This window comes from Podarcis raffonei, chromosome 6 (genome assembly GCF_027172205.1).
Source record: "Podarcis raffonei isolate rPodRaf1 chromosome 6, rPodRaf1.pri, whole genome shotgun sequence".
NCBI lineage: Eukaryota > Metazoa > Chordata > Lepidosauria > Squamata > Lacertidae > Podarcis > Podarcis raffonei.
In genome coordinates this window covers 78,136,793-78,387,250 of record NC_070607.1, presented here as the reverse complement: position 1 = coordinate 78,387,250, position 250,458 = coordinate 78,136,793, and the positions used below count along the sequence as shown (strand labels likewise).

Below are 250,458 nucleotides of genomic sequence, written 5' to 3'. Positions count from 1 at the left end.
TCTGGTAAACCAGAGCAGCACATGGAAATGCCGTTTACCTTCCCGCTGGAGCGGTACCTATTTATCTACCTGCACTGCGTGCTTTCGAACTGCTAGGTTGGCAGGAGCTGGGACCAAACAACGGGAGCTCACCCTGTCGTGGGCATTCGAAACGCCAGCCTTTCGGTCGGCAAGCCCTAAGCTCTGTGGTTTAACCCACAGTGCCACCAAAATGGTATACACTGAAGCAACACCAAATTCTGGTTTGTTTCTCTTTCAACAGATTGGGGGGGGTGGAGTCATGGAAACAATATGTTAAAAAAAAAAGTCTATTGATTTTACTCTCATGTCTGCAAAATTGCCTGTTCCAGAAATCTGAGAATTACTTTGCCTATGAGACTTTCTTCCAAGTCCCCCCAGAAGGACGGAGGAACTGTAACTTCCTTTCCTTTCTTAAATTTGGCTGAAAGTTCTTAGGTTGTGCACAGAGCATCCATGTGGCACTAGAAAGAACTTTGTTCAGATTCCCACAAATCACAAAGGGGTCTTTGGGTCAGTCACTGTCTCTCAGCTGACCAAGGTTGGTGTGGCTGTGGGAAGAAGCATGCCTGTATCACGTCAGACTACTTGTCCATTGAGTTTAGCATTGTATATTCTGACTGGCAGCAGTTCTCCATGGTCATCAGAGATTTTTTCACACCCCCTGCTACCTAATCTTTATAACTGGAGGTGCCAGGAAGTGAACCTGGGGGCTTCTGGATCCAAGGCATATATGCTTTACAAATGAGCTGCAGTAAGGGGATAACCCCCTGCTCTGAGATCCTTGAAGGGAGGACTGGATAAACCCCCTTGCGATAAATAGGTGAAGACTTGTGTGGTTTTAATCATTCTCATAGTCTTTGAAGTAGTCACAGTTCAGAGCAGACATACTTCCAGATGCATAGAATTTCAGAGATCAAAATTTCACGATCAGCTTGTTGCAGTTTTACTGGTAGCATCTACGGCACTAGCTCACTGGACCCCGCCCCCCCAGTTTAATGGCTTCTAGCACATACACACAAAGCCTCTCTTCACTCACTTGAGAAACATGCACACAGTATTTCTCTCTCACCACATAGCTAGATGGCTTCCCTTCCAACTCTCAGCTCTACCCGCCCCCCCCACTCCAAAAAAAATTCCTACAGAGAAGATTAGGAAGGATAGGAAGTCCCTGTGCTAAAAGACATCCCAAGCCAAAATAAACACAGGTCAGAAGATTAAGCTTCATCAGAACTTTAAAGCTGACCCAAGTTAAACAAATGAGCTGTCAGGGTTTGGTTGGGGGTGGGGAGAAAGTGCAGTTGGAGAGAATTGGCGCAGTGTCAAAAAAAACTGGTTAAAGAAGCCAGTAGGTTCTGCAGTGCGAAAGCTGGGGAAGTTTTGCTATTTTATCACTGCATTCCTCAAAGTCAATATTCATATCTGACTTCAAATGTCTTCCTTTCTTTTGCACTGGCTTCCAAGATCACTATGCAGGAAACTCCTTCAAGTCAAAGCAAGTTTTTTGAGAGATTGTCCCACTTTGGAGAGTGCCTGTTTTATATATGTGTGGGTGTGGGTGTGTACACACACACACACACACACACACACACACAAATATTCCCCTGACCCAGCAAGTGTTAAAATATAAGCCAGGCTATCTTCCTGTGTATCTTCCTGTGTTGAGGTGATTGCCTAAGTGATGGGCCATTAAGAGAACAAAGGAAAAGTGAGAATTAACCTATGTGAGAATTAACCTGATCCTCTAGGCTTGATTATTTAGCTTTTCATCAAACAGTGATGAGCCTTGATTAAGTGTAGATTTAATGAGCTGCTTTAATGGGATATATTACTCTTATCAAGCGCATTAATATTTCAGGACTTGATTGCTAATCTGTAAAAAAAAAAAAGTAAACACATGCTGCAGAGTGATGTGGTTGGAAGTGGGAAATAAGTGAACTAATTTGAGTGAACTAATTATGTGATGATAAACATCTGTTAATAATAGTGAAAGCTGCTCAATGAATGAAAGCAGGATCTAATCTGGGGGGTGGGGTGGGGGAACCAGCCATTATTTACAATGTGGGTGAAGGATAAGGAAAAGAAAACAAAGGGAGCAGGAGGAATCTACATCATTAGTGACACTTCCAGATAGAATAAATACCAATTTAGGGTGTAGGCCAAAGCCTGGCGACACTTAACTGAATAGTAGGGCCACTGCCTCATCTGAACCCCTGCTTCATTTGCCAGCCAGGCAGAAGGTGAAGGAGCACCAGCCTGATGCCATTATGTGATGACAGTGGTGCCAGCTCCAGATCCAATTGTATTTTAATTGATATTTGGTGCTATTTTAACCCTTTGGAAAATTATTCCACCTCATAACTCCTACTCAAGAATAGACGTATTTTGGGTCTCACTGCATCTCACTCTGTAAGTTTTAGGTATTGAACTAAAGCTAAAAATGTTTGTAGATAACTCCCTATTCCTATAAAAAATGGGTGTATGATAAGTCACATCCAGGAAACTGAGGCAGGTACTTGGATAATCTATTATTACAGAATAAGACAGCAATGCGGATGGTCCAGGAATTGCTGTGTGGATCGCCAGTGCGTGGATCGCCAGTGTGCGTGTTCTTTCCCTCTCCCTCGTTCACACGGCAGTGCTTTTCTCCTCAGGGACGGAGCAATCTTGTCCCATGCTGGGCGCCATCGATGGCCGGAATCAGCTCGCCTCCCAGCCCGCCTCAGCAGGGTGGCACTGTGAAAGGGGTGTGTGGTGTTGGCTGCTGCTGCATTTTCCTCCTGCTCCTCCTCCCTCTTCCTCAGCCTGCCCTTCCTTCCTTCTCCGCGCCCCTTTTCCGCATCGCTTCATTGCACGCTTTCTTCATCGCCGCCTGCCTGCCTCCCTCCCTCCTTCATCCCTCCCATGGTGTTCAGGTAGGTCATCACGGTGGCCGCAGCCGCCACTTGCGGGTTGGCGGGCTGCTCTGTCTTCTTCTCCACGGTGCCTCTCTGGAAGCAGCAGGTGGTAGGTAAAAGCTCCAGCGACTTCTCGGTTCCCCTACTGCTAAGTTGTGGGTGAACAGCGATTCTTCACACAGCTCTTGTTATTTCACAGGCCAGAACAGAACTGAACTGAAGGGTTCAGCCAGCCTGCTTATATAGAGCTCCACTAGAACGCAACAGTAACTATTTTCTGTAACTATCCAATCACTGAACGTCACTTTCGATCCCTTATTTGCATATGTGGACCTGAACTATCTACAGTATCCCCCTGCTGGCCCAGGGTGAGAACTTCAGTAGATAACACCTACCTCCATCCACAGCACCTCCGGCAGGGATGCTGCTTCTGTCCTTGCCGGCCAATGCAGCCTTCTACCCTGCCATGGCACCTGGCTGGCTGGAGAAGCCCAACTGCAGCTATTGGGACAACAACTGGGACAGGTAAAGCGAAGCATCTTCAGGCCTCTTTGCGGGCGGGCAAAAATCATTCATTCCCCTCCCCCAATATAGTCCGGTCCCCCACTGTCTGAGGGACAGTGGACCAACCCCTTGCTGAAAAAGTTTGCTGACCCCTGTGCTAGAAGCAGGCTGCAGGCAGATGCCTGAGAGGGAGAGACTTGAATGCAAGGCTGTGGCTATGGGAGAACCTTCTTGGGGTGGGGTGTTAATACTGTGAGCCCTTGCACTGTTGGCTCAGGTTGTGTACGTGTATAAAATCAACCGCTGTCCCTCATTCCAATGAAACTGAACCCTTGGCAACTGCCTGGAACCCCTGGAATCTTGCACCGTTTGGAGATTGGGGTGCCGTGTGACTTATTAATTTTTCCAAAACCTTAACAAACAAATATAGCGAGGTGTAACTTGGCAGTTGTCCCGCTAAGAAAATACCAGAGTCTGTGCCACAATTTCCACACCTATAATGTGAGGGTATAAAGCCACCTACCTCAGAGAACTGCCGAGAGGCCTAAATAAGGTTTTGTGAAGTGCTTTTCTACCAAGATACAGAAAGGCCAAGTACTTTATGTCCAATATTTACTGCTGATATGCATAAAGGGGGAGAACACCCCCCACCCCAACACTAATAGCCTTAATGGAATAAATGCCCATCTCTTAACATTATATTTAAGGACACTTCTCGTAACCATGCAGGAGTGACCATAAAAGTATGTGAGAACCAAGATACTTCTGAAAGCAAAATATTTATCCTCCAGAAAGACCTGGCCGCTTATCATGTAACTACATGGTGTACTTAGGGCAGTTTTAATTGAGTATTAAAATTCTTTTTGACACATGCTTTATTCCCTCACAGTAAGCCCTAATAACTCCTCTGGGTCTCCCTTCAACCCTACATGTGAAATAGTGGCGAGGATTGTTTAAAGACAGGAATTTGACCTGAGAGAGTCATGAGTACTTGGGGACTCTTTATTACTCTCTATTACTCAGGGGCTCTTCTGTCAATGGGGCATTTTATTGCTTATTAGTGCTCAAGAGGGACGTGATGTTCTCATTACTGCTCATTACTGGCCTGGCCTGGCCCGGCCTGCTTCGTTGGAAAACACCATGTTGTTGCACGAACAGATGGATCGGTTGCCAGTCTTTCTAGCCTAACTCGAAACAGCCAACTTTGGGATTAATGGAGAGCACCAGGTTCTTTACTGGGGTATTTGAATTCTTCTTTCAAAAGCCTCAAGGGTTTTGTAGCTGCGCAGATCAAATATGTTACACATCTGGGGATTTTTTTTCTGGGGCAGGGCACTTTCTGTTAAAGTCGCTCATAAATACCATACACAGGAGAAAATGGTGACATCACATAAGCGAAAGTTAATTACGCCAGTAAGAACAATTTTCTGACATTGCCCTAGTTCAGAGACCATGGAGGAAATGTGGGTGATGGATCACACTTTTGCAGACAATGTACTTTATGAAGGCTTTGTGACTGCTTCTTTGGCCAGCCTTGCTGTCCATATACAGTGGTACCTCAGGTTAAGTACTTAATTCGTTCTGGAGGTCCGTACTTAACCTGAAACTGTTCTTAACCTGAAGCACCATTTTAGCTAATGGGGCTCCTGCTGCTGCCATGCCACCGGAGCCTGATTTCTGTTCTCATCCTGAAGCAAAGTTCTTAACCTGAAGCACTATTTCTGGGTTAGCGGAGTCTGTAACCTGAAGTGTATGTAACTTGAAGCGTATGTAACCCGAGGTACCACTGTAGACATAAAAGTCCAGTGACTCCCTTCACATGAACAACATAAGATGTAAGCTAATGACGCTCACTCGATCTTCTCAGCTTCTGCAACCTAGAAGGGACATTTCAGTGCTTTGAAGATTATGGTAGTCAATGCGATGGGAATTGCTGAGCTCATGAGAACAGAGACTATACATTTTATTTATTTTTTTAAAAAAATGTTATCTAAGTGCTCAGTAAGTCACTGAAGCACCTCCCAAACAAGAGGCGGAGCCAATGACAGATAGAGCCAGCTGATTCTAGATTTGTTCCCATCCATCTCCCCCCCAGGACCCCCTCCACCCCCGGCCCGACCTTCTGATCCAACCTCGTCCCTTTCCTCGGCCGACGATGCGGGGAATCCCCTGAAGGAGCTGTCGCCATCCTCTGAGGATTCAAAACCCGCTTCCCACCCGCTCCGATCTCTTCCCGCGGGGTGGGCCTCCCAGTCTGATTCTTCTCCCTCTGACACCTCCCCTCCCTCCTCTTCGGAGGCAGGAAAACCCACAAAGTCCTCTTCGTCGTCTGTGGTTCCAAATTCTTCCTCCCAGAATCTTGCTAGTGGTTTTGGTTTATCTGGGAACAGGCTGTGGAATTCTTCCACTAGGTACCCGTCATTGATCGCCTCAGCGGGGACCCACGTGTTTTCTGACCCGGGTTCTCCCTCCCAAGCTACCAAGTACTCCACCTGGCGGCCTCGCCACCTTGAATCGAGTATTTCCGTGGCTTGGTTGTGGTGTTCCCTCTCCTCTACCCGCGGGTGGGTGGTGACTCCTCCCTCCCGCCCCGGAAATTCCCGCCCCTCCCTGTACGGTGAGAGTAGGGACCTATGGAACACCGGATGTATCTTCATGCTGTCAGGCAACTTGAGCTTGAATGCCACAGGGTTCACCTGCTGTGTTACCTCAAAAGGTCCCAGCCGCCTTGGCTGCAACTTCTTGCACCCTCCCTTTAGGGGTAACCCTTGGGTTGACAACCACACCCGGTCTCCCACCCGTATGGCCTCCCCCTCCCGACGGTGCTTGTCTGCCTGCCTCTTGTAAACTTCCTTGGCCCGCTCCAAGTTCATCTTGAGTTGCTGGTGCAAGGCCTCCATTTCTTCCACAAACTGCTCTGCCGCAGATACACTCCATCCTTCCTCCCCAGGAAGGCCCTGGGGTGACACCCATAATTGGCCATGAACGGGCTCATTCCCGTGGACACATGTTCAGCGTTATTGTATGCAAATTCAGCCAGCGCTAGTTTCTCTACCCAATCGTTCTGTCTCTCGCTGACGTAGCAGCGTAGGTATTGCTGGAGTATACTGTTCGCTCTTTCTGCTTGCCTGTTGGTTTTCGGGTGTCTCGCCGTCGAGAAGCCCACCTCAACCTGCAGCAAGCTCATGAGCTTCCTCCAGAACCGGGAAGTAAATTGTTTCCCGCGATCTGAGATGACCCTCGAGGGAGCCCCATGCAGCCTGAAGATGTGATCCACAAACAACCTGGCTGTCTCCTCTGCCGTCACCGCATGTGAGCAAGCTATGAAATGGCACATCTTCGTCAGTAGATCGACTACTACCATGACTGCTGTCTTCCCCCTTGACTTGGGCAAATCTGTCATAAAATCAATGGCCACCACCTCCCAGGGTCTTCCCGGTGTGGGTAAGGGTTCCAGTAACCCTGCGGGGGCAGCCCTCTCCCCCTTTGCCCACTGGCAGCGGTCGCACCCCCGTACATATTCCCGTACGTCTTCCCTCACCTTTGGCCACCAGAACTGCCTGGTGACGAGCAGCATGGTTTTGTGCTGTCCAAAGTGCCCCGCTGTTGGGTTGTCGTGGAGTTGTTTGAGTACCTTCCCCCTCAAGGTCTCCCCCGGTACATACAGCGCCCCCTTATAGTACAGTAGCCCTTCCTTTTCCTCAAACCCTCCATGGCTTTCCCTTCCGTCTCGGAGTTCCCTGATTTTAGTTTGAGCGAACATGTCGTTTCTAGTAAGTCCGGCCAGTTCTCGTTTCCCAACCAATGCTCCCCCACACACCCATCGGTCCTCGGGGATCACGTGCCAGATCTCCGGCGGTCCCTCTCCTTCCATGTACTCCGGCTTCCGGGAGAGAGCATCTGCTCTTACGTTTTCCTCTCCCTGCACGTATCTGATCTCGAAGGAAAACTTGGAGAACTCCTGTGCCCATCGAATCTGTCGCTGGTTTAGTACTCGCGCGGTCCTCCAGTATTCCAAGTTCTTGTGATCAGTACAAACCTGGATCTTGTGCTGCGCCCCTATTAACAGATGTCTCCATCGGCGAAACGCCGCATAGATCGCAAGAAGTTCGCAGTCATACACCGTATAGATTTGCTCTGACTTGATCAGCTTCCTCGAGAAAAAGGCACACGGCCTCCAGCCCTGCTTGGCCCCTGCCTCACCCGTGTTAAAATGTCATCAATCCTGGGCATTGGGAAGGTCACGGGTTCTGATACCAGGTTTAACGCCCGGTAATCTACGACTATTCTAGGCTGATTAGTCTCCTTTTTGTCCACAAAGAACACCGGACTGCCCCCCACCGCCTTTGATTCCCTTATGAACCCCCTCTTCAGGTTCTTGTCAATAAACTGCCGCAACTCCTGCATCTCCCAGTCAGACATGGCATACAGCTTACCCACCGGCAGCTGAGCCCCTGGGAGTAAGTTGATTTGGCAGTCAAAGGGCCTATGGGGGGTAGTCTATCTGCCTCCTCGCTGAAGACTTCCTTCAGGTCAGCATATTGTGGTGGCACCTCCCCTTTTGTTTCCACCGCCAGCCCAGCCACCCTGGCCACTGTCATTCTTGGGGTCCCCCCCCAGACAGTGTTCCAAGCAGTAAGCTGACCCAAAGGTGACTGACCGCTGATGCCATGACACTACTGGATCATGCAGTGCCAGCCAGCTCATCCCCAGTATTATTGGGGGTCCTGCCAGTGTGGCCACGTGAAAGGCAATGGTCTCTGTGTGCCTGGAAACCCTCATTCGCATTGGCGGGGTCTGGTGTGTCACTTCCCCTCCCAGAAGTTCCCTGCCATCGATGGTGGTCACTTGCAAGGGAAAATCCAGGGGCAGCAGGTGGAGTTGGTGCTCCAGAGCGAAGTCCCTGCTGAAGAAATTGCAGGAGCTGCCCGAATCCAGCAGCCCCTCAACTTTGACTGGGTGCCCATTCGGGAGTTCTAGCACCACTTCTATGGCTATAGCTGCCCTGGGGGGGGGGTCAGGCTGGGGCACTTCTATTGGTTGCTGGCCTGGCTGCTGCCCCCGCTGGTTGGCAGCCAGGCGTTGTCGTTTCCCTGCGCCTGCCCTTCCTCCCCCTTCTCCTCACAGCCAGCAGCCCCCACCATCCCTTGCCAGGCCTTTCTTTGAGGGCAGACCCTGGCAAAATGTCTTGGCCGTTGGCAGAGGAAACACTTCTTGGTGGTTTTCCAATCCTTCCCCTCCCTCTTGTGACCTTCACTGGAGTTTGAAACCTTGTGCGCGCGCCATCTATTTCCATTGGCTCAGCAGCCTGGGAAAGCTGTCTCGGTATTTCAGGAATGCGGTAGTCATGGCAACGTTCCCCTCTCACTTTGTGTTTCTCCTGAGCCCGCGCTTCCTGCCGCACTCCAATCGCAAGCACAGCCTTGGTCAGCTGATCCATCGACTGTGGGCGGGGCACGCGGGATAGCTCGTCCTTCACAGTTGGGGACAACCCCTCCTCAAACAACATTTGAATCGGTTCAGAGTCCAGATCCCACCCGAGCCAGTGGATCAACATTGCAAAGCGCGACCAGTAGTCTCTAACTGACTGGCTCCCCTGCTTGCACCCCATCAGTTCCCGCCGAGTCACACTTTGCTCCACTTCACTGGAATACATCGCATTCATTGCCTGGAAGAATTTCCTAAGGTCCTTCAAGGCATCATTTTGCGTTGCCATTAGGGGCCTGATCCATTCGCGTGCCCCATCCTCCAGATGCCCCACAATGTAGGCTACCCTCTCCCCATCATCAGCAAAGTCATTATGCTGCAGTTCCAAAGCGTACTCTATCTTGGTTCTAGTAAAAATGTTTAAAGAATTAGGTTAATGATATGGTTATGAGAAGTTGGTAAAAATAAGATTTAAGTTTTAAGTTTTAAGGTTTGCTACAAGACAAGATGAAAATAGATTAAGATAATGTAAGGACAAAATATTATGAACTATGGAAAGGATTTGCTGTGATAATTATTAACCAGGATACAAGAAAGGGGAGGAGGAGGAGGTCAAAGAAAGAAGGTAATGAAAGTTAAAAATATGAGAATGATGGATGTATTTTTTCTTTCTATTTTTCTGTTTTGTCTTTTTTTCTGTTTTTTCTTTTTTATAATTTTAAAAAATCTTTAATAAATATTATATATATATAAAAAAACCAAAGCGTACTCTATCTCCGTTCGGAACACATTGTAGTCCTGGGGTTTCCCCCCAAACTTGTGTACCAGCCCCGGTACCTTCCTTGCGATGGGGGTGGGTCTGACCTGTGCATCCTGAGTCCGCCTTTCGTCCAGCCGTGCCATCAGGAGAGCTACATGCTGTTCCAAGTCTCGGTTTTTCTCTACCAGACTTTGCCCTCCAGCTGCTTGCTCCGTCTCTCCGGCTCCCCTGGTTTGGCTCATCGTGCTGCCTCTCTAGAGCTGCGCACAAGCAACGTCGGTGACACCCACATCTCTACTGAGTTCTACAAGGGCAGCATTGAAAATAAGAAAGGAAGAAGAAGAAAGCTAACAGCCGGGGCCACCTCCTGCTTGGAACAGATGAGAGAGAGTAAGAAGACAAGCAGATGGAGGTGAACAGACTGAGGTGAGGGGTAGTTCCTCATTTGCTCCACCTTCGCCTCTGACTGCACATGCACAGAGTGTTTCTTTTCTTTTTTTGTAGCAAGGTTATCAAATTGTTTTTCGGCCTTACAGCAAAAACCAAACATATCAAGAATGTTGGAACAGTTTAATAATAATAGTAATAGTAATAGTAATAGTAATAGTAATAGTAGTAGTAGTAGTAATAATAATAATAATAATAATAATAATAATAATAATAATAATAATTTTATACCCTGCCCATCTGGGCGGCTTCCAACAAAATATTAAAAAATACAATAAAACATCAAACATTAAAAGCTTCCCTAAACAGGGCTGCTTTCAGATGTCTTCTAAAGTCAGATACTGTGGTACCTCGGGTTAAGAACTTAATTCATTCTGGAGGTCCGTTCTTAACCTGAAACTGTTCTTAACCTGAGATACCACTTTAGCTAATGGAGCCTCCCGCGCCGCTGCTGCGCGATTTCTATTCTCATCCTGAAGCAAAGTTCTTAACCTGAGGTCCTATTTCTGGGTTAGCGGAGTCTGTAACCTGAAGCGTCTGTAACCTGAAGTGTCTGTAACCCAAGGTACCACTGTAGTTGTTTATTTCCTTGACATCTGATGGGAGGGCGTTCCACAGGGCGGGTGCCACTACCGAGAAGGCCCTCTGCCTGGTTCCCTGTAACTTCGCTTCTCACAGTGAAGGAACTGCCAGAAGGCCCTTGGAGCTGGACCTAAAGTATGGAATGGCAGTTGGGATGAAGATAAATGTTAATTGTGTTCTTCACAACTCCACATATACATCTAAATGGAAGCCTCCTAAGGATCAGGAGAGAGAAAGAGAGAGAGAGAACATCTCATGGAATACTGCTGATCTGTCCTTTTGTATTTTCCATCCAGATTCTGCCATAGGGAACCACACAGGGAATGACAACATTCGGTATGGAAAATAAAATAGACAAGTCTCAAAAGACATGGGGATAAAAGATTCCAAATGCTAGAAAGGAAAAGAATAGAAGAAATCTTAGGAGGCTCTGAGGAAGAAATGATTCCGCTCTTCCAATTATCTTTTTCATTTATATATGGCAGCTGGGTTAGCAAGGGGCCTTTGTCTTCTTTCAAAAGCCTAGACACATAGAATTGTAGAGTCAGAAGGGACCACAAGAATCATCTAGTCCAATCCCCTTGAGACTTTGGGGAAGGAGTGTTACTTGTTTGAATATGCACTTATGGGGAAAGGGGGGGGGGAGAGAATCACTGTTCACAGAAATCCACGTGGCATGGCAATTTTGTCCTTTTCCTGATGTGCTAGTTTTCTGCATGTGTGCAACACTGAAGTGTTCAGTCCATGAAAAGCTTTATTTCTAGAGACTGCTGACCGTATCTACTCTTAAGAATTTAGCATCCAGCAGCGACCACATTCCCTTTTGACCAGTAGGTGGCAAGGCAGAGGCTTCGGTTGAACAGCTCCACAAGCATAACAGTAAACAGCCATAAAATGTAATGTGTAAACACCTAGAGAAAATCTCAGTGATCTCCATTACAATTTTAACATGTGACAAAGGCCAGAGACAGAGGGGTAGCATTTAATTTTTAGACTTGGCTTTCAAAGAGTGCTGGAGCTCCCCCTAATGGCACCATGGAAGTAGTTGAGCTCACACATTAATAAGTAAATAAAATGAATTCTGTATTATTTAATGTGGTTGCTTGCTTTCACTTTGAGATCTTATTCTGATTAAAAGAGGTATATACATATTTTATTACAATGATTATGATAATTAACAACAACTATTACAATTATTTTGTTTCCGTTTTTGTTTGCATGTACTATAATACAATTGTCTTTCATCTTTTGTCCCTTCATGTACTGCTGTGCTTGACATGCAGTTTTCTTTTTTACACCATCTGCACAGTATAATTGGGCTGTCTCTCCAGATATACATACCTGTCACACTCCAAAGTTGATTAAAGACTGTTTAACTGATTACTCAACTGCCATTTATTTGCTTAACAGGTAGATTAACAACACCCTGCCATTGAATGTTCCATTACCCAAAACTTAGGGCTAAGCTGAGCTGAAACTTCTGTCTGTTTCAATGATTTTCTTCAGCATGTCTTTCAAAATGTTGACATATTATTTATATTGTCTTCTTCTTCTTCTTCTTCTTCTTCTTCTTCTTCTTCTTCTTCTTCCTCTCTCTCTCTCTCTCTCTCTCTCTCTCATTTGGCTTAGTTTCCCCTCAGTTATGTAATCAAATCTGACTGGCTATGCAGCATGATATCAACCATCACATTCAATGCACCATCCATGATTTGCTGATACCGTCTCTGTGGCTGATTCAGGAAGCATTGCCCTCACTCCTGACGGACTTCATTTGCCCCCAATGACACATGGAATCACAGAGCCAGCCAAGAAAGGTGGACAATTTTTCTAGACAGTTGGAATCTCCACAGAGAGAACTATACATGTTCAAGCACACATCAGCCAGATCGCTGCTCCTGAGGGACAGGCTCGTCTTGGACTTCTTCAAGTGGGAATGGATCTCCTGTTTATAGAGGGTCACATGGACAAGTTGTTCATCAGTGGTGCCTGAGTGGGCTACCTGGAGTAAAATAAAAATCATACACTATTACTTTTGCTGTAATTGTGATGCTTAGCTTATTTTTTAAGGCGCTGCTTTGTTAGCAGTGCTTTATAGATTGGAATTGTTTTACTCAGTGCTATTTTTCTAGAAAACTCACCATTAATACCTCCTTTGTTCTCATATACTGGGAATGATACCCACCTGAGAGGTGCCAGAAATGAGTTCCGGTGAGTTCTGGCTGAAAAAAAGCCCTGTTTTTACTGATGATTTGTTAATTATCTTATATGATTTATGCTGTAAAATGGTGTTCTATTATGCTCTACTGTGTTATTGTTTGTAAGCTGCTTAGAGATTCATTTGAACGAAAAGTGGCATAGAGATACAATCAATCAATCAATCAATCAATCAAAGAACTGCTACTTAAAGAACTTGTATCTGAGCTTGCTTTCCCCTCATCTCTCCCATTCCGTTTTTCCTTGCGTGTCATGTATTTTTAGACTGTGAGCCTGAGGGCAGTGGCCTTCTTAGTACTGATTTTTGGCAAGCCACTCTGAGAGCCTTTTTGGCTAAAGGTTGGGGGTACAGCTGTCTTTAAAAGAACCAAAAGAGAAGCAAAACAAACAAACAAATTATTTCTACCTCCAATGAGTTAAAAGTGGAGACTTATTCAATACAGCCATACAAAAACTTCCGTACAGATACCTGCCTGGCTGTTCCAAATTAAAGGCGTATTTAGGCATGTCTCCGGATGTAATAAACAATTACGTAAGATGAAAAGCAAACATGTTGGCAGTTTATGCACTGAGGAGCATATCTGTAGAAAGGAGCATGTTCCGTGCACATCACGCATAACAGTGTTTTATGTTGGTGTGTGTGTGTGTGTGTGTAAAAGTCTCTCCTCAGACTTGCCCTCCAAATACATGGTGGGGCTGCAGTCATTCTCTCCCTCAAGCAATTGTTCACTACATGCCCAATGGCAACTTTAACTGGATATTTAATTTAAGAAGCTTCCACAGAAGGAAAGGGTCACACTGAAAGCAACATCTCCTGGGCCACATAATTATGCTTTGTAGGGGTGCACTGCTTCAGCTCTTAACTCTGAGTTCGGGGGATCTTTTGCTCCCACACATCTGGATGGACACCAAGATTGTTTCAGCAGTTTTAGACCATGTAGGAAGATCTGTCTCATGCCTGGAATTACACACCTCATTGTAATACTCGTAATAGAGCTAGCCCAAGGTCTAAGCCTTCATGGACCGATGTGTGTTATATCCTGTCTCCATAATGTGCAAAATAGCATACTTGGAGGCAGTGGGAGAAAAGAGGGGAGGGAGGAATGTCCGTTTGAAGTTGGGGGTGGATGAATGGCTAGCACTTCATATATTGTTCCCTGGTGAGAATTTGGACCTGACATCAAACCCCCATTACTGCAGCCCCCTGATACGGACAGATGTTGAACTGCAGCTCAAAGGAAGTCCAAAATCCTTCCTTAGGAAATATTTGGCTGGGAAACTAAAGAAAATATTGTGGAAGGAAAGGAAATAAAAAGTCCACTAAAGAAGATTTATCTGTATCGCAAAACGCTCGTGCAGCCCACCCCCTTCCTAACTTCCCAACCCAATTGTAATAAGGTCTCTGCCTTAGCAGAGAGAAAAATAACAACCAATGCCTGTGTTAATTGGCAGTCAAGTGGAAGCCATTTTCCTAGTTAGATTATGCAGGGATCTAATTTGGCATAAAAATATATTTTAAAAATCCTGCTGAATCAAACTAATGGTTCATCTTGTCCATCTTTCCACTTGGCTAAGCAGTTGCCTCTGGAAAGCCCACAAAAAGGACAGAAATTCATTCTAGGAACTCAAGGTAGTATACAAAGTTCTCATTCCCCCACCCAATTTTATCTTTTCAACCACACTGTGACATACCTGCAAGCATCCCAGAAAAAACAGACATCCCATTTTCTTGTGTGAGAGCACAGCACCATTTTGGGTGACAGGATCTTGGGGGGACGGTGCTGCTATGCTCAGGTCCTGCTTGGGAGTTTATGGACGTCTGGTTGGCCGCTGTGAGAAAATGATGCTGGACTAAATGGGCACTGCCCTGATTCAGCAGGTCTCTTCTTAGGTTCTTATGGTGTTGAAAAGAAGCAACAAGAAACAATGATGGTCTGTTCCTGTTGATGTCCTATGGTGTTATACCAGGCTAGTTCGCACAGTGCGAGTGGCGCTGTGGTCTAAACCACTGAGCCTCTTGGGTTTGCTGATCAGAAGGTTGGTGGTTTGAATCCCTGCGACGGGGTGAGCTCCCGTTGCTCTGTCCCAGCTCCTGCCAACCTAGCAGTTTGAAAGCATGCCAGTGCAAGTAGATAAATAGGTACCACTGTGGCAGGAAGGTAAATGGTGTTTCCGTGCACTTTGGTTTCCGTCATGGTGTTCCGTTGTGGCAGAAGCAGTCTAGTCATGCTAGCCACATGACCCAGAAAAATGTCTGTGGACAAAACCAGCTCCCTCAGCCTGAAAGTGAGATGAGCGCTGCAACCCCATAGTCACCTTTGACTGGACTTAACCATCCAGGGGCCCTTTACCTTTACCTCTTTTTTTACACTCTGTCCTATGTTGTTATACACTTCAGAACTAGCTTCTAACAAATTCTCTGACAGAATGGGTCTGGGTGTTCTGAAGGAACCAGGGGTGCTCCTAGATCAGGGGTCAGCAACCTTTTTCAGCCGTAGGCCGGTCCACCGTCCCTCAGACCTTGTGGTGGGCCAGACTATATTTTTTGGGGTGGGCGAAATGAACGAATTCCTATGCCCCACAAATAACCCAGAAATGCATTTTAAAGAAAAGCACACATTCTACTCATGTAAAAACACACTGATTCCTGGACTGTCCGCGGGCCTGATTGAGAAGGCGATTGGGCCGCATCCGGCCCCCGGGCCTTAGGTTGCCTACCCCTGATCTATAAGAAGCACAGTTGTCACTTCCTGGAGGCTTACAGTCTTTTAGACATGACACAAAGGGGAAAAGAGAAAAACAAGCAAATTCAGGCACCAATTCCTAAAGTTACATAGTTGTTCTCATGGCCAGTCATGGCAAGTAACTGGCTTGGCTTCCTCACTCCCATGATCCACTTCATTTAAACATCACTGGAGTGATGGCCACGGCAACAGCGATGCTGGCAGGAGCTCCCATGTTGTGTAACCGAAACCTCCCATTGCACTTCCTGTCTGTCACCATGGGGCACGACAATATTCTGCAGTATGGCATTTACATCACCTCTTTATAGCCCAATGGGCTTGCCTTTCATTAACCAACCAATCTGGGTCTTGGGCACAACAGCACTAGGAATTTTTTGCTGGGCTTTCTTACTTAGGCAAACAGATGTCTGGTGAGAATTTATATTTTCTTGCATCATAGTTTATGGTTTTCCTGCCCCAAAGGGTCTCTGTGGACCCCAATGTGAAAACCACTTTCAGAGGGAGCGGAAACTGGAGGAAAACTCAACCAGAGTTATTACTTACCTCTGCCTATTATTAAATTACCACTTTTGCTTACTGTTAGGAAATTACTGGCTTGGATCCAAAGAACCATGTAGTTGGCCCAAGGGAGCCGTGGGCTTGTTTTTCTCACACAACAGCAGCCCCTTCTCTGCACCCATCTGCACAGCAAAATGGTTTCTGAAATGTATTGCAAAAAGAAGCTTTTGGTATTCCAGGAAGGTCAGCTATCAAAAAAACCCTCAAGCATGAGATCTATAAGAAGCAAGCTCAGCCTTGGCTCTATGGATGTTATGCAGTGGGGTGTTTATGCATGGCCCCAAAGGAGGACCCCGATTTGCATTACATTTGCATGTGCTAATTGATTTGCATAGATGCAAGTTTGAAAATAGCTATTGCGGAAATAAAATATAGCTCGCCAAGGTGCACAGGAACATAGGAAGCTGCTATGTTTGCAAGCCATTTGAGATTCGTTTGAATGAAAAGCAGCATAGAAAGGCATTCAATCAATCCATCAATCCACTGAGTCAGACAGACCATTGGTCCATCTCGCTCAGTATTGTACACTGACAGGCAGAGGCTCTAGATGGTTTCAGGAAGGGGTCCCTCTCAGCTCTATCTGCAGCAGCAAGTTCCTTTCTGTTGGTCTGCCACTGCCACCAAGCCAAATGATAGTGACTTATCTCACAGGGTTGTTGTAATAATAATAATAATAATAATAATAATAATAATAATAATAATGGGACGCGGGTGGCGCTGTGGGTTAAACCACAGAGCCTAGGGCTTGCCGATCAGAAGGTCGGCGGTTCAAATCCCCGTGATGGGGTGAGCTCCCGTTGCTCCTGCCAACCTAGCAGTTCGAAAGCACGTCAAAGTGCAAGTAGATAAATAGGTACTGCTCCGGTGGGAAGGTAAACGGCGTTTCCGTACGCTGCTCTGGTTCGCCAGAAGCGACTCAGTCATGCTGGCCACATGACCCGGAAGCTGTACGCCGGCTCCCATGGCTAATAAAGTGAGATGAGCACCGCAACCCCAGAGTCGGCCATGACTGGACCTAATGGTCAAGGGTCCCTTTACCTTTACCTTTAATAATAATAATAATAATTTTATTTATATCCCACCCTCCCTAGCCAAAGTCGGGCTCAGAGTGGCTAGCAACAGTAAAAATAACACAGTTTACATAAAATCACAATCAATTAATTGAAATACATTCTAAAATCAATTCATTCTAAAATCAATTCAGAGTCAAATTAATGGCAGCCATTGGGCTAGAGTTCTATGAGGATTATAGAAGGAAGGGGTCAGACTGTGCCTTGGCCAAAGGCCTGGTGGAACAGCTCTGTCTTGCAGGCCCTGCGGAAAGATGTCAAGTCCCACAGGGCCCTAGTCTCTTGTGACAGAGCGTTCCACCAGATTGGGGCCACGGCCAAAAAAGCCCTGGCTCTGTATTACAGCTAGATCATGCTCACAAACCGCTCTGAACACTTGAAATTGCCATAGGCTACTGCTGCTGCCCATTATTTTGTTATTTTGTTTTTTTGTTAGAAAAGGAAGGTAGGGTGTAAATATAACTACTAACTAAAACAAAGTGGGGTTTTTTCCACCATTTATATCTGAATGCATGCAAAAGCAACCTCTACCCCAACACAGCCCAGCCCCAAATATCTTGCCTTCCCTGCTGCCATATGAAAGGAGACAGTTGGCAGCCTGATGGAACAATCAGCACTTGCTTTTTTAAGCCTTAGGAACCCCTGAGAAGCCAGCTACTCAAAATTTGGAGAGACACAAAGCTCACTCCCTGCTAGATGACTTTGCGCTGCTGCTCGCTGAACAGACAAAGCAAGCCTGTTCGTAAAGTGGACCAGCAAAAGGCCCCATTCTTTAATCCCAAAGAGCCATCTAGTGGCAGAATTTAAAATTATGTGTCTTGCATGTCCTGAAGAAGAGTTTGGCTTTGATATCCCACTTTCTCACTACCCGAAGGAGTCTCAAAGCAGCTAACATTCTCCTTTCCCTTCCTCCGCCACAACAACCACTCTGTGAGGTAAGTGGGACTGAGAGACTTCAGAGAAGTGTGACTGGCCCAAGGTCACCCAGCAGCTGCATGTGGAGGAGCGGAGACGCGAACCCGGTTCACCAGATTACGAGTCTGTCGCTCTTAACCACTACACCACACTGGCTGCCCAGTTGAGTGCTGTCAAGTTTTCAGAACGATAGGCTATATTAAACATTCAGCTTCTGCTGCAAATGGAAACCACCCACTTAAACCCCACCCACAATGTTTAATGTCCATGATACTCGGGACTAAGAGGAGTTGTAGACAAAACATCTGTAGGGCATCAGGTGGACAAAGCCTGGTGTAGGAACTGGGATTGCAGGAGGTCGCTGTGTAACTATTATCTGGCAACCTGCTCGCTGCAACTGGGGGGTGCGGGGGCGGGATCAGAGCTAAATTTTCATTAGTTAGGAGTTTCTCACTCTGGGGTGACTTATGGTGCCTTTCTGTTCTTTTATTAAAGTACTGTATACAGGCTGGTTTTTCCTTAAAATCCCACCTGTGTGCACACTCCCAACCCAAAACTTACCTACTCAGTGGAGTTAATGACAAATGGGAACTCCTGTTACTGCCTGGACCAATAAAAGTGGCTTCAGACCCTCCAGGTGTCCCTGATTTAGAGAAGCTATCCCGGTTTCTGATTTGATCCCAGAATGTCCTGCTTTTCCTTAAAGGTAAAGGTACCCCTGACTGTTAGGTCCAGTCGCGGACGACTCTGGGGTTGCGGCGCTTATCTCGCTTTACTGGCTGAGGGAGCTGGCATTTGTCCGCAGACAGCTTCGGGGTCATGTGGCCAGCATGACTAAGCCACTTCTGGAGAACCAGAGCAGCGCACGGAAACGCCGTTTACCTTCCTGCCAGAGCAGTACCTATTTATCTGCTTGCACTTTGATGTGCTTTCGAACTGCTAGGTTGGCGGGAGCAGGGACTGAGCAACGGGAGCTCACCCTGTTGCGGGGATTCAAACCACCAACCTTCTGATCAGCAAGTCCTAGGCTCTGTGGTTTAGACCAGTGTTTTTCAACCTTTTTTGGGCAAAGGCACACTTGTTTCATGAAAAAAATCACGAGGCACACCACCATTAGAAAATGTTTAATATTTTTTTCTTTAATGGCAAACAAAAACGTTGTGGACCATTCTCTGCTCAGCGGGGATCGATCCGCTGATCCCCACTGAGCCGGCGGATGACAGCTCCGTCTCCGCACTATGTGCGGAGAGGGAGATGTCAGAGCCCCGCTGCTCTCTATGGGGAATCGGATGAGAGCGGACCGCCTGTCCGCTCTCATCCGATCCCATCTGATCTGATCCCCACCCAGGACGGATGGAAAATAGGGTGGACACAGTCCGGCGCCCGCCTAGTGGGCGAAAATTTGACTTTTTTTAAAAAAAAAATCTTTCGAATTTTTCACTTTTTCCCACGGCACACCAGGCAACAAAGATCAAAAGCACAGATTTTGAGACATCCCTGTAAAAAGTAATTAATTTGCAGTGGTGACCTACGGCCCCTTTGTCAGTATTGTCCTCAATTGCACCTTCAGTATGGTAAATTCTATCTTGTTAAATTAAAAATCCATTATGAAATATATTATAAGACAGTCTGTGGATCACCCTTTAAAAAACACATTTACCTGTACATGGAAGCAACCCTGGTCAGATTCAGGTAGCACAAAGCCGTCTCTGTCTGAATGCCCTTGCAAATAAGCCATAGATTTAACTATCAGGTGCTCCTTGCAGATTGCTTGCTGTTAACTCAAAACCAAAATGAAGACAGATCACACTTTGAGTTAAGCACTTAAATAATCAACTGATAGGAGACCAAATGTGTGAACGAATGCATGAACCAGCCCTTGGTTTCTTTCTTTCTTTAAGGAAGTCCACATCCAGTTAGGCTACTGAGCGGCAAGATACTGAGATGGTAGAACAAGAAGCAAGTCAGGGCCGAAGACAAAATCGTGACATATTATAGGTGATCTTCTTTGATGGTCTACTCAGCGGTGTGCTGTAAGATTTACACAGAGACCTGCATAAATCAGTTTGTGTCACAAGGTGAACAAGGGCCAGAGCTCCATGTTTGCCTCTCTTATTACGCCATTCCACCCTGGAAGCAGGGGTTAGGGGACCTTTGGCCCAGTGGCCCAAATTCAGGCCTCTCCATTTGGCCCTCAGGACCCTCTCCAGGACACAAAAAGTTACATAGGTCACACCTTCAATGAGTGATTATGCCTGGATGGAACTAGAATGCATCTTGCTTGCCTGGAAGGACAGATAGAGAGATATGGTGTGTTTGAAACTTGATTTTTTGCATGACTGGTATGTAACCTACTGTACAAGGGTTACAAAAAAAGCTGGAACTGAGTTCCAGCACCTCTCAGGTGGGTACCATTGCCATTATAAGAGAACAAAGGAGGGGTTTGTGGTGAGTTGTGGCACTTCTTTTTCTAGAAGACACATCCACTTTTGTTTCTGGCCCCACCAAACACTTGCAGGCAGCCTCTGGAGAGTTGCCTACAAAGGAATGTGGAATGTGCTTATTCAGGTTAAACATTTTTACTTGTCCCTGCCTTAAAGAACCAGGCCTCTTTCTCAGACTTGGATGGGGTGAGCAGCTATCAAGCACCTGCAGTTCAATGTGGCTCAGTCAAAGCCGTTCCGACCCTATTCAAGTGTTCAGTTCATGCAGTACTGCACCCATGAAGGGTTTCAGAGAACACACTTGGCTATATTTATTCATTTACTTTATTAATTGCTTCAGGATGTTTCATGGGAAACAATTAGCTGGGGGGGGAGAGGGAATCAACACAACACAGAAACACGCTTTCTAGTCCAATGCAGGGGGAAAAATCCACTTGAAAGGCTTTCTGGAAGAGGAAGGTCTTCAACAGGCTCTGCAAAGATGATAAAGACTGCACTTGTCTCATAAGTGATGAGAGGAAGCTCCACAAAGAAGGTGCACCACCGTGATAAAGGTTTGGTTCCTACGTACTCTGGAATGAAATGGTGTTTGTAGGAAGCCCTTGCCCACAGAGCACACGTGTGTGTGTGTGTGTGTGTGTGTGTGTGTGTGTGTGTGTGTGTACACATAGCCAGTATGCACAGCACCAACAATCCCCCATGGCCAACTGAGTATGTATGTATGAAGGACTCCCTCCACAAAGTCACAAACCCTGATTGACACCTGGACCTGCTTAATGGTCCTTTAGACTGATGCCAATCACATGTTTTGCAAGGAGGTGTTCCTGGAATACCTGCTGAATCAAGAAGGGAGGTTTCAGTGGGCATGTTCTTGGGTACAGAGTGCCTGACTAGGGCTTTGCTAATGAGGCTGAGTAGACATAAGCATGCTTCAACATCACTAACCTTACGAAGTCTTTGCAACAGCCCCCATCCAAATCATAATTGTAAAGGCTGGAGAAAAATTGAAATTCTTTCTTTCTTTCTTTCTTTCTTTCTTTCTTTTTTACAAAGGCACTAGAAGTCAAATTGGTGTTAATTTCTATATATTTCAGTATAACAGGGTGGTGCATCAAGCTTTAAGATATTCATTCATTCCACAGTGAGACACAGCAAGAGTCCTGTTATCCCAATTTATGCTTTATTTATCAGTGTTTTTAAAAAAGTCTTTTCTAACTGCTGGGGGAACGTCAGCTATGGTTCCTCCAGGATACCAAGGGATGAACATTTCTAGGTTCTATGCACAACAAAACACCTAAAACAGCAACTCTGTGCTGTCACCCAAATGAATCGCAGAACTTTCAAGGAATGATCCAGGACCCTTGGCTTCGGGCAAGTCCTCATAACACTTCCAACAGTGTAGAAAGTTGCACAAGTGGCAACATGCCTGCCTTATCTCTCAGGAGGCACTAGGATGGTCCACTCTTTGGTAATGAGCACGCACTCGGATTTCTCCTCTGTTCCACAATTTTTGCCCAAATGTGCCCCTTTGCAGGAACCTGCAAAACAATGAGAGAGATCAGTGTGGATGGTTCATGCATATATCCCCCAAATGTTCCCAGCAACATGATTTCAAAGAGTCTTGCAATGACTGTAAGAGCATAAGGGCCCAATGGCACATTTAGTTCAGCACTTGGTTTTCAAAATGCTCAACCAGATGCCCACAAAGAGGACCTCACTGCCACGGGACTCTTCCCAAGCATGGTGCCTAGCAAATAGTATCCAAACAACCTCCATCGATGGAGGTAGAACACAGCCACCATGACTAGAAGCCACAACCACTGATAGCCTAGTCTTGTGTACATATGTCTAAACCAGTGTTGGCACTGACTGCTATTGTGGACCAAGCTGTGCAACAAGCAAACATCATCATCACCATCATTTTTACTTTGTATACCGTCTTTCTATCTTACTATACTCAAGGTGGTTGACAAGCTGAAGAAGCAAAAAATGTACATCTTATAACAATCTAATGCATGGGCAGGCAAACTAAGGCCTGGGGGCCAGATCCAGCCCAATCGCCTTCTCAATCCGGCCCATGGACAGTCTGGGAATCAGCGTGTTTTTACATGAGTAGAATGTGTCCTTTTATTTAAAATGCATCTCTGGGTTATTTGTGGGGCATAAGAATTCATTCATTTTTTATTTTATTTTTCAAAATATAGTCCGGCCCCCCACAAGCTCTGAGGGACAGTGGACCGGCCCCCTGCTGAAAAAGTTTGCTGACCCCTGATTCTAATGCAATACAAAAATGTGATAATAAAACATAACTTTAAAATAGGCAACCTACATCAAAAAAGTAACATTCAACCATCATTAGAATAGTATTTAATAATAATAACAACATATAAAAGTTAAACAGAAATCTACTCAACAGTTACAATAAATAATTTCTAAACTATAATCAATAAAACAATGGCAAGCCACAGTATATAAAATAATACAATACAAATTGAGAAGCTGAGACAAGAGGGTGGGGCAAGGCAGGTGGAAGGAGGCCTTGCTTGATGGAGTCTCTCCCCTCACAGTTCTTTCTCTAGGCACAACTTCCTTATGAGGAGTCCCAGGGCCAGGGGGTGGGGCAAGGCAGGTGGATGGGGCCTCTTCAGGACTTACCGTTTCTTTGAGAACTGCTGGTCTATCTCTTCTAGGGTCTGTCCTTTGGTTTCGGGCACAAAAAGGTAAACAAACAAAACAGCCACTGCTCCCACCAGTCCATAAAGAAGGAACATCCACGATAAGCCTATGGCATCTGCAAGCAGTAGTAAAACACGATTAACATGTGGCAAGACAGAACTTTTGCTTGGATATAATGAAGGGTGGAATATTCTCAGAACAGTGGTGTGCATTACCTTATTAATATGCAGTTGGGTCAAGACAAAGCACAGTGACATAAGCAGGAATTTGGTCCAGTAGGTAAATAATGTTCATCTTTCACAAAATTCAACTGGGATTGCCAGTGCAGTGCCTGTGGGCACAATGGTGTTCCTACGGTGCCCATGAAATCTTTGAGCCCTCTTCCCATTCACTGCCTCCTTGGCTGTGAGGCGAAATGAAGGGTAGTTAATTTTAATCTTCCTTGAAAAGTACTTAAGAGTTGAAGCAGGAAGTTCAAAGACTGAAACTCTTTCCCGCTTCCTCTTTCAGCTCTAAGTGCTTCTCAATGCTCAGATTAATTCCACCAGATCCAACTTTTACCTACATATCTTGGAAAAGGTATGCTGTGCATTTTCTTTCTTACTGTCTCTTTGTGCAGGGAGCAATGGGGGAGACAAGTGACCTGGAGGGGTAGTGCCCACAGATCATAAATCCCATGGGCCTACAAAGTTTGTCAACTCTTGGCATAGATGTTTTGGTCATTCAGAATTGCAAGCTGCCTGTAAAGTTAGACTTTCTCTGTCAGATAGGGGTGCTGCTGGGCCACTCCCTGCCACCAAGGCCACTTAGGCTTCAAGCAACAATACTGGATCCAAAAGTACCCTCAAGCTATGTACCTGCTCCTTCAGGGGGAGTGTAGATGTTAGAATTCCTGCTCCATGATTGCAGTCATGGGATTGTTGTCTTTCACATGACAGTATATGTTTTGACTCCACGGAGTGGGAAGTGATGGAGACAGGATGTTTGTGTTACTGTGTTCCGTGAAGTGGGACTATTGTCCTTTGTTTTTTCTCTGATGCTAGAGAGAGAGAGGGAGCCATGTTGCAGTGCTCTGTGTGTGTTTATATGTAAATAAAGTAGATTAGCCCAAATGCTGAGTTGCTGAGGTCTGTTACGCATGATGTGCAAACTCTGCGGATCCCTAAGTGTGCCGGCGTCGGCTGGCATTGGTTGCTGTGATGTTCGGGTTGAAGAAAGCTTTTGAAGCTCCCGAATGATTGACCAGGAGGGAGAGAACATGCCAGTCAGGCATGTGTCTCTGCCAGGGTCCTACTCAAGTGTAGGCTGAACTCCTGACGATAACATCATCCAGAGCAGGCGGCATCCCATCCACCTGGTTCAAAATTCAAGATGGGTTCTCTCCCTTCACAGCAGTTCAGCAGACAGACATTTGCAGTTGTTACAGTGGAACCTTGGAACTCGAACATAATCTGTTCTGGAAGACCATTCAACTTCTGATACATTTGAATTCCAAGGTGCAGCTTCCAATTAGTCAACAGCTAGGTTTTTGTCCAAGGAACTTTCAAAAACCGGAGCACTTACTTCCGGGTTTTCGGCATTTGGGAGCCGAAACGTTTGAGAAAGGAGTCATTCTAGTTCAGAGGTTCCACTGTATTATTATAATTTCTTTTATATTTAGCTTTTTTATATTTAGCTCCCTCCAAGGAGCATATGGTTCCTTCCCCCACTGTTCTTCCCAAGGTGAGCTACATGGCGGAGTAAAGATTTGAACCTGGGTCACCCACTATAAGTTTAACATTCTAACCTGTCTAGTAATGTATTCTGGAGAAACTGAGGATGGAGCAGGATACAAGCCTAACCACATACCTGTAATCAGCCCTGCTCTGAAGCAAATTGCTGTGGAGAATATCAAACACAAGCAATGGCCATACATACCAATGAGGTCAAGGAATGTGAGACTGATCAGCAGATTGGCAGCCCAGTTGAAGCTGTTGCAGAAGGCAAAGGCTCTCCCTCGAATGTTGCAAGGGTAGATCTCACTAAGAACAAGCCACGTCACTGTGGCAGGAGAAAGGAAAGCAGAGGAACAGGGTGAGGATGGAGGGAAACCAAAGAGAAAACGCCAAGCCATGGTTTTGTACAAATGTAGCAGAGAACCAACTTGGGAAAAGCTTCAGATGTAGATGGAAAGTTAGGATTTGCTGGGCAACAAAGACACACAGAAGATTCAAACTAACTGGAATGAAGACAATGACTACGTTTAAATGTCACAAGAAACTGTGGTTAAAATTAATTTTGGTCTGAGTTTGGCTTGTTTCATATAAACCAGTTCACATTAACCATGGTTTGTCAGGTTCAGATGATACACTAAACTTGGCTAAGTGAAATCTTAAGTGAAAGCTTCTGATGTCTTCCTCACAGCTGTGCCTAAGGAGAAGGGACATCACATAAGGCCAAAGCTCACTGTGGTTCATTCTCAACATACTAAGCATTAACAAGAGACATGGTAGTTCCACAGAGTTTGAAAGAGGGACTGTTGCTTTTGGGACATATAGACAGTGCTTTTTTTCAAGGGGTACTCAAGGTTATGCAGTACTGGCACCTCTTTTTTGTTGTTGTTAAAAAGTGTGGCACTTCCTGTAACAACTTCATGGTGAGTACTGGCACCTATTTTTCTAGGGGGGAAAGCACTGAGAAATCAATTTTTTAATGAGACAAAGAAAAGTATGTATATACACCACACAAAAGGAAGTCATAATTCTTCCAAACCACTTTCTGACCTTACTAGATTTCCTGAAGTTTCATTTGTCTAAATCAGATTGGTCTGCTATTAGGCAAGTTCGTGATCAGTGGGGAAAATAAACAAATCAGTCAATTAAACAAATGTGGACTTGGAGGACAAAGATGAATTCCAATCCAGTCTCTGGGTTGTATCTAGTTTTGCCCCTCATGTCTTATATTGGGGCAGGCTACGAAAAAGCATATGGATTGCATAAGCCACATGTAGTAGTAATTCCATTATTTGTACCCTGCCCATCTGACTGGGTTGCCCCAATGTAGTATTTCTAGATCCAAATAATGAAAAACAGCCAATCTCAACTTCCACCTTTCTTGAAATAGCTCTTTTATAAACAGTGATAAATGAAGACCATGTCCATTTAGACCCACCTTTTCTAGGGCTGCTGAATGACCAACATGGGTACCAGTTTGTGCATGTGCTTGGAGCAACCACACAAAATGCATTCAGGTCGCCTTGCGAGTTACAGCAGCCTACCACCACTGAAAAGTGCCTAAAGCTTTACATGCGAACATGTGCATTATAATTAACATGCCTGCCAAACTCTTGCATATGTATTTGAAAAGATTATTTCCAGGTGTTTGCCTAACCAGGTATGTAAATAAGATTCTGCCGGAACTGCTACTTCCTGGAACATCGTAGGTGGAAGGAAATATTTCAGAAACAAGCTGGAGAAGCCCTAGGTACCACAACCGTTGTAGGAAACAAATGGCCCCATATATCAAATGTAGAGCCTGTACTCTGGATGCAGAAGATTCAGAGTTCAGTCCCCAGCTGCTGCAGTTTGCCCAAGATCTTGTCTACTCCAAGTAAAGCAGGGAATGGCATCTGCCCAAGATCTTGGAGTAGACAATGCAGGCTAAATGGAACAATTGTCCAAGGGAGCATCACATGTTCAAAAGGAGCAATGGACATCTCCAATGACCACCCATAGAGAGGGCTGGGTGTAAGTTCTACTATTCTCCCTGAGCCACTCCTAGTATTTCTCCCTCAAGACTGCAGCAAGCTGCCAGGGGTGACATTTTTGTTTAAACTCCCTCTTCCCTCTTCCTTGACTGCCCTTCATCCTGGGAGTGAGAATGGGAGGACACCACTGAAATTACACACAGCGCGGCATTTGATTAGTTTCCACCTACAACAGTCTTGTCTTTAACCATTTGCCTGGTTGCCACTGGTAGCCAGGGATTCCACACAGGTGAGTGCAGCATGGAATTCCCTCCAAGGGAGCTACTGGGATTCATGAAAAAGGGACTGAGCACTCTGCTTTGCCAGCCCAATCGACTTCTATACTAGCCAGAGAGGAACTTAAGCCACTTACTCCACAGCTGACTGAGTTGGCAAAGGAGAGACAAAGCTCTCCACTTCGTCAGCCCATCAGCCAATCAAACTGCAGAGTGCTCTATACCTGCTTCACCTGATCAGCTTCCATGAAGTGCCTCATGAACTAGCTCTAGCCATGTTTGGCATTTTTCAGCTTCAGCTATGCGGGTAAATGAAGATGAGGAGTAATGGTTAGAGTCAGCTTAGGTCAGGCTTCCTCAACCTCGGCCCTCCAGATGTTTTGAGACTACAATTCCCATCATCCCTGACCACTGGTCCTGCTAGCTAGGGATCATGGGAGTTGTAGGCCAAAAACATCTGGAGGGCTGAGTTTGAGGAAGCCTGGCTTAGGTGTTCATTCCCAGCCAAACATTCCCAGCTGGCGAATGTTTTAAAAAGCAGTGGAGGAAGAAGACCTAGTAAGATTACGGGAGATGGGCAATGGAGTGACCAGGGTAGCAGGGGAAAAGAAAGCAGAAGGAAGGAGGAAATGCTTCTAGCTTGCAATATATATTTTTTTACTAGTTTTCTGTTAACTCACAGGAGTGACCCCTCTTATGAGCAAATATCAGGAGGCAAGTAAAAGGCTCAGGGGGTGCTTAGTAACAAGACACATTTATGGAATCCTTATATTTTATTTTTACCGTACTCATTCAGTTTTGGTGCCCACAGCTGCTTGGTCAAGGCAGAAACACATTCACACACAGTCAGGTCCATGCAGATGGGTGGGCTGAATTAGGTAGGAATGTGAAAGCAGAGGAAATTCACTTACTTGGTCCGAATCCAATTGAGAATGCACTCACAAAAGCCATCAAACTTAGCAGTGTGATCCAGTTTAGAAGCAGGTGTTCCTTTGAAGGAGCATCGCCCAAAGATGAGCTGGTATCTTGTCCCTTCCCTTTATCGGACTGATTGAGAAAATGGGTCTGCCTGGTGTGTGGAGTGTTTGTCATCCTCTCTCCTTTTCTGTCGGTGGCTAGTGTCCTGGTCAAGCCTACAGGCCTTGTGATGGCTGAAGTCGATTCCATTTGCATTTCACTGCCACCTGATGCCAGCAGGGAGTAAGACACAGCTGGATGGGAGGACACTGATTTTCCAGGGAGATGAGCTGAGCTGAACGAAGTGGCATTTGAACCTGGGAGTGTTTCACAGTCTTTGGCCATCTCTAATGACACAGAGCAGCTGGTCAGGCCAATAGCAGTCACCGAAAAGGCCATCACTATGCAGCCAGCCATCAGCAGCACTCTTCTGCCAGCCTTATCAGCAAAAGCCATTGCAACAACCGTCGCAATGACCTTCATCACGCCCAGGCCGACGGAAGCCAGGACAGCAGAGGAATCACTCTGAAAGCCCACTGAGCGGAAGATGGTGGAAGCATAGCCAAGGATGTTGGGCTGCCCTGTGAACTGCTGAAAGAGCACCAATCCTAGGCCAACCAGAGTTCGGCTTCTCATGTTATCCTTTGAGCGGAAAAGGTCCACAAAAGAGTAACTCTTCTCCCTAGGGCCTGGTGGCAGCATGACGTCTTCATTCTTTTGCTGCTGAATGAGGCTTTTGCTAGTCTCGCTGTAGCAAACGTTTAACTTCACAGAGTTCTTTGGGAGGAACAGGATGCTGAGGAACTGAACGACTGCCGGGCCAATGGCCAAGCCAAACATGTATCGCCAGCCCTCGGCAGTGTCCGCAAAGATGTAATTCAGCGCATAGGAAAGTAAGATGCCCACGGTGATGCCAGCTTCGTAGAGGGAAACCAGCACCCCTCGTTGATGGGCGGCCACCATTTCCGAGACGTATATGCAGCACGCCATAGAGGACAAAGAAATGGCGAAGCCTACGGTCACGCGTCCGCACACCAGCCAAACAAGCGACCCGGAGAGCGTAAGGATGAGACTGCCGCACAACAGAATGGCATTGCTGACCAATATTGCTTTGCGTCTTCCCTGGTGGTCAATGAAGATCCCGCCAACCAGAGAAGCCAAGAGAGCCCCAATGAGCAAGGAACTCACAAGGACTTCCCGTTCGAAACAGCTAAGACGGAGCTCCACTTGTAGCTGCAGCAAGGCCCCTGAGATAATTCCAAGTTCATAACCAAAAATCAGCCCACCAAGGAGTGAGACAGTTGAGGATAACAGGAGAACCAGCAGTGCATGTCCTGTAAAGAAAGAAGAGCACTCATGAGGTTTCAGGGTGTTTCTCATCCACCTTTACAGGAAATAGGAATCTCTCTCTGTGTGTGTAAAACAGAACTTTTAAGATCTGCATGTGCAAACAAATGTGCGGATCTGTTCCTTAAGCAAACAATATACTAAAGCCAAGCAATATATAATTTCAGTCACTCTCTGCACAAACAAAATTAGTATCTCAAGTGCTTTATGAGCGTGTGCCCTGTTCTTTTAGCAAACAAGATGCTATCTTCCTTAATAAGTCAACAGAGTGATGTTTAGTCACAGTTAGTCCATTTGAACTTGTAATCTGTAACTAGTAACATGCTTTGCTGACCCCTGGAAGGATATTTTTTCTGCTTTTAAAATTAGCACAGCACCAATAAAGCCACCACATTAAAAATGGAATATTGGTCCAATTGTTTTTCATAAAGTAAACACAGGATTCCCAGGCATCAATCCACACCAGTCCCATTGTTTCCAATCAAGTCGTAGTAAACTTTAGCTGGATTGGGACCAGCTAAGAAAATGAAACTGAATATTGAACTTCAACACACAGTAATTGTATTACCAATTCTACACAAATCTAATTTGGTTAACTAATCCAGACAGAAGCATCCTTGCTAAAGGGGGTGCAGGACGCAGGAATCTCTTAATAGGGAAAAATTCCGTACACATCAGAGGTAGCATAGGCAGATTTAGCTGTAAATCAGGAAGTCCAGATTCAAATATTTTCTCTGCCACTGACTGGTCTAAGCTGAGCTCCCTCCTTTCAGCCTATATATGAAATATGGACTTCCTCACAGGGTTATTGTAGGAGTTGCAGAGATTAACTTACACAAAGTGCTATATAAATGCAATGTCATTATCTAAAGCACTACAGAAATGCTAAGCATTAGCATTCCTAAATATTATTAGCACCAACAAGCTTTTAAAATAATGAGACTACGGGTGTCACATATTAGGAACATCTTGTCTGAAAAGCCCCCGCCATACAGTGAACAGCCTTTGCCTCTTTCCTAAAAGCCTGAATTCATAAAATGAGTGACGTGTGGAAGCCACTTTGGGCTTGCTGTCTGTGAATTCTGCCTCCATGTAGCAAACTGTGGGTGTTCAGCATGAACTGGGCGAAAACCCCTAGAACACACAGCGAGACACACAATGAATGTTTAACATGTGGAGATGGCTGCCACAGAGAGACATTTTGAAGCCATCTCTGTGTGACAAATGTTTCTGTCTCACCCAGATGACTCTCAGAGCCATGCAAGTCCCTCTCTTCTTCCCTGCCACAAACTTGTACTTAAAAAAATGCTGGGAACAGCACGAGACTATTTTTGCAAATGCAAAACCTTCTGGGTGACAGTGATGAAGGCCAGACCAGCCAGTCCTATTCCCCTGTAGGGTGTTTCAGTTCTGCTGCCTCACTTTCAGCTGTCAACTGCTTGCCAGCCAGGAGAGTCCTACATATGTCTTTGTGGGTATGCGTTACTGTTACAGCTTTCAGTACACAGAACAGCAAACATCTGTGTCACTTCCTCCTACCTGCTAGGAATTCTTTCAGGTAAACAAAATGACTGGCGCTTTGTCTAATATATTCTCCATGAAGCTGAAAACAGACCTCTGGGCACTTTGCCATGCTTACCCTCCTGCATCAACTCATCTCATTGCCACGCTTCGTTCCAGCACACGATGTCAATTCTATGATCCCATGTCTAATCCTGCCCAAATGCACAGGAGCCTCATTAATGACTAGTTTCATTAGGGACATTTCAAACCCTTTTCCGTGACAAAGACACAAGAGTCCTGCCCACCACAGGCCTCTGTTTGGGGAAGGGCTGAAGCCAGCAGCATGCGGTGATTTTTATTTTTTGTATGGGAACAGTCAGGGAGCATTGCTTGCGAGGGCAATGGGGATGGGGGGCTGACATTGCGAGCATGAGCATCGTGCCTCCCTCCCTAAGTGGGGCAAAAGCTTCCTGGTCTTTGGGAAAGAGGTGCCAGGCATCTGAAATGATAATGGAGCTGAAATATACTCAGAGTTGAGAGTGGATTTCATGCTCTTTATTCAGCTCATAGTGGTGAGGAGGAATGGAAGTTCCCTCAGGATGTCTGCTTTATATACATTATTTACACAAAGCGCCCCATGTGATTGGCTAATTCCGGGATTCACCTGTAGGCCAATCTGGTTGCGGATTCACTTCCACCTGGAGCTGGATTGGGTGGCTCCTGTGGACCAATCAGACTGCTGCATTCTGGACCCTATTGTTCTAGGACCAATCAGACTGCTGCATTCTGAATCCTATTGTTCTAGGACCAATCAGACTGCTGCCTTTTGAATCCTATTCAACTCAGTACATAACAGGAGCCCTCCTGCCTCTTTCCGAAAGCCAGGCAGGCTTGGGGAAGGTGGCAGGAGAGTTCTTGGTTGGAGCATCACACCTCCCTCCCTAAGCCAGGCAGAAGCTTCCCAAAATTTGGGAAGGAGGTACCAGGTCTTATTACTTTAATACTCTTTTTTAAAAGTTTTTATTGAGAATTTCAACATAACAAATGATCAAAACATATCATCTTCTTTTCATTCCTCCCCATTTTCCCCTCCCCCTCCCCAAAAAGGAACCCTCCCCCCCCCGAGACTTCCCTCAGTTCCTCTCTCTGATTTTTCAACACATATTATTCTCTGCATATTATCAAATTGTCAAGATCCTTAAATCATCTGTCTATTATGTTAACAATCAATAAATTTGTGTATGTTTATTCAAAACCTTATAACTTTAATACTCTTAATTTATCAGGAAGATTTAAGGACTAGCCTAGTCCCACTAGTCCACTAGCCACACGCCACTGGCATGCAGAGGGTCCCAGGTGGAGCTGGCAAAGACTCCCAGAGAGCTGCTGGCAGCACGGTCTTATGACAGCATGCAGAATGCACCCATATACCACACTATATATAGCAGCAGCAGCTTATGTCAAGGTGGACTACACTGCCAACCGTTACCCGCACCGTTAAAAGAGATTATTACTGCACCATCACTGATGACACTACAATGGCCGAAGCACTTTTGGCACATTGCTCCAACCAAGTAATTGGCAGCGGTATGTGGACCGCTGTGCACTTTTGAGACAGCAGGTACGCAGTACCTGGTGCCAGCTCTTTTGTTTGTCGAGCCACTACTATTGAGCAGGATCCAACAGTGTCAGTCTGCTGGTGTCCTTTAACCCTCTGGAGCAGATGGGGGCATTCAGGAGAATGCAGAATGAAGGGTGAATCACCAGATATTGCCTCCCTCTCCTATTCCATGGTAGGATTCCATTCTTCAGCAGATGCACACCATCAGATACCACTCTTTGAAAGAAGCTACAATGTCAGGTACAATCTGCGAAACAAAGCTTTCCTCTTTTTTTGCACAACACTTAAAAGTTACATTGTATACCTATTTGCTGATAAGTTTGTCCCATGGAACCCAGAAGGGCTCTGGTACACTAGATTGCAGGCTTACTCTCTGACAGAATGGGTCTGGGTGTTCTGAAGGAAGCAGGGGTGCTCCTAGATCAGGGGTCAGCAAACTTTTTCAGCAGGGGGCCAGTCCACTGTCCCTTAGACCTTGGGGGGGGGCGGACTATATTTTGAAGAAAGAAAAAAATGGAACGAATTCCTATGCCCCACAAATAACCCAGAGATGCATTTTAAATAAAAGGACACATTCTACTCATGTAAAAACACACTGATTCCCGGACTGTCTGCAGGCCAGATTTAGAAGGCGATTGGGCTGGATCTGCCCCCGGGCCTTAGTTTGCCTACCCATGTCCTAGATCCATCTTTGTCACTTGAGATACAGGTAGTCTTAGTGGCTAGGACTGCCTTTTATCAGCTTCAGTTGGAAAGACAGCTATAGTCATTCCTGGGCCAAGACAGCTTGGCCACTGTGATCTTGGCATTGGTAATCTCAAACCTGGATTACTGCAACACACTCCACGTTGGGCTTCTCTTGGGCTTAAACTGCAAGCTGCAGCTGTTGTGGAATGCTGCAGCTAGATTGCTGCCTGGAATACCCTGTGGACACCATAGAATATCTCTGCTAAAAGAGCTGCACAGGCTGCCAATATGTTACTGGGGCAGTTCAAGGTTTTAGTGCATTTAGTATTTAAAGACCAAAACAATTTAGGACTAGCCCAGGATATCTAAGGGACTGCCTTATTCTGTCCAGTAACTGCACTCCTCAGAAGAGGCATTGCTGAGAATATCATATGCCACAAAGCAGGTGCACTAGAAACTGGGCTTTTAGTGTTGCAGTTCCCACCCTCTGGAGTTAATCATCAGGTGAAATCAGACAGGTGCCCAGCGTGATGGTGTTTAGGTGTCTATTGAAGACATATTTGTTTAGGAAGGCTTTCCCTGACATGTAACTCTGTCATTCATCTGATGAAATTGCTTTATTGGTTTCAGAGTGTTTGTGGATGGTTTTATTGTTTCAGAGCTTGTTGGAGTAACTTTACAGTCCGTAGAGCTTGTGTTTCATTCTGTGTTACCCTTTCAATGGCTTTAGGCTGTGAAGTTGTTGTTTTTTTATCTCTTTAAGAACAATAATACCCTTTGTCTTCAATATGCTGTCCACAAGAGTGCAAATATTTTGGAAATAATATTGAAAACATTTCTCATGGTGGAACAATATTTACAGTCTTGAATACATTTGGCACAGTCTGTTATCTCATGTTATTATGTTGTTGTTAAATAAGTAGATTTGCATTTATGAAGCTATTTTTAGTACCTTACCTCTATTTGTTATTCCCCTCCTGACATAACGCTGCAAAAATTCTGCCATCTGTACAGCTGCCTATGCTGCCGCAAACATTTCTTGTCTATAGGTAGCCAATTAGAAGCAATATTTATTCAGGGAGAGTAAAAGAGCTTTGCAGAAAACTGGGACGGTTCATTAGTTCCTACCTGCAAACTGTATTAGGCACATACGGTGCTGCTGCGAATGCCGTGACTGATTCAATTAGATCCGCCTCTAATTCCCATTGCTTTCCTGGCTGCTAATGTTTGGTGAGCTTTGATTAACATGCAGCCTGTTACTCACAAATCAGTCACTGTATTACGAGGAAAGTGGGAGAAAGAGAGATTGGCAAAGCTATAGTGGTGATCCCCATGAAGTCTGTGGCAGGAGTCCATAAAAATGTGAGGATCAAACCAAAGTCCTATCCAGGGGCCAGGCAGATGGCTATGGGGAGGCCCACAAACAGTGGCAGACTTTGGCCTTTAAAATTTCAGTGGTGCCCCGTGTGATGCCAAAATCCAGCACCCCCTGCCTCTCGCCTTCTGTTGTTCATCATTGTTGCAGCGCCCCCTACAACATCCGCTTGACTCAGCGCCCAGTGCTGGTGCCAGGAGCGAGCCAGCAGCAAATCACATGGAGCAGGTGAAATTAATTCTTTCTTAGAAAAACAGGATCGGCTCAGGAGTGTCAGGCCAAATGAACGCAGCAACTCTTCAGTAGGTCTTGCCCCTATGAGGCAGTTGTGGAGACTGAGGGTCCCCACTTTCCCATGTCTCCTCCTCTCCCAGGTCGTTCCCAAGCAATCTGAGACTGTGTCTGCCTTTGCTCCTCCCACTTCATGTCTCTTCTGGTTCTGGGAGATTGGGGGGAGGGGGAGAAGCTTGTTGCAGCAAAAGGCTGAGATACTTGTGCTTCTTCACCAACCTGACTCCTCCCTGCCTCTTGGTTTCCCTCCTCTCTTGCTTCTGCTTCTGGACTTCCCTTTGTCACAGACTTTTCCTGCTCACTGAGCCTTGTTACTTCTTCAGCTTCTGACCCCCCCACCTCCTCTTCCCAGTCTTCTCCCTTTGACCACACACTGTTGTCGCACCACCAATCCCCTGGCTCTGAGAATTCTTTCCTTGGTGGTTCCCCAGCTGGTTCCATGGCAGTGGGCAAACCAGCTGTGCTTCCCTAAAGCTGCCTCTGCTGGCCTTGCTTTCTCTGGACTATAAACGGGCACATGCTTGTTTCAGAAGTTTCTATCTATTTTGACATTTCAGAGTTGTTCTAAGGTGTTGTTGTTGTTTAGTCGTTTAGTTGTGTCCGACTCTTCGTGACCCCATGGACCAGAGCACGCCAGGCACTCCTGCCTTCCACTGCCTCCTGCAGTTTGGTCAAACTCATGCTGGTAGCTTTGAGAACACTGTCCAACCATCTCGTCCTCTGTCGTCCCCTTCTCCTTGTGCCCTCCATCTTTCCCAACATCAGGGTCTTTCCCATGGGACTCTGTTCTAATGTAGTGATGGCCAAACTCGGCCCTCCAGCTGTTTTGGGACTACAATTCCCATCATCCCTGACCACTGGTCCTGTTAGCTAGGGCTGATAGGAGTTGTAGTCCAAAAACAGCTGGAGGGCCGAGTTTGGCCATCACTGTTCTAAGGACTACAGTGGTACCTTGGGTTACAAACAATTCAGGTTACAAACGATTCAGGTTACAGACTCCGCTAACCCGGAAGTAGTACCTTGGGTTAAGAACTTTACCTCAAGATGAGAACAGAAATTGTGCTGCAGCGGTGCAGGAGCAGCGGGAGGCCCCATTAGCTAAAGTGGTACCTCAGGTTAAGAACAGTTTCAGGTTAAGAACGGACGTCCGGAACGAATTAAGTTCTTAACCAGAGGCACCACTGTACTGAGATTTACAGCCAACCTACCCATAAAACTTGGAGCGAGTGGCAAGTACAACCCTCTCTCTCTCTGCATGCACACACAGCAGAATAGATTAAAATGTTCAGAATAAAATCTCCACAATTTCTTGATTTAGCTCTAATCTCCTAAAACCAACCCAAATATTGCAATCCTTCTGAAAGGATGTAACCCTATGCACAATCCTATTCCTAAAGTATGGCAGAACAAACCAAACTCCCTTTGTGCTGGACATGGGGTGTGTGTGGATTGGGCAGAAGTACACCCGTCCAACAGCTCTACTGACCTGTGTTAGTTTTCCACATCACTGCTAGCAAACAGCTCCTCCTCCTGCTTACAGAATGTGTGAGTGGGTGGATGTGCTGCATAAGGCAGGATCCTTATTGCTGGCAGACAGCAAAAAGTCTTGGAAGAGCTATCTTGGGTTTCATTGACCCTGTAACAGCATTGGGGGTCCAGGTAGGTGCAGCGATCTGCCTCCCCAGACCTGGCCACCAACAGCTCCCTAAGTCCCACTGAATTTTGTGAGCCTTACTTCTGAATAAACATGTTTAGGATTGCCCTGTAAGTTGGGAATCAAGTATGTAATGTGCTTTGAATATTTCCTCTCCCCACTCCCCCTGAAAACAGGTGTGGATGCAGCTGGGTTTTGTTTTGGTTTTTCCCCACTTGAAATGCAGAATGCTGTCCTGAACATGCACACCTATCTCTCTCCACCTTTCTGGTCTTCCAGAAGGATATTGCATGCCATTTTGAATTTTCCTCCCGCTATAAAAAGTAGTCATGGAGAGGGGATTCAAACTGATGTACCAACTTGAAATAAAGAATGGCGCCAGCAGTGCATGCAGCAAAATTCATTCTGGTTTCAATGTTCCAAGGAGTTGTTGGCATCCGTCTGTCTCAAGAGGCAATGGAGTGCACCTCCAGGAGTCAAACCGCTGTGTTAGCAGCACCAAAGTGGCCTCCCCAGAGTAAGTCCCCAGATGACAAGACCCCCCCCCCACTTGCTGATGTGGTCCAAAGGAAAGCAGAGCAATACAGTTTGACACCAACTTGGCTGCAGGATTTGCCAGAAGGAGGCAGGCAAGGCGCTATCCAACCTTCTTAGGGACTCCATTGCTAAAGAAACATGCAGCCTGAATGCTAAGCACAACAGAGGCCTCACTTCGCTTGGGCAAGTATCAGAGAGTTGTTTAATTCTGCAAAGAATGTACCATTAAATTAGCTTTCTCCTGCTTGTTTATATTTACTTGGAAGTAAGGCCCATGACCTTCAGCAGGACATCTTTTCAAGTAAAAATGTTCAGGACTTGCATGCTTACTCAGAAGTAAGTTCTTCTGAATTTAACAGGGCACACTCCCAAATAAATATACATAGGTTGAACAGCTCTACTCTGAAAACCCACGACTTTCAGAGCAAAGGACTACAGCCTAACGAGGAAAACTTATGTCTGCTTTTTCTTTGAGCTGCGGAATGCTTGGCTACTTTTTAGCCCCTTTCACCCCTAAACCTGAAAGTCGAAGGAGGAGCACCGTTATTATTTTCTAATCCTCTGCTAAGCGCATCTTTCTTTAAAGCGTTCTTGTAAACCCACATACACATTGTATAGACAGTATTAATCCACCACGGGGGTGGAGTCGGGAGAAGATAGGACGGAAAATAAGAAGATGCTTAAGGGAGACAGCTAACTGCTAGGCCTGTTATATATCTATATTAAATTAAGCAGTCGAGTGGGAAAAGTTTGCTGTGCTTTTCCACTCCTTCATCCACGAAGCAAGCCAGGAAAAAACAAAACAGCCTCCTTTGCCCTCCACTCTGTCCCCTAGCAGGGAGGATCTTGCACTTACCCATGGCGATGGGAGAGAGAGTTCAGCTCGAAAGTTTGCTTCCCGGCCTGACCAAGCAAGCGAAAAAGAAATCCCGGAGCCAAGCCCGGAGACGCGCAGCAGTTTAGCGCTCGGCTGCCGTCGGTCGCAGCCTGGGAAGGAGGCGCATTCCGCGTTCCGGCGCCAGAGGCTCCTCCGCCGGCGAGGCGGCTCCGTCGCGCTTGCGAGGAGTCGCCGGATCGGGAGCTCGCGGCTCGGACGCCGGGGCAGCGACGGAAATGCCGCCCGCAGAAATAGCGCAGCTCTGGGAAGAGGGGAAGATGCAGGATCGGACCATCGGGGCTGAAGAAGCTGAAGTTCCCCTACGGGGTCTCCGGGACTCCGAAGTTTTTTTCCTTCTTCTTCTCCCTAGTGGACGGGGCCGAACAGCGCCACGTTGCTCCAGCCCTGCCCACTGCAGTCGGGAGGGGGAACCTCTCGAGCAAACGGGGGGTTGTCCTGCAAGTGGCGAGGCTGGCGAGCAGCTCGTCGGGGAAGGAAGAGCCCTCTCTGCCCTGTTGCTCCAGGGTCCGCCTGCAAAGGGAAACTGCGAAGCTCGGCTTCTCCTTTTGCCAGCTTCGTCCTCTCCCACTCTCAGGGCTCTTTCACGCCTAAGGAGTTTTGCATACACGTGTGAATGGGGCAAACGCGTGTCGGGTTTTCAGAGAAAGCCGATCCTTCCAGGAGTGGGAAATGCCACTGGGGCTTATGATGTTGCGTTACAGCACTGGGGGAACCAGCTGGGGAACCAGCTAGGGAAGAAAGGTCAGGGCCAAGGAAGTGGCGGTGAGACAAGGGAGAAAAGTGAGAGGAGGTGTCGGAATCTGAAGAGGTAACAGGGCTTAGTGGGGGGGGATCTGTGGGGCAGAGATGAGTCTGGCTGGTGAAGAGTCATTGATGTCTCCCCCTCCTACTGCAACAAGCTTCTCTCCCCCTGGCACTCCCATAACCAGAAGAGGCATGCAAAGCGCAGAGCAGAGGTTGACTTCATGCAGGCAGAGTCTCAGGTTGCTTGGAAAAAGCCCTGGAAAGGAGGAGACTTAAGACAGCTGCGGTGAGTTGGGGACTTTTCAGTCTCTGCAACTGATCCATGGGGAAAGACCTACTGAAGAAGAATTGTTGTGCTCATTAGGCCTGACATTCCACCAAGGTGCAGATTGTGTTCTTGCTAATAAAGAGTTAGCTACAATTTGAATGGTGTGATTTATTGCCAGCTCACAACAACTGGTCTGTCATGATTGGTGCTGTCTACTCTCTACACTGGTCAGAAGCAGTTATCCAGGATTTCTGGATTGAACCCGAGACCTTCCACATGCCAAAACCATGTGCTCTTCCCACTGAACCAGACAGCCCTCCCCTGCAGATCATGGAAATCGTGCCTGTATCTACACAGCTGTTCGCAGATATGTTTATTTGCCCAAGCATTAAGTTGGGACTGGTCAGGTGTGGGGGGGAACACACCTTGTGAAACAGCCCTCAGTTTTGGTTAGTAAAGAAGATTTCTGAGCATGGAGAAGAAGATCATTTCCCCCTTAGGGCAAAATGCAAAACCTGTTCGGTAACAGAGAAAATAAAACCCAGCACATCAGCATACAAGTAAGCCAGTGTTGCAAGTCACTGTCCATTAAATTGACTCAAGTGATGTGACACTATTGCAACAAGTGGATTAAATGTATTGAAGAGAAGCAAACAAGCATTGTGGTTTTGCACTGTTCTTTTGCCAACCTGGCCGTAAGGCAAAGCAAAACAGCAATACCGTTGGCGGCAGATTTGGAACGCCATCAATAGCAGCAAATGGACATGTTTCAGTCAGTGCATCTTAAAGTTCTTGTTTCACTTTTTATGGCTGGGGTGTGCAGTGGTACCTCAGGTTAAGTACTTAATTCGTTCTGGAGGTCCGTACTTAACCTGAAACTGTTCTTAACCTGAAACACCACTTTAGCTAATGGGGCCTCCTGCTGCTGCCGCGCCACCGGAGCATGATTTCTGTTCTCATCCTGAAGCAAAGTTCTTAACCCAAGGTACTATTTCTGGGTTAGCGGAGTCTGTAACCTGAAGCGTATGTAACCTGAAGCGTATGTAACCCGAGGTACCACTGTACTTTGTATTGTCCAACTAGGGCACCAAAATGTATTGAGCTAGCCCTTGAGATGTGAAGGCCTGGCAAGGGACCTGAAAAAATGGAAACAAAACCCAGGAGCTTTTTCCATATTTCCATTTCACCCGCCCTCTTCAAACTTCAGGGGGAAATGGGGGTTGGAAAATGGGGTTGTCCCCATTTTATTGCCCCCCCTGCCCTCCACAATTTGAGGCAGCCCTCTTAAAACAACAAACTACTTCTTGTGCAAATGGTCCTATTATTGCATCTCCCTTGCCTCTCTTTTAAAAATCTGAACTGCAGTCTGCTGTGGCTCAACGGACAGCAGCAAATAAAAGCTCAAAAATCTGGCACAACAACATTGAAAAATGGAAGGCCCATAGCTCCATGGTAGAGCATCTGCTTTGCATGCAGAAGGTCCCGGGGTAAATTATTGGCATTTCTAAGTAAGGTTGGGAAAGACTCCCTGTCTGAAATTGTGGAGAGCTATTGCCAGTCATTGTAGATGCGGGTGGCACTGTGGTCTAAACCACGGAGGCTCTTGGGCTTGGCAATCGGAAGGTTGGTGGTTCAAATCCCTGCAATGGGGTGAGCTCCCATTGCTCTGTCCCAGCTCCTGCCAACCTAGCTGTTTGAAAGCACGCCAGTGCAAGTAGATAAATAGGTACCACTGCAGTGGGAAGGTAAACAGTGTTTCCATGTGCTCTGGTTTCCGTCACGGTGTTCCGTTGTGCCAGAAGCGGTTTAGTCCATAGCTGTCAACGTTTCCCTTTTCTTGTGAGGAATCCTATTTGGAATAAGGGAATTTCCCTTAAAAAACGTTGGCAGCTATGGTTTAGTCATGCTGGCCACATGACCCAGAAAGCTGTGGACAAACGCCAGCTCCCTCAGCCTGAAAGCGAGATGAGCACCACAACCCCATAGTAGCCTTTGACTGGACTTACTTAACCGTCCAGGGTTCTTTTACCTTAGATAGACCAATGGTGTGACCCTGTTTAAGGCAACTTCCTAGGTTCCTCTTAGCTATGAGTGGCACACAGGATGATGGGGGGGGGGGAGAGGTCAGCACTCATGCATCCTTAAATAGTTGTGTGGCAAAGGGTGTATTAGCCAGCATGACTGAAACAGCTGAAATTCCCTCTTCTACGTCTTCTGTTAAAGACGTAGGAGCCCTGCCCCCTCTTTTTCACCTGGCCACCAGAATTGTGTGAATGACGGTAGCTTAGAGGTACTGCATCTGTCTTGAATGCAAAAGGCCACAGGTTCAATCCTAGGCATCTCTGGGTAGGGCTGGGAACCCTGGAGTTCCTGCCAAAATTTTCATTTGAGTAATATTCTTAAAAAATTAATAGGGAGAGCTGCGCAGCGCCCCTTCAGCGAAGTGGGAGGAGAAATGGAGCCCCTTCCATTTCTCCTCCCGCTTTGCTGGAGAGGCGCTGAGCAGAGAGGGAGAGAACATTTTTTTAATTGTTCTCCTCCTCTAAAACTAGGTGCGTCATGGTCGGGAGCGAAAAATATGGTAAATCTGAAGCTCTCCTGTGTAAGATGTACTTTAGCCCTACAGTTTCATGTTTAGCCCTGCAGTTTTATGTGTACAAAATGGGGCTAACCCAAGACATGAGGTTCAGTGGTGGAAACCCAAATTATCTGGCATCCACAATACTGTTGCATGCCACCCCAATCCCTGAGTAGCGCAAGATTCCAGGAATTCCAGGCACATCCCTGTTTCCTTTGAATGAGGGGCAGCAGAGACTGTGGTGCTTTTAGGATATATTGTTTATTGACACATATATACAATCTGTGCAAAAGATGGAGGGGTTCACAGGATTTACTCCCCAGAAAGTCTTCCTTTTCCCAAAGCCACATCCTTGGATTCCAGCAGAAATCAGGCATGGCTCTCCCACTCTCTGGCTTTTGCCTGCTTCTAACCCAGCTTACATGCACCCCACTCTGGCTATTGTATTTCTTCCTACCAGCCAGGTGAATTGGAGGCACCCATTTGCCCTCTGGCACAAAGCATCTTCATTTCTTATACCATGGGTAGGCAAACTAAGGCCTGGGGGCTGGATCCAGCCCAATCGCCTTCTAAATCCGGCCCATGGAAGGTCCGGGAATCAGTGTGTTTTTAAAATGTGTCCTTTTATTTAAAATGCATCTCTGGGTTATTTGTGGGGCATAGGAATTCGTTCATTCCCCCCCTCAATATAGTCTGGCCCCCCACAAGGTCTGAGCGACAGTGGACCGGCCCCCTGCTGAAAAGGTTTGCTGACCCCTGTCTTATACTAATGACCCCTATTTAGGGCCCGTTAACTCACCAAGAAACTTGGCTAGCTCCTTTAACAATGGAATCTCTCAAACGCACAACAATACAATATATTTTTAAAAAACAAAAAACTTTGGCTGTAGATCAGGTAGACGGACAGACAACAAAGCAGGTCAAGTCAGGGTTGCAGGCACAAAAGAAGTCCTAAACTGAGATCAGCAAGCACTGGGAGCCAGAAAGGGGCTTCAATTGCAGGAGACCTCGGATCCTCAAAGAAAAATGAAGTGTTTTGTAAGGGGCAGGGGAACGAACCCCTGACCTGAAACATGCATGTTTCTCCCCACACCCTGCTTATTCTCCTTTGAGAAGCAATTTCAAGGATCAGGAGCTTAATGTTTCATTTATCAATTGCTCAGCTTTGGGAGAAAGTTAAGGAGTTAATCTTCAGTATCTGAGCACAGAGATATATTTACCATTTACTATTCTTCTAACCTATCTCTTAGCACTTTGAAACGCTTAACCATCCCTCTGCCAACTCTCTCTTTCCAGACTGTTTCAGTGGCACACTCCTCAGTTACTCCTCCTCCTCTCCCACTTTTTATTTTCTCTCTCTACACCCACCCCCACCCACCCACCAGTTTTGGTGCATTGTAGAGGAGAAGAAGAGGAAGTTAGGTCAGAGCACACACTATTTCATGCTTCAGCTTCTTTCCATCCTTGTAATGCAGAGGGAGAGTTTGGAGGATTTGTTGCTAATTGTTATTTTTGTTCATTATTTCTTCTTCTCCTTCTTCTTCTTCTTCTTCTTCTTCTTCTTCTTCTTCTTCTTCTTCGAGCCAGTGTGGTGTAGTGGTTAAGAGCGATAGACTCTCCTATAGTTTGGAAAATCTATTCAGAAATGGATCCTTTGGGTTCTTCTTTCTCTCTGAACTGCTTCCATTCCAGCTTGTCATGCAACTTTAAGAACTGCTAATTGGGCTTGCTTATTTTTATCCACATTCCACATTTTTGTTTGTGTTGGACCTTTATGTGTAGGCCTGTGGACAGAGGGTGTCTTATGTTTGCTATTCTGGGTGCCTTTTCCGCTGAAGAGCAGGGAGAAATGCTTTAAATATATAAATATAAATATAAAAAAGATTGTCCAGTCAAGATGCAGGCTTACTAACAGAGGGAGAACTCAGGTAGGGATGAGGAACTCCTCCAGAAATTGCTGTCCACCAACTCCTATCATCTCTGACCATTGGCCATGCTGGCAGGGGCTGATGGGAGTTGGAGTCCAACAAAACCTAGAGGGCCCAAAGTTCCTCATCTGTGAACTAGGGCAAACCTCAACTTGTTTCAGGAGAGTTCTCTCTCTCTCTCTCCTCAAAAGGTTTGTCCTCCTTCACATTCTGTATCTACATATGGGGGGATTATGTGGTTACTTATGCTCTATAAGGGACGCGGGTGGCGCTGTGGGTAAAACCTCAGTGCCTAGGACTTGCTGATCGCATGGTCGGCGGTTCGAATCCCCGCGGCGGGGTGAGCTCCCGTCTTTCGGTCCCAGCTCCTGCCCACCTAGCAGTTCGAAAGCACCCTTAAGTGCAAGTAGATAAATAGGTACCGTTTTATAGCGGGAAGGTAAACGCCATTTCCGTGTGCTGCGCTGGTGCAGGCTCACCAGAGCAGCTTCGTCACGCTGGCCACGTGACCCGGAAGTGTCTCCGGACAGTTTTGGAAGACACAAGATCTACCCACCGTGGAGGACTGGCAGACGCAAGTAATCGACTACATGGAGATGGCTGAAATGACTGGCAGAATCCGTGACCAGGGAGAAGATCTGATTGAACAGGACTGGAAAAAGTTTAAGGACTATTTACAAAAATATTGCAAAATTTCTGAGTGTTAATATGATGTGGGAGGTGAAGGTAACAGGGTTGGTGTGACTTGGTTAAATGTGAATTAAAAGAAGAATGTTTAAAAGGACAGGGGGTTATGAACAGAACACTATTATGTCATAGCTTACTTATTCAAACCTTTATTAGGCATTATACAAATAAAACGATAAAAGAGAAAGAAACATATAAAAGCCTTGAGATATAAACAGAAAGGCAGCAGTTGGCTACATACATATATATTTTTATAAAATCAGTGGTTTTCCTTGTTAACCTGCTCCTTGAAGGACTGCTACCAAAAACTCGGCTACCCCCGCCGTTACCCTTTGGTCAACGTCGGATAGGCAGAATCCCACACATTCACCTTGTTGGGGCTCCAGACCACCCAGAAGAGGGGACAGCACGCGTTGACGGAGCGTACTGTACAATGGGCACTGAAAGAGAATGTGCTCTACCGTGTCCGGGACATTCATAGAACATCTGCAGAATCTCTTATTTCTAGGGATGTTTTGATATCTTCCCCTGACAAATGCTGAGGGAAAAACATTCAAACGGGCCAGCATAAAAGCCCTACGTTGGGCTGGAATTATTAATTTGGTGACGTAATTGGCTCTGCTATCTAAGATATTTAAATCATAGAATATGGGCGAACAAATTTTGTTTACAGCTGCCATAATATTTTGCCTCTCGACATCCTTTAGTCTAGTTAGGATATTATGGAAAATGTATTGCTCATTAGAATTGTACAGGGGCTCCAGCTCGATGCCTAAAGATTCAATCTTTTTTTCGAGGTACTGATACCATCTTGATTTGTAGGAGTCTTTGAGCAAATCAGCGAGCAGACTTGATGGAGGGCAGCGAAAATGGCAGCGTAACCAGTACTTTATTGAGGTGGACCAGGCCCAATATTCCATTGTGTGTATGCCTATTTCTGCACACATTGTTTCATATTTGATCACAGCTGGGAGTCCAAGAATACGTCTCAGAAAGCTGGAGTGAATCTTTTTTAAATCACTATTATATGCTTGGACCCATAGCGGGATTCCATAGAGTATCTGGGATTGCACTTTTGTTTGGAATATCTGATTGGCCGCAGGAATAAATTGATTGCCTTTCTGATAATAAAAACGGGCAACAGCTGATGAGGTGCACTTTGCCTGTTTTATGGCATTTGTGCAATGATTTGCCCACCCTAAATTGCTCTGGAATAAGATTCCCAGATACCTATAGATTTTCACTTGTTGAATTTCCTGCCCTCTTATTTTCCATTTCTCTAATTTCCAACCATTCGAGAAGACCAAAATTTTTGTCTTCTCGTAATTTATAGAGAGCTTGTTACATTCGCAGTAAAGGATCAGAGAAGATATAAGGCGTTTCAGACCCAAGCTCGTTAATGATAGTAGAACAGCATCGTCTGCGTATAATAATAGAGAAACTGGTTTCTGATTAAGTTTAGGGGCATGTGATTCTATTTTTTGAAGGTGATCTGGCAAATCTGATAAAAATAAATTAAATAGGAAGGGGGCAAGAATACACCCTTGTTTTACCCCTTTCGAGTTTGGGATGTCTGATGAAAGGTGACCTTTGGTGTTAAGTTTGACTTGACAGATATTGGAAGAGTATAAATTTTTTATTAGGATCAATAAGCGCTGATCGATTTTTAATTCTGCGAGTTTCCTCCACAGCTTTGGGCGGTCAATTGAGTCAAATGCACCACGAAAATCTACAAAAGCAGCATATATCTTAGATTGCCTTTGAGATCTGTATTTTTCAACCAAATGCATAAGTATAAGGCAATGGTCTAATGTAGAGCAACCTTTGGAGAAACCTATTTGTTCTTTCCCTGGTAAATTTAGATTTTTCATCCAGGTAAGGAGTTTAGATAAAAGGTGCTTAGCGTAGATTTTCCCTATCACTGATAATAGGCTTATCGGTCTATAATTCCTTGGTTCTTTTGGGTCGCCATTTTTAAAGATTGGGATAATTATTGATCTTAACCAGCCTACCAGCCTTGCATTGGGCTAATGATAATGATAAGCAACAGGCAGCGAAACCGCAGCACAAAAGGGAAAGTAAAGACCCTGTATTACGATGCCTCTGACTCCCACTGAAGAATGCGACGGACCTCCAAAACTATAAGAACGGAACCCTTAGTGTGAGTAGACTCATTTAATGCTACAAAATTTAAAAATACACTAAGAGAACGTCGGATGTTAGACGATTTAATTTAGGAGTTCACCTCGGTAGAGGACTAAAATGGCGCAGGCTACAAAGTCGCAAGGTGGAGGAAGGAATGTATCTCTTTGCCTGACTGAGTGAATTATGTCATAGCATATAAGATGAGGTATGGATCATAAATAATGGAAAATTGGGACATAATAATTAGAAGAATATAAAATTAAGTATGGCTTAAATAAGGTTTTGAATTTGCTGAATTGGATTGGAATAAAGAGGAACACAAAAAAGGGGGACGTGAGGAGGTCAAGACAGAAGGGTATGGAATCTTATAAACCTAAGAAAAAGGGTTTTTTATATTTTCTTTTTCTTTTCTTTTTATCTTTCTTCTTTTTTTGCTATATATTTTTGTTTTTCTGTTGTATCACTTTTTTATATGAACTTTATGTATGGAAATGATACGTTTTGAAATGATGAATTTTCTGTTTTGTTTTGTAAAATCTCAATAAATATCTATTTAAAAAAAAAAAAAGGAAGTGTCTCCGGACAGTGCTGGCCCCCGGCCTCTTAAGTGAGATGGGCGCACAACCCTAGAGTTGGACACGACTGGCCCGTATGGGCAGGGGTACCTTTACCTTTACCTTATGCTCTATAATAACAATGTCAATAACAATAACAATTTATTTGTAATCTGAAAATATGTAGCTGTTTATAAAGAGCAATTATGTATTAGGCCTTGCTCGAACTCCCTTTGCAACATTGTGCAACCTTTCTATATATATCCTGTATCAACTGTTTTAAACTGACGTTGCTAAATTGTATACTGTAAAATGGGCCAGGGACCTGCACTCTCCAAATTTTGCTAGACTCCCAACTCCCATCATCCTCCAACCAGTGGCCATGTTGGCTGGGGCTGATGGATGTTGGAAAACAGCAAAAAATCTGGGGTGGGGTACCACAGACTTCTCAACCCTGTCACAGATGTAATGTCTGATAACATTTCACAGTGCAACGAACTGTTCTGAAAAAATCCTTATGGCTCTTTCTTTTGGCTTGTGTCAAAACAAGTTGTTTTTCTCCTGCCCCATAGGACACTATCTATCTTAAGGGATAAACGAGAATTGGATTTCCCTTGTAACGGTTTTTGTATGCTGTTTGCTATCTATAGTGATTACTGAGGAAGCACACACAAATCCACAGAAAGGTGAATAAACAAATGGGAGATGAAATAGATATAGAGATACATATACACAGAAGGTTGACAGAATAATTCTACCTCCTCTGTAGTTTCCAGGCCTGTTTTTCAAGTGTGTTTGGAATCAAAGTATTCGTCTGATAATGATGTACAAACATCCAATTATGTATTTGAAATATTAGCTCTCCTATCTCCAAGAAGCTTGTTTGGCTGTTGTTTTCCTTGTTCAAACAAATGCACATTTCTTCCCATTTTCTGATGTTTAGAGTCTGGGGCGGGGGGAGCTTCTCTTACGGTTTTTAAACACCTGAAGTTGATGGTAAAAATAATTATATTTTCATTGAGCATATTTGGAAATATGATTGAAACCTCTCTCTTTTGATCTGAAATGTGGGTATCACGAGCTCCTTTTGTTCTCTCTCAAAATCATATTATCCAAAATATATTTGAAAGTGTTAGAAGCTATCCAGATGTTTTGCAAAATGAAGATTAGCTTCCCATTCAACTCCTCTAGTTTCAATTTCAAAAGAACCATTTAATATTGTTTTTTGCATCCTGAGTATATTTAGAGAGGGACAGCCATCTTCTGAATGGTCTAAAATGACTTCATACATTGAGGGTGGCCAGTAAGATTGAAGGGAGTGGTTTTTCAAAGGGATTCAGAAATGGGACTGGAAGGGTTTGGTAACCATAGCAACTGCTTCAGTGATGTTAATCATTATGCTAATGGTGATTGGCACTTAGGGGTTTGACCGTAGGTTCTGTGCACTTTCCAGTAGCTTTAACTGCTGAAGGGCAGAAAGTGATAGTTTGAGTCTGTGAAAATGACACCAAAGAATCTTAAAATAATTTGAAGGAATTTGCAAAAGAAATCAGGAAATGCAAATTATGCATGGTCTTTGGTCGGGGATGCTAGGAGTTTTAGTTCAGCAATGTGTGGAGGCTCAAAGTTTCTTCACATCTGGGTTAAATGATACAACTCTAGGTGTATTTGCAGACCAGCATCCCTCAACCTGGTGCCTTCCGGATGTTTTGAACTACAACTACTATCAGCTCCAGCTGCCATGGCCTATGATCAGGGTTGATGTAGTCCAGGAAAGGGACACGAGTGGCGCTGTGGTTTAAACCACAGAGCATAGGACTTGCTGATCATAAGGTCAGTGGTTCGAATCCCCACAATGGGGTGAGCTCCCGTTTCTTGGTCCCTGCTCCTGCCAACCTAGCAGTTTGAAAGCACGTCAAAGTGCAAGTAGATAAATAGGTACCGCTCCGGCGGGAAGGTAAACGGTGTTGGGCATGTTTAGTCTGGAGAAGAGGAGGTTAAGGGGTGATATGATAGCCATGTTCAAATATATAAAAGGATGTCACATAGAGGAGGGAGAAAGGTTGTTTTCTGCTGCTCCAGAGAAGCGGACACGGAGCAATGGATCCAAACTACAAGAAAGAAGATTCCACCTAAACATTAGGAAGAACTTCCTGACAGTAAGAGCTGTTTGACAGCGGAATTTGCTGCCAAGGAGTGTGGTGGAGTCTCCTTCTTTGGAGGTCTTTAAGCAGAGGCTTGACAACCATATGTCAAGAGTGCTCTGATGGTGTTTCCTGCTTGGCAGGGGGTTGGACTCGATGGCCCTTGTGGTCTCTTCCAACTCTATGATTCTATGATTCTATGGTGTTTCCGTGCACTGCTCTGGTTCGCCAGAAGCGGCTTAGTCATGCTGGTCACATGACCTGGAAGCTGTACACCAGCTCCCTTGGCCAATAAAGCGAGATGAGCGCCACAACCCCAGAGTCGGCCACGACTGGACCTAATGGTTAGGGGTCCCTTTACCTTTACCTTTTAGTCCAGAAACATCTAGGGGGCACTAGGTTGGGAGAGGCTGGCCTAGGGACTCTTGCTTTCAAAGCAGAAGGACAGGAGGTCCTGCAGAAACAGAAAGAGCTCATGACTTACATTCTTGTGTCATTTTGTGTCACATTGCTCCTTTTGATCCTCTTCAAAACCTCTCGTTATTGTAAGACTGCTTTTTTTTGGGGGGGGGGATGATGTTCCATTGCCTCAACTCTGATTTGACCGCTTGATTCTTAATTCCCGTCAGTGTCAGCCAGCACATCAGCCAGCACAAAACAGCTAGAAGGCTAAGGTCACTAGACGTCCCTGTTTCCCGGGGACAGTGTCCAGATTTACAAATCAGTCCCCTGACAAAATCCATCTATTTAGTAGGAAATTGAAAAGTGTCCCCATTCATTGAAAACAATCTGGTAACCTTATAGAAGGCACCAAGTTGGTGAAGCCTGCCCTAGAGTGAAATGGGGGAAAGGCAAGGGAGCAGGATCCTTGTAGCTTTAACAGTTGTGTAGAACAGGGACTTTTTGGAGTGATGCAGCTTTTTTCATCTCTGCATTGCAGACCCCCTCTCCCACAAGTCCTACTTTTGCACAGCTTTTAAAAGCACAAGAGCCCTATTCTCCTTTGTACATCATAACCATGGGCCTCAAATAATCAAAGTCCACCTTTCAAAATCAAAAAAATCATAAGGGTTTCAGCCAGCCTCTTTCGCTCTCCTTCTAAGAGTAGGCATTAGCCAGTAATTGTGTTTATCTTTAAGCTGCAAAAAAAGCTGAATTTTCTTATTCTTGCAGGTGCAGTCCTTCTTACAGGCAGAAGAGTTGGTCAGCTGTCAACCCTACAAAAGCATAAAGACGAATTGATCACCCTAGTAGTTACGAGTTGCTTGGCAGCCCTATACCTAGCACACCTGCTTGATTTGTGAATCTTATTAAGGAAATGGACCAATGCCACTATGCTCAGAGGTTCTTGACAGGAAAGCTCAGATTCAGTTTCAAGGGAAGGTAGAGAATAGGTGAAAATCATTTCAATACATGTGTAGGAGGAACAAAAGGACAAAGGGTCTAGAAGTCACAACATTGGGCAACTTACAGTTCTTTAAACAAATATAAAATTGAGGGATGGCTCAGTTGGTAGAGCATGAGATTCTTAAGCTCAGGGTTGTGGGTTTGAGCCCCACGCTGGGTGAAATATTCCTGCATTGCAGGGGGTTGGACTAGATGACCCTTGTGGTCCCTTCCAACTCTACAATTCTATGATTCCATGTTACCTTTATTTGTCACAACTGGATTTTAATAACCTTACTTGTTTTCAACTACTTATTATAAATGTTTTAATCTATTGTCTCCTCCCTAGAGTCACTGGGTTGACAAACTGATAAATGATTACCATGGAGGCAGCGCAGAAACAGAGAGGCATGAGACTGATTTTCAGGTCCGCTTTCTTCCAGTTGTTGTTATTGTAGTATCTTGCAATGATAAAATTCAGGTTCAAATCATTGTTATAAAAGGACTTAATTAATGCACAAAGCCACCACAGGAGCGTCAGTCTGAAATTTATAAAAATCATGTAAATTGTGCCCCAGAGGAAACAGTAAGCATGTCATGTGCAAAGTCAGAATTGTCAAAGGATCTGTTCATTTCCCACAATTCTTCGCAGATACCTTTCCATGCAGAATCTGTCATCAGGCAAATAATATAGACTCATATAACAATGTCCCAATTCAATTTGTGATGTTCCCTTAGCTACTGTTTTAGAAAGCTTTGCAGCACCCATGATTTAACCCCCGCTACCTCCACGATCTCTCCATCATGATCTAGATTTCTCAGCCATGTATCCTCCGTGTGATGGCATCAAAATCTCAGCCCAGATTTTTCTCCATTTAATACTGTACAGATTTAGCTTTTCCAGATAAGTAAAAACAAACAAACAAAAAACCCGTTTCCCCAACAACAACCCATTTCCCACATCTCAGCAACCCGTTTGCAAACTACACACCCCTGTCCTTGGAAGCACCCTTAATTCGGAAACTGGTCAGCAGAGGGTGCCATATCTTCACATCAGCATATTGAAGCCGTTATATCCATGGTTAAGGAATTGTAATGAGCCACTTTGCTTGGAGGAAATGTTGGATGGAACTACCGGGTCAGGTAATACATATTCCCCCAGCTCTGCTAATTTGAGTGGAAGACAACCACTTCTCATTCCCCTCTTCTAAATTAGATCAATGAGAGACATAGATAAAGAAGGAGATTTTTATTTAGTATGGCATGTCTTTATGGATAGATGGTCAGACTAATGGTCAGACACAGTGTAAGGCAGGGGTCAGCAAACTTTTTCAGCAGGGGGCCCAGAAGTCCAACGGAGTGCTCCCCAGTAACCTTGCAAACACGGCCGCATCCTTTTTGTTGTTTAGTCGTTTAGTCGTTTCCGACTCTTCGTGACCCCATGGACCAGAGCACGCCAGGCACTTCTGTCTTCCACTGCCTCCCTCAGTTTGGTCAGACTCATGTTTGTAGCTTCGAAGACACTGTCCAACCATCTCGTCCTCTGTCGTCCCCTTCTCCTTGTGCCCTCCATCTTTCCCAACATCAGGGTATTTTCCAGGGAGTCTTCTCTTCTCATGAGGTGGCCAAAGTATTGGAGCCTCAGCTTCATGATCTGTCCTTCCAGTGAGCACTCAGGGCTGATTTCCTTAAGAATGGATAGGTTTGATCTTCTTGCAGTCCATGGGACTCTCAAGAGTCTCCTCCAGCACCATAATTCAAAAGCATCAATTCTTCGGCGATCAGCCTTCTTTATAGTCCAGCTCTCCCATACATCACTACTGGGAAAACCATAGCTTTTACTATACAGACCTTTGTTGGCAAGGTGATGTCTCTACTTTTTAAGATGCTGTCTAGGTTTGTCATTGCTTTCCTCCCAAGAAGCAGACGTCTCTTAATTTCGTGGCTGCTGTCACCATCTGCAGTGATCATGGAGCCCAAGAAAGTAAAATCTCTCACTGCCTCCATTTCTTCCCCTTCTATTTGCCAGGAGGTGATGGGACCAGTGGCCATGATCTTCGTTTTTTTGATGTTGAGCTTCAGACCATATTTTGCACTCTCCTCTTTCACCCTCAATAAAAGGTTCTTTAATTCCTCCTCACTTTCTGCCATCAAGGTTGTGTCATCTGCATATCTGAGGTTGTTGATATTTCTTCCAGCAATCTTAATTCCGGCTAGGGATTCATCCAGCCCAGCCTTTCGCATGATGTATTCTGCATATAAGTTAAATAAGCAGGGAGACAAAATACAGCCTTGTCGTACTCCTTTCCCAATTTTGAACCAATCCGTTGTTCCATATCCAATTCTAACTGTAGCTTCTTGTCCCACATAGAGATTTCTCAGGAGACAGATGAGGTGATCAGGCACTCCCATTTCTTTAAGAACTTCCCATAGTTTGCTGCGGTCGACACAGTCAAAGGCTTTTGCATAGTCAATGAAGCAGAAGTAGATGTCTTTCTGGAACTCTCTAGCTTTCTCCATAATCCAGCGCATGTTTGCAATTTGGTCTCTGGTTCCTCTGCCTCTTCAAAATCCAGCTTGCACTTCTGGGAGTTCTCGGTCCACATACTGCTTGAGCCTTCCTTGTAGAATTTTAAGCATAACCTTGCTAGCATGTGAAATGAGTGCAATTGTGCGGTAGTTGGAGCATTCTTTAGCACTGCCCTTCTTTGGGATTGGGATGTAGACTGATCTTCTCCAGTCCTCTGGCCACTGCTGAGTTTTCCAAACTTGCTGGCATATTGAGTGTAGCACCTTAACAGCATCATCTTTTAAAATTTGAAATAGTTCAGCTGGAATACCATCACTTCCACTGGCCTTGTTATTTGCAGTGCTTTCTAAGGCCCATTTGACTTCACTCTCCAGGATGTCTGGCTCAAGGCAGACATTTGCCGCATCCTAGCAAAGTGCATTAACCGCTATGCCCCACTGACTGAGATCAAGGGATACATATACAGCCCAATACTTTTACTTGAAAGCACCGCTGGGCTCAACTAGGAAGCAAACGGACTGCGAAGTCTGCCAGGTTCAGATTCCAGGCTCGGCTGTTTCCGGCAAGTGCAGATTCGGGTCTCGGCTGTTTCCGGCAAGTTCGGATTCCGGACTCGGCTGTTTCCGGCGGCCCAACTCGCCGATCCCGCGCCGGACGTAAGGATCCTCGAGGAAAGGCGCACGCGCAATCCACCTCGGAGAGAGCGGCCGTTGGCATCCAAGATGGCGGCTGTGCTGGCTGAGGGGAGCGCGGGCGTCGCCGAGCCCGAGGCAGCGGCTGTTCCGCCCATGGCGGGGCTGGAGATGATCCAGCAGGGAGCCGAAGCCCGGGTCTACCGGGGCCTCTTCCTAGGCCGGCCAACGGTGGCGAAGCACCGCTTCCCGAAGCGTTACCGGCACCCGCTGTTGGAGGAGCGCCTGAGCCGCAGGCGGACGGCGCAGGAGGCCCGCTCGCTGCTTCGCTGCCGGCGGGCAGGTGGGCTCGCGCCTCGAGACCGGACTGCGCGGGGAGGGAGGGAGGGCGCGCGGGCTGGGATTCCATCTCCTTTAAATTGCATGGCCGGCCCACCTCTTTGCAAGGAGTGCGGTTGGGAATTGCAAGCAAAGCAGCCACGCGGCTCGATTCCAGTCGTTAGTGACCGAAACTAATCCCCCCCTGCAATAGGCAAAGAAGCTGAAGACTGGTTATTGAAGGCGGTGGGCTAAGCCACAGGTGTTTTGGACAGGCAGGCGCCCCAGCAAACAGGGTCGCCGCTGTTGTTTTCGCCCCTTCCAAAAGTTCGTAAGGGTGCTCACTTTCGTTGGAGGATAATAAATATATTTTAAGTCTGCTTGGTAGATCTAAAAAGTGCCCTGGTAATGTTGGGGAAGGGGAAAGAACACCCCACCCCCAAGATTAACAGATTCCCCCCCCCCGTGGGCTTGTTAAAAAAAATAAAGCCACCCTTCTCTGTTCCCTATTTTTGTATGGGGGTGGTGGTGTGTGATTTGTAGTTCAGTGAAAAGCATCTTATACACTTGTTCTGACCACTCACAGGTAGCCCAAACTCTTGGTTTGGCACACATGAGAAACAGGAAGCATCCAATGGATGACAAAAAAGGAGAAACGGTTTTAAAGATACTTAAGAGTAATGCATTATTAGGACATTAATTATTTTAAAAAATATTACTCATGTCTTGAACAGTGCCTCTGTGTTAGGGCAGTACTCATTCACATTTTGGGCCCTGGACCCACCTTTAACCCAACACACATTTGCAGACCCACTTTTTTTGTCCATATATTTTCATGGCGGTGGTACCGCTGCTGTTGGTCCTGACCCACTAGTTGAAAACCAATGTTTCAGGGAGTACTGCGGTCTTGGGCTAGGAATGTACAAGGAATGTTTCTGTTAACATTTTCTAAAAGCTGTGTTTTAATCTTCAAAGTTTTGCTAGGTCTGTTGAGGAAGTTCAGAATCTGAAATGACAGAACTATGCATAGCTAGGGTGAGATAACTGTGTTGTTCTTAATGGGGTGGTGGCTCCATTGGTTTTAAAGCCCCTCACATGTGCTGCATACTCTTAGCTCCTTTGCCTCGCTACACACCACCCTTTTCCAAGATCCCCTGGATTCTGTGACAGAAAAGAAGTTAAGATGTGTAGCTGCAGCTTATACTGTCTTGCCACAACACAGTGAAGGCTGCTATAGAGCTGTTAGGGCTACTAAATGAGAAATATGCCTGCAACCTCCGTAACACAGAGGTGTTCTTGCATGTGTTCTGGAGACTTGAAGCAGGGATAGTCTTTGTCTTGACTTCTTAACTTGTTAGAACCAGTATAATTTAAGGTAGATTATGTACAGGAACTGGTTTGGTTGGCCGAAAGCAGCATTTAGTTTCTTTACCTGACAAGGTGAATGACTGATTACAGATGCTTGAATTTGCATGTGTATTCACTGCAAAAAAGCTTTATTTGCTCTGAAGACTTGTCTGTATTTGAGGCTGTCTAATTATGATGTATAATTTTTGGTTGATGTACAAAGCTGAGGACTAATTGTTTATGGCTGTACTCTTCTTTTTTAGGGATCTCTGCACCTGTTGTATACTTTGTGGACTATGTTTCCAATTGTATTTATCTTGAAGATATTGTGGGCTCAACTACAGTCCGGGACTATATTATGTCTGAACAGCAAACTAGAAATGATTCAAGCAACCTTATTCTGCTAGCAGAGAAGATTGGTGAGATTCTGGCACATATGCATGATGAAGATCTTGTGCATGGGGATCTCACAACTTCTAACATGCTGCTACGACCACCACCAGCAAAAAAGATGGAGCTGGTATTAATAGATTTTGGACTGAGTTTTATTTCTGCCCTACCTGAGGACAAGGGTGTTGATTTGTATGTTTTGGAGAAAGCCTTTTTGAGCACCCACCCGAACACAGAAGCTCTGTTCAAAGCACTCTTGAAGAAGTACTCGGCTATATCTAAAAAATCGGCTCCAGTGATTAAAAAACTGGATGAAGTGCGGCTCAGAGGAAGAAAGAGATCCATGGTTGGATAAAAGAACACAGTGTGCACTGCAAAGAGTATTTAAATATCTTCAGTTATGTTATATTATGAAATAAATTTTAGCCTTTTTCATTGCTTTGTATTTATACAACAACTATGTTGGGGTTTTAGGACTTGATGACAGTATTTTGAGGCTGCTAGAGCACTCTACAATTCCACTTGCATTTGCTTATTTTCTTGAAGCAAACAGTTTCATACCGGCGACTGAAAAAATGAGTACTGAAAAAGAATATGAAAATGAAATAAATGCCAGACATTATTTCTTAGGTTGGGTTTATGTAGTCCAGTTACATAGTCCTCCCATTTTGGCCAGTGCAAGATGGCCAGACTCCTGTTCACCTCACAGTATGCATCACAGCCTCTTGTGCCAAATGTAAATTGCCTTTAAAGGAAGTATCTTTAGCAGCCAGATTCAGTTTGGCACTTCTAAGCCTGCTGCAGTCAATGAGTTTAGGTCAGCTTCACTATACAGTGGTACCTCTGGTTATATACGCTTCAGGTTACATATGCTTCAGGTTACAGACTCCGCTAACCCAGAAATAGTGCTTCAGGTTAAGAACTTTGCTAAAGGATGAGAACAGAAATCGTGCTCCGGCGGTGCGGCGGCAGCAGGAGGCTCCATTAGCTAAAGTGGTGCTTCAGGTTAAGAACAGTTTCAGGTTAAGAACGGACCTCCGGAACGAATTAAGTACTTAACCCGAGGTACCACTGTATAGGAAAGGCTGTTGTGTTGCAACCCTGTCTACACATGTGAGTGTAAGCCTCATTGAGTCCACTGGGCATTGCTTACAAGTAAACATGTAGAGGAATGTGCCATATGACAACAATGCTAGGACTGAACAGTAAGTATACTGAGAGTAAAGAGTGAGGGGATGTGAAATGGTGGTTTCTCTCATATATTGTCTATCTTTTGCTCTGATGGTGGATACTCTTTGATGAAGACAATCTGCTTTGATGGCAGGTGCAGCCCCAGCGAATTATTCATTTCATTTCTATACTGATTATATATATATATAATCTCAAAGTGTTTACAAACCTACATTATAACATCAAATAAAGCAACCCAAACATTGGCTCCCAGTACGTTTCCGAGCACGATTCAAAGTGTTGGTGTTGACCTTTAAAGCCCTAAACGGCCTCGGTCCTGTATACCTGAAGGAGCGTCTCCACCCCCATCGTTCAGCCTGGACACTGAGATCCAGCGCCGAGGGCCTTCTGGCGGTTCCCTCATTGCGAGAAGTGAGGTTACAGGGAACCAGACAGAGGGCCTTCTCGGTAGTGGCGCCCGCCCTGTGGAACGCCCTCCCATCAGATGTCAAAGAGATAAATAATTACCTGACATTCAGAAGACATCTTAAGGCAGCCCTGTTCAGGGAAGTTTTTAATATGTAACGCTGTACTGTTTTTAACACTGATTGGGAGCCGCCCAGAGTGGCTGGGGAAACTCAGCCAGATGGGCGGGGTATAAATAATAAATTATTATTATTATTATTACAAAAGAAAGTCAAGTTTACATTCAAAGCAACATAATTAACAGCAAACTAAAATATTTTAAAGATTTCAAAATTAATGATTACAAAACAGGTCAGCTACAGAATGCACACTTAGTGCAGCAAAGTTAAAGCTAACATTTTTTAAAAAAATTCAAAATAAAACATTACTAAAGGAAGTCAAATATAAAATGCACACTTAAAGCTAAATAAATAAATAGTTCAGTAGCACCAACACGGCTACCTACCTGAATCTTAAAGCAGCATAATTAGCAAGAGAGGAAAAAAAATATAAGCATAGAACAGGAGTCAGCAAACTTCTTCAGCAGGGGGCCAGTCCACTGTCCCTCAGACCTTGTGGGAGGCTGGACTATATTTTGGGGGGAAAATGAACGAATTCCTGTGCCCCACAAATAACGCAGAGATGCATTTTAAATAAAAGGACACATTCTACTCGTGTAAAAACGTAGATTCCTGGACTGTCCACGGGCCAGATTTAGAAGGCGATTGGGCCGGATCCTCCCCCCAGGCCTTAGTTTGCCTACCTATGGCATAGAACATGCCTGCTGTTATTGCTGCAAATCCTGCCAATGATGGTTCAGGGTGGGCGGTGGCTGTGGAAAGTCAGGCTCAAATGACCTGGGTCTGCACTAAGAGACACCTGAGTTAGTCTCTGGCCTCTTCAGTCTCAGCTTTTGTAGCTGGAGTTAGCCAGGGCCCCGCCCTCCCAGGCCAGTGGAAAATGGTCTGCAAGGCAGGGAGGTCTTCCAGGACTCGCAGCAAAGATGGATGAGTCAGACGGGGGAAGCAAGCAGGACAACCCAATTCCACTGTAGAAAAGCTTCTTCCCTCGCTAATTCCACCCACAGGCTGCACCTGACATCAAAGCAGCAGAGTGATGAAGACAAAGAGCATCTGGTCAAAGATCTGAGACTGATGTATACATATGTGGGAGTAAATCTTTGTTCACTAGATGCAAGTATGTGTATTTAGGAGTGGCCTGTAGCTATGTGGAAGGTTGAGGGTTAAAGCTTCCAATTCAAAGTATGCTTAGCCTTCGCTTGACAACTAGATTGTATGAAATTGTGATTATGCTCATCTTTCAATATATATATGCAGTTCAGAAAGGGAAGAGATCAAATGCCCCAAATGAGCAAAATAGAGGTAGGTAAGTGTTATCAACATACCATTTGTCTTTTTTGACCAGCTGCTAGGGTTCCAACTACTGAAACATTTCAGAAATGCATTATAGAACCCAGCCTCTATATATTGGAGGCAACATGATGCAGCTGATAGAAATGTTTCTGTCTGCTGTTGGCATTGGCAGAAGTGCTGGCAGGGGCTGGAAGCATCTCACATGTGCTACTTCCCATCAATGTAAATGTGATGAAGACTGCATTCTATCCTCTTATCTGGGAAAGAAGCGCCATTGAACTCAGTGATTACACTGTGATGGCTGCATTTGCTTGAAAGTACCTAATTATCTAGTGCAGTGAGACTTTGTCAATATGCATAGGAGCGAGCTGTATGGTTCCCTCTCAGGAAACAGCTCTAAGCAGAGATTACAGAAGGTGGTTCAGAATTTGCCAATTTTTTAATTTATTTATTAAATTTGCATAGCACCCTTCATCCAAAGTTCTCGGGGTGATTCACAGCATTAAAAAATTCATGTTTCTGTATTAAATTCCCTGGATTTAAGCAAGGTGTTTTTCTGATGTTCTTCCTTTTGGTTGGTTTGGCTGGCAGAAATTAAACAATATGCTGCTTTCACCCCCTCCTTCTATCTGCAGCAACTTTAAAGAGAAGATGCACCGACCGCCTGGGTCCTACCGTGCAGTTTGGAGAGTGGCGGCTGCATATCTACTCGGAAGTAAACCCCACCGAGTTAATGCAGGGACAAGTGCGCCGAGGACTGCAGGCTCAGCTTTGCATTCCTGTGCACTCCTACCTGCGAGCCAACCCAGCGGTGTGACGCAGAGGGGTCGCTGGACCCGCTCACGGGCATAGCAGGAACAGACAACCGAGCACAGTGGAGAGACGCGCGGCCGGAGCACGGGTAGCATCACTCCATTCGGGCGCAGAAAGGACACCGCATTCCTTACGCTCCCCTGAAGGGGGCGTGGAGTGACTTCCGAAATAGCACAGCGGCAGCGCGCGAAGCCTTGAGATCTAGCAGCCGCGACGGCTGCGAGTTCGAGGCGGCTGTGCGCTGCTCTTCCCCGTGCAAGCGTCCTAGCGCCCCGGGCTGCTCGTGTCCAAGGCGTATTCACTTACTTGCGAGAGAAAAACGGCTCCCGGCCAAGTGCCCGCTTCCCCTGTGGGTCCCGGGTTCCACCGGCCAGGGCATAGTTTTAGCACGCCATCGGCGCCTTGCTTCCTTGCTCACGTCTGAATAGTCCCCCAGATGGCAGCGAGCAAGCGCAATTCCTCAGCTTCCGCGTTCCAGCCTAGCCAGTCAAAATAATCAAACGTGCATGTCTGATGAATTCAAGTTGGGGTTGCTCCGAAATAAATGAACGTCGGAATGGCACCCCAAACTCATTTCTGGCCCCGATGTGAATGCAATCTCGCAACACGTTACATTACGTCTTCTTCTTTTTCTTTTTTCTTTATTTCTTTATTTAATAAACAACCCTATACCCTGGGGTCTCAGGGCGGTTCACAGAATAAAATCAAGATATACAACCACAAAATACCTAATAAAAATAAAGCCAGTAGCGCCCCCTCCCCCATCACTATTTAAAGGGCATAGGATGTAAATTGGATCAACCTGGTTAAAATGGATCGTTTTTTGCCTGGCGCCTAAAGATGTACAATGAAGGCACCAGGCGAACTTCCCTGGAGAGAGCATTCCACAGATGTGGAGCCACTGTGGAGAAGGCCCATTCTTCTGTTGCCACCCTCCGTACCTCTGGAGGAGGTGGCACACGAAGGAGGGCCTCAGAAGATCCTTTAGATATTGCGGTCCTGAGCTGTTTAAGGCTTTATAGGTCAAAACCAGCACTTTGAATTGGGCTCGGAAGCTAATTGGCAGCCAGTGCAGTCAGACCAGGATCAGTGTAATGTGCTCAAACTGTCGTGCTCCAGTGAGCAACCTGGATGCTGAGTTCTGCACTAGCCGCAGCCCTACATATAACTCATTGCAGTAATCCTTGAGGTTTCCAGAGCATAGACAACAGTAATTAGGCTATCCCTGTCCAGATAGGGGCATAGCTGGGCCACCAGCCAAAGCTGATAGAAGGCACTCCAGGCCACTGAGGTCACCTGAGCCTCGAGCAACTGCAAAGGATCCAAGAGTACCCCCAAACTACAAACCTGCTCCTTTAGGGGAAGGGACGCGGGTGGTGCTGTGGGTTAAACCACAGAGCCTAGGGCTTGCCGATCAGAAGGTCGGCGGTTCGAATCCCCACGACGGGGCGAGCTCCCGTTGCTCAGTCCCTGCTCCTGCCAACCTAGCAGTTCGAAAGCACACCAGTGCAAGTAGATAAATAGGTACAGCTCTGGCGGGAAGGTAAACGGCATTTCCGTGTGCTGCTCTGGTTCACCAGAAGCGGCTTAGTCCTGCTGGCCACATGACCCGGAAGCTGTATGCTGGCTCCCTTGGCGAATAAAGTGAGATGAGCGCCGCAACCCCAGAGTCGGTCACGACTGGATCTAATGGTCAGGGGTCCCTTTACCAAGAGCAGGCGACCTCCCTCTTAGGGAGCGAGAAGTGTTCCTGAACTACCGTCTACTGAGATGCATGAAATGTTACCATATACAGTATGCACGTGGGGGTGCTCAGGGGATTGCAAAAGCTGAGTTAATAGGGAAATGAAACGTCCATAGGCTAATGAAACACGGAAAAGCTCTGACAATTAGCTGCTGTTTGCAAAGCCTCTCCTGGGCGAGGCTAAGCGTCTTAGGCACCTCTTGGCAACGTTCCTTTGGGTACTTTTAACCTCCGAAGGTGTGGCGCAAAGTCCACCTGTTTTGCTTCCTTAACCTTTGCAATGGAACTGCCGTTCTTCTTATCCTACCTTATGGCTGCAGGTAGGGACCCTTCCTCGTTTACTTGGTGGAGCTGCTGCTTGTATACTGGAATAATAATAATAATAATAATAATAATAATAATAATAATAATAATAATTTATTTATACTCCGCCCATCTGGCTGGGTTTCCCTAGCCACTCTGGGTGGCTTCCAACAGAATATTAAAATACAATAGTTTATTAAACATTAAAAGCTTCCCTAAACAGGGCTGCCTTCAGATGTCTTGTAAAAGACTGGAAGCAGCGGCAGAGGAATGGGGCAGGGGACAAAGCGTGGCGTGGTGGGTAGGGACAATTGCCCTGACATGAACCATAACCCACAGATTCCCAGCTTTCTTCCTCTTCTTCCACCTCTTCCTCTTCTTTTTAAAAAAGAGTTAAGTTCCTAGCATTTGCAGAACCTAAGATATGAGACGAAATGTACAGGCACTAGGCTCTCCGCCCCCTTTTCCCCCAACGAAATCTTGGTTTCAATCATTTTGTGTATGAGAAATTAGCCTGCTCTCACCCCCCCCCCACAACGTCTAGTATTTTACTTTGATACCCCATATTTTTACAAAGGGCATTTAGAAAAGGTTTTAAAAGAAATCTCAGCAGTAATCAGCAGCCGGGAGGAGGGAGAAATCCCCCCCAAGTGGCTCTATCAAATTTCTTTACAGGGGAAAATTGGGACATTTTACATACAAACTTGGTAGGCCATCTATTGATAGCTGCAGGAATCTCAGTGGCAAGATTTTGGAAAACCTAAGGGTTAAACATAGTAAAATAGTACCCAAAAAATATGTGGGGAGGGTTTGCTCTTATTTGTTTTCTGAGTATGTATTTTGTGTTCTTATTTTGTCATTTTATGTTGTAAACTGCCCTGTTCCCTTATGATGAAAGGCAATATACAAATTTAACAAATAATTTAATTTTTTTAAAAAAAACCACAGGAAGCCTTGGGAAAGCACGTTAACTGAGAAATTGACACAAAGTTTATGTTTTGCCAGTGGTTAAAAAAGTGACACACATTCTTGGCATATTGTTGACCTTGTATACACTGATAAAAAAAGATACTGTTGAAACCTTGCCATTGGTCTTTAAAAACGTCTATATTGTCTAATTTAAAATTAAATTTGCACAAAGGGGACATACTCTCAGTAAAAGAACTATGCAGACTGTGGATATGTGTGCTTGTGTGCATGTGTAGATAGATAAAAAGAGACACACAGAGAGTCTATTGCTTATTGCCTAATTTTCTATTATTCTGTAATCTTTGCAGCATTTTTGGTGCCAAAGATAGGCATTATGTTCGGTGTGTGTGTGTGTGTGTGTGTGTGTGTGTGTGTCAGAACCGAGGTACTTGTGATTCAGTGGGTCAGTTAGTTAAGGGGGCAGCTGCCCCCTTGGCTACGCCTGTGTGTGTGTGTGCATATATCTTCACATACACCCCTTCTGTTTTGTTTCCAGCTGCTTTGGAGGTGAAGACTAGTCCTTCTCCTGTAGTAGGCCTGGTACACAACCCAGTTGTGCTGCATTGTAACTTTACAGTTCAGGAGAGCGTCAGAAAAGAAGACGTGGCTCTGAAATGGGCGGTGAAGACTGTATCTGGAGAAGAGAGGGCAGTGTTTTTGTTTGATGGGAACCACACAGCAGGTTACCGGCACGGGCCCTTAGTGAATGTTGAGTTACTACCCCATGGCATTGCATCACTCACCTTGTCCGATGTGACATTAAGGGATGAAGGGATTTACACGTGTACTGTGTTGGTAACTCCGCAGTATGGAAATGGAAAGATCCAGCTTAAAGTCAGAGGTACCAATTGCTTTTTGAAGTTATCCAACCAACACAAAATGAAGAATCTTTGAGATCAATAAAGTGGTCCAGTAGAGTGGGCTATTATACAGTGGTACCTCAGGTTAAGTACTTAATTCGTTCCGGAGGTCCGTTCTTAACCTGAAACTGTTCTTAACCTGAAGCACCACTTTAGCTAATGGAGCCTCCCGCTGCCACCGCACCGCCGGAGCACGATTTCTGTTCTCATCCTGAAGCAAAGTTCTTAACCCGAGGTACTATTTCTGGGTTAGCAGAGTCTGTAACCTGAAGCGTATGTAACCCGAGGTAGCACTGTATGTGGCACCTGTCACAAAATATTGCAGTGCTGTTGTGCAATGTTCCACTTAGCTAGCCATACATTCTTCTCAGTCAGTCCACATCATTCCCTCTCCTGGTTTACTGTCCCCTGCAACATTATTCTGTGCCACTGAGCAGGCTGTCTTCATGGGTCTGTCTCGGGGGGTTTTCTGCCTTCCTTCCCTTCTTAGGTTTCTAATCGCCAACCCCACATATCTATTGTGCTTCTGAAAACCTTCACCCATGTGTGCAAAGGATGCTATTTTGATTGTGAAATGATTGACACTCACCCCGCCAAACATTGCTAATAGAAGGAACAAGTGCTTCTAAAGCTGTGGCAAACCTCACCTAGCCCCACAAGTAAATCAGGAAATGGGAGGTAGGGAGAACAACAGCAACAAAAAGTAAGGAGGGGAGGAGTGACTGCCATCATTGTTGCCACGATCACGATGAGGAGGAGGAGGAGAGCTGGGGGGTGGGGTGGGGAGCAACAGTAGAGGCCATACAGTGCCGAATTGGCCTGGGCCCTGCGGCACATCCTTAGTGCCTCCTTAGTTTTCTGGAAGAGGGATTGACTGTTAAACCACTCTGTAAATTGTGGCTCTGTAAGGGGAATAGGGGTCTCCTAGCAAATCTCAGCACCTTGAACAAGCTCCACTTCCAAAGATGCTTTGGGAGAAGAAGCCATGACTGTTTAAAGTGGTAGGTAAAGGTAAAGGTAAAGGTAAAGGTAAAGGTAAATGGACCCCTGACCATTAGGTCCAGTTGCAGACGACTCTGGGGTTGCAGCGCTCATCTCGCTTTATTGGCCGAGGGAGCTGGTGTACAGCTTCCGGGTCATGTGGCCAGCATGACTAAGCCACTTCTGGCGAACCAGAGCAGCACACGGAAATGCCGTTTACCTTCCTGCCGGAGCGGTACCTATTTATCTACTTGCACTTTGACGTGCTTTCAAACTGCTAGGTTGGCACGAGCAGGGACCAAGAAACGGGAGCTCACCCCGTCCTTCTGATCGGCAAGTCCTAGGCTCTGTGGTTTAACCCACAGTGCCACCCACGTCCCTGTTTAAAGTGGTAGGAGACTGCTTTAAATGTATAGCGTGCAACACATTTTGTTAGAGCAAAAGCTTCCATGGAGTAGATTCCATTTCAGCAGATACGTGGAAGACATTCCTCAGTGGTGGATCTGAGCGATATTCCTCTCTGATAATAATCTGCTTTCCCACTCCAGCTCAGCCTGCTGTGCTGCTGTCACCCCAAAGTCTCCTAGCTGCTGCAGAAGGAGAGAAGACATTTTCTTGCAACGTTCATGACTTCTACCCCCAAGCAATTAACATCTCTTGGCTGGTCAGGAAACAAGGCAGCCTACGCGAAACACCACTGTCCTCAGATATATGCACAGGGGCCCCATCTTCCCGAGGCCGTGACGGTTTGTTTGCTGTGCTGAGTCGTGTCACCCAAATGGTGTCGGAGGCTGATAACGGTTCCTTATATATCTGTGAAGTCCAACACGAGTCCCTGGGAAAGCCGCTACGTAGAAATACAACTTTGTTGGTCACAAGTAAGTGTCCGCAAATCTGTTTATTATCATTTGTTACTTTTATATTCCACCTTTCCTCCAAGGAGCTCAAGGTGGCCTACATAGTTCTCCTTATCCTCACAACAACCCTGTGAGGTATGTTAGGCTGAGGGGGGGGGGACTGGCCCACTACTACACTTCATAGCTGAGTTGGGGTTGAGATCTGGTCTCCAAGGAGCCTCACAGGCAACTAGCCACACACTTTCCTGGTGGCTCTGAAGTTCCTGCCTTGCTCGCCATCTCCTCTACTTCTATGGTCCTGCAATAATTGGAGGGGTGGGGTCTGGAGGCACCTGCACCACCCAGGAAGCTGGTGTGGGGACCTTCAGTCCTGGGACAGAGATGTCCAAATCATCAGGCTCATTGGCAGTGTGGATCTGCTGGAGGGTTCAGCTTCCTTTGCTCCTCATCCAATGAGACCTCAAGCTCTTGTCCTGAATCCGGACAATGGCTTTTTATTCATGTAAAGGTAAAAGGTAAAGGAACCCCTGACCGTTAGGTCCAGTCATGACAGACTCTGGGGCTGCGGCGCTCATCTCGCTTTATTGGCCGAGGGAGCCGGCGTACAGCATGACTAAACCACTTCTGCGAACCAGAGCACTGCACGGAAACGCTGTTTACCTTCCCGCTGGAGCAGTACCTATTTATCTACTTGCACTTTGATGTGCTTTTGAACTGCTAGGTTGGCAGGAGCAGGGACTGAGCAACGGGAGCTCACCCCATCGCGGGGATTCGAACTGCTGACCTTCTGATCGGCAAGTCCTAGGCTCTTTGGTTTAACCCACAGCGCCACCTGCATCCCCTTTTATTCATGTACCAAAAGCAAATCCTGCAGGATCACAATCCATAACTCTTATTTAGATCCACTGTTCTGTTGTCAGCGATAATAACAGGACAAGCCAAGAAAAAAAAAATCATCTTCAAGGAGGGGAGTCCCAGCAAGCAGTCTTGGAGGCCCAAGCCAAAGAAGTGACAAAGCATATGTCAAAAACAGAACAACTGCTATTGGTTTTAATAAATGCATTTGTATTCTAGTACCAAGATCCTATCATCGGGACACAGGATTTATTGTTGGGGTGGCCACCGCTTGCATCATACTGACAGGCTTATGCAGCATATTTTTAACCATCTTTTATCAAACGCGGCTTGCAAAAGGTAAATTTTAAAGAATCCTAAAACATTTCAGGGCGGAAGTCATTCATTTTAGCCCAGTTCATGATCTGCATGAAATGATCCGTGAAAGATTGCACATGTATTTGTCACTATTCCTCCCCTCTTCCAAAAATGGAAACTTTCTGTTCCCAACACATGTTTTTACTTATTTATCTGCTGTATTTATTTACTGCCCAATAAAAATATTCTAGTTACTACTAAGTTACTAGTGATATGTCTTGGGGGCATGGCTTGGCTTTTCATGGGCCACTCTGTTCTCTCCATTTTGTGCTAAGATCACAAGAAGAGCTCTGCTGGATTGGACCAAGGCCCAGCTAGTCCAGGATCCTGTTCGCACAGTGGGCAAGCAAGCACCTATAGGAACTCTGAAAGCAATAGCTCTCTTCCCACCTGGGATTCCCATCAGCTGTTATTCAAAGGCACACTGTCTCTAGATCTGGATAGTTCAGTCGGTAGAGCAGGAGACTCTTAATTCCAGGGTTGGGGGTTCAAGCCCCACGTTGGGTGAAAGATTCCTGCATTGCAGAGGGTTGGACTAGATGAGACCCCCATGGCCTCTTCCAACTTTACAATTCACTGATTCTACCAGTGGAGGTACAAAAAGGCCATTGTAGCTAGTAGTAATTGATAACCTTGGCCTTCACGATCCTCTGCAGAGCAGTTTCTCAATTAACATTGAAATACGTTTTATGTTTCCTGCACTGATGGGGAACCTGTGGCTTTATAGGTATTCATGGGCTCTAGCTAGCATGGCCAATAGCTGGGAATGATGGGAGTTGTAGTCCTGCAACATCTGGAGGGCCAACAGTTTCCTTTTTTTTATTAACCGACCAATCAAATCAAATCAAATCAAATCACATCACATAAATTCCAAATTACAAAGCCGAATTTTAAATTTTTTGTTGGGGGTACCCATATTTCAAGTTCCGAAGGGGGTTCCAATCATCTTCTTACTGCTGCGTTAATATCCACAAATCTGTCCAAATAATGTTCATATTTCTATCCAGTCCTATCTTGCTGTTCCCACGTCTCATCTTATTCATATATTTTTCTTTTTTCTTTGTGATCTCTTCTGATAATCTCCTTAAGCAGGTAAACACCAGTTTTAATCCTGTGTGAATTTTTCCGTTCGTCCAATCACCATATCGAGATGGTTTCCATATATCATCACTTCCATAAATAAAATCACTCTTTCCATCATTAATCTTCACAAATCTGTCGCCTTCTGTGTGGTGGCCAGTGTGGTGTAGTGGTTAAGAGCGGTAGTCTCGTAATCTGGGGAACTGGGTTCGTGTCTCCGCTCCTCCACATGCAGCTGCTGGGTGACCTTGGGCTAGTCACACTTCTTTGAAGTCTCTCAGCCCCACTCACCTCACAGAGTGTTTGTTGTGGGGGAGGAAGGGAAAGGAGAATGTTAGCCACTTTGAGACTCCTTAAAGGGAGTGAAAGGCGGGATATCAAATCCAAACTACTCCTCTTCTTCTTCTTCTTCTTCTTCTTCTTCTTCTTCTTCTTCTTCTTCAGTCCTCTGAAGAGGCTCGCCCGCAATATGAAAACAGATCCATTCCTCATCCCAGACATAAGTCTTTCGACAGAACTTGCCAAAATGGTGACGCTGTTTTTTACTGCGTCATCCCAAAGCTCTTAAACTTTCCACGATCTCCTTAAAACATGCTTTTGGTTAGAGATTATCTCCACACAGTCTTAAATCATCAGTTTAGGTCATTTAAGTGGCATTTCTGACTTGTGGGGGGGGGATTCTTGGTTAATCACATAAAGAAAAGAAAGGAAATTCCCCCCCCCCATCCAGTCTCGTTGTAGACATACCGAGCCTTGGTGTGTCTTCTCATGATATATTCCTGTTTATCCGACCCGTCTTCTTTCTCAGAGATCTCTTCAATTAGCAGTCTTTACTCCCCACTCTTCCTTGAAATATGTGCATTTGCTTCCACCTAATTGTTTCTTTTGAAGTTGCTGCAGCTAGAGGCGCGAATCAGAGACAGCGTCCAGGAGAGCCGAAGTCCACACAAGGGCTTTCTGCCTAGTGCCCCCACCCCCTCGAGTTTGGGGGTGGTATAGGGCACAGCAGGCAAGGGCAGTCCCCCCCACTCACTTGGGGGGGCAGGGAGGCTGCTTACTCCCATCACAGCCTCTTAATTACCTCGTGTGGGTCGGAGAGATGTTATTGTCGGCCATCTTCCAATGCGCCCCTAGTGGCCTGGAGGGCCAACAGTTTCCTATCTCTGGTTTCGTGGGAAGAAGGCTGCGCTATGTTCAAGGGACCTTTTGCTAGGTCCATTGTACCCTAACTGCCTTTGCTTTTTTTTATATATAGCAGAGCCCCAGGTCTCCTCGATCATCCAGCCTGACCTGATCCCGATTAATGAAAAGATCAGGCTGATGTGCAACATAAATGGATTTAGACCCAAAACAATCCAGGTGAAATGGTACTGGAGAAACCCACACAGGATGGTGTTGGCAGCAAACCATGCAAAGGAAGATGCAGCCCTTTGTGAAACTGGAGAAGATGTTACCAGTATGGCCAAGCAGCCGTTGGAAGCCAATGGCAGATTTTACAGCATCTCCTCCTGCCTGAGCTACACGCCGACGATAAAGGACGATAGGGCGGAATTTGAATGCAACATCCAGCACAGCACACTCAAAAATCCAATACGGAGGACCACAATTATTCATGTTACTGGTAAGATTGATAGCGGTTATCAAAGGAAGCAGCAGACAGGTTATGTATTCCAATAGTGCAGGGGTGGCAAGCCTCTCCTGCCAGGCTGGCCACATCCTTATCTCCAAAAATTGACAGGTGGGTGGGGACGTCTGCCTGTCAATCAACTGACCTCGTGCTTTGAATTCCCTATTGATTAGTGACTTGAAATTCAGCAAGGTCATTTCCTCCTGCTGGGTTTCAAGACACATCCTTTCAGACCAGAGAGGGAGCAGGGATGTCTTAATCCAATGCCCATTACCTGATTTGTTTCCTGCCCCCCACCAAACTTCAGTTCTCTGAAGCTGTCATCTGCCCAGACACAACCACAACTTCCATTTCCAAGCTGGGTGGAGGCTAGTTTGAGGGGGAGTACATCAAACAGAAGTGTTTCTCAGAAAGCCACTGTATACCTACAGATTTCAGGTAACATCATGTGTAAAGGTAAAGGTAAAGGGACCCCTGACCATTAGGTCCAGTTGTGGCTGACTTTGGGGTTGCAGCGCTCATCTCGCTTTATTGGCTGAGGGAGCTGGCGCACAGCTTCCGGATCATGTGGCCAGCATGACTAAGCCACTTCTGGCGAACCAGAGCAGTGCACGGAAACGCCATATACTTTCCCGCCGGAGTGGTACCTATTTATCTACTTGCACTTTGACGTGCTTTCAAACTGCTAAGTTGGCAGGAGCAGGGACCGAGCAACAGGAGCTCACCCCGTCGCGGGGATTTGAACCGCCGACCTTCTGATTGGCAAGTCCTAGGCTCTGTGGTTTAACCCACAGCGCCACTTGGCTTCAAATGCTAGCAGTGGGATTGAGCTGGAGGTGGAGCAAGTGGTAAAATTTTCACAGCCTCCGATTGTGTTACCTGAGGGTGACTTGGAATAATAGAGACAAGGTACATCATTTACCACAAAAACAAGAGAAGCCCACAGTAGCCAAATAGATACCTATAGTACAGGTTCTTTTGTTCTGTCACTTTTCCTGTAGAGCTAGTGTAATGTCTCAAAGCTGTGTATGGAATATCTTTCCCCTCCACACAAACACACACAGACTTTTGATCTCTATCTGGCAGCTCGACCAGCAAGTCATTACATCTTCAGCTCGCCCCAGGTTCCCATACAGGGGGATAAGCTTATTCTGATCTGTGTTGTGGAGAAATTTTACCCAAAGGACATCACTCTGGATTGGTTTCGAAATGGACAGCCTGTTGAAGAAGTGACACAGTTTGGGCCTTTCCCTTGTGAAAGTGATTTTTATAGTATATGGAGCCAGACTGAGTTTATCCTGACCAGAGATGACGAAGGAGCAATTTATACCTGTCGGATCAAGCACAGCAGCTTTGGAAATGTCGAAGAACTCTCCTATGAAATAAATTTGCAAGGTACGATGCGTCTGTGGTTGGAGCAGATTTGATTTCTCATTTATTATTGCCTTTGGCCTTGAATGCATATTGTCAGGGAACTGCCATCGGCTCAGGCGCGAGGGGGGCAAAGGCGGATGGATTACAGAGAGCCCCCAAAGATCGTGGGAAGCAGCACTTCCTCAGCGGAGGAAGGAAGCCACGCCTCTAGTGGGGAGGAGATGCAGGGCTCGGAGGAGGCAAGGCGGTGCCAGGACACCTTGCCTGAGCAAAGCGGGGAGGAGGGAGGTCCCCCTTTACCCAAGCCGTCCTTGAGCAGTAGGCTTTCGCGCAGAGAGGGGAGGCGTAGGCTGGGAGTCAAGAGACTACTCTGCTGGGGAAGATTCAAGGACCGCCCACTCTCAGATTCTGCTAGTGAATGAGCAAGACATGGAATAAAGGCTCTCTGCATTGTAAAGGTTTTTAGCACCAATAATAAAGCTTTAGAACAGACCAGTGAGGCATCTTGCCTGATTGCTCTCGAGCAACCACCTGATAGCCATAACACATATATTCTAGGGACATACGCTTTCAACACTTATTTCTACAGCAACGAGGACTAGAAAGTTACATTTAATTAAAACCAACCAACCAACCAAACAGCAATTTCAACCAAGATGCATTACATCTTTCTCCCAAATGGCCTTGGCAAAACAGGGTGCATCGCTTGCCACTATATCTTAAGGGGAGCAACTCACTTTGTTATTTCATGTCCCTACAGGAACGCCCCCAGAAGTCCTCTGGATCACTCCAGACCCTCCGGTTCCTGTTGCAGGAGAGGAGCTGAGGCTAAGCTGCCGAATCAATAACTTCTCCCCTAGCGTGATCAGGGTGAATTGGTTCCAAGATGGGAAGCCACTGCATGTGGGAATCTGCCACTCAGTCTCCGTAGTTGGCGCCAATGGCTTGCACTCCATGTGGAGCCTTCTGAGAGTGACACCTGCACAGGGGGCGGGGAATACTGTGTTTACGTGCAAGGTGGAACACGACGCGCTGAGCGGATGTGTGGAAAGAGCGTACACTTTGCAGATGCCTGGTGAGTCCTGAGTTGATAAGATCCTTGAACAAACATCAAGGAAGCCAGAATAATGCACAGAGGGAGTCTGGAAGAGAGCGTTGGGGAAGTGATGTGAATAGAAAGTCGCGAGGTAGGAGCTGAAATGAGACCCATTCCAACAACTTTTCCCTGCAAGATGAAAGGCAGCATGCTTTGGCTGTTGACCTGAGGTCGTCATCTGTAAAAATACCCCATAGGGTGGCAGAGGGATTAAATTTTGCTTACAGAGGGCTTTGAAGATGTTCGCTTCTAATTATTAATATTATTGCGAAGCTATTACAATGTAGCCTTTGGCTGCTCCCTGCAAGTAGCCAGGTGCAGTTTTTGAGGGATGAGGCAGAGACCCCACCACAAAACCCCCACTTAGATGCTTACTAGATTTTTTCCTGTGGTGGATTTGTAGTTGCTACAAGGAGAAGTATTATGCAATTATTTTCACCCACCCTCTATTTCTGCATTGCTAATGCTAACCACTTCATTCTAGATGCACTTACTTGGTTGCGAGTAAAGTCCGATTGCCCTCATTGGGGCCTATTTCTGAGTAGGCATGTGTGGGCTTGCACTGTGAAGCATTCATAGATACTTGGGCTTGGTGACAAACTTGCAGAAGTTTCAGCTGAGGAAATCTCTGATTTTTTCCATGCATTTTTCTTACGCTCCACTTCAATACAGTGGTACTTCAGGTTAAGTACTTAATTTGTTCTGGAGCAGTGGCGTAGCATGGGTTGTCAGCACCCGGGGCAAGGCAAGTAATTTGCACCCCCTAACCCGTGGATTTGCGCCCCCTAACCCTAACCCCCAGATGTTGTGCCCGGTGCGGCCCGCCCCCCCTGCACCCCCACGCTACACCACTGTTCTGGAGGTCCATTCTTAACCTGAAACTGTTCTTAACCTGAAGCACCACTTTAGCTAATGGGGCCTCCTGCTGCTGCTGCGTCGCCGGAGCACAATTTCTGTTATCATCCTGAAGCAAAGTTCTTAACCTGAAGCACTATTTCTGGGTTAGCGGAGTCTGTAACTGAAGTGTATGTAACCTGAAGCATATGTAACTCAAGGTATCACTGTATCTATCAGCCCCATGCAGGCAATCGATACTTTTTACATCCTTGGCAAAGAAACATTTGAGGAGAAGACTCCCATATGTTTCCCTTTTAAAAGTTTATGGGTGAAGGAAAAAGCCCGCTAGTTTTCCATACTTACTCACAGGTTCAGTCCTAATAGGGAAATGATGCAGTTTTATTTTAGATCTTGGTTGACAAAGCAAACTAAGTGCCAGTGAGTAGTGAAAGATCGGTTTAGTGCCAATTTCTGTTACCAGGAAAACCAAATGTTAAGTATTTTCCACGCTGCAAGCATCATCAAAGTAACTCTGCATGTAGAAAAACAACAAAGTTGGGAAGAAGGTTAAGGTGGAAGCTGCTCCCTGAAATATTCGTTTTCTGTGTGCAGGGTGGGCAGGGTTTGGGGGTGGGTTTTTTGGTCAGGGCAGCTCTATTTGTAGCCTAAAGTTGGAAAATACAGTAAAAGTTTTATTACATGGTTCTGTTTCTTAACCCTTTCACATACTAACTAGCATTGTTAGATTTGACTGCAAATCTCCCACATTTTGTTCAGTGTTGAGATGTGAATATTGGCAATGTCCTTTGAATATAATTTGGGTCAACAGACGCAAGGTTTAGGAGGGAAGCATTGTTTTAGAGATGGTTGCTCAAGACCCCTTGATGCTAATTTATTGGAAATAGAATTGCCAACTGGCTTGCTCTTGTGCTATTAATAAAAAGCATGATATGAAGAAAAAAAAAGAACAAAGCCAGCAAGTGATGTTTTTCAAGCATGGAGAGAATCATTCATTACTATTGGATGGGCTAATCAATCTGCTGATCAACAATCTACATTAGTTGGTTCAGAATCTGGCAGCCTTAATTGTATGCTAGAATAGTAATTCCATTTGTTTTCTTTATTGCATGAAGGTTGAACCGTTTTCATGAAAATGAAGGAAAACTGCACTGAAGCAAACCAAAGGGAGCCTAGCAAAGAAACTATGAGTGGACCGGATTTCAAGGCATGAACAGAAGGATAAAAGCAGAAAAAGGAAATAATATGCCGTCTGCAACCACTAGATGTCGCTTTTCACCATCAACTGTTTGGCCAGATATTTCCAGATATTTGTGGTTTAGTTTATTACATGTGAAATCTCACACTCTGGTGACTCTCCTCCAAGAATTCAGGAGTGACTAAGCTTTCTAGTTTAGATCACCATTGCCTTTAATTTTTTTAGTTATGTGCCACATTTCTCTTTGCAAGAAGAAAAAAACCAATCCCACAAGATAGTTCATGACCAAGATAACTAGCAAACAGTCATTTAGAAATTATCAAAAAATATTCCCCAGAGAACATAGGAGAGTGTCCTGTTAGCTCAGTGGTAATGCCTGTCCAATAGGGTGTGTTGATTTTTTCCAAAAACGAGGGTTGCTAAAAAGTTGTAACATGACTTGGGAATTTAAAAGATATTTTGGTTAAATTAATATAATTTAGTTTTGAATGTAGGTCATTTTTTGTGTAAAATTGCATAAAAATTATTAAAAATGATTGCCAAGTACTTCCAGTTATATTATACATTTTCGTTGTTGGCATTTGTCTGGAAGAGTGTTCCATTGGGGGTCAAACCGTTGAAGTGTTACAGTGCCTATTGTAACTGTAGAAACCAATATGGGAGAGACAATTTAGTATATTTCCTGACATTTTCAGAAGGCAAAATCAAAATTCTTTGGGTTTCTGAAAGCAGCTTATGTACTTCTTCATCAAACATAGACTTACGAAGCTAGATGTTGTCCAATCAGAAAAACAATGGCAGATTTGAATTCCACACGCCCCAAAATGTTTTTTTAAGATGCCTCACTGAAGAAATTTGCAAAAATTAAGTTTCAGCCCCTAAAATGACATGCCTTGCTGCCCATTCTCACAGCCCCAGGAAGCAATATAGTTCCGAATGCTATTTGCTGGGAAGCAGCTTCTGCTTGTGGGCTTCTTGCAGACATTGGATGTCCACAGTGAGAACAGGAGGCTGGACCAGATGGGACATGGGCCTGATCCAGCAGAGCTTTTCTTATGTCCTTAATCTTTGCCTGCTGATGATCCCAAGTTCAGTGCCTAGTTATCCTCTCTTAAAAGGACCCAAGACTTGCAACCCTAACCACATTGGCCTGGGAGTAAGCCCCCTGGAATTGATAGGATTTACTTCTAAGCAGACATGGTTAGGGACGGGGGTGGCGCTGTGGGTTAAACCACAGAGCCTAGGACTTGCCGATCAGAAGGTCGGCGGTTCGAATCCCCATGACCGGGTGAGCTCCCGTTGCTCGGTCCCTGCTCCTGCCAACCTAGCAGTTCAAAAGCATGTCAAATTGCAAGTAGATAAATAGGTACCACTCCGGCGGGAAGGTAAACGGCGTTTCCGTGTGCTGCTCTGGTTCACCAGAAGCGGCTTAGTCATGCTGGCCACATGACCCGGAAGCTGTACACTAGCTCCCTCGGCCAATAAAGCGAGATGAGCGCCGCAACCCCAGAGTCGGCCACGACTGGACCTAATGGTCAGGGGTCCCTTTACCTTTACCTTTAGACATGGTTAGGAACGTGTTGTTCAGTAGTAAGTCAGGGCAAAGACCTCCTGACTGAGATAAGACAACTCATCTAACTTTAACAATTCCTTCAGTACTGTTACTTTCCTTTTCCATTTGTGGTTCCATAAAGAATGGGGTTTTAGCAGGTGATATTTCTCAAACACTTGCAGCCGTGAGTAATATGTCAAGGTGCAAATGCTAAAATTCTTGCCTCGATGCAGTTATTAAAGATATAGAGCCCTATGTCTAAAAGGATATTTGTCCATTCTGCATTGAAGGTCCCAGCCGTGCTGAGAGATAGGTCGGCTTTTATAATGGGCCTACTAAAGATTCCAGTGACTTCAGCTGCCAATCAGCTGATTACAAATCAGCCTTGTGAGGAATGACAATAAAGCCGTTGCAGGAAGGAATATATTTATGAGCAAGATCGGAATGGCGAAAGCAGTAGGGAGTGAGGCATGCGTGTTGAGGTTGCTGGTTTGAAGTGTGTGTATTTTGGAAGCAAGAACTGCTGTTTCAACTGAGCTGATCTTGTCATAATAATATTAATAAAAACATAGTGGTGAAGGCTTTTTCTTTTGTTTTTAAAACTGGCATTCCAAATGGAAATTTCCATGCAGAAATATGTTTGTTGTGAAAGGGATTATTTACATACCCTAAAAGAGGAAGAGAAAGAGTTAGGTACTAGTTTTATGATGTGAAAATCCCTATCAATATTAGTATCATAATTTAAATACCTCTGATGTGCCTCCACCCCCCGGCAAGGAAAAATAATTCACATTTCCATTTTTTTATTGAATTGACTTCTTTTATGTTAATACAAGTGGTTGTTTTAGTCAGCTAGCCTTCATCTGCCCCAGCTGCAACAAAACATGTCTCTCCCTTATCAGTCTTTTCAGCCACAGCAGGTGCTGTGATCTTCCAACAGTTTGACTTCACCCTCAAAGGTGTACTCCTCCATTGTCTCCCAAGACAGACGGATGCCAACCAGCTGGAAGAGAAAACAAGGACTGGAGTTGGGGTTGCTTTGCATCTCCTCTCCACCAAATGTCTGAGCCTCCTTCTGTGCCTTTAACAGCAGCTTTATCTGTAAAAAATAAGCAGGCAAAGCCTTTCATGGCCAGGAGATGAGAATGACCAACCAACTTCTGAAGATCTGAACCATTTCGAAAGAATGGCCAAGACTGGCCTGGATAGCAAAATGCTACCTGAGCACAGCTGAAGACTCTTATTTAGAAAAAATATTTCTGATTCATAAAGCTTTTCTTTTTGGATGAACAATAAGAGCACCTTTAAGAGCTGCATGACAGGCAGATTTTTAATAGGTTCAGTTGTTCTGTGCAGAGAAAGCTGCATATGTTGATTTCCCCCCTGTTATGGGCTGAATAAGAGCCAAACATACAACATTCCTGATTTCTGTCCACCCTTGTAGCCACCCTTTGAGTCATTTCTGATTTGCCAACATCCTTCTTAGAGTCTGGTGAATACAGTTCACAGGATATGATCTTGTACCTGGGCTGACCAAATTAGTCCCTTGTCTCCCAGGTTCTGTCAAAATCTCAGTAATTCACTGGACACACCTGCTAGATCACAGCCTCACCCTGTGCACATCCAGTATAATAAGCAATTATGTTTAGGAGGATGCACTCCAATTTTGGGTCATCCCCCCCCCCCCAGAATTGCTTTTACTTCTGATTGCTTTATACTTGAATCTATTAGCTATTCTGCCTGTCCAGTACCTCCAATTCTCTTTATTGGCAATTATCTATGAAGGAGGTTGCTTGTTTTCTGTCTAATACAGCTCCCCTGTCTTCCAGGCATGATGTAGGGTTTATTTCAACAGTGTCTGGAAAGATGTTCTATGATGTGTTGAGGACACTGTGAGATTGAAAGGTGAGATCAGGTTATTTTGTTTTTCTCATTCCCCCCCTCACAAACACATAAGCAAAGGCAGAAGGGGAGCCTCGGCTGATAATTATCCTCTTCTCTCTCATCTTTCAGCGCTTTGATCTCTTTTTTCAAGTTGATTATGAAGAATGGGATGGAAACGCTGCCTTCTGCCCTTTGCCCAACGTCCCTGCAGTGAGGGATTCTCTTGCTTGTTAAGACTCTTAAAAGGAATCGTCTCATCTCCCTTCATGTTGACAGTTTTCTCCCTATTCAGGGAGAGGGGAAGCAGTGCTGCCTGGGAGTTGCAGGAACCCACTTTGTGAGACTTTCTGATACCAGGAGGTTGCTGAAAGCTGCAACTACTTTGGCACTCTAATTTCATTTTGGAGTTATCAGTTTGGATAGCTCCTTTGTGACCCACTTTTCAAGGAGAAGGATCTTTGCTCAGTGGTAGAGCATCTGTCTTGCAAATAGGAGGTCCCAGATTCAGTCCCCAGCATCTACAAATAGGATGGGGAGAATCTCATCTGAAATCTTAGGCAGACACTGTCACACAGTGTGGGCAATACAGAGCTAGTTGGATAGTCCTACCTGGGCAGTTATCTTTCCACAAGGGTAGACATTGATGCTGAAATCCAGCATCGCCTGAGCTCTGCAAGTGCAGCTTTCTCCCGATTGAAGTGCAGAGTGTTTGAGGACCGGGACATTCACAGGTACACCAAAATGCTTCTTTACAAAACTATTGTACTACCAACCTTACTGTATGCTTGGGAAATGTGGGCCACTTATAAACGCCTTCCCCAACTCCTCGTAAGATTCCATCAATGGTGTCTCCGGAATTTTTTACACATCACTTGGGAAGACAGGAGAACCAATGCCAGTGTACTGGAAGAAGCAAATATCACCAGTGTCAAAGCAATGATTCTTCAACATCAACTTCGTTGGACTGGTCATGTTGTGCGGATGCCTGATTATCATCTTCCAAAGCTACTACTCTATTCTGAACTTAAAAATGGAAAGCGTAATGCTGGTGGTCAACAAAAGAGGTTCAAAGACTCTCTCAAGGCAAATCTAAAGAAATGTAGTATAAACACTGACAACTGGGAAACACTGGCCTGTGAGTGTTCCAATTGGAGAACAGCTTTTACCAAAGGTGTCATGGGTTTTGAAGACACTTGAACTCAGAGCGAAAAGGAGAAATGCGCTAAGAGGAAGGCACACTTGGCAAACCATGATCAACTCCCACCCGGAAACCTATGTCCCCACTGTGGAAGGATGTGTGGATCCAGAATTGGCCTCCACAGTCACTTACAGACTCATTGATAAAACCGTGTTTATGGAAGACAATCTTACTCAGCTACTAGTGATTTCCAAAGAAGAAGAAGATGGATAGTCTGACTGCATTTAAGGTAGCTCCCTATGTTCCTAAAATATCCCTTCAAAAGTTTGAACTCTCCTCTAAAACATATTCTACCTAGCAACCCAACTTTCATTTTCACGACTTCACAGCTACATTCTCGCCATGTCATTGATGCCAGTGGCTCTGAATCCTCTTTAGCGCTATACGCTAGGCTATTTAGGTAGATCCTCAACCTTGCATGGGGCAGGCAATTCACCCTATTCCTTGGCTGCCCATCACACATTCAGCTGCCTCAATTCCTAATGGTCAAATCGCCCACGACCAGGATCCTTCCACCTGCCTCTTGATTCCACACTGACAAAGGAACAGCAACTTCAACTTTAGCTGAGGGCATCATGCTGGTTTAGGGGTTCCTGACAGAGGAGAATGCCCACGGCTTCAGGGGCAATGGCTGGTGGGAGGTTGGTGCTGCAATTGCCTCCCTCTGCCTGATTCTGGACTCAGGCATGATGCCCTCCCTGTCTCTGGTAACATGTGAGAAATGGGAGAGACAGCTCAGGATAAAGCAGCACCTTATGTCAAGCCAGACCATAGGTCAATATTCCAGGCAGAGCATTTTCTAATTCAACTGGTAAGAGCTTCCCAAGATATTAAAAATACATGTTTCTGAACTCTGCTTCCTGATATTTATTTTTATGTATTTATTTGCTTTTCTTACATTCATACCACACCTTTCTTCCATCATGCACATGTGTAGCTTCCAAGTGGTCTCCCATCCAGGGACTGACCAGTCGTGGTCCTGCTTAGCTTTGGCAAAGTGGTGGCCTCATGTGCCTTCAGACCATAACCTAGAATCTTTAGTTGGAGATGCAAGAGATTGAACCTGGAATATTATGCATGCAGAACACATGCTCCACCAATCAACTGTGCCCTTAATACAAGATCCCAGAGTCTGGGGGTGGGGGGAGCTTTGGCTATAGTCAAGTTTGTGCATCTCAGGAGGAAAACATAGCTGCTGCCCCTGCCCTTGGAACTAGAGGCTAGGTTTTGTCCATGGGTCCTGCGTTTGTTTTCCTCCACACCCTTTGCATGCTCCCAAGGTGCTTTCCCCAGCGCAAGCTTCGTAGTGCCAGTGGCTGCCATATTGCCATGGGGCAGAAAAAAGGATTGACACAGAGCTTCACCAAGAAGGTGAAGCATCCACCCCCCTCGAGCTTGCACCTGGAACAGTCCAATATTCTGCCGCCGCTGCTTGGAAGGGCATAAGTTAATCAATAGACAAAACCCAAATACCCATTTACCAAAGAAATTCTAACCCGGATATTATGTTCAACAGTTCATCCAACCCTTTACCGCAGGAAGCATGTTTGTAGGTCACCTCTATCAGCGGTTTATGTGTAACTTTGCTTTCAGATGACTCCCCCTTGCCCCTTAAGCCTCTGTTTCTTTCAAAAGCGACCTCCCTTTGTTCTCTTTAATCTCATTGGCCTTCTGGCACAGGAGCCTTATTCTAAACTTTTCCATTCCTTACTTCATGCTGGGTGTGATGCAAAACCATTCTCAAAGAAAGGAAAGTTTTAAATAGCTAGTGTCTTCATAGGGTACTCATGTTGGGAGCAATAATCTTCATATCTGTTTTGTGGCAGTAATGACCGTTTGTGATATGCTTTGCAACCCATGAATTTTTGATGCTCCAGTACACCTAGGAAGGATGTTCAGCATTTCAAGGCAGGGATAAATATCTCAAGAAGAGGAACCAACAGCTAATGTCACACAGCGGCTAAGAGACTGAGCTATGAATCTGAAAGCCTTTGGTTTGAATCTTAACTCTGCCAGAAACTGACTACGTGATCTTGATCAAATCATCCTCTCAGTCTCCCATCTCCCATATGGGGAATAAGGAAACTGACTTATCTGCTTATCTACATACAGCTTAGGTCCAAGCTATTTGGAAGACCATATTCCCTCATACGAACCTGCCTGGATTCTGAGATCTTCAGAAGAGGCCCTTCTCTCAGTTCCACCTCCCTCACAGGCACACTTGGTGGGGACATGGGAAAGGGCCTTCTCGGTGGCTGCTCCCAGACTTTGGAACTCTCTCCCTTAAGAAGCTAGACAGGCTCCCTCCTTGCTATCTTTCTGCCAGCAGGTGAAGACCTTCCTCTTCCAACAGATGTTTGGGAAATGACAGTTTTTAAGGAAGGGGCTTGTGCTGTGCTGTTTTTGTTACGATTGCCTGTCTATTTTAAATAGATCATAGACAGATAGATGATAGATAGATAGATAGATAGAGTTTTAATTCTATTAATGTTTAATTGTTTTTCACGGATTCTACCCCTGAGTGCATTTAGTTGATATTTTGTACGTACTCTACTTTGAGCCCCTGTCAGGGAAAAAGGCAGGGTATAAATAAAGATATAATAATAATAATAATAATAATAATAATAATAATAATAATAATAATATGTTGGTTGACATCTGTCTGTCTCGGGAGACAATGGAGGGGTGTGCCTTTGGGGGTGAAGTCAAGCTGTTGGAAGGTTACAGTGCCTGCTGTGGCTGTAGAGACTGATGCAGGAGAGAGATGTTTTGTTGCAGCTGGGGCAGATGAAGGCAGCCTGGTTGTGTTACAGCCAATGCACCATGGCACTCTGTGCTCCTCCCAGCTGTCATTCCTCTGATCACTGCTATGGATTTAATAATAATAATAATAATAATAATAATAATAATAATAATAATAATAAGATTCTTTTGAGCACTTGAAAGCACTATACAAGTGCTAAGAAAGCTAAAGTATTATCCTGATTTGAGGCAACTTTGAAATGTATATTTCTACTTCTGAGCTTTTGAATGGTGAGAGGGCTAAATATTGAGTAGGCAAAGGGCTGTAGCTTAGTGGTAGAGCAAATGCTCTGCTTGCAAAAAGGTTCCAAGTTCAGTCCCTGGCCAGTGGTGGACTTAGGGCTCTCAAATTCCAGTGGTGCCCTATGCAATGCTAAAATTCAGCAACCCCACCTCTTGTGCTCCATTCTAAAGCATTGTTTTGGCACCCTCTGCAGTGTGGCGCCCAGTGAGAACGCACCAGTTGTGCCACCCTAAAACTGCCTCTGCCCTGGCACTGTCAGGCTGTGCTAGGGGAGACTCCAGCCTGCCTGAAACAAAAAAGAAAATAAACATTATGTTACTTATCTACTTATTTTGTTATTACTTTGTTTGCACCGGCCTTCCTTCCACCTCTTACTTGGGTCCATGAAATTCTATGGTATATGCCTTTCCAATTGTATCTAATATTTTACAGTGGTACCTTGGGTTAAGAACTTAATTCGTTCTGGAGGTCTGTTCTTAATCTGAAACTGTTCTTAACCTGAGGTACCACTTTAGCTAATGGGGCCTCTCGCTGCTGCTGCCGTGCTGCTGCTGCACAATTTCTGTTGTCATCCTGAAGCAAAGTTCTTAACCCGAGGTACTATTTCTGGGTTAACAGAGTCTGTAACCTGAAGCATCTGTAACCTGAAGCGTCTGTAACCCGAGGTACCACTGTATTTGCCATATTTTCTACTGTTTCTACTATTAGTTGTCTTTACAAGAGTCGTGCCTGCCTGAAACTTTGGATGACCCCTGCAAGTCAGCTTGGTGGACCAATGGTCTTACTGAGTACAAGTCAGCTTCCTATATTTTTGTGTGTTTCAAAAGGAAGGTTCTGTATTTTCCAGGGACACTTCCTCTGTTATTGGCCTAGGTCAGGCATTCCCAAACTCGGCCCTCCAGATGTTTTGGGACTACAACTCCCATCATCCCTAGCTAACAGGACCAGTGGTCAGGGATGATGGGAATTGCAGTCCCAAAACATCTGGAGGACCAAGTTGGGGGTGCCTGGTCTAGGTGCTCCAATGTCAAAGCATGAGCGATCTGGAAACCGCCATTGAGATACTGGCTCACATTTGAACAAATGTTTTCTGAGGAGCCCTACAGATGTCCCTTTTATTGAGCATCCATGATGATTTGTGTTCATGATGGCATTGGGGCAGTCCTTTGCCATGCCGCTTTCAAGACCATTTGCACCTGCAAAGGTTTTGGGGTGGCTATATGGCTTCATTTCCAATCGGCGCATTTCTTGCAACCTTCCTGAAATCCCACAATTTTTTATTCAGGGTGCCCTTGTTTTTTGTTCCCCTTTTGTCAACAACAAATTGTTGCTGTTTTTTGTGTACCTCTGTATATAGAAATGAGCAAACCAGTGATATTTTAGGGAGCAGGCTAGCAGGTGGGGCCCATTACTTACATCATAGGAGTCTACACAACACAAAACACTGTTGCTGTATGTAGGTTTTATTTTATTTGTTTTTTATATTATACAGTGGTACCTCGGGTTACATACGCTTCAGGTTACATACGCTTCAGGTTACAGACTCCGCTAACCCAGAAATATTACCTTGGGTTAAGAACTTTGCTTCAGAAATTGTGCAGCGGCAGCAGGAGGCCCCATTAGCTAAAGTGGTGCTTCAGGTTAAGAACAGTTTCAGGTTAAGAACAGACCTCCGGAACGAATTAAGTACATAACCAGAGGTACCACTGTATTGTGGAAATGTACATCTAGATTTTTTCCCTTTAATTTTTTTGGGGGGCCTCAAGAGAGTGGGTGGGGCCCTAAGCTATAGCCTGTTTAGCTTATACGTAAATTTGGCACTGGGGAGGGGCAAAGCCAGGGGGAAGGGGAGGGGACCAGATAGTGGTGCCATTAGCTAATTTTAGACTCTGTGCTCAGTTGTCTTGTGAGGGTGTCTCAATAGGTGGTAATGTGTATGACTTCACTTGCTTTAAGATGTGATAAGCCAGGCCTTCTGCACATTCTTTGTTGTGGAGCCTGAAACTTCTGCCCCAAAGTCCTGCCCGGACAGCACTACACTCTGACAGGGGGTCAGGGAATGGGCCCTGAACAGCCGGAGCAAAATGAAACCGGGGGGGGGGGGAGAGAGAGAGCAAGTGCTTGCAAAAGTGCAAGAATACAGGTTTCAGAATTGCACAGAATTTGAGTGCACAGAATTTGAGTGAACAATTATCTCCGCTTGTTTGTTTTTTAAAAAGGACCGAGCATACAGCTTCCTGCTGGCACATGTGTCTAGTGGCACAAAGTCAAGCCACATACTAGGAGATCTGCATGACAAGCCTGTAAAAGCAACCTGAGTTGTTGATTTTTTTTCAAGCAGCTGCAATGTGGAGGCATTTGAGGGCAGCCCCATCATCACAAGAATTGGCCCCTGAGCCGTTTAAGGCTTTATAGGTCAAAGCAGCACTTTGAAACACATTGGCAGCCAATGCAGTTGGACCAAGATTGCCAATATATATTAGTTCATTCACATCATCAGGCAAAAGGTGACTCCTTTCAGAATATAAGAATTATTATTTTTTTTTTTTAAGTACCAAGAACTAACCTTGTACTGTTTGGAAGTAGTCTGCAGTGTTTGTTCCAGGAAACACAACACCAAGCTGGTCAGTGTAAGAACTATTACTTAACTTTTAAGGGTTAGCAGTGGAGTTTGCTTTTTTCCTCTCCCGCCCCTGTCCCTTTTTCCTTTTGTGCTGTGTCTTTTAGATTGTAAGCCTACGGGCAGGCACTGTCTTATTGTAAGCCACTCTGGGAGTCTTTCTTTCTTTCTTTGGCTGAAGAACAGGGGCACATACGCTCTAAATGAATAAATAAAGGTTGGGTCAAAACGTAAGGTTTCCAATTAGAAAACGGCATTCCATGGACGCGGAAGGAACCGCACCTCTCCCCAAGAGGGTGACTGCTCACAGGACATATTCGCCTCCAGAGACTAGAAAATGGCAGGGTCAGATGCAACAACGAAAGCCTCTGACAGGTTAAACTCTGTTCAGAGAACTGGAGAGGAGAAATAACAAATCCGTGCATAGGAGCCAACTTCTTGAAGTCGAGGTCCCTTCGCTGCCGCCCGTAAAATATTTGAGGGGGCTTTGCACCCCTGAATCCTTGGGTTTGGCTGTTCACTCTCCTCTTTTCCTGCCTCCCCACTATTACAACTTTTGTCCTGGCGCCACAGCAGCCAAGGGGAAGTTCCGTGGTCCCCCACGTGCAGCGAAACTTTGGAGCTGGCGCGCCTTGCGCGAAGGACGCGCAGCGCGCTCGGCGGATGCCGGCTCCAAAGCTGCCGTCCTTTGCGCTCCACGTGGCGACGAGCCGCTTGCTCGCTTCTCCTCGGTCTCCGGCTGGAGCGGGGTGGGCGAGGGGGCAGCCCCGAGGAGGCGGTCCCAAGGAGGAGGAGGAGGCGGTCACGGCCGCGGCTCCCTCTCCTGGCTCTCTGGATGCGCCGATGGAGCGGGAGGTGGGAGTCGGTCGGGCTGGCGGACGGCGAGCCCCGTGCTCCCTGCCGCCGCCCCTAGGTAAGAGCCCTGCCTCCTTCGCCCTCCTCCCTCCCCCGGGATAAAGCGGCGGCCCGGGCGCCGCGGCCGGTCTCTCCCAAGCCGGTCCGGTCGGGTTATTATGGCAGCGCTTGGAGCCCTTGTGAAGAAAGTGTGGAGTATCCGCCGCTATCTGGTGCTGCTCTGCACCCCGCTGGTGCTGCTGTCTGTCCTCTTCAGCCTGCCCCCCAAGGTAACCCTTTGCCCCCAACCCGCCCCCCGTAAAAGCCACCCTGCAAGGGGGCTTCCTCCTCCTCCTCTCCGCCCCCCCACTTCCTTCTTTGCCCTAGTCAAAAGTGGCTGTACCCCCACTCCTGCTTCTAGCGTAGCCACCATCCCATTTCATCTTGCTCTGCCCCGCTTTCTGCAAGGAGCCTTTCCTTCCTTTCTACAGCTGTGCAGCAGGCGGAGCTTCACCAGGCGGTGAGTTCCCTGTTGCTTCACCTGTTGACTTTCTGTCTGTTGACATTGTCACACAGTCGCTTAAAGGCGGAGGTGACTTATCATGAAGAGGGGGGACAGCATTGTGTCACCCACTATCCTTAGCACAACCTGAGTCTCCAACTCAATTAATACCCCCTCCCTTTCTTAGCCCCTTCTCCCATCAAGAACCCTCCCCATCTTCTGTTTTTGGAAAGGCTGCACTCCCCTTTAGAAAACCAGTTTCCTGCAAAAAGTGCTCAAATAATTCCTTCATTCAGCAACAGTCATCAGACTTTGGGAATAGCTCCTTGCCCTCTGCCCTAACTCCTTGTACCTCCCTAATCCCTGTCAAGATAATACTACGGTTTCTGCTCTCGCGATTCTCTGCTTCCCTAATATCTATCCTGTCAACCCAAATAACTCCCAGCAGCAGCTCTTTGCACTCCCCAATATTCCCATCATATATTTCACAAGAGCCTTCTGCTCCCTGCACTTTGACTACTTGTAGGGAACTGTGGCTCCTAATGAAACTCAAGTTAAGGAAGAGCATAAGAAGCTGCCTTAGACCAAGTCAAACCCACTGGTCCATCTAGTTCAATATGAATGGCAGTGGCTCTCCAAGGTTTCAGATAGGGAACCTCTCCCAGCCCTACCTGGTGATGCTGGGGAATGAACCCAGCACCTTCTGCATTCAAGGCAGATGCTCTACCGCTGACCTATAGCCCGGCCTCCAAAGGTTGCCACGCTGATGGTTGTTCTGGTCCATCATCTCTTTGTCATCTCCTACTTAATGTTGCTTCCAACCAAGGAACCACATGCTCATTGTCCTTAAGGGAACTCAGGTTACCTCCAGACTGTTACTATTTTGGGGGTGGGTGGGATTGAAGCTCCTATCAGAAATGTATGTGTGTGCAATTAAAGTGGATTAACCTGCTCTGCTGTCTGCATGCAACAAACCCACCTTTTTTATTTTAAAAATTGGACTTTTTGCTATTGAGAAAGTGGTGGTGAAAATGATTAATGGGAAGAAGCATAAACATTGCACAAGCAAGCCTGAATGAATGCTTACTGTGTAACTTCCCCTCAAATTGGGATGAATGCTTGAGAATGACCAGAGACAGTCTAACCTCTGCTTAAGCTTTGTGCAAGTAAATTGGGAGGAATGATCAATAAATATAAAACTCAGTACATAACAGTTTGTCTGCGGGAGACAATGAACTAAACCCAAACCCCTTTCTCAGTTTTGGAGAGTATTTCTCCAAGAAATCAGCTGGTCTGCTGTCCGTAGAAAAATCCATCCCTGTCCCACCCAACTCTCTACCCCTTCCCTTTACCTTATCAATAGCCTTTTCCTAGTTGCCCCCTTTAAGGAATATCCCCTCCTCCAAACAAAATGACCATCCTCTTAAAAAATCCCCTTTCGCCTTTACCCTGTTGCCACTTTGTAACCCTAGGACCAACTCCCCAAATTAACATCATGTCACTTTTAAATGTCACCCTGGCCATATACAGCTCAAGTGATCCACTGCTTCCCCCAAAGCCAATCTTTCTCCCCCGCCCCAACTAAATAGTTGCCTCATCTTAAACTTTTTCAGAAGTCTCTTATTAGCACAGACTTTTGAGTCTACAATACGGGATCAGCACGCGATTTAGGGAAGTGCAGGCAGTTCCCCAGCACAGGGCGCTGAGCCGAGGGGGTGCAAAATTGAGAAGATCCATCATGGAGAAGATCCATTGAGGGTTGTCAGATTTTGGCCTCGCTCAGGGCACCATACTACCAAAGATTACCAAAGTCCACCCTTGTAATTACTGTCATTACAAAGTCCCCGCAATTACTGTCGCAGTGCATTTTTTGATGGTAACATGATCCATCTGTCATTATCCAGGGTAGACAACAGGGTTCGCCTCCAGATATTGCTGTCCTAGAACTCCCACCATTCCTAACCACTGGGCATGTTGATTGAGTATTGGAGCCCAACAACATGGGGTCCCCATCTCTGCCACAGAAAAGTAACACCTAGCCCAGGTTACTGGAGAATACTCCATTCTGTAACAGAAAATCCTCACAAAGCATATTTAGCTTACTTTGCTTCAAGAGCTGCCCTTTGTTCATTGTCACTCATGTCACAGGGAAATAATTCCCTGGAGAAACTCCTAGGCCTTGTCCACTGCTGCCCCGTTGAATGCCCTTTCCAGGCAGTTTTTCTTCTTGCAGTTCTCCAAGCTACACAGATCAATAAAAGGCATCACATCACTCATTCTTTGTTTCTGTTTCTCGGTCCTGCTTCCAAAATGCTTCCCCTCACAGCTTATACAGAAGGTGCTCGTTCACAGATGCTTGAGAGGGCCTGATCAACAAAGGATGAACAGTGCAACCTTATGCATGTTTACTTGGAAGGAGGTTGCACTGTGGGGTTTACACCTAGGCAAGTGTGCAGCCTGAGAATCATGTGCCTTCTTTGGAGTGGAGATACATAAGGCAAGGCTGATGGGCAACTTTCTAAGCAATTCCCTGTGGCTTTTCCTGCTGCAGGGGGACTTTAATTACAGACTTACGATTTAAGCTGTTTGTGTAACACCTGTAAATGGTTTGTATTAATGTAGTAGTATGGAAACCATAACTTTAATAAAGAATAATTGAGGTGGGTCTGGGGAATGGTGAAGATTTTTCCTCATATGCTTAGAATGGTCCACTTCCCCTTTTTCTCCTTGCCAAGTTTGGACTGGGGCTTTCAGAGCTGCATTCATTGGCATGGAAGGGATCTGCAACTGGGACACACAGTTCTCATTCTCCAGCGGTACATGCCTTTTCTTTCTGGTCTCGTCTACGGCTTCTGCCCCTAAAGCTTAAATCTCTGCCAGATTATTGTCTGTTTCGCTCTTGGACAGTCTATGCTGCTGTGCATGGATTTCGCCACCTCTGTTTTCCAAGCTATTATGCATCTCCCACAGTGCCTTTATTTGCATCTTTGCCATTCCTGAAGACATACAGGACTGTTATTCCACGGCATATTGATACCGCTCTCAGCTGCATCCCCACCCATCAAACAGGGCAAGCTATCATGGAAAATTCCCCCCTCCACATCAAGAATTGAATAGGTTCTCTCAGCTCACAGTTTAAACCAGGAGCTCTCTGCTTCATCCCTCCCCACCAACCTCCAGACGTCGCTCTGGTTTGTTCGGCAGAGCCCTACAGATTCACTGGAAATGTTTACAATATCATCCATGTCACATGGGGAATGGGAAGATGACATTTCTGAGTCAATCATTTAGTGAAGCTTTCAGCAGCCTTGTTTTCCTGATGGACTTTCTCTAACTTGACACAAATCTGTCAAACCAAAATGGGTCGAAAACAAGCAAAGGGGCATGTACATATATGATTTGGCCCACCATATTGCACTTTCAAGCTCCTTCCACCACTTCCCAAAGCTAGGGAAAGTTGGGGCAGGTCAGACTTAGCTGGGATTCGAACCTGGCCCATCTGCCTCCAAGCCCCATGTTGGATCCAGTGCATGGAATCTTTGCCAGTCTATGAAACCTGTTTATCACATAGGAGGTGTGATTCCAGACAAGAGTTTTAATGTTGTAAACAAGCCTTTCAAATATTGCAAACAGGTCATTGGTAACAGGTGTCCCCCGCCCCCTTAAAATTCATTGGTTTTTCAGCAGGAAGAGTAAATGCAGATTAAATGGAGGTGGAAAATGCATATTGATGCTGATGCTGCCATGTGCAGGCTGTAAAAACCTTGCATGCCTGAGTAACGCCAATCCCACAATAAACACCTCTCTGGAAATACCCATAGTTGCTCAAAGTATATTCTGTTCTTAAGGACTAAGCTACACATGATGTTGAATGCATATTTGCTTCTAAAATGTGTGTGTGTGTGTGCGTGTTTTAAGGCAATCAGCTTGAGCGTGGAGGACAGGAAAAGCTGTTAATTTATGGGATCAGAGCAGGCATGGAGAGCAAATGCAACTCTTTTCTACCTTAGTAGATTGGCACTAATGGTGGATTTCCCCCAAAGGAAATACCAGCTTCAGAAGAGTGATTTTCGCAAGGGAGGAAATGATAAAATCCCCCCTGCAACCCACTCCCCCATCCCAACTGATGCAATATGCATGTTCCCAAAAGTACATATTAGATGCAAACACATCTGTTTAACAGCGCTTGCCATTAGCTTGACTAGAAAGGGGCTGTTGGAAGGGGAATGTTCTAGGAGGGCTGTTCTCACCTCTGGACTTTGTTCAACCTCTTTGGTTGTGGATTTGTTAACTTTCTAGCTTCGTTGTAAAGAATATGGGCATTTGAAAAAATAAATAAATTAGTACGTGTTTGTTTCTTGAGTATATTGCTTGGACACATTTCCCTATCAAAGCCCTTTTTGCCAAAAAGAGATGTTAGGTCCAATGCATTTCTCCGCAACCACATTCCCAGGATGCTGTGATTCCTATGAGTGTTTCATCAGTGTACATGGCTCTTTACAAATCAACATTGGCAAAAGTCCCTGTCCCACGGAGCTTACAGTCTGTGTTAGGACTGGCCCAACTGCAGAGGCAAGCAGGGGGCTGGAGTTAAAAAGATGCTTGCCCCAGTGCTGTGAATGGCTCAGAAAGAAAGCTGCGGTCTGGTTTTAGCATATGTTCACATTACAACATACTCTGCATCTAGTAGGCTCCCACTGTTAGTTTTGAAACTGAATTCGCATACCGTTAGCCTATCCATATTGATCCTGTAGTTTCTTGACAAAATTGGCTACTTGATGCATTTATTATTATTATTATTATTATTATTATTTTGCAAACCAGCTTCAATCCAACTAGAAAACTAGAAGCAGAGTAAAGGGTAGGTTCACATTACCACAACAGGCACTGAGCATGTGCAGGTGAGTGCACATGCGCACATGACAGCTTAATGAATTAGGACTTCATGGGGAATGTCACAGGGACAGGGAAACCAAAAATGTCTTGCAGGTTGGGTGAAGACACCCCCACCAACTCCCTTTAACGTGACCAGCACAGTGAAAATGTGGCTTGAAACGCAGCGGGTGGTGGTGATGAACGACCTTGCTGTGTTTTAACCTGCTGAGATGAATGTACTCTTAGACAACAAGATGCACAGTGGCAGCTTAGCAGCTTGATGGATGGGCAATATTCCATGCATTCCAGAAGAGGTAAGAGAGAACCTTCCGCTCTCTGCCAGCTGTCCAGAATGTGGGCAGATTTGCAAGTGGGAGAAAGCAATCCATCAGTCAATAAATTTGAAGAACTAGAATAAGCCACTCTGGGCGGCTTCCAACAAAGATTAAAAATACATTAAAATGTCACACATTAAAAACTTCCCTGAACCTTCAGATGTCTTCTGAGTGTCTTGTTTATCTCTTTGACATCTAATAGGAGGGCGTTCCACAGGGCGGGTGCGACTACCGAGAAGGCCCTCTGTCTGGTTCCCTGTAGTTTTGCTTCTCGCAATGAGGGACCTGCCAGAAGGCCCTTGGCGCTGGACCTCAGTGTCCGGGCAGAATGATGGGGGTGGAGACACTCCTTCAGGTATACTAGGCCGAGGCAGAAGGGGGGGGGCAGAAAATGGAAACCAGAACTATCGGACTTGTGGAACACGCTCTCTGTGAGGAAGGGCTACAAAGACTTGATGCTTTTTAGTGTGGAGAAAAGCCAAGTATGGGAAGATGTGATAGAAGTTTACACAAATATGCGTGATGTGAAAAAAAAATGAATGGAGATAAGCAGTTCTCCATCTCTTGTAATGCTAGAATTTGGGGACTTCCAGTAAAAGGGGCAGGTAAAAGGAAGTGCTTTACACAATGTGTGATTAACTTATGGCATTTGCTGCCTTCCGCAAGATGCGATGGCTATCTTAGATGGCTTTAAAATGGGACCCTTTTATTCATGAGGATAAGTTTCATCAATGTCTGCCACAACATTTAAGCCACTCTCAAGACACATGGCTTCTCTAAAAGAATCCTGGGAATGGTAGTTCACTGGGAATTGTCGCTCTGTGAGGGGATTCTTTGAGGGGAAAGTCATTTGTGCTGAATGTGTTTTAAAGCCGCCCATAAATGGCTGAGGCTGAAGCTGAGGCAACCCAGACAGATGGGTGCTGCTGTGGTCTGAACCACTGAGCCTCTTGGGCTTGCCGATCGGAAGGTCGGCGGTTTGAATCCACTCTGTCCCAGCTTCTGCCAACCTAGCAATTTAAAAGCATACCAGTGCAAGTAGATAAATAGGTACCAGTGTGGCAGAAAGCTAAACAGCGTTTTCAGTTGCGCCAGAAGTGGTTTAGTCATGCTGGCCACATGTCTCGGAAAAGCTATCTGTAGACAAATGCCAGCTCCCTTGGCCTGAAGCAAGATGAGAGCTGCACCCCATAGTTGCCTTTGACTGGACTTAACCATCCAGGGGTCCTTTACCTATATAAAATGATGCTGATGCTGATGATGCTGATGCTGTATGCCCCTAAATGCAGCATCCAGGTTTCAGAGGCCCTTGGTCTCTAAATTACCAGAAGGGCTATTGATGCCTTCCCCATTGCAAATGGGCTTCCCAGAGGCGTTTCCCCTGGGAAAGAGGGTGTTCAGCTAGACATACCTTTAGTTCTTAAGCTTTATTTATAAAGGGCAGATATTTTTAGCACCTCAATCTACTTGTGATCATTTTATGTGCTGTTGAATGTTCTCCTGCTCAGCATGCAGTAAGTCAAAAGGGAAGGATTTAATTCACCCAAGGTGCAAACAAAATATCTTTAGTTCTGGCAGGAGAGATGGGAAGGAAGCACAGAGGAGAGAATGGGGGTGTGCTTGAAACAAACAGGCCTGATGAAAGTTGTGGTCATTTCCCATGTAGCATATCTACTCAGGACAGCTACTTCGGTGCTGTCTTTCTGTAGACACAGAACTTTATTCCTCATCTCACTGTATCCTCAACACTGGAATAAGATGGCTTTGTGAAATTTCATTTGCTACCGCAGCATGTAGGATGGAAGGGCTCCTTTAGGGTTTTATTGTTCGTAATTTCCTTTTGTTGCTGCTCTTGAGGTAATTTAGGTAATTCAAAGTGCCTATGTACAGTTTCATTTGTCTCAAAGAGTAGAAATAGGATTACATAATGGATATTTTAATTCCTTTTGGGGGCTTGTAAATATCTCATTGTATTAGTTTGCTACACGTGCATTAGCTGAATAAACAGCTTTATTAGATTCAAATGCTTTTTGAACTTGTAAGCCCAAATGTAGAGGTGTGAGCTGTCTTATAACTGCAGAATATTCTCATCAAACAGAGCTCAGCTTTCAGATGAATAATAGGTATTGTATTCCTCATGCTGTACTTGGATTTTGGCACATTTTATGCTGAATCTCAGAGGTGTTTTGTTCTGTTCTGGTTTTCTGCACTGTAGTAGACCCATGCAATTGTGACTGCCAAGCTGAGCACAACCCATAGGACATCTATGGGGGCACTAGGACAGGAGATGGGAGTGTGTGGCCCTCTCAGTGTTGTTGAGCTACATCTCCCACCATCCCTGGTCATCCCGCACCATCCCTCATCATCACTCATCACTCTGGGGGCTGATGAGAGTTGGAGTCCAACAAAACTGGGAGGGCTACAGGTTCCAAAACCTGCCCTAGAAGCTTACCAATCCTCCTGTTTCACTTCCTACTCGAGCCTGAAAAACATTTAGGCTACCATAGATAGTTGGTTGATTGCGTTTGGCTTGGTGGATCACAGGTTGTGCAGGCTTGGGTTACAACAGGGTCCTTTATGTTGCATATTTGTGTACGGGGCATTGGATGAGGGTAGTATCTCTGGTGGGGAACACGTTGTGCTCGATCTGGGGCAGTTTGTCCACCTTTGGTCCCCACCCTGCACTCATCTCTCACCTGTGGCTCCTAGAAGCTCCTTGATTTTGGAGCAGTCACCAATTCTCAAATACAGTGGTGCCCCGCAAGACGAATGCCTCGCAAGACGGAAAACTCGCTAGACGAAAGGGTTTTCCGTTTTTTGAGCTGCTTCGCAAGACGAATTTCCCTATGGGCTTGCTTCGCAAGACGAAAACGTCTTGCAAGTTTGTTTCCTTTTTCTTAACACCGTTAATACAGTTGCGACTTGACTTCGAGGAGCAACTCATAGAACGCAGTGTACATAGTAGCCTTTTTTGAAGTTTTTAAAGACTTTGGTGATTTTTGAAGTTTTTCCAAAACTTCTTTTGCAGCCATTTGGTAAGTTAAGCTTTTAAAACTTTTTTTGGGGGGTTTGGATTTTGGGTTGGGGTGTTTGGAATTCAAGGACTTGGTGTTGGGGAGGGGTTTGCAAGAATCTGGAAGCTTGTGTGTGTTTTTTCTGCATTTTTATGATTTTTTGTGACCATTGGGGCACTCTGCTGTTTTTTTAAAAAAATTCTGGATTTGAATTTCTGTGTGCTGGGTGGCTGGGGGAACAGTTGGGGAGGGGTTTGCAAGAATCTGGAAGCTTGTGTTTTTTCCCCTGCATTTTTATGATTTTCTGCGACCATTGGGCCACTCTGCTGTTTTTTTAAAAAAATTCTGGGTTTGAATTTTGAAATGCTCTTTACAGTATGTGTGACTTTAAAGAGCACTTAATAATCTCTTGTTGTACCAAATTTGGCTTTGTTTGGACTTTTTTTGACCATAGGAACGCATTAATTGATTTTCAATGCATTCCTATGGGATTTCGTGATTCGCAAGACGAAAAATTCGCTAGACGAAAAAAATTCGCGGAACGAATTAATTTCGTCTTGCGAGGCACCACTGTAGTAGTTCTTATAGTGGCCAGCTGGTACAAAAATAGTTCGTGGCTAGGAGGTGCCTGACAGAGCTGGAATTTCAGCAAAGATGAAATAAATATGAGACAAATTAAAGTGGGGCAGACTAGCAGAAGGCTGATAAGAAACTGCAGGCAAATGTGGGAAGGGAGGAAGGAGGCTCCTTCCACCCCCTACAAACTCTTGTATTTCCTGGATTGCAGCTTTCAGGGGCTCCAACGTTTATTTCTTAATAGATTCTCCAGAGAAGTGCTTCCCAATTAGCTAAGTACTGTAGACTCCCTATTTTTCAACAGCCAAGACATGGACCTACTTTTGAAAATTTTGAAAACTCTATGGTAGTTACCTGTGCAAAACAATGTTTTGAAGAAAATGTGGGGTAGTCCCTAATAAGCAAAGGATTTTAGATATACTGAAAAACAGGCCATAAAATTTGTGATATTACCCGGAAACTACGACTAATCCAGAATGCGGCAGCTAGACTGGTGACTGGGAGCAGCCGCCGAGACCATATAACACCAGTCCGGAACGACTTACATTGGCTCCCAGTACGTTTCCGAGCACAATTCAAAGTGTTGGTGCTGACCTTTAAAGCCCTAAATGGCCTTGGCCCAGTATACCTGAAGGACCGTCTCCATCCCCATCGTTCTGCCCGGACACTGAGATCCAGCACCGAGGGCCTTCTGGTGGTTCCCTCACTGCATTAGCAAAGCTACAGGGAACCAGGCAGAGGGCCTTCTCGGTAGTGGTGCCCGCCCTGTGGAAGGCCCTTCCACCAGATGTCAAACAACAACAACTACCAGACTTTTAGAAGACATCTGAAGACTTAGGGAAGTTTTTAATGTGTGACATTTTAATGTATTTTTAATCTTTGATGGAGACTCTCCTTCAGGTCTACTGGACTGAGGCCATTTAGGGCTTTAAAGGTCAGCACCAACACTTTGAATTGTGCTAGGAAACGTACTGGGAACCAATGTAGGTCTTTCAAGACCAGTGTTATGTGGTCTCGGCAGCCGCTCCCTGTCACCAGTTTGGCTGCCGCATTCTGGATTAGTTGTAGTTTCCGGGTCACCCTTAAGGGTAGTCCCACATACAGCATGTTGCAGTAGTCCAAGCAGGAGATAACCAGAGCATGCACCACTCTGGTGAGACAGTCCGCGGGCAGATAGGGTCTCAGCCTGCGTACCAGATGGAGCTGGTAGACAGCTGCCCTGGATACAGAATTGACCTGCACTTCCATGGACAGCTGTGAGTACAAAATGACTCCCAGGCTGTGCACCTGCTCCTTTAGGGGCACAGTTGCCCCATTCAGGACCAGGGAGTCCCCCACACCTGCCCGCCCCCTGTCCCCCGAGAACAGTACTTCTGTCTTGTCAGGATTCAATTTCAATCCATTAGCCGCCATCCTTCTTCACCCCACTTAGAGCCAAAATAGATGTGACATTAATTACGTGAACCTGACATGGACCCATGCATGAATGCATACATAATCATGGGGCTGAATTTGCATGTGCTCTTGTTTGCTCTTCTTTGCCTGTTTTAGTACCGCTTGACTGCGGAATTACGGATATCCAGATTTTACTCCTCTGTGATATTTGAGACTGCGGTGCCATCTGTCCTGACCAGGCCTGAAGGCAAAGTGAGCATCAGTGTTGGTGCCAGACTTCAGGAGGCCCAGAAGCTTGTCTCCCATTCAAAAGTGGCACCACAGCGCACTGCTGAGAAGCACCTGGGGCCCTGGCACAGAGGGCAGGGGATGAAGCATGGCCCTTCCAAGCCCCTGGGATTCTTGGCCAGTGCCCAACCTGGTTGATAGCTAGCGCCAGGTCTGGTGACCACACATTCCACATGCCTTCCTGCTTTATCATCTGAGTAATGAGTTCCTTCTCAGGGATTAAGGCTTGATGGAGTACTTTGCTCTGTCACAGTGGGGAAGGCAGAACAAGAAGAGGTAGGGGACACAGTGGATGTGGCTATTCATTTAGTTCAGTGGGAATGTTTCTTTTATATATGTATAATTTTTATTATTTTTTTCTAATTTACATTTCAAAATATTCATTTAGACAACCTTAAATCAATGAATTCCCTCCTTCCCCTTCCATGGTTCATTTTGCATACCATACATCCCTGCATATTTTACATGAACTAAACCATTCAGTATTCCATTGTTACAACCATCAGAACTTATTTACACTGTTGAATTTATCTTAATGCTTCCAGCGTTTTTAAATGTGCACAATTTTCACCCATAAACATTTTCCAGTCTTTTTTAAATGTATGTTCTTCTTGCTCTCTTATTCTATATGTTAAATCTGCAAGCTGTGCGTATTCCATCAGTTTAAGTTGCCATTCTTCTTTGGTTGTGACCTTGCTCGTTTTCCATTTTTGGGCTAGCAAAACACGGGCCGCAGTAGTGGCATACATAAATAACCCTTTTGGACACCTGGGAACTTCCCTCTGAATTATTCCCAACAAAAAGGACTTTGGGTTGTTGTTTTTTTGGAAAGGTACTTTATTTTTTTTTCATTTATTATATATCATTTCCCAATACTCTCTTACCCTTTTACAAGTCCACAACTTGGGAAAGTGTTAGCTTACACCACATCACTTTCTGTAAAGTTTTGCAGGCACTGAGACTGGGAGAGGAACTGGACTTAGTTTAGAATGTAGACTAGGGGCTTCATCCACACTTTCGCTTGCCCCCTATTTTGATCACATTGTGTGCTAATTCCATTGGGCCCCAGAGCTCTTCACATTGTTCCATGGCTGCACTTTGCGAAAATACAATCTTACCTGGTGAATTGAAGCAAAATCCCTCTTCAAGTTTTCCGCACATCTGATAAGATCCAATTCAGTGGGTAAGATCGGATTTCCCCAAGGCATAGCTGCGGTAGAAGAAGAAGAGTTTGGATTTGATATCCTGCCTTTCACTCCCCTTCAGGAGTCTCAAAGCGGCTACCATTCTCCTTTCCCTTCCTCCCCCACAACAAACACTCTGTGAGGTGAGTGGGGCTGAGAGACTTCAAAGAAGTGTGACTGGCCCAAGGTCACCCAGCAGCTGCATGTGGAGGAGCGGAGATGCAAACCCGGTTCCCCAGATTACGAGACTACCGCTCTTAACCACTACACCACACTGGCTCTCACATGATACAATCAAAATATGGGGCAAGCGAAAATGTGGATGAACCCTAGATTTGCGCCTTCGTCAAAACCTCCATTCCATTCCTCACCTTTAGCACTTTGCTTGTGGTAGGCATATACTATGATGATGCTATTCTACCATTGGCATATACCCCAAATCTGCCAATGCAGAGCACTTAAACTTGTTGATATTTTCACCCCTCCTGTTGCAAGAATCTCCTGATCTGATGTTTTGAGAAAAGAGGGGGCAGAAACTGCTCTTCTACTTTTCAGCTCCTGACTGACTGCCTGACTCTGTGCGGAGAGAGTCTTTATCTATGTAGCTGAGTGGGAGATGTAACACTCATGCTAGCCAGTAGTTCTTTAGTTTGTAGTAAAGGTAAAGGGGCTCCTGACCATTAGGTCCAGTCGTGGCCGACTCTGGGCTCATCTTGCTTTATTGGCCGAGGGAGCCGGTGTACAGCTTCCGGGTCATGTGGCCAGCAGGACTAAGTTGCTTCTGGCGAACCAGAGCAGAGCATGGAAACGCCGTTTACCTTCCCGCTGGAGCGTTACCTATTTATCTACTTGCATTTTGACGTGCTTTCGAACTGCTAGGTTGGCAGGAGCAGGGACCGAGCAACGGGAGCTCACCCTGTCATGGGGATTTAAACCGCCGACCTGATCAGCAAGTCCTAGGCTCTGTGGTTTAAGCCACAGTGCCACCTGTGCCCCTTTTAGTAGCTATTAAAAATAAAAGGAGTTATGCTTCACAGCTAGCTTCTGTGTTATTTATACTCTGCATGAGTCTGGTGCTCACAATGGATAGTTGTGAGTCCAGTGCACTGGGACCTGTTTTCGAGGATTGGAAGGTCTCTGAAAGTGCTCCTGTCGCCTAGCCCAGTCAGGGCAGAACCAGTTATTGAGCCCAGTCGCTGCACATCAGTTGAAAGGTGTATTGACAAAACTGGCTCTTAAGCCTCCCCAGTCAGTGGAGCACATGGCTGGGCCTTACATGTTGCAGCTTTTATTTCAACCATGACTTTGATTAAAAAGTACTAAGGTGTGCATCCTTTTTGTTCCTATGACAGTTTGGCCACAGAGGGAATTTTATCATAGCAAAATCTGAGAAGGGGAGAGGGGGAATATTATGGGTATTAATGATTTGTGGAATATTAAAACAAGGCATTGCACAGCAGCTGATAATATTTTATTAATATTAATAAAGGAGGTAGTGAATTTAATCATTACTTTAAGCCTGTAAATTCTTTATTAATCCAGTATATATAAGGGGAAAATTCAGAATACCTATTCTTGTCTATGTGATGGAAAGGAAGGATGTGCATTACTGAAGAAACAATTGACAGAATAACACAGGCTTTTTATTGTTCTGTTCCCATTAATCACCCATTCTTAACCAATTTAATGTCTAGAAATTAGTTAGCCTGTTTTCCTGTTAAGTGATTATTATTATTATTTAACCTAATAATTATGATCGTAGTGAACTACATTTGAATGACACTTTGACAACTAGATTTATAAATGTAAAAAGAATGTTCAGTTCCTGTAATGACAGAAAATAGAATTTAAAGATTGCAAGGATATTTACCTATAAATAAAAATGTGCATATTTTCACCTTCAAACTAAGAGAGGATTTCATAGAAAATGGAGACAGAAGCCACCTGTAGACATTAGGCAGGAATTCTGTGCTTAATGGTGTGAGTTAGGTGAGTTCATATGTTTCCTGGCAACCATTCTTCTGATTGCTTGAATTGCCTGGGAGATACAATATTGTTGGCACCCATCTGTCTTGAGAGACAATGAAGGATTTTGCCTTTGGGGGTGAAATCAAACTACTGGAAGGCAGCAATGCCTGCAGTGGCTGTAGAGACTGATATGGGAGAGACATGTTTTGTTGCTGCTGGGGCAGATGAAAGCGTCCGGTTGTGCTGATGTAGATGCACCATGGCGTTATATTATATTTTTTTGGGGGGGGTGTATATCCCTCAAAAGGGATGCGGGTGGCACTGTGGTCTAAAGCACAGAGCCTAGGGCTTGCCGATCATAAGGTCGGCGGTTCGAATCCCCACGACGGGGTGAGCCCCTGTTGTTCGGTGCCTGCTCCTGCCAACCTAGCAGTTCGAAAGCACATCAAAGTGCAAGTAGATAAATAGGTACCGCTCCAGGGGGAAGGTAAACGGCGTTTCCGTGTGCTGCTCTGGTTCGTCAGAAGCGGCTTAGTCACGCTGGCCACAGGACCTGGAAGCTGTCTGCGGACAAACGCCAGCTCCCTCGGCCTATAGAGCGAGATGAGAACGCAACCCCAGAGTCTTCCGTGACTGCACCTAACGGTCAGGGGTACCTTTACCTTTATATCCCTCAAAACTTTGCTTAAATCAAATAAATTATTTGGAGAGCACTAACAATTTGATTTATGGATGTTTATTTTTTGTATTCTTCTGTGGACAGGATAATTTTTTATTATGAGGGATGATTCCCCCCCCCCCTCACACATTGTTTGTTTTAATGGATCAATATTGCATACTGTATTTTGTATATCAAGGCTCCTGTAAATTGTTTTGTCAGGGAGAAGCAATACATGAATCAAATAAAGAATAGAACTGAAATTATCTGGCCTTTAAAGCTGATGGCTTTTCATGGATGTAACTTCTGCATTTGAATGAAGACAGATTTCTTCATTTTGTCTCAGTTGCTAGTGAGGACCAACTGAATCCCATTTGTTTCAGTGGCATTTGTACAGGAAACCACCAGGTGGATTGTGTGATTTGGACCTCTCCTCCTCCTCCTCCTCCTCCTCCTCCTCCTCCTCCTCCTCCTCCTCCTCTAGACAGTCTTCCAGATAAGCAGGCATCACCCAATAACCAACATCGACTCTATGGGCCTTGCTTTCACTAGAGGTTCAAATATGTAGGAAGAAAGCTCTGGTAGTGCTCTATAGAAGGAAAATATGGGTTGTATCTAATGTAAGTCATACTCAGAGTAGACCCATCGAAATTAATGGGCATGACTAACTTAATTGGATGCCACCTTATAATAATCTGGTCTTCTTCCTTCTCTGTCATAAAAAAAGGTGATTGTGCAACTGAGGAAAAATCCTCTGTTTCTGGCAATCATTACATAGTTGGAAAATTAACCCAATCACAAGTCTCCTAAGAAAGTGTGTATTAGGGACAAAAAAAAATTGATACGAACTTTAATCGAGTGGGATAATTATTTTCCAGAAATCATGTGGTCTAACTTAGAGGCCTGGTTGAAGGTGACTGGTGGCTGCCATGAGGTTGCAGAGCAGGGCTAGGGAACCTGCAGCTATGCAGATGTTGTTGGACTACAATTTCCATCATCCTTGACCATTGGCCATGCTGGCTTGGGGCTGATGGGATCTGAAGTCCAGCAGTGCCTGGAGGTCCACTGGTTAGCCTTCCCCCCTGCTTTAGAGAAGCAGATGGGAAACTTGTTGGGAGAGAAATCCTATTTTGCAGTTCAGTTTCCCAATACTGAGCAGCAGATTCACATGATTGGGTCTACATTTACTGGTCCATTGATCTGGAAGTGGTCAGAAGGGTGCTGCAACACTCATCTGGCCAAAGGTGGTCAAGAAAAGATGCTGTCTACATCTCTCCTTCATTTCCTTAGGGACGGGTGCACTTTGACCAAGACCACCACATGGACACACAGACCGTGTGGAATTTGCTTTTCCAGTGCTTTACCTTGGAAATGAAAGGCTGGAAATTTGATTGCTCCATTAGATTTGTTTCTAGGAATCCAAAGCTGAAATAGGAAAGGTGAATGAATGACTAAGCCATTGGTCAGATATTTGGCTCAGCACAAATCTATCGTTTGAATTTCCTGGGTTGATATGTCTCTGCAGCCAGGCCTAAAAATGTATATTTCTCCAATGAAAGTAGGGACGTCCCATTCCATAATGATAATTTTATTATTTATACCCCACACATCTTACTGGGTTGTCAGTAGGGACGTCCCATTCCATAATGATAATTTTATTATTTATACCCCACACATCTTACTGGGTTGTCCCAGCCACTCTGGGCAGCTTCCAACATATATAAAAGCATAATAAAACATTAAACATTGCAAAACTTCCCTATACAGGATTGCCTTCAGATGGCTTGGGGGTCGAATAACACCACACCCTCCAGCATTCTTCCAGTGAAAATAGGGACATCCTAAAGAAAAGCAATTAGGGACGCGGGTGGCGCTGTGGGTAAAAGCCTCAGCGCCTAGGGCTTGCCGATCGAAAGGTTGGCAGTTCGAATCCCCGCGGCGGGGTGCGCTCCCGTTGCTTGGTCCCAGCGCCTGCCAACCTAGCAGTTCGAAAGTACCCCTGGGTGCAAGTAGATAAATAGGGACCGCTTACAAGCGGGAAGGTAAACGGTGTTTCCGTGTGCAGCTCTGGCTCGCCAGAGCAGCGATGTCACGCTGGCCACGTGACCCGGAAGTGTCTCCGGACAGCGCTGGCCCCTGGCCTCTTAAGTGAGATGGGCGCACAACCCCAGAGTCTGTCAAGACTGGCCCGTATGGGCAGGGGTACCTTTACCTTTACCTTTTAAAGAAAAGCAGAGCATCCTGGGATCAACTCAGAAACCAGGACTGCTTCTCTAAATCAGGGGTGTCCCTAGAAAATAGGGACACTTAGAGGGTCTGTTTCATGGAGGTTGCTTCTGCATTTGAATACAGAAATAATTTCAGTTGACTTTGTTGCAGTATACGTGGCTTGATTTGAAATTGATTTCTTGAATATGAAAAGTGGGACCATGTGTGTTTTTCATAACATTTTCCATTAGGGTTTTTCCTCCTTTTCTTTTCCCCAAAGCTTCATGTGTCTTCATGGACAGCTTCCTTCTCTGTGACCTTTTCAGATTGCTCACATCAGAATGAGGGCATCTTCCTGGTAATGCTGTCTGAGCACGGTGTTTCTGATGGCGTGAATGAACATGGAGAGGCAGTTTCAGTGGCTACCCGACAATGGTGGAACTCTGTTGTTGTTTATATGGAGACCTCTCACTTTTCCAAGTGCAGTAGAAACTGTTTATAACATTGCCTCTTACTTCTTATCATCTGATTTCTTTGCAGGAAGGAAAATGCCTCTACGTAATTCTGTTGATGGCCGTATACTGGTGCACCGAAGCTCTGCCCTTGTCTGTGACCGCTCTACTTCCCATAATTCTCTTCCCCTTCCTCAGTGTCCTCCCAGCCAGCAAAGTTTGCCCGCAGTATTTTTTAGATACCAACTTCCTCTTCCTGAGTGGCTTGATCATGGCGGCTGCCATTGAAGAGTGGAATCTGCATCGTAGAATTGCACTGAGAATCCTTATGTTGGTGGGAGTCCAGCCGGCCAGGTAACCAATGAAATCAATGAGCTTGTGCTCAACTTTGGGGCCCTCCAGATGTCTTTTTCATTGGCCATTCATGTTCATTTGTCCTCATGGTGCTGTTGGAGTGGTCGCATGCCACCCCACAAAATACTGTCTGCATCTGCAAAGGCATTGGGGTGGTCACACTACTTTATTTCCATTCAGTGCACATCCTGTAACTTCCTGCTGAAACTGCATATTTTTTATACCATGAATTCTGGTTTATTTTTATTTACTTCTGCTGCACTATAGCTTCTCTGAACAGCAATAACGTGGTAGCACTGGGGAAACACCGTAGAACAAATTAAAGCAGAATAAATCCACCACGAATCACTAGGATTGGGCCCGCCCAAATTGGTGTTTTATTGTGGGTGTCCTGCAGCATGTTCTTGACACAATAATCAAGGCTTTTCCTGAAACTGAGTTTTAATGAGAAAGTTAGCTGGAGTGACAATTTAATGGTTAGCAATCGAAGGCTGTCCTGAAGAATTGCTGCTGCCAAGAGGCTGTGTGTTGGATTGCTTCTGCCCTTGGAGAATGCGAAACTGAAAGGCCTTTTGCACAGGTTTGAGAGTTATACCTTTCCTTCATTGTGCTGTGTCCAAGCATAGGGGAAAGAACTGTTAGAATTCCTGTTCTATGATTGCAGTCATGGGATTTATGTCTTTCACATGACGATATATGTTTTGTTTGTTTGTTAAATATTTTTTATTAGGAATTTCAACAAAACATTTTATCAGAAAACATATCATCCTTAATTCCCCCCTATTTCCCCCCTCCCCATAAAGTAACCCCCCTCCCCTCCCGACTTCCCTCAGCTCCTCTCTCTGGTTTATCAACAAATGTTATTCTCTGCATGTTACAAAATTGTATAGATCCTTAATTTATCTGACTAGCTATTGTCAATAAAAAGTTTGTGATTGTTTATTCAAAACCCGCCAAGGAGTCCAGTTCACTCACATATGTTTTGACTCCACAGAATGGGAAGTGATGGAGACAGGATGTTTGTGTTACTGTGTTCCGTGAAGTGGGACTATTGTCCTTTGTTCTTTTTCTCTTTGCTGTCTGATGCTAGAGAGGGAGGGAGCCATGTTGCAGTGCTCCGTGTGTGTTCATATGTAAATAAAGTAGATTAGCCGAAATGCTGAGTTGTTGAGGTCTGTCACGCAAGGTGCGCAAACTCCGAGATCCCTAAGTGTGCCGGTGTCGGTTGGCATCAGTCTATGTTCGGGCTGAAGAAAGCTTTTGAAGCTCCCGAACGATCGAACAGGAAGGGAGAGAACATGCCAGTTGGGCATGTGTCTCTGCCAGGGTCCTACTCGAGTGTAGGCTGAACTCCTGACAGGAATATGGATTTTAGCATTAGGGTAAATTCCAAATGAAGTGACTTCCCATGGCCTCCATGAGGTTTTTCTAGGTGGGGTCCACCGGACAGGAGTAAGTCAGTTGGGTAGAGCCAACCTCCAAGCAATGGCATCACAGTCACTTACTGGGATGGTGTAAGGGTGGAGCAAAGAGGCTGAGGGGTTAGAAAGTCACAGGTGGACCTACACCATCCCGACCTCTCTAGTGCCCTGCCCCACTCGCACACTCTTCAGGTAAGCAGGAGCAACATTGCTGCCAGGAGGTTGGCTCCACGTTCCCATCCTGGAGACCAGCTCTGCTGCAGGTCGTTGTGGGAGTGCAGTCAAAAGGCACCCAAAGCTGATCTCTTCTGGAATCACCCAAAGTTCAGGGATTTGGAGGTTTCAAGAATGGACAGGTGCTCTAAAAGATGGTCAGACTGAATGTCTCCCTTCAGGACCTCATATGGGGAGAGGCTCAGTTGAAGAGCTTACTGAGTTCAGAGCTCCAAAACCACTTATCAAAAGAGCAGGGTACTCAAAGAACGATGATTTCCATGTTTATGAAAGAAAAACAACCGTCTATTTTCTGCTTAACAGAAAAGGGGGTCTGCTAGACTTTAGGTGGGGTTTGAAAGGGCTCCTCATAGTTATACGATAAATGATACCGTGGTACGTTTATTAATTTAGGAATTTGCTTGTTTGCTTAGTATCTTACTAGCTGACCTCCCAGACAAAATGTAGCCTTGTGAGCCATGGGAGGAAACAAAATGGCAGCCAAGTAGTGTTCTCCATCAGCAGGCAAGTTGCTATCAACTATTAAAACTGATCTGCCATGCTTAAGCTTGCCATATTTCAAACAGTGAAAATTCGGACAGAAAAGTTGCTGAGCTTTTCCTTGGGCGGGGGAGGGCAAAGTTGTAGGGCTTTTCTTTTTTTAGCAAATTCCGAAAAATAAATGAAGTTTTTGAGCTATTTTTAAGGAAAGTCGACTGCAGTATTCCGGATATGTCTGGGAAAGTCCAGATGTATGGCAACCCTAGCCTTGCAGGGTTGGACAGAAGGTGTACAGACACACCTTGGAAGTCAAATGGAATCTGTTCCGGAAGTCTGTTTGACTTCCAAGGTGGAGCTTCCAATTGGCTGAAGGAGCGTCCTGCAGTGAATTGCAAGCCACAGAAGCCACGGCAGATGTTCAGCTTCCAAAAATCACTCAAAAACCAGAAACATTCGAGTTTATAGGCATTCGGCTTCTGAGGTTGCACTGTATATGTAAACTCTTTAGCACTCTCTAAATGCACTATGACCATATGCAGCAGGAGGAGGGTTACTTAGACTGGCCTGTGGGGAAATAAATACACCAAAGCTAATCCAGATAGCTTAAGCAATCTGGATAGCTCAAGCGACCTGTGCCTCTTGCACCAGCCTGCTTTGTTTCTATGGTGTTAGATCTGTCCCCCTCCAGCAGCCCAGTCACCTGCTCCGTGGAATTTGCTGATGAATTTTTTCTGGTGGATCCAGATATTTTTCATGATGGCAGTGCTTCTGTCAAAGGCCTGGGTTAGTGAAAGCATAGCGTTAAAGGTTGGAGTATGGGCCGGGCGGGCATGCTTTAAAGGAAAAAATCATTCCAAAAGTTCCAAACTTTTTAAACTGCTGAATAGAGAGGAAACATAACTATTTCAGCACTGTGTAATCAGATTAACGTTTATCCCAGTTGTACAGGATTGGACTTCTTACAGAATATAACTGAGACAGCTTTGTTCTGATTAATTGTATGAGGCCTCTCTCTCTCTCTCTCTCTCTCTCTCTCTCTCTCTCTCTCTCTCTCTCTCTCTCTCCAGGCTTATTTTAGGAATGATGCTGACCACTTCCTTCTTGTCCATGTGGCTCAGTAACACGGCTTCCACCGCTATGATGCTACCTATTGCAATGGCTGTTCTGAAGAGCCTCTTCGGAGACAAGGAAACATCTCGGGACCTCAAGAGGGAAAATGAGGAAAGCCAAGGTCGGTCTGGTCGGCTCATTTGGGTGTTGCTAATAAAACATGGCATTTTTGACAAATGTAAAGTCATCTTTTACTGAGGTGTGTTCCAACGGCATCCATAGGGCACTCCACTTGTAAATGCACACGTTGCTGGGGGGGAAATATGCAGTTCCCCTATTGCTCAGAATGGCAACTTTGAGTTTGCTGGAGAAATAAGGTTTGCCATCTGCTTCCCTGTACACCGATAAAGGATATATTTTGTGATAGTCTGTGCCCTGTAGATGGTATTTGTATAAATGTCACATGCTCCTATTGGATGGTGCTAGTGACATCACTCTTTTACATCACACCAACAACTCCACCTTGGTTGCGCCATTTTATAAACGTCCTTTATAAATCTATAGAGGTCTAGTGCCTCCCCTCCCATATTTTGGCAGGGCAGGGCAGGGCAGTTAACATGTGATGGCTAGTAAGAGCACATCCGTTTCTGAAAGAGTGCTGGTAAGGATCCTTTCTCCTATTTTCCAATGTGTCTATCTGTCAGGGAATGGCCTGAAGCAGAGGACTGGGGAATGCATTCTCAGGCAGATCAGCTTCTCTTGGAAGAGGAGCTGGAGGGGGAAGATTCGCCTCCCTTGTTTCCAGCGGTCTCAGAAGCAGAGCGAGAAACAGATACGGAACAGATTAGACAGGAGTTACCTAGCTATGAGATAATGACAAGAGCAACAGAAGGGAGGGGACAGATAGCAGACGCCATTAGAGAGTGTGAGGGACCTCCCTCCCCACAAACTAGGAGATCCGAACGTTTTAGAGAACAAAGGATGCAGAGAGGAGGAGGGACTTTCCATTGGCGCCTAGGATGTTGCGCAAGACAGAAGGGGGAAGAATTAGAGTAGCCAACTGCTCTCCTTGTGGAGGGATGTGGATTTTTGCTTGCAACCTGATGCCTGAATAAAAAGGACTATAAAAGATAAACTGCTCCTTAATTCTAATCTGTGAAGTTACTGAAGGGGGAGGCGGACTCTCCACGCATGACACTGTCCCTCCTTTCCTTTCCAGGCCCATCTCTGTCCACAATTTCCTTTACTGAGGCATGCATTGACCCATGCCCTCTCCCACAATAGACATGAAGGCAGGTGGACTTTTCTCTTATCTTAGCACTGTAGTGCTTGGATCAGAGATAGGAGATCCCTCGAAGTGTTCCACACCTGACATCATATGGCATCAGGTGATAGGAAGGAGTGTGCAGTTTACCCAAAACAGGCACATGGGCCAAATTAGGCCTGCATGACAAGTTCTCCATCATACCAACTTAACCACCACCTAAATGCGAATGGTTTCAGTCTGAAGGGGGAAAGGAGGCATGCTATGTGTGTGCACCTGAATTCTTTCTTCTCCTTTTAATCCCTCCCCTTTTTTCGTGGTTGTCATGGATCCGAGACACATTTGTGTTGCTTCATTAAGAAATGTCAGTGTTGCTGAATCACTGAAGTGACAATGCAGAAGTCACTGGTCCACTGAGCAGTATTAAAACCTGATACAACAGAGCAAACGAGTTCACAGACTTTGACCGCTGGGTGCGTTCCTTGTAATGTTCTATCCGTCTTAATGTGGGGAAATGGGTAAGAGGAGGGCAGCATTTCCAAATGGAAATTTTTCCATTCGGAACAGTAAGCACCCCAGTGCTTAATGATCCCCATCCTCGGCTTCTGCTGAAAACACAATAATATAATAAAGTTTTAAAGGAGGCAAAATCAGACATTTCATCAAGCAAGCGAAACATTTTTTCAGTAAATAAAACAAGCTGATTTTTCTGGAATCAAGAGAAAAAACAAACTCCAAAGTAATGTTTTAGTTAATTAGGAATCATGAAAAATCCAAATACAGCACTTTACTGAAAGCGGCTCTGATTTTATGATGCTGATTTGTTTATTTTGTTTTAAATGTTGATTGTTGATTTTATTGTTTGCCACCCTGCGACTTTTTGAGTGAACAGTGAGCAACAAATACTTCAAATAAATAAACTTCCCGGGACTTCCAACCTCATCACTTTTTAGGGAGTTATTCCTTTGTAGCAGACATGCACACTTTATATAACTTATAAAAAATGCGGTTAGATGGATGTGTTGCTCCACTAGAAAGAAATCCAAAGTGTCACAAAGCAGTGACATTTACAGAATGGTAGACATTAACTGGATAGCTATAGATGTATATAATGTTTTGGTACATTGCTCAGGTACAGCTTTCTCAGTTTGATAAAGGAACAGGGTAAGTCGGAGAGTTGGACGCACCAGCAATTCCTTTCAGCAGCTTATTCTTCTACTCTGAGCCACAACATAGAAATATTGGGCTGATTTATCACTCTGCTGCCTTTGGCTATGAAACCTTTCTGTAGGCTTAACTTGTGTTTATGTTAAGACAGCTTTAAGCTGGTAGATCTTTCCGTGCTTCCCGGAAGTGCAGAAATATAAAGCACACTAAACTCTACCCTTCACTGGACCAACTAATTGTTTAATTAATTGTGAAATCTTGGAAACTCCAGCTGATCAGTGCAGAATGAGAGACTCAAACGTGTGCGAAGCTACAGCACCAAATGGGTGATTTGGATGCATAAATTAGCCTATTCGAAGGAGGTGTCAGCAAGATGCCTTGAAATTGCACTTTTACCAACCCTGCCAATTGGAAGCAAGTTCTACTGCTGCATATTCTGGCTGTTGGCAGACATGCCCATTCCCCACTTTTTATTCTGCTGTTGTAACTCAACTATGCTGGGATATTTAACTGTTACGATTTAGGAATAGTAGCACTGCCTTCTGTCATTATGACTCTGGATATGTTTCTCTGTATTTTTAAAAGCTCATTGGGTATTATTCTTTTTCAGCCTCTGTACATCAGAATAAACTTCACACCGTGCCAACTGAGATGCAGCTTCTAGCAAATGTTGATGAGTAAGTTTATGCAAAGATTTGCATTGGAGAGGAGGACGGTGATCACCAAAGTATTCTTCCTCTGTTTCATGAGTATGAACTAAGGCTGTTTACCTGGGAGTAAAGCCCTATTTAACGTCTTCCTGCTTATGTCACTTGCTGTGTTCCACCTGTGCTCCAAGGAAGCTATAGCGTTGCTTTAGCATTGCACTAAATTGTAACTATATTGAGTTTATGTCAAGGGACTAAGTTCAATATTGGCTGCACTCAGACCTACCATAATTAGAGGCCTTGAAATCTGACTGGCCAGTAAGAACTGCTAGGCCAGGGACAGAGGCTTTTCATCAATTGCTGCAAGTCTTTGGAAATTCATTTGGCCTGGTCTCTGAGAGATATTTGAAAGCATTTTTGCTCCAGTCCACATTTGGTTAATGTGTTGGGCTTGGGGGCGGGGGAGAGAGAGAGAATGAGCGACTGCTGGCTTTACATTAATGGCTGATATTGTAAATCGTTATATTTATGGATTGTGGTTTTGATGTTTCTATGTGTTTCAAAACTTCTTCTTTTTTTGCAAACCACCTTCAGAAGGTTGTGTGCCCTGAAAGGTGGGTTTGGATATTATTTTAATAAGGAATAGCACAATCACATGGTGTCTACTTGAAAGTAAGACCCACTAAAGTCAGGGGCACTTATTCTAAGGTTACCAGACGTCCCTGTTTCTCGGGGACAGTCCCCAGATTTACAAATCAGTCCCCATACAAAATCCCTTGAAGTTGAAAAGTGTCCACGGATTCATTGAAAAAAATCTGGTAACCTTAATTTATTCCCTTGTAACTGGGTTTAGGATTGCAGCTTGATTAATAAATAAAACTATGGTTTAGTGCTGCATGAATGGGTTTTAGACTTGTGCCTGCCCCCTCCCATCTTCTGGCGTGGCTGTGAGGAGGAAAATGAACATACTTGCTTTCAACTAGCTGTTTTAACTATGGCTTGTCTGAACAAGTAAAGATCATGGAGTAGATTATAGTCCTGGCTTGTTTGGATATAGTATAACTCAAATAACCCCAGTTCCTGGTTCAGACGTAACTCAAACTTTGGTTAGTTGAAAACAGAAGCAAGTGTTTTTGATGTTGTTGCCATGCCAGAAGAGAGGGGAAGTGGGGAGCAGACATGTCAATGTAACACTAGATTATTATTTAGAGTCATGTCCAAATGAGGCCATGGTCTACTGTGGCAATGATTCTCCTAGCTCTCAAGGTGAGGCCCTTACTAGCCATGCTGCTTTTAAGCATAAATGATCCTGGAAACTCAGCAAACTAAGCATGTGGTCTGCCTCCAAGTTTTGACCCCTCCCCAAGTCCATCCTACTTTAGGATGCACAGATTACCTTTCACAGATGGATCCAAGAGAGAATCTGGGTAGATGCAGCTAATTCTGCAGAGGAGAGACAAACTGTACCTACTGTAGATCCTGTTCCATCAACTGAAGACCAATGAGTCCCCTTGCCAAATTATTTGGCAGATGGGGGGGGGGGAAGCAATCAGATACAGAAGCAAAAACAAATAAATGAGCCCTAAGTTATAGGAGAAATGACAAATGTCAAGAGTTGCCTTTTGTAATGTTTTAAAGAAAAGACTTGACAGAGGAGAAGGAAGTCACAATTGAAGTTTCCTCAGACATACAGAAGGAGGAAGAGCACAAGAAGAATGTATGGAAAGGCTTCCTCATTTCGATCCCTTATGCAGCCAGTATTGGTGGAACAGCGACGCTGACGGGAACTGCCCCAAATCTCATTCTTTCAGGACAACTCAAAAGGTATGGAGGGAAAGGGCTTGTGGGGAACTGAACACGCTGGTGTTGACAATGGATGTACATGGGGATTTCCCAAGGCTATGGAGCCAAGAACTGCACATGTCTCTGAACTAGTAAAAACGTGACTCCTAGGCAAGGACAAAGAAGGAGGAGATCTTTGTGACTATAGTTGTCCCTTTCATACAACACAGACAGATTATCTTCTGCACCCCCTTCGGGAGTCCGTGAGCTGCAGAAAGTGACAATGGTAGCCTCTAGATGTGGTTTTGAATCACAACCGAGATGTTTGTATGACATGCTGGCCTTGGTTGCATATTTCAGATTCTTTCTTCAGTTTATCCAAATGGGTTTCTCCACCTTACATTAATCAGGTTTTCTCCTTCTCAAAGCTTTTTTCCAGGGTGTGACGTTGTGAATTTTGGCTCTTGGTTTGTGTTTGCCTTTCCCTTAATGCTGCTGTTCCTTCTTTTTGGATGGCTCTGGATCTCATTCCTTTATGGATGCATTAGCTTGAGGTACTTTCATGTCTGATTTATTTGTATGGTTTAACATTGATTGAAATTGTGGTCAAAGTAACCAGTTTAGCTGGGTCCTTGTTGGAAATCTGATGGTTTTATGAAGGACCTATCCTTCTTTTGACTTGGGAACACCCCTGTCTTTCAGGTGTACATGTACTCTCTTGTTGCACAAGAAAAACTCTCTGTTCCTGTTTTTGAAAATGCAAATAAATTTTTTAAAAGAAACAGGAATAAAGAAAAACTAGATGACACAGTGCACTAATGGGGTCATTTCATCAGGGCAAGCATTTTGGCTTGGCAAAATGGGATGTGTCTTTTACAATATCTCATTGACAGGTCCTTCTTTTTTGCTTTTAAAGTTGGGTGAGGCTCTACATGTTACATCTTAATAATTCTATTTTTGCACTTGAAAAATACAATTTGTGACTTTTTTGCTTGGCCACAAAACTCCAGTTTGAAGATACGCTTTTGAAGACACTGTGTTCAGAAACAAAGGAGTTATTTTAAAAGAAAAAATATCCAAGCAGCTCACACTATAAAAACACACTTCTAAAGATAGCTGAATAATATGGAAACTTCATCACATGCACTAAGGCAGAGCTGATAATAAAATTACTTTCATTTTAATATACATGACTTAAGATAGCTAATTTATAAAGTTTAAATTTATTAAGCAAAGCAACCATAGATAATAAAGATCATACAGTTCATAAAAAAGAGGGGAAATGTCATAATACCAACAGTCTATGGGTAAGGCAAAGAGTTTCTCTTAATATCATTTCAATTAGAATTCCAACATTAGTTAAATAATTCTAATCTCTCCTCAAATAAGTTATTGCATGCATATTTAACTCATTTCCTTACTCAGAGCTGTTAGACCAGCCTATTTTATGAAGCATTGTTACAGCAATGGTCCTTTCCTATTTTCCCAGTACAGTGGTACCTCGGGTTACATACGCTTCAGGTTACAGACTCTGCTAACCCAGAAATAGTGCTTCAGGTTAAGAACTTTGCTTCAGGATGAGAACAGAAATCGTGCTCTGGCGGTGTGGCAGCATCAGGAGGCCCCATTAGCTAAAGTGGTGCTTCAGGTTAAGAACAGTTTCAGGTTAAGTACGGACCTCCAGAACGAATTAAGTACTTAACCCGAGGTACCACTGTAGTTGGCATAAGCACTTCAGCAAGGAAAACAGATAGAGGTGTATCAAATGAATTATGGTGTGGAGAAAGCCGAAAGGCCTCCCTCTTAGTACTAGAACTTGGGCATCCAATAATACTGAATGTTGGAAGATGCAAGATGGATGAACAAAAGTACTTCTCCACACAGCACCATATTGTTGAACTATAGAATTTGCTCCCACAGGAGGTAGAGATGGCTACCAGTTTGGTTGGTTTTAAAAGAGGATTAGACAATTTCATGGAAGATAAGGCTGTCCTCCACCTGCACTGTCAGAGGCTGCATGCCTCTGAATACCACTTGCTGAGAATCATGGATGAGGAGAGCATTGTTGCCCTCAGGTCCTGCTGGCAGGCCTCCCATGGGCTTTTGCTTGTCCACTGTTAGAAGGGAATGCTGGACTAGATGGGCCAATAGCTTCACTGCTGGGTGGTCTAGACAGTTCTCCCACACAGGGTGCTGAGCCGAGGGGGTGCAAAATTGGGATGATCCATAATTGAGAAGATCCATTTGGGGGTGCCAAATTTCAGCTCCATACATGGTGCCATATTACAAAAGACTACCCAAGTCTGGCGCTGAGTAGCTTGATCCAGTAGGACTCTTCTTATGTTCTTATGGGATATTTTGGTGGTCTTCATGAGCACCAGACCTCTGAGGCTCACCCTTTCCCCTTGTGAATTCACATCAGATGCATTCTCTCACAAGATCACTGCAGAGGTGTCCTGACCACTGAGTTGGTGATCTCATTGCCCCAGAAATTTCTCAGCCTTGTCACAAATGACCTTAAGGCGGTGTATATTGGTACAGATTTGTTGAGGTCCACAGAGTTTTGCTAATTTGTTGTAATGAGAGCAGGGTTCAAAGAATAAGATTTTTTTAAAAGAGGTGGTCTGTTGATAATTCTACTAGTTACTGAATTCCTGGGATATTTCGACCTGACTGTTTTGCACTTGCACCATTCAGGGATTTGTGCATTTCATTGCATGGTATGGGACTTGTGTTCTGTATTTTTCCGGGAATGATGCTTTTTACTGTAGCTGTTACGTAGGTTAAGATATAAAGTCCATAGCTGGAAATTTGGCCAATAACAGGTTACATTTGACAGGGATTAAACTTCAGTGATTTCATAAAACAATGTGTTAATCAGTAATTCAGCAGTAACATGGTTTTATTGTAAATCTTTTGCTAATCTGGGTACTTACAACTTGCTTTCCAACTTTGCCATATTCCTTCACTTGCAGTATTTAAAACAAGAGGCACTGCTAGAGTTTGTTTGGGGGTTATTTTTTTGGTGGTCGCACAGAGATTATGAGCCATTTCTGTTTATTGTGCACTTTATGCTGTTATTGTTAAAATGCATTTCTGACATCCCATAGCCTTTTAAGCCTGCAGTGCTATAGTAATTCCAACAAATATATGGCTCATTGAAGTGCCATTATTTTTTCCATCAGCAAGATGAATAGCACCTTCAGAGGTACAATTTAATTCAGAAAATCAATGCAGGAGAATATACTGCTGTTGCATTCAGATTCTGCTTACAGGCTTCCTATAGGTAGCTGGTTGGCCACAGGATGTTGAACTAGATGGGTCTTTGGTCTCATCCAGCAGGGCTTTTCTTATAATCTTATGAACGTGTAATAATTGCATTATTTCAAAGTGTACCACTATTAGTAATTTATATAATACTTTTATTGGTATGTAAATGTATATATAGTCCATCTTGCTGATCCACTCAGCAGGATATATAAGTAACTGTCCCCATTTACACATGGCAAACTGAGGTCAAAAGAGAGAGATTTCCCCAAGACTATCCATATAGTTTTACTGATGAGTAGGGATTTGAATTCGGGCCTCATAAGTGAAATTCCAAAACTATGTGCACTGGAGTACTGTGGCTCTCATTTCTGTTCTGTTTGTTGAATTGTTTTGAAAGGAATTGATGCTTAAGGCCTTTTTTTAAAAAAAAGGAAAACGAGGTAAGAAAAAACCAAAACCAAAACCATACATGGCAAATAGATTTCCCCCCACGACCTCACTTTTTAAAATCAAAGACTCAAAGTAGATGCCAGTTTGCCCAAAGAATCAAGCAAGTGACCCTTTCCTTCAGAATTCTGTTCATAGTCATATGTTTGGCTGGTTCGCAAACATTGGGTACACTTTATGGGATTGATGGAATCAAACTAGCTTTGCAGGTTTAATGAAAATCTAAGCAGTGCCAGAAATGTATTAAGCAGCATGACGCTGTTAACCTGAAAACAGTTCAAGATGAAATTGTCCTTCATATGGACTGCTAACTGTGTGAGGTGAGTGGAGGAGAAGGCAGGTCAAACTGCAGATGGGCACTGAAGTTGCCTACTAAAAAAGGCTGAGCCTCACAGAAGCACATTAGTATTTCAGCCTTTGAGCCTCAAAATTCCTTATGCTTTGTTTCATCATCAGTGGCACATTTTGCATAATTACTCGCTTGTTTTCTGGCTATTCTAACATCCGAAAAATGGAGCCGTCCTAATTTTTGACGTCCTCTGAATCAGAAACCTAACAATGGCTATCTCTAGAGAGGGTGCATGGAGGAGATGAATTACTGCAGAAGACAGAATGAATTTGCCCTGATTTTTAAAACAAATAATTCCTATGAGTACATGCTCTGGTGGTTCTTCTGTGACTGTGAGAGATGTGTCTTTTGCATAATGCCAAGAAGTTGAAGTTACCTTTGATGACAGGATGAGAATTTGGGAACATAGAATGGGTTATCGTGTTGTGCGAAACTGACCAATAAATAAAAATAGTTAACTGTCTTTCCTAGCAAATGGTCCTAAGGTAGTGTACAATTCTAGCTATTTGCTAGTTTAATTTTTTATTGCAGTTTCTTAGTTAGTGGTGGTACATTTAAGGATGAAACTGAAATCACATTAAGAGCATAAAACTGAAACCTTAAAACCACAAAACAGAGAGTAAAAACTGGAACATTTGAACAGCAGCAAGGAAATTATTTAGGAAATTATTTATTTAGGAAAAGCCCTCCTAAATGTAACAACCTTAAATCCATTTATAAGCTTTCTGCAAGATAGTTTGATTCAGTAATATTTATGAATGAGAGTGCCTGAGGTCGTGTGAACAGAGCATTTTTTCCCTCCCTTGTTGTTGAGCTGGAGAAAAAAGAAATCGGAGATCAGAGCTGATGCAGAAGCCAGAGCCAGGACAGTGATAAGGGATGATTATCGGAAGCTGGGACCAATAAAGTAAGTCACAATGAAAGCAATACAAGTTTAAACCTGACTGTGGGGTGGAGAAATGGCCTTGGGCAGGGGGAGGCAGAATTTGCTGGGGAAAATTGGTGTGTGTCTCTATGTGTGTGTGAAGGGTTAAGCACCCTCTTCTCCCATCTGCTAATCCTCTCCTACACACAGAGAGAGGTTATTTCATCACATTCAGATTTGGGAGCACACATTCACCAAGGTAGCGTTTGGTTCCACTGTGTGTGATAATTAAATATGTGTGTGATATTTCTTTTGTTTGTCTTGTAGTCTGGGGTCAGTTTCCTTAGTTCATGGATGGCTATTCCATGGCCCTCCAGGTATTTATGGATTCCAGTTCCCACCATTCCTCACCATTAGACATGCTGGTCAGGGCTGATAGGGGTTGCAATGCAACAATATCTGGAGGGCAACAGGTTTCTCTGCCTTGTTGTTGTTGTTGTTTAGTCATTTAGTCGTGTCCGACTCTTCGTGACCCCATGGACCAGAGCACGCCAGGCACTCCTGTCTTCCACTGCCTCCCACAGTTTGGTCAGACTCATGTTTGTAGCTTCAAGAACACTGTCCAACCATCTCATCCTCTGTCATCCCCTTCTCCTTGTGCCCTCCATCTTTCCCAACATCAGGGTCTTTTCCAGGGAGTCTTCTCTTCTCATGAGGTGGCCAAAGTATTGGAGCCTCAGCTTCACAATCTGTCCTTCCAGTGAGCACTCAGGGCTGATTTCCTTAAGAATGGATACGTTTGATCTTCTTGCAGTCCATGGGACTCTCAAGAGTCTCCTCCAACACCATAATTCAAAAGCATCAATTCTTCGGCGATCAGCCTTCTTTATGGTCCAACTTTCACTTCCATACATCACTACTGGGAAATTCTCTGCCTTAGACAACCCCAAAGTTTTGTTTTTCTGCATTTTATCGGTTACCATAGGATAAGCATTTTTCTTGTTTGTTACAAACACCACAGCTTTCAACTACTTCCGCCGCAGCTGAAAGAAACTTTAGCTCAGGCCATACCTCTGAAGCAAATCCTAAATTGCAGAGTCAACTGGAGACTTTACAGTTGATGATGGGCTGCTTAATTACTTCTGCTAAATTATTTATGCAAGGAACAAACTTATTCTCTAATTAGCCAGTCTAGTGCATTTGGAAGCATTTGTAGCACACTCACGAACAGTCCCAGAGACAAATGAAGCACTGAAGCCATGACAGGAGTGAGCCAGCAGTAAATTACACCAACGAGTTGGAGTTAACTCTTTTTTTAAAGCAAAAACACGCTCTGCACAGGAGTGTGAGGCCTAAGGAGCATAGCAACCCATCTCCAGCAGGTCTTGCTCCCATGAAGCAGTTGCTGAAACTGAAGTTGCCCACCTCCCCACAGCTGCAGAAGTCCCCTCTTATCCAGGGTTTTCTCCAAACAATCTGATACTGCACCTGCATGAAGCTAACTTTGCCTCCACTCTTTTCATGCCTCTCCTGGCTCTGGGAGACCAGTGGAGAGGAGAGCTGGAAACAGCAGGAGGGGGAGACACCCGTGCCTCTTCACCAGCCAGACTCATCTCTGCTTCTTGGGCTTCCTCCTCTCCAGCATCCACTTCTACTGCTGATTCTGGACTGCTTTCTGCCACCGAGTCCCCCTGCTCACTAAGCACTGTTACCTTGTCAGCTTTCGAAACTTCTTCCCAGTCTTCTCTCAGTTCTCCCTCTGACCACTCATCATTATCCACCACCAATCCCTCAGATCTGAGCCTTCTTTCATGCTTCCTCCCACCATTCCTCTGCAGCCAATCAGTCCATGACAAGATGTCATGAATGATCATTTATGTAGTCTCTGTGAGAGATAGAAAAGTTGCATGCAGATTGCAAGGGGGAAATTAAGAGGATTTGGCTTTCTAAATCATTTAGTGTTTTGTTTTGTTTTTGCATATCACATTAAAGCCGGCATTTTATTTTTAATTTTTTTTATTATGAACTTTTTATTTAGATTTTCTGTCATACAGTTGAAAAGAGAAAGAGAAATAATACATAACAGAAAAGAAAGATTAAATCATTATACATTAAATCATTATACAATATCCTAAAAGAAAAAAACATAAACAAAATAAAACAAACCTACCACCCTGTTTAGCGTCCCTCAAACCGCTACTCATCTTGTCTGGAATCAATTTTACCCTTATCACTGCATTCTGATTGTTTTTATTTTCTCTATATACATATATATCTCTTTGATAGATTATTGTTTTGATGCATTTACATTCTTAGTCTAAGCATATTAGCATGTATTTTTAAGAGCAGTATTTTGTCAAAGCGTTGCCATTCAATTTTTAGTTTTTTATTTGACTGCTGTCGTATAGATGCTGTTAATTTAGCCAATTTTAAATATTCGTTTAATTTAAGAATCCATTCCTCCTTGGTAGGTAGCTCTTTAGCTTTCCATTTAGATGCTATTACTATCCTAGCTGCAGTGGTCACATATAAGAAAATTCTTTTTTTTAATTTCGGTATTTCTTTTCCTAATAGGCCCAGTAAGTAAGCCTCTGGTTTTTTCATTAATAGGATTTTAAGCATTTTTTTCAACTCCTCATGTATTTCTCCCCAGAAGTACTTAATTGGGGTGCAACTCCACCACATATGCATTGTTGTTCCAGCTTCCTTGTTGCATTTCCAGCATAGGCTGGATTTCAGTTTATAGATTTTTAATAATAATAATAATAATAATTTTTTATTTATACCCCGCCCAACCCAGCCAAGGCCGGGCTCAGAGCGGCTTACAAGCAAGAATAAAAACAAGATGAATGATTACAACTTAAAAACAAAAATAAAAAAAATTAAAATAATGGAACATTAAAATATTAAAATGTAGCCTCGTCGCAGGAGGAGAAGGAAAAGAAAAAAGAAAGAGAGGGAGGGAGGGAGGGAATCAAATTGGCTCCAAGCCAAAGGCCAGGCGGAACAACTCTGTCTTACAGGCCCTGTGGAAAGAAATCAGATCCTGCAGGGCCCTGGTCTCATGAGGCAGAGCGTTCCACCAGGCCAGAGCCAGAGTTGAAAAGGCCCTGGCTCTGGTTGAAGCCAATCTAACTTCCTTAGGGCCTGGGACCACAAGGGTGTTGTTATTTATGGACCTTGAGGCTCTCCGTGGGGATTGCTAATTTTTGCTAATTTGACTAGTGTTAAATACCACCTGTAGAACATTTTGATGAATTTTTCTTTTATTGTACTACAGGCGGTAAATTTTATATTTTCCTGCCAAAGTTTCTCCCATTGCTCTAAATATATTGTATGGCCAAAGTCTTGCGCCCATGTAATCATTGTCTCTTTCACTTCCTCGTCAGTCAGGTCCAGATCTAGCAAAAGGTTATACATTTTAGATAGTATTTTTTTTTTAAATAGTGTTTCATACATTAATGAATTCTCTTTAGCGAAGCCTTTCTTCGAGTCCGAATTAAAGATACTTCCAAATTGTATATCTTGCCATCTGTCGGAGACATAATGCCTTATTTCTTCATATGGTCTTATTCTTAATTTACCTTGATCTTCCATTATCAAATCTCTATATGTTGCCCATTCCTTGTTCATGTTTAGTTTTTCCATGGCATGGGTTTCTAGAGGTGAGAGCCACCATGGTATCATTGGCTCCAGTCTTGATTTGTACTTGCTCCAGACTTTAAATAATGCATTTCTAATTAAATGGCTGTTGAAATCTTTATGGGCTAAATCATTTAGTGTTAACCAGTCCTTTCTTTTTCAGATATAGTCGGTGCTAACCATTTCTTAAAATGGCACTTTCATTAGCTGTTACTGTATTTGAGCACTCACAAATAACCGGATGCTGTAGACCTAGTTAAGTCTCCTTGCTAGCATCAGTGAAACCGTTTGTTGTGTTCACTGATGTGAACACTGTTTACTGCTGACCAGTCTGTCCTGTCAATCACCATAGTCTTGTGGCAGCCTAAAAACTGACAGATGTATTGTGTCGTAAGTCTTCATGGACTAGCGTTCATCTCTATGACAAGTTTTGTTGTTGTTTAGTTGTTTAGTCGTGTCCGACTCTTCGTGACCCCATGGACCAGAGCACGCCAGGCACTCCTGTCTTCCACTGCCTCCCGCAGTTTGGTCAAACTCATGTTGGTAGCTTCGAGAACACTGTCCAACCATCTCGTCCTCTGTCGTCCCCTTCTCCTTGTGCCCTCCATCTTTCCCAACATCAGGGTCTTTTCCAGGGAGTCTTCTCTTCTCATGAGGTGCCCAAAGTATTGGAGCCTCAGCTTCACAATCTGTCCTTCCAGTGAGCACTCAGGGCTGATTTCCTTAAGAATGGATAGGTTTGATCTTTTTGCAGTCCATGGGACTCTCAAGAGTCTCCTCCAGCACCATAATTCAAAAGCATCAATTCTTCGGCGATCAGCCTTCTTTATGGTCCAGCTCTCACTTCTGTACATCACTACTGGGAAAACCATAGCTTTAACTATATGGACCTTTGTTGGCAAGGTGATGTCTCTGCTTTTTAAGATGCTGACAAGTTTACTGGTCCACAAAAGCTTATGCCTTAATAAAGTTGTCCTTGCTAGGGCGGATGGGAGCTGTAGCTAAACAATATCTGGGGGGCTATAGATTCCCCACACTTGCCCTAGACAATCTGAGTGTGGAGTACAAGCAGAGCATCCTCTCTTCCCTGCCCTTTGAGAGCTGCTAAACAGATCCTGCTCATAGTTCCATCAATTAATTATCCAGTCGTGGACCTTCAGAATAGGACCTTCTTACCAGTTGCCCCAACCCCTCTGGGAGGCGGCATGCTTGGCTACTATCATTGGCTACTTTTAGAAAAGTAACAAAAACTCATCTGATAGTCTTTGAGACTATTATCTGATAAAACTGCTGCAGGCTGATTTTAGTTGTTGATTTTGTTCTTCTGTTTTATCAGTTACAAAGGTTGCATTCTCTCCCCCCCCTTGCAAACTGCTGTATTATTATTTTTTTAAGCATCACGTAACTATTGCAAAATAAAGAAATCGGGTGAACCTGAACATATCTGGGGGGAAAGCACTTTTCACCGTTGGTGGATATTATGAAAGATTAGTGTCCACTGAAGCATTCATGTCACTATAAACCAGCAACCTGCGAAATATCATTGTAAGAATCAAAGGCCCTTTTTTCCATTCTAAGAGCACAGAAAGTCTATTAAACCAGCCGTGACCAATTTGATTAGCAACTCCAGATTTCTTCCAAATGGTTTATGTATCTCTTGTTCCTTAAATCTAATGTTTCGTTTTGTAATTTGGTTCCTAACCTTCTCTTGTTATGTAAAACCAGGAAGAGAAGAGTACAATTTAATGATGCCCCATTATAAGGTATCTTTCTCATCCTATTCCGTCCTCAACTTCCAAAAATTGAGATTTCAAATTATTGTTTCATGATTTTCTGTTTGTGGTTAGAATGTCTCATACACACACACACACACACACACACACACACACACACACACACAACTAAGGCAGCCAGGGAAGGGGGCAGGCTCTGTCCCTGCCTCTCTCTCTCTCTCTCTCTCTCTCTCTCTCTCTCTCTCTCTCTCTCTCTCTCTGTGTGTGTGTGTGTGAGAGAGAGAGAGCGCCTGAAATGGGCTAAAGTCTGTGGTCATTGAATCTTGAAACCTCCCACAAATGATCACTCTTCTGCTTTCTATTACATTCATCGTTGTAAAAAACACACACCACACAATCAAGTTGAGCAACCATGTGTTTCTTCTTATTGCATGATTTACTAGTTATAACATGGGAGGCCCAAGTTGTTAACCCAAATGCCTGTGGAGATATGTTGAAACACAAATATCTTCTCCTATGTATCTTTTACAATTCCCCTCTATGAACTTTAGCAATAGAAAATGTGCTGCCTCTTGGGTTATATTTTAATTTTGGAAATGTGTATCTAGCCCAAGGCCACTTCTGCATTTTGTTCTGAAACAATCAAAATTCCCTTTTGATCTTTTCTGCGCAACACTGCTAGCCTTCCTCAGATTTCCACCTACTGGTCACAGTTGAGCTCATCCTCAGGCAAGATTGGGGGAAATGATGTCTTCATTACAATGACTCGCTGCATTTCCTTCCTCTACAGGTTTGCTGAACAGGCAGTATTTGTACTTTTCTGCTTATTCGCAATCCTGCTATTCTCCAGAGACCCTAAGTTCATCCCAGGCTGGGCAAGCTTGTTCACACCAGGGTAAGAAATTTATTTCTGTATATTTCTGTCAGGCCTTTGTTCTCCATCCCGCCTTCCGCACAAAACTCCCCCCACCAGCATTGATGTTTCATTTAAATGTTCATCTCAAGGGATTCTCTCAGATTTTCTTTTTTGCCTGGGGCAGACATAGTATTCCCAGTCCCCTAACCTTGGGAGATGGTTGTGGTTGTGGGCCTCTTTGATCAGTAGTCAATCCATCAGTTATCAATAGTCAAATTGAAGCTGGTTAACCTTCCTAAGAGACATGTGCTTTCTCTTGCTTCTCTCTTCAGGTTGCATTTTCAAGGCTTACAGTTAGTTTTCTAGTAGAACAGTTGCCTAGTTTAGGATTGTAACTCACAGATTAAAAACAGATTTACAAATTGTGAGTGTATCTGAAGATAGATAGGGACATAGAAGCTGCCTCAGGCTGTGTACACATTGCCGTTTAGACTGGCTTTGGTGTGCTCCCACCTCTGTTTTTCTGAATTTGCATCATATTACCCAAGATGCAGAGCTACCCTGTAGTTTCTTGAAAAATACTGCTGTTCCGTGCATTTCCCCACAAACCAGCTTCAATCCAAATGGAGAACTCAAGGCCACATTCACATCACAGTTAAGCTGAGGTGTGTACATTTGGGAGCGCATGTGCAGATGACAGCAGAAACTGAACAGGTTATGTGCCTTGGGTGAAGACACCCCTGCTCTTTCTCTGGTGCATACAGTCATGTGTAAATATGACTTGAAACATAGTGGGGGAATCAACCTCTAGAATGGTTTAAGCCACTAATGTGTACATACGACTTTTGCACTGAGTCAGACCATTGGTCCATCAAGCTCAGTATTGTCCACATTGATTTGTGGTGGCTCTCCAGGGTTTCAGACACAGAGAGTTGCATCCACACTTCCATCTGACCCACTGCTTCCTCCGGAGGAAACCTACGGTTTAGCACTGAATCGGAACCAATGGCAATTGGGCCTTCTGCAGATTGCTGTTTGTTCCGATTTAGCACTAAAGAGCAAGTCTTCTGGGGGAAGGCAGTGGGCAAAGGCAACATCACTCATCACCTAGAAAGCTTGGGACAAGTGGAAAGCTGTTAGGAGCTGTGTTTTCTAGGCATGGGAGGAGTAGAATTGTGGACGAGCCCAGAGTAATTCTTAGCACTCCCTGGTGATTCCAGGAATTGAGTCTGAGACATCTGCAAGCAAAGTCACTGACCTTGGTCTCCTTTGACAAATGTTTCTTCTCTTCCAACACTTATTCTTGAAATTCTCCCTCCCTCCCTCTTAGGTTTGTCACCGATGCTGTTACTGGAGTCACAATAGTGACAATATTGTTCTTCTTCCCATCGAAAAAGCCGTCCCTTAAATGGTGGTTTGACTTGAAAGGTAAGCTTCTGGCTTTTGAAACCCTTTGACCCAGTTCTTCTGCTTTCTGTAGAACTGACTATAAAACTAGCCTTCAACAAGCACTAGGTACAGGGTCACTAGGTCATCATTTCCTGAATGACTCACCCATAGAGGAGCTTAGAGAACAATCTTACAAGGAAGAGAGCAGAGGAATAAGACTCATCTGCTGGCTGCTGATGTCCCAATGGGTCCCAACCAAGCATTAAAATACTCATCCCCTTTTCTTTTTAGAAAAGGGACACAGATATTCATCCTTTTCTGGTGCTGATTGGGAGATTCTCTCCCTGCTTAACCAAACACCATCTGCCTCCCATCTATACGTCCCTGGTGGTATCTTTTCTGCCTGTGAAGTGCTTCATGGTATGAAATAAACCAGTGTGCTCACAGACATCTGGAACATTGGTACAGAGACGAAGTTAAAAACCTGGAAGACTATGTGACTTGCTTGCTGTTCAACAAAAGCACACCATATCAGGACTTGAGCAATTGCAAGGAATAGCTCTATGAAGGGTTAAGAGAGAAAAGTGGAAGCTATCTCTTGTTCAGCCTTCATGTGTTAATAAGGCCTCTCTTGTGAAATAGGGTACCTTGCTTTGCAAAAAAACCCTTTTATGACCTTTTATGGATGAGATCTGGGTTTTCCTTTACCATACATCTCACAATCTTTGAGCTGCGAGTAGAAAATTAACGTTGCAGTTAACTTAGATCCAAAGTGCAAATGAAAGGGGGAGGGGGATGTCCAAATGTTGCTGGACTACAGCTCCCATCATCCCTAACCATTCCCCTTGCTGGCTGGGTCTGATGGGACTTGGAGTCCCACAACGTCTGGTGGGCCACTGCTTCCCCCTCCCTGCCTTAGGCTGTGATCACAAAGTTTGCTAATCTCTCTCTATGTTCACAAACCTCTTTGTCTAGCACCGAACACAGAGAACCAGCCCTTGCTGACTTGGAGAAAAGCCCAAGAAAGTGTACCATGGAATATAATCCTATTGCTTGGAGGAGGTTTTGCCATGGCAAAAGGATGTGAGGTATGTTGTTAGAATGCAGCCTGTAAAAAAAAAATAATGCACCACTTTCCTTCTTTTCTAAAGGGACTGGGTTGTTGTTGTTTTTTAGGGCACCTGTCATGGACTGGCTGGATGCAGAGGAGTGGTGGGAGGCACTAGCTGGGGAACCCCCAAGGGAACCCCCAGGGGAAGAAGGCTCAAAGCCAGGGGATTGTTGGTGGGACAACAATGAGTGGTCAGAGGGAGAAGAGGGGGAGAGCAGACTGGGAGGAGGAGGCAACAGAAGCTGAAGAGGCAACAGGGTTTAGTGAGCAGGAAGAGGCTGGGGCAGAGGGCAGTCCAGGATCTGAAGCTGAAGCAGAGGCTGGAGAGCAGTGGGGTCAGGCTGCTGAAGAAGCCAGGGGGCCTCCCCCTCCTGCTGTGACCAGCTCCCCTCCTCACTGGTCTCCCAGAACACTGAGAGGAATGAAGAGGGCAGAGCAAAGAGAGCTAAGGTGAAGGAGCCTTAGGTTCCTGGGGAAGGAGCTGGGGGAGGAGTTTTCAAGAGCGGTGAGAACGCAGGGAGCTTCAGTCGTCGCAACTGTCTCCTTGGGGCAAGACCTGTGCTATGTTGGTTTCTTTGAATTAAAGAGTTAACTTCTCTGAAACCAGGTTTCAGGTCTCAGTTTTATTGCTGAGCTGCTCCAGACTTTGGCTCCATGACAGCATCATTGCAATTCATGACGCTTGATTACTGCAGAACAGGCTACATGCCACTTTGCATGCATGTTTGCATTCATGTGTGTGACTAATACGGAGCATGACCAGCTCTCTTTTTTTAACCATTCTTACACACATACACAATGTTCTGGATAATGGCCGCTTACCTGGAAATCTTGAGAAGTGATGGTTTGTGGGCTCAGCATGGCTGCAGTGTGGCCCAGAGCCATTTTACATCAATGGTCGTTGAGGGAATGCTTGCTTCTTCCCACCATGGCCATGGGTCAGCTGACCGGGGACCATTTTCAAACGAGCCTATCAGGAGGCTGCCTGGAGGTGAGGTTGTGGCAGCGGACCCGAAATATGATTTGACCTACATCATAGGGCGACACTCAACCTAGGGCCAGCTCAGCACTCTCACCTGCCAGCTGGTGGGCTGTTTGATGTCAGATACATACCCAATGCCTTCGCCAAAGTCTACTTAAAATGTTGTGGCCTACTTCAACCCAAGTGGAGGTTTCTTCCTGTGGTAAATGATAGCTTGTTGGGGGTGATTTTAATCAAGACTAGAGCTAATCCCACCAGCCTGTTTGCACTGCACTGCTATTGACAGAAGATCAGATAAGTCCCACAGACGACTACTGCATTTAATGTAATGTGTAGTTCGGGCCTAAGTGCTAAAGCAAGCAATACTTTCAGATGTGGTGAGTTGGTTTTCCTGCTCATTTTCACATGCTAAAGTGGCCAAGTAGTGTTTTCACATTTTGTCATCCTAGGAAACATTGCAAAACCAGGGTTTTCCAGGATGTGGCCATAATCTTAGTATCCTCACAAGGCCAAATTCACCACATAGCATTTGAAGAGAAAGTCATCTTGTGGTGAATGTTCAGCTTCAAAAATGGTCATGGGAGTTGGCTTTCATTTCATTTGTGTTTTAAGAGGACAAATGTCCCACAGCTCATACAAGATGACAAAACTACTGTAGAGAAAGCTCTCCTATGCTGTGATAGCTTGACCATTGGTACCATACTGCCAGTGCTAAGGAAGATTTTGCCATGTATGGAGCATATATGTGGTAGTTTGGGTATTAAAATGGCACCTGGGGGGAGGCTAAATTTCAATTGCAAGTGAAATGATCTGTTCCTGAGTTATCATCTCATGACGAGAGCTGAAAAACACAGGAAAGAATCAGCCATCATAGAATCACTTGTGCAAACTGTGATTGTTTTTATATGTTTGTTTTTAGTATGTCGTTGTTTTATTTTTAAATCATGTTGTTTTAACTATGGTGTATTTGCTGCCCTGGGCTCCTTTAAGAGGATGGGTGGGCTTTAAATTTAACAAACACATAATTTTTCTACCCTGCTATAGGAGTCTGGCTTGTCTGTCTGGATTGGAGGCCAGCTTGACCCTCTGGAGAACCTCCCTCCTGCTGTAGCTGTTATTCTCATTACAGCAGTGATCGCGTTATTCACAGAATTTGCAAGTAATACAGCCACAATCATAATCTTCCTGCCTGTCCTGGCAGAACTGGTAAGGGGCATATGCATACCTTTCAACCAAGGGGTTAAGTTAAAGGTATGAATGTGAATGTTTATTATTACGGCCAAACAACCAAGCATACTAAGTTAAGGGTAGAGTGGCCATTGCTGCTATTGAGAGAGAGAGAGAGAACTATATATAGGTAATTTATATATGTTGATTTATATGTATAGATGCAGATTTAGACATAAATTATTATAATGTAAATAGAAATTAATCTCACCATAGCGGGGAAGATTTGACCTGGGTGACCAGCACGCCTGTTCTGTCTGCTATCCAAGTGCTAATGGGCAACTTCAAGACTCCTCTTGCTCTTTCTTCTTATGGTTCTTTGAACTGGACTTGGGCAGCACAGCTCTTCAAATAGAGGACACCTTTGAGTAGAAGACTCTTTAAATAACTCTTTAGATATGAGGTACTCCTTAGCAAGTTGAACACATGGCTCACCCTAATCTTGGGTGGTAGGAGGAAGGTTGGCCTATATCATCATCATCATTATTACATCCCACCCTTCACTCGAAGATCTCAAGGCGGTGTACATTTGGTTTCTCTTCTGCGTTCTGTCCCTCATTAACAACAACTCCATGTGGAGTAACTAGTGGGACACTCAAAAGTACTTTTCAGCTTTACTTCTGAAAAATATTACTAGGCTGACAACTCAAGGCGGACAGCCAGCTTTTGAACCCACAGACTTCACATGTACTATTCTCAGTGAACAACATGCCCTCTTCTGACCTGCTTATTCTGCCTGAGGAAACTTCTGGACTCAGCTGAATAGGATTTTGTGTTATGATTGGGCTTCCGTCCACAATTCCCCATATTCAGATAGCCAGAAATAAGACTCCTTGTGCCTATTTCAAGAAGGCTCTCTCTCTCTCTCTCTCTCTCTCTCTCTCTCTCTCTCTCTCTCTCTGTGTGTGTGTGTGTGTGTGTGTGATGATGGAAAACAAATCTCCAGTGGCCTGTTTCACACAACACGATAAACCAAACTCTGGTTTACTGGGACCACACAAACATGCAGCTTGCTGGAGAGGAGCTCACAGCTTCTTTACTCCTCCCTAGCCTTTTATTACTCCCACACTGCGGACCTTAAGTTGTTCTTGGACACTAGTTCCCATCAGCCTCAGCTATCATCGCCAATAATCAGGGATGATGGGAGTTGTAGTCCAGCAACATTGAAAAAGATGCAGGCTCCTCATTCCTGGTCCAGCGATGTTCTACCAGGATCATCTAGAGCAGGTGTTGGGAAACCTTTGTCCTTCCAGATGAACTGCAACTACCATCCGCCCCAGCAATCATGACTAATGGGAAGGGTTGATGGGAGCTGTAGTTTAGCAACATCTGGAGGGACAAAGGTTTCCCATGCCAAATCTAGTGGAAGCTTTCAGAAGAAACTATGATCACACAAAAACTTCTTTGCAGTCTTTTCAAGAATCTCATGAGATGCTTACAGTTCAGCTAATAAATCATAATGCACGCACCCTTTTGTTTTTTTTTAAGGCCATTCGTCTGAAAGTGCATCCCCTCTACTTAATGATACCAGGAACCATAGGGTGCTCATTTGCTTTCATGCTTCCGGTCTCTACACCCCCAAATTCAATTGCCTTTGCTTCTGGGCACTTACTGGTTAAAGATATGGTAAGTAATTTTACATAGTAATCACGATCAATAGCTTAATTATCTAGAGCAGGAGAAGGCCATGGAGGTGAGGAAAGGGTGTTCAACTCTCCCCCCCCGCCAAACTTCCACAAAACAGCCCCTCTCAGGAGCAGCTATTTGTATTTCAGGGGAAGCTCCCATTGGTTCCAATGGAGGCATCACTTGAGATGCAAACAGCAGCTTCAGTCGGGTTCTGGTTTCCCTTTGGCTGCTATTTACATAATAAAAAGGCATGCACCTTACTTGCATTCACGCAAGTGATGGCATATCTAATGTGGCATGCCCTATCCAACTATTTGTGCCCAGGAGGATGGACGTCATCAAAACATCAAACTGTTTATTCCTGCTGCAGTCACAGTAAATTACTGTTGGGTCTTCCAGCAGTAAGTTAGCACCAAATTATGTCTGGTCAACTGTAGAAGCACACTGGATGAAGAACACATCCCTGCCACCACTTTCACAAGGTCTTCATTCCTTTCCAAAATGTGGGCAGAATATTACTAAAATTTAGGTTTGTTTGTTTGTTTCTGCAGGAATTGCTTAGCTGTGGGTGGGTGGCATTAGCAAGTTCAGCTGCCTGACAACATTTTGAAAGTGGAGCTGAGAGGAAGTGAGAAGGGGCAAATTCCGTCACTTAGTTCGCTATCCACGTCCTCTCAACTTTGTTTACAAAATGGCAGCCAGGCTACCAATCTCTCAGCTCAATCTACAGTGAGGGCAGTGCCTTGGATTTTAAAGCACAACAGACCAGGGGTTATGGTCCACCAGTTCTTCCCAAATTTGCCCCTGAACTTTGGGAGAATTTCTTCTCGCACCCTGAAAAAAAGAACAAAACAAAACCCTGAATGTTTCGCTGTGACGAACATTCAGTGCAGGCCTAAGTAGGAGCCTATTCAGCAGCAAAGTGCCAACACTCATATGTGTCTAAGACCAAGGGTACTTTCAAACTGGGGCTTAACATTGTAAATGGTTAGGTGAGATATTGCCAACAGGACCCTGTCAACAGGCTTGGTAAATAACTAAACAAATAACCCATAATGGATTTCACCTGGAAAGAGTAATTCCAGTTTTTTTCGGAGGTGGGGTGAGATTCAGGCTGGCATTTTGATGCCAATGACATCATTTGGACACTGCAATAAACTTACATCCATGAGGAGCACTGATGCCACAATAAACACCCGCCTGGAAGCACCCATAGCAGTTTTTCAGTACTACAGAAGAAATTGGGAATTAGGTGTGAACGAAATTTTCAATTTTTAAGGTTCAATAAGGTTTGCTCACGAATGTGAGGGCTGACAATGGAAAAGTTAATCCTCGTGTTTGTTGGCAAGCTTCTATATTTATTCTATTCAAAGAACATGATTCCAGCAGAGAACTAACAAGTAATTGCAGTCTCACCCCTGGCTCCTGTCACTCTTCATTTGTTTTCAAGTTTCCAGGGCTTGAGGGTATGAACTAACCAAAGCCTTGTTTAAAAAGAGATGGAAAACAGGAATTTACCAATTATTCCAAATGAAATTTTTCCAAGCAGATCACTACCAGATATTGCAGAAGAACTTACATCTTCTCACTTACTCTTACCTAAAATGTGTAGTACACTCATATGCTCATTGGTTACATTTCTGTCCTGTTATCAGACTTTGAAACAGCATGAAATTCCAGCACTAGAATTTTCTTGACTTCTCTGACTAGGTATGAATTATTTGTCCAAACATGCTTAGAACAATTTTACTGATGGTTTTTCATTCAGGAAGAGGCCTAGACAAAGGAAGGTTGGAAGAAATTGCAACATACTACCTTAGAAGAGATAGAATGCACATTTATAATTTAGTTAAACGGTCAAAGACAGGTAGGGGGGACACCCACCTGTCAAAATCTCCTTTGCAGCTTTACCAGCTTCCCTTTGAAGCAGGCTCTCTCTTTCTTTAAAAAGGAGTGATTTGTAAACCCCAATGCATTGTTCTCCATTATACAAAACCATTCACCCAGAAGGCAGGTTTAGCTCTAATGAATTTACAGGAGGGAAGAGGCTTGTTCGGAGAAACTTCTTGACAGTTCAACAATGGAACCGATTACTTAGAAGGCTTGTGATTCTCCCTCCCCAGAAGTCTTTGGACAGCCACTTTGGAAAGCGCTGTGTTTTCTGCATCACACAGTGGGTTGGGCTCTATGATGCCACAGATCATCATGATCTCTAAATCGTTTCACCCCTCATGGGTTTCTTCCACAGGCAAGGACGGGTCTGCTTATGAATCTGATGGGAGTTTTGTTTCTGAGTCTGGCTATCAACACTTGGGCCACGAGCATCTTTCAGCTGGGCAGCTTTCCTGACTGGGCCAACATCCATTCAGAAAACACGACCCTGCTGGTGGATGTGCAGAACGTCACTCTAAACTCAATGAGCAAATTATGAACAGAACAACCTTGTTGCGGGAGGAGCGCTCCCCCTTCAAATTTGGGCACTGAATTAGATCCACAGAAAGTACAAGAACGCACAGGTGATGGCGTCGTTGATGCCCCTCCTTATACAGGACTGCCATGTTCCTTTTATGTTTGTTTTTATAAATATTTGTGAGTACTCACTGGATAATTATTTTGTGCCTTGGAAGACTCTCTCCACTTTCATGCCAAAAACCTCCCATCAGGCAGTTCTTAGGTAGGTTTAGACCTTAGTGCTGCATTGAATTCCACCCTTTGAGTGTGAATCCTAGGACACTGTGTGTAAATAAACAGTGACTGTGAACTGCAAGCCCTCTGCAAGTAGCTGCAGTGGATTCTGTGAAAAACTGCCAAGTCAGGAACACTATTAATACACATATTATACCCAATCAGATCATATCCATTATTCAAACGTCATGTCTTGTTAGACCTTGTACAGCCATGATCCTAAAATCTGCCTATAGTGGTCTGTAGCCTGACTACTCACACAAAATGCCCCTATAGCCAATGGAATATTGGAAGATGCCTTATACTGAGTGAGAATGAGAGAGAGATACCTCAGTATAATCTGTCTGCTGCTGTATTGTCTCACAGGCAGCAGCTCCCTGGGGTCTTAGTCAAGGTCTTTCTCAGTCGTAGGTGGAGATGCTGGAGTTTGTACAGGGTACCATTTGCATGCAGTGATAAACCAAAAGAAAGAGATCCCTCAATAAGACATACAAAATATTCAGTTAATGGAATAAAGAATGAATGACAAGAAGAATAAATTAGTAATGAAATTCACATATAAATAACCAATGTAAAACCTGAATATAAGCAGAAGCAATAAACCACCCAGATATCAGTGATAAACAATCCCAAATGCATATGTTGTAGAATACTACATAATCCAAATACTATATAGCAGTAGAACTGCAGGTGAATGATGAAAATTCACTGGGATGAAGGCTGACGTTTTAACCATGGCTGTAGCAGATCCTTCCCCGGCACTGTGATCCAAGCTTATAAGCTTGCCTCATTTTAAAGTGGTACATATGTTTAGACCTATCTGTATTCATTCTACAGCTTACAAAAAATGAAGTAAGAACAGTGGGAATGACTACTCCAGAGAAGTATATTGGTGACAACACAGGTGCTAGCCAGTAGGTGCTCTCCATAAGTAGCTTTGCCTATGTTCAGAACTAAACCAAACCAAATATACAAACTTGGCTTTTCAGAGGTCATTCTGGGACAGAAAGACGTGTGTTCACACTGCCCATAGGAGGGCACTTCTATACTGACACCGCCGCTCTTAAATGTTACATCTGTCTTCATCCTGAGTGGGCTTAATCTTTCACTCTAAGGCAGCTCACCATCTTGCAGCCACAAACAAATGGGAAGGGTTGTGACCTACCTCACAGGGTTCTTGTGAGGATGAGTTATATAATGGTGGTAGAAGTCTGAAGGGTTGTAGAAGTGATAAATGCAAGTCACTCAGCTGCTGATGCTGACTTGAGAATTGTGGATAAGTGGTGTGAATGTGCACCCTTAGCTGTGTGAAATATGTCTCTCTGTATTGGTCTTAACTATGCAAACCTTAAAAGTCTAAACTGTGGAGACTGGCATGCCAACAAGAGATGTGCTAATTTAGTGGACATTTCCAGAGGATTATTATTGTTGGGATTTAAGGGGGGGAGGGGTTGATTCTTTGATTTCTTTTTATATAAAACTGATTATTTGGGTACTTTCAATGAAAGTGTTTGTAAATGGACAGTGATTCTAATCACCTCTGTAATGCAAATTCTACCTTTTGACGCTGTGTGTGTTTTTTGTAAGAAATGGACTTATCGTTAATGAAATATCACTGCTGAAAGCATGTTTTGAAAGATACGACACTGGAAGTTGCGTTGGGGCTGGGGCTGGGGCTGGGGAGGAGGCTTAAAAGCGAATTCTTGATGTGATGCAGAAGGAAAGATTCAGTGGCTTTGTAATTCTGCTGCCTTGCCTTATTCAGGATCTGTTCCTGGACCACAGCTGGTGAATACAGCCATTAGATCTACATCTCCCTCTCTCTCCTTCTCTTTAATCACAGTTGCTGCTGCTTTGAAAACCGCATTAAAATTGCATCATGGATACAAGTGTAACCAGAGGTCAAGCCAAGCGCACAAAAAATGCATCATCAACTAAGCATCATCAACTAAGATCACTCTTTGCTGCCCAAGCCTCACCATTATGAGAATTGAAAATGCAATGCATTCACCATCCTCTTTCTTGCACTTCTTAGTCTTAGGGAAAGTGTGGCACTTTTGTCTGTCCTGCTGCACAATGTCATAGGTACATGAGCATTACAGGAGACAGTACTCAAAAAGAAATGTATCCCAATGGAAAATTTAGGATGTAATCCTATGCAGACTAGGTAAAGGTAAAGGGACCCCTGACCGTTAAGTCCAGTCATGGACAACTCTGGGGTTGCGGTTCTCATCTCGCTTTACTGGACGGGGGAGCTGGCATTTGTCCGCAGACAGCTTCCGGATCATGTGACCAGCATGACTAAGCTGCTTCTGGTGAACCAGAGCAGCGCATGGAAATGCCGTTTACTTTCCCGCCGGAGCGGTACCTATTTATCTACTTGCACTTTGACGTTCTTTCAAACTGCTAGGTTGGCAGGAGCAGGGACCAAGCAATGGGAGCTCACCCCGTCGCGGGGATTCGAACCGCCGACCTTCTGATCGGCAAGCCCTAGGCTCAGACTACTTGAGCATAAATCATGCTGACCTTCTGAATAAACATGCATAGGGTTGAGTAGATAGTTGGCCAAGCCATTGAAACCATTGTATTAAAGTGTATAGTGGCATTGATAGCTTTTAGGGCAACTTTGCAAGTATCCATATCCATTTTGGGTTGCATGGCAGCAGGTCCATTGGGGGCCTCAGTCTATTTTTAGCCAGCCAGCCTATGTCCTTAGTTAGAACCAGATGAGGGAGCAGCACTGCCTGGCAGCTTTCTCCTACACCTTTGTCTCATTGTTTCCCTTTGTAGAATGCAGCAGGGAGAAGGAGGATGGGGACAAAATGAGAAAGAGTTGGGTCTGCCTCTTATTTGTTCTGGCTACACCTGTGGTTTGGGCTCCATGTCTTCCACCCCACTAGCCCCAATGTCTACCAGATGCCACTATTAGCTTTCTACCTTTGTGTGACCAGCCCTGCCGCTATGCCCTGGGCAGCAGAAATTGAAGCAGGCATAATTTTCCAGGAATAGGGTGTATGAATTACAATTCATATATAATCTACTTTTTGAATTACAATTAAAAGCACAGGGGCAAAACCAGAAAATCTACAAACTTTCTTTCTGTCTTGTCCCGTCTCCCCCAGGATTCTTGTATGTCTTTCAACAGTGGCCAGTGCCTGCTACTGCTACTTCATTTTAACTCTCACTTGGGAATATTCTCTTTCTTCCTTTTCTAATGGTTGTTTAGTCATTCCAAACCCTCAATTGCCCAAGTGCCTGGTAATAGTGCACAGCTGCAGAGGCAGATATATCCAGGAAGAGGGTATTGTAAGTAGTATGATTATAGCCCTCCTACATCTTATACTTTAGTTATTATCAAAATCCAATAATTGTCATGCAGACAACACAAAGTTATGATTCAACACACACACACCTCCTGTTTAGCAGATTTAATACATCCGCCCCAATCCTAGGTGATAATCTAAAGTGGTTATAGGGATAAGGCATTTGAGTTGTAATGGAAATGCCAGTTTGCCATTATCATTGTTTTGACCCCGGAGCGCACATTAAGAATTACGACTTGATTTTATGCTGGGGGTGACTAACCCCTAGTTTAGGGAGCTGATTTGTCCACCCACCCCAAATTTCCTGCCACCACCAAGACCTTGCCAATTTTTTTTGGGGGGGGGAAGCACCTTCTCCCCAGCCATCAGACTGATCATTTGATGAGTGAAAAAGGGGGGGGGGTATAACCTCTTATATCTGTCTGAATTAGCTGAAGAGGCAGACATCTTCATGTGTGCATGCAGAAGAAGAAGAAGAAGAAGAGTTTGGATTTGATATCCCGCTTTATCACTACCCAAAGGAGTCTCAAAGCGGCTAACATTCTCCTTTCCCTTCCTCCCCCACAACAAACACTCTGAGTTGAGTGGGGCTGAGAGACTTCAGAGAAGTGTAACTAGCCCAAGGTCACCCAGCAGCTGCATGTGGAGGAGTGGAGACGCGAACCCGGTTCACCAGATTACGAGTCCACTGCTCTTAACCACTACACCACACTGGCAGAAATGCAAAGTGGTCACAACCACAGCCGACATGCATCTCCAGGGGTTGGCCAAGAGGAGCTGCATCCCTTGGGCCAAGAAAGGTTAGCCCTCCCTGTTTTATAAAGTGCCCGTCAGTGTTCATTATGCAATTACCCAGATAATTCAGGGCCCTCTGCCACACCACCATGTGCCTATCTACACGTGACATAAGAAAAGCCACAACATACCCTGCCCCTGGCAGCCCTCTTAGCTCTTCTTGGGGTCTTCTCATCAGAGGAGAAACTCCGCGAGCCCCATGCCATTGTTCCAGATGGAGTCAATGCTCTGGCTGCTGTGCAAAGGATCAGGAGCTTCTGCCCTGACTGGGAACAGATTGAGCTTTAACATTATAGTAGCTGTGACTGACATCCATAATGGGAAGACGCAAAGCTTATTTGACAGGCTCCTCTGCTTTTTGTAAAGCCTCCCAGCTGGATCCTCTTTTGCAAAGGTTCTCAAAGCAAAGGATGCAGCGGCAAACAGAGCTAGATGATGAGGATGTCTGTGTATTGTCCAGATGAGCTTCTGTTGTCCCAGTTTGGCAGAGAATATTAAAGCAAGTAGTCACACCTGAGAAGCTTTTTAAGGAGGCTGCACTACCAGAACTTGGATGGTAGTGCCCTGTTAAGATGTTTGCGAATGCCCCTGGAATAGAGAGTGAAGTACGCCGAGATAGTGATTGTTAAAATGTACTATTTGTAGGCTCCTGTTCAGATGGAACCTTGAATGGTTGGAAGCCAGTCGAGCTGGCTGGATGCTGATGGCTCCTTCACACATTAATCTGTACACAGAATGAATGTCTAACAGCTGCGTTGGATTTGCACAATACAGTGGTACCTCGGGTTACAGATGTTTCAGGTTACAGACTCCACTAATCCAGAAATAGTACCTTGGGTTAAGAACTTTGCTTCAGGATGAGAACAGAAATCATGCGGCGGCAGCGCGGCAGCAGCAGAAGGCTCCATTAGCTACAGTGTTAAGAACAGGTTAAGAACAGTTTCAGGTTAAGAACAGACCTCCAGAACAAATTAAGTTCTTAACCCGAGGTACCACTGTAGTTCCTCATTTGGACTATGCCAGTTGCCTGTCCACCAGGTGGTTTAAGGGGGAAAAGTATAACCCGTTTAGGCTTGCCAGTCTTGAGGATGCTGAATTGGTGCATCTGATACATGATAAATTATTTCCCCAGAAGTTCCTTTGCAGGTCTTCTCTCTAAATTCTGTCCTTTTTAGCTTTGGCATATTCAGCCGGCAGCGCTGCAGTGGAATAACAACATCTGGCCACAGGGAGTCAGAGTTGCTTCACACAGATGGAAATTAAACTCTTGGCAACAAATGTTTCATTCACATGCATTAGCCTTTCCAGAAAATCAGGATTTTGTGTTAAATCACCAAGGGCTTGTGCAAAGAATGGAAGAAGCATTTTAAAAGATCCATGCTTTCCCCCTCTGCCTTTTTGTGAAGGGCCCCATGGGGGTTCCTGATTAACATCTACAATTCCCCCCCCCCAATAGTCTTCTGTGCAAACTTTTCCATTAGTCATCAGCCAGAGAGGGTGAATAAATGAGTTCATTGGAAGAAAGGGCACAGGTACTGAATAAATCTACTCCAAGTCACATTTATCATACACAACTAATACCTTTCAGGGAAATTGTCTAGGTAAACGTTAATCTCAATAAAGGATAAAACCTGGATCCAATGGTAGCGTATGGGGGGGGGCGGGAATGTTCCACAATCAGCAGTGATTGACTATATCACAAGCTTGACTTGTGGTGTACTTAGCTGACAGGTTACAACCAGGGATCGATGAATCTCCATTTAACACCCCCCCCCCCATTTTTTGACTCTGAAGTTAGTCTGCCACATTTTCACATCATTTCAGTTTTTTCTTTTTAAAAAGTCTGCATAAAAAAATGCCTTTTCATATTTCTTGTTCCTCATTTGCATTTTTTTGTATGCAGTTTGAATATATGCCACTTTGTACACTATTTTCACACACACACACACACACACACACACACACTTCTTGACTGGAGAACCGCATCACAATTTGGAGAAGTGTGAATTTCAAAGCATAGCTGTGCTTTGGTTCACAAAGTGCAAATTAGGATTGTTGGAACTTCCGAATATGACTAATTCACCCTGAACCAAAATGCTTTAAAACCCAGTGGTCTTGATCCAGAGATGCTTGAGTACCTACTGCTGTTTTCCCAAGAGTTGCTCCTCTCCCCCAAGAGAGGCTGCCTGAGGACAGCTGCACCCTTTATGCGTCAAACTCAGTGGTGTGTTTGACACAAAAAGCACATAAAGTGAAGATGACACATAAAGGCCAGAGAACCCTGGCAGCAGTACCCATGGGCAGGATGGCAAGTACGGAGCTTTTTCGGTGGAATCTTGGAAGACAGCTGCTTTATATCAAGCTAAGCCAAGACGATTAATGCATCTAGCTCAGTATTGCCCACACTGAAGGACAGCAGCTCTGCTGGGTTATTTTCCAGCCCTACTTAGAGATGTCTAGGTCGGCCATATGTCCTCCTGCAAGGGACACTTTACTGTTTGAAGGGTTCTTAGTCCACATTCAGTGTAAAGAGCCATCCAAAGGGAGAGCAGGGATCCATCAAGAGTTTCGATCCACAAGCTTAACATGAGTCAACAGGGAGATTGTTAGGGGCTGGGCAGAGGAGGAATGGTGGAGACGGCTTCCCCAGTCTGACCCTTCCAGAGAAGAGGAAGGCAGTTCAGAATTACAACAGGGATTTGAGGGAGGTCACAGCTCAGAGGCAGATGAAGGGGAAAGTTGGGAAATAATGGGAGAGGGGGAAGAGGAAGAGGAAGCCCCGGGGATGCCGACAGCTGATGGACACTGTGTCTTTCGAAAGCATTCCAGACCCCTCTTCCTCCCAGAACCCAGCAAGCCTTGAAAGTAGGAGAGCAAAGAGCTCAAAGGCAGAGGGTGCTTGTCAGTAGGGATGATGCATGAGGGAGTGGGAGAAATGGGGGGGGGAGATTCACTCAGGACACTGTCATTATCAAAGAGGCTGTGTTCCAAAGACTCTATGAATATTGAATAAAAAGTGGATGGTAAGAAACATTCCAGTGTGGTGTAGTGGTTAAGAGCAGTAGACTCGTAATCTGGTGAACCGGGTTCACGTCTCCGCTCCTCCACATGCAGCTGCTGGATGACTTTGGGCTAGTCACACTTCATTGAAGTCTCTCAGCCTCACTCACCTCACAGAGTGTTTGTTGTGGGAGAGGAAGGGAAAGGAGATTGTTAGCCGCTTTGAGACTCCTTAGGGTAGTGATAAAGCAGGATATCAAATCCAAACTCCTCTTCTTCTTCCTTGTCTTCGTACTTTCCTCAGCAACTGGCCATGGGAGTTGCTGGCATCCACCTGACAGTGATGCAGCAGCAAAAAAAAGATCATGCTATTCTAGGCTGCATCAGCAGAAGTATAGGGTCCCAATCAAGGGAAGCCATAGTACCACTCTATTCTGCCTTGGTCAGACCACACCTGGAATACTGTGTCCAGTTCTGGGCACCACAATTTAAGAAGGATATTGACAAGCTGGAACGTGTGCAGAGGAGGGCAACCCAGATGATCAAGGGTCTGGAAACAAGCCTTGTGAGGAATGGTTGAAGGAGCTGGGTATGGTTAGCCTGGAAAAGAGACGGAGAGGAGATATGATAGCCACCTTCAAATATATCAAAATGCATATTTCTATCAGCAATGTAGGGTGGGCGGTGAAAGAAGTGGGGTCTTGGGATTGGGGTGAGCTGTGTGGGGATGGGGAGGGAGGAATTTTGGGTGAGCTGTGAGTGCATGGAGATTGGCAACAGGTAGGGGGTTAGCAAGTAGAAGGAGTGTTGAAGGAGCTGTAAGGGGTTGGGTAAGATGTAAATAGTGGGGGTTGGTTGATAAGGGAGATGGGTCAAGCAGCTGCAGCCCCCATTTATATATTATAGTTACGAATTTGCATACATTTTAATCAGCACATGCACATTTTAAGCAAACCCATGCCTTCTTTTTTTGGTGATGCTTCTTCTTCTTCTCCACCTCTACCACATCCTCCTCCTCCATCACTACCTTTTCTTCCTCTATTGCATAAGCGGTCACCCTAGAGATGTCAGGAAATGAATTTGGCACTATCTGCATGCTAGGCACGTGCTCTCCCACTGGGCGGAAGCCCTTTCCTCACCTTTATAGAGGAGGGATCAAGTAGAACAAAATAAGTATCTGTCTCACATACATACACCAGCCTTTAAAAATCCATCTAGCCTCATGGTTTGTGCAACATCCTGTAGCAATATGGTCCCTAGCTTAAAGATGCATTGTTTTGAACCAGCTGTTTCAGTGAATGATCCATGCAGGCTGGTTTTATACACCTTGGATTGGTGGATATTTAACCCTTTTTCACTCTGTTGAAGTTATTCATATTCTATCGGGAACCCACCAGGAATTGCTTATATGCTTTTTTAGAAAGAGAAATCATATCGATTCATTTTGCTCTTTTGAAACCGTCCATGATGCATCCTTTTGTCTGTGGGGCTGTTTAGCAGCCTGGTTTTGTGAGACTTCCATCCCCTCATGGCAGAGCTGCTGGGTTTCAAGTCTAACCTGTAGTCAAATCCTTGGACCTGCAAACCTTATCCAAAGGTGTTGGGCGCTGGCTGCTCTTGCCCAGTAATGATGATCTAGAAATATTCTGAATGTGTTCAGAATTACTTTCTTCATTGCTATCGCTGTTTCAGGAGCTGACATTTAAAACACTTCCTGGGGCTCAGCCGTGTCAAGTTCTGCCTCTGACAATTCCCTGTGAGTTGCTTTTTTTAAAAAAAATAAAAAATGCCTGGGATGCTTGCTGGTGGTGTGGAAGCAAGCACGAAGGAAGTTTTATGTCCAAAGAAATTGCAAAGGAAATTGCTCTGAACAAAAATGTCACAGCAGGACAGAGTATCTGAGCAAAGAGAACAGTAATTCATTAACAAAAAAACATATTGAATAAAGTTGAGCAGCATTCTAATTCAAAACCACAAGCCTGGGACACACATTTGACAGGGGAAATGGTTCCACACAGGGGCGAAGGAAGGCGTCAGGACACCTGGGGCAGGCGTCACAATGTAGGGCGCATGTGCGGCGTTGCTACGTATGACACGTGTGCTATAGGTAGCGACACCGCACATGGCTGTATAGCGGTTTGCCGCCGGCGCCACTCCAGCGCCGTACGGACAGTGCCAGGATCCCTCCGTCACCACTGCAGCCACGAACATGGCTGTAGCAGCGCCGGAGAGATCCGGGCACCATCCGTACGGTGCTGGCAGCAAACTGCTATAAAGCGCATGTGTGGCGTTGCTACGTACAGCGCATGCATGCGACGCCGCACATGCGCTCTACTTAGCGGATTGCTGCCGGCGCAAGGATCCTCTGCTCTGCTGCTTGCGCTGCTACGAGCCCCCGCGGGGTGAATTCTTGTCACCCCCGCAGGCATGGAACCCGGGGCGTACCGCCCCCCGCCCCCCATTGCGCCCCCACTGGTTCCACAGAGGTGAAATCTTGATAATTTCTAGTACTCCTGCTAAATTGTACTAATGGAATAGCCTTCATTGTGACAAGAGCAATATCCATTCACAATAGCCTTCTACTGTATGGATTGAATCAGAGATGGAATACCTATGCCTCCCCCTCCCTCCCTTTCAATCCGCTGTCAACTGCACCTTCCATACAAACCCCCACACCATGAAACCCCTCCCTGTTGACTTACCTGATAGCAGCTGTGGGAAGTTCTCAGCGGAGGTGTTGGCGCAAAACTTCCCTCCCTGTCATCTGGAACACTGTGGCAATCACCCGGGAGTCTGGGAAATAAAATTTTCCCAGGTCACCTTAATTCTCATGACATCAGTCCCCTTGGGCACAGAGATGGAGGAGAGCTTTGATACAGTTGACATTTAAAGGCAGATCTACCTAATTCACACTTGGACGAAATACACAGCCATCCTGAGTATTCGCACACCTTTGAATTTTCAGTGCAGTTCTCCAGCCAATAAATGTCCATAAAAGTACATATACTAGGTTAGAGTGTGAATAAAAATGCATATATTGCTGAAAATAACATGCAGAAATGCATCATATTAGCACAGGAGGATTTAGGGGAGAGCGTCTGGTTCATCCACACTGGGCATCGAGCAAAGAGGGAGCCACAAAAATGATGTGGAACAGAAGGAGAGAGGTGGGGGGGGCATCAAATTTTAGTGTTGCACAGGGCACTTCTGAAATGTGAAAGCCACAAATCAGCCACTGCTATTAGGGAAGCTGCTTTGCAAAATTCACACAAAATTGCTAACGAATTTTTGTGAGCACTTAATTTCCCCCCCACAATGTGGGAATAGGCAGAACCAAACTTCTGATTGGAGAAATGAGAAATAGAGAGATTTGCCCATCCGCAGTGGTGTGTGCGTGAAACCACTGCTGTACAGCCATTCCACCTCCTCTGCCATGCACCTGAAAGGATGCTAAATCATGAGAAAGGGCCCTTTCTAAGATGCATGATGGGGCAAGAATGGTCCATGATCAGGACAGGATCTCTGCTGCCTTCTCATGGCAGTAAAACCTTTTTTTAATAATAAAAAGAGGGGTGTTTACAAAGCAAAGAGAAGCCTCTGCAATTGCCTTACAATTGCCTGCCCTTGAAAGTGCCTGTAAATTCTAAAAAAATTATTTAGCTCTCCCCTCTTTGGGTCCCCCTTTCTATTCTCCCCATCTCAAGTCTGCAAATATGTCAAAAGAACTAGTTAACAATCCATTCCTCTTCCCTGGGAATTGCATGAGAGCTCAGCACTCTTAACAAACTACACTTCCCCATTTCATACTTGTCTTTGTCTAAATCCCCACAAGAAGTACCCAATAAAACAATTTCTATGGCAACTGCAGGTAGCATGATTCTGGTGAAAGAAACTGGGGTGTTATTTGGGGGGGGGGTTGGAGCAGTTGTGGGGTGCAAGGAGATTGCCGTTCCTTTGGGGAGGGCTGACTATACTTTGCACCTACCTCTGCAGCATTTTTCTTCCAAGTTGCTTGGCCTGTACATTGGCAAATGCATAGCTACTTCAAATGTATTAATTCCAAATGAATGGAAAATTGAAACAAATGGGGCCTGTCATGTTCATTTGTCACTAGTAAAGAAACACATGCCAGAGTTACAAAGGAGTTTCAAATGTCACCTTTGTGACTCAGTCAGTGGCCTTGGTTTCCTCCTAGAGCAGAGACAGTTTATGTGGGATGTAAGGAGTGGAAGAAAGAGAACGTGGAAAGTGAAATTAACCCTGTAAAGATAACCAGGCGGTTCTTTGTGATGACTCGAGAGCAGAGCTGCACCACTAGCTTGCCTGGAACACCTGGCTACACAGGTGTCCTGATAAAGACCATCTGCAAGTAGATGCTCATGCATTGTCACCCATCAAGTGTCCACAGCAATACATAGGTGTACAGTGGCAGGGGCATGCAGGCTCCCTTGCTACAGACGTGACATGGGGTGCAATGGAGGAGGTGGGATGAACATGCTTTTTCCTCTTGCACAATTCTCGCAGAGAGTTTGTGAATGACTAAAGAGGGCTTGAGTGTTTTCCTCTGCTGCTCTGTGGGTGGCGCTGTGGTCTAAACAACTGAGCCTCTTGGGCTTGCCAATTAGAAGGTGAGCTCCCACTGCTCTGTCCCAGCTCCTGCCCACCCAGCAGTTCGAAAGCACGCCAGTGCAAGTAGATAAATAGGTACCGCTGTGACGGGAAGGTAAACAGCATTTCCATCTGCTCTGGTTTCCGTCATGGTGTTCCATTGCGCCAGAAGCGGTTTAGGCATGCTGGCCACATGACTGGAAAAGCTGTCTGTGGACAAACGCTGGCTATTTCAGCCTGAAAGCGAGATGAGTGCCGCAACCCCATAGTCGCCTTTGACTGGACTTAACCGCCCAGGGGTCCTTTACCTTTTTTTACCTTTCTTTGTTCCAAAACAGTCCTCACTCAGTCACCTATTTACCGTTCCTTTGAGTATTTCCAGGCCATTCCTTACTAGTCCCATACCTGTCCTATTCTTTTGTGCTTACTGTGTTATTTGCAGTTGGGGGGGCATACTTGGGGGAGGGGGAGGGATTAGATGAGCCACTAAAGGGGTCCAGGAAGTGATGTCTCTGTCTGGGAGCCCACACAGGGACTGATGGGTCATAGCACCCTTCCAAATAGTGGTTCTGAAGGGATTGTCCTGATTTGATGTATGTTGAAAGGTGACCCTTAATCAAAGGTCGGCCCGGCCTACTGACCAACCAGAAGGCAAGCTGGCTGATTCCAGATACATACCCAATGCCTTTGCTTATATCTGTAATTGATAAATGTTGTGGCCTGTTTTAACCCAACACCGATGTCCTGTGTCTTGGATGAGTCAGTAATGTCCCTCTGCCCACTATGGACAGCTCCACTGGCCTCTGTCCATAGAGTGATGCTAGTTTCAATGCACCACTTCAGAGCTCTCTGTCCCACCCATGGCAAGTGGTGAATGTGGACAGCTTTTGCCTGTCCCTTCTCTCCCGGCACACACTTCTGCTCCTTCCATTGCGAGTAATGGGGCTTCAGATTTTCTGGTGGTTATGTATGTGTGCCAGGAATATTTTCTTCACTTCATTAAAGCTGATAGCCTGTGTGTTGGTGTTTGAAGAAGTGTGCATATCCAATGCATGCATGCATGCACTTTTAGCATGCCATTTCAACGCACCTATAAAATGGAGCCCTTTCCATTTGGCTGAAATTTGACAGGTGAAAAAAATCTCTTGGAGAGGTAGCAGACTATCTGAATATTTTGTGCCAGTTGAATGGAAATCACAGAAGTTGCAGGCAGCAGAAGAGCATCTGGGTCTCCCATTGAAAGGCATAGGAAACAAATGGAATGATACAAATGAATAAAAATGAATGTGATTTGAATGAATAACTAAATGAATGAATGGGGTTTTCATAATGAAAATTAATGGGACAGCTAAAACTTTCTTTCTTTCTTTCACTTCCTTAACAAAACTTGAAGTTTCCTGTTCTGTCTTCTTGAAAGTAAATACTGTGAGGCTGCAAAGAAACTTCCCATTGTAAAAGGAAATGCAGAACGTAAATAATATACAAGCCATAAAAAGCATCGATAGCAATGTTGGTCCATGGCAGAAGTAAATAAATAAGGACATTGAAGAAAGCCAATATGCTTGTTAGAACTGGAGAAAATGAAACAGGGAACAAACTTTCAAAAGGCTGTTTCAAACATTTGGGAATACTTCTCGGAATTATTTGAGGGAATGATATATTATATATTCGATTACTATATTCTCTCTTTCTCTCTGCCACCACTATGATGATTGACATCTAAGATAGGTCTGAAAGACTACACAAACATGATACAGAACTGATAAAGTATTGTGCTGTTTTTAAATGGGAGTATGGGAAATTGTTTCTGGCCAGTGCTTCTTTTTCTGGGGGGATGGAAGGGGACGCATATCCCTAAACATTTTGTGAATCTTTGTACTTTTGTCCATTTACTGTATTTATTCTTCCCGATTTGAAGTATAAAATGGTGATTTTCTCAAGTCAAAATGAGAGTACCCCTAAACATTTTTTAAAGAAAAAAAGCACTTTCTGGCAAACCTCACTTATAGTTGCCGAAATAAGTTTTTCTTTAGTAGAATGACAGCATTGTCTCTACTGTAGAAATGGCTGTTGTGTGGCCTTCCAGTGTTGCTGAATTATAGCTTCCATTATTCCTGACCTCTGGCCATGTTGGCTGCACCTCATGGAAGCTGGAACCCATTTGAATGGAAGCTGGAACCCATAAATCCCCTTTGGGGATTTATAAAGAATTGAAAAAAGTGTTGAAAAACACATTTATTAAAAAACCAGAAGCCTTTTTACTTGGTATAGTGGGGGGTGAAATCCCCAAAAAGGATGTTACTTTTTTTCTGTATGCCACAACAGTTGCGGGAATACTGTTAGCAAAGAATGGGAAGAAACAAGATTTACCAACTATCAAAGAATGGCAGATGAAGATGATGAACTATATGGAACTTGCCAAACTGACCGGGAGACTCCGAGACCAGAGAGAAGAGATGGCGGAAGAAGACTGAAAGAAGTTTAAAGAATATTTGAAAAAATATGTTAATATTTAAACCTTAGAATAGCTTTGGAAGTGGATATAGGCTGTAGGGTTAGAAGTAGAAGATAGGGTATTTTAAAATAGTATTATTTGTAAGTGATAAAATGTGAAGTTATTTTAAGTGTGATTAAAAAAAAAAGATGGTTAGAAATTATGATATATGTAAACTGCTAAGGTAAAGGTAAAGGGACCCCTGACCATTAGGTCCAGTCGTGGCCGACTCTGGGGTTGCAGTGCTCACCTCGCTTTATTGGCCGAGGGAGCCAGCGTACAGCTTCCAGGTCATGTGGCCAGCATGACTAAGTCACTTCTGGCGAACCAGAGCAGTGCACGGAAACTCCGTTTACCTTCCCGCCGGAGCGATACCTATTTAACTACTTGCACGTTGGCGTGCTTTCAAACTGCTAGGTTGGCAGGAGCAGGGACTGAACAACTGGAGCTCACCCCGTCATGGGGATTTGAACCGCTGACCTTCTGATCGGCAAGTCCTAGCCTTTGTGGTTTAACCCACAGCAAAGATGAAGTAAAATGAAAATCAGATAGGTGGGACTTGGGGAAGCCCACTTAACAATGTTTAGAAAAATAAGGATATGACAAGAATTTGTTTGTATTGTTTGTCTTTTCTGTTTGTGTTTTTTATTTGTGTTATAAAATGAATAAAAAAATTGGGGGGGGGAATGAAGAGTCACCCTTTAGATGGGGGTCGGGGAGCCTTACTCAGGGCTATGACTGGCAGTCTGATAATGCTTTTTTCCTATTATTTCTTAATGAAGGTTAGCAGCGTCAGAGGCAGGAATGTGAGTCAGAGGTAGGAGACAGTGGGTTGGAGAGAAGGCAGGAGGTGTCATGAAGGGAAGTAGAATCTCTGTATCTATTCCTCCCTAACACAGATGAAGCATTATGAAAACTAGCTGTGCTTCTTTTCAAGCTGATAGAGAAGCACAGAAATGTCCCACCCTATAGTCTATGGCTTTAACACAGGGATGGAGATGGGGAACCTTTGGCTCTCTAGATTATGATGGACCACAATTCCCAGCAGCCCCAGCTAGCACTGCCAACGGCCAGGAATGCTGGGAGTTGGAGACCAACAACATCTGGGAGCCTGCTTTAGAATAATAGAATCATAGAACAGAAAAACCGCTTAAAGGACATTTATCCTGAGATTATGATGTTGCTTGCACAAGATGCCTTGAAGGGAATAGGATTTGCACAAGAACCATTGAATCTTAGAGTTGGAAGGGACCGAAGAGTCATCTAGCCCAACCCCTGGCGATGTAAGAATCTCAGCTTAAGCATCCAAAGGTACTGTGAAATAACAAAGAGCTTCTTTTCAAAACAGCTAAAGAAGTGCAGATTCAATTTTTTTCCAAGAGTAGAAGTCTGAATACGTGGCAACAATCTTTTAAAATGCAGCCCGTCATAGGAATACAGCAAGCCTAAACCCACTTACTTGGGAGTATGCCCCATTTGAATTATGGTGCTGGAGGAGACTCTTGAGAGTCCCATGGACTGCAAGAAGATCAAACCTATCCATTCTGAAGGAAACCAGCCCTGAGTGCTCACTGGAAGGACAGATCCTGAAGCTGAGGCTCCAATACTTTGGCCACCTCATGAGAAGAGAAGACTCCCTGGAAAAGACCCTGATGTTGGGAAAGATGGAGGGCACAAGGAGAAGAGGGCAACAGAGGATGAGATGGATGGATAGTGTTCTCGAAGCTACCAACATGAGTTTGAGCAAACTGCGGGAGGCAGTGGAAGACAGGAGTGCCTGGCATGCTCTGATCCATGGGGTCACGAAGAGTCAGACACAACTAAACGACTAAACAACAAGCCCCATTTAATTCAATTGGGTTTACTTCCGAGTAGACACAGGATTGCACTATAGCTGAGTTTTCCATCCCAGGCTTCAGATAGTGGGAACAGCCCTGCAGGATGTGTGTCAACCTGGAACACACAGTGGGCAGCTGTGCCAACGGTTTGCAAGACACTTTGAGGTTAAAGTCAGCTGAGCAAATTCATCACCAAGATTCAGTGTTTACTCATAGCGACCAGCCTTACCACAGTGCAAAAATAGAACTTTCCTGAATTATTTCTTCTCCTTTTTTCTGAATTGACTTTTGCAATATATAGGGTGGTTTTTAAACAGGCGTCATCAGCACATACATACAGCCTGGTAGTGATTCCTTAAGAGACACAGCAACAACTTCTAAAGCCACAACATGATGTTCACCAGCGGTGGGATGCCTTAGAGGAGGTGTCCCACATTAATATTTAGGTTACATTTGCAGACCAGATTTTGCTGTTCATCTGAACCTTTTTTCAAGTGTCTGCTTTTAACACACCCACACACCTCTTTGTCCAGAACTGCCTACCTTAATGGTTCTGTCTCATTCGGTTAGTGGTTTTATTATCTTGTCAGATATTTTTTCAGTATATGAAAACTAAATGAAAATTTGCAGGATCCCAGAGTGGTTACAAAGGACCTGGAGACGCCTTCATAATACTGGGTATGTAGAATCGACTTCAACTTAAATATCCATTTCTCTGTGTCTAGAAAAAACAAATTATCAAGCTGTTATTGAGAATTTCCCCCTAGAATTAAAAATGGTTATGTTATGTCTTGCTTTGGGAAATGTGTTTGCAAAAAAGTGATTGCAACCAGCAAAAATGGGATTTGCTGCTGTTTTTGAGGCAATGGAGGCAAGTTTTGATGTATTGCTTCAGAGAAATACCATGTGAATATATGTACTATATGACCTTGGATGGGTGAGTTGCTCAGAGAAGTCTCAGAACAAACACAGTATGGGGGGAGGGGAGTATTTGATTACTATGGGGTGATAGTGTACAGTACTGGCATGCAATATTAATTAGTACATGTCATTATTTCACAGTTGATAAAATGCAGTAATATTCTGCATTCAGTGCAGGATGTTATTCAGTGGCTGGCACTCGTGAAACAGAATTTATCAAGTAATAATTTGTTAGATTTCATATCTGACACCACCCGGAACAATGAAAGCATATCAGTCTAAAGTTGAATGTTCAAAAGTTGAATGTTGATTTTGAATTTCACGTTCAAAACTTGAGCGATGAAATTGGAAATTTGGCAAATCTGAAGTATTAGCAGTTTCTCCCTTTTTTGCGTTTTAATCTTTATTGGTTTTTAAAAGACATCACAGTAATCTTTCTCCATCAGAAATATACATAAAAGAAATATTGAAGTGTTGGAAATAAAGTAAAGTTGTATAATGAAATTTTGATTTCAGATGTTTACAGTGATCTTTTAGGTATTGTCTATATTTATCCCACTCTCTGTTAAATTTTTGGTCGTCATGATTCCTAATTTTCCCTGTTATTCTTGCCATCTCAGTGTACTGAAATAATTTCGTCTGCCATTCCATTTTTGTCGGTATATTATCTCCTTTCCAGCATTGGGATAATAGCATTCTCATGGCCGTGGTTACATACATGAATAACGTCATCAAACCTTTCGGTATATCTACGCCTATAATACCTAGGAGAAAGGCTTCAGGTTTTTTGGCGAAGGTTAATTGAAACATTTTTTTTAGCTCATTGTAAATCATATCCCAAAATTCCTTTATCTTTTTGCATTTCCACCACATATAGTACATAGTTCCTTCTATTTCTTTGCATTTCCGACACAAGTTAGAGCTGGTTCTGAAGTATTAGCAGTTTCACTCATATTATTCAGGAATATCTGTTCATTATTAATACAGGATGGAAGTCTGGACTTACTTTCAAGACATTCTCTTCCCAAGGATACAAGAATTTGCCACGGAAGCTTGGCTTGCTTACTCCAGACCTCTGCCATCAAGCCACAACCAGCTATTAGCCCTTTTTCTGATGTGCTGTTGCATTGCTGCAGCCATTGGAGGACTCTTCTACAACTGGATGTTTTTCTCACTGCAATATTCTTTCCAGTTCTCTGCCGCAGCTGCTTCAGCCATTAGTTTTCTGGCCCTGTTGACCCTCTTCTTGATGCACCCCATGCGTTGCATGTTCACTATAATTGTGCCCACTTTAGGGACTAAGCAAGGGCGGAGGTTGCTCCTGTCTGCCACCTTCATGATTGTGACTGTCAACATAGTGCCAAACATCATGAGCAACATCGAAACCATCCTGCAGGTCATCAAATGCATCTGCAAGAATTCCTCTGAGAGCCTTCTGAACTCAACAGTTCTCTTGGGGAACGCTTCATGGGACTTCAGTGACGCTCTCAAACGGGTGACTGACAACATGCCGGACAAAACGGGGAGAGCTAGGGATGGCCATGTCCGGTTTGAAACCCACAACAACAACAATTTATTGAGTCAGAGAATTATCATTGCCAGCCAAGGGATCAAGGAAGATTTCTTGCAAGTTGATGTGCTGGTCCAGAAGGTCATACTATTGGGTAACCGGGTAATTGCTGGCTTCTTCCTCTTCTATCTGATATTTGAGTCTGCTTGGTACCTGAAGAGCTACCTCACAGATCTCCATTTTGACAATGTTTACATCACCAAAAAGCTAGAAGATTTGGCTCGGGAGAACAAAGCAACTCACCTGCTAGTTTGTTCACCAAAGAAGCTGATCAAGTCCACAGGATTCAAGCTATCCCGAGAGGAACTCCTTTCTTGTGTAATGCACCTTTTTCTTCTTACCTTAGTGCTCATGTTGACACTAGTGATCATAGCAACAGACTATATCGCCTTCCATTTGGCACAAGCGGCTGTGACTGAAGTCGCCCAGTTCCCCGTTGTGCCAATGGTCATCTCAATAAAATATGAGGTGAGTATGGAAGCCTCTACCTTGGCATTTTCAAGCGAAAGGATGCAAGATGCCGATGCAAATCAAGATTTCGCTTGAATGCTCCTGCAGTCAGAATTATAAATGAAACAACCACAGCATGGTTAAAATTAACCCTGCCTCCTATTCACAACATGGTACAGCAGTACATTGGTTCTCAAACACCTCGGTACTCAAACAACTTAGAACCCAAACACTGTAAACCCAGAAGTAAGTGTTCTGGTTTGCGAACATTTTTCAGAAGCCAAACGTGCTCCATTTTGAGCGCCATGCTTCTGTTTTGCGGTCTGTCTGCTTTTGCTGTTTATTTTGCATTTTTGTTTTTCTGACTTTTTTGTTTTGTTTTTGTGACTGACTGATTGAGTGACTGATTGTGTGACTGCAGTACATTGTTTATTGCTTTCATTTTATGGATCAATGGTCTTTGTCGGTAGTAAAATTTATGTTAAATTGCTGTTTTAGGGGTTGTTTTTAAATGTCTGGAATGGATTAATCCATTTTGCATTACTTTCTATGGGAAAGCACGTCTTGGTTTTGGAATGCTTTGGTTTTGGAACAGACTTCCGGAACGGATTAAGTTTGAGAACCAAGGTACCACTGTATTAATTCGGATGACAAGTGATGTGTAGGGACGTAAAAGGTCATCATGCGATCCCTGCAAATGCAGGTTGGAATTGGTCATCTGTAACATTCACCATACTATTAGACACACACCTCATTTCAATTTCAGAAGAATAGGGCTCCAAACTTGAGAGTTACATTTTTAAGCTCCAGCATCACAGGACTTTCAACTAAAGAGTAGTTGGAATTATTCAAAAGCAATTAATTTAGGTTGGCTGTTGGTCAACTTCCATGGAAAGACATAAGGACTGCACACTTTATGGGGTGGGGTGGGTGAAATGTAACTCTTAAGTCCTCGATCCAGAGACTTTAATCTCACTTCAGTCCCTCTGAAATCAGCGAGAGAACTTGCAAAATCCTAAGCAAGTTCACTCAGAAGTAACTCCTCTGAACCTATTTTACAGATTTACTATCTATAAGCATAAAAACAGCACCAGAGCATGGTTACACTTAAAAACTAAGAATATTTTTAAAGGCATAATAGGTTATACTTCATCAAATGCATGAATATGAGACATGGTTGTACATGGCCTGAAATTGTAAACAGTGAGGCCAGAAGGAAAAGAAATATGGAAAAGTACAGATGATAATAATTACCACAGTTTTAGCAGTAAAGCAGAATCTTAAAAGAGATCTCTGTATGATTTAGGATTGTAGCTAGTCCTGAGCTAGCCTTGAGTAAGTTGCCCAAATGATTTTGATAGCATGTAAATATGACTAACTTTCTAAGGACCTTACAGTTTATAACGAAGAGTACTTTTCCACTGTTTCATATCCATCTGCCATATCAGAAAATATCAGGGCAGTATAAAACAATAAAACACAAAACACACTTAAAAATCATCATCATCATCATTAAAGTGACTGGCTGATTAAACAGCTGCTGGAATTAAAAAAAAAAAAGCTATTCCTGTGAAAGAGGAAAGCGAGAATGCCTGCTGGATCTCTACTGGAAGAGCATTCCACAGCACGGGGTCAGAAATACTAAATGCTCTGTGTGAGTTTCTGTATTTCTACTGAATCATTCTCTTTTATTCTTTCAGGCGAAGCTGATTTTTGTGCCATTTTTGGAATATATTTTTAACGGTGCTTTTTCTACAGAGCAATCCTTACCTCCGTTTGAAAGGAGCTATCATCAGAATCTTACCTTTGTCTCTGCTAACTGCCCCATGAGGTGGCCAAACCCTCCCAACAAAGCTGTGGTCCTTGCCGTTGGGTTCCTCTACTGCATCATTTATACCATGATCTTTTTGGAAACATACTCACGTCGGCTGTGCCGGAAAATTTCAGCCTCCTTTTTCAACAGCCAAGAAGACCGGAGAGTTCAGTACCTCTACAGGAAACTTGTTAGGAAACACAAGAAAAAGAATGGACACCAGCAGAAACCAACCACGCCATCTTAAATTGCTTCCACAGAGGGGATGGAATTGTGTTACTATGCCAGGAGGTTTTTAGACTTGCACTAGCAAAAACATAGCATCCTCCTCCTCTCCCCTGGAACCCCCTAAATGGCCTCAAAATCAATCCCAAAGTATTTGGGGCCCCTTTGGAGAAGATTTGGGGAGAAAAGGGGAAACAGAAGTGGTGCTGGACTCTACTGGCACCACTTTTGTTTCTTCGAAGCAAAGGGAGAGATTCAATGTCACACTCTTCTTATTGCTCCACCAGTGCAAGCATTTTGCTCTGTCAGATGGAATGATCCCCCTCTCCTCCAGGGGTTCTCCTGACCCCCTGAGCCAATTTCAGGGGGTTGGGAGGGGAGCCTTGCTCAGAGCGTCCACTGACAAGACTCATTGGTTGAATCCTGCCCCATGAAACCCCTTGTTTCTGTGAGATTCAAAAGCTCAGAGTGAATTGATTTTCAGATAAACACCATGGCCGAAAATGGCACTCATATATACAGGGAGGTGGTTTGCTATTTGACCTTTGGAGGGCTAATGCTACATTATGGAATGTTATGTTCTCTCGCTAAGTGCCACTGTCTGCTGTTTGCCTCCTTTGTTCATTGCTAATGGCTGGTGTTTTGCTCTGCAGCACCTTGTTCTGACAAAACAGACAAGTGAACAAACCTTCCTTTTTCAATCCAGAGAGAATGCAAATCCACAATATGACTGTTCCCAAATGCAAATAACCAGACACTGGGGGGACGGGACAATATGCCTAGTTTTGAGTACATTCACCCTGTCTCCCAAATTGCCAATCATTCGTTCCCCACAGCTAGCAAAATGCACCAGCGGCAGATGGGCCCCACTCTCTTCTGTGGAAGGTAAGAGGCAGGAAATGAGCTTTGTTTGCAGGAATCATTCATCCGCAGGATCACAGCCCATACATTCCAAGATTAGAATGTCCAGTAAAGTGAGATCACATTTTTGCCAAATGTATTAAAATAATGATATCATCATCATCAGATTTGTAAGATTTATCCTATGATTGCACCTGCTCATGTTTAGCTACCGTAATTGGTTCATGGGCACAGAAGTGATGGTAAAAATAAAATCAGTTATTATTGTAACGTTTGCATTTATGGCACAAGCTTAGGAGATTTCTAGAGCTAGGAGAAGATTAACTGCGCTGCATTTCCAGTGTGGCCAACAGAGTTATCATCACTTAGCAAGTGTATTGTATCTGGCCATAATATATAGAAAAGCCTTCTTTTAAGATAAAAACAGATCACAAGTTTAGCAATTATTTGCGGTGTAATTCCAGAGAATCTTTAAATCTTGGTAGCTCTGGAACTTATTCATGGAAGAACGATTTCTAGCTTGGAGACATATTTTTAGCTTGTGTTGTGATGGTTTGTAATGCCGTGGGTATGAAATGCAGGATTGCATTTGTAAGGAACAAGTCAGTGCCTTGAGTAAGGTAACAAGTCATCATCCTTATCTCAGAGTGATTCATTTGATAGTATTTGCCCCTTGACTGAGCATTGCTGAATGTGCAGCTGGAGCCTATTGCAAATGGAGAGAAGCTCAGGCGAGAGAGAGATCAACAGAGCTGGGAAGACAAGAGCCTTGGGGCGAAGAGGATTCAGGCAAAATAGCCATTAGAGAACTAGCAAAGGATTTTGGTGCATGTGGGGTTAGGTAGCGGGGTGGGGGCAGAAAATATATTAGATTGTGCCCCAAGTCTCAATATGATAATCCAGGAAAAGTGTGAGCACTCGGATAACAACCTGCTGGTTTCATTCTACTTCTGTTGGTGCTGACCTTTAAAGCCCTAAACAGCCTCGGTCCTGTATACCTGAAGGAGCATCTCCACCCCCATCGTTCTGCCTGGACACTGAGATCCAGCGCTGAGGGCCTTCTAGCGGTTCCCTCATTGCGAGAACTGAGGTTACAGGGAACCAGACAGAGGGCGATCTCGGTAGTGGTGCCCGCCCTGTGGAACGCCCTCCCATCAGATGTCAAGGAAATAAGCAGCTATCTTCTCTTTAAAAGACATCTGAAGGCAGCCTTGTTTAGGGAAGTTTTTAATGTTTAATGCTGTATTGTTTTTAACACTCAATTGGGAGCCGCCCAGAGTGGCTGGGGAAACTCAGCCAGATGGGTGGGGTATAAATAATAAATTATTATTATTATTATTATTATTATTATTATTATTATTATTATTCTCTGCCATCAACCTGGATGAGGAGCAGAACGCCTCCATGTGATGTGGGTCCAACCAGGAAAGGCTTAAGCCTTTTATTTAAAGAAAAATAAATCCATTTCTGCTGGGTCTAATGGCAAAACAAACAGGAGTTGGGATAGCCATCCATAACACAGACAAGGATGTAAAAAGAACAGTAGGCATCAGGCAGGGCAGGAGTAAGCTGTTGGGGTGGAGAATGTGCCGAAGCAATTCAAGCAAAGTCCTGATTCATACGAACTGCTGCTATGTGGTTGCTCTGTCAACATGATTAGGTACTTAGGTTGCAATGCAAGTGCTTACACAGCCGGGAGCGGTGTGGTTCAGAGAGATGATGAAACTCTTGCCCATATCACCACCACGGCTGGACTCCAGGCAGCTGCAACACTGGCATGGAAATTTGTCATCGGACTCATGTGGTTTTTGGTTACCGATGGCATGGGGTAGGAAACTGTCCATGGGAGAAATATAACCACACCTCCACAATCGATATGCATTGACCTGACAAGACTACCCAAGATTCAACCAGGTTCAATCAATACACCAGAATTGGGGAATGTTGACATCTAGTCCGTTGGGCTATGTTGTAAAATGCCCTGTGATCCTCAAATGAAGGGCAGTATAGAAATATGAGAGAGAGAGAGAGAGAGAGAGAGAGAGAGAGAGAGAGAGAGAGAGAGAGAGATTTAACATTGAGCATATTGTTAATAACTTAGATTCAGTCTCAGCCAAAAAAATTAAAATATGAAAAAAGTAATCTTCTTAGATATAAGGATTTTTGTCTTTTAGATCAAAAGAACCTCTTGGTTTATGTTAGGGGTAAAAGAAAAGAAGTCTCATCCATGGTTTGAATATTTTCAAAATTGTGTAGCCTTAGCAAAATATGCATTTTTTTTCTTTTCTGTTGTGGCAGAATTCAAAAAGCTCACATTGAAAAAACAGAAGGCAACTGTTTTCAAATATTAGCAAACTGTTGCTAGGTTAGGATAACTGAACCAGAGCAAATTCAATATTATATAATAAAATGGAAGCAACATTTGGGAGGAAACACTCCAATGGCTATGTGGGAAAGATTCTGGAATCAAAGCCCATAAAACCACCCAAAGCTGATGCTGGAGAAACCAAGAAATTTATGTGATTTGTATTTATGGTCATTGAAAAAATAGATTTTTTATGCTGATCTTTGTAATTTTATTTTATACCATAATAAAATATTTTTGGAAAAGCAGCTGTGACTAGGCTAAAGAGAAACCAATCATTGGAAACAACAGCACAAAATCCATTTTAAAGCTGGAAAACCAAGGTCCTGCCTCCTTTCACCATTTTGTCATTGTCAAGGGCATTTTCCCTTCTTCACAGATAAGCTATCTAATTGATTTGGCAATTTATTCCTATTATGAATAAAATGTTTCTGACTGAATTGGACTCTCTCTCCAGAATGTCAGCAGCAATCCAAGTTGCCGCGAAGGGCCTGCTCCATCCGATTTACGTAATATAACCGGATGCCATTCCAATCACATATGCGCAAGCGACAAACCCCATTAGCTTCTGGCACATTAGGAAAGATAAAATGCTGTAAGAGACGCCCTGGGAACTTTCATATGCCTTCCTAAGGAAACTGCTGCTGTAATCATTTCCATACGTTTCTGAGCTCTGCACCCATTGTTAGCTTTCTTCGTGTGACATTCTTTTCAGATTCACAGGGCTTTCAGTTCTGGGACTTCCCTGAGAATCTTGGAAGAAGGGAAAAGTCCCTTGCATTTGTCAGCCAAATAGTTAATTGTGCTCCCTTTGGCTCACTGAGACTAGTGTCAGATTTAGGGTGGTGCGGGCGGTTGCCCCACACAGGGCGCCAAGTCGAGGGGTGTGTGCAAGATAACAACAACAACAACAACAACAACAGTAATAAAATGAATTATTTGGAAAATAAGAATTGCAAACTTCTGTCATCCCTCGCAGTGCCATAATATCAAAGTCTGCCCCTGCTGAGAACAAGGGCGGATCTGCACTCATGGTTTTTCAAACTTAACAAAGGTTTAAGGAATGGTTTTCATAGCATAGATAGACACATGGCATCCTACTTTTAATGTTCATAATGTGTTATTAAAATGTGACACCAGAGAGCAACCAGCAATCAGGAGCCAGCATTTTGACAGAGAAAACAAACTTAAGAATCGCTTTTCATTTACAAGTATGGGCTGTGACATTTTAGAACGGTATATCTAATACCGTTCTAATGACGTTAAACAGGTCAGTGTAGATCCAGCCCAAGTTTGCAGCATAAAAACAGCCCATTCTTTGCAAACCAGTCTATTAGCATAAGAATTTCAAGGAAACCACATCTCTTTAAAGCCTTGAGTAAGAAACTAGAAAAATTCAAGTTAAAGCAGACAGGAATCCCTCTAGTTAGGTTTGTAAAACGACACAAATGAAGTAGGAATAACTGCAGAGTAAATCAGCAACAGAGAAATTGTGCACTAAGTACTGGGACAGTCCCCTCCCACACTCTAAATTAAGAAGGGGTGAATCTCAAATGCAGCCCACATTTTTCGTTTGTTTGAAAATATGTGGTTATGTGCCTTCCCCCTCGGGGATTTATTTATTTTCCTTTATCTTAAATGCCACCTCCAAAGTGGCAGTAATTACATTTTTTAAAAAAGCTGGCTTTAAAAAGCCCCACAAATCTCAAGAGAGCTAAAAAGGGTAGTAGTAATTATAAGTAAGAACAGCAGATGCTCTATAATCTAGCTATCTATATACAGAGTCATATCCCCCCAGTCAAAGCGAGATAACCTGAAGGCAAAAGCAGCTGTAGAGATGGATGTGAGTCAGGATTCCACAATCCCAGTGGAACCATTTCCCCCACAGTGCCAAGGATAAGCTCTGGAGCATATCAAGAAGCATGAGCAGATAAGCTGCTGGTTCTGAATCAATCAAAGACCACATTCACACTATACATTTAAAGTAGGATGGTTCACCACCACTATCTGCTGCCTCCCTTATTTGGGTTGTGTGGCGGCATCCATGAAGCAGCAGGTTTTGGGGACATCTCGTGGGATGTCGGCATGGTCTCGCCGGAAGCTGCCGATACTGTTAAGTTGTGGGTGAACATATCAGACGACCCAGCAATTCTTCAAACAGCTCTTGTTTATTCACAGGCCAGAACAGAACTGAACTGAAGGGTTCAGCCAGCCTGCTTATATAGAGCTCCAGTAGAACACAACTGTAACAACTTTCTGTAACTATCCAATCACTGAACGTCACTTTCAATCCCTTATTTGCATATGTGGACTGAGTGAAAACTATCTACAGTATCCCCTGCTGGCCCAGGGTGAGAACTTCAGTGCATAACAGATACCATTTCTCCACTGGCATGGGGTTGGGCACCGTGCCCACAGGGGTGCTGCCTCTTGGTGTTCCCCCACCCAAGGAATGATCGGAATCGCAGACCCACATCTGGAGTGCCAGAGGTTTCCCCACCACCATAGCAAGAGCTGTTTTGAAGACAAGAGTCTGGTTGACAAACATGGTCCTGCTTTTTGCTATCTGGTGTGGCCTGCCATGTCTTTCCAATATCAATGTATGCAACATTTCAGCATTATTTCTGGAAGCTGAGCTGTCCCCTTGCAACAACAACAACAACAACAATTTATTTGTACCTCACCCATCTGACTGGGTTGCCCCAGCCACTCTGGGCAGCTTACAGCACATATAGAAACATAATACAGTGGTACCTCAGGTTACAGACACTTCAGGTTATAGACTCTGCTAACCCAGAAATAGTACCTCAGGTTAAGAACTTTGCTTCAGGATGAGAAAAGAAATCGTGCTTCAGCGGTGCAGCAGCAGCAGGAGGCCCCATTAGCTAAAGTGGTATTCAGGTTAAGAATGAACCTCCAGAATGAATTAAGTTCTTAACCCGAGGTACCACTGTAAAACATCAAACCTTTAAAAGCTTCCCTAATCAGGGCTGCCTTCAGGTGTCTCCTGAAAGATATACTATGGAAGCAATACACTGTTGATACTAGCACCATCATGTCACACTGGTGGTGGTTAGAGGGTCTGACTAGGACCTGGGAGACCAGCTTTCAAATCCCCACTCGGGCATGAAGCCCACTGGGCGATCTTGTGCCAGTCAGTTTCTCCTCATCTAACCCACCTCACAGTTGTTGTGTGGATAAAATTGAAGGGAGGGGGAGGCGTCTGTCCCTGTGACCTCCTTGGAGGAAAGGAGGGGGGGATAAATAAATAAAGAGAGAAAGAGAGAGAGAGAGAGTCAGCAGTGTTTGGCGAGGCATTTAAATTGGTGAGTTAGTAGAGCAGCAAAGGGCTAATCCATGGGTAGGCAAACTAAGGCCCGGGGGCTGGATCCAGCCCAATTGCCTTCTAAATCCAGCCCGCGGACGGTCCGGGAATCAGCATGTTTTTACATGAGTAGAATGTGTCCTTTTATTTAAAATGCATCTCTGGGTTATTTGTGGGGCATAGGAATTCGTTCATTATTCCCCCCCCCCCAAAAAAAATAGTCCGGCCCCCCACAAGGTCTGAGGGACAGTGGACCGGCCCCCTGCTGTAAAATTTTGCGGACTGCTAATCGCTCTCCCATGCAGCTTACCCCCCTCCCCCCCACACAGTTCGGAACTCTGTGGCTCCTTTTCGAAGAAGAAAATTGTGTTGGGAATTCCATTCACAGAACTCTAGTATAATATAGTTTGGCCCTAGGTCCTTTTGGGATCCACATATTTGATATTTTGGCTGATAAGTGTGCTGGAAACTGAGCTGTTACAATATAATGTTTTTGGGGTTTTTTTAAAGAATCAAGCCAACGATGGTATGAATGGCTATGCTGGAAATCAGGGAAGTTTGCCAGGGGTGACTAAGTACATTTTACAGGTTATGAAATGTGGAGTTAAAAAAGGGATGCGTGATGATGGTGATTGGCTACGCTAATGAGTCATGGGCTGAAATGGTGGGCCATCTGCTGTGAGTAGGGTTGTGATGCTATCTTGACCATCTGCCCAGTACACTTTTAAAGAGGATGGTAGGGATCATATGAGCCAACTCTTAGGGTCAGCCACCACCCCCCGAAAAAAAGTTGGTGGGCATTTCCATTCAAATGGTTTGCATGCACCGCATCTTGTTATCAATTATGTGGGGCAGGATTCACCTGCCCCCCCCAATATTTTATTCACGTTGGCACCCCAGATGGGAATTGTGATACAACTTCAGAAGGATGTGGTTTCCAATACCTGGACAATGTCCATCTCTAGAAAAATAGAACATAAGTACATGGCTCAGGGTGGGACACGGGTGGCACTGTGGGTTAAACCACAGAGCCTAGGACTTGCCGATCAGAAGGTCGGCGGTTCAAATCCCCGCGACGGGGTGAGCTCCCGTTGCTCGGTCCCTGCTCCTGCCAACCTAGCAGTTCGAAAGCACGTCAAAGTGCAAGTAGATAAATAGGTACCACTCTGGCGGGAAGGTAAACGGTGTTTCTGAGTGCTGCTCTGGTTCGCCAGAAGTGGCTTAATCATGCTGGCCACATGACCCAGAAGCTGTACGCCGGCTCACTCGGCCAATAAAGCGAGATGAGCGCCACAACCCCAGAGTCGGCCACGACTGGACCTAATGGTCAGGGGTCCCTTTACCTTTACCTTTACATGGCTCAGGACCAAAACAGATGGGAAAGTTTTAATTTGATCTCCTGCCATGTTTCTTTCTTAACTCCAAAGCAGTTACACATGCATTTATTTGAATGGGAAACTGCTGGGGAAAGGGGTTGTTTAACTCTTCCCCATGTCATTTTCCAAGATGCCCAAGATTCCATTAGCCCTGCTAGGGGGGAATGCAAATAGTTCTATTCCCCCCACCCTGCCAACGACACACACACACACACAAGCTGAAATTATAGCAGTTCTATATATTTCCCTCTATAGATGAGAACAGGAAGTATTGCTTCCCCAATCCAATTAGTGCGCACACAAATACACAGTGCTGCTTAATGGGAGAGAGAAAGATCCCAGAAGATCCAACCATAGATCTCTTGCATCACATCTTAACTGCCACATTCCTATCTAAAGCAGAGGTGGGGATTCAGAACACAGAATGGGCAGGTGATTGCCACTATGGGTGATGCACCTTGGCAGATAATCACCAGCATGTTGTGCTTCCTGCAGATTCTATAATCATTCCTGCATTAATTGTTTATGCTTAGTTTACTTATGAAGAGTTCGGGTTGAGTTTTGCTGCTGCTGCTGTTATCTCCCCCCCCCCTCTTTTTTTGAAAAACCATGACAGCTTGAGAGACGCTCCCTTTAAGAAACTCTACAGATAACTTATTCAGAGAATATCCGATTTGTGTGCTGACTTCTTCCCTAGACAGCTTCAAGATGCATGACTCACCCTTGCTGCCTGAACCGCATGGCATTTCAGAAAGAAAGGTGATGTTCAGGTGTGCAGTGCATTGTTGCACCTCTGAGAGATCAGGCAGCATTTAAAGTCATGATGATTTGATATTTTTTAGGACTGCTCAAAAAAATAAATAAATTTGCATGCTGACATTTACCAGTGAAAGCAATGGAGTGAGATAAACTCTTCATATGCACCTAATCACAGTGGAAGCACCACTGGCTATGAATGTGGTGTGCACACATTCTGACTCTTGCATTATGTTTTATTAACTAAACATCAGCCCTCGGCTGTCATAACAGCGCACGGTTGGTGACAGTTTGGAAAATCTATTTTAGAACAAACACAGTATAATTAAAAACACAGAGAGGCGCAGCGTGGCTTATTATTTCTCATCCTCATCGCCCTTCCCTTCCATTTAGGGGACGTGAACGTACTTTAATAAAGCCAACCACTTATTCAAATGTAAATTGCATCTGGAGACAATGATGTATTTTCAGTGTCTGATTCATCTGCTGTTTATTAGCTAATCATTTCCTTCCATTCCATTATTCCTTTCCTAAGGAATAATGCTGTGGTGCAAATTAAATGGTGCAAAAGATGGAGTCCACGATAAAATTATGGGTATTAAAAAAATCACTATGTCTTCTCTTTTTTCACCTTTCTCCATGCCTGGGTTGTGTGGAATGCTAGTATTTGAAGACTCAGTGCCGTATTAGAACAGAGCTGGTGGCCTTACATATGGGAAACGATTATTATAAAAGTGCCGGCAGCATCTTATAATATCTTCTCTCTCAGACACACACTTCCTCTCTTTTTCAGTTTTCAATTAGAGAATAGAAAAGACAGACAGTGGAAATTTCAGGGCATTAGCACAAGTAATGCCAGAGGGGGTTGAGGGGGCAAGCCCCCAGATAAAGAGCTCACTCCCCACTTGCCCCCTATTTCTGAACTCGTCATTAACATATGCTTCCCCCAACCCAACTAAAATATTTTGCCCCTTCTGTGTTTGTCCATTCCCCTCCCCATCGAATTTTTTTCCTGGTTCAGCCACTGGGCATACCATCAGTTCTCCAGAGAGTTATAAAGCATCTGACAGGCAGAGCAGTTCATTGAGAAGAAGGGTACGAACTCATGCATGCTTATTCAGAAACAAGGCCCATCCTGTCTAAAAGTACTTACGTAAAGGTAAAGGGACCCCTGACCATTAGGTCCTGTCACGGACGACTCTGGGGTTGCAGCGCTCATAGAATCATAGAATCATAGAATCATAGAGTTGGAAGAGACCACAAGGGCCATCGAGTCCAACCCCCTGCCAAGCAGGAAACACCATCAGAGCACTCCTGACATATGGTTGTCAAGCCTCTGCTTAAAGACCTCCAAAGAAGGAGACTCCACCACACTCCTTGGCAGCAAATTCCACTGTCGAACAGCTCTTACTGTCAGGAAGTTCTTCCTAATGTTTAGGTGGAATCTTCTTTCTTGTAGTTTGGATCCATTGCTCCGTGTCCGCTTCTCTGGAGCAGCAGAAAACAACCTTTCTCCCTCCTCTATGTGACATCCTTTTATATATTTGAACATGGCTATCATATCACCCCTTAACCTCCTCTTCTCCAGGCTAAACATGCCCAGCTCCCTTAGCCGTTCCTCATAAGGCATCGTCTTGCTCTACAGGCCAAGGGAGCCAGGTCATGTGGCCAGCATGACTAAGCCGCTTCTGGCGAACCAGAGGAGTGCACGGAAACGCTGTTTACCTTTCCGCCAGTGCAGTACCTATTTATCTTCTTGCACTTGATGTGCTTTCAAACTGCTAGGTGGGCAGGAGCAGGGACCAAACAATGGGAGCTCACCCCATCGTGGGGATTTGAACCGCCGACCTTCTGATCGGCAAGCCCTGGGTTCTGTGGTTTAGACCACAGCGCCATCTGCGTCCCTCCTAAAAGTACTTAGGAACATGCAAAGCTACCAAGTCAGACTATTGGTAGCAGTGACTCTCCAAGGCTTCCCAGCCCTGAGAATGTCTGAAAAGTAGAGTAGGCAAAGCCATTTGTGAGCTTCAGGTCCTGAGGGACAGGACCGATCAAGCAAGCAAGTGCTCCTGCAAACAAGTTGGGTCTGCTCACACCAGAACATCTGACAGTGGTGACCTTGGAGACAGAGGCATGGTTTGCCAAGCCACCTCAGTGCCTGATCCAGGCTTGGGCACTTGCCTGGTTGCCAGGGAGACTAGTAGGAGATATGGCAGGGTCTGATTCAGGTGGCTGTCCCTCTTCTGCTGAGACATCCAGCAGAACATCTGTGGAGATGCCTCCTCAGCCCCTTGCCAGCACCAGGATCAGGGCACTCAACCCATCCCTCCCCCCCCCCAAACCAGTCCTGCCAGGAAGTTTCCCCAGGACTCGTGGCAATTTATTCCATTTTGTATGCTGCTCAGAGGGCCCATGTTGAAAGGCAAGATATGAATCTGCAAAAAGAAAATGAGTTATTGAGTTATTAGACTCTCACATTTTCCCTACATTCATCATCACCAACGGCAGGGCAATCTGAACAGCCATCATCTCAGGTCCTCATGCTTAGCAGGAAGCACCCAATGGCCTGGTTCAATAATCTTCCAGGATGTCACCAACCCAGAGATACTCAGACTTCAATTACAGTCGTACCTTGGATCCCGAACGCCCTGGAACTCAGACATTTTGGCTCCCAAACGCCAAAAACCCGGAAGTGATTGTTCCGGTTTCCAAACGTTCTTTTGGAGCCTGAACATCTTCACGGAGCTTCCTGCAGCCAATCAGAAGCCGTGATTTAGTTTTTGAACGTTTTGGAAGTCAAATGGACTTCCAGAACGGATTCCGTTCGGCTTCCGAGGTACGACTGCATAGCTGTCAACTTTTCCCTTTTCTTGCGAGGAATCCTATTCGGAATAAGGGAATTTCCCTTTAAAAAAGGGAAACGTTGACAGCTATGTTAACAACTGTATTTTGATTTCTGTCCTAACTTAAACTATCTATCAAAGCCTTAAAGGACATGTTAAGTGAGGGTTGTGTGTGCATATGCTATGATTCTGTATGAAGTGTAGGTGGATTCAGACATGACCCAAGACCTAGATTCACCTCAGAAAGGACTTATGGGAACATCAGGGACAAGAAGAACAAGAACGACAAACAGGGGCACTTGGCCCAACACGTATACCTTAAGCTGGCCCAGCAATACACACACACCACGTGTCGCCTTAATGCTGCAATTAGTGAATCACAACACTGGCCCTATCTCAGCAAGGATTGGCTGGCTGCCAGTTACTAACAATGTCATTGAAAGGTTTTAGAATCCTCTCTGTCTTTTGTTATGCAGATGAAGCTTCATACATTGCATGCATACAGTCTGGCTTCAGCCTACAGTGCCTGCATACATAACACTGTACAAGCACAAAAAGTGTAGGTTGCAGGGTAGAGTGTGGCATTGAGCCTCCAGGTTATTTTAGAACCGACTTATGAGAATAATATGATTTTGGGGTTGATTCTGACTAGGGCTGAATTGTTTTAAGTTTGGGCCCATTCTGAGCATCTGGTCTTGCCTATGGGTAGCCATGTGTCACACTTGGGACACTCGGAGGGTATGCTAGCAATTATATTTAAATTTGCACCTATGTTTATACATCAGCACATGGCAAAACACTACCCCATCTTGTCATTCTGTTGTTCACGTCGTTAAGAGCACAACGAGGTTCAGAGGCCTCCCCACACCAAATGTTAAAAAAAAAATTTAAATATTTTTTTATTTAACATAATTGTTACAAAATATAAGCAAAATATTGCAAATACATACATTCATATATATTTCAAATAAGCACATATATATGAAAAAAGGAACAAAAGAGAAGAGAAGAAAAGAAAAAATAAAGAGAAAAGAAGAAGAAAAGTTGGAAGAATTTCTTCCAAATTTATTCTACAAATATCTCAATATGAAAATAGTAATAAAATTTCATTGATTGACTTCCAACGCTTACACTGCACTTCCTATATACATTTTAAACAAGATTGTATCTGCTATTCCGTATTTTTCCCATACAATCTCACACAAATATTCTAATCAATAAGTTTTCTAAATCTTTCATAAATCTATTCTAAACACAACCAATACCTTACATTTAATCCTTGTCTACATAATTAATCATTTAGACATTTCCATTGTTTCTGGATTATATTTTTTGGGTTTTGTCTTATCAAATCAGTCAACTTTGCTAATTCCAAGTATTTGCATAATTTATTCAACCATTCTTCTTTGGTTGGAACATAATTTCCTTTCCAATTATTGGCTATCAACATTCTCGCTGTTGTCGTCGCGTACAAGTAAATATTAATTTTGTCATTCAGGATGTCTCCATTCAAAATTCCTAATAAATATGACTCTGATCTTTTATTATGCCCACACCAAACATTTTATGGGCCTCTGATAGTGAGGAATACACTGAGATTTTCCTCACCTCTCCTGCTGCTCCAGTATCCTGTTGCCCCAAGACTTACGGTACCTGACCGCTGAATAGGAAGCTGCTTTATACCAAAGCAGATGCATGCAGAAGGTCCCAGGTTCAAGTCCCAGAATCTCCAGTTAGAGTCATAGAATCATGGAATTGTAGCACTAGAAGGGACCCTGAGGGTCATCTAGACCAAACCCCCTGCAGTGCAGGAATCTTTTGACCAATGTGGGGCTTGAACACAAAACCCTGAGATTAAGTCTCATGTTCTGCCGAGGTGGGACTGGGAGAGGCTCCTGTCTGAACCACAGACAATCAGAGCCACTTGGTGGGGCTGACTCAATACAAGGCTGCTTCCTGCCTACTTACCATCATTCCTGTAATGAGCTTTGCTTGACTGACATTTCACCTGGTCGTTCTTACCATACTCATCAAATTTCCTTGTAAAACTCATATTGAAACCCTCCTGCGTCATTCTCAGCTAAATATTCAGGCCCAAGAAATATGCCACCGGTCTTTAAATAAGATGCAAATGCTTTTATTCTTAATCTGCTCCTTATCCCGTTACTTGTGCTGCATTTATAAAACTGGAACTTAACCTGCATCTGAGAGATTGTGTCTTAAGAGACAAGAGGATAAAGAGAGAAAGGATTTGAATATTGTTGTTTAATTCGTTCTGAAATCCAGTACTAATGCGGGCGGCAAAAATATGCAATTAGGGAGCCCTTTTTATAACAGACATTCATTAGAGCCAAGCTCAGTTTAAGATTAATTCATTATAATTAAAAACATGATACAAAGTACCATAGACCTGTAGTCCTTTAAAGAAAAAGTGCTCAGAGAATGATTCATCCATTATTCATAGCCTGTACTTTTGTTTGCTAAAGGAAAATCTTCCTAATCATTAGTGTTAATCCACGAGATAGCTGTCCCAAAGGGCATTGCACAACTGGGACCTGCAAGGAGAAGATGCAGAAGAGAGGGCTGCTGTTCAGGACTCCACTGCATCTCTCTCTTCCATCACTCATGTGCTCCGTCCCCACAACAGTCTGCCAGCAATTTAGGGATGCAAGAAGGCAGCAATTCTGAAAACGTTGCACAGGCAGTAAAACTTGGCTTAGTTACAGTGGTGAAAGTTCCTAAATCATTGGTATAGGAACACAAGAATGGCTTGGAGCTGGTTGCTCCAAGCTCAAACCTCTTTACATATTGAGCTTCTCTGGTAGACTGGGGTACAACAATAGGCTTCATTACCTTCCTCCCAAGGTGAGGTGGAGTGACCTAGCTAAACCTGGCAGAACAGCTTACTCTATGGTGTTAACCCCTTCATGCATTAACTAGACTTAAGCGTGTTCATTCTATGAGAATGGTTATCTCACATGTACTTCTGCAAACCTCCCCCCCCCAAAGTTTGCCAATACTTCTCAGGGATGGGGGGGGGAGCTGTTGGCTGCATAATCAAAAGTGCTGGCAGTCTGAACAAAGGGAATTATGGAATCACAGAAGCCAGAGAATTCATGAAATTCCATTTCAAAATGGAATTAAGAACCTCCATCCATGACTGGCAGCTTTGTTAGTTGCTTAACAGAACTATCCCATTCATGTTTACTCAGAACTAAGCACTCTGATTCAAAGGGACTTACTCCTCAGGTAAGTGCTGTTAAGATATAAGGTCCTATACAGCTTGGGACTAGGTTTCTTGAGAGTCTGCCTTATCTCTTCACTGCGCTCTGCGGGAGAGTTTCTCCTGCAATTTCAAAGATTCCAGAAGCCCACTTCACAGCAACTTGGAGCTGGCTTTTAGTGTTGCTGACCATGTTCTGTGGACAAGCATTCCTGACAAGATAAAACAAGCACCCACCATCTGTGCTTTCCAGAAACAACTGAAGACATTTGTATTTCATGAAACGTTCCTAGCTAGATGAATACACCTCAGTCATAGGTGTCTGTTTTGTATTGTTTTTAAACTCATCAACTGTTACTTTTTCTGCTATAACACAGCAATTTGCTTTGGGGGCCGCTGATGCTGCTTCACATATTAACACTGTCTGCCTAGGTCCTTGCCTACTTTCCTTTGTAAGCAAACAAAAATGAGACCCTGGCACTTTCTCTTTTCAAGGAAACAAATCTTGCCATGGCTGCCTCTGAAGCAACCATCAGGAAACACAGTTTGGTAAATTCAGCGAATCTCAAACTGCTTCTAATATAAAACTGTTATCAACTGATGAATAAAACCTAACAGAGAAGGGGGAGGGGGCTCCCAAGGGAATGAATTTTGTGATAGTTTTTGACTTTGCCTGGAACATGCCCAGTGGCTTCCTTAATGGAAATTATGGGCATGACCTAGCCAAAATTACATATTTATAAGTCTCATTGATTTCAACTTCAGAAAGTTAAGAATATGCTCAGCTCTACCAATTAAATCAACGGAATGTGGTTTTTTATTTTAAAAATGTGTGGTGTTTTTTTTAAATACATAAGATAGCAGATTTGTTTTGAAAGAAAGCACCTAGACTACATTAACTAATTTTTTTTCCCTGGTGTGCATTTGCATCAAATCCATTCCATTATTAACTTCATTCTAGCAGTCCAATCCCTTCCTCATGGGAAACATCACTATGCTTCAATGCACTGTGAAAACTAAGCATACCTGTCGTGGGTATGCCAAGGCTTTTGCAATCTGGGATTCTCATTAAGTAATCTCTAATCTCATTAAGTGAATCTAGTTAATTATTTTGAAGGAGACATTTTCTCTGGATAAAGACACTCCTTCAAGCATTAAGTTTCTATTGACAGATTTGTCTACAGCAAGATTAATGGGAAACAATGGTCATGGGGTTTAAACTCCAGTTACAGGGGGAAATAAGACTTTGCTGGATGCTGAGAACATCTTTCAAAAACAAGTAATCATCAAACCTTTTTGCCCGTCAGTTCCCTGTGGTGATAAAGTGGTCTGGATCTTTTGGGAAATGTGTGTATTTGGGGAGGGATCCTGAACTGGATGGAGCAATCTTAAAAGATGGCCCTAATTTGGGCAAAGTGCTTGTAGAACACAGGAAACTGCCTGACTTTATAGGTCAGCCTATTTGTCTGTGGTCCAGAGTTAGCTACTGCAATAGCAACTCTATGGGGAGTCAGAGACATCACTTGCTACCTGATTCCTTCTGTCTTCAATTGTCAAAGATTGATCTTTTACTATTTGTACTAATTGCATTTATTCATCCTATACTGTATAAGCATTGGTGACCACATGCTTGAGGAGGTAGACAATTTTGTCTACCTTAGGTAAAGGTAAAGGACCCCTGACAGTTAAGTCCAGTCTCAGATGACTCTGGGGTTGAGGCACTCATCTCGCTTTACAGGCCGAGGGAGTGAGCATTTGTCTGCAGACAGTTTTTTCCAGGTCATGTGGTCAGCATGACTAAGCCACTTCTGGCGCAATGGAACACCAAAACCAGAGCAGCACACAGAAACGCCGTTTACCTTCCCACTGGAGCGGTACCTATTTATCTACTTGCACTTTTTTGGTATGTTTTCAAACTGCTAAGTTGACAGGAGCTGGGACCGCGCAATGGGAGCTCCACCATAACCAGCAACCTCTCCATTGATGCTGAGCTGGACAAGTGCATTGGCAATGCAGCTGTTGCATTGACTTGCCTCTCCAAAGGGTATGGGAGAATGTGGTGCTAACGACCAATACTAAGATGGAAGTCTACCAGGTTTGTGTGTTGAGCATGCTACTTTATGGTAGTGAGACGTGGGCATCTTATAACCACCAGGAGCGATGTCTCAACACCTTCCACTTTCCTGAGTCAGGGAAATTTTGGGCATCACATGACCAGGCAGAGTTTCAAAGATGTGCTCTCCCAAGCCCACATTCCCAGGCTGTTCGCACTGTCTCTGGCTTGGTTGTGTCCACAGAATGGAAGATGGCAGGATCCCCAAGGATGTGCTCTATGAGGACCTTGCTTCAAGCACCAGGGCCATTGGCAGACCAAGAAGTTTGCAAACATGAAGGGTGGCAACATCAACACTACTGTATGGGAATCCCTTGCAGATGACTGTAGTGTCTGGAGACAGGCAAGTTACTGTATTTTTCCATGTATAAGACGATGCTTTTGCTTTAAAAAATTAGGCAAACATTGGGTGTCGTCTTATACATGGATAGTGAATGCAGGGGGCGACTGCAATTAATGGCAGCAACAAGCAGGAGATTGGCAGCGGCAATTGGGCGGGTGATTGGTAGCTGCAGCAAGGCCTGCTGGCGATTGGCTGTGGCTGCAGCAATTGGGCAGATGATTGGCAAGTAGGCTGGTGGGCTGTTGGTGGTGGTGAACAGGCAGACAATTGGCTGCGGTGAGGTGTGCGATCGGCAGTGGCTGTGGCAAGCGATCGGCAGTGGTGAGCAGGCAGGTGAGCAATTGGCAGACCTCCCCCCCCAAAAAAAGCTAAACAACTTAATTTCTTAATTTCGGGTTAAAAGATAGGGGTCATCTTATACATGGGGGGCGTCTTATACACGGAAAAATACTGTAGGTTGTGCATTCGTAGCAGAGTCCATAGGAGGAATCCTAGGAGGAGCACAGAGAGAAGAAACACCATGGAGCATCTGTAGCAGCACAATTGGAGGCCTTCACCTGCCCCAGCTGCAACAAAACATGTCTCTTCCATATTGGTCTCTACAGCCACAGCAGGCGCTGCGACCTTCCAACAGTTTGACGTCACCCGCAAAGGCACACTCCTCCACTGTCTCCCAAGACAGACAGATGTCAACAAAACTGCCCCCTGCCACTGTCTTACTACAGTGGTACCTCAGGTTACATACGCTTCAGGTTACATACGCTTCAGGTTACAGACTCTGCTAACCCAGAAATAGTTCTTCAGGTTAAGAACTTTGCTTCAGGATGAGAACAGAAATTGTGCTCTGGCGGCGCAGCAGCAGCAGGAGGCCCCATTAGCTAAAGTGGTGCTTCAGGTTAAGAACAGTTTCAGGTTAAGTACGGACCTCCAGAACGAATTAAGTACTTAACCTGAGGTACCACTGTATTATGAAGCAAACATGAGGCTAGTCATATGTAGTCTTGCCCTAAAAATAACAGATGCAACATGATGCATCACATTCAATGGGGTTTAATCCCAACCATATTTAGGACTGCAGCCCTGCCTTCAGCAAGGAAAACACAAAAAGTTGGAACAATCCTTATTCATTATTGCAGTAATGAGTCCCAAGGTTGCAAAGCATATCTGCTGCAATTACAATGACCGTCTTCATTTCTCTTTTGGCATATGACCCAGTTTTAATCAGCTATTTTAAGTGGATGATTTATGGCATGAGCCTTTTGCAATTCCATTGCCCTCTTCATAACACAAATGCCTGCTTACTCACAGAGCTTTTGCTCTAATACTTTTCTAACTGTCCTGGACAGCTTCGTTATGAGGGTAGGCTTCTTGGCCCACAATTTTCTTGGGTGTATTCATTCTGCAACTGCTGAGTAATTAAAAGTTATTGAGAAACATGAGCAGACAGCGATGCTGGCAGAAGATGATCCAGGAAGTCTGCCAAAAGCAGAACTCTGCCAGAAGCAGCATTCAAGATAGAAAACGGTTGCCGTGCTGATCCCTGTGTTGACAATAGTGGCATCTTATTATCAAACTAGCAATTGGTAGAGGAGGTGGCAAAGTTTCCTTTATTAAGCAGGATCATATTTTTAGTATCTAAATAGATAAGCTACTCCAGAAGTGTAGCTAAGTTAGGCCTAAGCAGTGCTTTTTTTCTGAGGGTACACATACCCCTAAACATTTCGAGAATCTAAGTTTGGCCTCATTGAGGGGCAGTATTTCAATATGAGTAGGAAAATGAGAGTACCCCTAAACATTTTTTCTCATGCAGCAGAATATGGGAGAATCTTGAGGTGGGTTGCATACCTGTCAACTGCCTCAGAAAACAACAACACAGGACATGTCGTTCTTTTCCGATGAGAGTATGGCGACCACCTCGCTTCCCCCCACCTCACCCAAATCTTTGGGGGCGGGCGGTCAGGAACACTTCCAGAACAGCATGCAAAGAGCAGAGAGGAGAGATACTCCCACTGGGCAAGCAAAAATGCTCGTGCAGGAGAACAATCTCCTTACTGCGACATTGAATTCCAGCCTAAACATGATGTCACAACAATCTCGCATAGTTATTTTTTCCACCTGTTAATAGACTTATCAATTATTTGAACAGTCTTTGGGGGGGTGGTCAGCCACCAACACACTGCAGCGAAAAATAATATGCCCGTTAAGTCAATATTTAATAACTGCCATAGACTTGTTCCCAATACATCCCAAACTATGATTTTTTAATGGGTTTTCCTCCTAAACACATTTCTCTACAAAGTATTTTCTCAGGTGCCATCTTTCCTTGCTATGAAAAATTAATGTTGATTTCCCCTCATTCTCCCCCATGCAGATGACAGATAAATAAGCTGTGTTCCTAGTTATTGGAGCCTTTTTCTGAAACTTGAGCTACACTCTTATCCTGGAAGAAGGAAGAAGAACGTTCTTGATAAGCCAAAGAGACTTTAATGAGGGTAATTACATTGCCAAAGCTAAGAGAACATTTAGCTGCTGTGGAGCACACTCAGATCTCTATATATTCTTTTAATCAGCTTGCCTACTGGTCTACTGTGAATTATAAAGTTGAATCACAGCTTTGGGACAGTCGTGCAATGAGAGGGTGGAGATGAAGTTCCATTTTTAATGGAGAATAGTTGAGAATCTCAATGCACCAACCAGCACAATTGCTGATCTCTGGGTGCTTGATGCTTTTGAATTATGGTGCTGGAGGAGACTCTTGAGAGTCCCATGGACTGCAAGAAGGTCAAACCTATCCATTCTTAAGGAAATCAGCCTTGAGTGCTCACTGGAAGGACAGATCCTGAAGCTGAGGCTCCAATACTTTGGCCACCTCATGAGAAGAGAAGACTCCCTGGAAAAGACCCTGATGCTGGGAAAGATGGAGGGCACAAGGAGAAGGGGACGACAGAGCATGAGATGGTTGGATAGTGTTCTCGAAGCTACAAACATGAGTCTGACCAAACTGCGGGAGGCAGTGGAAGACAGAAGTGCCTGGCGTGCTCTGGTCCATGGGGTCACAAAGAGTCAGACATGACTAAACGACTAAACAACAACAATGTTAAAATGCAAACCAATTTGAATTTCCACCTCTTTCTTAGCCAAAAAAGGCTATATAGTTTAGAGGGACCACGAAGGCCATCTAGCTCAACCCCAGCAGTGCAGGAATCCACATTTTGCCTCATGGGGTTCTCGAACCCATAACCCTGAGATTAAGAGTCTCATGCTGTACTGACTGTGAGCTATTCCAGCTGATAGTCTTTAAAGTGCCACAAGGGCACATTTGTTATTTTCTGTGACAACTACCCCTCTGGGGTCAGGCATTTCTGTTCACAAAAGATGTTCATATTTGACATTTTAGACGCAGATCCCACAGACAACACTTCTGTGGCTTGGTGATTTCTTTCAACTAATTTATGCTCCAGAGGAGAAAAGTACTTGATAGTTATTCTATCAGTACATGATTCTATTGTACCTCCAGGGGTCAGCTCCAACTTTAATTAGCTGCAGAACCTCGTTAGAGAAGCTATTGATATGAAATGGAAACAAAGAACAGGTGTCATTTCTGTCTTATCATTCTGTGTCCTTAATGAGAGCTTCACTAATGGAAAATTAAGCGTCACGATTTGGCAGATTATGACAATTCAGCTTGGCTTAATGGTTGGAACTGGATGAAAGAGACAACGTAATGTATTTTTAAGGGTGCTGTCGATCTGCAAGATGTGAGCTGGTGCTTTTTGTACTCTTGGAGAGGGTTGGGGGTTGGTCGGGCACAAAACTAAATGTTAAATCTTTCCCCCAAAGACTAAGCTCTTCAAAATCAACAGCAGTATTCAAACTGAACTGAAGCTCCAGTCCGTAAGCTGGTCTGGTGCAGTTGAACAAATGTTTGGTTTGGAAAAAATAAAGGCTCATCCCTTAACTCAATTGTGTAAAGTACAGTGGTACCTCGGGTTAAGTACTTAATTCGTTCCGGAGGTCCGTTCTTAACTGAAACTGTTCTTAACCTGAAGCACCACTTTAGCTAATGGGGCCTCCTGCTGCTGCCGCGTCACTGGAGCACGATTTCTGTTCTCATCCTGAAGCAAAGTTCTTAACCTGAGGTACTATTTCTGGGTTAGCGGAGTCTGTAACCTGAAGCATATGTAACCTGAAGCGTATGTAACCTGAGGTACCACTGTACTGGGTGAATGGGTAAACAGCTGCCTCTAATTCTAACTTGCCTAACTTCACAGGGTTGTTGTAAGTTTATTAAAAGGAGATATGCCCCGACTTTTGCAGGGAAGCCTACCATTCTCATCTTGCCAGAGGTCCATCAATCAAGGTCAAGGAAAGCCCTGAGTTGGCTACCGCTGAGCAATTTCAACTTCACAAGTGAAAAAGAGGGAAAGCTTGATGAAAAAAGAAAAAGAGTTGGTTAAAAAACTCGAGAATGAGGCATTAAAGCAAATAATAAAAAAGGCAAAGCTGACTGGAAAACTCAAGAACCAAGAGGATAAAAACTTTGCAAAAAAAATGGGAAAATGTATTAGGCTATCTAAGAGACCACTGTAAGCGGATGGAAACATTGGCAGGATTTTGATTTCACTTGTGGCGTAACAATTACCACGGACAATAAGGATTGATATAAAAGTTAGAGATTGGAAGAATATGCAGTTTAAAATGCTTAAAATGGGACTCCATGGAAGGGGTTGGGGGAAGTCCTGAGATTCAGAGAAATCTCTGTATATGGATATATATTTGGATCGTTATAATTTTTGTATTGGCAAAATCAAATACAAATTATTTCCGAAAGAAAAGAAAAAAAAGGGAAAGCACTGTCTTCCAAAAGAAGACAAAAGAGTTATTAGTGGTTTTGCACAAGTTTCCCATGAAATGTGCACAAGGTAATTTTGGTGTATATATGCTAATGTGGAAATAATGAGCATAATTTTAAGAGAAATACGGTGCATCTCACCATAGTGGATGACCCATGTAGCTGCTCATTTTGCTGCCTGAGTCTGCTGCCAGGGGCTAATGGGCAACTCCAAGGCCTCTGTTCTCCCTTCTGACAGTTATTTATCTTTAAATCAGACTTGGACTGAACACCTCTTCAAATAAATACCTGCCCTCTGTTAGCCTTTCAAATAGAGGACCACCCTCTGGAAGTAGGACACATGGCCACCCTAAAGGACAGGCAGCCCTGCAGTTGTCCAGGCAACAGCGATAGCATCATCGCTAGAAGCTGCCGAGTCAGATAGGAACAGGGCAGAGATGAGCGCTCCCGTTGCCAGGGCAACGTAGATGCTACCTCCCATTGGATAAGTCTACTTATTTCCAGTGCTGTTTAGTTGCTTTCATGATCAATTGCATACCTAACTCTATATGCAAAGATTTATGAAATACTATGATGGAGTAATTAAACTGCAGTTTTAGTGGATTAATAATGTGGACAAATTGCTTTTAAAAAATCTGTAAAACGAATTTGGTGCTTTAGCAAGTTTGTTCTTTTTAATCTAGCTTTTAGGGTCATTCTCTCCAAGTAAATGAGACTCTTTGGACCATTTTGCTTCAAGAGCTGCTCCAAAAGTTATGAAACGCTCCTCATTTCAGTTCTCAAAAGCAGGAAGAAAGGAAGGCTTTGTCTGCTTCTGGGAGCCAAAAAGAAGGGCAGAAATTGTGGCTCGGTGACAGACTTGCATACTTTGTGCCCAAAAGGTTTCAGGTTCAATTCAGTGAATCTCCAGGGAGGGCTGGGAAAATTTCCTGTCTGAAACCCTGGGAAATCGCTGCCAAAAATGGCTGCCAACATTGAGCTATATAGACTGGTGATGTGATTTGGCATAAGTCCTGTGTTGGAAATTCTGCAGGAAGTCACCCCAAATTTCTGGGCTAGAGCAGAAAAGGTCCTGCGCTGTGTTTCCTGGGTATTAACTTCCACTCCTGCTAAAATGGCATTTTCAGCAGAACTTCATTAGCAGATCTTAAGGTATGCAATTCTAAGCACACCAAGTTAGTCAGGACTGGATTGTTTCAGCTGACATAAAACACTTAGGGTTGCTCTGCAGATCTGGGCTCATACAGTGTTGCCTCTTCTGTTGTAGAGCTTCAGCGAAGATCGTGTGAACAAGCTTCTTCCAATATTCCACTCCCATGGATCTCTTGAAAAGAGCACATGCAAGAGCCCTAAATCAGGGCTCTCTAGGGCAGGGACAAGGAAGTTGTGGCCTTCCAGTTGTTGCTCCGCTCCAGTTCCCATCAGCCATATATGTTGCAAATGTGCTCACCAGCATGAACATCTGGCATGGTTATATTTTAATAGTTAGAAAACAAAGCAGCAGTTGCTGGAGATTTCCAGGAAGCACCTACTTTTGTGGCGTTGCATGTAAGTGCAAGGTAGATAATTAATGGTTCTACATTTGTGAACACTGCAGAGCTGGGCTAAGATGTGAGAAAACTTAAATTGTGTGCATGTTTCTGAAGCCAAGTGCTTTTAAATCCTGTATGGCATACTGGAGTCTATGATCTTTAATCAATAAGCTGTCTGGAGCATTCCCTGCTCCCCCCACCAAGGTACGTCTCATAGAGTTCAATGGGTCTTGCTTCCACATGTTTATGCTTAGGACTACAGCCCTGAAAGATCAGTCTTGTGCACATACAGTGGTACCTCGGGTTACATACGCTTCAGGTTACATACGTTTCAGATTACAGACTCCGCTAACCCAGAAATAGTACTTCGGGTTAAGAACTTTGCTTCAGGATGAGAGCAGAAATTGTGCTCCAGCGGCACAGCAGCAGCAGGAGGAGGCCCCATTAGCTAAAGTGGTGTTTCAGGTTAAGAACAGTTTCAGGTTAAGAATGGATCTCCGGGACGAATTAATTACTTAACCTGAGGTACCACTGTACTTGAAAGCAAGCCCTCCTGAGTTCAATAGGGTTCAGTCCCAAATAGGTATGCATAGGATTGCAGCCCTAGTTAATTGGTGTGACTTGAATGTGGCCTTTATGAGAGTATGGGCTTTTCCACACTTTTGCTTGTCCCATCCTAGATGGGCTGTTTTCCCCTTGCCCTGCTCCTTTCTCAGGGAAAACTCACTCTTTAGCTCTAAACCAGAACAAACAACAATCCGTGCAAAGCCCAAAGTGCTGTTTGCTCCATTAGCATGCTAAATAGCAGTTTTTCCCCAGAGCAAAGCGGCTGACAAGAGGAAGTGTGGATAACCCCTATTTTGGTGTTGTCGTTTTACTACAATAAGGTACAAAAAGAAAATATGACACACACAGAGAGAGCCTTTTCTTCTTATAATCAGTCATAGCTTTTTAAAAATACTTCCTTCAATAATTCAAAAAGGCATGTATTCTTGTGATTTTGCCCCTGATGCAATGACCTAGGGCCAGTCATTGTCTGCCTGTGTGGTGTAGGATCTGGGAGACCCGGGTTCAAACTCCCCACTTGGCCATAAAGCTCACTGGATAACCTTGGGGCAATCAATGTCTCTCAGCTTCACAGGTTTGTTGTGTCGATAAAATGGGAGGAGGGGAAAGAGAAACATGTATGCCAGCTTCAGCTCCTAGGTGAAAAGGTGGGATAGAAATATAATGAAATAAACAACCTACCTGACAGGGTTGTTGTGAGGATAACATGGAGAGAGACAAAACTTGCACACCACCCTGAGTTCCTTAGCAAAAGAGTGGGATAAACATGTAAAAAAAGAAGAAAAAGACATCAGTTTACATTTATGGTGTAGATACGCCTTGTGCATCTCAATTGAGAGTGCCTTTTCCTGGGGGAAGGTGGGGGTGAAGACACAAGACCTTAGCTTAGGTAGTGAACCTGCTTTCGATGTATTCTCCCTGTCATTTAGATGGAGATGTGTGCAGTCTACTCACCCAGATCTGGTTCTGAGGGAACCATATGCTTTTGGCTTTTTGCAAAAGTCTGCTGGGTACAGCACTGATTGGCCAGCGCCCGAGTCACAGATGGCGTCACTTTCCCTCCTTTTCAGGGAAAGGCTGTGCTGATTTGCTAACCTTTGTGTCAATCACAGCGTCAAACATCTCCCCTCTCCAAAATGAGTATTAAAAAAGCTAAAGAATTTTTGCAAAAATATTGAACAAATATTTAATAGGTTAAATATGCCATTGACTTGAAAGGGGGGAATGAATAGGAGTGAGGAGCAGCAGATAGCTTACCTGAAGCAAGGGATGCTGGGCAAACAGGAGCAGGTAAACAGGATGCAGCCCATTGGCTATATGTGCATTATTATAAGCTTGAAAGCTCACTCCACACAAAGCCATCCCGCCCGGAGATGCTCCTGTTTCCAAGTACATCTGTCTTCACCTTTATGGTTTGAAATGACCTATTCAAAAGCAAATAGGCTGTCTTGCATCAGTTGAAAAGTTTACAGCCGTTAATGGAAAAAAATATAGCCATGATGAAGCACATTGAGAAGGAAAGCTCAAAGAGACAAGTGCTTGTCTGGGCTTTACAAAGATCATTTTGGCATATTTTTGAGCCGAGAGTTCTACTGCCACAATTGGAGAAGTGCGAAAGCTGAATAACTGCCTCAGGTTAGCTTTATAAAATGTCTACCTGCTCAGCATTTACAGACCCTTCCAGCTCACAACATGGAGAGCAGGAGGAATCAGATGAACCTTCTTCTTGTTCCTCCTAAATGGGCCACCTGAGAGGTAAATGCCTATAATTTTGCGGCAAAACAGTTGCCAACAAAAGCGCCTCAGCAAAAAGCCATGCCCTCCCTCCCTCCGTCCTTAGGTCTGTGAAGAATCAGCTGTGTTTGACATTTCAATTTGGATGCAATTGCTAGCATCCATTAGGCAGAAACCACAAAAGAGGTTCTTAACGTTTTATTTTATTTTTTGTCCATTCTAATATAAGCAAAAGCGAAGGAATAATGTCTGTAGCTTTATCTTCCCAAAGGGCTGCAATAAATCAGCACCATGTGGTGGCTTCGTAGCTAAAGCGTTTATTATTGTAGTGTCAAAAAGTTGACACTTAGATATTATAGGCATTGAAATCAGGGGTAATTACATTCCTGTATTTCTGCCATGGATCTCTGCCCTCCTAATAATGTATTTGATCCTCGTTTCTCCTCTCCCCATTAGCCCTATAATTATCTCCTCAGGAACATTTGGTGTACTCGCTCAGCCACACGGAGAACTATTTTAAGTAGTCAACTTCTTCCTATCCACAGTATTCTGATGTGCTCCAAATCATGTCCCTGTGCCGACTTTGGGAGTATCAGTGTTATGAAATGCAATACTCCAAGCTCAAATGTGATGTCTGTGCTTTGTCTTTGTTCTACCTCATCATTTGTGTAAGCATCTGTACATGAAAAGAGCTTTACAATGTGTCCATTCGGTCCAGTCGTGACCGACTCTGGGGTTGCGGCACTCATCTCACTTTATTGGCCGAGGGAGCCAGCGTACAGCTTCCGGGTCCTGTGGCCAGCATGACTAAGCCGCTTCTGGCGGACCAGAGCAGCTCACGGAAACACCGTTTACCTTCCCGCTGGAGTGGTACCTATTTATCTACTTGCACTTTGACGTGCTTTCGAACTGCTAGGTTGGCAGGAGCAGGGACCGAGCAACGGGAGCTCACCCCATCGCGGGGATTTGTCGCGGGGATTCGCGGGGGTCCATAAATTACCATATAGCATATATTCAACACAAAAAACAGCGACAGCTGGACATATAAAGGGCCCCATTACCTTCAGTAGCTTAGGGCCTCATCAAACCTAAATCCGGCCCTGTTCATGACCAGGGTGTATGGGGTGTTAGTAACTCTGGTCGTGCTCCTTCTGGGGTAGTTCGTTCACCTTTGGTCCCCACCCTGCACTAAGCTCTCACCTGTGGCTCCTAGAAGCTGTCAGTATGTGACAGTGGCCACCCCCTGGAAAAGGGCTTTGACTAGCCAGCTAAACCAAGTGAGGGCAGCTGATGGGTCTCAAACTCTCAGTGAGTTAGGTTCTTCAGAAGTCTTTGCATGCATGTGAGGATAGGCTCTGGTGGATTGAGGAGACGAGGCCACTGGTAGGTCCACCAGTCAAGAAGGTAGTTTCTGCACATTCTGTAGAAGGAGGTGAGGTGCAGATGGGGCTCATCAACCTAGGAAGTTCACCCACCTAGGAGAAAGAAATAGCTGGTCCTAAACCTCCTTGTGGGTTATCTTCAGGAGAAGAAAATGCTAAAGAGTAAACCCTACACAAATCTAAAGTGGAGGCCTCAATGCGGAATCTGCTGTTCTAAATCCCATAGTAACCCAGTTCAGTTCAGCTTGCTTTGTTTTCTAATGTAATGAGTGCCAGCCCTCCATCTAATAATTTATACTGCTCTGCTGCTGGAGTGAACAGAGACCCATTTCTGATGTCTGATCTAGCATGCCAGTCTATCAGCAAAAATCTCGCCCATGGGAGAGAATGCAAATTTCTTAGCCTGTTTGTCACAGTGTCGTTTGTGTTTTGTGAAACAAACAACAAAAACCATGTTATGTTTGGCAAAGTTAAGCAAGAAACATTTGTAACACAAGACAAACTTTGGGGGTGAGTAGCAGGCCGGGGAGCATTGAGGTAAAGTATCCTCCTTGTCTTGTCTTTGCCATTACCATTTTCTCTAAAGCAGACATTTACTCGTTTCCTTTACTCTTTTCCTTCTGGGTGAAGGAGGCTCTTGTGTTATGGTGGCCAACATGGTGTGCATATGCCCCCCCCCCGGACAGAGTCCCCTCCCCTCCTCAGCCCAGTTGCAATTAGGTTTGATAGGCTTTCTTGAAACCTAGTTGCCACACCGAAGGAAGCATTTTCAGGGGGTCACAGCTGGAGAGGGAAGGGTTAATAGATGCGGGTCCCAGTAGAAGGTCCTTTTCAACTTAATTACAGTGGTACCTCTGGTTGCGAACGGGATCCATTCCGGAGGCCCGTTCGCAACATGAAAAGAGTGCAACCTGAAATGCCGTATCTGCGCAGACGTGCGGTGCGATTTGGCGCTTGTGCGCATGCGCGAAGTGCAATTTAGCGCTTCTGCGCATGCGGCAAAACCCGGAACTAACCCTTTCCGGTACTTCCGGGTCGCCGTGGGACGTAACCTGAAAGAACGTAACATGAAGCAAACGTAACATGAGGTATGATTGTATTGCAGGGCATGGGACTGATCTTCCTGGAGTTTGTAGCTTTGATAGGGCTAGTCAAATCTGTCAGTTTTTGTTTCTCTGTTTCTCATTTCCCCCACTTTCCATTCTCCAGATTTCCACATCAGTTTGCAAAACACACACACAAAACCCAGCAGTTTAGTGTGATTTCTTCCACCACAGGTGTGTTATATGCAATTTTGCCTAATACACTAATTTTTTTTGCAAAGCAATGTTCTCTGCTATAATGCAGATTTGTTTATTTGAACTAATATATGTGTTTTTATGCACACCTTACCCGGACGTGGGTGGTGCTGTGGTCTAAACCACTGAGCCTCTTGGGCTTGCTGATTGGAAGGTCGGCGGTTTGAATCCCCGCGACAGAGTGAGCTCCCGTTGCTCTGTCCCAGCTCCTGCCAACCTTGCAGTTCAAAAGCAGCCAGTGCAAGTAGATAAATAGGTACCACTGCAGCGGGAAGGTGAATGACATTTCTGTGCGCTCTGGCTTCCATCACCATGTTCCGTTGTGCCAGTAGCGATTTAGTCATACTGGCCACATGACCCGGAAAGCTGTCTGTGGACAAGTGCTGGCTCCCTCAGCCTGAAAGTGAGATGAACACTGCACCCCATAGCTGCCTTCGACTGAACTTAACCAAGGGTCCAGGGGTCCCTTACCTTTACCTTTTACCTTTTACCTACCCCAGTATATGCATTTTTCTTTACATATCACTTGGCTGGAAAACTATATTGCAAAATTTGGGAGAAATACAAATTTCAAAGGAAAGTGTGAATTAGGTGCATTTACTTTTAAATGTGAAGTGAAATGAATTATTCCACTTTACCTAACCTGGAGTGGGAGGTTTAACCATCTTTTCCCAAGCCTAATTGCTGGTTTGGAGATGAGGAGTAAATGTGTGGTGTACATTCCTGGCCACAGGATCCCACCTCATCTTCCTTAAGGATATTTGACCAATGTACTGTACGCATATTGTTAGTAGCTGCTGGTAACATTCTGACTTGGCGGGGCTGCAATTTTTAACCATGCTGTTTTCATCACTATAGGGCTTTTATAGCACCTTTTAAAGGAAAGTGTGTCATTGCATGTGTGCAGGGGGGGAAAGCCGTTATTCTCTGCATATCTAGGAAAAGCTTCTATAAAAGAGGGTCCAAGTATGATGTTAAGACAGGTTTGATTCCATACCACTTATTTAGAAATTACGTAAGCCATGCCACATGAAAAACATGTTTATTATCCAAACTTTAAGCAGCCCCTTTTTCCTTTTACCAGAGCTATAACTTAGAAGCAAAGCACATTTATGCTCAGAGTATGAACTTTCCCTCTATGATGGTTAAATCAATACTGAAGCAAGAGAAGGAAATGATTCCAGGTCTTAACTGCCCTGCCATCAACAGTGTCAGGTCCTCTGCATCTGTCAAGAGGCTCAAGAAAGGGTGACTACCGTTTAGCACCTCCTTTTTCACATTTTAGCCTGGGTGACACGTTTTTCACTTGGGGGAACTTTTCAGCCGGAGAAAAAGAGGAGGGAGAAAGGTAATCAAAGTACACTCCAGGATTGTACTTTTAACTAAATCCCTAAAAAGGAAGTTTGCCTGAAGCCTGAAGTGAAAGCTAAGGGCTAAGGTAGTAAGACAAAAGGACTGAGTATGAGTGGAACAACTTCCACTCATGTGACAAAACTTCTCTTTCTTCTCCGCTTAAAAGGTAAAGGGACCTCTGACCATTAGGTCCAGTCATGGCCGACTCTGGGGTTGCGGCGCTCATCTCGCTTTATTGGCCGAGGGAGCCGGCGTACAGCTTCCGGGTCATGTGGCATGACTAAGCCGCTTCTGGTGAACCACAGCAGTGCACAGAAACGCCGTTTACTCTCCCGCCGGACTGGTACCTATTTATCTACTATCACTTTGACGTGCTTTTGAACTGCTAGGTTGGCAGGAGCTGGAACCGAGCAATGGGAGCTCACCCCATCACGGGGATTGGAACCGCCGACCTTCTGATCGGCAAATCCTAATCCACTCTGGAGGCTTGGGGATAAACCTGGGGGGTGGGGCTGCACAGGGTGAGGAGATGGAGGGGAACTTTCATTGTGTGCATGACATTGTGTCATCCTGACATCGTGTGCCTGAGCACCATGCCTTAAGCTGGGCAGAAGCTTCCTGGGCTTTGGGAAGGAAGCGCCAAGCTTCTGACAGGATGCTGGAGCCCTGCTGCCCCCTTCCCAAAGTACATTTTCGAGCACAATTCAAGACATTTTGATGCTGACATTTAAAGCCCTAAATGGCCTCAGCCCAGTATACCTGAAGGAGCATCTCCACCCCCATCGTTCAGCCTGGACATTGAGGTCCAGCTCCGAGGGCCTTCTGGCAGTTCCCCTCACTGTGAGAAGTGAGGTTACAGGGAACCAGGCAGAGGGCCTTCTGGGTAGCTGCGCCCGCTCTGTAGAACACCCTCCCACCAGATGTCAAGGAAATAAACAACAATCTGACTTTTACAAGACATCTGAAGGCAGCACTGTTTAGAGAAGTTTTTAATGTTTTAGGTTTTATCGTGTCTTTAATATTCTGTTGGGAGTTGCCCAGAGTAGCTGGGGAAACTCAGCCAGATGGGTGAAGTATAAGTAATAAATTATTATTATTACTGGGGAGGTGGCAGAAGGGCTCTTGGATCCCGTCAGAGCATCACACCTCCCTTCCTAAGCCAGGCAGAAGATTCCCAGGATTTGGAAAGGAGGCAACAGGCTTTAATACTTTAACATTTCTAATGTACTGGGAACATTTAGAGGACCAGCCTAGTCCCTCTAGCCCACTGACCTCACACCACTGTTCAGGGCCAAACATAAAGGGCAGTATCCAACTAACTTTTGGTCAGCACAAGGATTTACACTTGTGCAATGGAACTCTCACCTTTTCTGCCACCCAGCAAAATCTACCTTGGGTTTTCCCCAAACCCTCTGGAGCAGATGTGGGCAAATAAATCCTTTACCTGATGGAACAAGATACGGTACTTACACATCACCAGAAAAGGAGGACAAAGTTGCCTTATCACACCAAGGGTTATCATGCTCAAAGACCCATGAAGCCTAGGAAAACAGACATAGTCTTTTGCAACCCTAGCTTCGACCACCCTGAACATTTTACTGTGGCAAAAGCAATGACTTGTGTAAATATGCAGCTTGATCCCAAACAGAGTTCCTTGGAAGTAATTTCCATAGAATTCAGTAGAACTCATTTCTAGGTAAGTGTACAGTCCACCTTTCATTGTATATGACGTTAGACACAAAATGGATTTTTGTGGACGTGATATTAAGGTGTCCACGCATACACATTTTCTTTTTAATATTGTGGTTTCATGTGTTGTTTTTTAAATTACCTAACTTTTGTTAGCAAAGAAATGGCAGCACTTAAGAAGTCCTCCTCTCCTCGCCACACTCATTACAATCTATGGTTCCCTTTGAATACTTCAGCACAATGCTCAATTCAGGTGAGAATGCTCGATACGAGCAATAAACTTGCTGCAAGATGTTTCTTTTTATATTTGCCACATAATGCTCCATTCAAACAATAAAACATATGCAGTCACCCACCTTATCCATGATTCAACACCTCAAGCGAAGCATACATCCATAGCTCTAGGCTCTCTGCCATAAAATGCTCAACACCTGGTTGTGCTTGCAAATCATGTGAGGGGAGAGAGAAAGAAAGAAAGACCTAGAGTGGCCTTACCCAACCTGGTGCCCTGCAGATGTTTTGGACTACAACTCCCATCACCCCTGACTAGTAGCTGTATTGTATGGAGCCAATGGATATTGTAGTTCACAATATTCAGAGTATTTATTTTTTTTAATTGCAAGTTTCAAAACCATTTTAAACTGAATTTTAAATAGTTGTAACCCATCCTGGGACCTTAGGATGAAGGGATGGAAATAGTACAAGTACTAGTAATAATAAATATCTGGAGGAATCGGATTGGAAAGAGTTAGAGCATACAGTATGTGCAAAACACAGATTTTTACAGCTTGTAACAATATAATAAGTATATTTCCCAGATCAATTAAACATAGTACAGTGGTACCTCAGGTTAAGAACTTAATTCGTTCCAGAGGTCCGTTCTTAACCTGAAACCGTTCTTAACCTGAGATACCACTTTAGCTAATGGGGACTCCCACTGCTGCTGCGCCGCTGTCGTACAATTTCTGTTCTCATCCTGAAGCAAAGTTCTTAACCTGAGGTACTATTCCTGGGTTAGCAGAGTCTATAACCTGAAGTGTCTGTAACCTGAAGTGTCTGTAACCCGAGGTACCACTGTAAAGCTAATGAAACAAATAAGAGTTCATCAATAGCTTGAAACATTTTCCTGATGAGACAGCTTGTGGAGAAAAAGGAAGTAGTCTTTTATTCTAGATACTTAACCTTGGACCCAACATGCATTTTGTAGAAGTCTTCAAAAGCACAATAATTTCAGGGTGACATGTTGTGATGAGTTCACCTACCTTTCCCTGGTGCATCTGTGTGAGTGTAGCTTCTAAAATGTGCTTGGGACCTGCTGTGATTGATCACCTGGATATATCTGAAGAAAGATGGATTTTCAATTAGACCGTGATGAATTCTAATCACTGCCACATTCCTAATGTATATTTCAGTACTTGGGCTATGAGTGCAGTCACAATTTCTCTGGGTTTTTTGTTTTGTTTTGGTTGCTTTTTTTGCTTTTTAAAAAACACAATTTTATTTATTATAGCTGGCTGGGGTTTTTATTTATTTTTTTAATGGCTGAACTCTCTTTATACCTGGTTCATATTTTCGCGTGGGCAGTGTGGTCTCATGGCTTCTTGGTTGAGTGGGCTGCCCTCAGTACAACCACTAAAGGGACAATTGTTCCATTGGGATTGTTCCGCATCTCTGCCAGGCTCTGCCAGCTGTTCTCTAGGCCTGCCAGCTGCATCACACAATCTGGTACAGCCCCAGCAGAGGCCTCTTTCCAGAGCAGGGCCTCCTCTCAGCACCTTGAATGCCATGCAGTCTTCAGCAGTCTTCCACCCACCGCACTTCTGCCCTTTGTGCTGCTACTGCTATGAATGTGGGGGAATTAAATATATTCGCTGCATTTCCATCTGACTTTTTCTCCAAGGAGCGTAAAGTGGCAAACTGTTGGGATGCAGCCAAGGGAACAGGGGCAATTTGCAAGCCCCAGCTGGCCCAGTCCACCAGCCAGTAAGCCAGGCAATCTCCAGCCCTTGGCTCAGCATGAAACAGTGACCCACAGCTTCAGAAGCCTTCAGAAGCTGGAGCACACAACACTCAGCAGAGTAAATAATGCTGTACAACAGAAGTGGCATGAGACGGTTGTGAGAGCATATTTACAGGCAGTTTATTCAGCATATGTTATGTACTGAGTTGAATAGGATCCAAAATGCAGCAGTCTGATTGGCCCTAGAACAATAGGATTCAGAATGCAGCAGTCTGATTGGTCCTAGAACAATGCAGCAGTATGATTGGTCTGCAGGAGCCACCCAATCAGGCTCCAGATGGAAGTGAATCCACAACCTGATTGGCCTACAGGAGAATTCCGGAATTAGCCAATCACGTGCAGCCCATTGTGTAAATAATGTATATAAAGCAGATAATTTGAGGGGACTTTCATTCCTCGTCACCACTATGAGCTGAATAAAGAGCATGAAATCCACTCTTGACTCTGAGTATATTTCAGCATACATCAGGACAAAGGAAAAACATGTCTTCTCTCCTTCGTGTCCAAGAGCAAGCAGCATAAGCAATAGCTATACACAAAACGGAAGTTCCCAGCAAGCTGTGCTGAAGTGTAAACAGGTGTGTGACACACAGCAGTCATGTCTGTTCCTCTTAAGGTGGAACGGAATATTCTAACACAAACATGATTCTCCCTCTCCCCATTTTATCCTCACAACAACCCTGTGAGGTTGAGCCCCATGCCCATCAGCTGAAGCATGTGATGTTCAGTCTTGCTTGGTTTGGGCAAACCAGCCAGTTCCCAGGGGAACTGCACCCAAGCCCTGCAGAAAGCAGGATTTCAAATGATGTGTGCAGAGTTCAATCCTGCCTGGATAGTACCTCCCTACCATTCCCGAGGGCCAACTTTGACAGGTGGGAGGGACAACCCAACTGTCGACCTCCTGACTTCAGTTTGTGGCAATGTTTACAGCTTATTACCCACTGAAGAAATTGGGGGCAGTTGCTTGCTGTTTTCAGAATTAAGAAGAAGCAAAAAGTGGGAAGGAGGCAGGCCAAAGAGCCTGAGCTAGAGGGGAGGTTTGTTGGGAAAGTGAAGAGACTTGAGGGAGCAGCTAAGGATTGATCTGAAATAATCATCCAAGTAAAACAGCCAGAAAGAAAAACACAAAAGAATATGATGATAAAAGCAAAGTAATAAAGAAACAGCGTGAAATGCCATCTATCCACACAAAAGGGCACTGCATATTTGCTCTGAATATGAATTTTTGCATCTTTCCTAGGAGAGTAGAACACTATCACAGACCCTCCAAGTGTCCCTATTTTCCAGGGACAGTCCTGGATTTACAGAAGCCATCCCAGTTTCTGATTTTATCCTGGAATGTCCCACTTTGGAATAGGACATCCCTATTTTCATTGGAGAACTGTTGGAGGGTATGGAGTTATCTGACCCATGAGCCATATGAAGGCAGCCCTGTATAGGGAAGTTTTTTCATGTTTAATGTTTTATTATGTTTTTATATATGTTGGAAGCTGCCCAGAGTAGGTGGGGCAACTCAGTCAGATGAGTAGGGTATAAACGGTAAAATTATTATGATGGAATAGGACATCCCTATTTTCATCAGAGAAATGTTGGAGGGTATGCAATCAGTCCTACATGCATAAAAGTTAAAATTCCAGTAGCGATAGCAGTAGCATTATAGGAGAGACAACAAAGATACTTAGTTCAATCAGAGACCTACAAGGGCCCAGGAATTGTCATTGCAAGGGTGTAGATGGGGATTACCTTCTGCAATGGAACCACATGCGCTATAGGCAGTTTTGTGCATAGTACCAATTGCTAGGTTCCCCACCACCACCCCTCAGGACTTTACAAATACACAAATATTAATCCATCTTAGGAGAATACAGCAAAGGAAGCCAAAGAGGACCATACTGTTCTCTTGTCCTGGGTCGGTCCTACCATGAGGCAGAGTGAGGCAGCTGCCTCAGGCAGCAATTGCTATGAGGCAAGAAGAGCTGTGAGGCGAGATAACAGAAACCACTGGTTTAAAGCTGACCAAAAGCCCAGAGGTAGCATTATTATCAATTTACGATGGGGTGGAAGGTTTGCAGGCTATGAAGGACTTGCTCACAAATTTATTGACAGCTGCACAAATCATGATAGCTAGGAAGAATAAAATGGAAGAATGGTATAAAGAGGTGTGGGATATAGCTATTAATGATAAATTAACATGTGCCATTAAGGTAAGACGGTGAATTTGCAGGAAAGGAGGAGATTTGGACGGTGTTTGTAGAATTCGTACTGTTAAAATGGAAAGGGGCCAAACCATCGCAAGAGGTGTTGAAATTTTAGGAGGTTGGATAGTTACACTGGAATGGTCTTGGTGGTGGGGCACACATTTTTATTCTTATTTATTTGTGATTATTACTTTGTCAAAATAAAATTACAATAAAAAAGAGCTGTGAGGTATGAATCTGTAGGGTAGACCCCTCCAAGCCTGAGAATATTCATGCTCAGAATTGAAAAAGACATGGGATTGGGGTGCAATTTCATTCCAACTCGACTGGCTATTAACCTCCCCCTTGCTGCCTGTCTCTCTTGCAGCTGTACATGGCATCACTTACTTGAATGAATGTGGGGTTTGCGCAATGTGTTCTCTGTCCTGCAAGAATCTGTGGCATGATGCATCTCAGTGCCCATGTCTGCTCTGTGCTTGAGGTGCTCTGTCGTTCAAGTGACTCAAACTACTTTGTGTAGCGCACTGGCTGGCAACTTGATCATTGCATGCTTCCGTGAGATATTCCCGGGGCAGCCTTGATGGGTTTCCTTTCCTTTGGGTGAGAGAGCCCTGCAGACTTATGGTGACTTTGTCCTATTTGTTTTGTTTCTAAATATATTGGCGGAGGGTGAACGGAGCCCAGCTGGCATTCTTATAAGACCAAGAGTCCTCAGCCAGTTTGGTGTAGTGGTTAAGAGCGGTAGACTTGTAATCTGGTGAACCGGGTTCGCTTCCCCGCTCCTCCACATGCAGTTGCTGGGTGACCTTGGGCCAGTCACACTTCTCTGAAGTCTCTCAGCCTCACTCACCTCACAGAGTGTTTGTTGTGGGGGAGGAAGGGAAAGGAGAATGTTAGCTGCTTTGAGACTCCTTAGAGTAGTGATAAGGCAGGGTATCAAATCCAAACTCTTCTTCTTTAAAGAGCAGCTTGGGCAGAACCCCAGAGAAAGCTAATTCTAATTAGAAACTTTTGGTTAGAATCATAATATTGTGGAGTTGGAAGGGACCCTAAGGGTTATCCAGTCCAACCCCCTGCAACGCTGGAATCTCAACTAAAGCATCCATGTGGTTGTTGAGGTGGTGGTTCATTTTATTACCTGCCCTTCACCCTGAGGCCCCAGGGCAGGTTGCAAATTTTTTTAAGTACAACCATGAAAACCTACTATTAAATGTCGTATTATAAAGCACTGTCACACACATACACAAAACCCAGGATATATAGGTGATGCAAACCCTTAGGAGGCTGAAAGAGTTTTGCTTCCAGTTTCCCCCAGTTAAACATGGTGGTGTGCAAGATATGGGTCGAATCCAGCCTTTCTCCATACCCATGGCTCTTGTGTATGTGCCGCTGAGTGGTTGCAAAAGGAGTTTTGCACGCCAAGCAACCCCCAGTTCCCTGTTCCTTCTGCCCAAAGCTCACCAGACCTTTCACTGCAGCTACGAAACGGCAGCGAAATTCCCACTTTTGAAACAAATTACCTTTAAATGAAAAGTGACCTGAATTTCTCTCCCTTCGCTAGTGGGGATTGGAACCTTTGTCTCCCAGGTGCTAGTCTGAAACTCTAACTGCTACGCTACACTGGTTAGGTTGTGACCCTTATTGACTGAAATGTATCTTGCCTTCTTTCCTGTGTCTCCTGTTTTTGTAGGCTGCCTCAGCTGTATCTCTTGCAGGCAGTGGAATGCTGCACCTCCTGATACAAGAAAATTTATATTCTGCTAGCTGGATTCATGCTTGCGGTCACTAAGACCAGGCTGGCAAAATAGTCATGTGTGCAATCTGCTCTTTGTTGATGTGACACTCACTAGTTTCCAGGAGGCAGGGCCAATGAGAGGCTATTATGTGTAATGAGGCAGAAACAGTTTGACAGCAAAAACACAATCTAAAATTAATTTTTATTCACATTGCTCGTTCTGCTGTATTGCAGTAATTAAGAGGGAATGAAAGAATCATGCTTGCTCGCGTACTTTCATTGCTCTGATACAGAAAATTAAACAGTCAGTGTTCAAGCAGTTCAAAGAAATTAGCAAAACTGTTGTCAGGGATTTCACAGTCACCAGGCTTCCTGACTGCAAGATGAATTCAGCCTTGGTAGATCTGAAAGGGAGACTTTCCTATTTCCCCCCAGTTTAAATCCATCCCTCCACATTATTCAGCATTGTAGTGCAAATTTCTCCAAATAAACACATTTTTATATGCAAGTTTGACTAATGTATGCATTTTACCCCAAGCCATTTCCCTTGGAATTTTTATTTCTTTATTATTGCATGGTATTTTCACAAATAAATTCATTTTTATGCACATTTCCCCCTAGTATACACATTTGTTGTGCATGTTGGTTGGTTGGAGAAGTGCATTGTAAAATTTGGATAAGCGTGAATTTCAAAGGATGGCTGCATTTCGGGTCTCATAAATAACTCATGGTATCTGAAGAAGTGTGCATGCACACAAAAGCTTATACCAAGAACAAATTTAGTTGGTCTCTAAGGTGCTACTGGACAATTTATTTATTATATTTCGACTGCGTCAGACCAACACGGCTACCTACCTGGTTCTCATAAGGCTTGGGAAAGTGCAAATTTGATATATTCAGCTTCAAATGCAAACTAAATAAAATCTCTCTCCCACGTCATCGTGCTTCTTAGCATGTCTGTTGATGGTGCACTTGAAGGCCAGCCCAGGTTTGCTTATGTGTAATGTTTAAATAGGGCCTAAGGGACGCGGGTGGTGCTGTGGGCTAAACCACAGAGCCTAGGACTTGCCAATCAGAAGGTCGGCGGTTCAAATCCCCGCGACGGGGTGAGCTCCCATTGCTCGGTCCCTGCTCCTGCCAACCTAGCAGTTCAAAAGCACGTCAAAGTGCAAGTAGATAAATAGGTACCGCTCCGGCAGGAAGGTGAACGGCATTTCCGTGTGCTGCTCTGGTTCGCCAGAAGCGGCTTAGTCATGCTGGCCACCTGACCGGAAGCTGTACGCCGGCTCCCTCGGCCAATAAAGCGAGATGAGCGCCACAACCCCAGAGTCAGCCACGACTGGACCTATTTGTCTAAGATGGCAGGGACATTTTTTGAAGTTCAAATAAGTGAAAGGAAGACAAGCATTAGCCCACACTTTCTAGTGCCTCCTCTTCTCACGTTCCTTATGGGCAGCTTGGTAAATATGGTTCCACCAGCTGTTTCACGTCCCAGTCTTCCATGCATGTTATTCTAAAATTTTAATTTCTTGCTGAACACTGCAATTTAACTGCTGTCTCTGTATTTCCTAAGTAATTTCTTCCTCCCCCCTTGTTTTCCTGCCTTCCTCAGCCAGTCACACTTCACCATGGTATTTCTCAGTTTCTGTGTATACTTCCTTTGCAATGTGTCAGAAGGAGGAATAAGTTCAAAACAAGCAAGAGGGTATATGACTAACTTGGTAGATATTTCTCAAGAGTTAATTATTCACCATTTCAGGTGCTGTTACAGGCTCTGATGTGACAAGATTTGACATTCATTTCCACCCGCCTACCCCGGGCTCCACCTCCTTCAGTATTTTTGACACTCTGGATTTTTCTAAACTAGCATCTTCTCCTAAGACAAGATCCTGAGCATCTGAAGTGCAGAAAACTACATAAATCTATTGACTCCTTGACATATGAGAAGCATGGGAAGGTGGGGAGAAAGAGGAAGTTTGACTCAGAGACCCTTATTAGAGAAAGCCACTGATGACAAGTTCAAGATTTTACTATCAGTATAGGTAAAGGTAAAGGGACCCCTGACCATTAGGTCCAGTCGTGGCAGACTCTGGGGTTGCGGCGCTCATCTTGCTTTATTGGCCGAAGGAGCCGGCGTACAGCTTCCGGGTCATGTGGCCAGCATGACTAAGCCGCTTCTGGCGAACCAGAGCAGCGCACAGAAACGCCGTTTACCTTCCCGCTGGAGTGGTACCTATTTATCTACTTGCACTCTGACATGCTTTCGAACTGCTAGGTTGGCAGGAGTAGGGACCGAGCAACAGGAGCTCACCCCATTGCAGGGATTCGAACCACAACCTTCTGATCGGCAAGTCCTAGGCTCTGTGGTTTAACCCACAGCACCACCCGCATCCCTACTATCAGTATGTAAAGACCTTAATAGCTTGGGAGCAGCCTACTTGAAGGATCGGCTTGCCCCACAAGGACCTATTTGACCACTTTGATCTGCAGAAATCGCACTTTTACAAGAGCCACATAATATTTGTTCTGCGTTTCCTAGGAATTGCTCTTTCAGTGTGGGGTTGCTTAAGCTTTGGTACTCCCCGCCTATTGACATTAGGCAGGAGCCGTCACTGTACAATTTTCAATACCAAATGCATGATCTTGCCATTTATACCTGGCCCCTTTTCCCTGTCCTTCCTCTGCCATCTTCCCTGTTTCAGATTGTGGGTTGTAAGCTCATTGGGGCAGGGCCCTGTGATCTTGGACATTGTTAACTGCATCATTCACACAGGTGGAACTTAATATTTACTTATTTTTAATTTAAAAAACCAATTACTGTACAGTAAAGGCCTTTCTGAGAGAAAGCATACATACAGTCAGCCAATCTTCAAAATCTTTACAGAAAAATAAGTCCCAAGTATCTGTATGCGTAGAATTATAAGTACACAATAGGACAGTAACTCCTAAATTAGCAAGTCTTCTCCCCTTAATATGTTTGTTGAACAATCCTGCAGTGCTAATAAGGCACATGCTTCAAAACATACTGATCTATGGATGCATGTTGCATTTGAGTTGCTAGATAGCCTTTCCATTTAACAAAGCATTTTTAAAAAGTATGTTGAAATGTCTCAGTGAAACAAATCTGTTTTCCCCCTTTGCCCTTTTCACTCCCACTCAATGTTAGCAACTCACTGATAGCAATTCCTATTTGTAAACACATTTATGTGCCCAAGGAAATTGCTCTGCAAAATGGGAGAAAGCTTCTTTGAATGTGCCTGGCCTCTTTACTCCCAGATACATAGAACTGCTTAACATACCCAGGACCGAGAGCCTGAACAGCAAGCGGTAAGATATGCCTTCGAATTATGATTGAACTAAATGGCTGCATGCTTCTCTCGTACCAGGTACCACACATCTAACACATATTTAAAGCACATGGCTCCCCCCCCCCAAAGTCCTGGGAACTGTAGTTTACCGCTTGCAGAACTACAATTCCCGGCCCCCTTAACAAACTACAGATCCCAAGATCCCAAGATTATTTGTGGGAAGCCATGGGTTTTAAATGCATGGTGTGGGTGTGGCTTCAGCCAAAGCATGGCTCAAGTTTGGTCAGAGACACACAAATTTAGGGGAGAAGAAAGAATTGACTCTGGCTTTTCTGTTTCCTGAGTGTTAAAAAGTTCCCAGTGTCAGTTTCCAGCTCTCCCTGTTTAATTATCTTATTTTAAAATGTAACAACAACAACAATTTATTATTTATACCCCGCCCATCTGGCTGAGTTTCCCCAGCCACTCTGGGCGGCTCCCAATCAAATGCTAAAACAATACAGCATTAAATATTAAAAACTTCCCTAAACAGGGCTGCCTTCAGATGTCTTTTAAAGATAGGATAGCTGCTTATTTCCTTCAAATCTGAAGGGAGGGTGTTCCACAGGGTGGGCGCCACTACCGAGAAGGCCCTCTGCCTGGTTCCCTGTAACCTCACTTCTCGCAATGAGGGAACCGCCAGAAGGCCCTCGGCGCTGGATCTCAGTGTCCGGGCTGAACGATGGGGATGGAGACGCTCCTTCAGGTATACTGGACCGAGGCCGTTTAGGACTTTAAAGGTCAGCACCAACACTTTGAATTGTGCTCGGAAACGTACTGGGAGCTAATGCAGATCTCTCAGGACCGGTGTTATGTGGTCCCTGCGGCCACTCCAGCCACTCCACTATCAAAATCCAGGACAGTTTACAAAACACGTTCAAATTAAGGAATCAGTAAGCAGGGGTGCCATCTCGCCCTCAGGATTGTGGGTGCCCGCCACCACAATGCAGACGTCTGCATGTGAAGTCGTACGTCTGCATTGTGGCAGCCAACGACAGCTCCTCTTCCTCCTACTTTCCACAGCCAGCGAGGCACCCTTTTCTGTGGGGAGGAGCTCGGACTCAGAGGCAGAACGACCCTGCCCCCATGTCCAAGGCAGCCCCCTAGAAATGGTGCCTTGCTAGCAGGCTGCGGAGGGAGGAGCTGAACTGCTTCTCTCTCGGAGCCAGGGCCGCTGCTGCCTGCTGGCTTTTCTCATTCTGTGAGTCAATTCTTTCTTCCCCCCTAGATTTGAGCCACGCTTTGGCTGAAGTCACACCCACACATGTGCCAGATCTCCACAATTATATTATTGTGGGTGCCCAGGCAGCCACAGCCCTCGAGTTGGCTCCTATGTCAGTAAGAGATATATACCGCTTAATCAAAGAATTCTAATTGGTTTACAGAAAGTGGTGAGAAATTAAAAATAGCAATAAAAACTGATTTTTAAGCAGTGGACATAAAAAAAATTAACAAAATCTAGATAATGGGGTGGATCCAATGTTGCATGAGTGTTTTTCTGCTTGCACAACAGGACTTCCTCCCCCTGTGCACTCCCAGATCCTCATCTCAATGCTCTGGAACAGATTCTGATGGTGTGCGATGGGCAGCTGGGGAAAGCAGAGGAGGAGGAAGTTGTGTTGCAGAAATAGAGGTTTGTTGTGTAAGTACAAGCACAGTCCTGGATATGCAACCCAAAATCAATGGATTAAAAAACAAAACAAAACTCTGCAGATAATAAAAGTACACATCTGGGTAAGTTTGACTAAATGAAATGGTTTTTCATCTGCATCAAAGCCAGTACATTGAATTGGCCTGCCTAGATACCAAAGGACAACTCAGAATTGTCAATACAACAAACCGCAGTACATACCGTATTTTTTGTTCTATAAGACGTACCAGACCACAAGACGCACCAAGTTTTTGGAGGAGGAAAACAAGAAAAAGAATATTCTGAATCTCTGAAGCCAGAACGGCAAGAGGGATCACTGCGCAGTGAAAGCAGCAATCCCTCTTGCTGTTCTGGCTTCTGGGATAGCTGTGCAGCCTGCATTCGCTCCATAAGACGCACACACATTTCCCCTTACTTTTTAGGAGGGAAAAAGTGAGTCTTATAGAGCAAAAAATACGGTAAATATAAGACATACCCACAAGAGCTAGGTATTCAAATCAGCCTTGGCCAAAGGAATAAGATGGCGAAAGACATCATACAATGGCATTTGTCATATGTGCTGCTGTTCTAGTTCAGCTGGTAGAGAATGAGTCTCTTAATCTCAAGGTCATGGGTTTGAGCCCCACATTGGGTGAAAGATCCCTGCATTGCAGGGAGTTAGATTAGACAACCGTTGTGGAGCTGCCTAACTCTACAATTCAATGATTCTATGATATCTCTTTGGGGGGGCAGGGGGGGTATTCTGGTGGAGCCACAACAGAAAAGGCTCTCTTCCTGATTGCCACAAGATGTAGATATCATAGCATCCAACTATTTCAGATCAAATACCGGGATGTCTTCCAGGTCGTGCTCCCAGGCGAGTCACGTAACCCATGTGCTTTTTTCGGGGCGAGGTTGCAGCGCAAGAGTGCAGCACCCAAAATTGCTACAGCATTCTCACGCGAAAAAATGGGACATCCCTTTTTCCTCCAGGATACTTGGCAGAAATGAGATACGTGTTCGTTTTTTGATAACTATTCCTTATTTTGCATCAGGTTCCCAGTCTCCGCACTATATGGTGCCCAGCCTTATTTCAAATATGTATCCATTTGCGCAGCACCACATCTCCAAAACTGATATTGACTTGGGTAAATGGATAGGATTGGAAGGTGTGCAACAACAGAAAACAGCAAGAGATAATTGCCTTCCTTTCTTTGGGATCCTACTATTGTCTGAAAGGCAATAAACTTATGTGAGGGGAAGAATAATGGCATGTTTCCAGGACCAAAAGGTACTCAAAGTTACGGAAATGAAAGACCAATATGGAAAGTGGCAGAGTCTTAAAGGCCCATGTTTTAATCTATATTCAAATTATATTGACCTCCCCTCAAAACCAGTGTACTTAACAGTATTTTTGTGCGTTAGAATGAATACTTCATAATAAGTCTAGCAATTTTATCAACATGAGATAGGCAGGGGTATTTTTTTTATCACAAAAGAGTTTTGTGACTTTGTGTACCACCTTTTAAGAAAGAATAAAATGATGGGAGATTACTTCATGGAGCAGCGACATGCTTTCAGATTGCATCTTATTGAAATGGGTGGCATTTCATATACAGATGATGCCTGAGTTTTGTTTTTCCTTGTTCATTGTTTTGAACATGCCAGGATTATCATGATGATCTCCTCACCTACTAAGTACAGCAGATTTCTCTTTGGGCAGCAGGAATGAAAACCAAGAAGACTAGGAAGGTTGAACTCATCACAGATGTTATGTACTAAAGTTCTCATCCTGGGCCAGCAGGGGGATACTGTAGATAGTTATGCAAATAAGGGATCGAAAGTGACATTCAGTGATTGGATAGTTTTAGAAAATTGTTACAGTTACGTTGTACTGGAGCTCTATATAAGCAGGCTGACTGAACCCTTCAGTTCAGTTCTATCCTGGCCTGTGAATAAACAAGAGCTGTTTGAAGAATCACTGTGTCGTCTGATATGTTCACCCACAACTTAACAACAGATATAAAAAAAAGGGTTTCATCACCAGATTCTATGGGTACGAGTTACAGTTAAAAGAAGCAAACACTTCCAATTTCAGTAATGAAAACCAACCTAATTATATTTCATAAATTGTTTAAGTCAAAGAAAGGACAAGACTCTTCAAAGAGTGCTTCATGTTTTATACTTGAGAAGATTGCCACAAAGACTGAGTCTGTGGCATTTGCAATTTCAATTACCTCTGATGATTTAGTAGGCGGTTCTTAATACAACTGTGTAATTTTCTATGTGTGTGGTGGGAGGGAAACTACACTCCAAATTAAATTGTCATGTATACCTTTTGTTTAGACAAAAACCCAAAAACCTCACTTAAACTAATTTTAGACAAATCCTGTTTGTTATCTAAAGCTGTGCTTGGGTGGGGAAAGAGAGGCAAACATAGTTATTGTTTAATGAAAAATTGATTCCTTTCGGATAGGACCAAAACTGCTAGCTGACAGCTTCCTAAAGGATAAATAATCACTATGCAGATTTTTTTTGACAAAATGAGGTGTGCAGAATGGACAAAACTCAGCCTGCGGAACAGTTCTGCTTGAATCAACTCTTCCATTTCTATCTACTATTGGCATGTGGCCATCAAGATAAGAAGGGCTCCACACTCCTGCTTTAGGTGATCAAAATCTCAGTTCTGCCATTTTTGCCAAATGTATACAGTGATACTTCGGGTTAAGTACTTAATTCGTTCTGGAGGTCTGTTCTTAACCTGAAACTGTACTTAACCTGAAGCACCACTTTAGCTAATGGGGCCTCCTGCTGCCGCCGTGCTGCCGGAGCACGATTTCTGTTCTCATCCTGAAGCAAAGTTCTTAACCCGAGGTAATATTTCTAAGTTGGCGGAGTCTGTAACCTGAAGCGTATGTAACCCGAAGTACCACTGTAAATCTAAATCAAACAAGTGTTGGAAATGTGAAGAGAAAGAAGGTTCTTTTTATCATATATGATGGTCTTGTAGTAAGGTTAAGGAATTGAAAAGGATGGTCAAAATAACCTTGTAAAAAAAACCCAACAACACAGAAACTTTTCCTTTGGGAATTATAGGGACTGAACTACCTAAATTGTACAGAAATTTATGTGTGCTCTTACAGCTGCAAGAATGCTACTCGCCCCAAAACGGAAAGAAGCAAAAGTCCCAGCAAAGATAGAATGGGTACAAAAACTTATGGAATATGCAAACATGGCGAAAGTTACCGGAAGAATAAGAAATCAAGATAGCAAACTTTTCATAAAAGAATGGAAATGGTTTATTGAATATTTACAGATAAATCCAGACAGATAAAACATTGGCAGGATTATTGTAATAATCTGCAGTTTTGTAAGAGTATATATTTAAAGTAGATAATTAAATGAGCAAATTAAATGAATTTGGATATGCAGAAGATATTAAAAATAATTTAAGGAATAATAATAATAATAATAATAATAATAATAATATTTTATTTATACCCCGCCCATCTGGCTGGGTTTCCCCAGCCACTCTGGGCGGCTTCCAGCAAAAGATTAAAAGTACATTAAAACATCAGTCATTAAAAACTTCCCTAAACAAGGCTGCCTTCAGATGTCTTCTAAAAGTCATATGGTTGTTTATCTCCTTGACATCTGATGGGAGGGCATTCCACAGGGCGGGCGCCACTACCCAGAAGGCCCTCTACCTGGTCTGCCTCATCAAAGTCAAACTTTGAAATGTGAAAATGTGAAAATGGTTGTAAAATCAATGAAATGTATAAACATGAAAAGTATAAACAAAAACGAAATCTCAGTTCTGGACAATTGCCCTCCCCGCCCCCCGCAACACCCACCTTCTTTGCAGCAGCACAACCATTAGCATTGGTGCATCTACTGGGTCCACCCCAACCTCTATGTGCTCAGTGCTAACATGAAACTATTCAACACAGGGAGGCTCCTTCATGCCACCAGGAGTCCCAGTTTTGCAGTTTCTGACAGCTTGGAGACCACCCATGCTTCTATGTGTCTAGCACCTTTACATGGTGGCGGGGAAGGCAACCAGCAGGTCTGCCGATGCCAGCAAGATCAGCAGAAGTTCTCCCACTCCTTCCTTCCTGCATTCAATAAACATGTTGGGCGAGGAGAAGGACAGCTGCTCATGTGCTTTGTCAAACTTAGCTGTGCCCAGGGACTTGGATTTTGAGATGTCATCATAAAGCAAACCTTTCTGGAAAAGACATTTCTCATGTTCACCTCAGACCCACGAGCCTGATAAATTCTGCACCCAGTCCTTTGATGAAAAACATTACTGTATTGAAGCTTGACCTGTTAAGCATATAAGAAGAACAAGCTTTGCGGACGATGAATGAGCATGGCTTCTACAAAACAAGTTCTGCCTCCTCAATATGTTGGAGTTCTCGCCAAATAACCAGGTCCCAGGCTGTGTGTAGCCTCAAGGGAACAGGTTGCCAACCCCTGTTAAAACCATAAGCTCCCATTGATAAAAACCACCCTGGATTTAACCATCAGTTCACCTAACAAAGGAAAAGGACTGCGGCTCAGTGGCAAAGCATCTGCCTTGCAGACTGGAGGTTCCAGGTTCAACTGCCTGAGGCCGGAAAAACTCCTGCTTGAAACCCACTGCCTGTCTGAGTAGACAGCCCTGAGCTATATGGATTAAGGGTCTATGATAAGGCAGCTAACTGCTGTTGGGAGATCCCCACCTTCCTTATGTTCGGCTCCTACCTTTCTTCTGAGGAACTCAAGGGAGTATGGCCATGTTTTCAAGGAGAAGGAAAGGCAAGGTCTGGGGTACAGCGTATGCTTTTCATGCTGCAGTTCCCAGGTTCAATCCCTAACCTGGGCTGGGAATGTCCCCCCACCTGATGCCCTGAGCTAGATGGGCAAATGGCCCGACTTGGTACAAGGCAGTTTGGTTCCTATCTAGCAGGTGGTCTCCCATCAGGACACACGCAACACCTCCAGACCTACTTAAAAGGTAAAGGTAAAGGACCATTAGGTCCAGTCGTGGCCGACTCTGGGGTTGCAGTGTTCATCTCGCTTTATTGGCCGAGGGAGCCGGCGTACAGCTTCCGGGTCATGTGGCCAGCATGACTAAGCCACTTCTGGCGAACCAGAGAGTGCACAGAAACGCCGTTTACCTTCCCGCCGGAGTGGTACTGTACCTATTTATCTACTTGCACTTTGATGTGCTTTCGAACTGCTAGGTTGGCAGGAGCAAGGACCGAGCAACGGGAGCTCACCCCGTTGCGGGGATTCGAACCACTGACCTTCTGATTGGCAAGTCCTAGGGTCAGTGGTTTAACCCACAGCACCATCCGCGTCCCCCAGACCTACTTAAGCCTAGCCAAAATGCCACATTGCCACAAGTGTGAGGTTACCTCTCTTCCCCCACCCACTTGTGCCTTTATCAGCTGAAAAATAGGCCGAAAATCAACAGGTGAAGTTTCTTCCTCGTTTGGAGGGACAGAGGGAAGCTTTCCCTGTTGAGCATCTGCCTGCACTGCGGCTCTTAAAGGCGCACGACCCCCTGCCAGCTACGGTTGCGATTGGGTGGGGCGGCGTGGGATGGCCAGACGGGCTGGTCTTGCGCCATGGGATAGGAGGAGTAGGCGCTGGTGGGTAGGTGGGTTCAGCCACGGAGGGAAGACCAACAGGGTCTCCACTGGAGGATCTTCCCCTCGCCCCGGATCATCATCCTTCGCTGCCTCCCCCAAACGCATCGAGGGGGCGCTAGGACCCCGCTGCTGGCAAAGGTGCCTGGGTGCCCACCCATGGCTGGCAGGCAGATGCTGAGCAGACTGCGGCAGCTCCGGGTCGCTGTAAATACCCGAAGCCAGGGAAAGGCGGGCGGACAGGCAGAAGGACGAGACTTGGAGAGGTAGGAAGTCGCTCCAAGACGCAGCCGCGCCCTCGGATGCCCGCGCCGGAGCCGCTGCCTTCCAATGGTAAAGTTTCACTTTTCCTGGATTCCTTCTGTCTGGTCCCTTTTCTTTCTCTCTATCCCCTCCCACATCTCATTCCTTTCTCACTCTCCCCCATCCCCACTTCTCTCCTCGCTTGGATTTACTTGCTCGCATTCCTCTGTGCGCATCTGGGACTCCCAAGTTTGGTTCCGGGCTGCGGCGAGCGAGGCGCGTCGCGCGGCGAGGTCTCTCCCAGGTACGCGCGTCCTCCCCTCCGTCGTGCGCCCATGTGCGCGCCAGTCCCAAAGCCAGCTCGCGCTCCGCCGGACCCCCGACGCGATCTCCTGCAGCCCAAAAAGAGCTCTGTGGCACCCTCGAGGCTGACACAAGTCGAGTGACGTGAGAGCTATGGGGCATATCGTGAGCTTTTGCCTTCTGTTGATTTGAGCCATTGGTCCGTTGTCTGTTCCAGCTGCCTTCAGCCTTTTCCGACCCAACTTGAACCTAGTGCTTTTTTCTGGGGGGACGCAGTGGTACGCATACCCCTAAACATTTTGCAAATCTAAGTTTGGCCTCATTGAGGGGCAGTATTTCGATATGAGTAGGAAAATGAGAGTACCCCTAAACATTTTTTTAGGAGAGAGAAAAAAAGGACTGGACTTAACGATTAATTTCATTCGCTCTCCCAGCCTCTCTGTATATATACACAGATATATACGCATAAACCGTGTATTTGCAAAGTGGGAGTAGCGCTGCTGTTATAAGGAAGAATTGTTGGTTTGTTGTTGTTGTTTAATTACATATTTTGTGTTTTTGTAATATTGTAATTTTATGATGTGAACTGCCCTGAGATCTACGGACAACAGGCGGTATATAAATTTAATTAAGTAATTAATAATGACCCACCATAGATCAGATTATAGGTTTGGCAATGGGTCCGGCTCATCCGTTGAAGTTCAAGGATCTGCTCTGACTGGCAAGGGTCTCAGGGAGAGGATCTTTTCTGTCACTGACTTCCCTAACCATTGCAGAGGAGATGCTGAGGACTGAACTTCGGACCTCCTGTGCTCTGTCACTGCGCAATGGCTCTTTCCCATGCCCTACAGGCAGGGAAGATCCTTGCCAACATGTGTCAGCCTCTGATGGATGCGGGGTCTTCCTTACCAAACGTAACATCACCAGAAATTTGCTGGTGCTACAGCACTCTGGACACACTTTTTAAAGGGTCTGGGATATTCTGTTGGCTATAGATAGAGCTAAAGAAATTCTTCAAGGGTGCAGGACAGGGAAGGATTCAGAAAGACTATCTTCAACTAGGATGGAGCAATTTTCACAGAGACAGCTGCTGTATGAAGCTGCAGCCTAACCATGTCTACTCAGAGTAAACCCTGTTCTATACATTGGGGCTAAGAGGGGGTTAGGATTCCCAAGTAAGTAGAGTTAGTAACTGCAGCAAAATCAACATTGTCTTGTGTCTCCATAAAGACCAACAAATTTATTACAGCATAAGCTTTTGAGAACTCTAGCCCACTTCCATCAGATGCATTAAATGTTTCCCTGAATTTCAGGTGCATAAATACAAAGCTGGGTGGAGTGTTGTGAAAGTGAGATCAGAAGGCAAGGAAGTGCAGAAGGTACAGACAGTGACAATTACAGTTGTTAACAGAAATCATTCACAGAGAATGTGCAAGTGATAATAAACACACTTTCTAGCATTGATTTTAGAGCTGGACAGTGCTGCTGGTGGAGACAGGATCATTTCTTATTTTAGTTTACAATGGAGTAACGGAAGCTTCGCTGTCTATCTTCAAGAGAAGCTGTGTTAGTCTGTGGCAGTAAGAAGATGCTGTCGCCACTGTCAAAAACTGTGTGTTTGTGTGTGTGTGAAATGTTCATGGGGATCACACATTCTGATATTGGAACCCTGTGCCCTTATTCCAGATGTGGGTGTGGTAAGCTGTAATTACTTTGTGCTGAGGTAAATGCAGTCTGTGCATGCTCAGAGGCACACTTCCCAGGGTCAGATTAATCCCTAGAGATCAGTGTTCTGTCTTCTTGTTGGGTTTTAGAACTTGCAAATATAAATTAATATTAATTGTAATTATAATTATAATGGTTGTTCTATCTGACTAAATCACACCCAGAGTAGAACCATTGCAGAATGAAATCACTGAAATCGTGGCTGTTGATTACAATACAGTGTATTACTATTGTCTGCCAGCTCAGTTGGTAGAGCAGAAGACTCTTAATCTGAGGGTTAAGGGTTTGAGCCCTACGTTGGGCAAAAGATTCCTGCATTGCAGGGGGTTGGACTAGATGATCCTCATGTTCCCTTCCAAATCTACAATTCTGTGATTCTAGATCCACTGAAATCAAGCTGGAAAGGATCTCTCATTATTCAGTTGAAGTCAGTGGGTCTAATCTGAGTATTTCTCTGCCACCTGTCCAAGTCTTAAAATGATTTGCAAGAAATTGTCGAGTCAATAATCTTTACAACAGTCCTGTAGGATAGGCCACTGTTGTTCTTTCCATATAAGAAGCGTGGGAGAGAGGCTGAGATGTAATAAGCTTGCCTAAGACTGCCCAATGAGCTCCTAGCTGAGCTGTAACCTGAACCCGAACTCCCAGTTAAATATCCCTCTTCTAACTATTAGACTCTGGTCTAACCAACTAACCTTCCTTTTTCTCCCACCCCCATTTCCGGCTTAGGATACCTGCTGAAGTTCCTCTTGGCTTGGGAGCCCTAATCAAGCTCAGTCACCATCAGCGTCAAGGAAAACAACCCGACCGGGACCCACCCATGGAGAACCAGTCTTGGGACTTCTTTGGGGCTCCAGTGGGCAATGCCAGCGCCAACCAGACTCTTCTGGACAAGATGCCCCAGTTGCCCCTGGAAGTGCAAGTGGTGACCATCTTGCTGGTGCTGCTGATTTGCGGGGTGGGCATCGCCGGCAACGTCATGGTGGTGCTGGTGGTCCTCCGCACCAAGCACATGGTGACCCCTACCAACTGCTACCTGGTGAGCTTGGCCGTGGCCGACCTGATTGTGCTGCTGGCCGCGGGGCTGCCCAACATCTCAGAAGTGGTGGCCTCCTGGGTGTACGGCTACGCCGGCTGCCTGTGCATCACCTACCTGCAGTATCTTGGCATCAACATCTCGGCCTGCTCCATCACGGCCTTCACGGTGGAGCGCTACATCGCCATTTGCCACTCCATCAAGGCGCAGCTGCTCTGCACCGTGGCCCGGGCCAAGCGCATCATCGCCTGCGTGTGGCTGTTCACCTCCCTCTACTGCCTCATGTGGTTCTTCCTGGTGGACACGTCGCAAGTCCTGTTTGCCGACGGCACGCAAGTCAAGTGCGGCTACCGGGTCTCCAGGAACCTCTACATGCCCATCTACTTCTTGGACTTCACCATCTTCTACATCATCCCGCTGGGCTTGGCCACCGTCCTCTACGGCCTCATTGCCCGCATCCTCTTCATGAACCCGCTGCCTGCCACCCCTCAGCACGCTAGCCGGCCGAGCAAACATGGGGGCTCTATCAGCACCTCCAGCTCCATGAAACTCTCCTGCCGGGGGAACAAGGGTGCTCTCAGCTCCAGGAAACAGGTCTTTCTTCTTAATGTTCTTCACGGGTGGTTACAAATGGAAGAGGTGTGTGGCAGGGATAGTGGGGTGGAGGCAGCTGTATCCTAGGACCTCAGAATCATTGGCTGGTATCTGGTGCAGTGCTAGCATTCCAACACTTCTTCAATGGAAACGTCCTATTCAATAATAATAATAATAATAGTGCCCCAGCCACTCTGGACAGCTCCCAACATATATAAAAACATAATAAAATATTAAACATATAACTCCATGTCCTGCAACATTTCTCCAATGAAAATAGCAACACCCTAAGGAAAAGCCTAGGAGATAAACAAGGATGCCATGACTGATTCCCCGGGTTTATTTTTAAATATAAAAACGAGCAGTTCTCTAGATTTGATCAGTTCAGTCTTGCTTCGTTTAGACCGTGGATGATTTTTCCTGGTTATAGCCTTCATTTACTCCAAAGCAGTGTCATTATCTCAGGATGATTTATATTGCCTGTCTAATGGAAGCTGGATGAAAAGGCCATTGAGATGCCATTACTGTTCCAGTTAACACCGGTCAACCAGGTCATTTTCTGGTCAAAAAACTGAACGAGGTTGTGGAAGCTGCTTATATTGGTCTACCTGGCAGTGGCTCTTGAGGGTTTTAGGCAGGTGCCTCTTCCAGCACTACCTGAAGATGCTGAGGATTACACCTGGCAGTTCTTGCACAGAAAGCCAATTCTCTACCACTGAACTACACCTCTTCCCCTTCACTAGGAAAAAAGCCCCATTGAGCACAATGGGATTTCCTTCCAAGAAAGCAACTATAGGAAGACCCTATGAAGATGCACTCCTCTGCTCACTTCCATTGTCAGTCATTTAAATATAATTAAGGACTCGATCTGAGCCCCGGACTCCATTGAAATGGCAGGGTTCAACTCTGAAAGTGCATTTAGAAAGCTAGAGTTTTAAAACTGTATTCTTTCTTTGTTTATTGCGTTTATTAGTCCCCCCCCCCCATGAAAAGTTTTCCAAAACGACTCACAAAGGACAAAAACATAAATGACCTAGTATATAAAAATAGAACAAAATGAAAGCCTAAAAACGCATCCATAATATATATAAAATGGCAGACCTGGCAGTGCACACCTGGCTAAAAGATAGCCTCTGAACATGTGCAAACCTTGTAGGGGTAAGGTTTTCTGGTTGGTGGGGGTCTCCTTAATAGTAATAAAATAGCAAAAGATTGTATTTATATAGCACTTCCTGTTAAAATGACAGGATTCTTAAACAGATAGGAAGTAATAATAATAGGGATATAATTTAAATTTAAACTTTCTCTGTAAAGTTTTATCTTAGTCATCGTGGTTGCAATACCCTCTAAATAGGTTATTGCTATTATTATCATCATCCCATGTTGCAGATTGTGGAGTCTGAGGAAGAAATTGAGTCTTCTCTAGGCCTCCTAATGAGCAGAAGTGGGTTTTTAAACTCTGGAATTCCTAGTTCGCAGCTGCTATTACCTGCTCTTCTAAGCTAGGAAGCCTCTGCTGGGTTAAAATTACTCGCTCGGTGGCCTTGGGCCAGTCATTTTTGGTTAACCTACCCTACCTTACAGGATTATTGTGATGAGGGGTGCGGGAGAGAGATTACGTACACCATTCTGAGCTGCATGGATAAAACGTGTTGCCCTGCAACAAAATGTTGCAGTCTGTGCAAGACAGCAGTCACTATACCCGCCCCAATCAGAATTCTGCTAAGGCTGAATGCGTCGCAGGCACTTCAGTCAAAAGGGACATGGATTTTCTGCAGCTCATGATCAAAGAGGAGAAGTGGTGCTTTCCTTAAAAGAAAAAGAAGAAGAAAGAAAAGGGGGGAAAGTGTGTGTGAGCAACGGCAATTATTGTTGCTGTGTAATTGCTAATTATGCGCCTGATTAGGAGAGTGTTAGATTACACATTGCTTACCAGAGTGGCTCTCTTCAAACTGAGATCATGTTTAATTAACTCCTCCAATTTGGGATCATTGCTAAGGCAGGAAAAAATAAATAACTAACCCAGAGGAACAGCAGAAGAGCTTGATTTTCAGAGGGCCTTTCCAGATGATCAGACGGTTATCTGCTGGTTAACTCTCTTTCTCAAGAATATACTGCTGTTATCATATTGTCTGTTTTCATGGGGGGGGGGCAAGGCTATTTTCTTTACTGCCTCTACAGCAGGAACTTGCCACACCCATACTGTACGTTTAAAGCACATTTATAGCCCTTCAACAGTCATGGCTTCCCCAAAAGAAACCTGGCAAATGTTTGTTTACCCCTCACAGAGCTGCGAATCCCAGAATCCTTAACAAACAAACTTCAGGGGAAGTTGTGTACTTTATATGTATGATGTGGACATGACATTAACATTTTATTCGTCCGTGATTCTGGAAATTGTTTTTGAAGGCAGCGTGATCTGTGAGCCTTATTGTGGGTTTCTAATCAGGTTGCCGATTCTTAGTGATTTTAAAAGATGGAAAGCTGGGATGGAGCAGGTGGTTTTGCTGGGAACGGCCAGTTCAGGCCTACTACCTAAACAGTGTTTTAGCATTGTTCTCATATCAAAGAAGCTTGCAGGAGAGTCTTGCAGAGGCTGAAATATAGTTGGGATACATTTGTGCAGAAAGCCCCTAAAAACGAAAGTGGCATACAAGTAATACTAGTCTATACTTTTCACTTGCAGGTGCCCAACTGAATCTCTGAATGGTAATAATGGCAATTTTTAGCCAGTAGGGGGAAGCCTTCCGCTTTCTCTTAGCATCTTTGTCCTGGTTCTATATTCCTCGTTATCTCCCACCCCAAATTACCAGTTGTAAAGGGCAGCTTGGCAAAACAAAGATGTGTTTTGTATAGCAAGAAGTAATTTTTTTATGCCATAAACTCAAGCTACGTCTGAGTTTTCTGTCCTTTGGGCTACAGTCCGTAAGACCCACAATTAAGGCAATGTTCATTTTACTACAGTTGAGTTGGAAACACAGTACCTGATGGATTTAAATTGCCCCATGCAAGGTTCTTCTTTAAGGGGTCTGTAAATCACCTTTTTTTGAATGGAAGCTGCAAATAGAACATTTGTTGCAGATTTAAAATGATGGGATTTTATATTTGCTTTAACTGCAGCCGTGCTGCATGAAATGGCACTGTTGGTGATAGTATTATGATACATTAGAGCCAGGGAGAGCATTCCGCTCGCTGATGACAGCGGCAACACATGCAAAATGCACAAAGCCTTTGGACCAGCAGTCAGGAAAACTGCACCACTGAAAACCTTGCTGGAGAGATCATCACAGACCGCAGCAAACAGATGAAGCGATGGGCAGAACACTATCAAGAACTGTAATTGTGGGAAAACATGGTCCCTGTGCTCAGTGTTCAGACTCTGCTTGTTTTAGAAGAGCTGGATGTCCCTGCCTCCCTTGATGAGCAGAAGAATGCCATCAAATCCCAGGCATGTGTTGAAGCCCCAGGACAGGACAGGACCCCAACAGAAGTGCTGAAAGCCAGCCTCCACTCCTCCCTCATGATGCACATCCATGGCCTTCTCTTGCAGTGTTGAGAAACAGGATCCGTGCCACAAGACATGGGTGACTCCAGCTTTGTGACCCTCTACAAGAAAAAACGCGGGTGGCGCTGTGGGTTAAACCACAGAGCCTAGGACTTGCCGATCAGAAGGTCGGCAGTTCGAATCCCCGCGACGGGGTGAGCTCCCATTGCTCGGTCCCTGCTCCTGCCAACCTAGCAGTTCGAAAGCATATCAAAGTGCAAGTAGATAAATAGGTACCACTCCGGCAGGAAGGTAAACGGGGTTTCCGTGCGCTGCTCTGGTTCGCCAGAAGTAGCTTAGTCATGCTGGCCACATGACCCAGAAGCTGTCTGTGGACAAACGCCGGCTTCCTTGGCCAATAAAGTGAGATGAGCGCCGCAACCCCAGAGTCGGTCACGACTGGACCTAATGGTCAGGGGTCCCTTTACCTTTACCTTTTACAAGAAAAAAGGTGACAGTTCTGACTGGAATTCCCCTGCTGAGTACTGTGGGGAAGGCCTTTTTTCACATAGTTCTCAACAGATTACGGCCACTCACCAGCAGGGTATATTCCAAGTTACAATGCAGCATTAGAGATTAGAGGTCAACAGTCAACATGGTTTTCTCACTGCATCAGTTGCAGGAGAGATGCTGAGAGCAGAGATGCCCTTTGTTCATTGCCTTCATAGACCTGTTGAAGGCCTTGGACCTTGCCAGCTGAAACTGACTCTTCACACTGCCCAACAAGATAGGATGTGCAGAAGATGGTTGTGTCCTTCCATGAGAACATGCACGACAGTCCAGTATGACCAGAGGAGAAATGACTGCTGGGAGGAGCACAGAATGAAGAAATGCTATGGTACACCTGCACCAGCCCTAGCAGATGTCTTCATCTGCTTCAACATGTCTCTCCCATATCAGTCTCTACAGCCATGGCAGGTGCTCTCCAATGGTTTGACTTCCCCCCTGAAGGCGTACTCTTGCATTGTCTCCCGAGACAGACAGATGCCAACCAAACAGGGCTGGGGAGACTTGTGGCCCTCCAGATGTTGTTGGACTACAATTCCCATCATCCCAGGCCACTGGCCATGCTGGCTGTGGCTGATGGCCATTGCAGTCCAGCAACATCTGGTGTTCACAAGTTCCCTCTTCCTTGTTATAAATCTTCAGTGTACTCACTTGATGGATGAAATGTGCTTGATTCCCCAAACTGGTGGTCTACAGATGCTACACCTCCTCAAACAGCACGGCTGTTGGAGTCCAAAATATCTGGAGGGCTCCATGTTGGGGAGAGCAATCCTAGATCTTCTCAAATGGCTGGTATGCAGTCTGAGTAAGGCCTCTTGCTTTGGAATCTGAGCAGGCACTGTGTTAAGATGGCTGCTTGGGGGCTGTTGAGTTTGATGTCAGACAGCCTGCCTCCTGGGGTTCATATTCTGTGAGCTTTTTGTTTTTTCTTGGAGCCAACAAGATAGAAGCCAAGAAGCAAAAGTGAGCTGTACTCCTGGCAGTCGGTGGAGCCTAGCCAGTTGCCGTTATAAAATCCTTCGCTGCCCTTGTGGGATTGGCAAACTTAGCGCCAGTAGTCATTGTTTTGAGTTTTCCGCCTCACAGATGAAATCAACAGCCTGTCAAAAGGATTGCTGCTTAATACCACAGAGCTTGGACATCTCTCTCAACATGTCAATTTGGGGAATTTCCTCGCTGACATGTGGTTTGATCGCCATGATGCGTGAGGCATTCGTTACGAAGCACTCCAGTGGCACATTTTGCTTGAGCCGAATTTAATGACAAGAAAAAGTCCCCAGCTAGACTTTGTTCAGTTGGCTAGCTAGCAAAATAAAAGATGTTAGACGTCGTTTTTGCCTCGGGTCCAAGCCTGATTGTTGGCTTGCGGTAAGCGAGATGCAAGCAAATGTCTTAGATTGCTAGTACCAAGGGAATCCAGTTCATAAGGAAAACACAAACTCAAGGGCAAAATCAATCTCTCCTTATTGAAAAAGTGAAATGAGAACTTTCAACCTGGAAGCAAGGAGCAGGAAAACACCTTTCAATTCGGGTTAAGCTTCAGTGCCCTGGTCTAGACAGGCAGAACCATCTGTTCAAGTAGGCTGCACTGAACAAAGACCACTTGAAGGAAACCTTCCATCATTGCTCCTTCCCCGGAGATGCAAACCTGTCGAAGGCTGAAGAATGAGGTTTAGCAGCCCAGATATTAAGGTAAATGGTACTGTTCCATAAAGTACATTTTTCAAGGAGTTACATCACAGAGACACCCGAAGATATTTCAGTTTCTTTAGTTTAGAGCCTAAAAACAATATATTTGGATAACTGAAAGTCCACTGAGAACAGAGTAAGGTCCTCAACATGATATAATATAGTCTAGCTGTTGTTAGACTCCAACTCCCAACAGCCTTTACCTTCATAGCCAGGGGCCAGGGATGATGGGATTTGTAGTCCACGAGCGTCTGGAGGGGACTACATTGGCTACACCTCATATACTGGTAGTTAATATAATTCAAGGAGACAGAAGGGTTCTGTTTCTTAGAATTGCACAATACAACCCAATGCATATCCAGTCTGCGTTTCCAATACTTTGTTCATTAGGCAATTCCCTGGACACTTGTGGGTTGTTGCTGTTGTTGTTTTACCTAAATCAGACGGTGTTTGGCTCTGAAGACAAATTGGTTATATCACATTACATTTATTGGAGAGTAGCTCATGCAGGAAAACAGAGACAGATGCATTGATCACATTCAGAATTAGGGAACTTAATATTGCTTTATGCCTTTATTTCCATTTAAAAAACCTCAAGACTTTTGATCAAACCACTCAGGGGTGCATGAGTAACCTGAATTGCCACACAGACAGCCTTGGGTATTACTCTTTTATTAGCTGTGTCTGATTTACTTGTTTTCCTCTAGCTTAATTTTGAAAACCATAGACAATGTTTTAGATAACTGTTAAAACTTGAGAATAGTAGTATTATTTGCCTTTTGAAAATCATGTTACTATTTTCAGGTCAAATTAAATTGCAAGAGAAAACATTATTGGGGGGGATGGAAACAAAAGCACAAACTATAAGACTGAAATAACAAGGTGCAAAACATTGCTGAATAAATAAAGCATGTTTCAATAAGCCTTTCTTTACTGATGAACTCAAAAAGGAAAGATGCAAATGTAAGCTCTCCTCAATTTTGTTTGTGTTTATGATAAGACTGTCTTTTTCCTTTATGTTACTTTTGAGTCCAAGGCAATGAAAATGTAAATTCTCAGTATTATTATTATTATTATTATTAGTTATCTGCCCTTCAACCTAAGGTCCCAGTGGGAGTTGCAGCAATTAAAATACTGTTAAAAACACTGTAAAGCAACTTGCAATTAGTAGTAGTAGTAGTAGTAAGAAAAGAGAACAGATCACCATTATGTGTGCCTGTGAATAATAATAATAATAATAATAATAATAATAATAATAATAATAATATTTATACCCCGCCCATCTGGCTGGGTTTCCCCAGCCACTCTGGGTGGCTTCCAACAAAACACTAAAATACAATAACCTATTAAACACTCATTCTGCTAGAACAGCCACTTATGCACAGATTTACATGGCATTATTAATCTGTTAATTTATGTCTTTGCAAATTTAGAAATAATTATTGTAATTAAGATAGAAATACAGCACATTTTGCCATATTATTTGCTTATTTGCTTATTTATTAATTACATTTATGTCCTGCCTTTCCTCCAAGGAGCTCAATGTGATGTACGTAACTTCTTCCCATTCTATTCCCACAACAACCCTGTGAGGTAGGTTGAGAGACAGTGACCGGCCAATGGTCACCCAGCGAGCTTCATGGCTGAATGGGGATTTGAACCCTGGTCCAGCTCTCTAACCACTACAGCACACTGGGAACTGGTAGCCCCTGTGCCTGATCATCTGTCTCTTGTCTGTGTACTAACTGCTGGTAGCAACTTCCAGGCCCTCTGCTTTCTCCCTTCTTAGGATCCTTGATCCTTGAATAAGACTTGGACTAGACACCCCTTTAAATGAAGGATTGTCTTCTACAGTCCTTGAAATATTGTTGTATGTAAAGTAGGAGACCTGGAAACCCTCGTGCCTATTTTAATGACTGACATTCTTGCATAAAGAAGAGTTGTCATGAGATTTGAGGACATACTCATTTTCTAGAGGAAACTGCCATTAAAACACTCTCGTTCAGACCTTTCCTGAGCTGTAGGAATCCCCAGAGCCTTCGTATTATTCTTCCCCGACAAAACTGTAATGGTCAAATTTGCATTTGGATCTTGTGAAAATGAGAACAGCTTGTACGAAGAACAGAAGTGGGATCAATAACCCTTCCAAAAATTCTGAAATTAAGCACTGCAGTTTTAAGAGCTTCTCAAGTATCCAGGACTGAGGAAAAGGGAAATTTGTGTCCATTTGAATTGACAGCCACAGCGCTAGTCACCACATCAGATTACATTAGAAGAAGAAAATACTGCCCTGAAGGAACAGTTAACTATGCTAATAAAATACTATCTTCAAGAAACACAGTGATCAGAGAATTCTAGGTACATATCACTTAACATATAGAAAAAAGCGGTGTTATTTATTATGTTGGTGATATTATGTTATGTATTTCATCTTTTTACACTGTGATCTTAAGATACGGCATGATATTAAGATAATAACAATGATAATTGTGTGATCATTAGCTATAATGAAGAACTCTGGTGCAAAGGTTTTTAAGAGTGGTTGAGCGGTAAAAGCTGATGATATAATTATGACTCATCTTTTCTTATTAACCGTGTACTTTTGACAGTCCCTGTTCTATCAGCAATCATCAAGATGCTTTTAGAAAAAATCAAAATCAAAACTTTGGCAATCCCACCTGCCATTGCACCCAGTGTGTCTTGACTATACAGTGTACGCTCGGGTTGCGAACCTGATCCGTGCGGGAAGCACGTTCGCAACCCACAGCATTCGCAACCCGCAGCACCGTGTCTGTGCACGCACGGGTCGTGATTCAGTGCTTCTGCACATGTGCAAAGCACAATTTAGCGCTTCTGTGCATGCGCAAGCGCCGAAACCCAGAAGTAACCCGTTCCGGTACATTCGGGTTCGGCGCAGTGCACAACCTGAAATCTCGCAACCCGAAGCGTCTGTAACCCGAGGTATGACTGTATGCAATTTTGGCTTTGTGTGCTGTGCCTGGAACGTAACCCGCTTGTAAGTTGGGGGTCGCCTATATTGAACGGAATGTCGCCTTTCCAAGCTGGACAGGTATTGGGAAATCACTCGTGAGGAGCAGAACATTCCTTTCTCCTCCATTCTGTGGCTCGAGAAAAGGTTTAATGCATTTATTGACTTCCTTTGAGGCTGATAACTCCTCCCTCCTCCAGTGCAATTAAATATTTAAGATGTGCACCCTGTCTGCCCTTCTCCAGTAGAGGATTTCGCGGGGCTCATTAAGGCAGCTAAGGGCAGCCTGCTTTCTGTTGCTCCTTTCTTTCTTAAGACCAGCCAAAGGTCTGCCGAAAATCGAGTGGAAATGTCATAGGAAACCCTTCGTTTTCCAGAAGCTGGCCTATCGTTCTTGTTATTTGATGTTTCCCTGTGTGAGAGTCTTTTGCTGTGGAAGGGCAAGCCCGTAATTGTGGTCATGAATGATGAGGTAGTGGAAAGCCATCTCTCCCTCCCAAAATACCAGACAGAGCTTGTTTACCGATACGTCAACCAAAATACCTGCAAAAACAAAGCAATTACAGAAGAGGGGAACTGCGCAGCTCCAAAGTTGATGCCGTGTTCTGCCATGATGGCAGAAATAATGCTAGGTGACTTCTCAGTGTAAGCAAGATCCGCGATGCCAGGAATGCCAAACCAGGCGGATTTGCGCGATCAGCAGGCGGATTTTCATGACGACGATCGCGCCAATTGTGGAAATCCGCCTGCTGGGGATATGAGCGCTGGCCGCCAGAGGGTGACAACGGTCATATTTGTGTAATCGGTGGGCTGGCAGCCCTGGTGGGTGGATTTTCGCACAAATCTGCCCAGTGGGCGGCACTTGGCACGGTTTTAGCTGTTTTGCTGTTGGGTACCACGTGACCTAGGACACGGGTGGTGCTATGGGTTAAACCACAGAGCCTAGGACTTGCTGATCAGAAGGTCGGTGGTTCGAATCCCCACGATGGGGTGAGCTCCCGTTGCTCGGTCCCTTCTCCTGCCAACCTAGCAGTTCGAAAGCTCATCAAAGTGCAAGTAGATAAATAGGTACCGCTCTGGTGGGTAGGTAAATGGCATTTCCGTGCGCTGCTCTGGTTTGCCTGAAGCGGCTTAGTCATGCTGGCCACATGACCCGGAAGCTGTACGCAGCTCCCTCGGCCAATAAAGCGAGATGAGCGCCAGAGTCGGCCACGACTGGACCTAATGGTCAGGGGTCCCTTTACATTTAACTTTAGCACTTGACCTTGCTACGCCTCGGCAACGATTATCACGCCAATCGCAAAAATCTGCCAGCCGGGAGTGCAAGCGCCGCCATGCCAATCCACCCGGGGGGATTTTGTCACCCCCTGAAGCATGACACCTGGGGCAGACTGCACCCCACCCCCACCCCTTGCGACACCCCTGCCTGGGAGAAAGAGGAAAACAACAGAAATTAAATGAGACTTAAGGAACAGCTGAGCAAAAACATAATGCAAAGAAAGGGAAAATGTGTAGGAGTTGAATGATAGGAAGTTACTTGAGCTTGGAGCAGCCAAGACAGGACTTTGTGGAACAGACATATTCCAGACATTCCCCAGATAGAAAGTTGCCTTTTGGGATATAAATGTTTTACAATAATTGACCTTGCAGCTATGAAAAGGTTTGATATTAACTCTGCTTCCTCACTGGGAACCAAACCGTTATTTATTTCTGGTAAAAGAAGCTGTATTTTACAATCCACAGTTATTGAAATGATTCTCCAAATGTCTTCCAGGCATTTTTGAATAAGGCAGTTCTAAGACATCTATGGGGCAGGTGGGGGACCCTTTTAAAGATGTTCCCATCTCCACAACTTGCAACAGTATATAATTGTGCCATGCATTTTAAATTCCAGTATCAATTGCACGGCATTTTAAAATATTTTAATTTAATTCTGTACTTCAAAAAATGTAGATCTTCTAATCCAAAGCCATTTTATACTTACCCTGGGTTTTCAGAACCCAAATCCTATTTCCATTTAGATAGTTCATTATGCTATTACTGAAAAAATCTTTAATTCCATAGTGTACCCTTAGCTTTCAATGGAACATAGACACACTTTTCTCATTCATAAGTATTGCTCTGAGTACATTATGAGCTCTCAGTCCCAGATTAAAAATGATATTATCTGCAAGTACTGTAAGAATAGTGGCAGTAAACCAATCATTAAAAATGTTTATAGCCCCTTGCATATGAAAACAACTTTTTTATTCTGAACCATACCAGAATATATAGCCAAACACCTTTCCAAGGAACAGAAAAATGTCTTTGCTACATAACCTTCTCAACATTTTTTATAGTGAAGGCAATGGCCAGAAGGGTCTTTGGCAAAGACATTTTTATGTTCCAGGAGCTGTTTTTAAGTTGCCACATTTAAAATATTTTACATGTAAAATTCATGATCACAAACATATGTGCATGGTTCGTTAAAATGTGTATGAGATCCTTCTAAGGAGCTCAGGGGGTTGTACTTATTTCTCCCCATTTTATCTTTACAACAACGCCGAGAGGTACAGGTGAAACTCGGAAAAGTAGAATATCGTGGAAAAGTTCATTTATTTCAGTAATTCAACTTAAAAGGTGAAACTAATATATGAGATAGACTCATGACATGCAAAGCAAGATATGTCAAGCCTTTATTTGTTATAATTGTGATGATCATGGCATACAGCTGATGAAAACCCCAAATTAACAAACTCAGAAAATTAGAATATTAAATGAAATCAGCAAAACAAGGACGGCAAATGGAGCAAATTACTGCCTCAATGCTGAGGTGCATTGAGGCAGTAATTGATGCAAAAGGGGCCCAAACCAGGTACTGGGTACATATGCATGCTTCTACTTCTCAGAGGTCCAATATTGCTCTATTTGCAGTCCTTGTTTTGCTGATTTCATTTAATATTCCTTGCATGTCATGAGTCTATCTCATATATTAATTTCACCTTTTAAGTTGAATTACTGAAATAAATGAACTTTTTCACGATATTCTAATTTTCCAAGTTTCACCTGTAGGTTAGGCTGAGAGATGGGCACAAGGTCACCCAGTGAGTGTCATGTCTGAGTGGTGATTTGAACCCAGGTTTCTCAGGTCCAACACTCTTAACCACTACACCACATCAGCCATGTCTGCTTGTGCTCCATAACTGTACATAGTCCTGACTATTATGTAGTTCTAACTTTATTGCAGAACATAAGAACCCAAAGGCCCATCTTATCCAACACCCTGTTTTTACAGTGGCCAGTCAGATGTCTATAGGTGGCTGAGTGCAACAGCCCTCTTCTCCACTTGAGATTCCCAGCATCTGGTATAGAGAGGCCCGCAAGGGAGCCCAACTGTCAGTGCAGATACTGGTTTATTGCCAATTATACTGCAAACACAGACCACCTAAAGCAGGGGTAGGCAAACTAAGGCCCGGGGGCCAGATCCAGCCCAATCGCCTTCTAAATCCAGCCCGCGGACAGTCCGGGAATCAGCGTGTTTTTACATGAGTAGAATGTACACTTTTATTTAAAATGCATCTCTGGGTTATTTGTGGGGCCTGCCAGGTGTTTTTACATGAGTAGAGTGTGTGCTTTTATTTAAAATGCATCTCTGGGTTTTTGTGGGACATAGGAATTGGTTCGTTTCCCCCCCCCCAAAAAAATATATAGTCCGGCCCCCCACAAGGTCTGAGGAACAGTGGACCGGCCCCCTGCTGAAAACGTTTGCTGACCCCTGACCTAAAGAATCAGATGGTCCCCAAGGGCACAAAAGGCTAATCCCATTTTCGCCTATTCCCATCTATTCTCCAGAAGAATGTTTTTATTGTTCTTCTGGGTGAAGAATGGAGACACGTTAATAATGTTTTACGTGGTTTTCCAGTATTCACACGAAAACAAAAAGGAACCACAATTTTTCTCAGCTGTTCCCCAGAACAAATTTACTTTATCTTTCATTGACCATGCGGCAAACTTTCTTCTTTTACTGCAATCCCAGCCAGAAGAGATGACGCGAATTGAAGCCAGACAACATCTGCAGGGCACAGGTTCCCCATCTCTGCACTAGTGTTAAGTGGAAACCTGCATCATTGTTTTATAATCCTGATAAACCTATAGTAATAGAAAGGGCCTCTTGAAATTGGTAATTTCTCTTCCTTATTACTGAGTTGAGTATATGTTTTGGATTCCATAAGAGGTTCCCGGAGGGAAGCAGAAGTGAATAAAAGCACAGTTCTTTGCTCATTCAGTCACTGAAGTCTTGAGGCAAAATATTAATTTAATAGACTCCGATGAATTTGAAATGGTTCAGATCCAATGCATCAGTTTTATTTCATTAGCCTGCCCCTCTTCCATTCCCATGTTTGACTGCCTTACTGAAATTTATTGGAAATCTGCCAGAAGAACCAGTTTGTAAGACTGTTTGAAGGTTCTGTTTTACCCACAATCCTGAAATACCAAAAGTGGCTGTCAAATCTTTTCTTGCCTGGTAGGCCAGAGAGTTTAGGGAGAGATCAAACAGAACTCGAAGCCTTCAAAGGTGACATCTACTCCACAGTAAGCTGTATTGCATGAGCTCCAATTGCAGACTAACCCATCCAAGGTTTTCTACTGTACTAGCGAGACAGAGAGCTATGAACAGACCCCTAACCCCAAATTCAGCAACTGCTTCCTTGACCTAGTCATGAACAGATGGGTACCCATGTACAAAAACAGATGGCACCAATCTTTAACTAAAAATTTAAGCTTCTTCGTGCCTTGTATTTGCTGGTGTTCCTTATAATATACCACTGAGAGCACGAATGCCTGGTTCACACACCACATTCAGCTGCTGTTGTTAAAACCAAGCTACGGAGCTTGCATCATGCTGGTGCATGCTGCTGAAAAGTCTTTGCTCCACTCTGATCCACTCTGCTCCCGGCTGCCCCACAACTGTTATGCCAGTCTGACTTGTCATGGCACTTGAACCTGAGCTTGTCATTCCTGTCTATCCAAATAAACCACCACATGCCCGGGTTCAAACAGGAAGGGGGGAAGAGTATAGCGAGAACCATTCAGCAGTGTATTTTGCACTCACATGAAACTTTACCCTGTTGTGTGGTAAGGCAAGGCCGCTGCTAGGTGCAAGGGAAGGTTATGGGGCAGGGCTCCAGGAACATGGAGCTCTGGTGTTGCTTCACCCAAAAATAATCTCAAACTGAGCCCTATATCATAGGAGGAGGAGCTGCATCCTAATGTTTAGCCCCGCCCACACTGGAAGGTGCTGCTTTAATTAAAAGGGAATCTCCTGCTGTAATGGAGTGAGGAGCCTCTGGGCTCACTGGAGCTTCCGCAATGGAGTCCACATATGGGAGGGCAGTGTCACAATCTGAGGCTCCTCTGTTAGCCTTGCTTCTGGCGCTGGCTTTGTGTGTCTTTCCCCTTTTGGCTTGGAATCTTCAGCTCTATCTCTTGACGAAGAGGAATCTGATTCCTGGACCCTTGCAAAGCCATAGTTTGTTTTTAAACTATGGTTTAATGTGACAGGTGGACCCAGGTGTGAAAGTCACCATTGTGTCTGTAAATGGAGACATCATGCAAATTGACTTTTTTAAAAAAGCAGTTTTAATTGGTTTTCATAGATGTATAACAAAATACAACTAGACAACTAAACATAATCATGACACCCTCTCCACCCCACCCCACCCCCAATCTTGCCTTCTGTCTGGTAACTATTCGTGTATTTGCAATATTCGTTCCTCTTTCAATTTTTCCCAACAAAATTTTCCTGAGTTATACCATTAGGGTTGTATGGGAGCAGCCATCCACAGCAATGTCGCCTTCTCTAGCTAAACTAGCAAGAAATACACATAGTCACAACATCCATATTTGAAGTGATGGAGCTGATATAATGTTTCACAGGCTGTTTTCACTAGTCTATACCATACAGTTGTTGGAGCTGAAACTATCTGATCTGATAGCAAAACCGAGTTTGCCCTCAAGCAATGAGCAAAATTGCCCTTAGAGGCTAATCTTTTGCCATGATTAGAGCAACTGCTTATATATGTACTTTGGCAATGTTGGTCTACTTTGTTTTTTCTAATTGAAGTACTGCTGGATGTAATTGAATAATCTAAAGGACACTGAAGTCAAATGGAAAAAACAGCACCCCTGTCACCGGCGGGCTGTACTCCAAAACTCACATCACTTTATTAGAAGGAATTCAGTCGTGATCTTAAGGGGCATTTGTTTCACTGATGGGCTGGGGGGTCACAGAAGAAAAAAATCCCATGCTGTGTTTGCTAATGTAGATTAGCATTTGCTAATGTAGATTAGATGCACTGATTGTATTTTAGGGTATGTGCATACCAGCAGATTTTCACAGTGTGTGTGTGTGTGTGTGTAGATGTTTATGCAGTCCACATCTCATCTTATCCAGAGTTTGACTTTTGGGTTTTATATGCTTTCCTTTCTTTGCAACGTTATGGCCAAAACCTAAGAACATAGGGAGATGCCTTTCACCAAGTCAAACCATTGGTCCCTCTAGCTCAGCGTTGTCTCCACGATTTCAGAAAGGTCTCTGTCCCAGCCCTACCTGGAGATGCCAGAGTCTGACCCCAAGGGACCTTCTGCATGCAAAGCAGATGCTCTACCAATGAGCCACAGCCCTTCCCCCTAAGCAGTTATGGCAGCAGCCACAGGGCAAGTGCCTGAATGCATAGTGATTTCAGATGTGCCTCATCGTATATTAAAAATCCCCCCTTTGTGAGCTGACCCATTCACAACGCAGAGCTAGCAAACAGGTGAAGCATGCCCACAGAGTGTACTCAATTGCTTGTACTACCTTTATACAGGAATGGTCTTGCTCATACGGTAAATGCTTTTATACATGATGGAGCGCACTTCACGGCAAGTGCTTCCATCACATCTGTTCCAGCCCTTTGTGCTCTCTCAGACAGGTACTAATTATATCACAGGAATATAGTAAACTGCCATTTTGCAGGAGTGCCTTCCCCAATATTGCTTTACCCACCAATTAAGATCAGGCAGGAGGTGCTCTGCTTGTTGTTGTTGTTGTTTGAATTTATATACCGCCCTATACCTGGGGGTCTCAGGGCAGTTATTCTGGCATTAGCCTCCACTAGCTGGTAGGGAAGGGAATAATAATTTAATAATAATAATAATAATTTATTACTTATACCCCACCCATCTGGCCGGACCTCTCCAGCCACTCTGGGCAGCTTCCAACAGGATATTAAAAACACGATAAAACATCAAACATTAAAAACTTCCCTAAACAGGGCTGCCTTCAGATGTCTTCTAAAAGTCAGGTACAGTGGTACCTCTGGTTGCGAACGGGATCCATCCCGGAGGCCCATTTGCAACATGAAAAAAGCGCAACCCACAGCGGCGCATCTGCGCATGCATGGGTTGTGATTTGCCGCTTCTGTGCATGCGCATGACGACATTTTGTGCTTCTGCTCATGCGCGTGCGGTGAAACCCGGAAGTAACCCTTTCCGGTACTTCTCGGTCACTGCGGGACGTAACCTGAAAGAACATAACATGAGGTATGACTGAGTTGTTTATTTCCTTGACATTTGGTGGGAGGGTGTTCCACAGGGCAGGCACCACTACCAAGAAGGCCCTCTACCTGGTTCCCTGTAACCTCATAACGAGGGAACTCCTAGAAGGCCCTCGGAGCTGGATCTCAGTGTCCGGGCTGAACAATGGGGGTGGAGGCGCTACTTCAGGTAGATAAGCCAGTAAACACTTTTGGACTGTTCTCCACCAGTCTTCTACCCCCGTTGGTTCAAAAGTGTGCACTCTTAGTGTCTATTCTCATTTCTCTGTCACCTCTGGCAAACAGGTTTCTGCATTCTTTTCAAAAACTGAAGTTAAAAGTTTTAAAAGGGTTTTTGAAAGGGGGGCAAGGAAACACTGTTTGACTAGAGATGGTAATGGAGCAAAAACAATTATTTGTTGCTTTCCGCTCTCTTAAAAGCTGTTACCTGACTCAAGCTGGTTGAGCTGATTTCGTTCTATTTTGAATTCCATGGGGATATTGAAAGTTGAGGAATCTATTCAAACAGCCTTTAAGGTCCGCCCTAAAGGCACAATATGATTGCTGCCTCTTTCAGCAAATTTCATTCAGTATCGCTATGTCGTTTTGCTCAAAATTCAACCTCTTGGCATTTACATAGAAATGAAAACCTCTCGAGTCAGCAGAAAGCAACCCAATGAAACTCTGTTTTGCCAATATGACAAAATGGCAAATAGTTTTCGGCTCAGTGAGGAAACTGTTGTAGACTTTGCAGATATTTACAAGGAAGTTTGCTCGATGTTCAGAGGTGTGGTGTTTATTCTTCCACGAAGCTATTTCAAAGGAGGGCTGATGGGTGTGTGCCTACTTTCTTCAAACGATGAAAAGGCCACAACAGAATCTTTCTCACTGATGAATGCAGCTTGAGAAACAGAATCCCTAAATTCTCACATGCACTTTTGATTCATTCTCTGTCTTCCTGTGTTTTTGAAGAGCCAAACTAAAGGCTACATTGTAGACCCTGAACTAGTTTTCTGTCAAAATTGCCAGGGGTGGGGGGTGATTTTTAGCAGGAAATGTGTGAAGGCCCTCAGACTCGAACAGAAGCATATTCTAGGCCAGGGGCCTGTGGGGTTAGTTTTGTTTCAACATGGAAGTGGCCAGGATAAGAGAAAGAGAGAAAGAGAGAAAGAGAGAAAGAGAGAGAGAGAGAGAGAGAGAGAGAGAGAGAGAGAGAGAGAGAGGTGTTTTAAAAATCATACATGACAGGTGGCCATCCAATCTCTGTCTAAAAACCTCCAAGGAAGGAGAGTCCACCGCCTCCTGAGGGAGACTGTTCCACTGTCTTACTGACAGCCTTTACTGTCAGAAATTTCTTTCTGATGTTCAGTCGGAATCTCCTTTCTTGTAACATGAAGCCATTGGTTCATGTCCTACCCTCCAGAGAAGGAGAAAACAAGCTTGCTCCATCTTCCATGTGGCAGCCCTTTAGATATTTGAAGGTGGCACTTAATTTTGTGATTTAGCCCTACTTCAAAATAGTACAAAATCCGCTCAGCACACACATGATAAAATCAGAGTTCAATTTGGATTAAGAACATAAAAAGAGCCCTTCTGGATCTGACCAATGACCAGTCTCATACAGCATCCTGGGCAGTTCCCAACTAAAGTGCCCTATCAGTGCAAGGAATTTACATTTGCGCAACGCAATGGGACCCTGGTGGGCTACCGTATATGGCTGATGTGCTGGGTCAACTTTTAACAGCAACAAAGACTGAGCAGCAGAGCATCTGCCTTGCAGTCAGGGAGTCCTAAGTTCAGTTTTCAGCATCTCCAGCATCTCTGGGGAAAACTTCCCTGAATCTTCCTGGAGAGCCACAGTTCATCTGTGTAGGATATACTGAGCTAGATCTTATTTGGTACAAGGTAGCTTTCCATCTTCCAGTGAATGAGCTCTTGGCAAAGATCAGAGTTGAACCAAGAACTTCTTGGCTCATGGCACATGCTATCTCGCCTGATTTCATCCCGACTACATGTTCACAACAACATTGTGCTCTTTTCAAAATGCTGACTGCTAATGTTCTATAATGAGGTTTCATCTCAGTTGTGATCAATTTTTCACTCCAGTTAATTGTTTCTATTATGTTTGTGTGCACTCATTATTTCTCTCTTTTTTTCTCTTTCACCATCAAAACATCCTTGGCATCCAAGCTTCACCATCATTGCCATTGTTAGTTGCAATAGCCAGACTGTCACCTGCATCTTTTCTGGTAACTGAGAAACCATCTTCACCAGCAAGTCATCTTACGTCTCCCAGCCTCCAACAGTGGTAATCCCAAACATCTGAGATGACATTTCATGCATTCAATATCTTAGCCTGTAAGCTTATGCTACATTAACTTAAAATGCATTCGTTGAATGTTATGCAATCACATAACGCTGTGGATTTGGGTGAATTGCATTACAGCCACATTTGCATGTGGACATTAGCATGTCACTCTGCTTATTCACGATCAAGAGAAGGACTGTGGCTCAGTGGCAGAGCACATGGGTTGTACGCTGAAGTTCAACTCCTGGCATCTCCTGTGTTCCCATATCCCACTTTGCTCATCTCCTAGCTCAAGTGGGAACAACCAGCTTGTTGTCACATGTGAATGCAAGATCATGGTTTGTTTCTCCCCTGGAACAACATGAAGCCATTTGTTGGTTTATCGATCATGGCATATATGAGGGAAACAACCCATGATCCAGTGTTTGCACATCACAACAAGCCAAACTTCATGGCTTGTTGCTTCCAACCATGCTAGGGGAAGAGCAAGGCAGAGGCTATCCGCTCATTTACAAAAAGCCATTGTTTATGTCTTACTGTGACATGCAAACGAGGGCTGTATATATTGCACATGATTTGTTGTTGTTCTTAGAAAGTGTTATATTTTAGGTCAGTTGGGATCTAATGCCTTGAGAGGAATCTTCTGTCCCCTGTTTTCTGACAGGTGAGGCAAGAGCAGCCTCCCTCGCACCTCTCATTTTTGTTTTCAGAGGAGTCGTTGATTCAAACCTGAGGCCTTTCTGCCCCTTATCTGAGGCTGACACATTACCAAAGCTAAGACATGATACCCAGCCAAAGGTTGGATCTGTGACTGAGCTAGGATCCGAATGATGTTCTTTCTCTATCTACTGTTATATTCTATCCTTTCATGCTTAATTCTCCATCACTGAAGTTTTGACATGCAGTTCCCAAATGGCAGGTCTGCTTTGTTCTTAGCTGTAATATAACTATGACTCACAGTGCAGTCCTCCACAGTGGAAAGAAAATGTCCTTGTCCCTTCATTCTCTTGCCTACATAATAGCTGGCCATAGAGGTCTGTTAGAAAGTCATTTTCTTGCTCCAGGCTCTCAAGTGCGACATCTTTATTAAGCTTACCATCTTTGAGCTACCATATGTCTCCTGAAGGGCACTAAGCAGCTCCTTGCCTCCAGCCTTAAACTGCAGAGCAAGCATGACAGAAAAGGAATATGAGCTTGAAATAAGACAAGCAGCCTAGTCTTCTTTTTCATGTTTTCATGGAAGTGACTCTCGCTAAGTTCAATGGAGCTTAATCCCTAGTAATTGTGTTTCAAGTTACAGCACAAAAGTCGGTTTTCTGGCAAATGTATTAACTCCCCTTTTATGTTTAAGAGTGTATGTCCTTTCAGCACGTATATAGCATTTTTTTCTTCCTAAAAGGGGGAGTGCACCCCTTTGAATTCAATGAATTACATGCTGAGGGGGAGGATAATCAACCATCCCCTGAACAGCTCTTTGTAAAGATTACAATGATTATCAACTTTCAATACTAGGGGAATGCATTAAGAAGAAAGGGGGAGTCGAATGCGCAGCTGAGATGAACAGTAGTGTATATCTTAACTCACAGCACTTCATTGTTCTCAGACTACTGTTACAGTCTTGATATGTGCATTCATTAGCCACACTGTATATTGAAGAAAGAAGAAGGGTGGAGAGTTCTTTTGTCAGGCCAGATCTGGAATTCATGCTTGTGTCTGGGAATGCTTAATACTAACCACCGTTGGATCTATTTGATTCTACAAGGCTTCCACAGAATGGAAAAACATTCAAAAACTATAGAGAAAAACTGGAGGAGAGAAATTACGGCACCTTCAAAGTTAAGGCAAAACAAGCATCCTTGTTTACAGTGCTACCACCAAAGCCCTTTCTATTTCTATTGGGCAGAGAGGAGGGAGATAAGAGTTTTCAAAATTGCATTTGCCCAAAATGAATGTTGACTTCTGCTGGCCTTCATCCCCAGTTCCCAACCTTCTCTAAAGGGAAAAATGTGCTCAGGAAAATGCTCTGCTTGTGTTTTACAAGACGGATGGTGGTTCAAATTCCCTTCCATCATCTGTGGAAACAGTGGACGCTTCCATGTGGAAGTTCATCATTGCCTTGGTGCTGTTGCTGCATGCAAATTTTGAGCAGTGTTCACACAACATCATCCTGGGCAAAATGCCACCCCATGTTATATTCTCATTTAATCCTGATTTACTATTTACTGGTGCTGAATGCTAATGATTCTTGTCTCAAGGTAAGCTCTTGGCATTGTGCATATGTAGCTCAATGCTACATAGTCAACCACACCTGAGCCCATTAAAATGAGTGGGCTTAAATGCCCCTAACTCTACATAGGTTTGGGCTGATGGACTTTACCTGTCTTTGATCAGTTGATGGTAAGTTATCTTATGGGGCACTTCCAGATTGTTGCTATTCTCAGGTAGGATCAAATCACATACTAGCAAATTCAGGGCGCACAAATAAATTTGATTTAGAGCTGTTGCATAGCGAGCCCACTTCCCTCCAAATTGAACTTTTTGTGATAAGGGAAATGCAGTGGAAAGGGTGGGGTGACAGTTGCTTGATGCAGCAGCATCCAGCCTCCCAGCAAACAAATCAGGATGAAGTTTGGTTTTAAGAGCCATCGTTGCCTGATCTCCCCGTAGACAAATCAGCATGAATGCTCAGTGCTCTGGAAACCTCCATTGTAGTGACTGAAGAAAGATTTTATGTTGCTTATTCCAATTGTCAAAGAAAAAATCTCAGAAAAGAAATAAACTTTGTAACACTAGTAGAAAGTGAACAGAGTGACAGCAAATGACAAGGTAGAAGGCAATACCCAAAATTAACTGGGACTCATTGTTGTTGTTGTTGTTGTTGTTGTTTGGTCGTTTAGTCGTGTCCGACTCTTCGTGACTCCATGGACCAGAGCACGCCAGGCACTCCTGTCTTCCACTGCCTCCCGCAGTTTGGTCAGACTCATGTTCGTAGCTTCGAGAACACTGTCCAACCATCTCGTCCTCTGTTGTCCCCTTCTCCTTGTGCCCTCCATCTTTCCCAACATCAGGATCTTTTCCAGGGAGTCTTCTCTTCTCATGAGGTGGCCAAAGTATTGTCTCAGCTTCAGGATCTGTCCTTCCAGTGAGCACTCAGGGCTGATCTCCTTAAGAATGGATGCGTTTGATCTTCTTGCAGTCCATGGGACTCTCAGGAGTCTCCTCCAGCACCATAATTCAAAAGCATCAATTCTTCGGTGATCAGCCTTCTTTATGGTCCAGCTCTCACTTCCATACATCACTACTGGGAAAACCATAGCTTTAACTATATGGACCTTTGTTGGCAAGGTGATGTCTCTGCTTTTTTAAGGGACTCATTATAGGACTATCTAAAGAGACAGAGCTGGTAAGATTTCATTAAAAACTAGCACCACTTGGAAAATACACCAGTTACGGTGATTGGCTGGAGAAGTCTAGAACTTTCCATCCATTTAAGAGTGTTCAGGGTTAGTTTAGGCATCCTAAACTAAAATGTAATCTGTTCCATATTCTGAACTTTCTATTAGATGACTTGGCAGTGAATTCTCTCCTCTTCCTTCCACCACAGATTATTAAGCAAATCTTATTGACAAAGATGTAAACTCACTCACTTTGTTTTTCTGCTTGCAACCTCCAAGGTGACGAAGATGCTAGCGGTGGTGGTGATCCTCTTTGCCCTCCTGTGGATGCCGTACCGCACCTTGGTGGTGGTCAACTCCTTCATGGACCCTCCTTACCTGAACATCTGGTTCGTCCTCTTCTGTAGGCTCTGCATCTACCTGAACAGCGCCATCAACCCCATCATTTACAATGTGATGTCTCAGAAGTTTAGAGCTGCCTTCAAGAAGCTATGCAAATGTGGGGGGAAGAGGACAGAGATTGCCACTCAGTACAACGCTCCTGTCTTCTACAGCACCATGAAAGACTATTCCCATGACAGTTCTGAGCACAACATCACAGAACAAGAAGATCTCAATGGCTACCCATCATCAGCAAGGAGGAGTAAACCTTCCAAATAAACGCATCACACAATACCAGCTTTGGTAATGGCAGCCACCTACTCAAGTAGTTCCAAGAATGTGTGAACAGCATGCCACAGGCCTGATGCTTCCCTCTTGCCATTTGTACGTAATATTTATACAAGGCCAACCAGTTTGTTTTGTGCTTTAATGTTAACTTCAGGTAAACTTTAGTCAGCATTTTGGATCATTAGGCGTTCCGTAAAGATTGTTGTGGTGCAATGGAATTTCCTGTGACGTATGCGTCTCATAATTGCACCCAACGTGCAATTACAATTGTGTCAGGGGAGACTGAGGGCAGTGCTTGTGTACCCCAACCCTCCCCGTTGGCCTGGTCCCACTGCCGTCCACACGTTGGAGGGAATGGTCTGAAGGGGGAAGCAGGTCCTCCTCTTCCAACCTCCCCTTGCAGGGGAGGGCCAGGCCAATAGGGATGTGATTGAGAGAATGTGGCCAACATATATGGCCCCACTCTCCCCTTCACACGAGTGTAATCACATGGGAGCGAATGCCAAAATAAAGCTAATACTTGCAGTGTGTGACGCTTGGTTGTTACCTGCAGCAGCAGCAGCTTTCACTGAGCATTTAGGCCCCACAATGGTTACCATGAAGACTTCAGAAAGAGCTAGTAGAATATCCAAGTTACTGTAACTCACTTTATCCCAAGAATGTTTCTTACATTAAGCAAATTGTGTCTATTTTGCTCAGTGCCGTCTGTTCTGACCGGCAGTGGCTCTCCATTGTTTTTGGCAGAGACGTCTTTCCTGTCCTTCTATACCAGAGAAGCCATTTCAATTGGGGATGTCAGTGGTAAAGCCTTCTGCATTAAAAAAAACCCCGCTCTCTCTTATTACTTTATTGTGGTCCTTCCCTGCATGGCTTTGGTGTGATCAGGGAGAAAGGTCTGTCATGGTGCCATCAATTTGGGCCACGTGACCTTGATGCACGACCACCGTAGCATGTGTCATTTATAATAAATCTCAAGCTACAAGGTTAATGACCCATATGACAGCACCAGGGTAGCTCCTTTATCACAAGACTTCTTTTTTTAAAAAAGGCTTAAATCACTCAACAGTAGTAAAGACATTCCCTTAAGATTTCACCTGGCTGCTATCCTCATTGTTGCAGCTGATTTGTCAGCTGTTTTAGTTTCCCTGCAGTATATTTCCTTCGGAATAAGCATATATTTTGGTCCTGCACTGCTGGGTGTGTCATGCTGTGTCGCTGTATGGGTGAGTTGCTGTCCGTTCTTATTTTTTTCTACGCAGGCAGTTATACCAGCATTGGATAAAAGGTCTCCCTGGTGCACACCTGTAAATTGTAAATATTTGCAACTGTGGTGGCTTGATGTGCTTTGGGGGAAAGTACTCCAATTTGTACCATTTATTGACTCTATCGCCGTGAAATGTAAATTGACCGATCTGCGTTCCAGTTGTAAAATGAAGCACGTTTCACAGTTGCTACTGTTTATTGGTTTATTGCATTTGTAGCCAACGTAGTGCTTGCCAGATGTTTGTGGAATACAGCTGTAGCCAGCATAGTCAATGGCGAGTGATGAGAGGTATTGTAGTCCAAAATATCTGGAGGACACCCCATTGCTTACCTATGGTTCATGACGTTTGTATCCTGCCTTTCCTCCAGTAGTCCAATTAGTTCAATATTGTCTACACTGACTGATATATACCATTCTCTCCTCACCTCCATTTTTCCCCTCACCATTGCCCTGTGAGGTAGGTTAGGTTGTGACATAGCGGTCTAAGTCAACTACTGTACTGAGCTTCATGAAATGTAGGAAACTCCCTTATACCAAATCAGAGCATTGGCCCATACATCTCAGTAATATCCGCACTGCGTGACTCTTTTCAGACATGAGTATTTCCCAACTTTTTAAAAGGAAATCTGTGGCCACTGAGGCCTCATTTGTCAAAAGCCAGTGTGGCCCCATGGTTGGACTAGGAATGAAGTGTTGGATTACATAGAAGACCCACTTAATAATAGTAATAATAAATTATTATTTATATGCCACCCATATGACTGGATTTCCCCAGCTACTCTGGGCAGCTTCCAACAAATTAAAACACTGAACACAGTAAAACATTGAACATTAAAGACTTTCCTCCACAGGGCTGCCTTCAGATGTCTTCTAAAAGTAAGATAGTTGTTTCATTTCCTTGACATCTGATGTGAGGGCTTTCCACAGGGTGGGCGCAACTACTGAGAAGGCCCTCTGCTTGGTTCCCTGTAACCTCATAATGAGGGAACTGCCAGAAGGCCCTCAGAGCTGGATCTCAGTGTTTGGGCTGAATGATGGGGGTGCTCTTTCACCAAAAGAGCATCTTCTTGGCAGTTGGAAGGTCCCAGGTTTTTTTCTCTGGAATCTCCAGGTAACATGGTGTCAACACCAGGGAAAACTATGGCAGTGGGTAGGTTTAGAAAAGGGCATACTTTTCAATAATCATTATTTTAGGGAGAAGTGGAGAAAAAAAATCATATTTCCAAAGTTGTTTTCCATTCCAAAACTGTAATTAGTGAGCATCATGTGGCACTGCTGATTGCCTACAGTAAGTCATATTGCTACCATGGCACTCCTGGCTCTAGCTGAAGCCAAGCGAACGACGGCACGCTGAGCAGCCTCTTTTGCAGCAGGGGAGATGTTGCACCACAGACCAGCCATTGTCTGTGCCTTCTCCTATGCTGACTGAACATGCAGTCCCACCTGCAGCGCAGCTGAAAGTGAGGCGTGTGAACGGTGGGGGCTGTGGAGGCTGTTTTGAAGGTCAAATGCACAGCAGGTGTGCACCGCACAGGCAGAAAATCTGCTGCACAGATATAACTTTGGTGACTTGATGCCATTTCTGTTTGTCAAAGTTCTTTGTTGTGAAATGCTAATAACACAGAATGCAGAAGACAGTAGCGGCCCTGCTTCTGTTCACCTTTAAAAGCCCTGTGCAATTTTTAGTCTTGGAGATGCTCATTAGGCTGCTGAAAGCAGGCTGTTATCAGTAGGGTGGAGCAAATATGTCAATTACAGTTTCTGTCAGTTTCTCATTTTTCCTATATTAACTTCAGTCCTCCGTTTTTGCATCAGATGTGATTATGGATTTTCTTACAAGCTCCTCGCAAAAAGATCACCATCAGCTTAGTGCAAATTTCACCTAATACACACATTTGTCTTTGCAATTTTGCCTAACAAACAACATTTTTGCAAGCAAGGTGCACTTTCACATATGCATATTCCCCCCCTAATATGCGCATTTTTCTACACTTTATTTATTTATTTTGCAAAATATTTGTTTGCACAACTGTATCACAACATTAAGAGAAACATGAATTTTGACGGATGGCCGTGTTTTGGTTCACATCTTGTTTCAAGAAGTGAGAATTAAGTAGGCTCATGTTGAAATCTTAGCTGGACTGAATGGGGCCTCCTGTCCCTCATTGTCAGTGTGTGTGGAAGCAGTGACAGTCCGTACAATATGCATGCAGGTGGTACAGACAGTGGATTAAATTAGGAGCCATTTGCAATGGCTTCTATGCTTGAAACTCCTGATAAGTAATGAGCCCATTCGTGTCTTCGTTGGAGTACAGATCCTGATGCATCTTCTTATGAAACAAACGGTCAGAGGGGTGCTAAAAGTTTGCTCTGGCTTCTTAAAGACGAGGCTTTATTTACCTCCACCTTCGGATCTTTAGAAATGATCACAAATGCTTGGGAAATGTGACTAACATCACCATCGTATTAAACTTTGACAGTGATCCCTTTGATTCCCACGCAGTGTGTTTCCATAGGACTCGAACTCAGAACACAAGGGAGAAACTTGCTAAGAGGAAGGCACGCTTGGCAAATCCACACCGTGATCAACTCTTGCCTGGGAACCAATGTCCCCACTGTGGAAGGATGTGTGGGTCCAGAATTGGCCTCCACAGTCACTTACGGACTCATTGTTAAAACCGTGTTTATGGAAGACAATCTTACTCGGCTCCAAGTGATCACCAAAGAAGAAGACCTTAAGACTGCTGCCTTAATGGGCCGTTGTAACCTCAGCTGATGTGTCACCCAAATGTTCCCTTCGATGCATTGAAGGTAACTGCTGGTGGGGTGTGACTCTTCCTCCAACTGCTTTTTTAAACTATTCAGAATATAGAAGAAACTATCAGAATAGATTCCAGGGTGGCGTGCAATAATTACACACAACAGCCAGGTGACAATACAGTGCACAAAACCATGGCTGATGAGCAGCAAAACAAAAACAACAACAAAGAAAAGCAAAAATATGTAAAATGCCTTCTGCAGCAAGACAGATTTAGCCTGGTGTATTGGTGCCAGGTAAGCCTTCTTGGGAAGATGTTCCACAGCTGGAGCTGAAAAAGCCCTCTCTCTGTTTCAGGGTGGGGAACCTTAAACCCAAGGCCAAATGCAGAACTGCAGTCTTCTCTTTCATGCCCTGGGACTCTGCCCAGGTCACACCCCTTCCTCCAGGACACACCCCTCACTGGCCTTGCTTCACATCCTCCTTGACTGTTATTGTCGGGATAGAATGTGCCCTTGAACTCTGATAATAACTCTTGCCTGGATACATAGTACTGATGGATGTTTGTTGGCTATTAACGTCCTATACAAAGGCAACATGTTCCACTCATTGTTCATCTCACTTCTGTCTCTGCTCTGTCCGTTACTGGCTTGGGACCTTCAAAAGGCTGCCCAGTACTGCCTCGGCCCAATATACCTGAAGGAGCATCTCCACCCGCATCGTTCTGCCTGGACACTGAGATCCAGCTCCAAGGGCCTTCTGGTGGTTCACTCACTGTGAGAAGTGAGGTTACAGGGAACCAGGCAGAGGGCCTTCTCGGTAGTGAGGCCTGCCCTGTGGAACGCCCTCCCACCAGATGTCAAGGAAATAGACAACTATCTGACTTTTAGAAGACATCTGAAGGCAGCCCTCTTTAGGGAAGTTTTTAATGTTTGAAGTTTTATTTTAAGGTTCTGTTGAAAGCCACCCAGAGTGGCTGGGAAACCCAGCCAAATGGGTGGGGTAGAAATAATAAATTATTATTATTATTATTAATATACCTCACTGCCACTCTAGTTGGCATGAATCTCACTTCTGATGGAAGAGACGCTCTGAGAAGGGCATCAACAGTGGCCCTCAGAATGTGGGCAGGACAGTACGCAGATGGGCGCCCCGTTAGGTATTTGGATCCCAAGCCAGCAGCGGTTTTAAAGGTAAGTGCCAACACTTAGAACTAGGCTGTGAAATGAGTAGGCAGTCAGTGAGGCACTTTTTAAACCAGGTGGGAGGTGATCCAAATGAACTGCTCCCATACAAAATTCCTGCAGCTGCATTCTGCATTGACTGAATCTTCCAAGCCTCCTTCTCATTTGGAATTGCAAGGCGGAGATCCAGGATTGCTGATACACGGCTCAAGTATAGCTCCCACTTACGGTTTGCATAGATATGGTATGGAGATCAGCAAAATGCTATAAACAGAAGGCTTGCTGATAGCTTTGGCATTTTTATCGGAGCAACTGACAACATAAATGAAAGATACTCTGTTTTGCTAATCACACTAACGTGGGAATATTACATGTATTTTCAGTTCTTAGTTATGTTTAATTCATGCCAGAGCTTTACCCGTCTTTGCTGTAATCAAGCTTCCATGCAAGTCAATTGGGTATCTGAAATATACAAAATGAGGGCTCATCATAGCCTACGTTGAAGTTAATGGAAAGATTTTAGCTTAGCTGAAACAGGTGCCTTGGGTTATTTCCAGCACTGCGGGTTGGGGGGTGGCAACTAAATTTGCTAATTCAACTTTATGTAGTTCGTATTCTGAGCTCTATAATAGACATCCTCGGACTGAGCAACTGGCAAACGTCAGACCTGCAAGTTATGGGAAGTTATGGGAAGAAAAGAGGCACCCAGTTTTATAAAAGCAACTTGCAAGGTATCTTTTTTCAAATAATAGGGAATTCAAGCGGTCAGTGCCAAAAGAATGGATTCCAAACAGAAACCCTGGGAATCAAGAGGAAGGTGTCAGCATGCTGAGGGAATTCTGGAGTTTGCAGAAGTACAAAAGAAATATTTTAAAGAACCCTTTGAAGAGGGTAAAGGTGTTTCAAAAACCAATGCAATTAGAACAGTATGATCAGTAGCTATGGAACATTGCTGAACAAAAGCTCTCTCCTAAGGAAGCGAAGATACAAGGCGACATTTGTTGCAAGTCGTTTGGTAAGGATTGGGCTGGTAGGGGATGCAACGCATGAAGCCTGGAGGCGTCAGGGTTGTGCTTTTGGTTTTGGCAAGGGAAAGTGGGCACCTCCATACCACAGAATGGAGAGATACGCGAGCAAAATGCTGGCCACACCTTGTCAAGTTTTTCTCACCAACAATGAGATCTAGGACTCAGCTATACAGCTGCAAATGAAATGTTTTGAATGTGTTGTAATGTGCAATATACAATTGCAACACTAGATGGCAACTGTGACCTATAGCAAATTCGATGCATTTTTCAAAACGATTATTATAAAAGTGTTTTTAACATGTGTGCAGATTCCACCCTAGAAACTTGAAGAAATTTCAGAGCGAAAAGTTAGATAATTGAGAATTGCCACCCCATTTTAGCCAAGACAGTTTCTATCCTGTTTCTACACCACCAATCAAGAGTTCCTAAAACGCTTGAGGTTAAATGTTACATATAAAATATTTCTTCACAAATTTTAAATTTGGCCAACATATTCTATATCTGAATACAAAACGGGCTGTTTTAAAACTCACATTTAAAATGTTATTCTCAAAACCCTTCTAAAACTAGTTCTCACATCTCACCAAATCATTTCAGCAAATGTGGAATGATAACTATTAAAAATGCTTGATACTCAGGATATAGATCAGCTCGGGCTTCCAAAATTCCCTTAATGACAGAGGAGGTGATTGAGTTTGTGACAAAGCAGTGCAACTCCTCCCCTTGCAATAAGGTGTTTTTCATTCCTACCCTAGGGCAACAGCCTCAGATTTAATAAGACTTTGCAATCTGAAATGTCACAGAATGGCTACTATTCAGAAAGACAGAGAGAGAATATAAATGAAACATGAATCTCATTTTTAAAGACTTCCTGAAAAGGAAGCAAGACATTATCAAAAAGAAAGATATGACTCTATTACGCTTTTTTGGGATTTTTTTGCATAAAATATATAAAGGCCACAATCCTATCCTCATTTGCTTCCTTCTGAGAAGATTGCACTGTAAAAGTCATAGTAAGTTGAGAGTTGCTGAGGGGCTGTAGATGGGATTGATATAAACCAGTTCCTTCTCCAGTTCAATCTGTTTTGCTCTCCCACCCTGAACCTCAGGACTCTCTCCACTAATTAGTGCAGAATGGCAATTAGCGGGCAAGGTAAATTGCTACAGAGTCAGGGACATCCAGCAAGTATGAAGAGGTGGAATCCTGCAGTGCTGAGCTCTTGCCCACCTCCCATCATCATATTAATGCAATTTTTCAAAAGTTGTTTGTTTATTTTGCAATTCATGTTTTGAAAGAACCCCTGGAGCTCCTCAATCAGCACATACTTGAGGGCATCCTAAGTTTTCTGTTCAGAGAGTGCTTAGAAGCAGCTCCTCATCTTCGCAAAACCAGTGAGCAGGAAGTGGATGCAGAGAAGTGATTTGTCTGTCTCTCTCTCTCTGCCTCTTTCTCTCATATACTACTAGAATCTGGAGTTGTCCAATGAAGCTAAATGATGGGAGATTCAGGACAAAAAAAATACTTTTATCACAGAGAGAATATTCAGTAGGGACAAGGGGGGTGCTGTAGTCTAAACCACTGAGCCTCTTGAACTTGCCTATTGGAAGGTCAGCGGTTCAAATCCCCGCGACGGAGTGAGCTCCCGTTGCTCTGTCCCAGCTCCTGCCAACTTAGCAGTTCGAAAGCACACCAGTGCAAGTAGATAAATAGGTACCACTGTGGCGGGAAGGTAAACAGTGTTTCTGTGTGCTCTGGTTTCCCTCATGGTGTTCCGTTGCACCAGAAGCAGTTTAGTCATGCTGGCCACATGACCCAGAAAGCTGTATGTGGACAACGCTGGCTCCTGAAAGCGAGATGAGCGCCACACCCCCAGAGTCGCCTTTGACTGGACTTAACCATCCAGGGGTCCTTTACCTTTACCTTTTACCTATTCAGTGGGATTTGCTTCCAGAAGCAACTTAATCTCTATTCATGTATTAATAGGGATGGACGGGCCTATTATGATAGTTTCCATCCCAGTTCTACCTGGGGACGGGACTAAGTCTGTCTCCTCCCATTTCTACATGGATTTCAAAGGGAAAGGGTTGGACCTTTGATGCCCTATATGGCTTCCAATTCCTGCCTTATGGTTCCAGCCGCATTTGGTAAGTGGTGGTACGTAGTTCTATGACCTCTCTCATAGCCATAGTTCTCCACCTGCCACCATCCTTCTCCCTGCCAGAATTTATTTATTTTTTAAACTCATTTCAAAATTTCAAATATTGGAGCCAGGATCACTCATGCATGACATTTGAATTTTCTAGATTTGGGCTTTCGATCTGGGGGTGGAGTGCCTGCCACAAAACGGCCATTAATATAGCCATGGTCCTGTACACTTGACCACAAAGATAAACTGGCCGGTCAACAGGCGGGAACTGGATGAGATCCCAGCTGGAGCAAACTCCCAGGTTCAATGGGACTGAGGATATGGGCCAGGCAGTGAGGAAACTGATACCATCAGTTATTTAAAAGAAATGTTTATCTCAAGTAGACAGCACGGGGGATTTGCTACACTTCTCAGCCTCAGAAATAGATCAGATTATTAGGACAGCTGCTCCCAGAATTGCACTCCCCGTTCCAAATGCCTCCTTCTACATTCCAGCTGGCCGCAAGGACATGGCCCTTTTATAAGAATTGATTTGTCAGCTCAAGAAGTTTGTGAGGGGCTGTACTTTATGTCTCAAGCACTCTCTCACACACACACAAAGTAAGGGCGGGGGACAAGTTTGATTCAATTCACATTTAAAGGCGAATTTGCCTACCTAATGCTTCTTAAGACCGTGTGCAAACTTGAAGCACAACCATCTTTCAAAATATTCACTTCTCCGAATTTTGTAGTGAAGTTCTCCAAGTAATGTGTACAAAAAAGAAAGGTATATTCTATGGGAAAGTGCTCATAAATAAATGTATTAGTGGAGATAACATATAAAATGCATTATATTAGGGGGGAAATACTTGCAAAAATATTTATATTAGGTAAAATTGCATTAAAAAGTGTGTATTAGGAATAAAATATGCACTAGAATGCTGGCAAGATACAGAGCTGTGGAGAGCCAAAGTCTGCTCCAACTGTGGGAACTCTCCAACATGCCTGCTCTTCAAACTTTGCACAGCTAACATGAGAAAGCAGATGCTTGGTGTGGCGTTTGCTCCTAGGTGGGTCATAAGGAAAGGGTTAAATGAGTGTGAAGTGATTGGCCCGTGGAAGCAGAGGGGAGGAGTTAGAGTGAGAGTTGGAGTTGTGTGGAAGTCAGTTGAGAGTGGGGAGTTGGAGAAGGAAGAGGGAGGATAAGTCTGTGGGTTGGTCGAGTTCAGTGGCGTAGCGTGGGTTGTCAGCACCCAGGGCAAGGCAAGTAATTTGTGCCCCCTGCAGTGAGAGAGAGTGAGTGAGCCGGGTAGGGGCAGAGAGCTGCGAGTGCGAGCGCGCGCTCCCCAGATGTTGCGCCTGGTGCGGCCGGCCCCCCCTGCACCCCCCACGCTACGCCACTGGTCGAGTTGTGTGGTGAGAGAGTGAGAGGAACTGTTAGGTGGAGTCAGATAGTTAGATGGGATAATCAGTTTGAAGTTGTTAGGAACGAATAGGACAGTTAAGGAACTAAGATTAAGAAACTGACAAGAAAAATTAACTGAAACCATAAGCTTGTTCATGCCTATAAAATAAACTTGATTATTTGTTAATGTTAACAACTGACTGGACTCCATGTGTACCCGTGAGAAACAGGTTGGTGGCAGCGAAGAAAGCAATTACAGTGGTGGCACAGGGTCAATAGACCGTCAAACGTCCGGGATCACCACACTTGGATTCACAAGAGATGCTGAAGCAGTCTGTGTTGCATATTATCTACATATATACTCCTTCACCCCATCACCACCTCATGAAAGTTCAGCTTCCTCGTGTTGCTTTTTGCCCTCCAGAGGGTACAAAGGCCACTTATTAATTTTAGTCAGTTACCAACACTGTGGCCCTTCCCTTCCATCCATTCTCCAAACTGCTCTGTGAGAAAGGTCACCACACTTAATCTTGCTTAAAGGATGGGGACTTGAGAGAGGGAGAGAGGGACTTGTGCTGAGCCACTTGGAAAGTTCATGAATGAAACCGAATAAACCTCTGCTCTCTCTCTCTCATCTCTTAACAAGCAAAAGGGGAACCCTGAGAGGCACAGACTTCTTCCTTGCGCTCTTGTAGTGAAACAGATGAGTTCTGGAGGCACATGTTGCTCGTGCATCTCACTACATGCGAGATCTGAACATCTCCACTTCACGTATTACACAAAACCACTTTTTAAAGAGGCAAACAGCTAGAATTCCTGGCAATCACTTGAAATGGTACTTAAGGAATTGCAAGTAAATTCCACCTTCAATTTTTCACTTATTGTTCTTAGGAACCACCCACATATAATACATCTGCTTTAAGAAACAGTTATACATATTTACACTGTGCACTTTCAGCTCTGACCTAACCATGTTTACTCCTGAGTAAACACAATTGATTTAAACTGGATTTACTTCAAAGCAAGCATAGTTATAGGCTTACTTGCAGACGCCTGGTACTGTCCCCAGAAAACCAGTGGTTAGCATGCTATGATGGTTGGATGGTTGGCATCTCAAGGGTAAAGTAGCTGTCATCCTATGCCTTCCTTGGTGAGTAATTACCCTACATTAAGAAAATCCATGGTGTCATCTGTCTCCTTGACCCAGTCTTCCCTGCCAAAGCAGTTTTGAAGCAATGCCCGCTGTGTTTTTCCCCCCTGCTCTCCGTTCTGTAAGTAAATGCTCCCAATTTGCTCCATTTGCAGGAATCGAATGTGTTTTCATGCCCAGTCACTTGTGTGATTTGATGCCAGTCCTGCTCTGCTTTGCATCCACAATGTCAGGTGCATCTGCTGATACCCAGGTTTGCCTGCCTGAAAGCTCAGGGTGCCTAAGTAAAGTTCAACAACCCTTCATGGATCCAGAAATTCCAAATCCACACAGACCTTCTGGTTAATTACTGGAGGTCCCCCTCCCTGGGATCATTTGAGATCCATTAGATGAGACCTGAAGTATCTCATGTTTCCCTCACAACAACAATTCACAACAGGCAGAGGTTGAAAAGTCTGCTCTTCATTTTCAGGTGCTATGCTGTGGTTAATGCTTAATGTGTCATGCTTAATGACATCATCAGAGCCTGTCCCTGTGACATCACAGGGACCTGCCCCGTGACATCACTGAGGTTTGTGGCCTAAATCCTCAGAGTCTGGGGTGCTCCTGACTTGACAATCCTATTCAGAAGTGCCCTCAGGCTTTTTAATGTGAAACTAGCATTTTAGCCTCCTCCTCTGTTTAGTTTTCTTCTTGTCTTTGTATGCTGGTGTTTGTAATAATTAGAATGATGTCCAAATACTCTGAGCAGACCCATCAAAATATATGGATTCAAGTACAAGGACTATTGATTTAATAGGCCTACTTTGAATAGAAAAGGTAAAAGGGAGAAACGTGCTAAGAGGAAGGCACGCTTGGCAAACCCTCACCGTGATCAACTCCCACACGGAAACCTATGCCCCCACTGTGGAAGGACATGTGGATTCAGAATTGGCCTCCACAGTCACTTACGCACTCACTGTTAAAACTGTGTTTATGGAAGACAATCTTACTCGGCTATGAGTGATCACCAAAGAAGAAAGAAGAATACTTTGAATAGAACTAATGTTGGATATAAGCCCTGGGTTTTGTGACGGGGTAAGTAACTTCCAGCCCATGAGTCAAGTGCAGCCCTCTCTCCAAGCCAAACCCCTCACCAGCTGTACTCCACACCCTCAAGTGCTTTGGAATGTTTCCTTGAACTTTCATAATGCTTCTTGTTTAAGGGGGTTGAAAGATGAGCTGGGGGGGTGCGTAGAAACCTTTGACTTCCACATAGTTGAAATGGAGCCTACTGCACAAGATAAGAGACACATTGGCTGGTCCCTTCCACCTGTGATCCCACCACTACTGGCATGCAATCTTGGGGGGGAGGGGGTGTTTCTCTGAAGGGGAATGCATCCCTTTGGCTGAAAAAGGTCCCCTATAACATTTTTATGGTGTGCCCTCCCTGGTATCAGTCCATGTAGGTCTTTAAATGTTTTAAATAAATAAACAAGCATATCAATTACTGCTGAGATGCTCCCACAATTGTGAGGCCCAAGGAGATGATCATGATGCCTAGCTGTTGCCGTTGGCTACGGACTACCTGTGATGTCACAAAAGTACATGGCAGCTGAGTGGATATAAAAGTGGGCCTGTTCCTCTCCCCAACAGAACACAGTGGACAATAGCTCTGACATTCAGCACTGCCCAGTCTTCTTCCACCTGGAGGAGAAGTGGCAGGTGGATGCAGGCAGTCACCTGGCTGTGGGGTGCTGTGGGGTAACCATGAAGCAAGTCTACTTCCTGAGCGGGATCACAGCTTGAAGGCAGCTGCTATTCACAGTTGCAAGCTGGCTGATGTCTAGCGATGGACCTAGCAAAAGCTGGCAGGTGTTGGCAGGTGGAAGCTGGTGGAGATCACATTGGGAACCAGTGGATGCCCTGAGCCTGAAGCAGGTTGGTGTTTGTGGATGTAAGCTGGTTGACATTCGCATCTGGAAGCTGGTGGACAGAAACTGGTGGATATTTGTGGGTTAAATCTGGGGCACTGATGTAAATGAACGGAAAGATGAGTGAATATGTCCATCGGCATTCCTCACGCATATTGGTTGGCATATGCTTGCGTGTATGAAAGGGAGGCTTCAAATGCAGGTAAGGCAAATGGTATGTGTAAATGTGGTATGTGATAGGGAACTGGTGGACATTCATGAATAGATGAAACTCAAGTTGCCAAGCTGAAATTAGTGGAAATGCATGTTTTTCTAAATGCATCTACCTGTAGTTGTGATTCTTTTTCTTCAAAGACAGCGGAAATATTTGAATTTATTGTCTCTCTCTCTCTCTCTCTTACACACACACACACACACACACACACACACACACACACACACTGCATGAGTATATATGAAGAGGGAGCTGTAAATATTTTTAATAATAAACAAATTACTGTTGAGGTGCCTCCCCAGTTGTGAGGCCTAGGGAGGTTCTGCTGATGCCTCCCCAGTTGTTGCCATTAGCAACAGAATGCCTCTGATGTCACAAAAGGACATGGCAGTTGAGGGGGAAGCCAGTTATTAGTTTAACGTGCTTTTATACCACTGTTTGACTGGTTCCGTGTTCAATTAAAAAAACAGGATTTTGTCACTGAGATTCCCCAACCCCCATCCAAAATAAACTTCATAGGCTCCCTAGGGTTTGAAAAGTTCTGGTTTAGTTGAAATATTTCTGCTGGGTCTAGTAAGGTGTCTATGATCAGTCAATGCATATTAATAAAAATAATTTATAAACAGCCTAATATCATTAAAACAAAAATTCAACATGAAACCAGTCAAACAGTTGTATAAAAGCACGTGAAATGAGGGCAGGATATATTGACTTCCATCTCAGGTAGTGAAACATCTTGGACAGGCCCTGAATGCAACAAACTGGGATCAACATTTTCTGGATTCCTAGTAATAATGAGTTAATGAATGGGATCAATACTGAAGAAAAAGGCTGTTCAAAGTTTCCTTCCAGAAATGACAAACAAAAGTTTGACACTTCCCCAAGCACTTCATTAATTAATGCTGGCTTTGCATAATTGTGTTGTGTAATCAGGATCTCTGTATATTTTCATTAATCTCTTCTCAGGGATCTTCAGTGCCCTGCTGAACTGCAGACCATTCTCACCAGGAGGAGCTGATGGTTCTGCACAAGTTTAAAACTTTATGCTTCAATTAAATACAGGATGCACACAGCATCTGGAATCCCAGTTCCTCTGAGGAGAATGAAACACTTTTCAAAGATTACCTGTCATGATTTAACACTGAACAAACTGACTCAGATTAAGATGTTTATATTTTCAGGTAGGATTCAATCATATACCAGCAAATTCATTGTCTAACCTCCCCACAAAAAGATCAGTTAGAGACCCACACTTCTAGAACTAGTTTCCAGGATTGCCTAGTATTATGTATTGGGTTTAACACTTTTTATGTTACAAGGCGTGTTTTAACCAATCGTATAAGCATTGGTAGACGAACGTTCTAATGGTAAGTAAGCGCATGCACTGTCAACTGTCAACGGTCAGTTCATGTTGGGGCTTTTATTGAGTAGTCCTGTGAGTTCGGGATTTGTTTTCCTATGAGTGAGCCATTGTCATTGACAATGTTGAATAAACGTAGTTGAGGAACTTATACTGCCTTGGGCTTCTGACTTTTTCCGAACATTTAACGAAGAGGACATAATTATTAAAGGAGTTAATACAACTGTGGTATAGACAAAAGCCCTTAAAAACTACCATCTGTACTCAGACCTGCTGCTCTCAGACTACGACCCCACCTGTGAGATATATTTAAAGCAGCACCATGACACTTTACACAGTCATAGTGAAATAGAGTCGCGTGGTGATTTCATGCTCTTTATTGCAGCTTGTGAAACAGTGAATGAATTTCCCCCAAAACCTCTGGCTTTATATACATTATTTACACAATGGGTCCCATCTGATTGGCTGATTCTGCTTCCCTCCTGGAGTCCGATTGGGCTGCACCTGCTGGCCAATCAGTTGTTGCATTCTAGGATCCTACTGGCCTAATAGGCTGATTAGCTCCCTCCTGGGGCCTGACTGGGCTGCATAACATCTGGTTTCTTCCAAAGCATCCTGGGAACTGTAGTTTGTTAAGAATGCTAAGTGCTGTTTCCCCTCATAGAGCTACAATTTACGGAGTGGTTTAACATTCAATCCCTCTTACAGAAAACCATAGTAATTGTAGCTCTTTGAAGGGAAATAAGGTTCTCCTAACAACACTTAACAAACTATAGTTGGTTAACTCTTAATGTGACACTTAACAAATGATAGTTCCAAGGATTCCTTGAGACATAGCTGTCAACGTTTCCCTTTTCTTGGAAGGAATCCTATTCAGAATAAGGGAATTTCCCTTAAAAAAAGGAAAACGTTGACAGCTATGCCTTGAGGAAAGTGTGCTACTTTAATGTAGAGTGCAGATGGGGCCTGACTCTTTCTATCCACTTATGAAAGGACAGTGACAGTATTGTGACGCGTTATCTAGAGCAGGCAGTTCCAAATGCAGCCGCTGCCTTATACAAAATCCAGTTGGTTCCTCAACTTCAGTATTGTCTACACTTGGGAAGAGCTGTGGCTCAATGGCGAAGCACCTTCTTTTCATGTAAAAGATCCCAGATTCAGTGCCCAGCGTCTCCAGGTATTGCTGGAAGAGATCCCAATCAATATCCCAGATACTGCCAGTCATTTTAGACAATGCTGAACTCGATACACCAATGAAATGACTAAGTATAAGGCAGGTTCCTATGTTCCAGTGTGCACTGACAAACAGGCGCTCTCCTGGGCTTGGGGAAGGAATCTTTCTCCGGCCTACCTGGTGATTCCAGGGGCTGATTCTGGGACCTTCTGTGTGCATAGGATGCTCTCCACCACAAAGCTGCGCTCCTTCCCTGTATCAGCTTGACTCTGGATTCATGTGTAGATTAATAGATATTGAAGCTGCTTGTTGATCAGAAAATGGGAGCCAGTTTTACAGCTGCAGTTGGACAGAGTTGATCCAAAGGAGGTAAGTAGCCAATGGGACATAGTTGTATTTTAACCTGTATTTTAAATTGCCCCCCCTAATGTTTTTATTGTAAATTTACTGGTGTTAGCTGCCCTGAGCCCAGCTCTGGCCCAGGAGAGCGGGGTATAAATAAAAATTATTATTATTATTATTACAACTGTAGATTTGGTTATTGCTGCTTCCCTCTGTCCCTTCCTTCTCTCTCTCTCTCTCTCTATTTTAGCCTAAGACTTCCCTCAACCACATCTAATTATTTTCAAACCTCCTCTTTTAATCTTACATTTATTGCCCTAACTATTACTTTTAATAGTCAATAACTTATAATCCCTTCTCATAAGTCTTTCTGTAATATTTCATATCGTTCTCCTTACATAACTTATTGTAGTCCTACAGGCGTAGTAAGTTGAGTACAATTGTCTTTCAAATAACTCACATATTTACTCCAATCTTTCAAGAATTTCTGGCCCTGCTGGTTTTGAATTCTTCCAGTCATCTTGTCCAATTCTGCATAGTCCATTAATTTCATCTGCCATCCCTCTTTCGTCAGTAATTCTTCTTGCTTCCGTTTCTGTGCCAATAATACTCTTGCTGCAGTTGTCGCATATAAAAACAATTTTTTATCTTGTCTATTAATATCAGTACCTACGATACCAAGTAGAAATGCTTCCCTGCTTGAAGATTTTGAATGACCAGGCTGGTGAACAGTTTCTACCAGTGATTGCTGTTCTTTGTCTTAATAGATCTAGTCAATACAAGCTCTCATACAGAGAGATTGCTGCTCTGGATTAGTCACAGCAGCCATTATATTCAGGGACTTTAGACTCTCGAGTGCTGGGAACTCATTTATGAGAATGTAATGGCTCTTGATAGAGCAATTCATCTAATGGTTTGGGTTCATCTTCTGTGGAAATACCGAACAAGCTTCTTTTTTGTTAAAATGCTTCTGTTTGTGTGCAATATGTGATTCCGCTAAACCATAAAAAGTGTTGCTTCTTTCTAGGGTTGTTTTGGCAGCTGTGGAACAAGCTTGCTGAAGGCACAAGTCCCATCATGGCCTGCTGTCCTTGCTGATCAGGGGCAGGGACTGGCTGTGCTAAGGGCATTTCTAATCAGGAGGTGTTATGTACTGAAGTTCTCACCTTGGGCCAGCAGGGGGATACTGTAGATAGTTCAGGTCCACATATGCAAATAAGGGATCGAAAGTGACATTCAGTGATTGGATAGTTACAGAAAATGGTTACTGTTGCGTTCTAGTGGAGCTCTATATAAGCAGGCTGGCTGAACCCTTCAGTTCAGTTCTGTTCTGGCCTGTGAATAAACAAGAGCTGTTCGAAGAATTGCTGTGTCGTCTGATGTGTTCACTCACAACTTAACACTGGTGACGAGGATGGGATAGATGGACAACAGAGCACAACCAGATGCAGCCACCCTCTGAGCGGAGCTCAATCACTGAGCTGAAACACCAAGCGAAATCACTGAACGTCACTTTCGATCCCTTATTTGCTATCTACAGTATCCCCCTGCTGGCCCAGGGTGAGAACTTCAGTACATAACATGAACCCCATAGCAAAGCAGATGCCACCCAGGTTAGCTACCACCACCAATCAGCTGATTGGTGCTGACAGCATGCCTTGCTTCCAAATGAGCAATTGGGAGACAAGCATGTGAGGTCTGATTTGGCCCACAGGCAGATGGTTCCTAACTCCTGGTATAGGAGCAGCGCCTGCACCAATTTTGACAACCCCACTTAAAGAAGGCAAGATCATGGACTAAAAGTTAAACAATTATGAAAATAGTTAGATGAGACTCAAGAGTATACACCACCAGCCAATATACCAAGCTTATGTTTACACACAATTTTACTCCCCACTTGGGTAGTCCCACTTTGGTAGTTCCTGTGTAGAGCTTTCTTCATTAAAGAAAAAAGCATGCTGATTTAGATTCCTGCAGTGCAATGCATCAGCCTCAAATCTCTGAAGTTCCAGACCATCAACCCAGGCAGGGGAGTTACTATTATGAAGAAGAAAGTCTGCTCCAGTTGTTTTATTGAATTGGAAACATAAGAAGAGGATTCCCTTTCTGTATCTGATAACTCTGCTCTATTGCATAGTATTATTGGTGAACAATGACCATTGTGGGCTGGCAGAGAAACAAAAGCCTTCCTTCATGTCTGGCTTGCTGCAGGGAGCCAATTCTTTGTCTGCCTTTTATCAGGACAAAATTTTGACTTGAAAGGAAGTTCTGTTTGTGAAGAATTGCATCTCTGCCCACCACAATCCCCCAAGAATATTCAAGCTATTAAAAGAGCAGGAATGATTGAGAGGCAGGGACATGGCTTTGTGCTCTGCCGTCCCAGGGTGGCAAAAGTTTTTAAAATACGTTTTGACATGAGGACAACTTGACCTTGCTATAGTGGATTAAGAGCAAGTTTATCAGAAATACAGTCGTACTTTGGAAGTTGAACAGAATTCGTGCCGGAAGTCTGTTTGACTTCCGAAACATTCGGAAACCGAAGGAAGCTCCTGCAGCCAATCAGAAGCCATGGAAGCCCCATTTGGCTTCCAAAAATAGTTCACAAACCGGATCAGTCACTTCCAGGTTTGCAGCGTTCAGGAGCCAAAATGTTTAAGAACTACGTTGTTCGAAAACCAAGGTACGACTGTATCAGAAATATCTCTTGCCTGTGTTTCTAACGAACCTGGTCCCTCCAGATGTTTTGAACTAGAATCCCGTTTCCTGGCTTTTCTTGTTTTTTTTAAACCATAGTTTCCCGTGACATCCACACTGGGAAACTGTGGTTTAAGTGATCCATGTGAACCAGGGTTGCAGACCAGGATCTGGGCAGCTCCTTCAAGCGTTGCCATCATCAGACTCAATCTTCTCTCTCCAGAAAAAAGAGGCATTAGGGGCTAATGTTAAAGAAAGAACACTTTCCTAGGGTGATGCTACAAGTGGTGTAGCCCACCTTTGCTTGGTGCAAAACTCAGATGTGAGTCACATACCAAAAATACTAACTTTGGGACCGGGAACCTGTGGCCCTCCATATGTTGCTGGACTACATCTCCCATCATCCCTCATCCTTGGTTATGCTGGCTGGGGCTGATGGGAGTTGGCATACTCCAGTACACTTCTAGAATGTGTGTGTTCATTCTACTGTCATCTTTCTACTGTAGAGTCTTCTCTAATATAGAATGTTTTTGTTTTTCTCCCCAATTGCTTATGGTGCTTCCATTCTGGGAACCAGAGATAAAAATGAGGCAAGGATAAGGCAGACAACATAGATAGGTTGCCTTAGAAACCATTCTTTAAAACAATATCCCTTCATGGAAGCTAGACATCAAGGTTACAGGCTCCTTGCGAATATTCCTCTGCTCTGTGACCAATGGATTTTCACCCTATCTCATAGCTCTTTCATTTATCAAAAAAACCACTGTAGGCTTCCCAAAGGACTTTTTCACTAGGGCTTGGAATTGTGATCTGATGAGCCTTCTTGTGTGCTTCGATCAGAAATCTCTGTGCAAAGAACTTGGGATGAGCTCTCATCAATGTGTATGTTGCAGTGCATATGTCCTATCTAAATATTTGTTAGCTTTGCAGATGTGAATGCTGAAGCCATTTAAAATCTACGGATAAAGAATTGTCGTCACCCTGTCCAAGCAGAGGATACCAGTGCACAAGTTGGAAATCATGAGCCTAGAGGCAGTGGGGGAGAAATTTGGATTTTATGCGGACCTCCCTCATGCACACTTCTGGTATCAATACATTGAAACGAAATGCAGATAAGCTTGACAATTTGCACTTCTCTGAATTTCAGGATCAAGTTCTCCTACCAAAGAAATACACTGGAAAATGTGTACATTAGAGGGTGAAATGTGTACAAGAAGGTAGGGTGAAAATATATTAGAGAAAATTGTGTGCAAAAATGCATGCATTAGGGGAAATGGCATATAAAAATGTGTATATTCAGACTAATGTTCACACACACAAGAAGTGTACAATTTTTTCTGCAGACCTTTTAGGTGAAACCCGAGACTGATGCAGAAATGGGGTGAACTTCACTTAAGGGGTGGCATCACTACTGAATGTGAAGGATCCGTGGTGGATTCGTTCATTTATTTTTCATTTATTCGTTCATTTATTTTTCATTTGTTTATTTGTATCATTAATAGAGAAGATTTTCCCCAAGGCTGACTGCAGTGCAGGAGGAACTTTTACTGTAAGAAGGTGGGTAGGTGCTTGTTTATTATTACAATGTTTCATATGGTACTGGGATGCAAGGTGTTGTTGTTGTTGTTTAGTCATTTAGTCGTGTCCAACTCTTCGTGACCCCATGGACCAGAGCACACCAGGCACTCCTGTCTTCCACTGCCTCCCGCAGTTTGGTCAAACTCATGTTCGTAGCTTCGAGAACACTGTCCAACCATCTCATCCTCTGTCGACCCCTTCTCCTTGTGCCCTCCATCTTTCCCAACATCAGGGTCTTTTCCAGGGAGTCTTCTCTTCTCATGAGGTGGGATGCAAGTTAAGTTTATATAATACAATATCTCTTTCCATCTTATATAGATGACATCCCCTTTTCTATTTTGCCTTCCTGTTCTGTTGACTTTCCTTTACATCCTAGTAATTTCTTAATTCATATTACATTATATTGTGCATTGACAAAATGTTACACTTATTTTTTTTAATTAAAAAATTAAAATAAAAAATATTTGGTGATATGGAGATATGATGGGAGATTGGTTGTTTCAAGACCAGGGAATGTGACTCAAACCCTCTGATGGAAGCTGAAGGTTAAATTTTGCCTGTCAGAGTGTGCAAAGAGTTGAATAACTGAGGTATGAATTTAGCCCCGAAGCATAAGAATAGTTGGAGGTAAGCCACACCTGCTTTAAATGTCATTTTCTGTGAGTGTCTTCTGAGGGAAGCCATGACTGTTAAAGCAGTCAGTATTTTGCAGGAGGGATTAAAATACATACTGGAACTCTGGACTTGTGGAATCAAAATGGATGAAAATGCTCCCTTGTCCTAAGTGTAAGAAATCCACTTTAAGGGGGAAAACGATTCTTTTGCTGTTAGGAAAGTGACGGGGAAATGCATTGAAAAGTGTGGAATGCAGCATGTCATATAACCACACCGTAAACAAATCAGATCAAATGCTAAATAAAGACTAAACAATCTAAAACATCATGTAAGCTTTGGTCACATCCACACCATATATGTTAAAGCACTCTTTGGTTTAACATCCATGGCTTTCCCCTAAAGAATATTGGGAATTGTAGTTTGTTAAGGGTGCTGCCGTCACATGATGGTTAAAATGGCAGAAGTGCTTTAAATGGTCTGGATGTAACCTGAGTTCAAGCATATCTGTGATGGCCTGGGAATCAGATTCAGAGGCTGAACCTGAGGATTCCCAGCCTGCACAGGAGTCCCGGCCTCCAAGCTGGGGCTTGAATCTGAAGGGCCCTCACCTGTGCTGGATTCTCAGGAGCAGACACCAGCTGAATCTGCTCTGGCTCCGGAGATGATCAAGGACCCATTGCCTGCAGGTGCTCCACTCTCAGCCCCGTCAGGAGGTGAGGTTGCCTCTGGGTCCAGTAACCCTCCAGCCTCTCCTGAGCTGCAGAGGCGGAGGGAACTAAGTTCTCGCAGCAGTGCTTGCCTCCAGGCAAGGAGAGGTGAGTCACCTGTGGAACGGGGGCCACCCTATGCCTCAGAGGAGATAAAAGCCAGCCAGCCCAGTCTCAGGTTGCAGGAGCAACATTGTTGGTAGTCTGTTCCTGCCTGCACCCTGTCCTGCTCTTCTGCCAGAGTTCCTGACCTCACCCGACTCCTTGCCTTGGACCCCGCTTCAGCCTTGACCGACAGCCCCCATACCACACTCTCGACCTCGGACTGGACTCGGACCACGCCGCATGGTAACCCCCCGGGACCAGCACAAAATCAGGGTGAATGCCGAATCAGCAGACCATCTGGAGGAGCCACGTAATGGCCTCTCATTTCCAGCAGGGACCCCCGCAGCACAAATAATGAGGCTACTTAGGACTAGCAGCTGTCTTGGGCAAGATCTACCTTCTACCAAGGAGGCGTTATTTTATAGCTTCTCTATACTCTGTTGCAGCTGGTATTTCTGGCCTGGAATCTCTTCAAGGCATTAACCACGGAATCTTATCCTTGTCATATCATCTCACAGCAATCAGATGTGTCAGTGGGTTGGAGAGTCTCCCATGTTCCTTCACCAGCCACTGCGGTTCATATCTCTTCCTTGTTTTCCGCCTGAAGTCTTCTCTCCAGTCATGGAAGGCTGCAAGTACATGAACCCGCTTTTTATGCTCTTGAATGAGGCGGCTGGGTGTCTCTGCCGCCCCTTCATTGCCTACACAGCACTTACTCAAAAGCCCTTGACTGAAATTGTTACTTTGCTTTCCATTCAAGTCCTCCTCTTGCTTGAAGTTACCCGATAGCCAACCTTGAGCTGGCCTGACAAGATTTATTGATCATTCCTGTTGGTTTAAAATCTGCTCAAGTTACTCCAGCTACAAACTGGCGTACACAGAAATGCATTTATTTATTTCATCTATACCCCCCCCAATGTTCCTCCAAGATTTTACGGTTGCTTGGACAGAGTTGTTCCGCCTGGCCTTTGGATTGGAGTCAATTTGATTCCCTCCCCCTCTTTCTTTTTCCTTTCTCCTCCTGTGATGAGGCTGCATTTTAATGTTTTAATGTTGTATTTTAATCTTGCTTTTTAAGTTGCATTTCAATCAACTTGTTTTTTTATTGGTTGTTAGCCGCCCTGAGCCTGGTCTTGGCTGGGGAAGGCGGGGTATAAATAATTTTTAAAAAATTATTATTATTATTACTATTATCATCATCATCATCATCATCATCGATGGGAATCAGATAATCATTCCCTCTATTTCCTATGTTCAGTTTGCAGGTTCCGTTGGTTATGTAGCCAAAACAACCAAACACACACACACACACACACACACACTATAGGGAGGCCTGAGGAAAACCCCAAGCTAGAAGAAATACAAAATAACAACTTTAGTGATTCCGCGCCCCAGACTTGCAATCCCTGAGGACTGATCATGTTCACTTGCTGTTGAGCCCCCCCCCCCCCCCAGAAAACTGAAGAGGAGACTAGAATAGAGTGGTGGAATTCTGAACAAGGGAGCATACCACACTGCAACACTTTGTTGCAGGTCTGCCTTGTTGTGAGATATGACGGGATGGTTAAACCCTCCTGCTGATGGAGGGCCTCTGCAGAGAGCAGAGAATACAGCCAATTTGGATTTTGGCTCTGCAGCCTAGGAAACCCTAGATCTCAGCCTTCCTTCAATAAGCTGCTGGCATTCTACCTGCACAATGGTTACTGTAGGTGCTTTATTGATCGTTTGAGTTTTCTTTAGGTCAAGGAAAGGAGGGGCAGGCTAGGATGCCCTGACCCTCCTTGCCCTGCTGCCGAACTTGCCTTGATGCTTGGTCCGCTGGGGCTCCTTGTAGCGAATGGAGTGGGCTCCACTCACTAGGATGCTCCACATTTTTATGCCTGGCTAGTTACTGCAACGAGGACAGGAGGTGTGGTTCAAATCCAGCCACCCCCCTGGGAAGAGGGAGTGGACAGTGGGTGTTGATTAAATGGGGAGTGGACAATAGCAGCTGAGTCAAGTGGCGGTTGGTTCCTTAGGGCAGGGTTTCCCAAACTCGGGTCTCCAGCTGTTTTTAGGTTACAACTCCCAACATCCCTAGCTAGCAAGACCCAGTAGTCAGGGACGATGGGAATTGTAGTCCAAGAACAGCTGGAAGAGACCCAAGTTTGCGAAACCCTGTCTTAGCGGATAGACCTTCCA

At 44.4% G+C, this 250,458-nt stretch overlaps 5 protein-coding genes, 2 long non-coding RNA genes and 1 gene segment (V, D, J or C); 7 read left to right on the top strand and 1 right to left on the bottom strand.

The window, feature by feature from the left end:
- Positions 1–21,743: 21,743 nt before the first annotated feature.
- SLC2A10 (solute carrier family 2 member 10) lies at positions 21,744–38,151 on the bottom strand. 4 transcript variants are annotated; one of them, XM_053394156.1, is made up of 6 exons: positions 38,045–38,133; positions 34,460–34,605; positions 28,128–29,507; positions 25,174–25,296; positions 23,236–23,371; positions 21,744–22,118 (listed from the first exon to the last, which is right to left on the bottom strand). In XM_053394156.1, exons 2-6 carry the CDS (start codon positions 34,479–34,481, stop codon positions 22,019–22,021), a joined length of 1,761 nt encoding a protein of 586 aa, XP_053250131.1. In that variant the 5' UTR covers positions 34,482–34,605; positions 38,045–38,133; the 3' UTR covers positions 21,744–22,018. The 4 variants fall into 4 exon arrangements, with proteins under 4 accessions (XP_053250131.1, XP_053250132.1, XP_053250129.1 ...); XM_053394157.1 differs by lacking the exon at positions 34,460–34,605 and having other exon boundaries at positions 38,045–38,151; XM_053394154.1 differs by lacking the exons at positions 34,460–34,605; positions 38,045–38,133 and adding an exon at positions 34,289–34,389.
- LOC128416430 (uncharacterized) lies at positions 31,940–51,444 on the top strand. Its single transcript, XR_008331213.1, has 3 exons — positions 31,940–32,009; positions 47,563–47,676; positions 50,870–51,444. It is a non-coding gene; the product is annotated as an uncharacterized LOC128416430 (long non-coding RNA).
- Positions 51,445–53,561: 2,117 nt separating this feature from the next.
- Positions 53,562–56,172, top strand: TP53RK (TP53 regulating kinase). Its single transcript, XM_053394159.1, has 2 exons — positions 53,562–54,025; positions 55,611–56,172. The coding sequence occupies exons 1-2, from the start codon at positions 53,773–53,775 to the stop codon at positions 56,090–56,092; spliced, it is 735 nt and encodes a 244-aa protein (XP_053250134.1). The 5' UTR covers positions 53,562–53,772; the 3' UTR covers positions 56,093–56,172.
- Positions 56,173–61,404: 5,232 nt separating this feature from the next.
- On the top strand, positions 61,405–74,542 carry LOC128416425 (immunoglobulin heavy constant gamma 1-like). The segment is given in 8 exon segments: positions 61,405–61,622; positions 63,071–63,415; positions 64,964–65,293; positions 66,347–66,466; positions 68,820–69,185; positions 70,278–70,586; positions 71,326–71,640; positions 73,632–74,542. Coding segments are annotated over 8 exon segments (1,830 nt in total).
- Positions 74,543–74,568: 26 nt separating this feature from the next.
- Positions 74,569–79,360, top strand: LOC128416429 (uncharacterized). Its single transcript, XR_008331212.1, has 2 exons — positions 74,569–77,171; positions 77,280–79,360. It is a non-coding gene; the product is annotated as an uncharacterized LOC128416429 (long non-coding RNA).
- Positions 79,361–84,779: 5,419 nt separating this feature from the next.
- On the top strand, positions 84,780–131,443 carry SLC13A3 (solute carrier family 13 member 3). Of its 2 annotated transcripts, none has more exons than XM_053394153.1 (13): positions 84,780–84,927; positions 102,392–102,657; positions 105,860–106,023; positions 108,884–108,950; positions 110,559–110,744; positions 111,131–111,256; positions 115,583–115,675; positions 121,799–121,903; positions 123,195–123,292; positions 124,229–124,341; positions 126,391–126,552; positions 128,062–128,199; positions 130,451–131,443. In XM_053394153.1, exons 2-13 carry the CDS (start codon positions 102,422–102,424, stop codon positions 130,631–130,633), a joined length of 1,671 nt encoding a protein of 556 aa, XP_053250128.1. In that variant the 5' UTR covers positions 84,780–84,927; positions 102,392–102,421; the 3' UTR covers positions 130,634–131,443. The 2 variants fall into 2 exon arrangements, with proteins under 2 accessions (XP_053250128.1, XP_053250127.1); XM_053394152.1 differs by having other exon boundaries at positions 84,780–85,138.
- A 17,411-nt stretch (positions 131,444–148,854) lies between these two features.
- On the top strand, positions 148,855–152,000 carry OCSTAMP (osteoclast stimulatory transmembrane protein). The gene is made up of 2 exons (XM_053391005.1): positions 148,855–149,904; positions 151,587–152,000. Exons 1-2 carry the CDS (start codon positions 148,855–148,857, stop codon positions 151,944–151,946), a joined length of 1,410 nt encoding a protein of 469 aa, XP_053246980.1. The 3' UTR covers positions 151,947–152,000.
- Positions 152,001–200,206: 48,206 nt separating this feature from the next.
- LOC128416415 (thyrotropin-releasing hormone receptor-like) lies at positions 200,207–228,598 on the top strand. The gene is made up of 3 exons (XM_053394137.1): positions 200,207–200,435; positions 203,103–204,003; positions 226,271–228,598. The coding sequence occupies exons 2-3, from the start codon at positions 203,194–203,196 to the stop codon at positions 226,649–226,651; spliced, it is 1,191 nt and encodes a 396-aa protein (XP_053250112.1). The 5' UTR covers positions 200,207–200,435; positions 203,103–203,193; the 3' UTR covers positions 226,652–228,598.
- The last annotated feature ends 21,860 nt before the right edge of the window (positions 228,599–250,458 follow it).

Excerpts from the sequence above, each read along its gene's own strand:
- SLC2A10 (XM_053394154.1), bottom strand. The coding sequence starts at position 34,337 with ATGGCAGAATTTTTGCAGCGTTATGTCAGGAGGGGAATAACAAATAGA. Across the intron at positions 23,372-25,173 it reads CACATTCCTTGACCTCATTG|ATGCCATAGGCTTATCGTGG; the intron begins GTATGTATGGCC and ends TACTGCTTGCAG. Across the intron at positions 22,119-23,235 it reads CAGCAGTTCTCAAAGAAACG|GTTCCTGCAAAGGGGCACAT; the intron begins GTAAGTCCTGAA and ends ATTGTTTTGCAG.
- TP53RK (XM_053394159.1), top strand. The coding sequence starts at position 53,773 with ATGGCGGCTGTGCTGGCTGAGGGGAGCGCGGGCGTCGCCGAGCCCGAG. Across the intron at positions 54,026-55,610 it reads GCTTCGCTGCCGGCGGGCAG|GGATCTCTGCACCTGTTGTA; the intron begins GTGGGCTCGCGC and ends CTTCTTTTTTAG.
- SLC13A3 (XM_053394152.1), top strand. The coding sequence starts at position 85,028 with ATGGCAGCGCTTGGAGCCCTTGTGAAGAAAGTGTGGAGTATCCGCCGC. Across the intron at positions 102,658-105,859 it reads GTGGGAGTCCAGCCGGCCAG|GCTTATTTTAGGAATGATGC; the intron begins GTAACCAATGAA and ends CTCTCTCTCCAG. Across the intron at positions 111,257-115,582 it reads TATGGATGCATTAGCTTGAG|CTGGAGAAAAAAGAAATCGG; the intron begins GTACTTTCATGT and ends CTTGTTGTTGAG.
- OCSTAMP (XM_053391005.1), top strand. The coding sequence starts at position 148,855 with ATGGAAGTCTGGACTTACTTTCAAGACATTCTCTTCCCAAGGATACAA. Across the intron at positions 149,905-151,586 it reads TCATCTCAATAAAATATGAG|GCGAAGCTGATTTTTGTGCC; the intron begins GTGAGTATGGAA and ends TTATTCTTTCAG.
- LOC128416415 (XM_053394137.1), top strand. The coding sequence starts at position 203,194 with ATGGAGAACCAGTCTTGGGACTTCTTTGGGGCTCCAGTGGGCAATGCC. Across the intron at positions 204,004-226,270 it reads CTCTCAGCTCCAGGAAACAG|GTGACGAAGATGCTAGCGGT; the intron begins GTCTTTCTTCTT and ends GCAACCTCCAAG.